This window comes from Salmo salar, chromosome 01 (assembly GCF_965601325.2).
Source record: "Salmo salar chromosome 01, fSalSal1, whole genome shotgun sequence".
NCBI classification, from domain to species: Eukaryota; Metazoa; Chordata; class Actinopteri; order Salmoniformes; family Salmonidae; genus Salmo; species Salmo salar.
This window is the reverse complement of record NC_138291.1, coordinates 181,785,001-182,007,500: the sequence shown is the minus strand read 5'-3', so window position 1 is coordinate 182,007,500 and position 222,500 is coordinate 181,785,001. Positions and strand designations below refer to the sequence as shown.

Here is a 222,500-nt window from a genome sequence, read left to right as displayed (position 1 = left end):
AGCTCGGACAGAGGAAGATAGTTTCTCATGCTTCTTCTCAGAACCTGGAGGAGAAAAATAAAACAAAAATGTGTTAAACTGGCAAAAATGACACGCGTTATAAAAAATCAAAGAAATTACATCAGCAATGCCAAGCGTCGGCAGCAGTGGTGTGAAGCTCGCCGCCAGAGGAAACGTGTTCTCTGGTGTGACGAATCACGCTTCACCATCTGGCAGTCTGACGGACTAATCTGGGTTTGCCCGATGCCAGGACATCGCTACCTGTCCCAATGCATAGTGGCAACTGTAAAGTTTGGTGGAGGAGGAATAATGGTCTAGGGCTGTTTTTTCATGGTTCAGGCCCCTTAGTTCCAGTGAAGGGAAAGCTTAACACTACAGCATACAATGACATTCTAGATGATTCTGTGCTTCCAACTTTGTGGCAACAGTTTGGGGAAGGCCCTTTCCTGTTTCAGCATGACAATGCCCCCGTGCACAAAGCGAGGTCCATACAGAAATGGTTTGTCGAGATCAGTGAGGAAGAACTTGACTGGCCTGCACAGAGCCCTGACCTCAACCTTTGGGATGAATTGGAACACAGACTGCGAGCCAGGCCTAATCGCCCGACCTCCCTAACGCTCTTGTGGCTGAATGGAAGCAAGTCCCCGCAGCAATGTTCCAACATCTAGTGGAAAGCCTTCCCAGAAGAGTGGAGGCTGCTATAGCAGCAATGTACCAACATCTAGTGGAAAGCCTTCCCAGAAGAGTGGAGGCTGTTTTAGCAGTAAAGAGGGGACCAACTCCATATTAACGCCCATGATATTTGGAATGAGATGTTGGATGAACAGGTGTCCACATACTTTTGGTCATGTAGTGCATCTGGATTGACGAGCTGTGTTTCAGAAAGCACAGGGCCTTCCTTTATAAGAACAGGTCATGTGTGTTATTAGACAGCAGAAAACTAATTCTTCATACTACTTATAGACTATGGGTATATCATTTATATGAATGTAGCTGCCACTGTATTAAAAAAAGCTACTTGACACGGTTTATGATAAACACACTAGGCTTTTTACGACAGGGGATTCGAACTTGCAACCTTTCAGTTACTAGTCCAACGCTCTAACCACTAGGCTACGCTGCCGCCCCTTTTCAAAGAGGATCAGGCTACCTTCTGATACAGAAAGCTAGCCTGGTCCTCTTTGAAAAGGGGCAGCAGCGTAGCCTAGCGGTTAGAGCGTTGGACTAGTAACTGAAAGGTTGCAAGTTCGAATCCCCGAGCTGACAAAGTACAAATCTGTCGTTCTGCCCCCTGAACAAGACAGTTAACCCACTGTTCCGTGGTAGGCCGTCATTGTAAATAAGAATTTGTTCCTCCGCGGTAGCGTCATAGGACAGAGAGATGGGTAACTCTGGAGATACTGTCCATCTCAAACCAGTTAGGTACATCTGCGTTTAGATTTTTGGCACCTTACTTGTGGAATAATCTCTAAATGGGATGAATTGGTGCCTCTAGGACAGTCCAAGGCTCTCTAAATGGATTGGTGCCTCTAGGACAGTCCAAGGCTCTCTAAATGGATTGGTGCCTCTAGGACAGTCCAAGGCTCTCTAAATGGGATGAATTGGTGCCTCTAGGACAGTCCAAGGCTCTCTAAATGGATTGGTGCCTCTAGGACAGTCCAAGGCTCTCTAAATGAATTGGTGCCTCTAGGACAGTCCAAGGCTCTCTAAATGGATTGGTGCCTCTAGGACAATCCAAGGCTCTCTAAATGGGATGAATTGGTGCCTCTAGGACAGTCCAAGGCTCTCTTAATGGGATGAATTGGTGCCTCTAGGACAGTCCAAGGCTCTCTAAATGAATTGGTGCCTCTAGGACAGTCCAAGGCTCTCTAAATGGATTGGTGCCTCTAGGACAATCCAAGGCTCTCTAAATGGGATGAATTGGTGCCTCTAGGACAGTCCAAGGCTCTCTAAATGGATTGGTGCCTCTAGGACAGTCCAAGGCTCTCTAAATGAATTGGTGCCTCTAGGACAGTCCAAGGCTCTCTAAATGGGATGGATTGGTGCCTCTAGGACAGTCCAAGGCTCTCTTAATGGGATGAATTGGTGCCTCTAGGACAGTCCAAGGCTCTCTAAATGGGATGAATTGGTGCCTCTAGGACAGTCCAAGGCTCTCTTAATGGGATGAATTGGTGCCTCTAGGACAGTCCAAGGCTCTCTAAATGGGATGAATTGGTGCCTCTAGGACAGTCCAAGGCTCTCTAAATGGATTGGTGCCTCTAGGACAGTCCAAGGATCTCTAAATGGGATGAATTGGTGCCTCTAGGACAGTCCAAGGCTCTCTTACTGAATTGGTGCCTCTAGGACAGTCCAAGGCTCTCTAAATGGGATGAATTGGTGCCTCTAGGACAGTCCAAGGCTCTCTAAATGGATTGGTGCCTCTAGGACAGTCCAAGGCTCTCTAAATGGATTGGTGCCTCTAGGACAGTCCAAGGCTCTCTAAATGAATTGGTGCCTCTAGGACAGTCCAAGGCTCTCTAAATGGGATGAATTGGTGCCTCTAGGACAGTCCAAGGCTCTCTAAATGGATTGGTGCCTCTAGGACAGTCCAAGGCTCTCTAAATGGGATGAATTGGTGCCTCTAGGACAGTCCAAGGCTCTCTAAATGGATTGGTGCCTCTAGGACAGTCCAAGGCTCTCTTAATGGATTGGTGCCTCTAGGACAGTCCAAGGCTCTCTAAATGGGATGAATTGGTGCCTCTAGGACAGTCCAAGGCTCTCTAAATGAATTGGTGCCTCTAGGACAGTCCAAGGCTCTCTAAATGGATTGGTGCCTCTAGGACAGTCCAAGGCTCTCTAAATGGATTGGTGCCTCTAGGACAGTCCAAGGCTCTCTAAATGGGATGAATTGGTGCCTCTAGGACAGTCCAAGGCTCTCTAAATGAATTGGTGCCTCTAGGACAGTCCAAGGCTCTCTAAATGGATTGGTGCCTCTAGGACAGTCCAAGGCTCTCTAAATGGGATGAATTGGTGCCTCTAGGACAGTCCAAGGCTCTCTAAATGGGATGAATTGGTGCCTCTAGGACAGTCCAAGGCTCTCTAAATGAATTGGTGCCTCTAGGACAGTCCAAGGCTCTCTAAATGGATTGGTGCCTCTAGGACAGTCCAAGGCTCTCTAAATGGGATGAATTGGTGCCTCTAGGACAGTCCAAGGCTCTCTAAATGAATTGGTGCCTCTAGGACAGTCCAAGGCTCTCTAAATGGATTGGTGCCTCTAGGACAGTCCAAGGCTCTCTAAATGGGATGAATTGGTGCCTCTAGGACAGTCCAAGGCTCTCTAAATGGATTGGTGCCTCTAGGACAGTCCAAGGCTCTCTTAATGGATTGGTGCCTCTAGGACAGTCCAAGGCTCTCTAAATGGGATGAATTGGTGCCTCTAGGACAGTCCAAGGCTCTCTAAATGAATTGGTGCCTCTAGGACAGTCCAAGGCTCTCTAAATGGATTGGTGCCTCTAGGACAGTCCAAGGCTCTCTAAATGGATTGGTGCCTCTAGGACAGTCCAAGGCTCTCTAAATGGGATGAATTGGTGCCTCTAGGACAGTCCAAGGCTCTCTAAATGAATTGGTGCCTCTAGGACAGTCCAAGGCTCTCTAAATGGATTGGTGCCTCTAGGACAGTCCAAGGCTCTCTAAATGGGATGAATTGGTGCCTCTAGGACAGTCCAAGGCTCTCTAAATGGGATGAATTGGTGCCTCTAGGACAGTCCAAGGCTCTCTAAATGAATTGGTGCCTCTAGGACAGTCCAAGGCTCTCTAAATGGATTGGTGCCTCTAGGACAGTCCAAGGCTCTCTAAATGGGATGAATTGGTGCCTCTAGGACAGTCCAAGGCTCTCTAAATGAATTGGTGCCTCTAGGACAGTCCAAGGCTCTCTAAATGGATTGGTGCCTCTAGGACAGTCCAAGGCTCTCTAAATGGGATGAATTGGTGCCTCTAGGACAGTCCAAGGCTCTCTAAATGGGATGAATTGGTGCCTCTAGGACAGTCCAAGGCTCTCTAAATGGATTGGTGCCTCTAGGACAGTCCAAGGCTCTCTAAATGGATTGGTGCCTCTAGGACAGTCCAAGGCTCTCTAAATGGGATGAATTGGTGCCTCTAGGACAGTCCAAGGCTCTCTAAATGGGATGAATTGGTGCCTCTAGGACAGTCCAAGGCTCTCTAAATGGATTGGTGCCTCTAGGACAGTCCAAGGCTCTCTAAATGGGATGAATTGGTGCCTCTAGGACAGTCCAAGGCTCTCTAAATGGGATGAATTGGTGCCTCTAGGACAGTCCAAGGCTCTCTAAATGAATTGGTGCCTCTAGGACAGTCCAAGGCTCTCTAAATGGATTGGTGCCTCTAGGACAGTCCAAGGCTCTCTAAATGGATTGGTGCCTCTAGGACAGTCCAAGGCTCTCTAAATGGGATGAATTGGTGCCTCTAGGACAGTCCAAGGCTCTCTAAATGAATTGGTGCCTCTAGGACAGTCCAAGGCTCTCTAAATGGATTGGTGCCTCTAGGACAGTCCAAGGCTCTCTAAATGGGATGAATTGGTGCCTCTAGGACAGTCCAAGGCTCTCTAAATGGATTGGTGCCTCTAGGACAGTCCAAGGCTCTCTAAATGGGATGAATTGGTGCCTCTAGGACAGTCCAAGGCTCTCTAAATGAATTGGTGCCTCTAGGACAGTCCAAGGCTCTCTAAATGAATTGGTGCCTCTAGGACAGTCCAAGGCTCTCTAAATGAATTGGTGCCTCTAGGACAGTCCAAGGCTCTCTAAATGAATTGGTGCCTCTAGGACAGTCCAAGGCTCTCTAAATGAATTGGTGCCTCTAGGACAGTCCAAGGCTCTCTAAATGGATTGGTGCCTCTAGGACAGTCCAAGGCTCTCTAAATGGGATGAATTGGTGCCTCTAGGACAGTCCAAGGCTCTCTAAATGAATTGGTGCCTCTAGGACAGTCCAAGGCTCTCTAAATGAATTGGTGCCTCTAGGACAGTCCAATGCTCTCTAAATGGGATGAATTGGTGCCTCTAGGACAGTCCAAGGCTCTCTAAATGGATTGGTGCCTCTAGGACAGTCCAAGGCTCTCTAAATGGATTGGTGCCTCTAGGACAGTCCAAGGCTCTCTAAATGGGATGAATTGGTGCCTCTAGGACAGTCCAAGGCTCTCTAAATGGGATGAATTGGTGCCTCTAGGACAGTCCAAAAGGCTAATTGAGGACCTTTTCAACTGAAGAATGTGTTTGTTTTCTATGACTGCATTTTGCTTTTAGGGCCTCCCGAGTGGCGCTGCATCGCAGCGTTACAGAGTCACTACAGCCTGCGGTTCGATCCCATTACCGGCCGTGACTGGTAGTCCCATAGGGCGACTCACAATTGGCCCAGCGTCGTTAGGGAAGGGTTTGGAAAGGGGGGGGGGCTATGATTGGCTCATTGTACTCTAGCGACCCCTTGTGGTGGGCCGGACGCCTGCAGGCTGACACCGGCCGTCAGTTGAACAGTGATTCCTCCGGTTGGCTTCCGGGTTAAGGGAGCAGGTGTTAAGTGCGGTTTGGCGGAACATGTTTCAGGAGGACACGACTCGACCTTCGCCTCTCCCGAGATCGTTGGGGAGTTGCAGCGATGAAACAAGAGCATAATCACAAAACTGGTGAGAAAAGGGGGGGGGGGGTAAAATATAAATAAAATTCGGGACGCATTTCAAGCTCACTTCACTTCTCTCAATGTGCTTCTTGTTTTCGCATCCAGGCAGAAACCCACAGTGAACATTTTAGCAACAGCCACGTCGCTCACAAAACACAGATTAGTGTGAAGTGTATGTTTTGAAGTGGTAGCCTACTGCTGCTATTGGTACAACTAACAGTGAACTAGGAAGTGGGCTGAGTCCTGTAGAAATGAAACGTCATAGTAGTTCTGTGCTGCGTCCCAACAATCTCTCTTTACTCCAGATGTTTGCACTCGTTCACTACGTCCCACATCAACATTGGATCGGTGTAGACGTGGGAATACCTGGGATAGGATAAAGTAATCCTTCTAACCCCCCCACCCCAAAAAAAGATTTAGATGCACTATTGTAAAGTGGTTGTTCCACTGGATATCATAAGGTGAATGCACCAATCTGTAAGTCGCTCTGGATAAGAGCGTCTGCTAAATGACGTAAATGTAGAGGCCGTTTCACCCATTTTCTTACACCAGTAATTTCCTTCTTAATCCACGAAGGGAAGTGAACAGATGTCAGGAGAATAGGATGCAACCAAGACGGTGAAAATGGAAAAAGGTGTTGAGCAGATGTTTACCTGAGGCGTCAGACCCAGAACCAGAGTGAACCGACTCCCCCTCAGAGAAGGACACTGAATCAGACTGGGAGTCGCTGGCTTCGCTGCGAGTGTCATAATCAGGCGGTTCATTCACAACTCTCTGATCCCCCTCCTCCTGTTCATACTCTTCCTCCTCCTCTTCCTCGTCTTCCTCTGGGCCCTTCTCTCCCTCCTCCTCTTCCTCTTCTTCCTCCTCCATCACCTCTTCTCCCTCCATGTTGGACCTGTCTCCCTCGGAGGACTCGGCCGTGCTGCCCGTCTCCTGGTCTGAGGCCTCTTCTTCTGCCTCTTCCTTGGAGGAAGTGCTGACCCTGCCAACACTCCCCTCACTGGGACGTATCAGCTTCTAGACAAGAGGAGAACAGAAAGGCATCAGGGTCTGTATTGCAAATGGCACCCTATTCCCTATATAGTGCACTACTTTTGGCAAAGGACATAAGGCTTTGGTAAAAAGTGGACCCATAAGGCTCTGTTCAAAACCAGTGCACTTTAAGTGTTTTCCGTAAGTCAGCCCAAATAGAATGAGCCCCCCCCCCCCCCCCCCAAACATTTTATTTTTGCAGAACGAGCTCCATTTGTGGCGGCCTCTGGTATCCTAATGGCTTGATTCCATCTGTAATACACAGCTAAATGATGATATACTTTATTAACAACTTTACCTCCCAGATTGGTACAATTAGTTGTGGTATTGAGTAGAAAGACATGAGTTTACAATTAAAATGACAAAAAAATATATAACTTTAGTGTGTTGGTTATTTTGGATATGGACTAGGGCCTATATGACCTCAGTGTGTTGGATATGGACTAGGGCCTATATGACCTCAGTGTGTTGGATATGGACTAGGGCCTATATGACCTCAGTGTGTTGGATATGGACTAGGGCCTATATGACTTTAGTGTGTTGGTTGTTTTGCGATTCGACTCCCTCACCGATGCGACTAAAAGATCAGCTCAAAAAGAGCCGTTCATTCGCAAACAACCATTCACAAGGCTACGCTGACGAGTCACTTCAGCGGTCACTGGCAAGTCTCGACACGGGGCTTTGAATACTAGGAAAATAACAGATTTTTGGTTTACTGTCTCGATGCGACATAACTACACTATGATTTACAGGTTGACTTTAGTCAGTCAGTAATACACCTTTTATAAACTAGTCAACACAAGCTGTTCAGCTGCCAATCAAAGAACCGGGGGAAAAAAATAGAATGAAAAGTATCGTAAATAGCCGATGTGCCCCGACTCCGTGGTGGAAACACACAAAAAGAAAATAAATTCATGTGTCAGAAAACAATAATGAAGTGGACCTCAACTCATCGTTACCACTTACATAACATGGGATGTAGAAATTCACTCACAGAAGATAGGGAAGCATCATGCCCTCTCCTCCGTTAATTTCTATTGTTGACTGCAGCCAATCACAGCACACAAAAAACAGGTGCCGAGAGGCGGGACAAACCAGCAGCGTTTCCTCCCGTCGTCGCTGGCTTACTGACCGACAGGGACCTGTCCTACAAACCAGCAGCGTTTCCCCCCGTCGTCGCTGGCTTACTGACCGACAGGGAACTGTCCTACAAACCAGCAGCGTTTCCCCCGTCGTCGCTGGCTTACTGACCGACAGGGACCTGTCCTACAAACCAGCAGCGTTTCCCCCCGTCGTCGCTGGCTTACTGACCGACAGGGACCTGTCCTACAAACCAGCAGTGTTCCCCCCGTCGTCGCTGGCTTTGTGACCGACAGGGAACTGTCCTACAAACCAGCAGTGTTCCCCCCGTCGTCGCTGGCTTTGTGACCGACAGGGAACTGTCCTACAAACCAGCAGCGTTCCCCCCGTCGTCGCTGGCTTTGTGACCGACAGGGAACTGTCCTACAAACCAGCAGTGTTTCCCCCGTCGTCGCTGGCTTTGTGACCGACAGGGACCTGTCCTACAAACCAGCAGCGTTTCCCCCCGTCGTCGCTGGCTTACTGACCGACAGCAAGAAAAGGTTATACTGACTAGCGAAGTGAAAAGACCTAAAAAACAGCCTTGCAGATATCCTAAAGTAACATCCCCTCACAACCCTTAGCGAAGCCACTCTTACCTCTGTAGTTAGCTCAGGCATGAGAGGCTTGATCCTGTGTCTGTCTGGCTCTCTCCTGCGGCCCAGAGGCTTGTCAAGGTGGCCTGTTTTGGGAGGGTCCCCCCTCTGCCCACCACCAGCTCGGATGGAATGGGTCTTCCGGTCGTCGTAGTAATCTTCGTTCTTGTATTCGGAGGGGTGCCGCCCACCCCTGAGGCTGACCAGTTTTTTCCCGCTAGCACCGGCCGAGAGGGCAGATCTTTTAGTGGCCTGTCTGGTGGCGGTGTGAGCTGAGGGCCGGAGACGTTTCAGCTCGTGGTCATCCCCTCGATCATTCTTCCTCTTAGATCCTGCAGGAGGAGAGAGAGAAAAGAAAAAAGTCATTAAAATCCTCAATATTACATTTTGAAAATGTGTCCATGTTCTTAAAACCCCCTCTGCCTTGGACTGTCTGTCAAAGTATCTCACTTTGTTTCGCCGACCAGAGGGGCATCTGTTCTGACTTTGTGGCTGTGTTATGTGATGGAAAAATTACACACACACTACAGTTCAAAAGTTTAGGGTCACTTAGAAATGTCCTTTTTTTTTTTTTAAAGAAAAGCTCATTTTTAAACCATTAAAATAACATCAAATTGATCAGAAATACAGCGTAGACATTGTCAATGTTGTAAATTACTATTGTAGCTGGTAACGGCAGATTTTATGGAATATCTACATAGGTGTACAGAGGCCCATTATCAGCAACCATCACTCCTGTGTTCCAGTGGCACGTTGTGTTAGCTAATCCAAGTTTTAAATTATAGAGGCTAATTGATCATTAGAAAACCCTTTTGCAATTATGTTAGCACAGCTGAAAACTGTGCTAACAAAATTGTCATAAAGTGTCTAGTTTGAGAAACAGAAATCTCACAAGTCCTCAACTGGCAGCTTTATTAAATAGTACCCGCAAAACACCAGTCTCAACGTCAACAGTGAAGAGGAGAGCGACTCCGGGATGCTGGCCTTCTAGGCAGAGTTGCAGAGAGAAAGTCATATCTCAGACTGGCCAATAAAAAGAAAAGATTAAGATGGGCAAAAGAACACAGACACTGGACAGAGGAACTCTGCCTAGAAGGCCGGCGTCCCGGAGTCGCCTCTTCACTGTTGACGTTGAGACTGGTGTTTTGTGGGCACTATTTAATGAAGCTGCCAGTTAAGGACTTGAGGCGTCTGTTTCTCAAACTAGACACTCTAATGTACTTGTCCTCTTGTTCAGTTGTGCACCGGGGCCTCCCACTCCTCTTTCTATTCTGGTTAGAGCCAGTTTGCGCTGTTCTGTTAAGGGAGTGGTACACAGCGTTGTACAAGATATTCGGTTTCTTGGCAACTTCTCACATGGAATAGCCTTCATTTCTCAGAACAAGAATAGACTGATGAGTTTCAGAAGAAAGGTCTTTGTTTCTGGCCATTTTGAGCCTGTAATCGAACCCACAAATGCTGATGCTCCAGATACTCAACTAGTCTAAAGAAGGCCAGTTTTATTGCTTCTTTAATCAGAACAACAGTTTTCAGCTGTTCTAACATAATTGCAAAAGGGTTTTCTAATGATCAATTAGCCTTTTAAAATGATAAACTTGGATCAGCTAACACAACGTGCCATTGGAACACAGGAGTGATGGTTGCTGATAATGGATCTCTCGATATTCCATTGAAAAATGTGCCGTTTCCAGCTAAAAGTCATTTACAACATCAATGTCTACACTGCATTTGATCAATTTGAATGCATTTTAAAATTTGACATTTTGTTTGCTTTTCTTTCAAAAACAAGGACATTTCTAAGTGACCCCAAACTTTTGAACGGTAGTGTATTTACCTGGTTTGTTTGATATTAATAGTTAGCAATTAATACTTAACAATTAGGACATTTCTGTTCTGTTTAATTCTGTGTTTTTAATGGTCTCCACTTTAGTTCCCTGCAGCTAATCTGGGCGTATGGTCACCAGAGACAGCTTGAGTTGACAAATGAGCTAAAGACTGCATTACACAGACAATGTGTTTTTACTAGGGATAGGAACAATCCCTCATTGTCTCAATCATCCTTGCATCTGGGAAACTAAGCCAGGGTGGGGGTTAAGAGAACTACCCCGTGCAGATAACGACTGGATGAACCCAGAGTGGTTTATGATGCCCCAATCTGCATGGGAGGGGTGGAACCAACCATGACTAAGCATTTTTAGTGTCTGCTATATATACACTACTCTAAATTTGTGTAAAGGTTAAGTTACTCGGTCCTAAATTCAAGGGTTGGGAGGGGAATAAAATAAAATACAAAATCGACCAGCCTCATTATTGCAATAATTAAATCGATATTAAATAAAAATTATTGTATGAAGAAATGACTAAATCTCTATCTCAGTACTGAATATCCATGACAGTTATTTAGAGGAAATCGCTAAATTGACTGGTTGATCAAAATTCTACACTGTTCACTCAATTTCAGTTCATGGGAAAAACTGTACCATCTAAAATAACTGAAATATGTTTTCATAACATGGACCCCAAAAAAATGAAAGTAAGTCAAGTTTTGGTTCCCCAGCTTCAAAACAGCTGTAAAAAAAATAATATTTTTGTTAATGAAAATAAATGTCCTCTCACTGTCAACTGCGTTTATTTTCAGAAAACTTGACCTGTGTAAATATTTCTATGAACATACAGTTGAAGTCATAAGTTTAAATACACTTAGGTTGGAGTCATTAAAACTAGTTTTTCAACCACCCCACACATTTCTTGTTAACCATCTATAGTTTTGGCAAGTCAATTAGGACATCTGCTTTGTGCATGACAAGTCATTTTTCCAACAATTTTTTTACAGACAGATTATTTCACTTATAATTCACTGTATCACAATTCCTGTGGGTCAGAAGTTTACATACACTAAGTTGACTGTGCCTTTAAACAGCTTGGAAAATTCCAGAAAATTATGTCATGGCTTTAGAAGCTTCTGATAGGCTAATTGACATCATTTTAGTAAATTGGAGGTGTACCTGTGGATGTATTTCAAGGCCTAACTTCAAACTCAGTGCCTCTTTGCTTGACATCATGGGAAAATCAAAAGAATTCAGCCAAGACCTCAAGAAAAAAAAATTGTAGACCTCCACAAGTCTGGTTCGTCCTTGGGAGCAATTTCCAAAACGCCTGAAGGTACCACGTTCATCTGTACAAACAATAGTACGCAAGTATAAACACCATCGGACCACGCAGCCGCCATACCGCTCAGGAAGGAGACACGTTCTGTCTCCTAGAGATGAATGTACTTTGGTGCGAAAAGTGCAAATCAATCCCAGAATAACAGCAAAGGACCTTGTGAAGATGCTGGAGGAAACAGGTACAAAAGTATCTATATCCATTAAGCATGGTTGGGATGGGGGCGGCAGCATCATGTTGTGGGGGTGCTTTGCTGCAGGGGGAACTGGTGCACTTCACAAAATAGATGGCATCATGAGGGAGGAGAATTATGTGGATATATTGAAGCAACATCTCAAGACATCAGTCAGGAAGTTAAAGCTTGGTCGCAAATGGGTCTTCCAAATGGACAATGACCCCAAGCATACTTCCAAAGTTGTTGCAAAATGGCTTAAGGACAACAAAGTCAAGGTATTGGAGTGGCCATCACAAAGCCCTCACCTCAATCCTATAGAACATTTGTGGACAGAACAAAGCCGACCATCACCCCTGGTGAGACAAAACCGCGACTCGTCAGTTAAGAGCACTTTATGCCAGTCCTGTCTGGTCCAGCGACGGTGGGTTTGTGCCCATAGGCGACGTTGTTTCCGGTGATGTCTGGTGAGGACCTGCCATACAACAGGCCTTCAAGCCCTCAGTCCAGCCTCTCTCAGCCTATGCGGACAGTCTGAGCACTGATGGCGGGATTGTTCGTTCCTGGTGTAACTCGGGCAGTTGTTGTTGCCATCCTGTACCTGTCCCGCAGGTGTGATGTTCGAATGTACCTATCCTGTACAGGTGTTGTTACACGTGGTTTGCCGCTGCGAGGACGATCAGCTGTCCTGTTTCCCTGTAGCGCTGTCTTAGGCGTCTCACAGTACGGACATTGCAATTTATTGCCTTGGCCACATCAGCAGTACTTGCAGCATGCCTAAGGCACATTCACGCAGATGAGCAGGGACGCTGGGCATCTTTCTTTTGGTGCTTTTCAGAGTCAGTAGAAAGGCCTCTTTAGTGTCCTAAGTTTTCATAATTGATCTTAATTGCCTACCGTCTGTAAGCTGTTAGGGTCTTAACGACCGTTCCACAGGTGCATGTTCATGAATTGTTTATGGTTAATTGAACAAGCATGGGAAACGGTGTTTAAACCCTTTACAATGAAGATCTGAAGGTATTTGGATTTTTACAAATTATCTTTGGAAGACCAGGGTCCTGAAAAAGGGACGTTTCTTTTTTTGTTGCTGAGTTTATAATTCACAGCGATTTAGATGATACAATGATTCTCTACACTATTCAGTGCTTGTTTTCCTCACAAACTGAAATTGAGTGAACCAGTGTATAATTTTTAGCAACCAGGAAATATGACACGATTGACAGCCAAAGTCAGAACAGCTTTCTCATTTTGAGAACAGATGCCACGCCGGCAGGAGGGATCAATAGGCCAATATCACAGCCAATCACAACACTGGCAGGTACGTAATACCATGGAACACCATCGTTCCACTATTAATGCAGATGCATTATGGACATTTTCTGAAATTACAAAAAGGAAAAATATTCCGTGTGTAGCACCTTTAGAAAGGTCTTTGTGATCTTGTTCCGTTTGGGGATTATATATTGTATTCGATAAAATAGTAAATAACAAACGTACACCTTTATTCAACTGTTTGTGTTCTTTCCAACTATACTGAACAAAACTATAAAACACAACAGGAAACTAATACTGAACAAAAAACTATCAACAGGTAAAGCGTTAGTCCCATGTTTCATGAGCTGAAATAAGAGATCCCAGATGTGTTCCACACGAACAAATACTTTCTGAAATTGTGCTCAGATTTGTTTACATCCCTGTCAGTGAGGCATTTCTCCTTTGCCAAGACAATCCATCCAGCTGACAAGTGTGGATGGATTGATTAAACAGGAAGCTGATTAAACAGCATGATCATTACACAGGCGCACCTTTTGCCGGGGGACAATAAAAGGCCACTCTAAAACGTGGCGTTTTCATAGAACGCCACAGATGTCTCATGTTGAGGGAGCGTACAATTGGCATGTGGACTGCAGGAATCAAAAACCAGAGCTGTTGCCAAAGAATGTAATGTTCATTTCTCTACCATAAGCCGCCTCCCAACATCGTTTTAGAGAATTTGGCAGGAAATGCAACCGGCCTCACAACCGCGTGTAACCACGCCAGTCCAGGACCTTCACATCTGGGTTCTTCACCTACGGTATCGTCGGAGACCACCCAGACAGCTGATGAAACTGGGTTTGCACAACCGAAGAATTTCTGCACAAACTGTCAGAAACCGTCTCAGTGAAGCTCATTTGCATGATCGTAGTACTCACCAGGGTCTTAACTTGATTGCAGTTTGACGTCGTAACCGATTTCAGTGAGCAAATAGCCACTGGCACGCTTGAGAAGTGTGCTCTTCACGGACGTAGAGATACCGTGATGAGATCCTGAGGTCCACTGTCGTGCCATTCATCCGCCGCCATCACCTCATGTTTCAGCATGATAATGCACGGCCCCATGTCGCAAGGATCTGTACACAATTCCTGGAAGCTGAAAATGTCCCAGTTCTTCCACGGACTGCATACTCACCAGATTTGTTACCCATTGAGCATGTTTGGGATGCTCTGGATCAACGCGTACAATTCCCACCAATATCCAGCTACTTCACACAGCCATTGAAGAGGAGGTGGGACAACATTCCAAAGGCCACAATCAACAGCCTGATCAACTCTATGTGAAGGAGATGTGTCACGCTGCATGAGGCAAATGGGGGTCACACCAGATACTGACTGGTTTTCTGATCCACGCCCCTACCTTTTCTTTAAGGTATCTGTGTCCAACAGATGCATATCTGTATAACCAGTCGCGAAATCCATAGATTCATTCATTTCAATTGACCAGTTTCCTTATATGAACAGTAACTAAATAAAATCTTTAAAATTGTTGCATTTTGCGTTTATATATATATATGTTTTTGTTCAGTGTACATTGCAAAAAGGGATGACAAAGAGTGACAATGATTTGGGCATGATGGTACAGATTGACAATGAGGCTAACAAAACATTTTAAATGACCAGAAGGAAGTGCACTATTAAAAAAGGTACCTTTTTTCTGGTTGACGTGGTGTTCACTCTCAGGGTTATAGAGCTCGTCATCCTGGTCAGGGGCCTCGGTGAGGATGTCATCCAGCACGTTGAGCTCTCCCTCTGGGACGACAGATAGGTAACAACCACAGTTAGACACAGCAGATTTCAACTTAACAGAGTGTGCAGAGTCTATTCAGGGTAACTAACTTGGACCAAGTCCCACAGAGCTCTGGTCAAAACAAGTGCACTATGGAGGGAATAAGATGACATTTGGGATGTAGCTAGCATAAAGTGTTTTTAAATCAACTTTGAGAATCAAGAGTCGAGTGGCTAGACTTGTTAGAGCAGACTAAACTCAACGAGTTATGGAGGTGAATGGCAAATAGTGTGGGTCGGAGCTCCGACCAGGGCCGGATTATAAAATCATAGGGCTTTGGGTGATGAAATCAGTATTTTACATGTGTGACGTCAGCGCTCCAGTCCGCCAACATTAGTCAACTCCATCATAAATGGTGAAGTTGAGTTTAGTCAGTGGCATGATTCCACTTGTTATCCCCCCTGCATCCAAGCCACTAGTCTCAGATAGTAGTTGGCAGGGTGAATGAACAAGCTGCTGCGGTCACTACAGAAGCTTTTCTAGAGCACCTGGTTCAATTGGAGCATTTTTTTAATTTTTTTTTTTAACTCTGTAACTGGTTCAACTAGTGAGAAAAATGTGATAGTGTTTCCCACTCACACATTCTTGCCACAATCAGCCCATGTCCAATCACTTGAATTTACCACAGGTGGTCTCCAATCAAGTTGTTGAAACATCTCAAAAGGATGATCAATGGAAACAGGATGCACCTGAGCTCAATGTTTGAGTCTCATAGCAAAGGGTCTGAATACTGATGTAAATAAACATGTCTAAAAACCTGTTGTCGCTTTGTATTATGTAGTGTGTGTAAGATGAGAGTTATTTAAATCAATTTAAGAATAAGGCTGTAATTTAAGAATAAGGCTGTAAGGTATCAAAATTTTTTCCACATTTTGTAAGGTATCAAAATGTGGAAAAAGGTGAAAGGGTGTGAATTACGTTCCAAAATGCACTGTACATATAATTTGCGTATTCCTTTGTTTTTGGGTCAGTTTGAACAGAACAGGAGACCCACCTGTCCCCCTCTTGTTCTACTGATATCAAAGCCATATCGATATGAGTGACTGACAAATACCAGTTGCGCTTCTTCCTCCGTTCTTGGTCGACCATAAAAATAAAAAATAAAATAACTCCAAAATGTGGCCTAAATGTAGAGCTGTGAGAAATGGCCTAAAAAAAAAAAAAAATCTGGATTTTTCAAACTTATGGACACATTTGTTTTTTTACGTTCTCTCTAAATAAGCTTTGTTGTACAATTTAAAAAGGTCAAATACACTGCATTCCTAACAGTCAGCAATAATCCAATTTAATTCAGGGCTTGTGATATTATACTCAGGCTAAGTATAAGCCTCCAACATCCATAAGACCCACTTTGGGCTCCCGGGTGGCACAGCATCTCAGTGCTAGAGGTTTCACAACAGACACCGTGGTTCGAATCCAGGCTGTATCACAACCGGGTCGCGATTGGGAGCCCCATAGGGCGGCACATAATTGGCCCAGCGTCGTCCGGGTTTGGCCGTCATTGTAAATATGAATTTGTTCTTAACCGACCAGCTTAGTAAAATAAAAAGGCTCAATCATTTTTTTTTTTTTTTTTAAAAACATTTTTTTTTTTTACACCTTTTTTGCAATAATCACTTGCTGTCAAGTCAGTCTTTGAAAATGCCTCAGTTACAAATTTTACCAGAACCACTAAATGACTAACTTCTTGTAGCAGGCAATACGGAAAATCAACAGGCCTCATAAACAATGTCTCAAGCCCACATGCTAGTGAGTAGCCAAATAATCTTTTATATACTATAGTTACAAAAGTATGTGGACACCCCTTCAAATGAGTGGATTCTGCCATTTAAGCCATAACCGTTCCTGACAGGTGTATAAAATCAAGCACACCGCCATGCAATCTCCATAGACAAACAGCGGCAGTAGAATGACCTTAATGAAGAGCTCAGTGACTTTCAAAGTGGCACCATTATAGGATGAGGCCCTGCTCGAGCTTTGCCGGTCAACTGTAAGTGCTGTTATTGTGATGTGGAAACATCTAGGAGCAACAACGGCTGTGCCGCAAAGTGGTAGGCTACCTGCCCCAATGCATAGTGCCAACTGTAAAGTTGTGTAGGACAGATAATGGTCTGGGGATGTTTTTCATGGTTTTCGGGCTAGGCCTTTTTTTAAAGGGAAATAACGCTACAGCGTACAATGATATTCTAGATGATTCTGTGCTTCCAACTTCGTGGCAACAGTTTGGGGAAGGCCCTTTCCTGTTTTAGCATGACTGCCTCCGTACAAAGCGAGGTCCAGACAAAAATTGTTTGTCGAGATCGGTGTGGAAGAATTTGAATGGTCTGCACAAAGCCTTGACCTCAACGAACACGTTTGGGATGAATTAGAACGGCGACTGCGAGCCAGGCATAGTCGCCCAACATCAGTGCCCGACATCACTAAAGCTCTTGTGGCTGAATGGAAGCAAAGTCCCAGCAGCAATGTTCCAACATCTAGTGGAAAGTCTTCCCAGAAGAGTGGAGAAACTCCATATTAATGGCCGTGATTTTGGAATGAGATATTCGACGATCAGGTGTGCACATACTATTAACCGTGTCAGGTACATTATCTTTTCTACATACTTTATATCTGGTGTTAGTCATATAACTTAAAGCATTTTTCCATTGTGGAAATTTATTTTTTAAAACACTGGACTTGGGCGTCCCGGGGGGAGAAAATGGTCTTGAGAGGCGTGCGTTTGAGGAGCCAAATAGCGTATGTTCGCTTTGCGCGTGAAAAGATAAGACGACTAACGAAAACACAAAATTATACTAATTAACCAAATCGATTTTCTGCAGCTAACTGTTAACTTCCCTAATGGTAGTTTGTGATATATTGAAAACATAAAATTGACTGTTTCTGCATATTGATTACGAGACATTCCTAAAACAGTCCTAATGATGGAAAAATGCATCATCCAGAGACATGTTTTTTTTTGCAAGCGATACCACACAATATTGTACCGCAAGCGATACCACACAATATTGTACCGCAAGCGATACCACACAATATTGTACCGCAAGCGATACCACACAATATTGTACCGCAAGCGATACTACACAATATTGTACCGCAAGCTATACCACACAATATTGTACCGCAAGCTATACCACACAATATTGTACCGCAAGCTATACCACACAATATTGTACCGCAAGCTATACCACACAATATTGTACCGCAAGCTATACCACACAATATTGTACCGCAAGCTATACCACACAATATTGTACCGCAAGCGATACCACACAATATTGTACCGCAAGCGATACCACACAATATTGTACCGCAAGCTATACCACACAATATTGTACCGCAAGCTATACCACACAATATTGTACCGCAAGCTATACCACACAATATTGTACCGCAAGCTATACCACACAATATTGTACCGCAAGCTATACCACACAATATTGTACCGCAAGCTATACCACACAATATTGTACCGCAAGCGATACCACACAATATTGTACCGCAAGCGATACCACACAATATTGTACCGCAAGCTATACCACACAATATTGTACCGCAAGCTATACCACACAATATTGTACCGCAAGCTATACCACACAATATTGTACCGCAAGCTATACCACACAATATTGTACCGCAAGCTATACCACACAATATTGTACCGCAAGCGATACCACACAATATTGTACCGCAAGCGATACCACACAATATTGTACCGCAAGCGATACCACACAATATTGTACCGCAAGCTATACCACACAATATTGTACCGCAAGCTATACCACACAATATTGTACCGCAAGCTATACCACACAATATTGTACCGCAAGCTATACCACACAATATTGTACCGCAAGCTATACCACACAATATTGTACCGCAAGCGATACCACACAATATTGTACCGCAAGCGATACCACACAATATTGTACCGCAAGCGATACCACACAATATTGTACCGCAAGCGATACCACACAATATTGTACCGCAAGCTATACCACACAATATTGTACCGCAAGCTATACCACACAATATTGTACCGCAAGCTATACCACACAATATTGTACCGCAAGCGATACCACACAATATTGTACCGCAAGCGATACCACACAATATTGTACCGCAAGCGATACCACACAATATTGTACCGCAAGCGATACCACACAATATTGTACTGCAAGCTATACCACACAATATTGTACTGCAAGCTATAGCACTCAATATTTTACAAAAGTAGGATTAAAAAGGACCATGGTGTTTAGTCTGCTTTGTGTTCTTTTTTTGCCAATGAAAATCTGGTCTGCAGCGGCATGGACCGATTCATAATTAAAACATTGTCCATTCAAGGTTTAGTCGATTTCCTCCTAAACTAAAAACGCACCATGTAATGTGTGGGTCCCATGTTTCATGAGTTAGAATATTAGATCCCAGTAAATGTCAATATGCACAAAAAGCGTATTCCTCTCATTTTGTGCACAAATTTGTTTACATCCCTGCTAGTGAGCCGTTCTCTGATTAAACAGCATGATCAATACACAGGTGCACCTTGTGCTAGAGAAGAAAAAAAAGCCACTCAAATGTGTTTATTTTTTTTTTCATGTTTTGAGGGAGCGTGCAATTCGCATGCTGACTGCAGTAATCTCCACCAGAGCTGTGTCAGAGAATTTAATGTTCAAGCTGAATCCAATGCCGTTTTAGAGAATTTGGCAGTAAGTCCAAAAGGCCTCATAACCACATGTAACCACGCCAGCCCAGGACCTCCACATCTGGGTTCATCAGAGACCAGCCACCCAGACAGCTGTGGAGTATTTCTGTCTGTAATAAAGCCCCTTTGTTTGGAAAAACTAATTCTGATTGGTTGGGCCTGGCTCCCCAGTAGGTGGACCTGGCTCCCAAGAGGGTGGGCCTATGCCCTCCCAGGCCTATCCATGGCTATGCCTCTGCCCAGTTATGTGAAATCCATAGATTAGGACCTAATGAATTTATTTCAATTGACCGATTTCCTTTATATGTAACGAAATAAAATAATTGAAATTGCTCCATGTTCCGTTTATATTTTTTGTTCAGTATAGATGTAAAATGACGAGAAGGCTGAAAAAAAAATACGGGTTAAATATGCGTACTTTCTTTGGGAAACATAAGTTTCCACTGCCATGCTAGAGACACTCTACTTCCTGATGTTGCACGGCTGTCAGGGGTAAACAGACTGCTGAAACCGGATTGGCTTAAAGAGATACGCAACATCCCGGACTAGCATTCCTAGGCATTAGCCGTGTTAGCGTTGTGTTGCAAAATGTCTCAAAGAAAACACACATATTTTTCCAGTTTTTGCCCACCATCTCACCATAAAATATTGTTAAGGAGTTACTCGATGACTTTGCAGCATGAATGGATCATGTACATAGCGGTACACGGGGGGATAATAGTATAATTTAGCTACACATGCGATAACATCTGCTAAATATGTGTTTGCGACCGTATTGATGCATTTCCAGATGTGTTTGGATAGTAAGATATCGCCAAACGCCGGAATATTAATCGAATATAACGTTACATTTAATTTGCATCATACATTTCCAATAGTATTATATTTAATTAGGTCAAAACTGCTGAATGAGTCCAATAACGTGATGCGATTTATTTTCAGTGATCTACCATATTTATATTATTTTATTTAAACCTTTAACTAGGCAAGTCAGTTAATAAGAACAAATTCGTATTTACAATGACGGCCCTGGAATGGGGTTTGACTTGGCTACCAGAGCCAGGGAAGGGGTGCACAAATCGGGTACTCAGTTGCACAATTCTGCTCGATTTTGTTTGCTAACTAATGCGACATGATTCTAGCGGTTAACCATCGCTGTAGATAACGTTACCTAATACCTCAAATGGTTAGCTAGCTATGGCCAGAGTGTATAAACCTGGGTGTACTGTTACCTATCGATAGTTAGCTACCAAGCTACGGCGATGTCGTTAGCTAATGTAGCTAACTAGTAAAAGACGTGGTCACGTTTAACCTAGCTAATGAGCTAACCTGGCTGTGTCCAAATGAATTTGATAAAACGTTTTAAAATTAACCATTCTTGAAGGCAATAATTGTGAGTAAACTGGTATACTATCAACGATGTCTTTCTAGCTAGCATAAATTGACAAAGGACTAAGGCCACACGGGACAATGGTTAGCAAGTTTAGAGGCGTTGCTAGCTAGTTAGCTAACGTTACTGCGACGACCGCTCCGTACCTTTCTCGTCTCGTCTGTCGACCGCCATCTTCCGCCCCTTTCCGCAAACCTTTAGAGGACTCGTTTTGTCTCCTCTCACGGTTGCCCTCTAACCTAACTACGCAACAAACCAAAACAAAAAAAAATAATGTGGTAAATTGATGGTCCCCCTCTCAATGTTTACTGGAAGCGGGTCTCATCGTAGCTGGTGAAATGGCGGATTACTGCATCCCTCCCTGCTGCAAAGGGTCGTTAACACAGCCACAAAGTCTTAAATCCCTCCTATTTCGGCACGTTATCGTCTTTAAATGTGATCAAACCTAACATTAAAAAACACAACCTTAACCCTAACGTTGACCAAACTGGTAACCTTACATAAAAAAATAAAATAAAAAAGTAGAATTTTTTTTTTTTTGTGTGTGTTCATGTATTTTTTTTTTTAAAGATATTGTCAACTTTGAGGCTGTGCTATCTAGTGGACCGTTTTACCCACAGTTCCGAGGGCTGGGTGGTAACTGTTACCCGGATGATCCATTACATCTCAGAGGAACAGAGAGGCTCAACTCCTCGGGAAATCTGTCTCCTTCCATCAGGTGGCGTTTTATCGCCCACCAAAGCAAGGAATTCGGTTTTTGTATGGAGAGATCAATAAGTGTTGAATTTGGTCAACAACAAAAATGAATGGCTTTTCTTTTTTTTTTTTTTTTTTTGCTACGTGAGGTTTATTTGATCGAATAGAAGTTTCGTAATGCTCAAGCTGTTAGGCGTGAAAAGCCCCCTTTGTTTTTACACTGCTGCTACTCGCTGTTTATTATCCATACATAGTCACTTTACCCCCTACCTACATATACAAATTAACCTCGACTAACCTGTGCCCCCCGCACGTTTACTCGGTACCGGTGCACCCTGTATATAGCTTCGGTATTGTTATTTAATTCTACTGTGTTACTTTATATTTTTACTTCATTGAGTAAATATATCTTAACTCCATTTCGTCAACTGCACTGGTGGTTAAGGGCTTGTAAGTAAGCATTTCAGGGTAAGTTGTATTCGGCGCATTTGACATAGAACATTTGATTTGATATAATAAGTAGGAGACATGGAATCCAGGCAAATTTGAGAAAAAAAACACATATGGGCGTGGTCTCGAGATGGCTTATGCATATTCATGAAATGAGGCAAGAAGCATATAATCTTTCTCCATTTAATACAGGCGGTTAACGTAAACATCCCTCATCAAATATTAAACAATCATTACAATAATGAGATCTATCCAACAATCCAAAGAAAAGATAGCCAGGAGCTAGACAGCCTGAAGTGCTGCTTTGTGTTCAACGACTCCCAACAATTTAACGTGTTTTAAAAAAAAGGATTCCTCGCTGATATGAAAGATAAGTTCTTTATGCTTCCAAAAACCTTACCTCAAGCGTTGCATGTTAATGTTCAGAACAAACTTCGGGCCTCTTAACAAAACTCCTCCATAGAGAAGACACCTTCATCCAATGACGTCTGTCTAATGTCATGGTCAAGGGCTAGAACTCCCTCTGTATGTTCAATATCAAATTAAAGGCAAGAGTTATTTACTTTACTACAACGTACACAACTTTCAATTGTTCTGAAGTAATGACAAAATTAACCACTTAATCAAATTTGGTCAAAGTTTAACGCCAGCCCCACCCATCTTAGAAAAAAACGGGTTCCGAAAGAGTTCTTCGGCTGTTCCCATAGGATAACCCTTCTTTTGGTTCCATGTAAAACCCTATGTGAAAAGGGTTTTTACATGGGACTCAAACGCATTCTCCTTGGAACCAAAAAAGGGTTCTATGAGGTCAGCCGAAGAACCCTTTTAGGTTCGAGATGGCACCTTTTTGAATTGCACTTTTCCTTTCTACGTCAGTTACCATTATTCACAATAAGAATGTCAGATCTTGTTGACCAAAACTACCTGAGCAACAGGATCCATTGCAAGCAATGTTTTAATCTCATTTTGTCCTCTTTCAATTGAATTGGTATTCGGTAATGTATTTTATTTTTTTAACTAGGCAAGTGAGTTAAGAACAAATTCTTATTTACAATGACGGCCTACCAGGTGAACAGTATGTTAACGGTCTTGTTCAGGGGCAGAACAACAGATTTTTACCTTGTCAGCTCTGGGATTTGATCCAACTTTTGGTTACTGGCCTAGCGCTCTAACCACTAGGCTACCTGCTGCCCAGTTAATAGGATCCCCATTAGCTGTTGCAAAAGCAGCAGCTACTCTTCCTAGGGTCCACATGACACAGAATGACACAGAATGACATAATAATGACATAATAATGACATAATACAGCTCAAAGACAGAACTACATAATAAATAAAAAAAGGCACATGTAGCCTACATATCAATGCATACACACAAACTATGTAGGTCAAATAGGGGAGAGGCGTTGTTTTAAAAAAAATGTAATTTTTTATTTCACCTTTATTGAACCAGGTAGGCAAGTTGAGAACAAGTCCTTTATTTAAACCAGGTAGGCAAGTTGAGAACAAGTTCTCATTTACAACTGCGACCTGGCCAAGATAAAGCAAAGCAGTGTGACACAAACAACAACACAGAGTTGCACATGGAATAAACAAAACATACAGTCAATAACACAATAGAAAAAAAGGAAGTCTACATTATTTTTATTTGTTTTATGTATTTTTTTTTATGGAAGTCTATATACAGTGTGTGCAAATGGCGTGAGGAGGTAAGGCAATAAATAGGCCATAGTAGCGGAGTAATTACAATTTATCAGATTAACACTGGAGTGATAGATGAGCAGATGGTGATGTGCAAGTAGTGATACTGCTGTGCAAAAGAGCAGAAAAGTAAATAAAAACAGTGTGGGGATGAGGTAGGTAGATTGGGTGGGCTATTTACAGATGGACTATGTACAGCTGCAGCGATTGGTTAGCTGCTCAGATAGCTGATGTTCAAAGTTAGTGAGGGAAATGTAAGTCTCCAGCGTCAGCGATTTTTGTAATTCGTTCCAGTCACTGGCAGCAGAGAACTGGAAGGAAAGGCGGCCAAAGCAGGTGTTGGCTTTGGTGATGATCAGTGAGATATACCTGCTGGAGCGCATGCTACAGGTGGGTGTTGTTATCGTGACCAGTGAGCTGAGATAAGGCGGAGCTTTACCTAGCATAGACTTATAGATGACCTGGAGCCAGTGGGTCTGGTGACGAATATGTAGCGAGGGCCAGCCGACTAGAGCATACAGGTCGCAGTGGTGGGTGGTATAAGGGGCTTTGGTAACAAAACGGATGGCACTGTGATAGACTGCATCCAGTTTGCTGAATAGAGTATTGGAAGCTATTTTGTAGATGACATCGCCGAAGTCAAGGATCAGTAGGATAGTCAGTTTTACTAGGGTAAGTTTCACGGCGTGAGTGAAGGAGGCTTTGTTGCAAAATAAAAAGCTGATTCTAGATTTGATTTTGGATTGGAGATGTTTAATATGAGTCTGGAAGGAGAGTTTACAGTCTAGCCAGACACCTAGGTATTTGTAGTGGTCCACATAATCTAGGTCAGAACTGTCCAGTGTAGTGATGCAAATCGGGCGGGTGGGTGCGGGCAGCGAACGGTTGAAAAGCATGCATTTGGTTTTACTAGCGTTTAAGAGCAGTTGGAGGCCACGGAAGGAGAGTTGTATGGCATTGAAACTCGTCTGGAGGTTAGTTAACACAGTGTCCAAAGAAGGGCCAGATGTATACAGAATGGTGTCGTCTGTGTAGAGGTGGATCAGAGAATCACCAGCAGCAAGAGCGACATCATTGATGTATACAGAGAAAAGAGTTGGTCCAAGAATTGAACCCTGTGGTACCCCCACATAGAGACTGCCAGAGGTCCGGACAACAGGCTCTCCGATTTGACACACTGAACTCTGTCTGCGAAGTAGTTGGTGAACCAGGCGAGGCAGTCATTTGAGAAACCAAGGCCATTGAGTTTGCCGATAAGAATTACGGTGATTGACAGAGTCGAAAGCCTTGGCCAGGTCAATGAAGACGACTGCACAGTACTGTCTTTTATCGATGGCGGTTATGATATCGTTTAGTACCTTGAGCATGGCTGAGGTGCACCCATGACCAGCTCGGAAACCGGATTGCACAGTGGAGAAGGTCCGCTGGGATTCGAAATGGTCAGTGATCTGTTTATTATCTTGGCTTTCGAAGTTGTGCCGTGAGGTGTTGCTTTAGCTATTTTTTTAAACCAGTTTTGCTGTTTATTTCAGCAATATGAGATATGAATATGAGTTCCATGCAATTAGGGCTCTTGTCACAGGCGTCAAAATGAGTAGACCAAGGTGCAGCGTGGAATATGTTCATCTTGTAGTTAAATGAAAAAAATGAACACTTTACAAATTAAACAAAAAATGACAGCCGACTGTTCCGTCAGGTACTTACAACTAAACGGAAAACAACTACCCACAAAACCCAAAGGAAAAACAGGCTGCCTAAGTATGGTTCCTAATCAGAGACAACGATTGACAGCTGCCTCTGGTTAGGAACCATACTCGGCCCAACACAAAGAAATACAAAACATAGAATGCCCACCCCACACCCTGACCTAACCACATTGAGAAACAAACCCTCTCTCTCCAGTCAGGGCGTGACAGCTCTATATAATTCTATACACTTTCTTGAATTTGTTCTGGATTTGGGGACTGTGAAAAGACCCCTGGTGGCATGTCTGGTGGGATAAGTGTTTGTGTCAGAGCTGTGTGTAAGTGTAAGCAAACAATTTGGGATTTTCAACACAATGTTTCTTATAAAAAGAAGAAGTGATGCAGTCAGTCTCTCCTCAACTCTTAGCCAAGAGAGACTGGCATGCATAGTATTTATATCAGCCCTCTGATTACAATTAAGAGCAAAATGTGCAGCTCAGTTTTAGGCCAGCTGCAGCTTAACTAGGTCTTTGCTTGCAGCACTGGACCACACAACTGGACAATAATCAAGATTAGACAAAACTAGAGTCTGCAGAACATGCTTTCTTTTTGGAGTGTAGTGTCCTTGAAGCATCTTTACAACCATTGAATCTATATGTTTTGACCATGACAGTTTACAATCTAAAGTAACGCCAAGTAATTTAGTCTCCTCAACTTGTTCAACAGTCACACCATTCATTATCAGATTCAGTTGAGGTCTAGAACTTAGGGAATGATTTGTACCAAATACAATACTCTTAGTTTTAGAGATCTTCAGGACCAGTTTATTACTGACCACCCATTCCAAAACAGACGGCAACTCTTTGTTAAGGGTTTCAGTGACTTCATTAGTTTGTTGTTGCTGATGCGTATATAGTTGAATCATCAGCATACATGGACACACATGCTTTGTTTAATGCCAGTGGCAGGTCATTGGTAAAAATAGAAAAGAGTAGAGGGCCTAGAGAGCTGCCCTGCGGAACACCACACTTTACATGATTGACATTAGAGAAGCTTCTATCAAAGAAAACCCTCTGAGTTCTATTAGATAGATAACTCTGAATCTACGATATGACAGAGATTGAAAAGCCATAACACATAAGTTATTTCAACAACAGGTTATGGTCAATAATATCAAAGGCTGCACTGAAACCTAACAGTACAGCTCCCACAATATTCTTATTATCAATTACTTTCAACTGATCATCAGTCATTTGTGTCAGTGCAGTACATGTTAAGTGCCCTTCTCTATAAGCATGCTGAAAGTCTGTTGTTAATTTGTTTACAGAGAAATAGCATTAGCTATCAGACACCATTTTTTTCAACAGTTTGCTAACAGCTAGCAGCAAGCTGATCGGCCTACTGTTGGAACTAGTGATGTACCGATATGACATTTCTGGCCGATACCGATATCCGATATTTTCCTTGCCAAAAAAACTGATACCGATAACAGATATTAAAATTTTTAGCAGCCTTTTAAGCATTCTAGTTCAGTTAAATAGTTAACACACACACATGGATGCAGCGGTCTAAGGCACTACATCTACAGTCCTTGGTTCGATTCCAGGCTGTATCACATCCGGCCGTGATTGGGAGTCCCATAGGGCGGCGCGCAATTGGCCCAGCATTGTCCAGGTTTGGCCGGGGTAGGACGTCATTGTAAATAAGAATTTGTTCTTAACTGACTTGCCTAGTTAAATAAAGGTTACACAGACACCACACTGACCAAAAAGTTATTTTGTTGGCATTTACGTATGTCCCCATTACCAGTAAAACATAATTAAAACCTATTTATTTCACTTACTTGCTGTGCTGTTTCATTGTTCATTTGTTCAGTCGTTTCATTCTCAACCAGGATTTCTATGGAACGCCATTTGGGTCTTTGCGTGTCAAAAAATATACTATTTAACACTATTTGACGTGTCAATTAAGCTTGTTGACCAATCAGGACCTGAATATGACTGCACGTCACATAATAATTTAACACGTTCATAAAATGTTTAAGTAGTTATTACACATTGATTACACTATCACTCGTATTTCATATGTCACAACGATTCATCGATACGTCTGCTATGATGCTGGTAAAGTTGTCTCGCGCACTTACAGTGCTGGTTATAAAAAAAAGCTAGCTAGCTCATGGATGCAAACAATGTTCTTCCCCAAAAACATAGCAAAATGACATCATCTGTTTCAGTAGCTATAGTTAGCTAGCTAACTATATAGCTAGGTGTCATCATCTAAAATAACTCTAATTTATAAGGCAGTTCTTATTTGATTAATGGTGGTCAGACCCATCTATGTGAAGCTAGCCACAATACGGATTAGCCACAACAGTGGACTTTGCGGTTAGCCTTCAAAATAAAAGTATGGCATAATTCTACTATTTGTGTTCATTTGCATCACTGTCAATTACATACTTTTATTTTGAAGGCAAACTGCAAATTCCACTATTGTGCCTAACCCTTATTGTGGCTAGCTTCACAACACATAACCCGGTCCGGTCGAGCATCACTTGCCAGATGAAGCTAGCTGGCTGCTTATAACGTTAGCTTTGGGTAACAGGGTTAAGAAGCTGGCTAGCTATTTATTTTCATGAACTAAAGTTAAATTTCAATAAGCGAACAACAAGTGGCAACCAAGCTAATACTTACTCACAAGGATTCCTAAATCATTGCTAAGAATAATGAAAATGACTGCCATTTCCACTGGTCATTGTTTTCAGGCTGGTTGTATTGGTGCTAGCTAGGTACCAAACTAAAGCTAGCTACTCCAGAGGTTGCGGTCGAACAATGATGCTTTATTACCAACGCGGTATTGTAAACGCAGCGTTCATGGCCGGTGTTTGCTTGTTTGCAGACTTTTTGTACATCTTTGACGGCGCTACTGTATCTTTTTGACACGCAAAGACCCAAACGGCGTTCCATAGTACGTATGTCGTGAAGCTAATAGCAGCGACGCTATTACTGTGTAACTCCGGTAGGGCAACATTCTCTGAAAAATAGCTCACTTGGTAGTAGTGTGTACCGGTGCTCGACCAGTCGGCGAAAGCCAACATCACCCATGACAGAACGACTGATTGTCAAGGGCAATGAATTCCATTATCTTGGCTTTAATGGATTTCGCCTTTTGAGTTGTCTCGCTGAAATTTTCTTACTCTTTCAAATGACTTCTTGGCTGCTTGACTTGTTGACTGCTCGATCCACACAGCAGACATTGTGGGCTAGGTTAGGAATGCTGTGTTGCACGTGTAGCGCAACATTTTACGTGCCGTCATTATGTCATGTACCTACGTAAGGTATGCATGTCAGCTTTGACATCGGTTTTGCACATCGGCGTTAAACTAGACATCAGCCAATACCGATGTTGGCATTTTTAGCTAATATCGGCCGATTCCGATATGTTCACTGATATATCGTGCATCCCTAGTTAGAACCAGTAAAGGCCGCTTTACCACTCTTGGGTAGCGGAATGACTTTGGCTTCCCTCCAGGCCTGAGGACAAAGACTTTCCTCTAGGCTCAGATTAAAGATATGACAGATAGGAGTGGCTATAGAGTCAGCTACCATCCTCAGTAGCTTTCCATCTAAGTTGTGTCAATGCCAGGAGGTTTGTCATTATGGATCGATAACAATCATTTTTCCACCTCTCCCACGCTAACTTTACAAAATTCAAATTTACAATGCTTTTCTTTCATTATTTGTTTTTTTTATGCGTGAATATAATTAATGGCTCACTGTTCGTTGTTGTCATTTTCTGCCTAAGTTTGCACACTTTGCCAATGAATAATCATTAAAATAATTGGCAACATCAAATGGTTTCGTGATGAATAAGCCACCTGATTCGATGAAAGATGGAGTTGAATTTGTCCTTTTTTAGTTTTTTTCCATCATTCTTTATATCATTGATCATGGCTTCATAATACAGTTTCTTCTTCTTTTTGTTGAGTTTAGTCACATAATTTCTCAATTTACAGTAAGTCAGCCAGTCAGATGTGCAGCCAGACTTATTAGCCGCTCCTTTTGACCCATCTCTTTCAACCATACAGTTTTTCAATTCCTCATCAATCCATGGAGCCTTAACAGCTCTAACAGTCAGTAATGGAAGTGCCAGGGGTAATGGAGGGTGTCAGGGGTAATGGAAGTGCCAGGGGTAATGGAAGTGCCAGGGGTAATGGAGGGTGTCAGGGGTAATGGAAGTGCCAGGGGTAATGGAGGGTGTCAAGGGTAATGGAAGTGCCAGGGGTAATGGAAGTGCCAGGGGTAATGGAGGGTGTCAGGGGTAATGGAAGTGCCAGGGGTAATGGAGGGTGTCAGGGGTAATAGAAGTGCCAGGGGTAATGGAAGTGCCAGGGGTAATGGAAGTGCCAGGGGTAATGGAGGGTGTCAGGGGTAATGGAAGTGCCAGGGGTAATGGAGGGTGTCAGGGGTAATGGAAGTGCCAGGGGTAATGGAAGTGCCAGGGGTAATGGAAGTGCCAGGGGTAATGGAGGGTGTCAGGGGTAATGGAAGTGCCAGGGGTAATGGAAGTGCCAGGGGTAATGGAAGTGCCAGGGGTAATGGAAGTGCCAGGGGTAATAGAAGTGCCAGGGGTAATGGAGGGTGTCAGGGGTAATGGAAGTGCCAGGGGTAATGGAAGTGCCAGGGGTAATGGAAGTGCCAGGGGTAATGGAAGTGCCAGGGGTAATGGAGGGTGTCAGGGGTAATGGAAGTGCCAGGGGTAATGGAAGTGCCAGGGGTAATAGAAGTGCCAGGGGTAATGGAGGGTGTCAGGGGTAATGGAAGTGCCAGGGGTAATGGAGGGTGTCAAGGGTAATGGAAGTGCCAGGGGTAATGGACGTGCCAGGGGTAATGGAAGTGCCAGGGGTAATGGAGGGTGTCAGGGGTAATGGACGTGTCAGGGGTAATGGAAGTGCCAGGGCTAATGGAAGTGCCAGGGCTAATGGAAGTGCCAGGGGTAATGGAGGGTGTCAGGGGTAATGGACGTGTCAGGGGTAATAGAAGTGCCAGGGGTAATGGAAGTGCCAGGGGTAATGGAAGTGCCAGGGGTAATGGAAGTGCCAGGGGTAATGGAGGGTGTCAGGGGTAATGGAAGTGCCAGGGGTAATGGAAGTGCCAGGGGTAATGGAAGTGCCAGGGGTAATGGAGGGTGTCAGGGGTAATGGAAGTGCCAGGGGTAATGGAAGTGCCAGGGGTAATGGAAGTGCCAGAGGTAATGGAAGTGCCAGGGGTAATGGAAGTGTCAGGGGTAATGGAAGTGCCAGGGGTAATGGAGGGTGTCAGGGGTAATGGAGGGTGTCAGGGGTAATGGAGGGTGTCAGGGGTAATGGAAGTGCCAGGGGTAATAGAAGTGCCAGGGGTAATGGAAGTGTCAGGGGTAATGGAAGTGCCAGGGGTAATGGAGGGTGTCAGGGGTAATGGAGGAGCTCAGGGTAATGGACGTGCCAGGGGTAATGGAAGTGCCAGGGGTAATGGAAGTGCCAGGGGTAATGGAGGGTGTCAGGGGTAATGGAAGTGCCAGGGGTAATGGAAGTGCCAGGGGTAATGGAAGTGCCAGGGGTAATGGAAGTGTCAGGGGTAATGGAAGTGTCAGGGGTAATGGAGGGTGTCAGGGGTAATGGACGTGCCAGGGGTAATGGAAGTGCCAGGGGTAATGGAAGTGCCAGGGGTAATGGAGGGTGTCAGGGGTAATGGACGTGTCAGGGGTAATGGAAGTGCCAGGGGTAATGGAAGTGCCAGGGGTAATGGAAGTGCCAGGGGTAATGGAGGGTGTCAGGGGTAATGGACGTGCCAGGGGTAATGGACGTGCCAGGGGTAATGGAAGTGCCAGGGGTAATGGACGTGCCAGGGGTAATGGAAGTGCCAGGGGTAGAGGTGCTGGGCTGTTGGACCCATTGGTGTTGATACTTGCCTCAGAGTTGGCTTCCTGGGATGGAGAGGCCTTCTTCTTGGGTGGATGACGTTTAGACTGGCCAGTGCTCTGCTGTGCCTGCTGGCCGCATGTATTCAGAGCCAGTGGGGGAAAAACTAGTGACTCAAACAGTTCAGACGTGAGCTGTGAGTGTTCAGGCAGAAAAGTCGCTAGAATCAACAATGACTTGACAAGTGCGACCGAAAGGAATTCGCCCCCAGTTGTGAGTCTCTACTGGTGTGGATGGAATTAGAGGGGAAGGCTACTTAATTTAGGGAAGGGTGGACGTACTTCACCCCCCCCAGAATCCCAAAAGACCTTGTAAAAAAGAAAGGCCATGCCTGTCCATGTGACTTTACCCACAGTCCTGTTAGACAGCTGAGAAGGGGAGAAATCACCCTATCACAGCCTCCTGGTTTCCACCAATCAGAATGCCCGAATGCACATTTGGACTTTGCCGTCCCTCCCACTCTAGATCAGAATGGTTATCATTGTCGGCAGATGAAGACGCATGTTTGGTTGCCGAGAAAAAGTTCAGTGCGTTTTCCTAACCCACAAAGATCACGTCAATGTGTGGTGGTGAACTAAAGAATACAACTCTGAATATGGACACATCTGACTGGTTCTTGCCGGACCGCGTGTAGTGGGTCAGATGAAAATAGAGTCAACATTAAGTACTAGCGAGTGACGGCATTCATAGCCGACCACTCAGACGAGGTCCAGCTAGCCGTTTTTACAGGCCCTCCTTTCTGGTTCACGTTGAGTTGCAATTCGTCTCTAGTGTGCGGGACTCGTAGTCCTCCGGTCGGGTCCATGCCGCAGCTGTAAATTCCATCCACAGGTGCTCTCAGGGGTGCCGCCAGAGATTTTGGGCCCCACCACAGGCCACACCAACCCTGCGTAATTGCTGTAACCACACACCTCCAGAACCCAATCGACCCATTCAAAGCTTTAAATAACTCTAGCTTTGGAGGCTTTTCAACTCTCTTGTAGTCCCAATATTTACTGTAGGATATTTACTGACAGTGAGCTGTGAAAATGTAACACTGTGCAGACGTGCATGCAACATTCTGCATACAGTGGAATTCACTATTTGATGGAAGACTGATGCCCTCTATAAGAAATGTGCTAAAGGACATCTTTTACAGTCTAAATGTCATTTTTAATGGTAAAATTCTCTTAACATTAATGAATAACTTAAAATAAATATAATTGAAATATACATTAACCTCGTCAATTCAAATAAAATTAACATTATCATCTATAGAATGATATAACAAACAAAATAATAACATCAGCAGCAGATTTTTGAACTAAGTATACATACCAACTAGAAAATAAGCAGCTGGAAAAGTGGAAATGGAAGAAAAAAAAATGGAAATGAAAAGGCCTGATGGTGGCGCTAGAGGAAAGGTCAAGAGGTCACCAAATCAACAGGTTTCTTCCACTTGGGGTCTTGATCGTGCACAACAAACTTTATGGCAATCCAACCATTACTTTGAGATACATCTTGTTCTCAGTCTGTTCTCAGCCTGTGGTCATCATGTGCAGTGATCCAATAGCCATGCTATTTAACAGTCATCACTGGCCCTTGCTCAGCCTTACTCACCAAGAGCCCAGCGCCGAGCCTTCTTGCTAGAAAAGTCACTGATCAAGTCTTTTGAAGTCCAGCTTTCTAGCTAACTGACTTTCAATGGACAGCATGGCAAGACTGCAAAGCCTGTCCTAGGACATTGTGGACCTCAAATAGTTTATCAGTTTTCGCTTACTGAAAGCTCTCTCGCCACCAGCAACAGTCACAGGCAGTGTGCAAAATATATGTAAAGCAATGCACTATTCTCCAAAAATACTTTGCAGCTGCATCTTACAAATTGCATTCAGGAGACCAAAAGGGGACAAGTTAGGGGGGAAAGTGGCAGCATATACAGTGTTCAGGTGTCTTACTTCGTTATGAAACTCAGGTGTAAGATCTCTGGAATACTTCATGATCAGTGGTTGACACACAGAAGGGACTTCATCCTCGCTAATCTGCCCAACTTTCAGAACAGCAGAAAATGATTCTACAATGTTTTCAGTGGTGTGGAACCTAGTGTCCAAGTCAATTCTGCTGTTGTCCATAGCAGTAAAAAAAACACTGTGTTCCGAAACACTTGCTGCACTGTCCTGAGCTGTTTCCTCTTCAGAGGTCACATCATGGAATCTCTTCCTTTTCCTCTGGCAGCTGTGTTCCTTGATAAATTGAGGTGCAACATCCATTTGCGTAGCAATCAGTGTTGCCTCAGACAGGAGAGACTCCCATAAAAGTCTTGCTCACACCAGCAAAGCACCCCCCACACCATCACACCTCCTCCTCCATGCTTCACGGTGGGAACCACACATGCAGAGATCATCCATTCACCTATGCTGCGTCTCACAATGACACGGCGGTTAGAACCAAAAATCGCAAATTGTGACTAATCAGACCAAAGGACAGATTTCCACCGGTCTAATGGCCATTGCTCGTGTTTCTTGGCCCAAGCAAGTCTCTTCTTCTTATTGGTGTCCTTTAGTAGTGGTTTCTTTGCAGCAATTCGACCATGAAGGCCTGATTCACACAGTCTCCCTGAACAGTTGATGTTGAGATGTGTCTGTTACTTGAGTCATGTGGGTCACGTCAGCATGACTAGTTAATCATAGCAAACAATCAAATTCAAGTCTAATGTTTCTGGAAAAATGTAACCCACCATGCCTGGAGTATCCAGCAGACGTGGATACACTCAGACTATCTTGACCCCATTCTGTCTGGTCCACTTAGATGTTGATCAGCCACTTAGTCATCAGCTCTCTCACATTTGACTGTTGTGAGCACAAAGTATTCAATTAATTATAAATTCCTTTTAACAATCCGTTTTCAAAATACACAAATCTTTCAACATATACCTGGCAAGACCCGCCGACTGCTCAGGTTTGGTGTGTCCGCAGTCCTATGTATTCATGTGTGTGTCCCACAAGGACCTCTCCTCATGTATAACAAAAGGTGATGTTTACAGAATACTCACTGTGTGAATCAGAGGTGTGGGGGAGCTGCCTTAAATCGACATCCATTAAATCGACATCCACGTCTTCAGTGGCCGGGGAGTTGTTGTTGTCGGGGGGTTAACTAATCAGTTACTGGCCCAACGCTCTTGACTGCTCGGCCTAACCTCTAGGGGGGGTGGGGGGAGATTTTAAGGGATAGTTTTCACCCACATTTCTAAATTAAATACTTTGAGTGAAGGGTTGATAAGTCAGGTCAAATGGTTGAACATCGGCGATGGAGTGAGGAAGGAGCTAAATGAATAGGGGCTGCAGTAGCTTCAAGGTTAGAAAGACAGGCCGATATTCAAACCACCGAGCTGCCTGCAAGGAAATCTGCAAATTGACAGACTCTTTGACTTCAACATGAACATTGAGGCGATTTTCGATGTAAGAAATGCTTCCATTGGCCAATAGGCTACTGAGGATGGGGTCGTAATTTCAAATCACTGAATCAAATATGAATAATATGGATATGAACTGAATAGGCCTATGCTGAGTGTTCTACTGAGCTAACATGTAATTGGTCATACCAGGGATCATTTAGCTATTTGCTTTTTGATTGGTGGATGCGGTGGATTGAGACGTATCCAATGCAAAAAAAACCCCCCAGATCTCTAGTTTTAAACTGACAGATTTTTAATGGGGATTTTTTTATTTATTATTATGCTAATTAGATTTCCGCAGTGGTTTGGTACATCGACCTTAAACCGCCGCCGAGCAAATTTATCTAATGTGCTCTAGAGCGCCTAAAGGTGTTTTCCTTTGTCAACATTATTTCTTAATGCGCATCAGTTCTAGCGCTTTAATATGTTTTATTACATTTAAAGGGTTGGAAATAAGTGACTCCATAATGACATGTTAAATAGTCCTACCTACACCACCAGGTGTCTCCATAATAACATGTTAAATAGTCCTACCTACACCTGGTAAACAGGTGTCATAATGACATGTTAAATAGTCCTACCTACACCTGGTAAACAGGTGTCATAATGACATGTTAAATAGTCCTACCTACACCTGGTAAACAGGTGTCATAATGACATGTTAAATAGTCCTACCTACACCTGGTAAACAGGTGACTCCATAATGACATGTTAAATAGTCCTACCTACACCTGGTAAACAGGTGACTCCATAATAACATGTTAAATAGTCCTACCTACACCTGGTAATCAGGTGACTCCATAATAACATGTTAAATAGTCCTACCTACACCTGGTAAACAGGTGACTCCATAATGACATGTTAAATAGTCCTACCTACACCTGGTAAACAGGTGTCATAATGACATGTTAAATAGTCCTACCTACACCTGGTAAACAGGTGTCATAATGACATGTTAAATAGCCTACCTACACCTGGTAAACAGGTGTCATAATGACATGTTAAATAGTCCTACCTACACCTGGTAAACAGGTGACTCCATAATAACATGTTAAATAGTCCTACCTACACCTGGTAAACAGGTGACTCCATAATGACATGTTAAATAGTCCTACCTACACCTGGTAAACAGGTGTCATAATGACATGTTAAATAGCCTACCTACACCTGGTAAACAGGTGACTCCATAATGACATGTTAAATAGTCCTACCTACACCTGGTAAACAGGTGACTCCATAATAACATGTTAAATAGTCCTACCTACACCTGGTAAACAGGTGTCATCATGACATGTTAAATAGTCCTACCTACACCTGGTAAACAGGTGTCATAATGACATGTTAAATAGTCCTACCTACACCTGGTAAACAGGTGACTCCATAATGACATGTTAAATAGTCCTACCTACATAATGACATGTTAAATAGTCCTACCTACACCTGGTAAACAGGTGACTCCATAATAACATGTTAAATAGCCCTACCTACACCTGGTAAACAGGTGACTCCATAATAACATGTTAAATAGTCCTACCTACACCTGGTAAACAGGTGTCATAATGACATGTTAAATAGTCCTACCTACACCTGGTAAACAGGTGTCATAATGACATGTTAAATAGTCCTACCTACACCTGGTAAACAGGTGACTCCATAATAACATGTTAAATAGTCCTACCTACACCTGGTAAACAGGTGACTCCATAATGACATGTTAAATAGTCCTACCTACACCTGGTAAACAGGTGACTCCATAATGACATGTTAAATAGTCCTACCTACACCTGGTAAACAGGTGACTCCATAATGACATGTTAAATAGTCCTACCGACACCTGGTAAACAGGTGTCATAATGACATGTTAAATAGTCCTACCTACACCTGGTAAACAGGTGTCATAATGACATGTTAAATAGTCCTACCTACACCTGGTAAACAGGTGACTCCATAATGACATGTTAAATAGTCCTACCTACACCTGGTAAACAGGTGTCATAATGACATGTTAAATAGTCCTACCTACACCTGGTAAACAGGTGTCATAATGACATGTTAAATAGTCCTACCTACACCTGGTAAACAGGTGACTCCATAATGACATGTTAAATAGTCCTACCTACACCTGGTAAACAGGTGACTCCATAATGACATGTTAAATAGTCCTACCTACACCTGGTAAACAGGTGACTCCATAATGACATGTTAAATAGTCCTACCTACACCTGGTAAACAGGTGTCTCCATAATGACATGTTAAATAGTCCTACCTACACCTGGTAAACAGGTGTCATAATGACATGTTAAATAGTCCTACCTACACCTGGTAAACAGGTGACTCCATAATGACATGTTAAATAGTCCTACCTACACCTGGTAAACAGGTGACTCCATAATGACATGTTAAATAGTCCTACCTACACCTGGTAAACAGGTGACTCCATAATGACATGTTAAATAGTCCTACCTACACCTGGTAAACAGGTGTCATAATGACATGTTAAATAGTCCTACCTACACCTGGTAAACAGGTGACGTCATAATGACATGTTAAATAGTCCTACCTACACCTGGTAAACAGGTGTCTCCATAATGACATGTTAAATAGTCCTACCTACACCTGGTAAACAGGTGTCATAATGACATGTTAAATAGTCCTACCTACACCTGGTAAACAGGTGACTCCATAATGACATGTTAAATAGTTCTACCTACACCTGGTAAACAGGTGTCATAATGACATGTTAAATAGTCCTACCTACACCTGGTAAACAGGTGACTCCATAATGACATGTTAAATAGTCCTACCTACACCTGGTAAACAGGTGTCATAATGACATGTTAAATAGTCCTACCTACACCTGGTAAACAGGTGTCATAATGACATGTTAAATAGTCCTACCTACACCTGGTAAACAGGTGTCATAATGACATGTTAAATAGTCCTACCTACACCTGGTAAACAGGTGACTCCATAATGACATGTTAAATAGTCCTACCTACACCTGGTAAACAGGTGACTCCATAATGACATGTTAAATAGTCCTACCTACACCTGGTAAACAGGTGTCATAATGACATGTTAAATAGTCCTACCTACACCTGGTAAACAGGTGTCATAATGACATGTTAAATAGTCCTACCTACACCTGGTAAACAGGTGACTCCATAATGACATGTTAAATAGCCTACCTACAAGTGTTCGTGCTGCTCAGTCTCAACACCCCCCTTCAGCCCTCCCCACCACTCACTTACTCAGAAACAGGTTGCCTCAGCAGCAACAGCAGCAGCAGGTCAAAGTTACAGGGGTGTAACTCTGGTTTTAGAAATGGGGGGGACATAACCTGGCGGTGGGTCTGGGGCTCCTTCCTCAGAATTTTTTTGTTTTTTTGGGGGGGGGGGCATCTTAAAGCTCATTTCCTGCATTTCTATTAGGGCTGTCCTCGACAAAAAATTGTCTGACAATCAGAAATAGTATCGGACATCCCCAAATGGGTACATTTATAGGCCTACATTTGCGTGCAGGGCATGTGGACTAGTTCTACTTCGATATGCATAAATCAGGTGCGTGTCTTTACTCAACATTGACAGCACTTCAAACAGAAGAAGACGGATAAATTGACAAAAGTCAGAAATGGAAATGAAATAAGCAAAAAAAACTTGGGTTCTCACAACTTGGTTGTGAGTTTCGCAAAACACATGTCCAAACCCGGCAATGAGAACCGTAGGCCCAAATTACTGTAACAATAATAACACAAGGCCTAAAATTAACACCGGCCCCCAGGTCGATTTTGGCATGTCGGGTAAAATGTCAATTTCACTAGCCACGTTGGCAGGTGGTCAGCGCTCAGCGGTGCGAGCATTTCACCAAAAAAAAATAGTACGATCACATTTATAGCAAAGTAAATGTTGCAGTAGCTGTTCAATTATCGTTTTGCTGTTTTGTTTCATATTTGGTCAATTAATTGCACAAAGTCAAAGAACTACAAATCCTATAGCCTATACTACCTCGTACTGCGACACTGCCTGGCTAGGGCGGGCCTAGGCACATGAAGAGCTATGTGAATGATTTGTCTTTCGAAGCGCTGTGCACAGGCATAAAAGTTGGTCTAATTTACTTTAAAACGAAAAGTCTACTGAAGTGAGATTTTGTCCTTGTGTTTCTTGGCTATTTACATTGTTTTGTTCACAAGCTAGATTGTTTTTCAATGTTTGAGTTTCAACTGCTTGGGAAGAGAAGACAATGCAGCTGTTAATCTCACCCGCACAATGACACATGACTCCCGAGTTGCGTTACCACGGTAACCTCCCGCCCTTAAAGGGGCAGGTGAACATATTTGTCTCATCTGTGATATTTTGGTAAAAAGGTTCAGGTCACAAAAAAAAATCAGAAATTAAATAATATACCACATTACTTCTTACTAGTAATACATTTATTGTTTTAGAAACATCTGTTTTTCTTGTTTTTGTTGGTGTAACTTTAGCGGGGAAAAAATATTTTAGCTGGTAAAAAAAATCTGAGTTGCTGGTATATTTTTAAATCTACCTGACAGTGGCTGGTGGACCAAAAAGTGAATTTAAGGCCCTGATAATATATTGAATGCCTTAACATAAATTACCGTAACCAAATAAACATTGCAGATAAGAAATTACGGGAATTAACGGTAAACGTCAAATGAAATGTTATTTGTCACATGCGCCGAATACAACAGGTGTAAACCTTTACAGTGAAATGTAGGCCACTACTGGTGATTTATTTAATGGGGAATTGATAGACACAGCAAACAGTGCACACAATGAAGTTACCAAATGGCAGGAGAGCACGCATTCTGGAGAGAGACGTGCCTTGTGCATCTGAGCCACAATCCCCATATTCTAGGACCATGTCATCCCCACGGCCTCCTCAATAGATTAGTCCACTGAGACAGGCACAAATTAGGCAGCTGTCACGTCTGCCATGAACAAAAATATATATTTGCAACTGCTGGACTAAAAAAAATCTCATGTTTTCAATACAGACCCATTTTGTCATACAGTTTTCCATATAAGGCACCCAGACCTTATGAAAGTTGCACAGTATAACCTTAATCTTGTTATATAGGATAACTAACCTTCCAATTAATAGCAATGCATTTCTTAGCCGCTATAAATGTTTGGTTAAAACAGTTTCTTCTGATAACAGGCTCCAGTATCAACATTTCCAATACAGCAGACAAAAACAGAGATACGGGAGAATCTGTAGGCATGCTGAGATAAAAGAACAAACTCGGACAGAATTCAGCCATTCAGCCAACCTCCCCTTTTTGTGTTTTTTCATCAAATTAATTATATTTCTGGGTACATGATATTAAGTTTCACTGGCAAATAGTATGTTCTATGGACGGTCTACAACTGCAGTCATTTATGTCTGATTATATGGGCATTCAAACAATCTGTATCCATTCATCATCATCATCATCATCATCATCATCATCATCATCAATAGGGTCTACCAGGTCTTCCTCACATTTTCGTTTGACATGTTTTGTGTCATGGGGAGAAGCCGCTCTCATCCTTTAATACAGTTTGGAAATCAACTTGATGTTTGTCAGACTGCCTTAAAAATAGTTTACATCTTTGAAGTTTCTGGCTTGTCCAGAATAAAGTGTTGTTGTATCTGCAAAAGTTCACCTCAGCTCCATCACAGACTGGTCTACCCTGACTGCCTGACCTCAGCACCATCACAGACTGGTCTTCCCTGACTGCCTGACCTCAGCACCATCACAGACTGGTCTACCCTGGCTGCCTGACCTCAGCTCCATCACAGACTGGTCTACCCTGACTGCTTGACCTCAGCTCCATCACAGACTGGTCTTCCCTGGCTGCCTGACCTCAGCTCCATCACAGACTGGTCTACCCTGACAGCCTGACCTCAGCTCCGTCACAGACTGGTCTACCCTGACAGCCTGACCTCAGCTCCGTCACAGACTGGTCTACCCTGACTGCCTGACCTCAGCTCCGTCACAGACTGGTCTTCCCTGACTGCCTGACCTCAGCTCCATCACAGACTGGTCTACCCTGACAGCCTGACCTCAGCTCCGTCACAGACTGGTCTACCCTGACTGCCTGACCTCAGCTCCGTCACAGACTGGTCTACCCTGGCCACCTGACCTCAGCTCTGTCACAGACTGGTCTACCCTGGCTGCCTGACCTCAGCTCCGTCACAGACTGGTCTACCCTGGCTACCTGACCATGCTGAGACTCCTGTCACCATCTGATCCTGCTCAGATGAGGCATGACAAAGAATTACCTTGGTGTACATTTATGTATACATTATATTATCCAAGAATAGAATTTAATGTTTAAATATTTGAAATGACCATTATTCTCAGATCCCAGACTGTAGCCTACCCATCAAGATTGAAACTTTGTATCCATTCACCGATTGTTATAATATACTGCAAAATTCACCCGAGCTTTGTAGACTGGTCTTCCTTGGCTTTCTGACCCTGGTGGGACACCTGTTACCATCTGATCCTACTGATGAGCATTGTGTTGTGTACTGACAGTTTAGCATGTCACAGACTGGCTACACTGTGTCAGTGTGAAAAGTAGGGAAACTGACAGATCAATGTCCTTACATACAGTAGCTATACTGACTAATAAAAACTCACATTGCGCTGTCAAAAAAAAAAAAAACGTTAGAATATCGGTCTTCAATCGTTTGATTCAGGTCTAATGTGATAAGAGGCGAAAAATAATAGCTAAAGTTAGAGATAGCTAGCTAATGTTAGCCAACTTTTGGCTAGCTCTAAATGGTACATAAACTGACAAAAACTAGCCAAGTTAATTGCCTTGTGTTGAAACGGGACAAAAACTGTACAAAACATTTCCATACAAACAGCAGCTGTTAGATCCTTCTACCTGGCAGATAGCTAGAGACTTCCGTTGAGAGGGAGTCCCCTGTGTCACATCTCCTCCCATCCTCAGTGAAAGTTGTGCCCCTGAGATGAACACATAGGCCTATCTCTCTGTCCATTCTTAGCCTGTAATTTAGGAAATGTGTGTGATATAAAAAATAAAAAAAATCTGCTAATATGTAAAATTATGTAGAATTGCAAGAAATAAAATGATTTTTTTTTCTCCCCCCGAGCTGCAAAAACAGATGATAGATTCATGCAATTTTTTTACTATAGATATTTTTCCAGCCCTACTCTTGTCCACCTTCTGGACCGCAGCCCTGTGCCCTATCAAAATCGTTGCATTGCCATGTAATGGCTTACAGGACGAAGAACAGTTTCTAAAACTGCATATCTAAGACTCTGGTCTATTCAGGAAGTGAGGGTAAACAGTAGTCATGTTCTCTGCTATCCACTTTATGTTAATTATTATTTTGGGCATAGGGGAGTCACTTGTATAGGGTCACTTGTTTTTTTTTAAGTGTTCAGGGAGGTTTAGGTAAAATATATTTTGCTGAAGGGAGGGCCATTCATTTTCATTTCAGAGCGATCCGGTGTTTCACCCTTATAATAAATAACGTTCACGCCCTTAGGTCACTACACAGGAATATTTTTACTTAACTAGGTAAACATAGGAGCAATACCTTTTCTGCATCAGGTCTCTGATCCACAGTGCAATGTGCAACACGGACGCATTCTGAGACTCGTACATCTAGAAGTCTATGAAGTAGTCAATGATTTGCTGACAGTCTTTTCGGGTCAAAGGATACATTGTAAAACAGTTTATGGAAAGTGAGGTGGTGGACTCCAGGATCACTATGGTTCCCCTCCAGAATCACTGTAACACTATGGTTCCCCTCCAGAATCACTGTAACACTGTGGTTCCCCTCCAGAATCACTATGGTTCCCCTCCAGAATCACTGTAACACTGTGGTTCCCCTCCAGGATCACTATGGTTCCCCTCCAGAATCACTGTAACACTGTGGTTCCCCTCCAGAATCACTGTAACACTGTGGTTCCCCTCCAGAATCACTGTAACACTGTGGTTCCCCTCCAGGATCACTATGGTTCCCCTCCAGAATCAATGGTTCCCCTCCAGAATCACTATGGTTCCCCTCCACGATCACTATGGTTCCCCTCCAGAATCACTGTAACACTATGGTTCCCCTCCACCTAGCTCCTCCAGGATCATACGCATCTGTGCCCAGACACCCAGAGAGCAGGAGGAGGGCCACAGAAACCATCGGACAACCGGGCTTCCGTTCCGACTCAACTAGATGAGATTTGGATAGAGGGCCCTGCGAGACTAAGTAGACAGAGACCGGAGTGGAGGTTGAGGCCTTCAAGGAGTGGAGGTTGAGGCCTTCAAGGAGTGGAGGTTGAGGCCTTCAAGGAGTGGAAGTTGAGGCCTTCAAGGAGTGGAGGTTCAGGCCTTCAAGGAGTGGAAGTTGAGGCCTTCAAGGAGTGGAGGTTGAGGCCTTCAAGGAGTGGAGGTTGAGGCCTTCAAGGAGTGGAGGTTGAGGCCTTCAAGGAGTGGAGGTTGAGGCCTTCAAGGAGTGGAGGTTGAGGCCTTCAAGGAGTGGAGGTTGAGGCCTTCAAGGAGTGGAGGTTGAGGCCTTCAAGGAGTGGAAGTTGAGGCCTTCAAGGAGTGGAGGTTGAGGCCTTCAAGGAGTGGAGGTTGAGGCCTTCAAGGAGTGGAGGTTGAGGCCTTCAAGGAGTGGAGGTTGAGGCCTTCAAGGAGTGGAGGTTGAGGCCTTCAAGGAGTGGAGGTTCAGGCCTTCAAGGAGTGGAGGTTCAGGCCTTCAAGGAGTGGAGGTTCAGGCCTTCAAGGAGTGGAGGTTCAGGCCTTCAAGGAGTGGAGGTTCAGGCCTTCAAGGCGGCCACATACACCCAGAGAGGAATAGGTAAATAAGTCTTAAAAAAAAAAGATTTTGCCTCAAACACGTCGGTGTGAGATCAACAAGACTGTAAAAGAAGGAGTGTTCCGAGCTGTTTCAAAGTCTATTGGTCAGAGGTTATTATGACAATAAAGAGTTGTGTAACTCCTGAACCTGAGCCAACTCTTTTTCAATGAGGGGAAAGCATGAACACAAAACACACACACACACTCCACTGACAGGAGCTTGGATTCCCACGAAGGCAGAGCCACTTCTGTTCAGACCTGGGGCGCCCAAATCCACAAAGCATCTCAGTGTAGGAGTGCTGATCTAGGATCAGGTCCTCCCTATCCATGTGATCTTATTCATTATGATTTAAAAAGGTGAAACTGATCCAGCACTTCTACTCTGAGACACTTTGGGGAATACAGGGCCTGGTCTAGTTCCCAATAATACAATATCTCTTCCACTCCTTTGTCTGGTATTTCAGCTCCTATTACTTTATATAAACCAGACAGAGAGGGTCTTGGGGACACACAACCAGACAGAGAGGGTCTTGGGGACACACAACCAGACAGAGAGGGTCTTGGGGACACACAACCAGACAGAGAGGGTCTTGGGGACACACAACCAGACAGAGAGGGTCTTGGGGACACACAACCAGACAGAGAGGGTCTTGGGGACACACAACCAGACAGAGAGGGTCTTGGGGACACACAACCAGACAGAGAGGGTCTTGGGGACACACAACCAGACAGAGAGGGTCTTGGGGACACACAACCAGACAGAGAGGGTCTTGGGGACACATAACCAGACAGAGAGGGTCTTGGGGACACACAACCAGACAGAGAGGGTCTTGGGGACACACAACCAGACAGAGAGTGTCTTGGGGACACAGAACCAGACAGAGAGGGTCTTGGGGACACACAACCAGACAGAGAGGGTCTTGGGGACACACAACCAGACAGAGAGGGTCTTGGGGACACACAACCAGACAGAGAGGGTCTTGGGGACACACAACCAGACAGAGAGGGTCTTGGGGACACACAACCAGACAGAGAGGGTCTTGGGGACACATAACCAGACAGAGAGGGTCTTGGGGACACATTCTACAAAGACCAGCTGAGCCCCTACACTGACTGAAAGAGAAATGACACTATTGCACCTCCCTTCCGGCCTACACTGACTGAATAAAGATGAGGTTAAAGGTCAAACAAACCAAAGGTATGGCTACCACTGACTTCAAGAGATGGGGTGGGTTAAAGGTCAAACTACCACTGAAAGAGATGGGGTTAAAGGTCAAACTACCACTGACTGAAAGAGATGGGGTTAAAGGTCAAACTACCACTGACTGAAAGACATGGGGTTAAAGGTCAAACTACCACTGACTGAAAGAGATGGGGTTAAAGGTCAAACTACCACTGACTGAAAGACATGGGGTTAAAGGTCAAACTACCACTGACTGAAAGAGATGGGGTTAAAGGTCAAACTACCACTGACTGAAAGAGATGGGGTTAAAGGTCAAACTACCACTGACTGAAAGAGATGGGGTTAAAGGTCAAACTACCACTGACTGAAAGACATGGGGTTAAAGGTCAAACTACCACTGACTGAAAGAGATGGGGTTAAAGGTCAAACTACCACTGACTGAAAGAGATGGGGTTAAAGGTCAAACTACCACTGACTGAAAGACATGGGGTTAAAGGTCAAACTACCACTGACTGAAAGACATGGGGTTAAAGGTCAAACTACCACTGACTGAAAGACATGGGGTTAAAGGTCAAACTACCACTGACTGAAAGAGATGGGGTTAAAGGTCAAACTACCACTGACTCTTGAATATGATGGAGCATTATTTTTTATACCAAGAACCTCGTAGCCGCCACGATCTTGAACCAGATGTCTTGAGATATACAAAACAGCGTATTCAAAACCAATGCCTGGGACATAAGACAGAGGTGATGGTATTTGTCTGCAGAGTCGTTCCATGGTGCTACCGAAGAAGAAGTGCATTGTGAGAACGAAGGGTAGACCCAAAGTCTCCGCAAGAAACTCCTTACCTCATGGAGTCAGTCAGCAGAAAGTCATACTGTTCTCTCCAGCAGCTCTGATAACAGCACTTTGCAGACTTCCTGGTTCTGTCTCACGCCAACATCTATCATGGCCTTGACCTTCACTGACGACTGGATTAAATTGCCATCGGGCATGTCGTATTTCCAGGATCTCAGCATTTTATCCAAGGAATACCTGGGATAGGATAAAATAATCCTTCTAACCCCCCCTTAAAAGATTTAGATGCACTATTGTAAATTGGTTGTTCCACTGGATATCATAAGGTGAATGCACCAATTTGTAAGTCGCTCTGGATAAGAGCGTCTGCTAAATGACTTAAATGTAAATGTAATGTACCCCTGGACTTCCTGCCTGGTGAAGGGAGCCTGGAGGATCTCAAAAGCGGTAGCCGTCGCCGTCAAGGAAACGATTGCTGATGGTGGGTGGCCTCTCTGTGACAGCTCCTCCACCAGGGTCTTCATGTTGAGAGTGGGTGTATTGTTATGAGTGGGTGTGTGTGTATTGTTATGAGTGGGTGTGTGTGTGTGTATTGTTAAGAGTGGGTGTATTGTTAAGAGTGGGTGTGTGTGTATTGTTATGAGTGGGTATGGGTGTACTGTTATGAGTGGGTGTACTGTTAAGAGTGGGTGTACTGTTAAGAGTGGGTGTATTGCTATGAGTGGGTGTATTGCTATGAGTGGGTGTATTGTTGAGAGTGGGTGTATTGTTGAGAGTGGGTGTATTGTTGAGAGTGGGTGTATTGTTGAGAGTGGGTGTAGAGTGGGTGTATTGTTGAGAGTGGGTGTATTGTTGAGAGTGGGTGTATTGTTGAGAGTGGGTGTATTGTTGAGAGTGGGTGTATTGTTGAGAGTGGGTGTATTGTTGAGAGTGGGTGTATTGTTGAGAGTGGGTGTATTGTTGAGAGTGGGTGTATTGTTGAGAGTGGGTGTATTGTTGAGAGTGGGTGTATTGTTGAGAGTGGGTGTATTGTTGAGAGTGGGTGTAGAGTGGGTGTATTGTTGAGAGTGGGTGTAGAGTGGGTGTATTGTTGAGAGTGGGTGTATTGTTAAGAGTGGGTGTATTGTTGAGAGTGGGTGTATTGTTGAGAGTGGGTGTATTGTTGAGAGTGGGTGTATTGTTGAGAGTGGGTGTATTCTCCCGGCCAGATCCACACCTTGACCCCCGGATACACACAGACTGTATCAGGCCCAGTGCAGGCAACAGCAGCACCAGCACAGCAGGCAGGATGAGGCAATGAGAAAACACTGACTGAGGAGAAGACCTGGGAACTTCTTGACTAATAGACAGCGTCCCAAATGGAGCCCCTATTCCCTGAACATAAAATGTCCACTCCCAATATAGTGCACTACTTTTGACCAGAGCCCATTAAAAGTAGTGCACTATTTACTGAATAGGGCTCCATTTGGGATGCACAGCAATGACGTCGTAAAGACTTGTCACATGGTCTGAGACAACACTACTGGCAGACCGACAGCAATTATCAGGACGACATAATCTCTCCCATTCAGGAATGTTAAAAAAAGAAATATATATTTATCCGTTATTTTACCAGGTAAGTTGACTGAGAACACATTCTCATTTACAGCAACAACCTGGGAAATAGTTACAGGGAAGAGGAGGGGGGATGAATTGGTGGTCCCCTGTGGCTCAGCTGGTAGAGCATGGTGTTTGCAATGGCAGGGTTGTGGGTTCGATTCCCACGGGGGACCAGTACGGGAAAAAAAAAAAAAAATGTATGAAATGAAATGTATGCATTCACTACTGTAAGTCGCTCTGGATAAGAGCATCTGATAAATGACTAAAATGTAAAATGGATGAATGAACCAATTGTAAGCTGGGGATGATTAGGTGGCCATGGTGGTACGAGGGCCAGCATCCCACCTAAAGGTAGCCTTAAAAATGCCTGTTTTTTAAAGGTGTTTAAAAAAAAAAAATGTTATGAAGTTTCTACAACCATGGAATACAGCAGCACATAGATCAGGCTACATTTGGTGTAGTACAGAAAACAGTTCCACGTGCTGTGTGTAATAACTATACAGAGCAGAGTCATGCACGGCATTTTGATTCTAATCAAAACTTTATTAGTCACATACGCCCGAATACAAAAAGTGTAGACCTTACAGTGAAATGCTTACTTATGAGCCCCTAACCAACAATGTAGTTTAAAAAAATAATATGGATAAGAATAAGACATAAAAGTAACAAGTAATTAAAGAGCAGCAATAAAATAACAATAGTGAGACTATATACAGGGGGGTACCGGTTAGTTGAGGTAATATTTACATGTGGGTAGAGTTATTAAAGTGACTATGCATACATAGATGGTAACAACAGAGAGTAGCAGCGGTGTAAAAGAGGGGGAGGGGGGGGCAATGCAAATAGTCTGGGTAGCCATTTGATTAGATGTTCAGCAGTCTTATGTCTTGGGGGTAGAAGCTGTTTAGAAGCCTCTTGGACCTAGACTTGGCGCTCCGGTACCGCTTGCCGTGTGGTAGCAGAGAGAACAGTCTATGACTGGGGTGGCTGGAGTCTTTGACAATTTTTAGGGCCTTCCTCTGACACCGCCTGGTATAGAGGTCCTGGATGGTAGGAAGCTTGGCCCCCGTGATGTACTGGGCCGTTCACACTACCCTCTGTAGTGCCTTGCGGTCGGAGGCCAAGCAGTTGCCATACCAGGCAGTGATGCAACCGGTCAGGATGCTCTCGATGGTGCATCTGTAGAATCTTTTGAGGATCTGAGGACCCATGCCAAATCTTTTTTCTCCTGAGGGGGAAAAGGTTTTGCCGTGCCCTCTTCACGACTGTCTTGGTGTGTTTGGACCATATGTTAGTTTGTTGGTGATGTGGACACCAATGAAATTGAAGCTCTCAACCTGCTCCACTACAGCCCCGTCGATGAGAATGGGGGCGTGCTCGGTCCTCCTTTTCCTGTAGTCCGCAATCATCTCCTTTGTCTTGATCACATTGAGGGAGAGGTTGTTGTCTCTGACCTCCTCCCTATAGGCTGTCTCGTCGTTAAGGGAGAGGTTGTTGTCCTGGCACCACACTGCCAGGTCTCTGACCTCTCTATAGGCTGTCTCGTCGTCGTCGGTGATCAGGCCTACGGTTCTGGTCTGGGTTTTTTATGCAACGCAGCATATTTCTGACCCGTCTCATCATGTCAAAGCTTTTAATCCTTTTAAAAATTGGAGCTGTCAGCTGTTGAGTACAGCCAGGTCCCAGATCTGTTTGTTTTCTTGATAACTCCAAAGCGGTCATTGTCAAGCTAAATGAGTGACAAAGAGTTGGCATGATAGCACAGACAGACTGGCACTCAGGCTAGAGTGATCATAGTTCCCTTCAACAACGATGACAAAACTCAATCCAAAAGGAAAGTAAGATTCGATTTGTTGGCAAATCAATGACTCCTGAAACACAAGAGGCATAAAATATATACAATATGAACATAAATGTCCACTCCCAATATAGTGCACTACTTTTGGCTAGGTACAAAAGTAGTGCACTATGTAGGAAATATGGTGCAATTTGGGACACACACAATAATCAAGTTCAGTCCGTGGTCATCACCACCACCTAGCACTTCATGTAACCAAGGCCGTAATAACCCGATATCATGTAACCAAGGCCGTAATAACCCGATATCATGTAACCAAGGCCGTAATAACCCGGTATCATGTAACCAAGGCCGTAATAACCCGGTATCATGTAACCAAGGCCGTAATAACCCGATATCATGTAACCAAGGCCGTAATAACCCGATATCATGTAACCAAGGCCGTAATAACCCGATATCATGTAACCAAGGCCGTAATAACCCGATATCATGTAACCAAGGCCGTAATAACCCGATACCAAGTAACCAAGGCCGTAATAACCCGGTATCATGTAACCAAGGCCGTAATAACCCGATATCATGTAACCAAGGCCGTAATAACCCGATATCATGTAACCAAGGCCGTAATAACCCGATATCATGTAACCAAGGCCGTAATAACCCGATATCATGTAACCAAGGCCGTAATAACCCGATATCATGTAACCAAGGCCGTAATAACCCGATACCATGTAACCAAGGCCGTAATAACCCGATACCAAGTAACCAAGGCCGTAATAACCCGGTATCAAGTAACCAAGGCCGTAATAACCCGATATCATGTAACCAAGGACGTAATATGGCCTTACCCTGGGCCTACCCAACATGTCAGTAGTAAGTAATGGTCAGTAGCTATTAAAATGTCTATGACATGTTTTTGTAAACATAATACAGTATTTCAAACCAGGAACACACATTTCATATCAATAGGCAGTTGCTTCAGTCCAAAGGATGAGGAGAATCCAGTATTGGTGGTCTGCAGTTTACAACCAAATAGTCAATGGTAAGCCACCAGCCAATGGTAAGCCAATGGTAAGCCACCAGCCAATGGTAAGCCACCAGCCAATGGTAAGCCACCAGCCAATGGTAAGCCAATGGTAAGCCACCAGCCAATGGTAAGCCACCAGCCAATGGTAAGCCAATGGTAAGCCACCAGCCAATGGTAAGCCACCAGCCAATGGTAAGCCAATGGTAAGCCACCAGCCAATGGTAAGCCACCAGCCAATGGTAAGCCACCAGCCAATGGTAAGCCACCAGCCAATGGTAAGCCACCAGCCAATGGTAAGCCACCAGTTCAGACTCAGTGTTTTCTGGTGTAGTGTTTTTCCAGGTGTAGTGTTTTTCCAGGTGTAGTGTTTTCAGGTGGAGGGTTTTCAGGTGTAGTGTACTTCGGAAGAGTGTACTCAGGGTCGTGTAGTGCACGCCGTAGCAAAACGTACAAAGACAGGATCGACGGTCCAGATCGACAGACCCTCCCTGTTTCAGTCCATTTTCTTCCGTGTGGTTTAAGTGCACTCCAACGTAGTCGACTCACATGTAGTGTAGTAGTGTGTCAGTACACCTGGATGACCTCATCCCACTCCCTGACAGGCCACACCCCGTTGTCCTGCACGTTGGGCGGAGAGCTCTTCCAATCCCAGGTCTTTACAGGCGTGTTCCAGGTAGGCCCATAGTTAGCTGATACATAGTCCACCGTCTCACAGGGGACACGCACCTTTAGGTCCATCAGCTCAGTCCAGCAGAGAGTAAACTTGGGGAACACATACCTAACAGAATGGGTAGGAGTCTCTGGTTAGTAAGTCTGGAATGGTATCAAAAAACAGCTTTAAAATAAACACACACACACACACACACACACACACACACACACACACACACACACACACACACACACACACGAGGACACCCCTTCAAATTAGTGGATTCGGCTATTTCGCTCACAACTGTTGCTGACTGGTGTATAAAATCAAGCACACAGCCATGCAATCTCCATAGACAAACATTGGTCGTAGAATGACCTGTACCGAAGAGCTCAGTGACTTGCAATGTGGCACCGTCATAGGATGCCACCTTTCCGACAAGTCAGTTTGTCAAATTTCTGCCCTGCTAGAACTGCCCCGGTCAACTGTAAGTGCTGTTATTGTGAAGTGGAAACGTCTAGGAGCAACAACGGTTGTGCCGCGAAGTGGTAGGCCACACAAGCTCACAGAATGAGACCGCCGAAGCGCGTAAAAATCTTCTGTCCTCGGTTGCAACACTCACTACAGAGTTCCAAACTGCCTCTGGAAGCAACGTCAGCACAAGAACTGTTCATCTGGAGTGGTGTAAAGCTCGCTGCCATTGGACTCTAGAGCAGTGGAAATGCGTTCTCTGGAGTGATGATTCAAGATTCACCATCTGGCAGTCTGATGGACGAATATGGGTTTGGCAGATGCTAGGAGAACACTACCTGCCCGAATGCATAGTGCCAACTGTAAAGTTTGGTGGAGGAGGAATAATGGTCTAGGGCTGTTTTTCATGGTTCGGGCCCCTTAGTTCCAGTGAAGGGAAATCTTAACACTACAGCATACAATGACATTCTAGATGATTCTGTGCTCCCAATTTTGGCAACAGTTTGGGGAAGGCCCTTTCCTGTTTCAGCATGACAATGCCCCCGTGCACAAAGTGAGGTCCATCCAGAAATGGTTTGTCGAGATTGGTGTGGAAGAACTTGACTGGCCTGCACAGAGCCCTGACCTCAACCGCATCGAACACCGCATCAAACGCCTTTGGGATGAATTGGAACGCTGACTGCGAGCCAGGCCTAATCGCCTAACATCAGTGCCCGACCTCACTAAAGCAAGTCCCCGCATCTAGTGGAAAGCCTTCCTAGAAGACTGGAGGCTATTATAGCAGTAAAGGGGGACCAACTCCATATTAAAATGGCCATGATTTTGGAATGAGATGTTGGGCAAGCATATATTAAAAACATATATTAAAACCTCTCAACAAAGCCTGAAGGTCTGCAGAGAGTAAACTTAGGGAACAGATACTGTATCTAACAGGAAGGAGAAGGAATGGTAACCAACCGCCATTTAATAACTGGCACAAATTGTTAAAAAAAAAAACGTCTGTAAATACGTGGTCTCATTTCTTATTATTCTGTACATAAATCCGAAATACAAACATAACATATCATACAAAATGGAGTATGGTGTGTATGTCCATCACCCATTTTGTATGATATGTTACAAATCTGCAATTTGGACAATATGTTACAATTTTGCCAATCGTATGATATGTTATGAATTCCAATTTGTTATGGCTAACGTTAGCATAGGTAGCTAAAGCTAACGTTAGCATAGGTAGCTAAAGCTAACGTTAGCATAGGTAGCTAAAGCTAACGTTAGCATAGGTAGCTAAAGCTAACGTTAGCTCTAGGGGTTAGGTAGTTGCAAAGTAGCTGCAAAGTTGCTAAAATTGTCTGATGAGATTTGAACACACAACCTTTGTGTTGCTTGACTATACGCACGCTGAGACCAGTCTCCCACTTCACACGAGTTCAAAGTTCAAAGCTCTTAATTTGGCATTAGGGAGAAACTACTACAAAAAAGAGCCACTAGAGCTAAAGAACATTCTGTAACGTTCACCGCCAACTACACGTTGAACTCGCACAAGATGGGAGATGCTGTCAAGAAACACTGGCATGTTTTAACGTCAAACCCAGCTTTGCCAACTGAATTTAAGAATCCACAACTTGATGGATGGATGGATGGATAGATAGGAGATTTTTACGAGGCAAATTGGTCCATGCCAACTGCCAGCCACAAAAGAAAAATCAGCCAGGCTCTTTTACACCCTCTTCCAAATGGTATCTATAAATGCAGAGGATGTGCACAGTGTAACAATATGATGAAGTGTGAATATTTCTGCCACCCACATACAGGAAAACGGTTCCAAATAAATGACATCATTACGTGCTCCACCACCCATGTTATCTACATGATTAAAATGTCCAAGTGGGCTGTGTTACAGCGCCTTGCAATAGTATTCACCCCCCTTGGCCAGTTCCTATTTTGTTGCTTTACAACCTGTAATTTAAATGGATTTTGGGGGGATTTCATGTAATGGACATAGACAAAATAGTCCAAATTGGTCAAGTGAAAAAAATTACAAATAATAATAAACATTTAAAAAAATTGGAAAAGTGGTGCGTGTATATGCTTGTGGTGCATATGTATTCACCCACTTTGCTATGAAGCCCCTAAATAAGATCTGGTGCAACCAATTACCTTCAGAAGTCACATCATTAGTTAAATAAAGTCCACCACTGTGCAATCTAAGTGTCACACATGATCTCTCTCACATATATGAGAGATATATGTGAGAGAGATCATGTGTGACACTTAGATTGCACACAGGTGGACTTTATTTAACTAATGATGTGAGATATATATATATATATATATATATAAAATGCCAATTGATGTGCTAGATGTGCCAATTGCAATTCCTATTTTGTATATATAAACTCAGCAAAAAAAGAAACGTCCCTTTTTCAGGACCCTGTCTTTCAAAGATAATTCGTAAACATCCAAATAACTTCACAGATCTTCATTGTAAAGGGTTTAAACACTGTTTCCCATGTTTGTTCAATGAACCATAAACAATTAATGAACATGCACCTGTGGAACGGAAGACACTAACAGTTTCAGGCTACCCGGGTGGCGCAGTGGTCTAAGGTAGTGCATCGCAGTGTTAGCTGTGCCACTAGAGATTCTGGGTTCGAGTCCAGGCTCTGTCGCAGCCGGCAGCGACCAGGAGGCCCATGGGGCGGCGCACAATTGGCCCAGCGTCATCCGGGTTAGGGGAGGGTTTGGCCGGCAGGGATGACCTTGTCCCATCGCGCACTAGCGACTCCTGTGGCGGGCCGGGCGCAGTGCACGCTGACCAGGTCGCCAGGTGTTTCCTCCGACACATTGGTGCGGCTGGCTTCTGGGTTAAGTGGGCATTGTGTCAAGAAGCAGTGTGGCTTGGTTGGGTTGTGTTTAGGAGGACGCATGGCTCTCGACCTTCGCCTCTCCCGAGTCCGTACGGGAGTTGCAGCGATCAGTCAAGACTGTAACTACCAAATTGGATACCATGAAATTGGGGAGAAAAAAAATAATAAAAATGGTACATCCGGTACATCCGAACATCACACCTGCGGGACAGGTACAGGATGGCAACAACAACTGCCCGAGTTAGACCAGGAACACACAATCAGTGTTCAGACTGTCCGCAATAGGCTGAGAGAGGCTGGACTGAGGGCTTGTAGGCCTGTTGTAAGGCAGGTCCTCACCAGACATCACCGGCAACAACGTCGCCTATGGGCACAAACCCACCGTCGCTGGACTAGACAGGACTGGCAAAAAGTGCTCTTCACTGAGTCGTCGCGGTTTTGTCTCACCAGGGGTGATGGTCGGATTCACGTTTATCGTCAAAGGAATGAGCGTAACACCGAGGCCTGTACTCTGGAGCGGGATCGATTTGGAGGTGGAGGGTCCGTCATGGTCTGGGGCGGTTTGTCACAGCATCATCGGACTGAGCTTGTTGTCATTGCTGGCAATCCCAACGCTGTGCGTTACAGGGAAGACATCCTCCTCCCTCATGTGGCACTCTACCTGCAGGCTCATCCTGACAGGACCCTCCAGCATGACAATGCCACCAGCCATACTGCTCGTTCTGTGCGTGATTTCCTGTAAGACAGGAATGTCAGTGTTCTGCCATGACCAGCGAAGAGCCGGATCTCAATCCCATTGAGCACATCTGGGACCTGTTGGATCGGAAGGTGAGGGCTAGGACCAACAAAGAGACCAAAGATAACCCTGAAGTAGCTGCAAAGCTCCACAGCGGAGATTGGAGTATCTGTCCATAGGACCACTTTAAGCCGTACACTCCACAAAGCTGGGCTTTATGGAAGAGTGGCCAGAAAAAAAGCCATTGCTTAATGAAAAAAATAAGCAAAAGGCATGTGGGAGACTTCCCAAACATATGGAAGAAGGTACTCTGGTCAGATGAGACAAAAATTGTGCTTTTTGGGCATAAAAAAAAACGCTATGTCTGGCACAAACCCAACACCTCTCATCACCCTGAGAACACCATCCCAACAGTGAAGCATGGTGGTGGCAGCATCATACTGTGGGTATGTTTTTCACCGGCAGGGACTGGGAAACTGAGGGAAATTCTTGAGGGAAACCTGTTTCAGTCTCCTAGAGATTTGAGACTGGGACGGAGGTTCACCTTCCAACAGGACAATGACCTTAAGCATACTGCTAAAGCAACACTTGAGTGGTTTAAGGGGAAACATTTAAATGTCTTGGAATGGCCTAGTCAAAGCCCAGACCTCAATCCAATTGAGAATCTGTGGTATGACTTAAAGATTGCTGTACACCAGCAGAACCCATCCAACTTGAAGGAGCTGGAGCAGTTTAGCCTTGAAGAATGGGCAAAAATCCCAGTGGCTAGATGTGCCAAGCTTATAGAGACATACCCCAAGAGACTTGCAGCTGTAATTGCTGCAAAAGGTGGCTCTATAAAGTATTGACTTTTTGGGGGGTGAATAGTTATGCACGCTCAAGTTCTGTTTTTTTGCCTTATTTCTTGTTTGTTTCACAATAAAAAAAATATTTAGCGTCTTAAGTGGTAGGCATGTTGTGTAAATGAAATGATACAACCCCCCCCAAAAAATAAAGTTAATTTCCAGGTTGTAAGGCAACAAAATACAAAAAATGCCAAGGGGGGAGTGAATACTTTTGCAAGCCACTGTATGTAAATAAAACCTTTCGTTGTCTCATGAGAATTAGTGACCATAAAAATTCAAAATCAGGAGAAACGACAGGGATTATCCAGTCGCAGTATATTAAAGCATGACATTTCTGCCTTTCGATTTTGTGGCATAGAGAAAGTTAAGATATCAGACAGAGGATGTGATATTAATGATTTGTGATTTTCACCCTCCAGACATTATTTCCTAAAGGTCTTAATGATGAAACGCCCATACGTGTCACGTTGTAAACGTGAACTAATGCCACCGCTTCAGATTTTGACGTTTTATTCTTGCGCTGTACCCAAGGAATTATGAAAACTTACTTGATAGGTCGATGTCCTCATTGTGGTTTTACAGACGTGGTTAATACGTTTTATGTACACACTATATTAGAATACTTATGAAATGCACATTGTTATAGTCGGTAACATATGCTTATTTTCCCTCGACTCCACCCACATCCGATGCATTGCACGGAAGGCCGATCCGTAACGCTCCGAGGAAGGCCGATCCGTAAAGCTCCGCAGGAAGGCCGATCCGTAAAGCTCCGCAGGAAGGCCGATCCGTAAAGCTCCGCAGGAAGGCCGATCCGTAAAGCTCCGCAGGAAGGCCGATCCGTAAAGCTCCGCAGGAAGGCCGATCCGTAAAGCTCCGCAGGAAGGCCGATCCGTAAAGCTCCGCAGGAAGGCCGATCCGTAACGCTCCGCAGGAAGGCCGATCCGTAAAGCTCAGAGGAAGGCCGATACGTAAAGCTCCGCAGGAAGGCCGATCCGTAAAGCTCCGCAGGAAGGCCGATCCGTAAAGCTCCGCAGGAAGGCCGATCCGTAAAGCTCAGAGGAAGGCCGATACGTAAAGCTCCGCAGGAAGGCCGATACGTAAAGCTCCGCAGGAAGGCCGATACGTAAAGCTCCGCAGGAAGGCCGATACGTAAAGCTTATTAAAAGAGCAGTGATACTAGCAAGAGCAATGTGTGGGTTTCTTCTTTTCTCCTCATCTTATTCAACTGTTACCATGCACCTGCAACAAAGATAGATGTGCGAGTGCCTTTTGAATGTCTAAATACATGTTGTTTTTTTTAAAAGCCCGAAGCTCAATAAACTGAAGACTTCTTAGCAGTAGTTTGTTATAGTCACTAAGCAACAGTGACTCAGCTCTATAACAACCAGTATAGTAAAACAGAGACTTACTTGAATTTCTTCCCGCTCTTAGCTTGGGTTCCTCCGTTCCACACAACGTCAGTTTCCTCGTAGAAGAAGAAAATGTCCAGTTTAACATCCAGACCCTGGAAGGACAGTTCCAGGCTATCCTCCACCTGCACAGACACATAACACGATAACATTAACCCTGGAAGGACAGTTCCAGGCTATCCTCCACAGAGACACATAACAACATTAACCCTGGAAGGACAGTTCCAGGCTATCCTCCACAGAGACACATAACATTAACCCTGGAAGGACAGTTCCAGGCTATCCTCCACAGAGACACATAACATTAACCCTGGAAGGACAGTTCCAGGCTATCCTCCACAGAGACACATAACATTAACCCTGGAAGGACAGTTCCAGGCTATCCTCCACAGAGACACATAACATTAACCCTGGAAGGACAGTTCCAGGCTATCCTCCACAGAGACACATAACATTAACCCTGGAAGGACAGTTCCAGGCTATCCTCCACAGAGACACATAACATTAACCCTGGAAGGACAGTTCGAGGCTATCCTCCACAGAGACACATAACATTAACCCTGGAAGGACAGTTCCAGGCTATCCTCCAGAGACACATAACATTAACCCTGGAAGGACAGTTCCAGGCTATCCTCCACAGAGACACATAACATTAACCCTGGAAGGACAGTTCCAGGCTATCCTCCACAGAGACACATAACATTAACCCTGGAAGGACAGTTCCAGGCTATCCTCCACAGAGACAGATAACATTAACCCTGGAAGGACAGTTCCAGGCTATCCTCCACAGAGACACATAACATTAACCCTGGAAGGACAGTTCCAGGCTATCCTCCACAGAGACACATAACATTAACCCTGGAAGGACAGTTCCAGGCTATCCTCCAGAGAGACACATAACATTAACCCTGGAAGGACAGTTCGAGGCTATCCTCCACAGAGACACATAACAACATTAACCCTGGAAGGACAGTTCCAGGCTATCCTCCACAGAGACACATAACAACATTAACCCTGGAAGGACAGTTCCAGGCTATCCTCCACAGAGACAGATAACATTAACCCTGGAAGGACAGTTCCAGGCTATCCTCCAGAGACACATAACAACATTAACCCTGGAAGGACAGTTCCAGGCTATCCTCCAGAGACACATAACAACATTAACCCTGGAAGGACAGTTCCAGGCTATCCTCCACAGAGACACATAACATTAACCCTGGAAGGACAGTTCCAGGCTATCCTCCACAGAGACACATAACATTAACCCTGGAAGGACAGTTCCAGGCTATCCTCCACAGAGACAGATAACATTAACCCTGGAAGGACAGTTCCAGGCTATCCTCCACAGAGACACATAACATTAACCCTGGAAGGACAGTTCCAGGCTATCCTCCACAGAGACAGATAACATTAACCCTGGAAGGACAGTTCCAGGCTATCCTCCACAGAGACACATAACATTAACCCTGGAAGGACAGTTCCAGGCTATCCTCCACAGAGACACATAACATTAACCCTGGAAGGACAGTTCCAGGCTATCCTCCACAGAGACACATAACATTAACCCTGGAAGGACAGTTCCAGGCTATCCTCCACAGAGACACATAACATTAACCCTGGAAGGACAGTTCCAGGCTATCCTCCACAGAGACACACAACATTAACCCTGGAAGGACAGTTCCAGGCTATCCTCCACAGAGACACATAACAACATTAACCCTGGAAGGACAGTTCCAGGCTATCCTCCACAGAGACACATAACATTAACCCTGGAAGGACAGTTCCAGGCTATCCTCCACAGAGACACATAACAACATTAACCCTGGAAGGACAGTTCGAGGCTATCCTCCACAGAGACACATAACATTAACCCTGGAAGGACAGTTCGAGGCTATCCTCCACAGAGACACATAACATTAACCCTGGAAGGACAGTTCCAGGCTATCCTCCACAGAGACAGATAACATTAACCCTGGAAGGACAGTTCCAGGCTATCCTCCACAGAGACACATAACATTAACCCTGGAAGGACAGTTCGAGGCTATCCTCCACAGAGACACATAACATTAACCCTGGAAGGACAGTTCGAGGCTATCCTCCACAGAGACACATAACATTAACCCTGGAAGGACAGTTCCAGGCTATCCTCCACAGAGACACATAACATTAACCCTGGAAGGACAGTTCCAGGCTATCCTCCACAGAGACAGATAACAACACACTGACTGGGTATACGTCTGAAATTGCACACTATTCACTATTTAGTCCACTACTTGTGACCAGGACCCAGGTCAAAAGTAGGGCTCTGGTCAAAAGTAGTGCACTATAGAATAGAGTGCCATTTGAAACATAGATAATGAATCAACATGATGTTTCTAATAGAATATTTTATGATCTGAAACATACTGTACCTTTCCAAACTTGTGTTTCAACGGAAGGCCAGCCTTTTGAAAAGCTTGAGTGATATCATGTCTGTAGTCTTTAATCCAGATGCCCAGGTCCACATCTTTACTGTAGGGAATGATACCGCACTGCCGAAACCAACCTGAGTAGAGGAAGGCCGTGTTAACCTGTAGGGAGTGATACCGCAGGGAGTGATACCTGTAGGGAGTGATACCTGCAGGGAGTGATACCGCAGGGAGTGATACCTGCAGGGAGTGATACCGCAGGGAGTGATACCTGCAGGGAGTGATACCTGTAGGGAGTGATACCTGTAGGGAGTGATACCTGTAAGGAGTGATACCTGTAGGGAGTGATACCGCAAGGAGTGATACCTGTAGGGAGTGATACCTGTAGGGAGTGATACCTGTAGGGAGTGATACCGCAGGGAGTGATACCGCAGGGAGTGATACCGCAGGGAGTGATACCGCAGGGAGTGATACCACAGGGAGTGATACCACAGGGAGTGATACCACAGGGAGTGATACCGCAGGGAGTGATACCACAGGGAGTGATACCAAAGGGTTAGGGTTATGTAGGGTTGTTGTTATGTAGGGTTAGGGTTATGTAGGGTTAGGGTTATGTAGGGTTAGGGTTATGTAGGGTTAGGGTTATGTAGGGTTAGGGTTATGTAGGGTTAGGGTTATGTAGGGTCTTACCCAGGCAGGTACCACTACTCAGCCAGAAGGGTTAGGGTTATGTAGGGTTAGGGTTATGTAGGGTTGCTGTTATGTAGGGTTATGTAGGGTCTTACCCAGGCAGGTACCACTACTCAGCCAGAAGGGTTAGGGTTATGTAGGGTTGCTGTTATGTAGGGTTATGTAGGGTTAGGTAGGGTCTTACCCAGGCAGGTACCACTACTCAGCCAGAAGGGTTAGGGTTATGTAGGGTTAGGGTTATGTAGGGTTGTTGTTATGTAGGGTTATGTAGGGTTGCTGTTATGTAGGGTTATGTAGGGTCTTACCCAGGCAGGTACCACTACTCAGCCAGAAGGGTTAGGGTTATGTAGGGTTGTTGTTATGTAGGGTTATGTAGGGTCTTACCCAGGCAGGTACCACTACTCAGCCAGAAGGGTTAGGGTTATGTAGGGTTAGGGTTATGTAGGGTTATGTAGGGTTGCTGTTATGTAGGGTTATGTAGGGTCTTACCCAGGCAGGTACCACTACTCAGCCAGAAGGGGACTCGGAGCTCAGTGAGGATCCTGGCAGCTAGATGAAGCAGAGCCTTAGCCTTCATCCTGAAGTTCATTGCCTCAGGAGACGTGTCGTCAGGGTACAGCTGATCCAACAGAGAACAACACTCAGCTAGTGGACTAAAACCAAAGCCCAAAGGCTCTATGGGTCCTGCCTTCAGAAAGTATTCAGACCCCTTGACTTTTCCCACATTTTATTACGTTACAACTTTATTCCAAATTGGATTAAATATTAGAAACACAATACCAAAGCGATAACAGGTGTTTAGAAATGTTTGCTAATGTATTAAAAGTTAAAAAACAAAAATTACGTATTTACATAAGTACCCTTTGCTATGAGACTCGAAATTGAGCTCAGGTGCATCCTGTTTCCATTGATCATCCTTGAGATGTTTCTACAACTTGATTGGAGTCCACCTGTGGTAAATTCAATACCTGTTGTAAATTCAATTGATTGGACATGATTTGGAAAGGCACCTGTCTATATAAGGTCCCACAGTTGACAGTGCATGTCAGAGCAAAAACCAAGTCATGAGGTAGAAGGAATTGTCCGTAGAGCTCTGAGACAGGATCGAGGCACAGATCTTGGGAAGGGTACCAAAAAATGTCTGCAGCATTGCAGGTCCCCAAGAACTGAAGTTTGTAACCGCCAAGACTCTTCCTAGAACTGGCCGTACGGCCAAACTGAGCAATCGGGGGAGAAGGGCCTTGGTCAGGGATGTGACCAAGAACCTGACGGTCACTCTGACAGAGCTCTAGAGTTCCTCTGTGGAGATGGGAGAACCTTCCAGAAGGACAACCATCTCTGCAGCCCTCCACCAATCAGGCCTTAATGGTAGGGTGGCCAGACGGACGCCACTCCTCAGTAAAAGGCACATGACAGCCCGCTTGAAGTTTGCCAAAAGGCACCTAAAGGACTCTGACCATGAGAAACAAGATTCTCTGGTCTAATGAAACCAAGATTCAACTCTTTTGCCTGAATGTCAAGAGTCACGTCTGGGGGAAACCTGGCACCATCCCTATGGTGAAGCATGGTGGTGGCAGCATCATGCTGTGAGGATGTTTTTCAGCGGCAGGGACTGGGAGACTAGTCAGGATCGAGGGAAAGATGAACAGAGCAAAGTACAGAGAGATCCTTGATGAAAACCTGCTCCAGAGCGCTCAGGACCTCAAACTGGGGCGAAGGTTCACCTTCCAACAGGACAATGACCCTAAACACACAGCTAAGACAACGTAGGAGTGGCTTAGGGACAAGTCTCTGAATGTCCTTGAGTAGCCCAGCCAGAGCCCGGACTTGAACCCGATCGAACATCTCTGGTGAGACCTGAAAATAGCTGTGCAGCAACGCTCCCCTTCCAATCTGACAGAACTTGAGAGGATCTGCAGAGAAGAATGGGAGAAACTACCCAAATACAGGTGTGCCAAGCTTGTAGCATCATAACCAAGAAGACTCAAGGCTGTAATCGCTGCCAAAGGTGCTTCAACAAAGTACTGAGTAAAGGGTCTGAATACTTATGTAAATGTGATAGAAATTAGCAAACATTTCGAAAAAACTGTTTTTGCTTTGTCATTATGGGGTATTGTGATGTCATTATGGAGTATTGTGATGTCATTATGGGGTATTGTGATGTCATTATGGGGTATTGTGATGTCATTATGGGGTATTGTGATGTCATTATGGGGTATTGTGATGTCATTATGGGGTATTGTGATGTCATTATGGGGTATTGTGATGTCATTATGGGGTATTGTGATGTCATTATGGGGTATTGTGTGTAGATTGATGAGGGAAAAAAACAACTTAATCAATTTTAGAATAAGGCCGTAACGTAACAAAATGTTGTAAAATAGTGAGGCACTGTTCGGAATAGTGAGACTTGAAAACTACAGACCTGGAAGAAGGAACGTGCATCCCTGTATCTACACTCCAGAAAACGAGCTTGGGAATATTCAGTCAGGAATCCGGAGATGTTCCTGGGGATTCGGACATCCAGCCCGTCCAAGGTGGTCAGTACCAACTCTGGCCTGCCGGGAGAGAGACAACCAAGCTAAGTTTTCTGACAATCTACAGCCTTTTGTGGTTATTATACAAATACTCCACGTCTGCAGTTATAATACAGTCTGATGCAGTTATAATGCATTGTAAGACTTGTCATGAGCATGTATGACCCCTTCCGATGTTGTTTTTGGACTATTCTAAGGAACGGGAGGTTTACAGAATAAGAAAGTACAGCGGAAAGAAGGGCTGGGGTGTATTCACTAGAAACCAAACGGGTCAAAATGGGAAAAGGAAGAACTTTTATTTATCCAATAAGAAACTATTGTTTCCGTTGCAAAAAAAAAAGTTCTGTTTCAAAAGGTTTTGCTACGGTTTTGCTACTATGTGCACTAATGAATACACACTCCTGGTGTCTACGTACCTGTCATAGGCTCCGGCGTTGCGGCCATAGTCCAGCCTTCTGAAGGGTGCGAACTTCCTGTCCATGTTTGGTTTGAGTCGCAGGACGCCATGCCACAGGTAGTTCCCGCTGCGCTCGTACAGGACCACCACATGGACCACGTAACCTTGGAGACGGAACAGGAAGTGGAGGGGGATCTCGTTTCCCGATAGGTCGTCCATGCTGACCAATCGAGGGTCTTTCCCTCGCACCTCCAACAGTTCAAAGCCCTTCTCTTCAGCTGCTGCCACCAAACCAGCCTGATCACAGACAGACAGATTACCAGGGTTGTGTTCATTAGCCACCAAATGGAAGAAAAAGGACAGAAACTTGTCCAATAGTTCATTTTCTTTTTCCCCGTTGAAAAACATTTAGCTACGGTGAATACTAGTGAATACAACCCAGACTTCTGCTCAAAAAGCTACTGGACAAGTCGGAGAAGTCAAACGCATCACGACAATGACGTTATCAACTATAGTGAAAACAAAGCTCTGCTTAGAATCAAATGAGGACATTATTAGACAAACAGTTCTACATCTAGCTCTATATCTCTGCATCTAGCTCTATATCTCGCGCTACAGCCCTATATTTAGCCCTATATCTAGCTCTACAGCTCTATATCATGCTCTACAGCTCTATATTTAGCCCTATATCTAGCGCTACAGCCCTATATCTAGCTCTATATCTAGCTCTACAGCTCTATATCTAGCTCTACAGCTCTATATCTAGCTCTACAGCTCTATATCTAGCTCTACAGCCCTATATCTAGCTCTACAGCCCTATATCTAGCTCTATATCTAGCTCTACAGCTCTATATCTAGCTCTACAGCCCTATATCTAGCGCCATAGCCCTATATTTAGCACTATATCTAGCGCCAAATCTAGCTCTACAGCCCTATATGTAGCGCTATAGCCCTATATCTAGCGCTATATCTAGCTCTATATCTAGCTCTACAGCTCTATATCTAGCTCTGCAGCTCTACATCTCTATATTTTAGCTCTACAGCTCTACATTTAGCTCTATATCTAGCTCTTGTTATCTATAGCCGAGTGTCGCTTAATTCCTTACGTTGTATTTCCAAAGGTTGTTGAGCAGAGCGAAGGTGAGAACGTCTCTGTTAGTACAGAGGAAAGTACAGTGGGGTTCTTTAACCAGGCTGTCTCTCAGCAGCATAGAGTCCTGAGAGAGGAGGCCCAGGGCGGCTGTGTCCACCAGGAACACTGGCATGTTGTACTTATGGACCAGACCCATGAACTTCTTCACCACCTGCTGTATTAGTAGACAGGGTCCCGATTCAACAAACAACAACATACCCATTTCAACATATGGCTCAGAGGAATGGAAATTAAACAGGTTACTCAAATAGACTATTCATCATTAAAACCCAACATATATTATATTCAAAGACTAGCGGAAAATCATTCTGTATATAAGCATTTCGCTACACGCTACACTCGCAATAACATCTGCTAACCATGTGTATGGACCAATAACATCTGCTAACCATGTGACCAATAACATCTGGTAACCATGTGTATGGACCAATAACATCTGCTAACCATGTGTATGGACCAATAACATCTGCTAACCATGTGTATGTGACCAATAACATCTGCTAACCATGTGTATGGACCAATAACATCTGCTGACCATGTGTATGGAGCAATAACATCTGCTAACCATGGGACCAATAACATCTGCTAACCATGTGACCAATAACATCTGCTAACCATGTGTATGGACCAATAACATCTGCTAACCATGTGTATGGACCAATAACATCTGCTAACCATGTGTATGGACCAATAACATCTGCTAACCATGTGTATGGACCAATAACATCTGGTAACCATGTGACCAATAACATCTGCTAACCATGTGACCAATAACATCTGGTAACCATGTGACCAATAACATCTGCTAACCATGTGACCAATAACATCTGCTAACCATGTGTATGTGACCAATACAATTTGATTTGATTTGATAATACAGTTGAAGTCGGAAGTTTACATACACTTAGGATGGAGACATTAAAACTATTTTTTAAACCACTCCACAAATTTCTTGTTAACAAACTATAGTTTAGGCAAGTCGGTTAGGACATCTACTATGTGCATGACAAGTCATTTTTACAACAATTGTTTACAGACAGATTATTTCACTTATAATTCACTGTATCACAATTCCTGTGGGTCAGAAGTTTACATACACTAAGTTGACTGAGCCTTTAAACAGCTTGGAAAATTACAGAAAATGATGTCATGGCTTTAGAAGCTTCTGATAGGCTAATTGACATAATTTGAGTCAATTGGAGGTGTACTTGTGGATGTATTTCAAGGCCTAACTTCAAACTCAGTGCCTCTTTGCTTGACATCATGGGAAAAATCAAAAGAAATCAGCCAAGACCTCAGAAAAAAAAATGTATGTAAACTTCTGACCCACTGGTAATGTGATGAAAGAAATAAAAGCTGAAATAAATCATTCTCTCTACTATTATTCTGGCATTTCACATTCTTAAAATAAAGTGGTGATCCTAACTGCCCTAATACAGGGACTTTTAACTAGGATTAAAATGTCAGGAATTGTGAAAAACTGGGTTTAAATGTATTTGGCTAAGGTGTATGTAAACTTCCGACTTCAACTGTATGTGTTGCTTATCTGAGGGGGAAACGGTCATGGAATAGAAGGTCTAGCCTATAAAGAGCTTACCCACTGAGCATCCTTTCCTGACAGATGAACCGTCCTGCCAAAGATATGTGGTCCATTCTAGAACGAAATCAAAAGTTAAACATTGTGGTGCACGCAAGCGAGCACACACACACACACACACACACACACACACACACACACACACACACACACACACACACACACACACACACACACACACACACACACACACACACACACACACACACACACACACACACACACACACACACACACCTTCCAGTTTGTATGGAAAAATAGGCCAGCCAGTGGGCCAATATCCATGTATAGATTTACAGTAAACTTACGTTGTCAAGTTCAACTCACCTGAGAGACAGGCTGTCTGGAGTGATAGAGCTGAAAGAGGAGGAAAACAGAGCTGGTAGCTATGAGGAGGGCCAGAACCGCTGTTTTGTTAAAGCGAAGCATCAGTCCTCCTTAGTTGCTCTGGCACAGTAGAGCCAAAGATGTCATCTGTGGAGGAACAGTAGTAGTGTTGAGGTGGCCCACTAACCATGTTCGAGAGAGAGAGCGCGAGAGAGCGAGAGAGAACTACAGTGGGACAACTGGCAGGATGCTCACTACAGGGGGACAACTGGCAGGATACTCACTACAGTGGACAACTGGCAGGATACTCACTACAGTGGACAACTGGCAGGATGCTCACTATAGTGGGACAACTGGCAGGATGCTCACTACAGTGGGACAACTGGCAGGATGCTCACTACAGTGGGACAACTGGCAGGATGCTCACTACAGGGGACAACTGGCAGGATGCTCACTACAGTGGACAACTGGCAGGATGCTCACTACAGGGGACAACTGGCAGGATGCTCACTACAGGGGACAACTGGCAGGATGCTCACTACAGGGGACAACTGGCAGGATGCTCACTACAGGGGACAACTGGCAGGATGCTCACTACACTGGGACAACTGGCAGGATGCTCACTACACTGGGACAACTGGCAGGATGCTCACTACACTGGGACAACTGGCAGGATGCTCACTACACTGGGACAACTGGCAGGATGCTCACTACAGTGGGACAACTGGCAGGATGCTCACTACAGTGGGACAACTGGCAGGATGCTCACTACAGTGGGACAACTGGCAGGATGCTCACTACAGTGGGACAACTGGCAGGATGCTCACTACAGTGGGACAACTGGCAGGATGCTCACTACAGTGGGACAACTGGCAGGATGCTCACTACAGTGGGACAACTGGCAGGATGCTCACTACAGTGGGACAACTGGCAGGATGCTCACTACAGGGGACAACTGGCAGGATGCTCACTACAGGGGACAACTGGCAGGATACTCACTACAGGGGACAACTGGCAGGATGCTCACTACAGGGGACAACTGGCAGGATACTCACTACAGGGGACAACTGGCAGGATGCTCACTACAGTGGGACAACTGGCAGGATACTCACTACAGGGGACAACTGGCAGGATACTCACTACAGGGGACAACTGGCAGGATACTCACTACAGTGGGACAACTGCAGGACCCCCACGTTTTGTAGGCTTGTGGATCAATTTTCAAAACCTGAAGGGAAAAATAAATAAAATATATAGGCCTGTTTCAATGTTATTTTTTAGAAACTCTGTCAGGGTCTCAACTTACTGTTGGCAGTTAGAATAGTATTAATACACAAGGTGACATTTTGAAATTTGGCTGCGCATCAATCACATCAGCGGTTTTTCCTCTTATGTCAAAACTTCGCTTTGGATCCCAAAAGGCAAAGTCCGGCTCTGACTGCATGTGGTTATTGATGTGGGTACGCAAACCCGCAAACCTGTAAACCCGCGAGTTAATATGTTATTGCTGGCCCCCACCACCATCAACGTTTCCCATCCTCCTGGTATAGGTACTGTATAGTCTCCATCTAACGTTACACTTCAGCAAAAATGCTGCACTGCATTTCACGTTGACACAGATGTCACTTTGAAGTAGCTACATTTAGTGTAACCGAGAGAAGATATTACAGCCTGAAATGACAGTAGTCGGACATCGGTAACGGTAACGTTAGGACGCTACTACCGGTGCGTTAGCCGAGACAGCCGACCGGCCCAGCAAACAACAATCATTATCAGGGATATTCTGATAAACTCAGGTTGAAAAAGCCAGCTAACTGGATAATAAATGGGTCCCATATCTAACATTACTGAATTAATTACATGTTAACTTACCAAAGCCAGTTAAGTCTTTGTTGCTTCAACGTCGGAAAAAAAATATAAAAACATAAACGGACTTCTTCTATGAGAGTGAGGTTGTTCAGCATCAGGATGCATGTAGTTACATCGCCTCCTACAGGGCTGGAGTACACGTTGTTTTGTGTGAGAGTATGACCAAATATATTTATAACTAACCCCTTTCTGTCTATTTTATCACATTCTATGACAATATGAAGGAAAACAGCAAGGTGACTGACTCATATTGCACCACATTACAATAAACAGCAAGGTGACTGACTCATATTGCACCACATTACAATAAACAGCAAGGTGACTGACTCATATTGCCCCACATTACAATAAACAGCAAGGTGACTGACTCATATTGCCCCACATTACAATAAACAGCAAGGTGACTGACTCATATTGCCCCACATTACAATAAACAGCAACACATAATTGAGCTAAACTCTGAAATCCATGTCAGCTGGTGCAAGCGTTTCATTGGCCGTGTTCGAGAGCGTTAAAACCGCAATGTATATCATGGGTAAATTGTGCCTTACTGATCTACAAATAATGATGAGTAGTTATTTATGATGCAATGTGATTTGTAAATCAGTCAGGCAGTCGCCGTCTGGCTAGACGGAACCAGCTTTTGTCTAATTAACTTCAGAATCAGATTTTTCGTAGTAAATTAGATTCAAGGCCTAGTGTACAGACAAAGGTAAGGTAGGATGTGAGTACATTGGAGGTAAACCTAGGCATTGAGTAATGATGAGAGATATAGTCTCTAGAGATGTTTAAACCAGGTGATGTCATTGCATATGTAGGAGGTGGAACAACATGGTTGGTTAAGGCATATTGAGCAGGGCTAGAGGCTCTACAGTGAAATAAGACAGTAATCACTAACCAGGACAGTAATGGACGAGGCATATTGATATTAGAGAGAGGCATGCGTAGCCAAGTAAACATATGGGTCCAGTGACGGCGATTCAGACAGTTAGCAGGCCGATGCTAACAAGCTAACAGTTAGTAGGCCGGGGCTAAACAAGCTAGCAGTTAGCAGACCGGGGCTGGCAAGCTAGCAGTTAGCAGACCGGGTTAGCACGCAAGCAGTTAGCAGACTGGGTTAGCAAGCTAGCAGTTAGCAGACCGGGTTAGCAAGCTAGCAGTTAGCAGACCGGGGCTGGCAAGCTAGCAGTTAGCAGACCGGGTTAGCAAGCAAGCAGTTGGCAGACCAGGGCTAGCAGTTAGCAGACCGGGGCAGGCAAGCTAGCAGTTAGCAGACCGGGGCAAGCAAGCTAGCAGTTAACAGACCGGGGCTAGCAAGTTTGCCTTTAGGGGACGTCGCGATGGGGGTAAGTCTGTTTTTGCCTCTTCGTGTGGTGATGTCAATAGACCAGTCGTGGATTAGTAGTTAGGGTTCCAAGTAGCTCTAGGTAGCTAGTAGGCCGGTTAGCAGGATGGGCCTTCAGCGGACGTCGTGCCTGATTATGTCGGTATTCCAGTCGTAGAGGATCGGCGGGGTTCCGTGCCCCGTACCGGCAGTAGAAGGGGTCCGGATATTGTAGCCCAGGAGTGGGATCCGGTGGTAGCCCAGGAGCCCTAGCCAGGCTAGCTTCAGGCTAATTGGTGCTTGCTCCGGGATGGAAACGCTAGCCAGGAGTAGTCACCCGGGATTGCGGTTAGCTAGTTGCGAAGATCCAGATGAAAATGTTCAGAGTTTGCGGTAGGAATCCGGGAATATGGGGGAAAAAAATATATAAAATAATAATAGGTCCGTTATGCTCTGGTTTGAGTCACGTTGTTCGAACTGGCGAGAGCTTTCCGAGCTAAAGGTTAGCCGATGACCGCTAGCAATGGTTTTTTGACTGATAGCTGGTAGGTAGTTAGTTGGCTAGCTTCAGTTGAGGGATTCCAGATCTGAAGTAAATAGAAATACTTTAGAAAAAAAACAGGTCCACTCCACATTGGATGAGGCGGGTTGCAGGAGAGTATTTAGAAGTTGAGGTTTAGGAAAATATTGAAACAAGATATGCAAAGAAAAAGATGTAAAAAGATATATACAAGGGACACGACAGGACAAAGATGTCTGACTGCTACGCCATCTTGGATTCTAGATGATCGTGGACTACAGGAAAAGGAGGGCCGAACAGGCCCCCGTTAACATCGACGGGGCTGTAGTGGAGCGGGTCGAGAGTTTCAAGTTCCTTGGTGTCCACATCACCAACGAACAATCATGGTCCAAACACACCAAGACAGTCGTGGTCCAAACACACCAAGACAGTCGTGAAGAGGGCACGACAACACCTTTCCCCCCCCTCAGGAGACTGAAAAGATTTGTCATGGGTCCACAGATCCTCCAAAAAGTTCTACAGCTACACCATCGAGAGCATCCTGACCGGTTGCGTCACCGCCTGGTATGGCAACTGCTCGGGCTCAATACATCACTGGGGCCAAGCTTCCTGCCATCCAGGACCTACAGTTGTGTAATAATGTTTCAGCTTCAGCACATGGTTGGGGGGAAGAGAGAGCGGAGAGAGAGAGATCTGCCGGTTACAGGCACTAGCTGTCTTTGTTTGACACGGAGCGGCAAGTCATAGCCCAAATCAATTGCCGTCAGTCTTCCTCGAGTCATTTGTGTCTGAATTATTTAATTAAACAGTGAGCTTAAAGTATCAGACAAGCTCAGTGCATATAGTTATATCATTATTTTACACATGGTGTTTTTATATATAGAGAAAAATACACGTTTGAAAATGTAAAAGGTCGAAAGAAGAGACGACTCTCGGTCGACCAAGATTTGTTTTAGTTGCGGACACCCCTACTCCCTTACCTTGTCGTTTTACCCAGTATCGAAGGCTGGGCGGTATTGGGAGGAGGCGGTATTGGGAGGAGGCTGTATTGGGAGGAGGCTGTATTTGGAGGAGGTGGTATTGGGAGGAGGCTGTATTGGGAGGAGGCTGTATTTGGAGGAAGTGGTATTGGGAGGAGGCTGTATTGAGAGGAGGCTGTATTGGGAGGAGGCTGTATTGGGAGGAGGCGGTATTGAGAGGAGGCTGTATTGGGAGGAGGCTGTATTGGGAGGAGGCGGTATTGAGAGGAGGCTGTATTGGGAGGAGGCTGTATTTGGAGGAGGCTGTATTGAGAGGAGGCTGTATTGGGAGGAGGCTGTATTTGGAGGAGGCTGTATTGGGAGGAGGCTGTATTGGGAGGAGGCTGTATTTGGAGGAGGCTGTATTTGGAGGAGGCTGTATTGGGAGGAGGCTGTATTGGGAGGAGGCTGTATTGGGAGGAGGCTGTATTTGGAGGAGGCGGTATTGGGAGGAGGCTGTATTGAGAGGAGGCTGTATTGGGAGGAGGCTGTATTTGGAGGAGGCTGTATTGGGAGGAGGCTGTATTGGGAGGAGGCTGTATTGGGAGGAGGCGGTATTGGGAGGAGGCGGTATTGGGAGGAGGCGGTATTGGGAGGAGGCTGTATTGGGAGGAGGCTGTATTGAGAGGAGGCTATATTGGGAGGAGGCTGTATTTGGAGGAGGCTGTATTTGGAGGAGGCTGTATTGGGAGGAGGCTGTATTGGGAGGAGGCTGTATTGGGAGGAGGCGGTATTGGGAGGAGGCTGTATTGGGAGGAGGCTGTATTGAGAGGAGGCTATATTGGGAGGAGGCTGTATTTGGAGGAGGCTGTATTGGGAGGAGGTGGTATTGGGAGGAGGCGGTATTGGGAGGAGGCTGTATTGGGAGGAGGCTGTATTGAGAGGAGGCTATATTGGGAGGAGGCTGTATTTGGAGGAGGCTGTATTGGGAGGAGGCTGTATTGGGAGGAGGCTGTATTGGGAGGAGGCTGTATTGGGAGGAGGTGGTATTGGGAGGAGGCGGTATTGACACCCTGGAAGATGTTTGTGGTGCACTCCCTCGTAACGTTTTTTTGAGTGATAAATTAGTATATCGTCTTCCAGATTGATAAGGTAATGTATGTATGTATGTATGTATGTATGTATGTATGTATGTATGTATGTATGTATGTATGTATGTATGTATGTATGTATGTATGTATGTATGTATGTATGTCACAAATGTATGTATTATTCTCATAAATGTAGCAGATACATTCATTCTTTCTAATAATTAGATCTTTCATTGCTTTAAAACTAGTAGCTAGCTTATCTTGATAATTTAAGTACAGAAATAATGTGCCCCAAACAGGTCAAGGCTTCTTGCAAGTTACACTCAACAAAATGTTGGTTTGTTTGGATAACCTAATTGCTAGGTTGCAGGCACTGGGGTCAATAGTTGTGTTGTTTTCTGTAAATATAGCGAGGTTTGGTTGTTGGTGCTGGGATATTATGTTTTGGCTATGGATATTTGACCCAGCCAGTGGGTTAATTCTCCCGCCACCAGCGCGTGAAGTCCACCAGTGTATTTGCAAGTATTTTAGTTCTGGTGCGACTGAGTCGCTGACGAGTGGAAAACGGCTAACATTATTTAGACAGACTAAATGTGTTATGGCTGACAAAACGGTAAGAAACAAACATTAACAATTATTAATTTGATGGTCATTCAGGTTAAATACTGTAGGTTGTCCGATCATAATTATGTAGTTAGCTAGTTAACGACCTTTAGCTAGCCATTTTCTATGCTAATATCTCTGGCTGTGGTAAGGTTAGCAACTTTGGCAGCGATTACGGACTCGAGAAAGTGAACCTTCACCCCAGTCTGAAGTCCTGAGAGCTCTGGAGCTGGTTTTCATCAAGGATCTCTCTGTACTTTGCTCTGTTCATCTTTCCCTCGACCCTGACCAGTCTCTGAGTCCCTGCCGCTGAAAAACATCCTCACAGCCTGATGCTGCCACCACCATGCTTCACCGTAGGGATTGTGCCAGGTTTCCTCGAGATGTGATGCTTGGCATTCAGGCGAAAGAGTTGAATCTTGGTGTCATCAGACCAGAGAATCTTGTTTCTCATGGTCAGAGTTCTTTTGGCAAACTCCAAGCGGGCTTTTGGCAAACTCCAAGCGGGCTGTCATGTGGCTTTCGTCTGGCAACTACCAGCCTAGTTCGTGGTCACCTCCCTGACCAAGGCCCTTCTCCCCTGATTGCTCAGTTTGGCCGGGCGGCCTATTGGTATCAATGGATGTAAGAATAGATGATAACAGGTCACACTAGAATAGCTCTTAGTCGACCATCTGTGGAAGAATAGATTATGGATAACAGGTCACAGTAGAATAGCCCTTAGTCTACCATCTGTGGAAGAATAGATGAGAGATAACAGGTCACACTAGAATAGCCCTTAGTCTACCATCTGTGGAAGAATAGATGAGAGATAACAGGTCACACTAGAATAGCCCTTAGTCTACCATCTGTGGAAGAATAGATGAGAGATAACAGGTCACACTAGAATAGCCCTTAGTCTACCATCTGTGGAAGAATAGATGAGAGATAACAGGTCACACTAGAATAGCCCTTAGTCTACCATCTGTGGAAGAATAGATGAGAGATAACAGGTCACACTAGAATAGCCCTTAGTCTACCATCTGTGGAAGAATAGATGAGAGATAACAGGTCACACTAGAATAGCCCTTAGTCTACCATCTGTGGAAGAATAGATGAGAGATAACAGGTCACACTAGAATAGCCCTTAGTCTACCATCTGTGGAATCCATTTAAAATAGATAGCTCATTGCATTTCAAAATGTTTGTAAACAAAAACATAGAAATTGTACACTTTTTTAAAATCAACCTGCCTCAATACCCTATAATTAGGGGTCAATTATTTATAATCTAGGGTATAAAGATAAAACACTTTGCTATGGGTGAAACAGTTTATTTGGGGTTCAACAAAGAGGAGGAGATATCTAAAGAGTCACATGACCCTGTGTTTCTACATCTACATCTGCATTACTTCCTGTTTGGGGGGGTTTTAGGCTGAGTTTCTGTATAGCACTTTGAGATATCAGCTGATGCAAAAAAGGGCTTCATAAATACATTTGATTGATTGATTGATGTCACGGTCAAATATTAAAACAAATATTTATGTAACGTGTGAATGTTACTCAAAAAGGTTGGCCCACTTGAAGACAACAGGAGAGATGTCATTCTCTCCCCTCCCACCCAGGGCCCCAGAACAGAACAGAACAGCAGCATGGGAAAATAGAGTCGAAAATGAAATATCCAAAACATTGAAAAGAGTTGGACCATTATACATGATGTACAGATGAAAATGATGGGTCAGTTATTTTTTAAAAAATTTTTTTTTAAATGATTGAATCAATCTGGCTCAATAATCATGGTAAATGTGACATCTTCAGCATTCAGACCGCTGAGAACTAAATTATGTCAAGTTAAATAATTATTTCAAAACAAAATCAAAAATGTATGATGAAATATGTTTTCTTGTCGGCAGTGGTTAGATCTGTTTTCTGGAGTTATTCCAAAGGCATTGTCCAGAGACCAGGTGACAGAAGACAGTATTCGATTTACATTTCCCCTCCACTAAAAACAATCTTTGGTGGTTGTTTTGACACAATTATTTGACAGACTCCTTCCAACTAATGACGACCATATGTATCATAATTATGAATATCTATATATCTGTATAATACCCTTTTCAAACCTCATTTAAGACCTGCCGTTCCTGAGCCTTAATCATGAGATTAAATTCTGTTTAAATGCATTGAAGTTACAGTAATAGTACATTGACTGAGGATGCATCCTAGGAAACTGACTGAGGATGCATCCTAAGGTACAGTAATAGGAAACTGACTGAGGATGCATCCTAGGAAACTGACTGAGGATGCATCCTAGGAAACTGACTGAGGATGCATTCTAAGGTACAGTAATAGGACACTGACTGAGGATGCATCCTAGGAAACTGACTGAGGATGCATCCTAAGGTACAGTAATAGGAAACTGACTGAGGATGCATCCTAGGGTACAGTAATAGGAAACTGACTGAGGATGCATCCTAGGGTACAGTAATAGGACACTGACTGAGGATGCATCCTAGGGTACAGTAATAGGAAACTGACTGAGGATGCATCCTAGGGTACAGTAATAGGAAACTGACTGAGGATGCATCCTAGGGTACAGTAATAGGAAACTGACTGAGGATGCGCTATTTGAGGAGAATAAAAATGACAGACATGGGTAAGAACACAAGACAGACAGACAGACAGACAGACAGACAGACAGACAGACAGACATGGATAAGAACACCAGACAGACAGACAGACAGACAGACAGACAGACAGACAGACAGACAGACAGACAGACAGACAGACAGACAGACAGACATCGATAAGAACACCAGACAGACAGACTGACAGACAGACAGACAGACAGACAGACAGACAGACATGGATAAGAACACCAGACAGACAGACTGACAGACAGACAGGATGCCATTTGGGAGGCAGCCTGGTCCACAACTAACAGGCAGAACACAGGAACAGAAGAAAGGGCTGCATCAACAGCAGCACTACTTATCATACAGTATTACACAGTACCACGCAGTACCATACAGTACCATGCAGTACCACGCAGTACCACGCAGTACCACACAGTACCACGCAGTACCACACAGTACCATGCAGTACCACGCAGTACCATGCAGTACCACACAGTACCATACAGTACCACGCAGTACCACGCAGTACCATGCAGTCCCACGCAGTACCACGCAGTACCACACAGTACCACGCAGTACCACACAGTACCACACAATACCACGCAGTACCACGCAGTACCACGCAGTACCATGCAGTACCACGCAGTACCACACAGTACCACACAGTACCACGCAGTACCACACAGTACCATACAGTACCATGCAGTACCACGCAGTACCACACAGTACCATACAGTACCATGCAGTACCACGCAGTACCACGCAGTACCACACAGTACCATACAGAACCACGCAGTACCACACAGTACCACACAGTACCATACAGTACCATACAGTACCATACAGTACCATGCAGTACCATGCAGTACCACGCAGTACCACGCAGTACCATACAGAACCATGCGCTGTGCTAAAGTCCCCCATCATTCAACCCTACATCATCAGGAATAACAGCGTGAACTTGCAGTTCTGTTCCGACAAGCTTTTCTTCAGTAGCATACTGAAGAAACTGAGTGTTCAAACCGAAAGAACCCTCTAGGGGAGAGGAAAGTGTTTCTAAGCCATTCACTCACACTGCCACACTGCCATACATAAAAATTAAAAAACACAAATATAGGAGACAATATACAGCTGGTAAGTAATGAACAGAGTTTCTCATCATGCCAAAACACACCTTCACACTTCAGAGAGACACAGAATGAATCTAAAACTCAACATTCTAACTAAAACAAAGGGAGAAAAGCACTGGTCTATTTCCTGATTTTAAACATCTTGCATTCCCGATAGAGAATGAGAATCCTACGGTTGTTCGATTTCCCTAAGGGATCTGGAACATGATTAAGAGGGTTCCCCTAACCCCTAATTATTGTTGTGTACCACGGGTCTAGATCTTCATTCCCTTGAAGGGTCTGTAGAGCTGCTTGGTTAAACTGTGAGGAGGGAAGGCTAGGCTGGTTTGGTTTCTTCTAGCGCCAGGCAGAGGGAAAAAGGCTCAGTGTTTCTCATGCGTTGGGGCGGCTCTGGGTTGACTGACAGATCAAGAACAGGAAGGGATTGTACTTGCAAAGGAAGCAGGAAGTCAGAACAGGAGCGAGTTCAGTTAATTATTGGTTGCGTCCGAAATGGCACCCTATTCCTTATATAGTGCCTATAGAGCAGGGGTATTGAACTCTGACCCCACGAGGTCCGGAGCCTGCTGGGTTTCTGTTGTACCTGATCGTTATTGCACCCACCTGGTGTCCCAGGTCTAAATCAGTCCCTGATTAGAGGGGAATCCCCCACCTGGTGTCCCAGGTCTAAATCAGTCCCTGATTAGAGGGGAATCACCCACCTGGTGTCCCAGGTCTAAATCAGTCCCTGATTAGAGGGGAATCGCCCACCTGGTGTCCCAGGTCTAAATCAGTCCCTGATTAGAGGGGGAATCACCCACCTGGTGTCCCAGGTCTAAATCAGTCCCTGATTAGAGGGGAATCACCCACCTGGTATCCCAGGTCTAAATCAGTCCCTGATTAGAGGGGAATCACTCACCTGGTGTCCCGGGTCTAAATCAGGCCCTGATTAGAGGGGGAATCACTCACCTGGTGTCCCAGGTCTAAATCAGTCCCTGATTAGAGGGGGAATCACCCACCTGGTGTCCCAGGTCTAAATCAGGCCCTGATTAGAGGGGAATCACCCACCTGGTGTCCCGGGTCTAAATCAGTCCCTGATTAGAGGGGAATCACCCACCTGGTGTCCCGGGTCTAAATCAGTCCCTGATTAGAGGGGAATCACCCACCTGGTGTCCCAGGTCTAAATCAGTCCCTGATTAGAGGGGAATCATCCACCTGATGTCCCAGGTCTAAATCAGTCTGTGATTAGAGGAGAACAATGAAAAAAACGCAGTGTAACTGTCTTGGAGCTCCAGAGTTGAGTTAGAGGGTTCTAGGGAATAGGGTGCTGTTCCAGACGCAGCCAGTCAGTGTGGGCTACTGGGCCATGCTGTTGAGGCTGCTGTTAGATCCTCCCAGGCCGTTCTCAGTCTTCTGGAAACTCTTGACTGCACTGGGGACCTGCATACCTGTACTGAGGCTCAGTCCTCCACACCATACCTGGAACACAACACATGAATACAAAACCTCTATTATAGTCCCCTACATTATACCTGTAGATAACAAACAACACACGTGTCATTGACTGGCCTGCTCGGGTCAGGTTACCGTAGACCACAATCCTACAGAGAGATCTCTCACACCCACCAGAGGGGAAGAGATGGAGAGGTATGGAGATGGGGTGGGGTTTAGGACACCTTACGCCCATTGTAAAACTAAGGCAGCAGACAAAATTCCTTTGTCCTCTCACTATGGAGAACCCACCTCAGAACATTAACATGCAATAAATGGACTTTGGGACAATAGTTTTCGTCAGCCACAATGGTGGTCATGACGATAGATGGAATATGAAAATTAATGTCGTTTTTGTTATGCTATTAAAAGTTACAGGACGATGTTATAATGAAAACATTGTAACTTTAAGAGTTTTCCTAGTACGTGCTTGATGTTTGCATATTGTACGTCGTGTGGAAAATGTCCAGGTCAAAGAGAATGTTTTGGTAAAGATGAAATGTGAAGTTCGTGGTCTAAATTAGATCTGAGTAAAATCCAGACCTACGGCCTCATAACTAGTTAAATCCAGACCTCCCTGCCTCGTAACTAGTTAAATCCAGACCTCCCTGCCTCGTAACTAGTTAAACCCAGACCTCCAGCCTCCTAACTAGTTAAACCCAGACCTCCAGCCTCGTAACTAGTTAAACCCAGACCTCCAGCCTCATAACTAGTTAAATCCAGACCTCCAGCCTCATAACTAGTTAAATCCAGACCTCCAGCCTCCTAACTAGTTAAATCCAGACCTCCAGCCTCGTAACTAGTTAAATCCAGACCTCCTTCGTAACTAGTTAAACCCTGGGACTGAGTTAGCCTGTGACCTATGGACTGGGACTGAACTAGCCTGTGACCTATGGACTGGGACTGAGTTAGCCTGTGACCTATGGACTGGGACTTATCCAGAGAGACCGCGTAGCAAACGCTCTTATCCAGAGAGCGGTACAGTTAGTTCATTCATCATGAGACAGAAAGGTGGGACAACCAGATATTAGTCACAGTAAGTACATTTCTTCAGTAACGTCAGCGCTAGTTAGAAAAGACAAGTACGACTGTTAGTTCAAGAAAGGCAGGACAAGTTCTCTGGTGTTATCTAGGTCTGGAGGACAGGCAGGTGGTATAAAGTAAGTTCTCTGGTGTTATCCAGGTCTGGAGGACAGGCAGGTGGTATAAAGTAAGTTCTCTGGTGTTATCTAGGTCTGGAGGACAGGCAGGTGGTATAAAGTAAGTTCTCTGGTGTTATCTAGGTCTGGAGGACAGGCAGGTGGTATAAAGTAAGTTCTCTGGTGTTATCTAGGTCTGGAGGACAGGCAGGTGGTATAAAGTAAGTTCTCTGGTGTTATCTAGGTCTGGAGGACAGGCAGGTGGTATAAAGTAAGTTCTCTGGTGTTATCTAGGTCTGGAGGACAGGCAGGTGGTATAAAGTAAGTTCTCTGGTGTTATCTAGGTCTGGAGGACAGGCAGGTGGTATAAAGTAAGTTCTCTGGTGTTATCTAGGTCTGGAGGACAGGCAGGTGGTATAAAGTAAGTTCGCTGGTGTTATCTAGGTCTGGAGGACAGGCAGGTGGTATAAAGTAAGTTCTCTGGTGTTATCTAGGTCTGGAGGACAGGCAGGTGGTATAAAGTAAGTTCTCTGGTGTTATCTAGGTCTGGAGGACAGGCAGGTGGTATAAAGTAAGTTCGCTGGTGTTATCTAGGTCTGGAGGACAGGCAGGTGGTATAAAGTAAGTTCTCTGGTGTTATCCAGGTCTGGAGGACAGGCAGGTGGTATAAAGTAAGTTCTCTGGTGTTATCTAGGTCTGGAGGACAGGCAGGTGGTATAAAGTAAGTTCTCTGGTGTTATCTAGGTCTGGAGGACAGGCAGGTGGTATAAAGTAAGTTCTCTGGTGTTATCTAGGTCTGGAGGACAGGCAGGTGGTATAAAGTAAGTTCGCTGGTGTTATCTAGGTCTGGAGGACAGGCAGGTGGTATAAAGTAAGTTCTCTGGTGTTATCTAGGTCTTGAGGACAGGCAGGTGGTATAAAGTACAGGTATGAGGGAGTGGCAGTCAAGACAAGAATATCAACCGTAATACAGACAAAACTTACCATGAAGGCCGGTACAACAGGTTGGCTAAACTTAGCCTTGAACGTGTGGATCAACTGCTTGGTTTCAGCGTTGTAGAAGGACAGTTGTCCTGAGGAAGACCAAGAGAAAACAAAACAGGATTCAAACTACTGTATCCACGTCACTTCAAGCACAGAGAGAGAGAGAGCACGGTGAAAAGTGTCTTCTGATACTCAGAGGAGACAAGCCTAGTTTGTAATCCATTTCCTGGGGGGAAGAGGGATGAAATCTAATATGGCCGTATCTGATGGCCTATTTATACGTGTCACGGGTCGCCGGTGCCTGAGGGATATGGTATTTCCACCCTGACTGACTGGAAAACACACCAATCTGTACGCGTAGAACAATGAGGACCCGCCTTGTAAATCAGCTGGTGAAATTGTCAGTACAAGATACCACAGGCATAAAATGTATGGATCAACAACGAGTCCAAGCTGCATAAAATGTATGGATCAACAACGAGTCCTAGCTGCATAAAATGTATGGATCAACAACGAGTCCAAGCTGCATAACATGTATGGATCAACAACGAGTCCAAGCTGCATAAAATGTATGGATCAACAACGAGTCCAAGCTGCATAAAATGTATGGATCAACAACGAGTCCAAGCTGCATAAAATGTATGGATCAACAACGAGTCCAAGCTGCATAAAATGTATGGATCAACAACGAGTCCAAGCTGCATAAAATGTATGGATCAACAACGAGTCCAAGCTGCATAAAATGTATGGATCAACAACGAGTCCAAGCTGCATAACATGTATGGATCAACAACGGCTCCTAGCTGCATAAAATGTATGGATCAACAACGAGTCCTAGCTGCATAAAATGTATGGATCAACAACGATTCCAAGCTGCATAAAATGTATGGATCAACAACGAGTCCAAGCTGCATAAAATGTATGGATCAACAACGGCTCCTAGCTGCATAAAATGTATGGATCAACAACGAGTCCAAGTTGCATAAAATGTATGGATCAACAACGAGTCCAAGCTGCATAAAATGTATGGATCAACAACGAGTCCAAGCTGCATAAAATGTATGGATCAACAACGAGTCCAAGCTGCATAAAATGTATGGATCAACAACGAGTCCAAGCTGCATAAAATGTATGGATCAACAACGAGTCCAAGCTGCATAAAATGTATGGATCAACAACGAGTCCAAGTTGCATAAAATGTATGGATCAACAACGAGTCCAAGCTGCATAAAATGTATGGATCAACAACGAGTCCAAGCTGCATAAAATGTATGGATCAACAACGAGTCCAAGCTGCATAAAATGTATGGATCAACAACGAGTCCAAGCTGCATAAAATGTATGGATCAACAACGAGTCCAAGCTGCATAACATGTATGGATCAACAACGGCTCCTAGCTGCATAAAATGTATGGATCAACAACGAGTCCAAGCTGCATAAAATGTATGGATCAACAACGAGTCCAAGCTGCATAAAATGTATGGATCAACAACGAGTCCAAGCTGCATAACATGTATGGATCAACAACGAGTCCAAGCTGCATAACATGTATGGATCAACAACGGCTCCTAGCTCCTAATACTTTAGCTGTGCTTGACTGAGCTCTCCTGCCGAAACGTAACCAACTAAATAGTCCCCAAAGTGTAAACCCGACCTATCTGCCATCTCACGGCACGCTAAAGCAGATACTCAAAAGTATCTGAAATATTTAAAATAATATTTGAACCCAGGTGTGGTTACCTACGTGTCTCTAACATCAACCCACCTGAGTCCAGGTCACAGAAGACTCCGATGCGTCCAGGTATGGTGCCGTCCAGGCTCTTGGCCTTGTTGTTGTGCTTGGCAGCGAAGGAAGCCTGCAGCCAGTTGTTGATGTGGATACACCAGGTAGTGTTGGTCTTACCCAACTGGTCAAACTTTCCCAGGTTTCTGTAGGAGACCCCAACACTATAGGACTTACAGTCTTTAAGGGCTTTCACCTCCCAGTAGTGTTGACCACAGTCCATACTGGTATCACCTGGGTGGGTAGTGGACAAACATGAAGGCTTATCAATCCCTTGACAGACAGAGCAAACTACACAACTTGAATGTTGGGTGTCACCTTGTGGGTGGATACTATGTTATTATAACGTCTTACATAATACCTGGCTGGGGCCAAGAGAGGACAGACAGGACATTTTGAATCAATCACTACACAGAATTGCATAGTGTTTTTCTTTGCTGGTGTCTCTTGGGAGTGGATAGAATATTATTATATTGTCATGTTATATCTGGGTGTGGAGGACAGGAAATGTTTTCAATCCCTTTGGGAGTGAACAAACACCGACACCCAAAACACTGCAATATACAGTAACAGGAAAACCCTGTTGAACATATTGACCTAGTACCTAGTGGCCTCACTTATTAAACATCTGACAGAGCAGTGCCAACACACCACTAATGACTATATTATGTGGGTAGTAACTTTGTGTGGCTCAGTTGGTAGAGCATGGTGTTTGCAACACCAGGGTTATGGGTTCGATTCCCACGGGGGACCAGTACGGAAAAAATAAATGTATGAAATGTATGCATTCACTACTGTAAGTCGCTCTGGAAAGGAGCGTCTGCTAAATGACTAAAATGTAAAATGTGTGTCTCAAGATACCCAACTACTCTATGGACTGGTTTACCAGACATATTTAACATGTTGTTTAGTTCTGTAGTAGGTGTAATCAGGGCTATAGGTCTACCTGACATCCACTACAGGTTAGTTGTGCCTCGCCAGAATCATAGATGGCACAATGTCACAGTCTAGGAATACAGAGCCTTTAGATAAAGGGTTCAGACCACTTGACTTATTTCACATTTTGTTGTGTTACAGCCTAAATTCAAAATGGAATAAATAAATACAATTCTCACCCATCTACACACAATACCCCATAATGACATCACAATACCCCATAATGACATCACAATACCCCATAATGACATCACAATACCCCATAATGACATCACAATACCCCATAATGACAAAGCAAAAAAACATGTTTTTAAAAAATATTTGCACATTTATTGAAAATGAAATACCTGTATCTCATTTGCATAAGTATTCACAGCCCTGACTCTAAGAGCTTTGCACACCTGGATTGTACAACATTAGCCCATTATTATATTTTACAATTCTTCAAGCTCTGTCAAATCGGTTGTTGATCATTGCTAGACAACCATTTTGAAGTCTTGCCATAGATTTTCAATCAGATTTAAGTCAAAACTGTAACTTGGCCACTCAGGAACATTCACGGTCTTCTTGGTAAGCAACTTCAGTGTAGATCTGGCCTTGTGTTTTAGGTTATTTTCCTTCTGAATCTATCTCCCAGTGTCTGGTGGAAAGCAGGCAGACTGCACCAGGTTTTCCTCTAGGATTTTGCCTGTGATTTATTTTTTATATATTTTTTTCGCTCTGTAGCACTCACGTCGGTAGCCATGAAGTGCTTTGAAAGAATGGTCATGGCTCACAACAGCATCATCCCGGATACACTAGACCCAGTCCAATTTGCATACCGCCCCCACAGACCCACAGATGACACAATCTCTATTGCACTCCACACTGCCCTTTCCCACCTGGACAACAGGAACACCTATGTGAGAATACTGTTCATTAACTACAGCTCAGCGTTCAACACCATAGTACCCACAAAGCTCATCACTAAGCTAAGGACCCTGGGACTAAACACCTCCCTCTGCAACTGGATCCTGGACTTCCTGATGGGCCGCCCCCAGATGGTAAGAGTAGGCAACAACACATCTGCCACGCTGAGCCTCAACACGGGGGCCCCTCAGGGTTGTGAACTTAGTCCCCTCCTGTACTCCCTGTTCCCCCACGACTGCATGGCCAAACACGAATCCAACACCATCATTAAGTTTGCCGATGACACAACAGTGGTAGGCCTGATCACCGACAACGATGAGCCAGCTTATAGGGAGGAGGTCAGAGAACTGCCAGTGTGGTGCCAGGACAACAACCTCTCCCTCAACGTCAGCAAGACAAAGGAGCTGATCGTGGACTACAGGAAAAGGCGGACCTGTTCCCCATTAACATTGACGGGGCTGAAGTGGAGCAGGTTGAGAGCGTCAAGTTCCTTGGTGTCCACATCACCAACAAACTAACATGGTCCAAACACACCAGGGCAGTCGTCAAGAGGGCACGACAAAACCTATTCCCCCTCAGGAGACTGAAAAGATTTGGCATTGGTCCCCAGATCCTCAAAAGGTTCTACAGCTGCACCGTCGAGAGCATCCTGACCGGTTGCATCACTGCCTGGTACAGTATGGCAACTGCTTGGTATCTGACCGTAAGGCGCTACAGAGGGTAGTGTGTACGGCCCAGTACATCACTGGGGCCAAGCTTCCTGCCATCCAGGACCTCTATACCAGGCGGTGTCAGAGGAAGGCCCATAAAATTGTCTCCAGAGACTCCAGTCACCCAAGTCATATTGTTTTCTCTGCTACCCACGGCAAGCGGTACCGGAGCGCCAAGTCTAGGACCAAAAGGCTCCATAACAGCTTCTACCCCCAAGCCATGAGACTGATGAACAATTAATAAAATGGCCAACGGACTATTTACATTGACCCCCCCCCCCATTTGTTTTTACACTGCTGCTGCTCGCTGTTTAATATTTATGCATAGTCACTTCACCCCTACCTACATGTACAAATTACCTCAACTAACCTGTACCCCCGCACAATGACTCTGTACCGGTACCCCCTGTATATAGCCTCCACATTGACTCTGTACCGGTACCCCCTGTATATAGCCTCCACATTGACTCTGTACCGGTACCCCCTGTATATAGCCTCCACATTGACTCTGTACCGGTACCCCCTGTATATAGCCTCCACATTGACTCTGTACCGGTACCCCCCTGTATATAGTCTCCACATTGACTCTGTACCGTAATACCCTGTATATAGCCTCCACATTGACTCTGTACCGGTACCCCCTGTATATAGCCTCCACATTGACTCTGTACCGGTACCCCCTGTATATAGCCTCCACATTGACTCTGTACCGGTACCCCCTGTATATAGCCTCCACATTGACTCTGTACCGGTACCCCCCTGTATATAGTCTCCACATTGACTCTGTACCGTAATACCCTGTATATAGCCTCCACATTGACTCTGTACCGGTACCCCCTGTATATAGCCTCCACATTGACTCTGTACCGGTACCCCCTGTATACAGCCTCCACATTGACTCTGTACCGGTACCCCCTGTATACAGCCTCCACATTGACTCTGTACCGGTACCCCCTGTATATAGCCTCCACATTGACTCTGTACCGGTACCCCCTGTATATAGCCTCCACATTGACTCTGTACCGGTACCCCCTGTATACAGCCTCCACATTGACTCTGTACCGGTACCCCCTGTATATAGCCTCCACATTGACTCTGTACCGGTACCCCCTGTATATAGCCTCCACATTGACTCTGTACCGGTACCCCCTGTATATAGCCTCCACATTGACTCTGTACCGGTACCCCCTGTATATAGCCTCCACATTGACTCTGTACCGGTACCCCCTGTATATAGCCTCCACATTGACTCTGTACCGGTACCCCCTGTATATAGCCTCCACATTGACTCTGTACCGGTACCCCCTGTATATAGCCTCCACATTGACTCTGTACCGTAACACCCTGTATATAGTCTCCACATTGACTCTGTACCGGTACCCCCTGTATATAGCCTCCACATTGACTCTGTACTGGTACCCCCTGTATATAGCCTCCACATTGACTCTGTACCGGTACCCCCTGTATATAGCCTCCACATTGACTCTGTACCGGTACCCCCTGTATATAGCCTCCACATTGACTCTGTACCGGTACCCCTTGTATACAGTCTCCACATTGACTCTGTACCGGTACCCCCTGTATATAGCCTCCACATTGACTCTGTACCGTAACACCCTGTATATAGCCTCCACATTGACTCTGTACCGGTACCCCCTGTATATAGCCTCCACATTGACTCTGTACCGTAATACCCTGTATATAGCCTCCACATTGACTCTGTACCGGTACCCCCTGTATATAGCCTCCACATTGACTCTGTACCGGTACCCCCTGTATATAGCCTCCACATTGACTCTGTACCGGTACCCCCTGTATATAGCCTCCACATTGACTCTGTACCGTAATACCCTGTATATAGCCTCCACATTGACTCTGTACCGGTACCCCCTGTATATAGCCTCCACATTGACTCTGTACCGGTACCCCCTGTATATAGCCTCCACATTGACTCTGTACCGGTACCCCCTGTATATAGCCTCCACATTGACTCTGTACCGTAACACCCTGTATATAGCCTCCACATTGACTCTGTACCGGTACCCCCTGTATATAGCCTCCACATTGACTCTGTACCGGTACCCCCTGTATATAGCCTCCACATTGACTCTGTACCGTAATACCTTGTATATAGCCTCCACATTGACTCTGTACCGTAACACCCTGTATATAGCCTCCACATTGACTCTGTACCGGTACCCCCTGTATATAGCCTCCACATTGACTCTGTACCGGTACACCCTGTATATAGCCTCCACATTGACTCTGTACCGTAACACCCTGTATATAGCCTCCACATTGACTCTGTACCGGTACCCCCTGTATATAGCCTCCACATTGACTCTGTACCAGTACCCCCTGTATATAGCCTTCACATTGACTCTGTACCGGTACCCCCTGTATATAGCCTCCACATTGACTCTGTACCGTAACACCCTGTATATAGCCTCCACATTGACTCTGTACCGTAACACCCTGTATATAGCCTCCACATTGACTCTGTACCGGTACCCCCTGTATATAGCCTCCACATTGACTCTGTACCGTAACACCCTGTATATAGCCTCCACATTGACTCTGTACCGGTACCCCCTGTATATAGCCTCCACATTGACTCTGTACCGGTACCCCCTGTATATAGCCTCCACATTGACTCTGTACCGTAATACCTTGTATATAGCCTCCACATTGACTCTGTACCGGTACCCCCTGTATATAGCCTCCACATTGTCTCTGTACCGTAACACCCTGTATATAGCCTCCACATTGACTCTGTACCGTAACACCCTGTATATAGCCTCCACATTGACTCTGTACCGTAACACCCTGTATATAGCCTCCACATTGACTCTGTACCGTAACACCCTGTATATAGCCTCCACATTGACTCTGTACCGTAACACCCTGTATATAGCCTCCACATTGACTCTGTACCGTAACACCCTGTATATAGCCTCCACATTGACTCTGTACCGGTACCCCCCTGTATATAGCCTCCACATTGACTCTGTACCGTAACACCCTGTATATAGCCTCCACATTGACTCTGTACCGGTACCCCCCTGTATATAGCCTCCACATTGACTCTGTACCGTAACACCCTGTATATAGCCTCCACATTGACTCTGTACCGTAATACCCTGTATATAGCCTCCACATTGACTCTGTACCGTAATACCCTGTATATAGCCTCCACATTGACTCTGTACCGTAATACCCTGTATATAGCCTCCACATTGACTCGGTACCGTAACACCCTGTATATAGCCTCCACATTGACTCTGTACCGTAACACCCTGTATATAGCCTCCACATTGACTCTGTACCGGTACCCCCTGTATATAGCCTCCACATTGACTCTGTACCGTAATACCCTGTATATAGCCTCCACATTGACTCTGTACCGGTACCCCCTGTATATAGCCTCCACATTGACTCTGTACCGTAACACCCTGTATATAGCCTCCACATTGACTCTGTACTGGTACCCCCTGTATATAGCCTCCACATTGACTCTGTACCGTAACACCCTGTATATAGCCTCCACATTGACTCTGTACCGTAATACCCTGTATATAGCCTCCACATTGACTCTGTACCGTAATACCCTGTATATAGCCTCCACATTGACTCTGTACTGGTACCCCCTGTATATAGCCTCCACATTGACTCTGTACCGTAACACCCTGTATATAGCCTCCACATTGACTCTGTACCGTAACACCCTGTATATAGCCTCCACATTGACTCTGTACCGTAACACCCTGTATATAGCCTCCACATTGACTCTGTACCGTAACACCCTGTATATAGCCTCCACATTGACTCTGTACCGGTACCCCCTGTATATAGCCTCCACATTGACTCTGTACCGGTACCCCCTGTATATAGCCTCCACATTGACTCTGTACCGGTACCCCCTGTATATAGCCTCCACATTGACTCTGTACCGGTACACCCTGTATATAGCCTCCACATTGACTCTGTACCGTAATACCCTGTATATAGCCTCCACATTGACTCTGTACCGTAATACCCTGTATACAGCCTCATCATTGTTATTTTGTGTTACTTTCTATTATTTTTTTTTACTTTAGTTTATTTGGTAAATATATTTGAACTGCACTGTTGGTTAAGTGCTTGTAAGTAATCATTTAACGGTAAGGTCTACACTTGTTGTATTCGGCACATGTGGCAAATAATGTTTGATTTGATCCCATTTATTTATTTTTTAATCCTGAAACTCCCCAGTCCTTAACGATGACAAGCATTCCCATAACATGATGCAGCCACCACTATGCTTGAAAATATGGAGAGTGGTACTCGGTAATGCGTTGGATTGGCTCCAAACATCACACTTTGTATTCAGGACAAAAAGTTAATTGCTTTGCCACATGTTTTGCAGTATTACCTTAGTGCCTCGTTGCAAACAGGATGCATGTTTTAGAATAATTTTTGATATTCTATATTTTTTCACTCTGTCATTTAGGTTAGTATTGTGGAGTAACTACAATATTGTTGATCCATCCTCAGTTTTCTCCTATCACAGCCATTAAACTCTGTAAATGGTATTGGAGTCGTGGGTAAATAGGGAGTACAGGAGTGGACTAAGCACGCACCCCAGAGGGGCCCCCGTTTTGGATGTGTGCTGATGTGTTGTTACCTACCCTCACTCTCTGGGGGCGGCCCGTACAGGAAGTACAGGATCCAGTTGCAGAGGGAGGTGTTCAGTCTCAGGGTCCTTAGCTTAGTGATGAGCTTGGAAGACACTATGGTGTTGAACGCTGAACTGTAGTCAATGAACAGAATTCTCACATAGGTGTTCCTGTTGTCCAGGTGGGAAAGGGCAGTGTGGAGTGCGATTTGAGATTGTATCATCTGTGGATCTGTTGGGGCGGTATGGCAATTGGAGCGGGTCCAGGGTTTCTGGGATGATGGTGATGATGTGAGGCATGACCAGCCTTTCTAAGCATTTCATGGCTACCGATGTGAGCGCTATAAGGTTGGTAGTGTTTACCTACCTAACACAGCGATGTGTTAATGTTGTGTTTACCTACCTAGCAGTGTATTACTCTCCTGTGAACCTGTCTCTGCTACATTACTTTGTGTGTGTTTTGCGCGCGCACGTTTACCTAACACGGTGTAGGACTCTCCAGTGAACCGGTCTCTGCTTCCTCTGATGGCAGGCGACCGAGTCGTCAACGTTCTCTTGGGAGACGGAGTTCCACTTCTACAACCGAGAGGAAGGAAGGACATTACAACATAAAACACACAGAGCCGTTACAACACAGAGACGTTACAACACAGAGACGTTACAACACACAGAGACGTTACAACACAGAGACGTTACAACACAGAGACGTTACAACACACAGAGACGTTACAACACAGAGACGTTACAACACAGAGACGTTACAACACACAGAGACGTTACAACACACAGACGTTACAACACAGAGCCGTTACAACACAGAGCCGTTACAACACAGAGACGTTACAACACACAGAGACGTTACAACACACAGAGACGTTACAACACAGAGACGTTACAACACAGAGACGTTACAACACAGAGACGTTACAACACACAGAGACGTTACAACACACAGAGACGTTACAACACACAGAGACGTTACAACACAGAGACGTTACAACACAGAGACGTTACAACACACAGAGACGTTACAACACACAGAGACGTTACAACACACAGACGTTACAACACAGAGACGTTACAACACAGAGACGTTACAACACACAGAGACGTTACAACACACAGAGACGTTACAACACACAGACGTTACAACACAGAGACGTTACAACACACAGAGACGTTACAACACACAGAGACGTTACAACACACAGAGACGTTACAACACAGAGACGTTACAACACAGAGACGTTACAACACAGAGACGTTACAACACACAGAGACGTTACAACACACAGAGACGTTACAACACACAGAGACGTTACAACACAGAGACGTTACAACACACAGAGACGTTACAACACACAGAGACGTTACAACACACAGAGACGTTACAACACAGAGACGTTACAACACAGAGACGTTACAACACACAGAGACGTTACAACACACAGAGACGTTACAACACAGACGTTACAACACAGAGAGACGTTACAACACACAGAGCCGTTACAACACACAGACGTTACAACACACAGAGACGTTACAACACAGACGTTACAACACAGAGACGTTACAACACAGAGATGTTACAACACACAGAGACGTTACAACACAGAGACGTTACAACACACAGAGACGTTACAACACACAGAGACGTTACAACACACAGAGACGTTACAACACACAGACGTTACAACACAGAGACGTTACAACACACAGAGACGTTACAACACACAGAGACGTTACAACACAGAGAGACGTTACAACACACACAGACGTTACAACACAGAGACGTTACAACACACAGACGTTACAACACACAGAGACGTTACAACACAGAGACGTTACAACACACAGACGTTACAACACACAGAGACGTTACAACACACAGAGACGTTACAACACAGAGACGTTACAACACACAGAGACGTTACAACACACAGACGTTACAACACACAGACGTTACAACACACAGAGACGTTACAACACACAGAGACGTTACAACACACACAGACGTTACAACACACAGAGACGTTACAACACACAGACGTTACAACACACAGAGACGTTACAACACAGAGACGTTACAACACACAGAGACGTTACAACACACAGACGTTACAACACAGAGACGTTACAACACACAGAGACGTTACAACATACAGAGACGTTACAACACACACAGACGTTACAACACACAGAGACGTTACAACACAGAGCCGTTACAACACACAGAGCCGTTACAACACAGAGACGTTACAACACACAGAGACGTTACAACACACACAGACGTTACAACACACAGAGACGTTACAACACACAGAGACGTTACAACACAGAGAGACGTTACAACACACAGACGTTACAACACACAGAGACGTTACAACACAGAGACGTTACAACACAGAGACGTTACAACACACAGACGTTACGACACACAGAGACGTTACAACACACAGAGACGTTACAACACACAGAGACGTTACAACACAGAGATGTTACAACACACAGAGACGTTACAACACAGAGACGTTACAACACACAGAGACGTTACAACACACAGAGACGTTACAACACACAGAGACGTTACAACACACAGAGACGTTACAACACACAGACATTACAACACAGAGACGTTACAACACACAGAGACGTTACAACATACAGAGACGTTACAACACACACAGACGTTACAACACACAGAGACGTTACAACACAGAGCCGTTACAACACACAGAGCCGTTACAACACAGAGACGTTACAACACACAGAGACGTTACAACACACACAGACGTTACAACACACAGAGACGTTACAACACACAGAGACGTTACAACACAGAGAGACGTTACAACACACAGACGTTACAACACACAGAGACGTTACAACACAGAGACGTTACAACACAGAGACGTTACAACACACAGACGTTACGACACACAGAGACGTTACAACACACAGAGACGTTACAACACACAGAGACGTTACAACACAGAGATGTTACAACACACAGAGACGTTACAACACAGAGACGTTACAACACACAGAGACGTTACAACACACAGAGACGTTACAACACACAGAGACGTTACAACACACAGAGACGTTACAACACACAGACGTTACAACACAGAGACGTTACAACACACAGAGACGTTACAACACACAGAGACGTTACAACACAGAGAGACGTTACAACACACACAGACGTTACAACACAGAGACGTTACAACACACAGACGTTACAACACACAGAGACGTTACAACACAGAGACGTTACAACACACAGACGTTACAACACACAGAGACGTTACAACACACAGACGTTACAACACAGAGACGTTACAACACACAGAGACGTTACAACACACAGACGTTACAACACACAGACGTTACAACACACAGAGACGTTACAACACACAGAGACGTTACAACACACACAGACGTTACAACACACAGAGACGTTACAACACACAGACGTTACAACACACAGAGACGTTACAACACAGAGACGTTACAACACACAGAGACGTTACAACACACAGACGTTACAACACAGAGACGTTACAACACACAGAGACGTTACAACACACAGAGACGTTACAACACACACAGACGTTACAACACACAGAGACGTTACAACACAGAGCCGTTACAACACACAGAGCCGTTACAACACAGAGACGTTACAACACACAGAGACGTTACAACACACACAGACGTTACAACACACAGAGACGTTACAACACACAGAGACGTTACAACACAGAGAGACGTTACAACACACAGACGTTACAACACACAGAGACGTTACAACACAGAGACGTTACAACACAGAGACGTTACAACACACAGACGTTACGACACACAGAGACGTTACAACACACAGAGACGTTACAACACACAGAGACGTTACAACACAGAGAGAAGTTACAACACACAGAGACGTTACCCTAAAGATGAGTATTACAATACAACAGACAAGACAGTAAAGTGAACAAGGATGCTGTGGAGAGAAGCCCATTTCCTTCCAGCTAGATAATCCAGCTCCAAGGATTAATTTATCTGAAAGAAGACGGAGTTTTCCCACAGATGTCATTGGTAAACTATGAAGATAAACAGCAACCCTTGCGTGCAGTATGAAACAACACGGATGAAGACGGTCATCGAACGCACTCAAACAGTGAGTGTATTAGAACGCAAACAAACTAAAGCTTGGTGGTGGTAGACACAAGCAGACAGGGCTGGTAGACACAAGCAGACAGGGCCGGTAGACACAAGCAGACAGGGCTGGTAGACACAAGCAGACAGGGCTGGTAGACACAAGCAGACAGGGCTGGTAGACACAAGCAGACAGGGCTGGTAGACACAAGCAGACAGGGCCGATAGACACAAGCAGACAGGGCTGGTAGACACAAGCAGACAGGGCTGGTAGACACAAGCAGACAGGGCTGGTAGACACAAGCAGACAGGGCTGGTAGACACAAGCAGACAGGGCTGGTAGACACAAGCAGACAGAGGGACGGTAGACACAAGCAGACAGGGCTGGTAGACACAAGCAGACAGGGCTGGTAGACACAAGCAGACAGGGCTGGTAGACACAAACAGGCAGGGCCGGTAGACACAAGCAGACAGGGCTGGTAGACACAAGCAGACAGGGCTGGTAGACACAAGCAGACAGGGCTGGTAGACACAAGCAGACAGGGCTGGTAGACACAAGCAGACAGGGCTGGTAGACACAAGCAGACAGGGCCGGTAGACACAAGCAGACAGGGCCGGTAGACACAAGCAGACAGGGCTGGTAGACACAAGCAGACAGGGCTGGTAGACACAAGCAGACAGGGCTGGTAGACACAAGCAGACAGGGCCGGTAGACACAAGCAGACAGGGCCGGTAGACACAAGCAGACAGGGCCGGTAGACACAAGCAGACAGGGCTGGTAGACACAAGCAGACAGGGCCGGTAGACACAAGCAGACAGGGCTGGTAGACACAAGCAGACAGGGCTGGTAGACACAAGCAGACAGGGCCGGTAGACACAAGCAGACAGGGCTGGTAGACACAAGCAGACAGGGCTGGTAGACACAAGCAGACAGAGGGACGATAGACACAAGCAGACAGGGCTGGTAGACACAAGCAGACAGGGCTGGTAGACACAAGCAGACAGGGCCGGTAGACACAAGCAGACAGGGCTGGTAGACACAAGCAGACAGAGGGACGATAGACACAAGCAGACAGGGCTGGTAGACACAAGCAGACAGGGCTGGTAGACACAAGCAGACAGGGCTGGTAGACACAAGCAGACAGGGCTGGTAGACACAAGCAGACAGGGCTGGTAGACACAAGCAGACAGGGCTGGTAGACACAAGCAGACAGGGCCGGTAGACACAAGCAGACAGGGCTGGTAGACACAAGCAGACAGGGCTGGTAGACACAAGCAGACAGGGCTGGTAGACACAAGCAGACAGGGCCGGTAGACACAAGCAGACAGGGCTGGTAGACACAAGCAGACAGGGCCGGTAGACACAAGCAGACAGGGCCGGTAGACACAAGCAGACAGGGCTGGTAGACACAAGCAGACAGGGCTGGTAGACACAAGCAGACAGGGCTGGTAGACACAAGCAGACAGGGCTGGTAGACACAAGCAGACAGGGCTGGTAGACACAAGCAGGCAGGGCCGGTAGACACAAGCAGACAGGGCCGGTAGACACAAGCAGACAGGGCCGGTAGACACAAGCAGACAGGGCCGGTAGACACAAGCAGACAGGGCCGGTAGACACAAGCAGACAGGGCCGGTAGACACAAGCAGACAGGGCCGGTAGACACAAGCAGACAGGGCTGGTAGACACAAGCAGACAGGGCCGGTAGACACAAGCAGACAGGGCTGGTAGACACAAGCAGACAGGGCTGGTAGACACAAGCAGACAGGGCTGGTAGACACAAGCAGACAGGGCTGGTAGACACAAACAGACAGGGCTGGTAGACACAAGCAGACAGGGCTGGTAGACACAAGCAGACAGGGCTGGTAGACACAAGCAGACAGGGCTGGTAGACACAAGCAGACAGGGCTGGTAGACACAAGCAGACAGGGCTGGTAGACACAAGCAGACAGGGCTGGTAGACACAAGCAGACAGGGCTGGTAGACACAAGCAGACAGGGCTGGTAGACACAAGCAGACAGGGCTGGTAGACACAAGCAGACAGAGGGACGATAGACACAAGCAGACAGAGGGACGATAGACACAAGCAGACAGGGCCGGTAGACACAAGCAGACAGGGCCGGTAGACACAAGCAGACAGGGCTGGTAGACACAAGCAGACAGGGCTGGTAGACACAAGCAGACAGAGGGACGATAGACACAAGCAGACAGAGGGACGATAGACACAAGCAGACAGGGCCGGTAGACACAAGCAGACAGGGCCGGTAGACACAAGCAGACAGGGCCGGTAGACACAAGCAGACAGGGCTGGTAGACACAAGCAGACAGGGCTGGTAGACACAAGCAGACAGGGCTGGTAGACACAAGCAGACAGGGCTGGTAGACACAAGCAGACAGGGCTGGTAGACACAAGCAGACAGGGCCGGTAGACACAAGCAGACAGAGGGACGATAGACACAAGCAGACAGGGCCGGTAGACACAAGCAGACAGGGCCGGTAGACACAAGCAGACAGGGCCGGTAGACACAAGCAGACAGGGCCGGTAGACACAAGCAGACAGGGCCGGTAGACACAAACAGGCAGGGCCGGTAGACACAAGCAGACAGGGCCGGTAGACACAAGCAGACAGGGCTGGTAGACACAAGCAGACAGGGCTGGTAGACACAAGCAGACAGGGCCGGTAGACACAAGCAGACAGAGGGACGATAGACACAAGCAGACAGGGCTGGTAGACACAAGCAGACAGGGCTGGTAGACACAAGCAGACAGGGCTGGTAGACACAAGCAGACAGGGCTGGTAGACACAAGCAGACAGGGCTGGTAGACACAAGCAGACAGGGCTGGTAGACACAAGCAGACAGGGCCGGTAGACACAAGCAGACAGGGCTGGTAGACACAAGCAGACAGGGCTGGTAGACACAAGCAGACAGGGCTGGTAGACACAAGCAGACAGGGCCGGTAGACACAAGCAGACAGGGCCGGTAGACACAAGCAGACAGGGCTGGTAGACACAAGCAGACAGGGCTGGTAGACACAAGCAGACAGGGCTGGTAGACACAAGCAGACAGGGCTGGTAGACACAAGCAGACAGGGCTGGTAGACACAAGCAGACAGGGCTGGTAGACACAAGCAGACAGGGCCGGTAGACACAAGCAGACAGAGGGACGATAGACACAAGCAGACAGGGCCGGTAGACACAAGCAGACAGGGCCGGTAGACACAAGCAGACAGGGCCGGTAGACACAAGCAGACAGGGCCGGTAGACACAAGCAGACAGGGCCGGTAGACACAAACAGGCAGGGCCGGTAGACACAAGCAGACAGGGCCGGTAGACACAAGCAGACAGGGCTGGTAGACACAAGCAGACAGGGCTGGTAGACACAAGCAGACAGGGCCGGTAGACACAAGCAGACAGAGGGACGATAGACACAAGCAGACAGGGCTGGTAGACACAAGCAGACAGGGCCGGTAGACACAAGCAGACAGGGCCGGTAGACACAAGCAGACAGGGCCAGGAAGACACAAGCAGACAGGGCCGATAGACACAAGCAGACAGGGCCGATAGACACAAGCAGACAGAGCCGATAGATACAAGCAGACAGGGCCGATAGACACAAGCAGACAGAGCCGATAGATACAAGCAGACAGGGCCGATAGACTGTAGGGGCAGCCCTTGGAGGGAGTCTGCTGGGACTGGGGCAGCGCTGGGAGGGTGTTAGCTGGGAGGGTGTTAGCTGGGACTGGGGCAGCGATGGGACTGGGGCAGCGATGGGACTGGGGCAGCGATGGGAGGGTGTTAGCTGGGACTGGGGCAGCGATGGGACTGGGGCAGCGATGGGAGGGTGTTAGCTGGGACTGGGGCAGCGATGTGACTGGGGCAGCGATGGGAGGGTGTTAGCTGGGACTGGGGCAGCGATGGGAGGGTGTTAGCTGGGACTGGGGCAGCGATGGGACTGGGGCAGCGATGGGAGGGTGTTAGCTGGGACTGGGGCAGCGATGGGACTGGGGCAGCGATGGGAGGGTGTTAGCTGGGACTGGGGCAGCGATGGGACTGGGGCAGCGATGGGACTGGGGCAGCGATGGGACTGGGGCAGCGATGGGAGGGTGTTAGCTGGGACTGGGGCAGCGATGGGACTGGGGCAGCGATGGGAGGGTGTTAGCTGGGACTGGGGCAGCGATGGGAGGCTGTTCGCTGTGGAAGCATGAGTAGCTTATCTGATGTACAGCTCTTATGATCAGGTGACTTGGGACAACAGCTGGCACATGACTGAGGGGCTTGGCCAATAGGCAGACAGGGAGTGACAAGGGCCTCAGCCAATAGGCAGACAGGGTTGGTTGTCACTAGATACAGCAGCCACAGAGTCAAAATTGGCTATATCGTAAAAATATATAAAAACAACAAACAATATGCTTTTTGGTCTTCATTTAAGGATAGGTATAAGGTTAGGAGTGTAGTTAGAGTTAAAGGTTAGGTTTAAAAATAATAGAAATTGTAGAAATAGACTTTGTGGCTGTGGTAACTAGTGACGACCGACGGAGTTCCAAGACAAGACCCCTTTTTTCCCGACACAGGAAGAGGGAAGAGGTCATCTGATCAGTGACATCATACAGTGGGGAAGTTAAGAGCTACCGAAAGCTTAACGTAGTCAATAGGGTCCAGGCTAGCCAGATATATCAGTCTTAGACTGTCCCTTTTTCAGTCCAGCTTTAAATGACGTGCAGCTTATTAATGAATTAATAAATTGTTTTATTAAACAAGGCAAGTCGGTTAAGAACAAATTCTTATTTACAATGACGGGCTACACAGGCCAAAACCCGGACGACGCTGGGCCAATTGAGCGCCGCCCTATGGGACTCACAATCACGGCCGGTTGTTATACAGCCTGGATTCGAACCGGGGTTTCTGTAATGACGTCTCTAGCACTGAGACGCAGTGCCTTAGACCGCTGAACCAGGGTCTGTAGTGACGCCTCCAGCACTGAGATGCAGTGGGGGGCTTCATAAAGCCTTCATAAACAAATCATCTATAACCATACGTCATGCTTTATAAAGGGTTCATAACTGTGTCACATAACACACTATGTCAAATGTGACATAAACCTGTTCTTTATAAAGGATGGCATAAGCACCGCTTAATAAAGGCCTTACTACATCATATTAAATTGAGGCGTCACAAAGCATCTATATCCCTGTGATGCATCTTGGGAGAGCATTGTAACACCAGGATAGTGGGTTCCGTTCCAGGGACCGTCCATACGTGGAAATGTATTCACGCATGACTGTAAGTCGATTTAGATAATATATCACATTTTAGCAGACGCTTTTATGTTACTGTAAAACATTTCTAGGATGGCTCAACCTCTTTCCCTCCTGGGTGCATAGACAATATTGGGCCTGACCTCAACTTCCCCCACAATGCTGTGCTGCAGGATGACACACTCTAAAGTGCAGTCACGTTGGTAGGGCTTTTTAAAAAAAAAATTATTCCCCCCCCCCCCCCCCAAAATTCTGTTTTCTTGGTTTTGTGTTTTCCAGGTTTTTTATTTCCCCCCATTTTTTTGGTTAGCGGCTTTTCTGTAGTGCAGGAGGAACACGTGATGTGATTTGGCTGCCAATGGGATGGACGGAGTTAAAGACCAGCAACCCTACGGATTATTCAGAGCCCCATGAAATGACACCATATACACATTCTACAGACCCTACTGAGTTTTCCCTACAATACTTTTAACTGTGGCATCCAGAATAGTTTTTGCTCTAAGTCAATATGTATTCCATATACAGTGATTCACATTGGGGGCATTTATTTAACATTGGAACATGTTTTAAACCCCACATTTAATGCAAGTCACTTAAATATTTATTTCCCCTTTATTTAAACCAGGTAGGCAAGTTGAGAACAAGTTCTCATTTACAACTGTGACCTGGCCAAGATAAAGCAAAGCAGTTCGACAACATACAACAACACAGAGTTACACATGGAGTAAAACAAAACATACAGTCAATAATACAGTAGAAAAATAAGTCTATATACAATGTGAGCTAATGAGGTGAGATAAGGGAGGTAAAGGCAATAAATAGGCCATGGTGGCAAAGTAAATACAATATAGCAAGTAAAACACTGGAATGGTAGATTTGCAGTAGGTGAATGTAGAAATATAAACACATTTGAATCATTGTGAATGTTTAGACCATTTTTCATATCTCATGAATGGTTATTGACACATTTCTTCTATTACCTGAGGGACTTTGAAATATATTGTCTTTTAATTCTGAAATTCCATGCCCCGGAAGTACTTTCCCCCAGTGTTGCTGATCATGTGATGAGTTCGCAAATAAAAAAATGCTCCTACTTGTGCTGCCACTGGACAGTGAAAAACAAGTTCACCTTTTATTGTCATTCATATTAGTTTGTAGCATTTAAGTGTTGAATTCTCTTACATACTGTAGCTAGCTCAATTGTTATTTTAAATAACTTTGGTGGCATCACAGCAGTGACAGAACTAGTTTTATACATGGGGTGGCCAAGGCTACTTCAGGGGGTCCATAGACCATGACAGAACATTAGAGTGTAATCCTAACCTGGCATCTGAGGAGTTTGAATGAATCCTATGATTGGTGATTAGAGGTAGAAGTGATAATTCTCTGAACCAGGAGTTCTTCAATGTGGCAGATGGTGAGGTCCTAAAGGGTCACTTCACCAGAATTATTTAACATATTATGAATAGTCAGTGTATCTACCTCGGAGCTGCAGCTCAATTTCACTCAGACACTCAGACACTCAGACTCACTCACTCAGACACTCAGACTCACTCACTCAGACACTCAGACACTCAGACACTCAGACTCACTCACTCAGACTCACTCACTCACTCACTCACTCACACTCACTCACTCAGACACTCAGACTCACTCACTCAGACACTCACTCACTCACTCACTCACTCACTCAGACACTCAGACTCACTCACTCAGACACTCAGACTCACTCACTCACTCACTCACTCACTCACTCACTCAGACACTCACTCACTCACTCACTCACTCACTCACTCACTCACTCACTCACTCAGACACTCAGACTCACTCACTCAGACACTCAGACTCACTCACTCAGACACTCAGACTCACTCACTCAGACACTCAGACTCACTCACTCACTCACTCACTCACTCACTCACTCAGACACTCAGACACTCAGACACTCAGACTCACTCACTCAGACACTCAGACTCACTCACTCACTCACTCACTCACTCACTCACTCACTCACTCAGACTCACTCACTCACTCACTCACTCACTCAGACACTCACTCAGACACTCAGACTCACTCACTCAGACACTCAGACTCACTCACTCACTCACTCACTCACTCAGACTCACTCACTCAGACTCACTCACTCAGACTCACTCACTCACTCACTCACTCAGACACTCACTCACTCAGACACTCACTCACTCACTCACTCACTCACTCACTCACTCACTCACTCACTCACTCACTCACTCACTCACTCACTCACTCACTCACTCACTCACTCACTCACTCACACAAATGTACTCACATACTGGAGAGTCTTGTGTCACTCTGTTTTCATGAATATATAATCTGGGTCTATAAGTGTTGAACATCCACAATATTTTCAGAAAATAAATCTCAAGCGGGGTGCCCCCCCGGACACCCCTCTGGCTCCGCCCCTGCTTCACAGCAATTACTAGCTAGCCGAAAATTAGGCTCAGCTAAATACAAACCTCCCTTAGATACATCCGCGTCTCATAGTCAATGTCATGAGATTTGTAAACGAAAGAGAAATATGATAATATGAATCGAATGGAGTTTCCCCCATCTCCCCATTTCAGAGGTTCTGGTGCAGCCCAGAAATACCCTTATCCAGTTGGTGTGAAATAGGCATTTCCTAACAGACCTGATAACTTTCTTTGTTGTTACTTTTAAGGTTGGAACCAACATGCAGTACCTCCAGCAGGCAGAGAGGGGAAGGAGCTCAGGGACGAGCGACACTATTCACAGCCCTGTGTAGTGTTCCATGTAATTACATCGCTGGACTTTATGAAACTTAATGTATTTGTATTGATTTAAAAAAACAACAACATAGAAATAAAAAGGAAATGTATAGTTTAAACACGTCTTTAATGTTTATTTGTTTTAGCTGTTAGTGATAATCCCCTAAGTGTTATTAATACATCATTAAGCCTTTATGGATGTGTTATGAATGACCAAAGGAGTCTGACTTCCAACTAAGTACTACAGGACATGAAGTGTCAATAAATAGGTTATTAACGTTCTGCTGATTTATGAAGGTTTATGAAGGTTCTCTCATGATCCACAGTTTACTGTAGGGTGTGAGAGGTATTTAAAATGGATTGATGGACCTGCAAAGTTTGTGTGTGTGTGTGTGTGTGTGAGACTACCACTCCAGGTGTTCCTCTTATGTTCCCATGGAGACCAGGGCTTGATTACAACCTGTTACAAATGGAGCCAACATGTTGTGGCTGATCTTTCAGCGGGGGAATGTGTCACAGGCCTGATGTATGGCTCGTTATATTGTTCTGTTAAAGACCTGACTGGGTCCAGAACAGCACTGTATGGCTCGTTATATTGTTCTGTTAAAGACCTGACTGGGTCCAGCACTATGCTGTATGGCTCGTTATATTGTTCTGTTAAAGACCTGACTGGGTCCAGCACTGCACTGTATGGCTCGTTATATTGTTCTGTTAAAGACCTGACTGGGTCCAGCACTATGCTGTATGGCTCGTTATATTGTTCTGTTAAAGACCTGACTGGGTCCAGCACAGCACTGTATGGCTCGTTATATTGTTCTGTTAAAGACCTGACTGGGTCCAGCACCGTGGATAGTTATATTGTTCTGTTAAAGACCTGACTGGGTCCAGCACAGCACTGTATGGCTCGTTATATTGTTCTGTTAAAGACCTGACTGGGTCCAGAACAGCACTGTATGGCTCGTTATATTGTTCTGTTAAAGACCTGACTGGGTCCAGAACAGCACTGTATGGCTCGTTATATTGTTCTGTTATAGACCTGACTGGGTCCAGAACAGCACTGTATGGCTCGTTATATTGTTCTGTTAAAGACCTGACTGGGTCCAGAACAGCACTGTATGGCTCGTTATATTGTTCTGTTAAAGACCTGACTGGGTCCAGAACAGCACTGTATGGCTCGTTATATTGTTCTGTTAAAGACCTGACTGGGTCCAGAACAGCACTGTATGGCTCGTTATATTGTTCTGTTATAGACCTGATGGTGGTTGGAGACATCCCTCTAGTGGTGTGGGGCTGTGCTTTGGCAAAGTGGGTGGGGTTATATCCTGCCTGTTTGGCCCTGTCCGGGGGTATCATCGGATGGGGCCACAGTGTCTCCCGACCCCTCCTGTCTCAGCCTCCAGTATCTATGCTGCAATAGTCTATGTGTCGGGGGGCTAGGGTCAGTCTGTTACATCTGGAGTATTTCTCTTGTCTTATCCGGTGTCCTGTGTGAATTTAAATATGCTCTCTCTAATTCTCTCTTTCTCTCTTTCTGTCTTTCTCTCGGAGGACCTGAGCCCTAGGACCATGCCTCAGGACTACCTGGCATGATGACTCCTTGCTGTCCCCAGTCCACCTGGCCGTGCTGCTGCTCCAGTTTCAACTGTTCTGCCTGCGGCTATGGAACCCTGACCTGTTCACCGGACGTGCTTGTTGCACCCTCGACAACTACTATGATTATTATTATTTGACCATGCTGGTCATTTATGAACATTTGAACATCTTGACCATGTTCTGTTATAATCTCCACCCGGCACAGCCAGAAGAGGACTGGCCACCCCTCATAGCCTGGTTCCTCTCTAGGTTTCTTCCTAGGTTTTTGGCCTTTCTAGGGAGTTTTTCCTAGGGAGTTTTTCCTAGCCACCGTGCTTCTACACCTGCATTGCTTGCTGTTTGGGGTTTTAGGGTGGGTTTCTGTACAGCACTTTGAGATATCAGCTGATGTACGAAGGGCTATATATATTAATTTGATTTGATTTGATTTGACTGGGTCCAGCACAGCACTGTATGGCTCGTTATATTGTTCTGTCAAAGTCCTGACTGGGTCCAGCACCGTGCGGTATGGATAGTTATATTGTTGTGTTTGTCTACTGAGGAACATGTGACTTGGTTCCAGAAGAAAGCCACTTTCAATTTCTATAAGTTAGGGGCTTTCATCAAGGTTAGTGTTTCTGTAGGTTGGGGGCTTTCATCAAGGTTAGTGTTTCTTTAGGTTAGGGGGCTTTCATCAAGGTTAGGGGCTTTCATCAAGGTGTTTCTATAGGTTGGGGGGCTTTCATCAAGGTGTTTCTATAGGTTAGGGGGCTTTCATCAAGGTTAGTGTTTCTTTAGGTTGGGGGGCTTTCATCAAGGTTAGTGTTTCTTTAGGTTGGGGGGCTTTCATCAAGGTTAGTGTTTCTATAGGTTAGGGGGCTTTCATCAAGGTTAGTGTTTCTATAGGTTGGGGGCTTTCATCAAGGTTAGGGGCTTTCATCAAGGTGTTTCTATAGGTTGGGGGGCTTTCATCAAGGTGTTTCTATAGGTTAGGGGGCTTTCATCAAGGTTAGTGTTTCTTTAGGTTGGGGGGCTTTCATCAAGGTTAGTGTTTCTATAGGTTAGGGGGCTTTCATCAAGGTTAGTGTTTCTATAGGTTAGGGGGCTTTCATCAAGGTTAGTATTTCTATAGGTTGGGGGGCTTTCATCAAGGTTAGTGTTTCTATATGTTGCTCCAAAGTGGTACAGCGGTCTAAGGCACTGCATCTCAGTGCAAGAGGCGTCACTACAGTCCATGGTTCGAATCCAGGCTGTATCACATCCAGCCGTGATTGGGTGTCCCATTGGGCGACGCACAATTGGCCCAGGGTCATCTGGGTTTGGCCGGGGTAGGCCGTCATTGTAAATATGTAATTGTTCTTAACTGACTTGCCTAGTTAAATAAAGGTTAAATAAAAATGTAAAATAATAATATTCGACATAGTGGGTTATACCACATATATGAACCCTTTATAAAGCATGGCATACGGTTATAGATGCTTTGTAACACTTATGTAGTGCTTATGAAGGCATTATGAAGTCTTTATAAGCAAAGCTTAATTTAAAACGGACTTCATTTTCTAGTTTTTTCCCAGAGAGAGTATTGTAATCATGGCTGTGATCGTTGTTGGAATCGTGGCTGTGATCGTTGTTGGAATCGTGGCTGTGATCGTTGTTGGAATCGTGGCTGTGATCGTTGTTGGAATCGTGGCTGTGATCGTTGTTGGAATCGTGGCTGTGATCGTTGTTGGAATCGTGGCTGTGATCGTTGTTGGAATCGTGGCTGTGATCGTTGTTGGAATCGTGGCTGTGATCGTTGTTGGAATCGTGGCTGTGATCGTTTTGTTTTTGTGAACAAGGATATGGAACGAATTAAAACCATGGATATTACAGCTAGTACACTAGAAATGTTACTCACCAAAACCATTTGTTGCAAGCAGGAAAAATGGGTAAAAACAAAATCAATGATGCGTTACTAACTATACATTGATTCTGTCACAGAGATTAGTTGGCTGAAGGTAGAGGTTCATTTGATTTATTTTGCCCCCATTTCTTTAGAAGGAGAGGGTGAAATAAGGAAACGTTTTAAGAAAGAGAAACAGAGTTAGGATGTCCTTTACAGATGGAGCTGCTTTCGGAACAGAATAAGATGTCATCATTTTCTTTGTTTGTGGGCGGCAACCACGTCCAGTTTAACCAAATCAAATGTGCAATTATTTGGACTAAATCAAGAGTTGGAAAAGAGCTACCCTCGCCATCTAGTGAAGTTAGACACACAGAGAAACCACACAGATTCTCAATATCAAGCCATTTTCAGGAGGTTGATTTCTCACAGACCTCAACGAGCAAAAAAATAAACTTTGCTGAAAAGATCCGTAAACTGTTCACACAAAAACCTGGAAGGGATTTAATGAATGTAGCCCAATGCTACATCCAGGTGGCCCAATGCTACACCCAGGTGGCCCAATGCTACATCCAGGTAGCCCAATGCTACATCCAGGTGGCCCAATGCTACATCCAGGCGGCCCAATGCTACATCCAGGCGGCCCAATGCTACATCCAGGCGGCCCAATGCTACATCCAGGCAGCCCAATGCTACATCCAGGTAGCCCAATGCTACATCCAGGTAGCCCAATGCTACATCCAGGTAGCCCAATGCTACATCCAGGTGGCCCAATGCTACATCCAGGTGGCCCAATGCTACATCCAGGTAGCCCAATGCTACATCCAGGTGGCCCAATGCTACATCCAGGCGGCCCAATGCTACATCCAGGTGGCCCAATGCTACATCCAGGTAGCCCAATGCTACATCCAGGTGGCCCAATGCTACATCCAGGCGGCCCAATGCTACATCCAGGTGGCCCAATGCTACATCCAGGTGGCCCAATGCTACATCCAGGTGGCCCAATGCTACATCCAGGTGGCCCAATGCTACATCCAGGTGGCCCAATGCTACATCCAGGTAGCCCAATGCTACATCCAGGTAGCCCAATGCTACATCCAGGTGGCCCAATGCTACATCCAGGTAGCCTAACGCTACATTCTACAGCTTAAAGTCACACATGGTCACCTTGACATGTTCTTCAGATTGGTAAAATGAGCACCGTTGACGAACACAAAGAAACAATAAGCAGCTGGTTAAAATAAAGACATTGTGTGGGAGTCACGATGGAACTTGCTATTTAAAGCACACTAAACGGGGGTTCCATTCCATTAGCACTAAATAACACTAATTCTACACTGTAGCTGAGTAAACAAACCCTGTGTAGATATCTCTCCAGACAGTCCAGAGACTACTACGGGAACTATGAATTCTCTATTTAAAAATGGGGCAATCCGCAGTTTAAACAATAACAAAGCGTGCTCCCCGCCCCTGTTTCCGGTAAGAAGCAGAGGGATAGGGCTGGAGAAATGTAACCACTCAAATGTATAGATAGAGCTACGGATACAAGGACTGACCATCCATGGTATCAAACTTATAGTTTTAACCATATTTTGAGACTATATCGTTTTTGTTTACAAACATTTGAGTAAAACAAGCTTATATTTTAAATTCTCATGGGGATGAACTAGGCTTATTAGTTAAAAAGAAATTATGTAGCCAGCTAGATGTAGCCAGCTGGATGTAGCCAGCTAGATGTAGCCAACTGGATGTAGCCAACTGGATGTAGCCAGCTGGATGTAGCCAACTGGATGTAGCCAACTGGATGTAGCCAGCTGGATGTAGCAAGCTAGATGGACAGCTGGATGTAGCCAGCTGGATGTAGCCAGCTGGATGTAGCCAGCTGGATGTCGCCCTTTAAGACAATTGTTTTTTCAAGATCCTTTTCTAAGAGTATCAACACTGCAGCTTGTAAAAACTTCAATCACTTGAGGAAATGAGATCTCAACTTGGCAGACAGTGTCTGTAGTAACAACGCTGCAAGTGGACTGGCCTTTTGACCAATCAGATAAAGGGTGTCCTGTGGAAACACAGCCCATGAGAACTAAAGAAAGAAGAACGTGGGAGAAAAAAAGCAGTTGAATAGTAGCCTGGTCCCAGACCTGTGTGTATCCTGTCACGCCAAAAGTGACAATGACCATAGAAGTTGGAAAGACATCACACAGATCTAGGATCAGGCTATTTCAAAGGGAGTTCCAAGTAAAATCAGGATTAGGTCCAATCCCAAATAGATCCCTAGACCCTAAATCCTCTGTTGAGAGCTGAGAGGATTTGACAGGTGCAGTCAATATGATAATAGCTCCCCCTTCCCCTCTGATAGGCTTAGTCGAAGTGTCTACATATTGCTTTATACCAATCAAATCCTCTCAGATCTCCACAAGTGCATAGGGCCTAGGGGTCTATTTGAGACAAGTGCTTGTTCCAGTTCAGTTCTCACCTGCCCTTGTTCTCCTTGCCCTTGACCTTGCTCTCCAGCCCCTTGCCCCCCTGGGGGTCCCACTCCACAGTCCTGTCCTCTACCCTCAGGTTCAGATGGGACGACGACGAGTCGAAACCGAAGTTAAACGCTGGGGAGGGAATCAAACAATCAACTAACCAAACACGAGATATAGCAGGTATTTTCTTATGTTTTTGTTGCCGGGCAAAACATTTTGTTCAATTAACCTCTGGTTTCCAGGGTAACTAACCGTCCTACCTCTGGTTTCCAGGGTAACTAACCGTCCTACCTAGGGTTTCCAAGGTAACTAACCGTTCTACCTCTGGTTTCCAGGGTAACTAACCGTCCTACCTCTGGTTTCCAGGGTAACTAACCGTCCTACCTCCGGTTTCCAGGGTAACTAACCGTCCTACCTCCGGTTTCCAGGGTAACTAACCGTCCTACCTCTGGTTTCCAGGGTAACTAACCGTCCTACCTCTGGTTTCCAGGGTAACTAACCGTCTTACCTCTGGTTTCCAGAGTAACTAACCGTCCTACCTCTGGTTTCCAGGGTAACTATCCGTCCTACCTCCGGTTTCCAGGGTAACTAACCGTCCTACCTCCGGTTTCCAGGGTAACTAACCGTCCTACCTCCAGTTTCCAGGGTAACTAACCGTCCTACGTCTGGTTTCCAGGGTAACTAACCGTCTTACCTCTGGTTTCCAGGGTAACTAACCGTCCTACCTCTGGTTTCCAGAGTAACTAACCGTCCTACCTCTGGTTTCCAGGGTAACTAACCGTCCTACCTCTGGTTTCCAGGGTAACTAACCGTCCTACCTCTGGTTTCCAGGGTAACTAACCGTCCTACCTCTGGTTTCCAGGGTAACTAACCGTCTTACCTCTGGTTTCCAGGGTAACTGGATCCGAGTATTCTCCAGCTGCTGCCTTGTTGCATGCTCGTACCCGGAAGTTCATGAACTTGGAGTCAAACTTTAAACCTGGGGGATGAATAGCACATTATCTGCATTGGTTCATAATCTGTAAACAACAAATGGAAACGAGCTTTTACACTTCGATAAAGTTACAAACGTTTAGGTAAAGCAAGACTGGACTGTTCACGTTTTAAAACACAGGAAGATACATGATGACAGTACAGTCTTTGCCTCGTCCCAGATCTGTTAGTGCTGCCTTGCCAAGTGGAGGCAGGTAGCCCCTCGTTAGAGCGTTGGGCCAGTAACCGAAAGGTTGCTGGATCGAATCACCAAGCTGACAAGGTAAAAATCTGTCGTTCTGCCCCTGAACAGGGCAGTTAACCCGCTGTTCCTAGGCCGTCATTGTAAACAAGAATGTGTTCTTAACTGACTTGCCTAGTTAAATAAAGGTTCAATAAAATTTTAAAAACGTTTAAAAAAAGGTGGCATGACAATGGCCATTGGAGTTGGCAAGATGGCACAAACAGATCAGGGCCCAGGCTACAGTAGGCCTAAACTGTCAGTTTGGTAAACAAATCTGGGCCCAGGCTACAGTAGGCCTAAACTGCCAGTTTGGTAAACAGATCTGGGCCCAGGCTACAGGAGGCCTAAACTGTCAGTTTGGTAAACAGATCTGGGCCCAGGCTACAGGAGGCCTAAACTGCCAGTTTGGTAAACAGATCTGGGCCCAGGCTACAGTAGGCCTAAACTGCCAGTTTGGTAAACAGATCTGGGCCCAGGCTACAGTAGGCCTAAACTGTCAGTTTGGTAAACAGATCTGGGCCCAGGCTACAGTAGGCCTAAACTGCCAGTTTGGTAAACAGATCTGGGCCCAGGCTACAGGAGGCCTAAACTGCCAGTTTGGTAAACAGATCTGGGCCCAGGCTACAGGAGGCCTAAACTGTCAGTTTGGTAAACAGATCTGGGCCCAGGCTACAGTAGGCCTAAACTGCCAGTTTGGTAAACAGATCTGGGACCAGGCTACAGTAGGTCTACTCTAGCTCCGTACCGGACAGTGAGTATTCTGTGGTCTTGATGTTGTCCACCACCTCCCAGCACCGTTGGTCTTTGATGCGTGGCAGTCCTTCGTGGTCGGTCTTTCTGTACTCCAGTATGTAGTGGTCTATCTTACTGTCCTCCACTGGCATCTTCCAGGCTACGGACACCGTGTTGTCTAACACCAGACAGTCCCCTACCTCCATCTCTGGGGCCCAGGGGACTGGAATGACATAGAGAGGAAGGCATCTTTAAAAGCTGGACAAGATCTTTGCATAGGAAGATATTGGTAAATAAATGAGTCTAAGCTTTTTTTGGAAAATGTTCTAACTTCATCAATTCGTACATATCACAATCAATAATTCCTATCATTCATGTTGTTTTTTTATTTACATTTTTTTATTATAAAAAAATAAGAGGAGTGTGACAGATCTGTCTTATTAATATGACAGAAAACACCCCCTGGTACTAACACCCCCTGGTACTAACACCTCCTGGTACTAACACCTCCTGGTACTAACACCCCTTAACACCTCCTGGTACTAACACCCCCTGGTACCCCCTGGTACTAACACCCCTTAACACCCCCTGGTACTAACACCCCTTAACACCCCCTGGTACTAACACCCCCAGGTACTAACACCCCTGGTACTAACACCCCCGGTACTAACACCCCCGGTACTAACACCCCCTGGTACTAACACCCCCTGGTACTAACACCCCCTGGTACTAACACCCCCTGGTACTAACCCCCCCGGTACTAACACCCCCCGGTACTCACACCCCCCGGTACTAACACCCCCTGGTACTAACACCCCCCCGGTACTAACACCCCCCCGGTACTAACACCCCCCCGGTACTAACACCCCCCAGTACTAACACCCCCCGGTACTAACACCCCCGGTACTAACACCCCTTGGTATTAACACCCCCTGTTACTAACACCCCCTGGTACTAACACTCCCTGGTACTAACACCCCCTGGTATTAACACCCCCTGGTACTAACACCCCCTGGTATTAACACCCCCTGGTACTAACACCCCTGGTGTTAACAGCAGCCTTCAGGTTCTAGAGGTCAAGGTCTCACCACTGGTGTTAACACCAGCCTTTAGGACCTTTTCAAACATCCTGTCTATGGTAGCCCTTTCCACTCACAGCCTCGGTCATCCCGTTTACAGGTTGAAAATGGCAGATTTGGTCACTGATAAGAACCTAAATTGTAACGCCGTCACTGTACAGTAACATGCTATACATGTTACTGTACAGTGAGAGGCGAGCCACCAACCGGAGGGTTGCCAGGTGTCCTAGCGGTTAGAGGGGCGAGCCACCAACCGGAGGGTAGCCAGGTATCCTAGCGGTTAGAGGGGCGAGCCACCAACCGGAGGGTTGCCAGGTATCCTAGCGGTTAGAGAGGCGAGCCACCAACCAGAGGGTTGCCAGGTATCCTGGCGGTTAGAGAGGCGAGCCACCAACCGGAGGGTTGCCAGGTATCCTAGCGGTTACAGAGGCGAGCCACCAACCGGAGGGTTGCCAGGTATCCTAGCGGTTAGAGAGGCGAGCCACCAACCGGAGGGTTGCCAGGTGTCCTAGCGGTTAGAGAGGCGAGCCACCAACCGGAGGGTTGCCAGGTATCCTAGCGGTTAGAGAGGCGAGCCACCAACCGGAGGGTTGCCAGGTATCCTAGCGGTTAGAGAGGCGAGCCACCAACCGGAGGGTTGCCAGGTATCCTAGCGGTTAGAGAGGCGAGCCACCAACCGGAGGGTTGCCAGGTATCCTAGCGGTTAGAGAGGCGAGCCACCAACCGGAGGGTTGCCAGGTATCCTGGCGGTTAGAGAGGCGAGCCACCAACCGGAGGGTTGCCAGGTATCCTAGCGGTTAGAGAGGCGAGCCACCAACCGGAGGTTTGCCAGTTCGAATCCCGGGGGAAAACATCTGATAGGGAAGACAATCTGGCGGGAAGTAAACTGGCAACTGGAGGGCTGTTGGTATCAAATCCTAGATGCCGTTTTGCCCTTGAGCAAGGCACTTAACCCCCCACAACAACTGCTCCACGGGCACCCAGTGTGGCCATGGACCCAAAATATCTATGTTTTGTTCCCCGAGTCACTTAGTTATCACTTTTGCCTTATGGCAAGGTGCTCCACCATGCTGGAAAAGGCATGTTCGTCACCAAACTGTTCTTGGATGGTTGGGAGAAGTTGCTCTCGGAGGATGTGTTGGTACCATTCTTTATTCATGGCTGTGTTCTTAGGCAAAATTGTGAGTGAGCCCACTCCCTTGGCTGAGAAGCAACCCCACTTTTGCATTATGGCAAGGTGCTCCATCATGCTGGAAAAGGCATTGTTCGTCACCAAATGCACTCACACCTGCCTGCTGCCATTCCTGAGCAAGCTCTGTACTGGTGGTGCCCCGATCCCGCAGCTGAATCAAATTTGGGAGATGGTCCTGGCGCTTGCTGGACTTTCATGGGCGCCCTGAAGCCTTCTTCACAACAATTGAACTGCTCTCCTTGAAGTTCTTGATGATCCGATAAATGGTTGATTTAGGTGCAATCTTACTGGCAGCAATATCCTTGCCTGTGAAGCCCTTTTTGTGCAAAGCAATAATGACGGCACGTGTTTCCTTGCAGGTAACCATGGTTGACAGAGGAAGAACAATGATTCCAAGCACCACCCTCCTTTTGAAGCTTCCAGTCTGTTATTCGAACTCAATCAGCATGACAGAGTGATCTCCAGCCTTGTCCTCGTCAACACTCACACCTGTGTTAACGAGAGAATCACTGACATGATATCAGCTGGTCCTGTTGTGGCAGGACTGAAATGCAGTGGAAATGTTTTTGGGGGGGATTCAGTTCATTTGCATGGCAAAGAGGGACTTTGCAATTAATTGCAATTCATCTGATCACTCTTCATAACATTCTGCAGTATATGCAAATTGCCATCATACAAACTAAGGCAGCAGACTTTGTGAAAATTAATATTTGTGTCATTCTCAAAACTTTTGGCCACGACTGTACAATTGACGAATAAAGTGATCTTAAAATCAGCCATATCAAAAAGACCAAAGTCATTCTGTCGGTGTCCGGCTGTCCAAAAATCCAATAGTCATCCTTTCAGTGTCCGGCTGTCCAAAAAGACCAAAGTCATCCTGTCGGTGCTGTTTAATATGACATGTAGCCTATTTGAAATGATGAACGTTTTTTTACGGTTTCATGTTGTTTAATAAAGTTACTTTTCATTGAAATCATATGATTTGGTTTCAATACTTTAATATCAATTGGTAGGTCCAGGTAGACACACAAATAGATGGGTGTCGGTTAAATTGTGATTTTCATGAATGGAGCGGTTGAAAAGGATGTGGAGTGACAGGTGCTACCTGAGCGATGAGCGGGATTTCCGACTGCTCAACTCTGCTCACATGCTCTGGTGTGGCAGGGCCGTAACCTCAACAACAGAATGGTGTGGACGTATAACGGACATCAAAAATATTCACGCGAGTAGATCGCTGATTGGCCAGCATCGTCCTCTATGAGTAAATAGCTAGCTTTTTTTTTTTAAGCGGTCTGTTTGAGGTGGAATTTTTGTAGTGTTTTTTTCTACAATTCATTCTTTGGCCACAAATACGAGTATAGGACGAAATAAAAACATTATTTGGGAATGAGTTAACAGAATATACATTTTTAAGAGTGAGATTTTAACTGGACAGTTATTTTAAAGGGGCATTTTACTCTATGCATGTCCATTAATGTGTTATTAACATATATGTGTATTAAAAATGTAGAATTTCGTACTACACGCAAATACGAGCGTTTCTGCATCTCAACGGTAGAAAACGGGCCAACTACATTGCCTGGTTGTAAGCAAACCACAATATCCAGAATTCATAGCGATTTCGGGATGTGGAGGACCGCTCCGTGGAGGTGTGAGAAATATAAAAAGTTCTGAGTTTGTAGCCAGCACTTTCAGCCAGAGGCCTTCGAAACAGAACTGAAGTCTCAACTGATGGGGTTGCCATGTCGTCGAACATTGAACAGTGATGCTATTCTATGGATTTTCCACTTCACTTCAAAGAGGGAGCTATCAGTTAACATCAGCACAGCAGAAAATAAGTCAAGCTAACGTTAACTAGCTAGCTAGCAAACTACATTTGTTTATCTTAACCAAAATCTAGCTAGCTAGCTTTCATAATACGCTGGCTAGACATTCCAAAGCATATCAATGTAAATAGGCAGCTGCTATCTGTGATTTGGAACTTTTCAAGCTAACGTTAGCTTTGTTAGGTTACGTTAGCTAACCGTTAGCTAGCTAGCAAACTAAATACCACAGAGGCTAACGTGACTGTGTTCCATTTAGAGTCCGATCCCATCAACATCTTCAGGAGGCATCAACATCAAGCTCAGCACCAGGAACTAGGTTAAGTCACCTAAAATCTTACTAAAATATAGTAAAATCTTTCCATGACATGGTCTGTGTCTTGTTGTCGTAGTTGATGGTGTGGTTGACTGACCGGTGTCTGTTGGATATGGGTATTGTGTGTGAAGGTTAGTATGCATGATGTACTCACCAGACATGTCACCCATTGAGCATGTTTGGGATGCTCTGGATTGACGTGTACGACAGCGTGTTCCAGTTCCCGCCAATAACCAGCAACTTTGCACAGCCGTTGAAGAGGAGTGGGACAACATTCCACAGGCCACAATCAACATCCTGATCAACTATGACTAGTCAGGATCAAGGGAAAGATGATCGGAGCAAAGTACAGAGAGATCCTTGATGAAAACCTGCTCCAGAGCGCTCAGGACCTCAGACTGGGGTGAAGGTTCACCTTCCAACAGGACAACGACCCTAAGCACACAGCCAAGACAATGTAGGAGTGGCTTCAGGACAAGTTTCTGAATGTCCTTGAGTGGCCCAGCCAGAGCCCGGACTTGAACCCGATCTAACATCTCTGGAGAGACCTGAAAATAGCTGTGCAGCAACACTCCCCATCCAACCTGATAGAGCTTGAGAGGATCTGCAGAGAAGAATAGGAGAAACTCCCCAAATACAGGTGTGCCAAGCTTGTAGCATCATAACCAAGAAGACTCAAGGCTGTAATCGCTGCCAAAGGTGCTTCAACAAAGTACTGAGTAAAGTGTCTGAATACTTACGTAAATGTGATTTCAGTTTTTTTCAAAATGCCTAAAAACCTGTTTTTGCTTTGTCATTATGGGGTATTGTGTGTAGATTGATGAGGGGGGGGGGAAAACTACTTAATCGATTTTAGAATAAGGCTGTAACGTAACAAAATGTGGAAAAAGTCAAGGGGTCTTAATACTTTCCAAATGCACTGTATTGCCCTCCATATACCCCTCCATCCCTCAAGAGGCATAATAAATAACTTCAAACTGTAGAATTGCAGGAAATGCATTTAAAAAAATGTCAAACAGACTGCTCTCCAATCATGTGACAGAGGTAGAGGCTAGTCTGCCCTGTGATGATTATTTCTGTCTCTTTCTGCTCACACGGTCCAGTGAGCATGTCTACTAGCTCTGAGGAACAGCGAGAGTAGAGCAGCCACAGACTTCCTAGTTATACGGAACGCACACTGCCCCTCTCACACGGATTATGCAACCATATAAGATTAAAATAACAAAGATTTATTTTTATTATATCTTTATTGGTCAGTTACACACAAGGTCCTAACGAAATGTGACTTCTGCTTTTAACCCAACACTGGGCACCCGTGGAACTGTTGTTGTGGGGTTCAAGTGCCTTGTTTCAAGGGCATAACGGCAGGCAATGGCATTTCCCGCCAGATGTTTCAGACCTGGGATTCAAACTCACAAGCCTCAGGCTGCTGGCTCGCCTCTCTAACCGCTAAGCTACCTGGAGGCTGCTGAGGAGCGAGATCGGCTCACAATAATGGAGTGGTATCATGTGTTCAATACCATTCCATTCACTCCATTACAGCCATTATTTTGAGCCTCCACCCACCCCAGGAGCCTCCATCCCTCCCAGGAGCCTCCATCCTCCCCAGGAGCCTCCATCCTCCCTAGGAGCCTCCACCCCCCCCCCCAGGAGCCTCCATCCTCCCCAGGAGCCTCCACCCACCTCAGGAGCCTCCACCCACCTCAGGAGCCTCCACCCCCCCAGGAGCCTCCACCCACCCCAGGAGCCTCCATCCCCCCCAGGAGCCTCCATCCTCCCCAGGAGCCTCCATCCTCCCCAGGAGCCTCCACCCCCCCAGGAGCCTCCATCCACCCCAGGAGCCTCCACCCCCCCCAGGAGCCTCCACCCTCCCCAGGAGCCTCCATCCTCCCCAGGAGCCTCCATCCTCCCCAGGAGCCCAGAAAAATGTCCTCACTCTGAATTTTTGTTGGCTTACTATTCGTGAGGACTTCTAGAACTCACAAGCATAGTAAAACGTACAAACACACGTAAAGGGTGACCGATTCAAGCAGTTCACTAGTCTAGCCACTCCTCTGACCGATTCAAGCAGTTCTCTAGTCTAGCCATTCCTCTGACCTATTCAAGCAGTTCTCTAGTCTAGCCATTCCTCTGACCTATTCAAGCAGTTCTCTAGTCTAGCCACTCCTCTGACCGATTCAAGCAGTTCACTAGTCTAGCCATTCCTCTGACCTATTCAAGCAGTTCACTAGTCTAGCCATTCCTCTGACCTATTCAAGCAGTTCTCTAGTCTAGCCACTCCTCTGACCGATTCAAGCAGTTCTCTAGTCTAGCCATTCCTCTGACCTATTCAAGCAGTTCTCTAGTCTAGCCACTCCTCTGGCCGATTCAAGCAGTTCACTAGTCTAGCCATTCCTCTGACCTATTCAAGCAGTTCACTAGTCTAGCCATTCCTCTGACCTATTCAAGCAGTTCTCTAGTCTAGCCACTCCTCTGGCCGATTCAAGCAGTTCACTAGTCTAGCCATTCCTCTGACCTATTCAAGCAGTTCACTAGTCTAGCCATTCCTCTGACCTATTCAAGCAGTTCTCTAGTCTAGCCACTCCTCTGACCTATTCAAGCAGTTCTCTAGTCTAGCCACTCCTCTGACCGATTCAAGCAGTTCACTAGTCTAGCCATTCCTCTGACCTATTCAAGCAGTTCACTAGTCTAGCCATTCCTCTGACCTATTCAAGCAGTTCTCTAGTCTAGCCACTCCTCTGACCTATTCAAGCAGTTCTCTAGTCTAGCCACTCCTCTGACCTATTCAAGCAGTTCTCTAGTCTAGCCATTCCTCTGACCTATTCAAGCAGTTCTCTAGTCTAGCCACTCCTCTGACCGATTCAAGCAGTTCTCTAGTCTAGCCATTCCTCTGACCTATTCAAGCAGTTCTCTAGTCTAGCCACTCCTCTGGCCGATTCAAGCAGTTCACTAGTCTAGCCATTCCTCTGACCTATTCAAGCAGTTCACTAGTCTAGCCATTCCTCTGACCTATTCAAGCAGTTCTCTAGTCTAGCCACTCCTCTGGCCGATTCAAGCAGTTCACTAGTCTAGCCATTCCTCTGACCTATTCAAGCAGTTCACTAGTCTAGCCATTCCTCTGACCTATTCAAGCAGTTCTCTAGTCTAGCCACTCCTCTGACCTATTCAAGCAGTTCTCTAGTCTAGCCACTCCTCTGACCGATTCAAGCAGTTCACTAGTCTAGCCATTCCTCTGACCTATTCAAGCAGTTCACTAGTCTAGCCATTCCTCTGACCTATTCAAGCAGTTCTCTAGTCTAGCCACTCCTCTGACCTATTCAAGCAGTTCTCTAGTCTAGCCACTCCTCTGACCTATTCAAGCAGTTCTCTAGTCTAGCCATTCCTCTGACCGATTCAAGCAGTTCTATAGTCTAGCCATTCCTCTGACCGATTCAAGCAGTTCACTAGCCTAGCCACTCCTCTGACCGATTCAAGCAGTTCTCTAGTCTAGTCACTCCTCTGACCTATTCAAGCAGTTCTCGAGTCTAGCCATTCCTCTGACCGATTGCCCTCAAAGCTGCTCCAGGTCCACAACAATGTGTACAGGCAAGCTGATGTACCAATGCAAACACACACCGACACACACAGACAGACAATGGTCAGCTTGAGAAGGATTTGTCCTCAACCTGTAGAAGCTACACAAGCAGTTCTCACCTCTCAAGCTACTAGTAACCCAGTCACTATACAGCCATACATTCATATAGCTGCACACCCATATAGCTACACAGCCATACATCCATATAGCTATACAGCCATACATTCATATAGCTGCACACCCATATAGCTACACAGCCATACATTCATATAGCTACACAGCCATACATCCATATAGCTACACAGCCATACATCCATATAGCTACACAGCCATACATCCATATAGCTACACAGCTATACATCCATATAGCTACACAGCTATACATCCATATAGCTACACAGCCATACATCCATATAGCTACACAGCCATACATCCATATAGCTACACAGCCATACATCCATACATCCATATAGCTACACAGCCATACATTCATATAGCTACACAGCCATACATCCATATAGCTACACAGCCATACATCCATATAGCTACACAGCCATACATCCATATAGCTACACAGCCATACAGCCATATAGCTACACAGCCATATAGCTACACAGCCATATAGCTACACAGCCATATAGCTACACAGCCATACATCCATATAGCTACACAGCCATACAGCCATATAGCTACACAGCCATATAGCTACACAGCCATATAGCTACACAGCCATATAGCTACACAGCCATACATCCATATAGCTATACAGCCATACATTCATATAGCTGCACACCCATATAGCTACACAGCCATACATTCATATAGCTACACAGCCATACATCCATATAGCTACACAGCCATACATCCATACATCCATATAGCTACACAGCCATACAGCCATACATCCATATAGCTACACAGCCATACATCCATATAGCTACACAGCCATACATCCATATAGCTACACAGCCATACATCCATATAGCTACACAGCCATACATTCATATAGCTACACAGCCATACATCCATATAGCTACACAGCCATACATCCATATAGCTACACAGCCATACATCCATATAGCTACACAGCCATACATCCATATAGCTACACAGCCATACATCCATATAGCTACACAGCCATACATCCATATAGCTACACAGCCCATACATCCATATAGCTACACAGCCATACATCCATATAGCTACACAGCCATACATCCATATAGCTACACAGCCATACATCCATATAGCTACACAGCCATACATCCATATAGCTACACAGCCATACATCCATATAGCTACACAGCCATACATCCATATAGCTACACAGCCATACATTCATATAGCTACACAGCCATACATCCATATAGCTACACAGCCATACATCCATATAGCTACACAGCCATACATCCATATAGCTACACAGCCATACATCCATATAGCTACACAACCATACAGCACATTACAACAGTAGTTTAGTAGTCCCACTGTAGCTCAGTTGGTAGAGCATGGCGCTTGCAACGCCAGGGTTATGGGTTCGATTCTCACGGGGGACCAGTACATAAAATGTAATAAAAATGTATGCACTCTACTGTAAGTTGCTCTGGATAAGAGCGTCTGCTAAATGACTAAAATGAAAATGTTTATGGAGGGGTTGACTAGTATGAGAAAGGACTACTGCCCAGGTTAGTTCCCTAAGGAAATAGTTATTTTTTTCTGGGTTATTTTTAGTCTTTGTTGAGTGGCTAGCTCTGAGCACCTACATTCAGTGCCAGTTCAGCCAGAGTAATATTTAGTGCATCATCTGGGGTCGAGCGCTGGTGCAGAGCCTTAGGGACCCTGTGTGACACAGCGCTGGGAAGAGGAGGAAGAGGGGGGAGTCATCATCAGATGAGCCTGGATATGAGGCAGCACAGAAATCCCTAATATTCCCAATAGGAGGGCCAGTCATTATAACCCGATAAAGACGAGGCTTGGTGCTCCCTAGAATCCTCTAGAACATCTACAAAAAGAGTCCGAACGGATCTGCTCTACATTTCGACCACGAAAGAGAAAGTCTCTGGAGAATCTTTGGATGACTGTTGTGGCAGCTGATGCTCTGTTGCTCTGAAAGAAAAATAAATTAGCTGTCTGTCCATTCCTCCCTCTGGCTGACTGAGATCTGTCTGTCTGTCTGTCTGTCTGTCTGTCTGTCTGTCTGTCTGTCTGTCTGTCTGTCTGTCTGTCTGTCTGTCTGTCTGTCTGTCTGTCTGTACATTCCTCCCTCTGGCCGACTGAGATCTGTCTGTCTGTCTGTCTGTCAATCTGTCTGTCTGTACATTCCTCCCTCTGGCTGACTGAGATCTGTCTGTCTGTCTGTCTGTCTGTCTGTCTGTCTGTCTGTCTGTCTGTCTGTCTGTCTGTCTGTCTGTCTGTCTGTCTGTACATTCCTCCCTCTGGCCGACTGAGATCTGTCTGTCTGTCTGTCTGTCTGTCTGTCTGTCTGTCTGTCTGTCTGTCTGTCTGTCTGTCTGTCTGTCTGTCTGTCTGTCTGTCTGTCTGTCTGTACATTCCTCCCTCTGGCCGACTGAGATCTGTCTGTCTGTCTGTCTGTCTGTCTGTCTGTCTGTCTGTCTGTCTGTCTGTCTGTCTGTCTGTCTGTCTGTCTGTCTGTCTGTCCCTCTGGCCGACTGCGATCCCAGAATACTAATGGGATAGAGGTGTGTTCCAGTCAGACCAGTCCATGACTACGTCCCAAATAGGTCTAAAGTAGTGCACTATATAGGGAATAGGGCTCTGGTCTAAAGTAGTGCACTATATAGGGAATAGGGCTCTGGTCTAAAGTAGTGCACTATATAGGGAATAGGGTGCTGGTCTAAAGTAGTGCACTATATAGGGAATAGGGCTCTGGTCTAAAGTAGTGCACTATATAGGGAATAGGGCTCTGGTCTAAAGTAGTGCACTATATAGGGAATAGGGCTCTGGTCTATAGTAGTACACTATATAGGGAATAGGGCTCTGGTCTAAAGTAGTGCACTATATAGGGAATAGGGCTCTGGTCTATAGTAGTACACTATATAGGGAATAGGGCTCTGGTCTAAAGTAGTGCACTATATAGGGAATAGGGCTCTGGTCTATAGTAGTACACTATATAGGGAATAGGGCTCTGGTCTAAAGTAGTGCACTATATAGGGAATAGGGCTCTGGTCTATAGTAGTACACTATATAGGGAATAGGGCTCTGGTCTAAAGTAGTGCACTATATAGGGAATAGGGCTCTGGTCTAAAGTAGTGCACTATATAGGGAATAGGGCTCTGGTCTATAGTAGTACACTATATAGGGAATAGGGCTCTGGTCTAAAGTAGTGCACTATATAGGGAATAGGGCTCTGGTCTATAGTAGTACACTATATAGGGAATAGGGCTCTGGTCTAAAGTAGTGCACTATATAGGGAATAGGGCTCTGGTCTATAGTAGTACACTATATAGGGAATAGGGCTCTGGTCTAAAGTAGTGCACTATATAGGGAATAGGGCTCTGGTCTATAGTAGTACACTATATAGGGAATAGGGCTCTGGTCTAAAGTAGTGCACTATATAGGGAATAGGGCTCTGGTCTAAAGTAGTGCACTATATAGGGAATAGGGCTCTGGTCTATAGTAGTACACTATATAGGGAATAGGGCTCTGGTCTAAAGTAGTGCACTATATAGGGAATAGGGCTCTGGTCTATAGTAGTACACTATATAGGGAATAGGGTTCCATAGGGCTCTGGTCTAAAGTAGTGCATTATATAGGGAATAGAGTGCCATTTGGGACGCATGATGTCAGATTGTCCGTAGCTCAAAGATGGAGGGTCATTTGTTAGAGCACTACTACAACGCCACGCCCCCTGGCAGGCCGACTACCACTACCGCTGTACTGACTACCGCTGTGCTGACTACCACTGTGCTGACTACCACTACCGCTGTGCTGACTACCACTGTGCTGACTACCACTACCGCTGTACTGACTACCGCTGTGCTGACTACCGCTGTGCTGACTACCGCTACTGCTGTACTGACTACCGCTGTGCTGACTACCGCTACTGCTGTACTGACTACTGCTGTGCTGACTACCGCTACTGCTGTACTGACTACTGCTGTGCTGACTACCGCTGTGCTGACTACCGCTGTGCTGACTACCGCTGTGCTGACTACCACTGTGCTGACTACCACTGTGCTGATTGCCGCTGTGCTGATTGCCGCTGTGCTGACTACCACTACTGCTGTGCTGACTACCACAATCGCTGTACTGACTACCACTACCGCTGTGCTGACTACCGCTGTGCTGACTACCGCCCCCCTGACTACCGCTGTGCTGACTACTGCTGTGCAGACTACCATTACCGCTGTGCTGACTATCGCTGTGCTGACTACCGCTGTGCTGACTACCACTACTGCTGTGCTGACTACCGCTGTGCTGACTACCACTACCTCTGTGCTGACTACCTCTACCTCTGTGCTGACTACCACTACCTCTGTGCTGACTACCGCTGTGCTGACTACCACTACCTCTGTGCTGACTACCTCTACCTCTGTGCTGACTACCACTACCTCTGTGCTGACTACCTCTGTGCTGACTACCTCTGTGCTGACTACCACTACCTCTGTGCTGACTACCACTACCCCTGTGCTTTTCATACATTCTGACAGCGCCATGCACAGGCTGAATGAATAACGTTAGGAGAGGAAAGCTCTTCCTTCTGTATGAACTAAATAACCACAGAAACCCTGGACCCTGGATCCAACTAGCATACCGCCCCAACAGATCCACAGACCATCATCACCATCATCCCAGAAACCCTGGACCCACTCCAACTAGCATACCGCCCCAACAGATCCACAGACCATCATCACCATCATCCCAGAAACCCTGGACCCACTCCAACTAGCATACCGCCCCAACAGATCCACAGACCATCATCACCATCATCCCAGAAACCCTGGACCCACTCCAACTAGCATACCGCCCCAACAGATCCACAGACCATCATCACCATCATCCCAGAAACCCTGGACCCACTCCAACTAGCATACCGCCCCAACAGATCCACAGACCATCATCACCATCATCCCAGAAACCCTGGACCCACTCCAACTAGCATACCGCCCCAACAGATCCACAGACCATCATCACCATCATCCCAGAAACCCTGGACCCACTCCAACTAGCATACCGCCCCAACAGATCCACAGACCATCATCACCATCATCCCAGAAACCCTGGACCCACCCCAACAGATCCACAGATGATACAATCTCAAATCGCACTCCACACTGCCCTTTCCCACCTGGACAACAGGAACACCTATGTGAGAATACTGTTCATTGACTACAGCTCAGCGTTCAACACCATAGTGTCTTCCAAGCTCATCACTAAGCTAAGGACCCTGGGACTAAACACCTCCCTCCACAACTGGATCCTGGACTTCCTGACGGGCTGCCCCCAGGTGGTGAGGGTAGGTAGCAACACATCTGCCACGCTGATCCTCAACACGGGGGCCCCTCAGGGGTGCGTGCTCAGTCCCCTCCTGTACTCCCTGTTTACCCACGACTACATGGCTAGGCACGACTCCATCACCATCATTAAGTTTGCTGATGACACAACAGAGGTAGGCCTGATCACCGACAACAATGATACAGCCTATAGGAGGAGGTCAGAGACCTGGCAGTGTGGTGCCAGGACAACAACCTCTCCCTTAACGACGAGACAGCCTATAGGAGGAGGTCAGAGACCTGGCAGTGTGGTGCCAGGACAACAACCTCTCCCTCAACGATGAGACAGCCTATAGGGAGGAGGTCAGAGACCTGGCAGTGTGGTGCCAGGACAACAACCTCTCCCTTAACGACGAGACAGCCTATAGAGAGGAGGTTAGAGACCTGGCAGTGTGGTGCCAGGACAACAACCTCTCCCTTAACGACGAGACAGCCTATAGAGAGGAGGTTAGAGACCTGGCAGTGTGGTGCCAGGACAACAACCTCTCCCTTAACGACGAGACAGCCTATAGAGAGGTCAGAGACCTGGCAGTGTGGTGCCAGGACAACAACCTCTCCCTTAACGACGAGACAGCCTATAGAGAGGAGGTCAGAGACCTGGCAGTGTGGTGCCAGGACAACAACCTCTCCCTCAATGTGAGAAAGACAAAGCAGCTGATCATGGACTACCTGAGGACAACCTGGTCCACATCTACTACGTCTCAGGCACCTGAGGACAACCTGGTCCACATCGTCTCAGGCACCTGAGGACAACCCCAAAGACAGTGCACTACTTTAGACCAGGGCCCTATTCCCTATATAGTGTACTACTATAGACCAGAGCCCTATTCCCTATATAGTGCACTACTTTTGACCAGGGCCCTATTCCCTATACAGTGCACTACTTTTGACCAGGGCCCTATTCCCTATACAGTGCACTACTTTTGACCAGGGCCCTATTCCCTATATAGTGCACTACTTTTACATTTGAGTCATTTAGCAGACGCTCTTATCCAGAGTGACTTGCAGTTCAAAATAGCTGCTCTCAGTAAAATCAGTGCCAGGAAGAAAAAGTGTTTCGTTGTGACCAAGGGCCCTATTGACGAGGGGTCAAACGTAGTGCACCGTATAGGGAACAGGGTGTCATTTGGGACGGAAGCCATAGTCTCATCACGTACCAGGCAGGAACTTCAGGTTCTGGAGAAGCTGTCTCTCCTGGGTGAAGTCCACCATCAGATGGTTCATGTTGTCTGTGGCCTTGGGCTTCATGGTCAGTCTGAAGGCTGAGGCCATGGTTACCCTGTAAGAACAAGGCACAGTGAGACAGACTAACACCACCCTACCAGCTGAAACAGCAGAGAACAAAAAGGAAGCTTATTGGCAACACCTTCTGAGTGCCAATGAGTAAAGTATGTTTTTGATGATTCTACAAAATATATTCTGGTCAGCGGCACTCAGTTAGACATGATCATCCATCGTTCTGGTGTGTGTGGGGTCTTTCAGACCACCCTCCAGCTAACATAGACACACACACACCACGTCACTTACCTGGGATCAGTCACAGCAAACAAACAACACGACATGTAACCACACACACACGACATGTAACCACACACACGACATGTAACCACACACACGACATGTAACCACATAACATGTAACCACACACACACGACATGTAACCACACACACGACATGTAACCACATAACATGTAACCACACACACGACATGTAACCACACAACATGTAACCACATAACATGTAACCACACACACGACATGTAACCACACACACGACATGTAACCACACGACATGTAACCACACACACGACACATAACCACATAACATGTAACCACACAACATGTAACCACACACACGACATGTAACCACACAACATGTAACCTCACATAACATGTAACTACACAACATGTAACCACACATAACATGTAACCACACAACATGTAACCACACATAACATGTAACCACACAACATGTAACCACATATAACATGTAACCACACATAACATGTAACCACATATAACATGTAACCACATATAACATGTAACCACATATAACATGTAACCACACATAACATGTAACCACACATAACATGTAACCACATAACATGTAACCACACATACACTACCAATCAAAAGTTTGGGGTCACTTAGAAATGTCCTTAAAAAATAAAAACATAAAAAAATGTGTCCATTAAAATAACATCAAATTGATCAGAAATACAGCGTAGACATTGTTAATGTTGTAAATGACTATTGTATCTGGAAACGGCAGATTCTTTAATGGAAAATCTACATAGGTGTACAGAGGCCCATTATCAGCAACCATCACTCCTGTGTTCCAGTCGCCTCTTCACTGTTGACGTTGAGACTGGTGTTTTGCGGGCACTATTTAATAAAGCTGCCAGTTGAGGACTTGTGAGGCGTCTGTTTCTCAAACTAGACACTCTAATGTACTTGTCCTCTTGCTCAGTTGTGCACCGGGGCCTCCCACTCCTCTTTCTATTCTGGTTAGGGCCAGTTTGCGCTGTTCTGTGAAGGGAGTAGTACACAGCGTTGTACAAGATATTCAGTTTCTTGGCAATTTCTTGCATGGAATAACCTTCGTTTCTCAGAACAGGAATAGACTGACGAGTTTCAGAAGAAAGGTCTTTGTTTCTAGCCATTTTGAGCCTGTAATCGAACCCACAAATGCTGATGTTCCAGATACTCAACTAGTCTACAGAAGGCCAGTTTTATTGCTTCTTTAAAATCAGCACAACAGTTTCCAGCTGTGCTAACATAATTGCAAAAGGGTTTTCTAATGATCAATTAGCCTTTTAAAATGATAAACTTGGATTAGCTAACACAACGTGCCATTGGAACACAGGAGTGATGGTTGCTGATAATGGGCCTCTGAACGCCTCTGTAGATATTCCATACAAAAATCTGCCGTTACCAGCTACAATGGTCGTTTACAACATAAACAATGTCTACGCTGTATTTCTGATCAATTTGATGTTATTTTAATATACACTGCTCAAAAAAATAAAGGGAACACTTAAACAACACAATGTAACTCCAAGTCAATCACACTTCTGTGAAATAAAACTGTCCACTTAGGAAGCAACACAGATTGACAATAAATTTCACATGCTGTTGTGCAAATGGAATGGACAACAAGTGGAAATTATAGGCAATTAGCAAGACACCCCCAATAAAGGAGTGGTTCTGCAGGTGGGGACCACAGACCACTTCTCAGTTCCTATGCTTCCTGGCTGATGTTTTGGTCACTTTTGAATGCTGGCGGTGCTTTCACTCTAGTGGTAGCATGAGACGGAGTCTACAACCCACACAAGTGGCTCAGGTCGTGCAGCTCATCCAGGAGGGCACATCAATGCGAGCTGTGGGAAGAAGGTTTGCTGTGTCTGTCAGCGTAGTGTCCAGAGCATGGAGGCGCTACCAGGAGACAGGCCAGTACATCAGGAGACGTGGAGGAGGCTGTAGGAGGGCAACAACCCAGCAGCAGGACCGCTACCTCCGCCTTTGTGCAAGGAGGAGCAGGAGAAGCACTGCCAGAGCCCTGCAAAATGACCTCCAGCAGGCCACAAATGTGCATGTGTCTGCTCAAATGGTCAGAAACAGACTCCATGAGGGTGGTATGAGGGCCCGACGTCCACAGGTGGGGGTTGTGCTTACAGCCCAACACCGTGCAGGACGTTTGGCATTTGCCAGAGAACACCAAGATTGGCAAATTCGCCACTGGCGCCCTGTGCTCTTCACAGATGAAAGCAGGTTCACACTGAGCACGTGACAGACGTGACAGAGTCTGGAGACGCCGTGGAGAACGTTCTGCTGCCTGCAACATCCTCCAGCATGACCGGTTTGGCGGTGGGTCAGTCATGGTGTGGGGTGGCATTTCTTTGGGGGACCGCACTGCCCTCCATGTGCTCGCAAGAGGTAGCCTGACTGCCATTAGGTACCGAGATGAGATCCTCAGACCCCTTGTGAGACCATATGCTGGTGCGGTTGGCCCTGGGTTCCTCCTAATGCAAGACAATGCTAGACCTCATGTGGCTGGAGTGTGTCAGCAGTTCCTGCAAGAGGAAGGCATTGATGCTATGGACTGGCCCGCCCGTTCCCCAGACCTGAATCCAATTGAGCACATCTGGGACATCATGTCTCGCTCCATCCACCAACGCCACGTTGCACCACAGACTGTCCAGGAGTTGGCGGATGCTTTAGTCCAGGTCTGGGAGGAGATCCCTCAGGAGACCATCCGCCACCTCATCAGGAGCATGCCCAGGCGTTGTAGGGAGGTCATACAGGCACGTGGAGGCCACACACACTACTGAGCCTCATTTTGACTTGTTTTAAGGACATTACATCAAAGTTGGATCAGCCTGTAGTGTGGTTTTCCACTTTAATTTTTAGTGTGACTCCAAATCCAGACCTCCATGGGTTGATAAATTGGATTTCCATTGATTATTTTTGTGTGATTTTGTTATCAGCACATTCAACTATGTAAAGAAAAAAGTATTTAATAAGATTATTTCTTTCATTCAGATCTAGGATGTGTTTAAGTGTTCCCTTTATTTTTTTGAGCAGTATATATTTTTTTTTTAAACAAGGACATTTCTAAGTGACCCCAAACTTTTGAACGGTAGTGTAGGTCAAGTACATGTTACTATCAGTTCACTGACATTGGACTACTGATGAAAATAGCAAAAATACATCTGCTAAACTATCTCTCTATCTATCTCATCTATTCACTAAGCAAGGCTTCTCACTGCAGCCGATAACAGACATGTCCACAGACTAGACAAGGGACGAGTATACCTACCTATCTTTGATCTGCTTGGCAGCCTTGGAAGAAGAGGAGAGGAGAGGAAGAGGAGAAAGAAGAAGAGTACAGTTGGTTAGTACAGCCATGCAGGTGAGGGTTGGTGGGCATGCAGCAGTGTTCTGCTCAGTGGCTGTAGTGGACCGGGACACGCAGGCAGGGCCCTCATGCACAGCAAGAAGCTGAGTAGAGCTCAACATCACACAGGAAAAAAAGCAGCATGACTTTGGATTTAAATATCAGTTGAAGTGGAACTGACTACGTTTTTAACTACTTTGCAGATATGAAATAAACAGACAATCATAATACCAGTCAAAAATGTAAAAAGAAATTCCTAATTTATGCTACAAAACCAACTTTATAAAAATAATTTATATTTGACTCAACATTCCATGACGTACAGTAAGGTATTGTTGGCAGAATAGATGGATGCAGTTCAATGCTTGATTAATATAATTCACCAATACATTTCTTGCTAATCCCCAATTAATCCTAATCAGATTGTAAATCCCAGCTGGCCTGGTACATTGTTTGCTGCCCCCATTCGGGATGCACTGCTTCAGTTCAATATTTTGGACAAAAACGGACGAATGTAACTACGGCTGGGAATGTCAATATAATCAAACTAGCAAGGGAAATGATCACACGTCAGTCATAACGTGACTAATAGGCTAGCGTATCTATTTATGTAGCAAGATAAAAACACAGAGCCCAACGTTAGCTAGCTAGCTAGCTGCTAGGAGGATGCCATATCATTGGAGGAGTGACTGATTTGTTTTCCCCTCATATCGTTTTTCGGTGGCTATACACAGCTAGAGATGCAGGTGTTATTTTGGTTAGCTAGCAAGAGATGTGAATCGCTTAGCTCACTAGCTATGCTGAGCTTGAACGACTGTTATCCAGTTAGCATATCTCAAAGCGCAGAAAAACAGGCACATTTACAAACTCGCAACACCTGTTGAATATGACCGGTGTCAGTAAACGTAAGGAGAAAGAGTTACAGCACAGTTACAGTCACCAACGCTATAGATAACAGCCTAACCAGCTGGTGAGCGTGAGGTGTTCTCATTTGTGTCTGGAAGTAGCTAGCCAACTTTAGCCAGTTAGCTTGACTGCTGTTGTGAGGAATGTTCGGTTCAACCCTACTCCTCCGCCAGACCGTCCAGTGTCAATAGTGTTTGCTCGGAGAGCAAAACGCTCTGAATTTATGAACGCAGAGAGCACTCAAACACACTGGAGGCAATTTACGAACGCACACTTAGTTATCAATGAAATGTATTTGCCTATCACAGTGCCATTCGTATTGTCACCAAAGCCCCATATACTACCTACCACTGTGACCTGTACACTCTCGTTGGCTGGCCCTCGCTACATATTCGTCGCCAAACCCACTGGTTCCAGGTCATCTACAAGTCTTTGCTAGATAAAGCCCCGCCTTATCTCAGCTCACTGGTCACCATAGCAGCAACCACCCGTAGCACGCGCTCCAGCAGGTATATCTCACTGGTCACCCCCAAAGCCAACTCCTCCTTTGGCCGCCTTTCCTTCTAGTTCTCTGCTGCCAATGACTAGAACGAACTGCAAAAATCTCTGAAGCTGGATACTCATATCTCCCTCACTAGCTTTAAGCACCAGCTGTCAGAGCAGCTCACAGATCACTGCACCTGTACATAGCCCATCTGTAAACAGCCCATCTATCTACCTCATCCCCATACTGTATTTATTTATTTATCTTGCTCCTTTGCACCCCAGTAACTCTACTTGCACGTTCATCTTCTGCACATCTACCATTCCGGTGTTTAATTGCTATATTGTATTTACTTTGCCACCATGGCCTATTTATTGCCTTAACTCCCTTATGTTACTTCATTTGCTCACATTGTATATAGACTTATTTTTCTACTGTATTATTGACTGTATGTTTTGTTTTACTCCATGTGTAACTCTGTGTTGTTGTATGTGTCTAACTGCTTTGCTTTATCTTGGCCAGGTCGCAGTTGCAAATGAGAACTTGTTCTCAACTAGCCTACCTGGTTCAATAAAGGACTTGTTCTCAACTAGCCTACCTGGTTAAACAAAGGTGAAATGAAAATAAATAAAACATTTGGTATTGATCAAATGGGCGGGCAGGCAAGTTCCCATTCAGTTGTCAAAACGTGGGTTGGGACAAGCATGCATTGGCAGGCGAGCTGCAGAAGGGCGAGCTGCAGAATGCAGAAGGGCGAGCTGCAGAAGGGCGAGCTGCAGAAGGACGAGCTGCAGAAGGGCGAGCAGACTAATATTACCCATCGTTTATCAGTGCAATGTTGACGACCAATTAGCTGAAAAAGTTTGAGGTTTTATCTAATGTTCCCTCGTTAGATTTTAGCTCATCTTTCTCTGGCTAGCATTAGTTGTTGATCTGGCTAGCATTAGTTGTTGATCTGGCTAACATTAGTTGTTGATCTGGCAAGCATTAGTTGTTGATCTGGCTAGCATTAGTTGTTGATCTGGCTAGCATTAGTTATTGATCTGGCTAGCATTAGTTGTTGATCTGGCTAGCATTAGTTGTTGATCTGGCTAGCATTAGCTGTTGATCTGGCTAGCATTAGTTGTTGATCTGGCTAGCATTAGTTGTTGATCTGGCTAGCATTAGTTGTTGATCTGGCTAACATTAGTTGTTGATCTGGCTAGCATTAGTTGTTGATCTGACTAGCATTAGTTGTTGATCTGGCTAGCATTAGTTGTTGATCTGGCTAACATTAGTTGTTGATCTGGCAAGCATTAGTTGTTGATCTGGCAAGCATTAGTTGTTGATCTGGCTAGCATTAGTTGTTGATCTGGCTAGCATTAGTTGTTGATCTGGCTAGCATTAGTTGTTGATCTGGCTAGCATTAGTTGTTGATCTGGCTAGCATTAGTTGTTGATCTGGCTAGCATTAGCTGTTGATCTGGCTAGCATTAGTTGTTGATCTGGCTAGCATTAGCTGTTGATCTGGCTAGCATTAGTTGTTGATCTGACTAGCATTAGTTGTTGATCTGGCTAACATTAGTTGTTGATCTGGCTAGCATTAGTTGTTGATCTGGCTAGCATTAGTTGTTGATCTGGCTAGCATTAGCTGTTGATCTGGCTAGCATTAGTTGTTGATCTGGCTAGCATTAGCTGTTGATCTGGCTAGCATTAGTTGTTGATCTGGCTAACATTAGTTGTTGATCTGGCTAGCATTAGTTGTTGATCTGGCTAACATTAGTTGTTGATCTGGCTAGCATTAGTTATTGATCTGGCTAGCATTAGTTGTTGATCTGACTAGCATTAGTTGTTGATCTGGCTAGCATTAGTTGTTGATCTGGCTAGCATTAGTTGTTGATCTGGCTAGCATTAGCTGTTGATCTTGATGTGTATAACTGAGGGAGAGAGAGAGCCTACCTTTTCATGGTTGTTTGATCAATAGGACTGTAAAGTTCCCAAATGAAAGAGGACTCCAGTGTTATTTATATATTTACAGAAATCCATTCAGGTGTATTTTGTGGCTTTTGGTGAATGTGTTCTAACGATCTAAGGTCACGCTGTTGTTACTGATGGCAGTAAAGCAGGTCCTACTGCTGTAAACACACAGTCCAGTTCATAGTGAATGATGACAGGTCCTACTTCCTGTAAACACACAGTCCAGTTCATAGTGAATGATGACAGGTCCTACTTCCTGTAAACACACAGTCCAGGTCATAGTGAATGATGACAGGTCCTACTTCCTGTAAACACACAGTCCAGTTCATAGTGAATGATGACAGGTCCTACTGCCTGTAAACACACAGTCCAGTTCATAGTGAATGATGGCAGGTCCTACTGCCTGTAAACACACAGTCCAGTTCATAGTGAATGATAACAGGCCCTACTGCCTGTAAACACACAGTCCAGTTCATAGTGAATGATGGCAGGCCCTACTGCCTGTAAACACACAGTCCAGTTCATAGTGAATGATGGCAGGTCCTACTGCCTGTAAAAACACAGTCCAGTTCATAGTGAATGATGACAGGTCCTACTGCCTGTAAACACACAGTCCTGTTCATAGTGAATGATGGCAGGTCCTACTGTAAACACACAGTCCAGTTCAATGTGAATGATGGCAGGTCCTACTGCCTGTAAACACACAGTCCTGTTCATAGTGAATGATGGCAGGTCCTACTGTAAACACACAGTCCAGTTCATAGTGAATGATGGCAGGTCCTACTGCCTGTAAACACACAGTCCAGTTCATAGTGAATGATGGCAGGTCCTACTGCCTGTAAACACACAATCCAGTTCATAGTGAATGATGACAGGTCCTACTGCCTGTAAACACACAGTCCAGTTCATAGTGAATGATGACAGGTCCTACTTCCTGTAAACACACAGTCCAGTTCATAGTGAATGATGACAGGTCCTACTGTAAACACACAGTCCAGTTCATAGTGAATGATGACAGGCCCTACTGCCTGTAAACACACAGTCCAGTTCATAGTGAATGATGGCAGGTCCTACTGTAAACACACAGTCCAGTTCATAGTGAATGATGGCAGGTCCTACTGCCTGTAAACACACAGTCCAGTTCATAGTGAATGATGGCAGGTCCTACTTCCTGTAAACACACAGTCCAGTTCATAGTGAATGATGGCAGGTCCTACTGTAAACACACAGTCCAGTTCATAGTGAATGATGACAGGCCCTACTGCCTGTAAACACACAGTCCAGTTCATAGTGAATGATGGCAGGTCCTACTGTAAACACACAGTCCAGTTCATAGTGAATGATGACAGGCCCTACTGCCTGTAAACACACAGTCCAGTTCATAGTGAATGATGGCAGGTCCTACTGCCTGTAAACACACAGTCCAGTTCATAGTGAATTATGACAGGCCCGTGTGGCAAATGGCTTATTTGCATATAGGCATACTGTAGCTCTGATTGGCTATGGCACACCGCTTTGAGTAGACTCTGGTCCTGGACAAGACAGATGTTTTTATTCGGTTTTATTTACTGCAGTGTCTATTAATTGTCCAAAAGCACAGCCGCTTTCCCACTGTATATCGCTATAGTTTTCACAAATGACTTACTCTATTCATTCCCAAACGTTCTATGAATTTTTTGAAAACGTGAAAATGACCATATCTAAGTAGTCGCTTGTCAGAAAATGTAAAAATAGTTTTTTTTTTTTTAAAGTGTCATATTTTTGTTGTTAAAACGTTGTCAGTTCCACTTTAAGATTCTGTAAATATTATATAGGAAATTGATAGGCGAAAAATCATGTTTGTTAGTTTAATTAAGAGAACCATTCTTCCTGGGTCACCTTTAGAAGTATATTTTAAGCTTGTTAAAACAAAAAAGTTCTCATTCGTTTCCATTCATTTTATCACATTGTATTTAGAAACAAATCCAAAACAATCAAATCAACTTTCACTTTAGAATGGAGGACTACAAATCTACCAAATTTAGCTGGATGAGGCCAACATTTTCCTGACTCGTGTTACCCAGCAGCATTCAACGTTGACTTTTACCTACTTCCTGGTATCCCTTGTTAGCTGATCACATTCAAATCATCTTCTTGTCTAAGGCCTAGACAGCCAATGAGATGCTGCTGTTTCACACCACATCCTGTATGACATCACAGACCAGCAGCCTCTACCTTAGTGAACTCATCCTCATCTTTAGTATCCAGAGCATTGTTGGCAAACTCCAGGAGCTCCTCTGCACTCTCCAAGGCATCGCTGCTCTGTGTCAGTTGATTCTATGGAACAAAGGGGGGGGAAGGGAAATATTGAGCTGTTACAGTACATTCTTGTTTGCAGGTTTGTTTCTGTTAAAAGGCCCAAATGCAGCTGTTTTTATATCAATATCAAATCATTTCTGGGTAACAATTAAGTACCTTACTGTATGTAATAGATTTCCATTAAAATTGGCACAAATTATTTTTTTTGGCAAAAAAATATTTCTCATGCAATAATTTTTTTGCCAGGACTGCCTGAGTGGGGAGTGGAAAATTGAAAATCAAGTCAAATTTTATTGGTCACGTGCATATATTTAGCAGATGTAGCGAAATGCTTGTGTTCCTAGCTCCAACAGTGCTGTAGTATCTAAAAACAATTCACAACAATAAACACTAATCTAAAAGTAAAAGAATGGAATTAAGAAATATATAAATATTAGATTGAGCAATGTCGCAGTGGCATTGACTAAAATACAGTAGAATAGAATACAGTATATACATATGAGATGAGTAAAGCAGTGTGTAAACATTATTAAAGTGACCAGTGATTCTATGTAGGTAGGGCAGCAGCCTCTAAGGTGCAGGGTTGTGTTACCGGGTGGAAGCCAGCTAGTGATGGCCATTTAACAGTCTGATGGCCTTGAGATAGAAGCTGTTTTTCAGTCTCTCGATCCCCGCTTTGATGCTCCTGTACTGACCTCGCCTTCTGGATGATAGCGGGGTGAACAGGCAGTGGCTCGGGTGGTTGTTGTCCTGGATGATCTTTTTGGCCTTCCTGTGACATCGGGTGGTGTAGGTGTCCTGGAGGGCAGGTAGTTTGCCCCCGGTGACGCGTTGGACAGACCGCACCACCTTCGGGAGAGCCCTGCAGCTATGGGCGGTGCAGTTGCCGTACCAGGCGGTGCAGTTTCCGTATCATGATATAGCTCGACAGGACGCTCTCGATTCTGCATCTGTAAAAGTTTGTGAGGGTTTTAGGGGGCCAAGACAAATTTCTTTAGCCTCCTGAGGTTGAAGAGGCGCTGTTGCACCTTCTTCACCACACTGTCTGTGTGGGTGGACCATTTCAGATCGTCAGTGATGTGTACACCGAGGAACTTTCCAACTTTTCCCACTGCGGTCCCGTCGATGTGGATAGGAGAGTGCACCCTCCACTGTTTCCTGAAGTCCACGATCAGCTCCTTTTGTTATGTTGACGTTGAGTGAGAGGTTATTTTCCTGGCACCACTCTCTCAGGTCCCTCACCTAGCTGTTATTGGCGGAGAGGTTTGCTATTGGTGTATTAACCAATTTAGCACATGGTGATGTCACCAAAGGGAAGCTGAAACCCCCGCCCATGTAAACCTGCTGATTAGACGGTCCTGTGTAGATTGTATTTTCAACCAACCAAAATCAAGAAATAACACTGGTCACATTGTTTCACACTTTTACAGTGTTAATTTCATCAGTACAATATGATACTGTAAAACGCAGAAAAAAACCCCCAAACATTTTGACTACACTGGGCCTTTAAGACATAATACCGTGAACATATTACATCTTGGTTCTCTATCTAGCTGCTTACTGCAGTGCTGTTCAATGTCCTTTTCGAAAAAAAGGTCAAAGCTAAAAAGACAGTATCCCTCCCTGTGGAAGTGCTGTGTGTTTGGCAGTCAGCCTGAAGTTTCTGCTGAGTCAGACTGAGGATGTATCTCTATTCCCTATACAGTGCACCGCTTTTAACCAGATCCCTATGGATGGGCCCTGGGTCAACAGTACTGCACTACAGTATATAGGGAATAGGGTGCACTACAGTATATAGGGAATAGGGTACACTGCAGTATATAGGGAATAGGGTACACTACAGTATATAGGGAATAGGGTACACTGCAGTATATAGGGAGTAGGGTGCACTACAGTATATAGGGAATAGGGTACACTACAGTATATAGGGAATAGGGTACACTACAGTATATAGGGAATATGGTACACTACAGTATATAGGGAATAGGGTACACTACAGTATATAGGGAATAGGGTGCACTACAGTATATAGGGAATAGGGTACACTACAGTATATAGGGAATAGGGTACACTGCAGTATATAGGACAGTATATAGGGAATAGGGTACACTACAGTATATAGGGAATAGGGTACACTACAGTATATAGGGAATAGGGTACACTACAGTATATAGGACAGTATATAGGGAATAGGGTACACTACAGTATATAGGGAATAGGGTGCACTACAGTATATAGGGAATAGGGTACACTACAGTATATAGGACAGTATATAGGGAATAGGGTACACTACAGTATATAGGGAATAGGGTACACTACAGTATATAGGACAGTATATAGGGAATAGGGTACACTACAGTATATAGGGAATAGGGTACACTACAGTATATAGGGAATAGGGTACACTACAGTATATAGGGAATAGGGTGCACTACAGTATATAGGGAATAGGGTACACTACAGTATATAGGGAATAGGGTGCACTACAGTATATAGGGAATAGGGTGCACTACAGTATATAGGGAATAGTGTACACTACAGTATATATGGAATAGGGTACACTACAGTATATAGGACAGTATATAGGGAATAGGGTACACTACAGTATATAGGACAGTATATAGGGAATAGGGTACACTACAGTATATAGGGAATAGGGTACACTACAGTATATAGGGAATAGGGTACACTACAGTATATAGGGAATAGGGTACACTACAGTATATAGGACAGTATATAGGGAATAGGGTACACTACAGTATATAGGGAATAGGGTACACTACAGTATATAGGGAATAGGGTACACTACAGTATATAGGACAGTATATAGGGAATAGGGTACAGTACAGTATATAGGGAATAGGGTACACTACAGTATATAGGGAATAGGGTACACTACAGTATATAGGACAGTATATAGGGAATAGGGTACACTACAGTATATAGGGAATAGGGTACACTACAGTATATAGGACAGTATATAGGGAATAGGGTACACTACAGTATATAGGGAACACGGTACACTACATTATATAGGGAATAGGGTACACTACATTATATAGGGAATAGGGTACACTACAGTATATAGGGAATAGGGTACACTACAGTATATAGGACAGTATATAGGGAATAGGGTACACTACAGTATATAGGGAATAGGGTACACTACAGTATATAGGACAGTATATAGGGAATAGGGTACACTACAGTATATAGGGAATAGGGTACACTACAGTATATAGGACAGTATATAGGGAATAGGGTACACTACAGTATATAGGGAATAGGGTACACTACAGTATATAGGACAGTATATAGGGAATAGGGTACACTACAGTATATAGGGAATAGGGTACACTACAGTATATAGGGAATAGGGTACACTACAGTATATAGGACAGTATATAGGGAATAGGGTACACTACAGTATATAGGGAATAGGGTACACTACAGTATATAGGACAGTATATAGGGAATAGGGTACACTACAGTATATAGGGAATAGGGTACACTACAGTATATAGGACAGTATATAGGGAATAGGGTACACTACATTATATAGGGAATAGGGTACACTACAGTATATAGGGAATAGGGTACACTACAGTATATAGGGAATAGGGTACACTACAGTATATAGGGAATAGGGTACACTACAGTATATAGGACAGTATATAGGGAATAGGGTACACTACAGTATATAGGGAATAGGGTACACTACAGTATATAGGGAATAGGGTACACTACAGTATATAGGGAATAGGGTACACTACAGTATATAGGGAATAGGGTACACTACAGTATATATGACAGTGTATAGGGAATAGGGTACACTACATTATATAGGGAATAGGGTACACTACAGTATATAGGGAATAGGGTACACTACAGTATATAGGGAATAGGGTACACTACAGTATATAGGGAATAGGGTACACTACAGTATATAGGGAATAGGGTACACTACATTATATAATCCCATTTGGGACTGAACCTAATGCTGAACAGTTTGTCAGAACAGTCCTTCCTACAGGACAGAGTTATCCAACAGGTCTTCTCATGGTCAGCTAACAGAAAGACCATCAGCTGCTATTACTAAGCCTCCTCTCAGGTTCCTGGGACCCCAAGGAGAGAGGACCAGAGCGGGGGGGAAGGTAATGATTACCCCCAAGGAGAGAGGACCAGAGCGGGGGGAAAAGGTAATGATTACCCCCAAGGAGAGAGGACCAGAGCGGGTGGAAAAGGTAATGATTACCCCCAAGGAGAGAGGACCAGAGCGGGGGGGAAGGTAATGATTACCCCCAAGGAGAGAGGACCAGAGCGGGGGGGAAAAGGTAATGATTACCCCCAAGGAGAGAGGACCAGAGCGGGGGGAAAAGGTAATGATTACCCCCAAGGAGAGAGGACCAGAGCGGGTGGAAAAGGTAATGATTACCCCCAAGGAGAGAGGACCAGAGCGGGGGGAAAAGGTAATGATTACCCCCAAGGAGAGAGGACCAGAGCGGGGGGAAAAGGTAATGATTACCCCAAGGAGAGAGGACCAGAGCGGGGGGAAAAGGTAATGATTACCCCCAAGGAGAGAGGACCAGAGCGGGGGGGGGAAGGTAATGATTACCCCCAAGGAGAGAGGACCAGAGCGGGGGGAAAAGGTATTGATTACCCCCAAGGAGAGAGGACCAGAGCGGGGGGAAAAGGTATTGATTACCCCCAAGGAGAGAGGACCAGAGCGGGGGGAAAAGGTAATGATTACCCCAAGGAGAGAGGACCAGAGCGGGGGGAAAAGGTAATGATTACCCCAAGGAGAGAGGACCAGAGCGGGGGGAAAAGGTAATGATTACCCCCAAGGAGAGAGGACCAGTACGGGGGGAAAAGGTAATGATTACCCCCAAGGAGAGAGGACCAGAGCGGGGGGAAAAGGTAATGATTACCCCAAGGAGAGAGGACCAGAGCGGGGGGAAAAGGTAATGATTACCCCAAGGAGAGAGGACCAGAGCGGGTGGAAAAGGTAATGATTACCCCAAGGAGAGAGGACCAGAGCGGGGGGAAAAGGTAATGATTACCCCCAAGGAGAGAGGACCAGAGCGGGTGGAAAAGGTAATGATTACCCCCAAGGAGAGAGGACCAGAGCGGGGGGGAAAAGGTAATGATTACCCCCAAGGAGAGAGGACCAGAGCGGGGGGGGGGAACGTAACAGAACACCTTCTTGGTTGGTAAAGGCTAGACGAGCTCACAGTGACACAATAACATTTTGGTTCGTCAGCTGACAGACAAACTCATAATAATGGTGAATGCTGGCAAAGTCTAGCTCTTGGGAGTGTTGAACGTAAAGTAATCATGAACAACATGGTCGTCATGCTATGGGTTTAGTCATTCAAAAGAGTCGGTGCCACTGACACTCATTTAACAACTTAGAATAAATGAAACCAAAACAGGTGTATGTTATTCATTTAACTGATGAAAAAATATGTTTTCCTGAGTCACACGATGAGCCATGAGTTTGCCAGTTGATACTGTGTGTGAAGTGAGCTTGATGTAACGGGAAACAGAAAACCAGGCAGCGCTCACCCTACAAAGAGGGACAATGGGTAATCTCATATCTGGGGGTAATTTCAGACACTTTTTGTTCCTGCTCAATGGACTTAGAGAGTTGGCCAGAGAACTGCCATAGCAGCACGATGACATCACACACACACACACACACACCCCAGGCTGTCTGAGAGAGGTCTGAGAGAGGGGTGAGAGGTCTGAGAGAGGGGTGAGAGGGGTGAGAGGTCTGAGAGAGGGGTGAGAGGGGTCTGAGAGGGGTGAGAGGGGTGAGAGGGGTGAGAGGGGTCTGAGAGGGGTGAGAGGGGTCTGAGAGGGGTGAGAGGGGGGTGAGAGGGGTGAGAGGGGTCTGAGGGGTGAGAGGGGTGAGAGGGGTGAGAGGGGTGAGAGGGGTGAGAGAGGGGTGAGAGGGGTCTGAGAGGGGTGAGAGGGGTCTGAGAGGGGTGAGAGGTCTGAGAGGGGTGAGAGGGGTCTGAGAGGGGTGAGAGGGGTCTGAGAGGGGTGAGAGAGGTGAGAGGGGTGAGAGAGGGGTGAGAGGGGTCTGAGAGGGGTGAGAGGGGTGAGAGGGGTGAGAGGGGGGTGAGAGGGGTGAGAGGGGTCTGAGGGGTGAGAGGGGTGAGAGAGGGGTGAGAGGGGTCTGAGAGGGGTGAGAGGGGTGAGAGGGGTGAGAGAGGGGTGAGAGGGGTCTGAGAGGGGTGAGAGAGGGGTGAGAGGGGTGAGAGGGGTGTATAAAGACTCTACAACAACATGATGGAAGATGATTTTTTGGGTAAAAAAATGTTTTTAACAATCAGAATGAAAAATGCCCTGTAATGTTTCAAGTGTTCTCTATTCTATTCTGTCACGTATGATGTGTTATGGATTCTTAGTCAATTCTGAATTTCTTCAGTTTTATCTGTGAGCCAGAATAAATAAAGCCAAGCAAGATCAACACCCATAACTCACAGGACAAACACACGCAGATACACACACACCAGGGCTGATGCCAGATACACCAGGGCTGATGCCAGATACACCAGGGCTGATGCCAGATACACACCAGGGCTGATGCCAGATACACACCAGGGCTGATGCCAGATACACACACACCAGGGCTGATGCCAGATACACACACACCAGGGCTGATGCCAGATACACACACACCAGGGCTGATGCCAGATACACACACACCAGGGCTGATGCCAGATACACACACACACACACCAGGGCTGATGCCAGATACACACACACACACCAGGGATGATGCCAGATATACACACACCAGGGCTGATGCCAGATACACCCACACCAGGGCTGATGCCAGATACACACACACACCAGGGCTGATGCCAGATACACACACACACACCAGGGCTGATGCCAGATACACACACACACCAGGGCTGATGCCAGATGCACACACACACCAGGGCTGATGCCAGGTGCACACACACACCAGGGCTGATGCCAGATACACACACACACCAGGGCTGATGCCAGATATACACATCACAGGAGCCTCCCAGGCATTGCATTCACTACTGTACACAAGAGACAAATCCTCTCAGCCTGTAGTGTGTCACAGAGATATGATACAAATCCTCTCAGCCTGTAGTATGTTACAGAGATATGATACAAATCCTCTCAGCCTGTAGTATGTCACAGAGATATGATACAAATCCTCTCAGCCTGTAGTATGTTACAGAGATATGATACAAATCCTCTCAGCCTGTAGTATGTTACAGAGATATGATACAAATCCTCTCAGCCTGTAGTATGTTACAGAGATATGATACAAATCCTCTCAGCCTGTAGTATGTCACAGAGATATGATACAAATCCTCTCAGCCTGTAGTATGTTACAGAGATATGATACAAATCCTCTCAGCCTGTAGTATGTCACAGAGATATGATACAAATCCTCTCAGCCTGTAGTGTGTCACAGAGATATGATACAAATCCTCTCAGCCTGTAGTATGTTACAGAGATATGATACAAATCCTCTCAGCCTGTAGTATGTCACAGAGATATGATACAAATCCTCTCAGACTGTAGTATGTCACAGAGATATGATACAAATCCTCTCAGCCTGTAGTATGTTACAGAGATATGATACAAATCCTCTCAGCCTGTAGTATGTTACAGAGATATGATACAAATCCTCTCAGCCTGTAGTATGTTACAGAGATATGATACAAATCCTCTCAGCCTGTAGTATGTTAGAGATATGATACAAATCCTCTCAGCCTGTAGTATGTTACAGAGATATGATACAAATCCTCTCAGCCTGTAGTATGTCACAGAGATATGATACAAATCCTCTCAGCCTGTAGTATGTTAGAGATATGATACAAATCCTCTCAGCCTGTAGTATGTCACAGAGATATGATACAAATCCTCTCAGCCTGTAGTATGTTACAGAGATATGATACAAATCCTCTCAGCCTGTAGTATGTTACAGAGATATGATACAAATCCTCTCAGCCTGTAGTATGTTACAGAGATATGATACAAATCCTCTCAGCCTGTAGTATGTTAGAGATATGATACAAATCCTCTCAGCCTGTAGTATGTTACAGAGATATGATACAAATCCTCTCAGCCTGTAGTATGTCACAGAGATATGATACAAATCCTCTCAGCCTGTAGTATGTTAGAGATATGATACAAATCCTCTCAGCCTGTAGTATGTTACAGAGATATGATACAAATCCTCTCAGCCTGTAGTATGTTACAGAGATATGATACAAATCCTCTCAGCCTGTAGTATGTTACAGAGATATGATACAAATCCTCTCAGCCTGTAGTATGTTACAGAGATATGATACAAATCCTCTCAGCCTGTAGTATGTCACAGAGATATGATACAAATCCTCTCAGCCTGTAGTATGTTACAGGGATATGATACAAATCATCTCAGCCTGTAGTATGTCACAGAGATATGATACAAACCTCTCAGCCTGTAGTATGTCACAGAGATATGATACAAATCCTCTCAGCCTGTAGTATGTCACAGAGATATGATACAAATCCTCTCAGCCTGTAGTATGTCACAGAGATATGATACAAATCCTCTCAGCCTGTAGTATGTTACAGAGATATGATACAAATCCTCTCAGCCTGTAGTATGTTACAGAGATATGATACAAATCCTCTCAGCCTGTAGTGTGTCACAGAGATATGATACAAATCCTCTCAGCCTGTAGTATGTCACAGAGATATGATACAAATCCTCTCAGCCTGTAGTATGTCACAGAGATATGATACAAATCCTCTCCGCCTGTAGTATGTTACAGAGATATGATACAAATCCTCTCAGCCTGTAGTATGTCACAGAGATATGATACAAATCCTCTCAGCCTGTAGTATGTCACAGAGATATGATACAAATCCTCTCAGCCTGTAGTATGTCACAGAGATATGATACAAATCCTCTCAGCCTGTAGTATGTCACAGAGATATGATACAAATCCTCTCAGCCTGTAGTATGTCACAGAGATATGATACAAATCCTCTCAGCCTGTAGTATGTTACAGGGATATGATACAAATCATCTCAGCCTGTAGTATGTCACAGAGATATGATACAAACCTCTCAGCCTGTAGTATGTCACAGAGATATGATACAAATCCTCTCAGCCTGTAGTATGTCACAGAGATATGATACAAATCCTCTCAGCCTGTAGTATGTTACAGAGATATGATACAAATCCTCTCAGCCTGTAGTATGTTACAGAGATATGATACAAATCCTCTCAGCCTGTAGTATGTCACAGAGATATGATACAAATCCTCTCAGCCTGTAGTATGTCACAGGGATATGATACAAATCCTCTCAGCCTGTAGTATGTTACAGGGATATGATACAAATCCTCTCAGCCTGTAGTATGTCACAGAGATATGATACAAATCCTCTCAGCCTGTAGTATGTTACAGAGATATGATACAAATCCTCTCAGCCTGTAGTATGTCACAGAGATATGATACAAATCCTCTCAGCCTGTAGTATGTTACAGAGATATGATACAAATCCTCTCAGCCTGTAGTATGTCACAGAGATATGATACAAATCCTCTCAGCCTGTAGTATGTTACAGAGATATGATACAAATCCTCTCAGCCTGTAGTATGTCACAGAGATATGATACAAATCCTCTCAGCCTGTAGTATGTTACAGAGATATGATACAAATCCTCTCAGCCTGTAGTATGTCACAGAGATATGATACAAATCCTCTCAGCCTGTAGTATGTCACAGAGATATGATACAAATCCTCTCAGCCTGTAGTATGTCACAGAGATATGATACAAATCCTCTCAGCCTGTAGTATGTCACAGAGATATGATACAAATCCTCTCAGCCTGTAGTATGTTACAGAGATATGATACAAATCCTCTCAGCCTGTAGTATGTTACAGAGATATGATACAAATCCTCTCAGCCTGTAGTATGTTACAGAGATATGATACAAATCCTCTCAGCCTGTAGTATGTTACAGAGATATGATACAAATCCTCTCAGCCTGTAGTATGTCACAGAGATATGATACAGTCTATTGATCCCTGTAGCTCCTAAGATTTACAGACCTATTCCTGTGTGTTGGGTTAAGGTTAAGGTTGGGTTTAGGGTCAGGGGTTAGGGGGTTAGGGGTCAGGTACCTGTAGCTCGTGAGCATTCTGGCCCCTTCCTGTTTGATGGTGTTGGGTCAGGGGTTAGGGGGTTAGGGGGTCAGGGGTTAGGGGTCAGGGGGTTAGGGGTTAGGGGGTTAGGGGGTCAGGGGTTAGGGGTCAGGGGGTCAGGGGTTAGGGGGTCAGGGGTTAGGGGTCAGGGTTTAGGGGTCAGGGGGTCAGGGGTTAGGGGGTCAGGGGTTAGGGGTCAGGGGTTAGGGGGTCAGGGGTTAGGGGGTTAGGGGTCAGGGGTTAGGGGTCAGGGGGTCAGGGGTTAGGGGTCAGGGGGTTAGGGGGTCAGGGGTTAGGGGGTCAGGGGTTAGGGGGTTAGGGGTCAGGGGTTAGGGGTCAGGGGGTCAGGGGTCAGGGGGTCAGGGGTCAGGTACCTGTATTTCCTGTGTCTTCTTGGCCGCTTCCTGTTTGATGGTGCTGATCATGCTCTCCTTCATCTCAACCAGGACGGTGAACAACGTGTCAAACTCCTCCTCCAGGTCTGACACTGCTTGTGTGGAGTTCACCTGTCACAATCACACTTATTGATTAATCTCCCCATCCAGAATCAATCTCAGCGTCACTAGTCTATACATTAATTAACATTTCATATTTGATTCATATTTAATTTGATTGATTGATTTAATAATGGCATATTTGGCAAATGGAAGTTACTGTGCAAAATGGTGATTTCAAGGTTAATACTGCTTTCTGTTATGTTTAATGTAATTACATAAATGTTGAGCGTTATTATTTGTCTTACCTGGACACCAGCCAGACAGTGACTAAGTGTTTCCATGAAGTTATGGAGCTCCTCATTTTTATTGGCCAATGTGGTTATTATCCTTTGTAGTGCCTCCTGAAAGACAGACACATTATGCATACGTTAAAGTGTTTGCAATCCATCAATCCATCAATCCATCAATACATCAATACATCAATATATCAATCCACCAATCCATCAATACATCAATACATCAATCCATCAATCCGTCAATATATCAATACATCAATCCACCAATCCACCAATCCATCAATACATCAATATATCAATCCATCAATATATCAATCCACCAATCCATCAATCCATCAATATATCAATCCACCAATCCATCAATCCATTAATCCATCAAACCATTAATCCATCAATCCATTAATCCATTAATCCATCAATATATCAATCCATCAATCCATTAATCCATTAATCCATCAAACCATTAATCCATCAATCCATTAATCCATCAATATATCAATCCATCAATCCATTAATCCATTAATCCACCAAACCATTAATCCATCAATCCATTAATCCATCAATATATAAATCCATCAATCCACCAATACATTAGCCTACTATTGTATTTCAGATCAATCACATGTTCAAATAGCTTGTCAGGTTTGTTTCCGTGTTAGAAGTTCACTCATGACCAATTATAAGCTCCTAACCCTAACCCTATTATAAGCTCCTAACCCTAACCCTATTATAAGCTCCTAACCCTAACCCTATTATAAGCTCCTAACCCTAACCCTATTATAAGCTCCTAACCCTAACCCTATTATAAGCTCCTAACCCTAACCCTATTATAAGCTCCTAACCCTAACCCTATTATAAGCTCCTAACCCTAACCCTATTATAAGCTCCTAACCCTAACCCTATTATAAGCTCCTAACCCTAACCCTATTATAAGCTCCTAACCCTAACCCTATTATAAGCTCCTAACCCTAACCCTATTATAAGCTCCTAACCCTAACCCTATTATAAGCTCCTAACCCTAACCCTATTATAAGCTCCTAACCCTAACCCTATTATAAGCTCCTAACCCTAACCCTATTATAAGCTCCTAACCCTAACCCTATTATAAGCTCCTAACCCTAACCCTATTATAAGCTCCTAACCCTAACCCTATTATAAGCTCCTAACCCTAACCCTATTATAAGCTCCTAACCCTAACCCTATTATAAGCTCCTAACCCTAACCCTATTATAAGCTCCTAACCCTAACCCTATTATAAGCTCCTAACCCTAACCCTATTATAAGCTCCTAACCCTAACCCTATTATAAGCTCCTAACCCTAACCCTATTATAAGCTCCTAACCCTAACCCTATTATAAGCTCCTAACCCTAACCCTATTATAAGCTCCTAACCCTAACCCTATTATAAGCTCCTAACCCTAACCCTATTATAAGCTCCTAACCCTAACCCTATTATAAGCTCCTAACCCTAACCCTATTATAAGCTCCTAACCCTAACCCTATTATAAGCTCCTAACCCTAACCCTATTATAAGCTCCTAACCCTAACCCTATTATAAGCTCCTAACCCTAACCCTATTATAAGCTCCTAACCCTAACCCTATTATAAGCTCCTAACCCTAACCCTATTATAAGCTCCTAACCCTAACCCTATTATAAGCTCCTAACCCTAACCCTATTATAAGCTCCTAACCCTAACCCTATTATAAGCTCCTAACCCTAACCCTATTATAAGCTCCTAACCCTAACCCTATTATAAGCTCCTAACCCTAACCCTATTATAAGCTCCTAACCCTAACCCTATTATAAGCTCCTAACCCTAACCCTATTATAAGCTCCTAACCCTAACCCTATTATAAGCTCCTAACCCTAACCCTATTATAAGCTCCTAACCCTAACCCTATTATAAGCTCCTAACCCTAACCCTATTATAAGCTCCTAACCCTAACCCTATTATAAGCTCCTAACCCTAACCCTATTATAAGCTCCTAACCCTAACCCTATTATAAGCTCCTAACCCTAACCCTATTATAAGCTCCTAACCCTAACCCTATTATAAGCTCCTAACCCTAACCCTATTATAAGCTCCTAACCCTAACCCTATTATAAGCTCCTAACCCTAACCCTATTATAAGCTCCTAACCCTAACCCTATTATAAGCTCCTAACCCTAACCCTATTATAAGCTCCTAACCCTAACCCTATTATAAGCTCCTAACCCTAACCCTATTATAAGCTCCTAACCCTAACCCTATTATAAGCTCCTAACCCTAACCCTATTATAAGCTCCTAACCCTAACCCTATTATAAGCTCCTAACCCTAACCCTATTATAAGCTCCTAACCCTAACCCTATTATAAGCTCCTAACCCTAACCCTATTATAAGCTCCTAACCCTAACCCTATTATAAGCTCCTAACCCTAACCCTATTATAAGCTCCTAACCCTAACCCTATTATAAGCTCCTAACCCTAACCCTATTATAAGCTCCTAACCCTAACCCTATTATAAGCTCCTAACCCTAACCCTATTATAAGCTCCTAACCCTAACCCTATTATAAGCTCCTAACCCTAACCCTATTATAAGCTCCTAACCCTAACCCTATTATAAGCTCCTAACCCTAACCCTATTATAAGCTCCTAACCCTAACCCTATTATAAGCTCCTAACCCTAACCCTATTATAAGCTCCTAACCCTAACCCTATTATAAGCTCCTAACCCTAACCCTATTATAAGCTCCTAACCCTAACCCTATTATAAGCTCCTAACCCTAACCCTATTATAAGCTCCTAACCCTAACCCTATTATAAGCTCCTAACCCTAACCCTATTATAAGCTCCTAACCCTAACCCTATTATAAGCTCCTAACCCTAACCCTATTATAAGCTCCTAACCCTAACCCTATTATAAGCTCCTAACCCTAACCCTATTATAAGCTCCTAACCCTAACCCTATTATAAGCTCCTAACCCTAACCCTATTATAAGCTCCTAACCCTAACCCTATTATAAGCTCCTAACCCTAACCCTATTATAAGCTCCTAACCCTAACCCTATTATAAGCTCCTAACCCTAACCCTATTATAAGCTCCTAACCCTAACCCTATTATAAGCTCCTAACCCTAACCCTATTATAAGCTCCTAACCCTAACCCTATTATAAGCTCCTAACCCTAACCCTATTATAAGCTCCTAACCCTAACCCTATTATAAGCTCCTAACCCTAACCCTATTATAAGCTCCTAACCCTAACCCTATTATAAGCTCCTAACCCTAACCCTATTATAAGCTCCTAACCCTAACCCTATTATAAGCTCCTAACCCTAACCCTATTATAAGCTCCTAACCCTAACCCTATTATAAGCTCCTAACCCTAACCCTATTATAAGCTCCTAACCCTAACCCTATTATAAGCTCCTAACCCTAACCCTATTATAAGCTCCTAACCCTAACCCTATTATAAGCTCCTAACCCTAACCCTATTATAAGCTCCTAACCCTAACCCTATTATAAGCTCCTAACCCTAACCCTATTATAAGCTCCTAACCCTAACCCTATTATAAGCTCCTAACCCTAACCCTATTATAAGCTCCTAACCCTAACCCTATTATAAGCTCCTAACCCTAACCCTATTATAAGCTCCTAACCCTAACCCTATTATAAGCTCCTAACCCTAACCCTATTATAAGCTCCTAACCCTAACCCTATTATAAGCTCCTAACCCTAACCCTATTATAAGCTCCTAACCCTAACCCTATTATAAGCTCCTAACCCTAACCCTATTATAAGCTCCTAACCCTAACCCTATTATAAGCTCCTAACCCTAACCCTATTATAAGCTCCTAACCCTAACCCTATTATAAGCTCCTAACCCTAACCCTATTATAAGCTCCTAACCCTAACCCTATTATAAGCTCCTAACCCTAACCCTATTATAAGCTCCTAACCCTAACCCTATTATAAGCTCCTAACCCTAACCCTATTATAAGCTCCTAACCCTAACCCTATTATAAGCTCCTAACCCTAACCCTATTATAAGCTCCTAACCCTAACCCTATTATAAGCTCCTAACCCTAACCCTATTATAAGCTCCTAACCCTAACCCTATTATAAGCTCCTAACCCTAACCCTATTATAAGCTCCTAACCCTAACCCTATTATAAGCTCCTAACCCTAACCCTATTATAAGCTCCTAACCCTAACCCTATTATAAGCTCCTAACCCTAACCCTATTATAAGCTCCTAACCCTAACCCTATTATAAGCTCCTAACCCTAACCCTATTATAAGCTCCTAACCCTAACCCTATTATAAGCTCCTAACCCTAACCCTATTATAAGCTCCTAACCCTAACCCTATTATAAGCTCCTAACCCTAACCCTATTATAAGCTCCTAACCCTAACCCTATTATAAGCTCCTAACCCTAACCCTATTATAAGCTCCTAACCCTAACCCTATTATAAGCTCCTAACCCTAACCCTATTATAAGCTCCTAACCCTAACCCTATTATAAGCTCCTAACCCTAACCCTATTATAAGCTCCCTCTATGTTCAGTTCCCCGACCGACCGACCGACCGACCGACCGACCGTCCTTCCTTCCTTCCTTCCTTCCTTCCTTCCTTCCTTCCTTCCTTCCTTCCTTCCTTCCTTCCTTCCTTCCTTCCTTCCTTCCTTCCTTCCTTCCTTCCTTCCTTCCTTCCTTCCTTCCTTCCTTCCTTCCTTCCTCTTGGTTCCTACCATATGACTCCTGCCCTGCTTCAGGCATAGGGAGAAATGGTATCATCAGAATTGTCAGACAGTCAGAATCCACACATCAGGCTTACAATAAGTTTGTCAGACTAGTGTGATGCAAAAGACAACTAGTAACTTATTATCAGGTAGTATACTAGCAAGTATAAGACCTAGGTCTGGACCTTGTTTTGTCCATACAGATTTACAGTGTGAGACAGAGACAATCTCTACCATGGCACCTAGCCAGGGCACCTCCAGCCACCCAGCCAGGGCACCTCCAGCCAGGGCACCTCCAGCCACACAGCCAGGGCACCTCCAGTCGCCCAGCCAGGGCACCTCCAGTCGCCCAGCCAGGGCACCTCCAGTCGCCCAGCCAGGGCACCTCCGGCCACCCAGCCAGGGCACCTCCAGCCAGGCACCTCCAGCCACCCAGCCAGGGCACCTCCAGTCGCCCAGCCAGGGCACCTCCAGCCACCCAGCCAGGGCACCTCCAGCCACCCAGCCAGGGCACCTCCAGCCAGGGCACCTCCAGCCAGGGCACCTCCAGCCACACAGCCAGGGCACCTCCAGCCAGGGCACCTCCAGCCAGGGAACCTCCAGCCAGGGCACCTCCAGCCAGGGCACCTCCAGCCAGGGCACCTCCAGTCGCCCAGCCAGGGCACCTCCAGCCACACAGCCAGGGCACCTCCTGTCGCCCAGCCAGGGCACCTCCAGTCGCCCAGCCAGGGCACCTCCGGCCCCCCAGCCAGGGCACCTCCAGCCACCCAGCCAGGGCACCTCCAGCCAGGGAACCTCCAGCCAGGGAACCTCCAGCCACCCAGCCAGGGAACCTCCAGCCACCCAGCCAGGGAACCTCCAGCCACCCAGCCAGGGCACCTCCAGCCACCCAGCCAGGGAACCTCCAGCCAGGGCACCTCCAGCCACACAGCCAGGGCACCTCCAGCCAGGGCACCTCCAGCCACACAGCCAGGGCACCTCCAGTCGCCCAGCCAGGGCACCTCCAGTCGCCCAGCCAGGGCACCTCCGGTCGCCCAGCCAGGGCACCTCCGGTCGCCCAGCCAGGGCACCTCCGGTCGCCCAGCCAGGGCACCTCCGGCCGCCCAGCCAGGGCACCTCCAGCCACCCAGACAGGGCACCTCCAGCCACCCAGCAAGGGCACCTCCAGCCAGGGAACCTCCAGCCAGGGAACCTCCAGCCACCCAGCCAGGGAACCTCCAGCCACCCAGCCAGGGAACCTCCAGCCACCCAGACAGGGCACCTCCAGCCACCCAGCCAGGGCACCTCCAGCCACCCAGCCAGGGCACCTCCAGCCAGGGAACCTCCAGCCACCCAGCCAGGGAACCTCCAGCCACCCAGCCAGGGAACCTCCAGCCACCCAGCCAGGGAACCTCAAGGCTTCATCGGCAGCGTTTCTGGACCGGCTGCCAGTGACAGATTCAGGATCAGCACCTGCAGTTCCACTAGTCATTTAAAGCTATTCCTGTTTAAATCTATTCCTGTTTAAATCTATTCCTGTTTAAATCTATTCCTGTTTAAATCTATTCCTGTTTAAAGCTATTCCTGTTTAAATCTATTCCTGTTTAAATCTATTCCTGTTTAAAGCTATTCCTGTTTAAAGCTATTCCTGTTTAAATCTATTCCTGTTTAAAGCTATTCCTGTTTAAAGCTATTCCTGTTTAAATCTATTCCTGTTTAAATCTATTCCTGTTTAAAGCTATTCCTGGTGCTGTGTGTAGAGAGCTGACATGGCTGCTGTTGAACTATGGCCACACGTAGTCCAGGCTACACATGATTTGTATAAATTTGCCCTAATTTTTCTGTGTTTCTATAAAAATTGAGTCATATTCAGTAACCCACATTATAATGAAATCACCCTAAAGGCTGGTTGTGAACGGCCTACATAACAAGTCATGCTGAAACTTTACAAATGCTCTACTCTCTACTCGGACTGCCTATGGAATGAAACATGGTCTTTGTACTGTCTCTATGTGGCTGGGTATCTGGCAGCAACGCAGTGCCTGGGAACCTTATTCTTGATGTAGTGCACTGGGGTCACGTTCATGGAAAAGGACCCATGAGCACCAGCTTGTGATGTTCATAGGAGCAAATCAAATTGGGTGTCAAATGAACGCCACGAGTTTATTAATTTTTTGGGGGGAGGGGGGGGGATTAAGGCGTAGAGATATTTGTTCAACCATTTTGCATCTTAAAAAGTAGACATAAATAATGGTCTTAGATTTCTGGTTAAACAGAAGGAAAAGGAGTCTTAGAAATCCAAACATCACCAGAAAATACATCAAAACACCATCGTGTTCAAGACCCCCGACATCAAAACACCATCGTGTTGAAGACCCCCGACATCAAAACACCATCGTGTTCAAGACCCCCGACATCAAAACACCATCGTGTTCAAGACCCCCGACATCAAAACATCATCGTGTTGAAGACCCCCGACATCAAAACACCATCGTGTTCAAGACCCCTGACATCAAAACACCATCGTGTTCAAGACCCCCGACATCAAAACACCATCGTGTTGAAGACGCCCGACATCAAAACACCATCGTGTTGAAGACCCCCGACATCAAAACACCATCGTGTTCAAGACCCCTGACATCAAAACACCATCGTGTTGAAGACGCCCGACATCAAAACACCATCGTGTTGAAGACCCCCGACATCAAAACACCATCGTGTTCAAGACCCCTGACATCAAAACACCATCGTGTTGAAGACCCCCGACATCAAAACACCATCGTGTTGAAGACCCCCGACATCAAAACACCATCGTGTTCAAGACCCCTGACATCAAAACACCATCGTGTTGAAGACCCCCGACATCAAAACACCATCGTGTTGAAGACCCCCGACATCAAAACACCATCGTGTTCAAGACCCCCGACATCAAAACACCATCGTGTTGAAGACCCCCGACATCAAAACACCATCGTGTTCAAGACCCCCGACATCAAAACACCATCGTGTTGAAGACCCCTGACATCAAAACACCATCGTGTTCAAGACCCCCGACATCAAAACACCATCGTGTTCAAGACCCCTGACATCAAAACACCATCGTGTTGAAGACCCCCGACATCAAAACACCATCGTGTTGAAGACCCCGACATCAAAACACCATCGTGTTGAAGACCCCCAACATCAAAACACCATCGTGTTCAAGACCCCCGACATCAAAACACCATCGTGTTGAAGACCCCCGACATCAAAACACCATCGTGTTCAAGACCCCCGACCCCCTGTTACCAAAAACCCAGATACCTTTAAGATATTTTCTAACTTCTCTCCCTCAGGAGGGAGGATAAAGTTCACAGAAGTAACAAGTAAAGGTAGACCTACCAATTAGTTCGTGTTTTTACTAATATACATTTCTATTTATTAAAAGTCTTAATTCTGATACCAAATCGGTAACAGAATGACAGACAAATCAGTAATGGTATTACTGCAATTGAACTGGTTACAGTGGGAACTCATAGTACAATCTCCTGTTACTGTCCTCTCTTCCACTGACATACTGTTATGTTCAGCTCATAGTGTCTCCTGCTACTGTCCTCTCTTCCACTGACTGTTATGTTCAGCTCATAGTGTCTCCTGCTACTGTCCTCTCTTCCACTGACATACTGTTATGTTCAGCTCATAGTGTCTCCTGTTACTGTCCTCTCTTCCGCTGACATACTGTTATGTTCAGCTCATAGTGTCTCCTGTTACTGTCCTCTCTTCCACTGACATACTGTTATGTTCAGCTCATAGTGTCTCCTGTTACTGTCCTCTCTTCCACTGACTGTTATGTTCAGCTCATAGTGTCCCCTGTTACTGTCCTCTCTTCCACTAACATACTGTTATGTTCAGCTCATAGTGTCCCCTGTTACTGTCCTCTCTTCCACTGACATACTGTTATGTTCAGCTCAGTGTCTCCTGTTACTGTCCTCTCTTCCACTGACATACTGTTATGTTCAGCTCATAGTGTCTCCTGCTACTGTCCTCTCTTCCACTGTCATACTGTTATGTTCAGCTCATAGTGTCTCCTGCTACTGTCCTCTCTTCCACTGACATACTGTTATGTTCAGCTCATAGTGTCTCCTGTTACTGTCCTCTCTTCCACTGACTGTTATGTTCAGCTCATAGTGTCTCCTGTTACTGTCCTCTCTTCCACTGACATACTGTTATGTTCAGCTCATAGTGTCTCCTGCTACTGTCCTCTCTTCCACTAACATACTGTTATGTTCAGCTCATAGTGTCTCCTGTTACTGTCCTCTCTTCCACTGACATACTGTTCAGCTCATAGTGTCTCCTGTTACTGTCCTCTCTTCCACTGACATACTGTTATGTTCAGCTCATAGTGTCTCCTGTTACTGTCCTCTCTTCCACTGACATACTGTTATGTTCAGCTCATAGTGTCTCCTGTTACTGTCCTCTCTTCCACTGGCATACTGTTATGTTCAGCTCATAGTGTCTCCTGTTACTGTCCTCTCTTCCACTGACATACTGTTATGTTCAGCTCATAGTGTCTCCTGTTACTGTCCTCTCTTCCACTGACATACTGTTATGTTCAGCTCATAGTGTCTCCTGCTACTGTCCTCTCTTCCACTGACATACTGTTATGTTCAGCTCATAGTGTCTCCTGTTACTGTCCTCTCTTCTACTGACATACTGTTATGTTCAGCTCATAGTGTCTCCTGTTACTGTCCTCTCTTCCACTGACATACTGTTATGTTCAGCTCATAGTGTCTCCTGTTACTGTCCTCTCTTCCACTGACATACTGTTATGTTCAGCTCATAGTGTCTCCTGCTACTGTCCTCTCTTCCACTGACTGTTATGTTCAGCTCATAGTGTTTCCTGTTACTGTCCTCTCTTCTACTGACATACTGTTATGTTCAGCTCATAGTGTCTCCTGTTACTGTCCTCTCTTCCACTGACTGTTATGTTCAGCTCATAGTGTCTCCTGTTACTGTCCTCTCTTCCACTGACTGTTATGTTCAGCTCATAGTGTCTCCTGTTACTGTCCTCTCTTCCACTGACATACTGTTATGTTCAGCTCATAGTGTCTCCTGCTACTGTCCTCTCTTCCACTGACTGTTATGTTCAGCTCATAGTGTCTCCTGCTACTGTCCTCTCTTCCACTGACTGTTATGTTCAGCTCATAGTGTCTCCTGTTACTGTCCTCTCTTCCACTGACATACTGTTATGTTCAGCTCATAGTGTCCCCTGTTACTGTCCTCTCTTCCACTGACTGTTATGTTCAGCTCATAGTGTCTCCTGTTACTGTCCTCTCTTCCACTGACATACTGTTATGTTCAGCTCATAGTGTCTCCTGTTACTGTCCTCTCTTCCACTGTCATACTGTTATGTTCAGCTCATAGTGTCTCCTGTTACTGTCCTCTCTTCCACTGACATACTGTTATGTTCAGCTCATAGTGTCTCCTGCTACTGTCCTCTCTTCCACTGACATACTGTTATGTTCAGCTCATAGTGTCTCCTGTTACTGTCCTCTCTTCCACTGACTGTTATGTTCAGCTCATAGTGTCTCCTGTTACTGTCCTCTCTTCCACTGACATACTGTTATGTTCAGCTCATAGTGTCTCCTGTTACTGTCCTCTCTTCCACTGACATACTGTTATGTTCAGCTCATAGTGTCTCCTGTTACTGTCCTCTCTTCCACTGACATACTGTTATGTTCAGTTCATAGTGTCTCCTGTTACTGTCCTCTCTTCCACTGACATACTGTTATGTTCAGCTCATAGTGTCTCCTGTTACTGTCCTCTCTTCCACTGACATACTGTTATGTTCAGCTCATAGTGTCTCCTGTTACTGTCCTCTCTTCCACTGACATACTGTTATGTTCAGCTCATAGTGTCTCCTGTTACTGTCCTCTCTTCCACTGACATACTGTTATGTTCAGCTCATAGTGTCTCCTGTTACTGTCCTCTCTTCCACTAACATACTGTTATGTTCAGCTCATAGTGTCTCCTGTTACTGTCCTCTCTTCCACTGACTGTTATGTTCAGCTCATAGTGTCTCCTGCTACTGTCCTCTCTTCCACTGACTGTTATGTTCAGCTCATAGTGTCTCCTGCTACTGTCCTCTCTTCCACTGACTGTTATGTTCAGCTCATAGTGTCTCCTGCTACTGTCCTCTCTTCCACTGGCTGTTATGTTCAGCTCATAGTATCTCCTGCTACTGTCCTCTCTTCCACTACTGAAATCTACTGAACAGTTGCCATCACCTGCTCCAGAGTTCATGTCAACACATGGAAACAAGAAGGACTACGACACCAGTTATGGTTCTGTCTTCTTTATGACCCCACACCTGTCATCGCATCAGTGTACAGTCGTGGCCAAAAGTTTTGAGAATGACACAAATATTACATTTTCACAAAGTCTGCTGCCTCAGTTTGTATGATGGCAATTTGCATGTACTCCAGAATGTTATGACGAATGATCAGATGAATTGCAATTAATTGCAAAGTCCCTCTTTGCCATGCAAATGAACTGAATCCCCCCAAAAACATTTCCGCTGCATTTCAGCCCTGCCACAAAAGGACCAGCTGACATCATGTCAGTGATTCTCTCGTTAACACAGGTGTGAGTGTTGACGAGGACAAGGCTGGAGATCACTCTGTCATGCTGATTGAGTTCGAATAACAGACTGGAAGCTTCAAAAGGAGGGTGGTGCTTGGAATCATTGTTCTTCCTCTGTCAACCATGGTTACCTGCAAGGAAACACGTGCCGTCATTATTGCTTTGCACAAAAAGGGCTTCACAGGCAAGGATGTTGCTGCCAGTAAGATTGCACCTAAATCAACCATTTATCGGATCATAAAGAACTTCAAGGAGAGCGGTTCAATTGTTGTGAGGAAGGCTTCAGGGCGCCCAAGAAAGTCCAGCAAGCACCAGGACCGTCTCCTAAAGTTGATTCAGCTGCAGGATCGGGGCACCACCAGTACAGAGCTTGCTCAGAAATGGCAGCAGGCAGGTGTGAGTGCATCTGTACACAAAGTGAGGCAAAGACTTTTGGAGGATGGCCTGGTGTCAAGAAGGGCAGCAAAGAAGCCACTTCTCTCCAGGAAAAACATCAGGGACAGACTGATATTCTGCAAAAGGTACAGGGATTGGACTGCTGAGGAATGGGGTAAAGTCATTTTCTAGGATGAATCCCCTTTCCGATTGTTTGGGGCATCCGGAAAAAAGCTTGTCCGGAGAAGACAAGGTGAGCGCTACCATCAGTCCTGTGTCATGCCAACAGTAAAGCATCCTGAGACCATTCATGTGTGAGGTTGCCTCTCAGCCAAGGGAGTTGGCTCACTCACAATTTTTGCAGTTTGGTGACGAACAATGCCTTTTCCAGCATGATGGAGCACCTTGCCATAATGCAAAAGTGGGGTTGCTTCTCAGCCAAGGGAGTGGGCTCACTCACAATTTTGCAGTTTGGTGACGAACAATACCTTTTCCAGCATGATGGAGCACCTTGCCATAATGCAAAAGTGATAACTAAGTGGCTCGGGGAACAAAGCATCGATATTTTGGGTCCATGGCCAGGAAACTCCCCAGACGTTAATCCCATTGAGAACTTGTGGTCAATCCTCAAGAGGCGGGTGGACAAACAAAAACCCACAAATTCTGACAAACTCCAAGCATCGATTATGCAAGAATGGGCTGCCATCAGTCAGGATGTGGCCCAGAAGTTAATTGACAGCATGCCAGGGCGGATTGCAGAGGTCTTGAAAAAGAAGGGTCAACACTGCAAATATTGACTCTTTGCATCAACTTCATGTAATTGTCAATAAAAGCCTTTGACACTTATGAAATGCTTGTAATTATACTTCAGTATTCTATAGTAACATCTGACAAAAATATCTAAAGACACTGAAGCAGCAAACTTTGTGGAAATGAATATTTGTGCCATTCTCAAAACTTTTGGCCACGACCGTACAGATGGGCTATGTACAGGTGCAGTGATCTGTGAGCTGCTCTGACAGCTGGTGCTTAAAGCTAGTGAGGGAGATATGAGTCTCCAGCTTCAGAGATTTTTGCAGTTCGAAACAGTCATTGGCAGCAGAGAACTCGAAGGAGAGACAGCCAAACTAGGAATTGGCTTTGGGGGTGACCAGTGAGATATACCTGCTGGAGCGCGTGCTACGGGTGGGTGCTGCTATGGTGACCAGTGAGCTGAGATAAGGCGGGGCTTTACCTAGCAAAGAATTATAGATGACCTGGAGCCAGTGGGTTTGGCGACGAATATGTAGCGAGGACCAACCAACGAGAGCATACAGGTCACAGTGGTGGGTAGTATATGGGGCTTTGGTGACAAAACGGATGGCACTGTGATAGCAAATTGGATGCAGTCTGAGTATAGTGTTGGAGGCTATTTTGTAAATGACATCGCCGAAGTCAAGGATCGGTAGGATAGTCAGTTTTACGAGGGTATGTTTGTCAGCATGAGTGAAGGAGGCTTTGTTGCGAAATTAGGAAGCTGATTCTTGTAATGCTTGTAATTATACTTCAGTATTCCATAGTGACATCTGACAAAAATATCTAAAGACACTGAAGCAGCAAACTTTGTGGAAATATTTCATTTAATATTTGTGTCATTCTCAAAACTTTTGGCCACGACTATACACTGTCAATATTGCCTACCTGAAAGAACTTAGGGGTCTAAATGAACACCATCAAAATGTTCATTTGAATTTCATTGTGGTCATTGTGACGCATCATAATATTATGGGCGTCAGGAAACATAATTCTCTGAAAAACATAAACCTTTAGGGCTATATTATGTATATATATATATTCATTACATTCTAGCATGTTAGCTAATATGGTTAATGCATCATGCATGTTAATGGAGAATAGAATAAACAGAACAGAATAATATAAAATAACCCATTGACTCAGGTCCGTTTCCATCATGTCCAACCACAATAATATCAGATATCCACTGTACAATAAGGCTTCTCAACAACATCATCAGATATCCACTGTACAATAAGGCTTCTCAACAACAACATCTGATATCCACTGTAGAATAAGGCTTCTCAACAACAACATCTGATATCCACTGTACAATAAGGCTTCTCAACAATAATATCAGATATCCACTGTACAATAAGGCTTCTCAACAACAATATCAGATATCCACTGTACAATAAGGCTTCTCAACAATAACATCAGATATCCACTGTACAATAAGGCTTCTCAACAATAAGGGGTGTGGCCTGAGTCCTGCCCTGATCTCATTTGGCCCAACCCACAGTCCATGTTCAGCCTATAGACCCAGCCCACAGTCCATGTTCAGCCTATAGACCCAGCCCACAGTCCATGTTCAGCCTATAGACCCAGCCCACAGTCCATGTTCAGCCTATAGACCCAGCCCACAGTCCATGTTCAGCCTATAGACCCAGTCCACAGTCCATGTTCAGCCTATAGACCCAGCCCACAGTCCATGTTCAGCCTATAGACCCAGCCCACAGTCCATGTTCAGCCTATAGACCCAGCCCACAGTCCATGTTCAGCCTATAGACCCAGCCCACAGTCCATGTTCAGCCTATAGACCCAGCCCACAGTCCATGTTCAGCCTATAGACCCAGTCCACAGTCCATGTTCAGCCTATAGACCCAGTCCACAGTCCATGTCCAGCCTATAGACCCAGTCCACAGTCCGGCCCAGTCCACAGTCCATGTCCAGCCTATAGACCCAGTCCACAGTCCATGTCTAGCCTATAGACCCAGTCCACAGTCCATGTCCAGCCTATAGACGGTATAAGATAACCACACACATACCAATGTGTACTACATGTTAATTACTGATGAAGGCTAGTCATTGAGGGCCATTTGGGAAGTGTAATCTCCAGCCAAAATGTTTGGCCATTTTGTGTCTGTATGTTATGTCATGTGAGAGTTCCCGGTGGGACCGAGCGAGTGAGCGAGCGACTGAGCAACATGATTAGGCAGATTTGAGGATTATGATTCACTTCTATTTAAAACTTCTGCACGACACTAGGGACAGAGTATTACTATATATGATTATACATAACCCTACCGGGGTCGTTCCATAACCCTACCGGGGTCGTTCCATAACCCTACCGGGGTCGTTCCATAACCCTACCGGGTCGTTACATAACCCTACCGGGTCGTTATATAACCCTACCGGGGTCGTTCCATAACCCTACCGGGGTCGTTCCATAACCCTACCGGGGTCGTTCCATAACCCTACCGGGGTCGTTCCATAACCCTACCGGGTCGTTCCATAACCCTACCGGGGTCGTTCCATAACCCTACCGGGGTCGTTCCATAACCCTACCGGGTCGTTCCATAACCCTACCGGGGTCGTTACATAACCCTACCGGGGTCGTTACATAACCCTACCGGGGTCGTTCCATAACCCTACCGGGGTCGTTCCATAACCCTGCCGGGTCGTTACATAACACTACCGGGTCGTTCCATAACCCTACCGGGTCGTTCCATAACCCTACCGGGTCGTTCCATAACCCTACCGGGGTCGTTCCATAACCCTACCGGGGTCGTTCCATAACCCTGCCGGGTCGTTACATAACACTACCGGGTCGTTACATAACACTACCGGGTCGTTCCATAACCCTACCGGGTCGTTCCATAACCCTACCGGGGTCGTTCCATAACCCTACCGGGGTCGTTCCATAACCCTACCGGGGTCATTCCATAACCCTATCGGGTCGTTCCATAACCCTACCGGGGTCGTTCCATAACCCTACCGGGGTCGTTCCATAACCCTACCGGGGTCGTTCCATAACCCTCCCGGGTCGTTCCATAACCCTATTGGGTCGTTCCATAACCCTACCGGGGTCGTTCCATAACCCTACCGGGTCGTTATATAACCCTACCGGGTCGTTATATAACCCTACCGGGTCGTTCTATAACCCTACCGGGTCGTTCCAGAACTCTACGACCAGGTCGTTCCAGAACCCTACCGGGTCATTATATAACCCTACCGGGTCATTCCATAACCCTATTGGGTCGTTCCCTAACCCTACCGGGTCATTCCCTAACCCTACCGGGTTGTTCCCTAACCCTACCGGGTCGTTCCATAACTCTACCGGGTCGTTCCATAACCCTATTGGGTCGTTCCAGAACCCTACCGGTCATTCCAGAACCCTACCGGGTCATTCCATAACCCTACTGGGTCGTTCCATGACCCTACTGGGTCGTTCCAGAACCCTACCGGGTCGTTCTATAACCCTACTGGGTCGTTCTATAACCCTACTGGGTCGTTCCACCTCAAAAAGCAAAAGAAAGCACTGACACCCACCATCTCAGATTATTCTGTAATCGGTTCTGTAGTTAATAAAAGATACGAGTAGCATTCCTTAAACATTATTTTGTTGAAATATAATTTGATCTCTGAGAAATTACGCAAATTGATTGCACCCAGATTGACAATTTTAATTGATAGGATTCAGATAATATTCAATATTAGTACCCAACATCTGATTCGGACCAAACCTTTTCCTACCAATGAGAATCCAAAGAAATGGTCAAAAGCCACCTACGGACCCCCCCACTCCAATCCCACCCCACCCCACACTCCAATCCCACCCCCACCCCACACTCCAATCCCACCCCACCCCCCCACTCCAATCCCACCCCATACTCCAATCCCACCCCACCCCACTCCAATCCCACCCCACTCCAATCCCACCCCACCCCACTCCAATCCCACCCCACCCCACACTCAAATCCCACCCCACTCCAATCCCACCCCACCCCACACCAATCCCACCCCACACTCCCACCCCACCCCTCACACCAATCCCACCCCACTCCTCACACCAATCCCACCCCACACCAATCCCACCCCACACCAATCCCACCTCACACCAATCTCCATCCCCACACCAATCCCACCCCACACCAATCCCACCCCACACTCCAATCCCACCCCACACTCCAATCCCACCTCACACCAATCCCACCCTACACCAATCTCACCCCACTCCAATCCCATCCCACACCAATCCCATCCCACACCAATCCCATCCCACACCAATCCCACCCCACACTCCAATCCCATCCCACACTCCAATCCCACCCCACACTCCAATCCCACCTCACACCAATCCCACCCCACACTCCAATCCCACCCCACACTCCAATCCCACCCCACACTCCAATCCCACCCCACACTCCAATCCCACCTCACACCAATCCCACCCCACACTCCAATCCCACCCCACACTCCAATCCCACCCCACACTCCAATTCCACCTCACACCAATCCCACCCCACACTCCAATCCCACCCCACACCAATCCCACCCCGCACCAATCCCACCTCACACCAATCCCATCCCACACCAATCCCACCTCACACCAATCCCACCCCACACTCCAATCCCACCCCACACTCCAATCCCACCTCACACCAATCCCACCTCACACCAATCCCACCCCACACCAATCCCATCCCACCCCACACCAATCCCATCCCACACCAATCCCACCTCACACCAATCCCACACCTGAGTATACAGTATCAGTTCTCTATATTTGACAACTAGTATGGAGCTGTGGCTTGGAGTATTGCTTCTCCATACTACAGAGCCTTCAGAAAGTATTCATACCCCTTCACTTATTCCACATTTTGTTGTGTTACAGCCTCAATTCAATTGACTCTAAACACAATAGCCCATAATGACAAAGTGAAAACATGTTTTTATAAATTTTTGCAAATGCATTGAAAATGAAACAGAAATATCGAATTTACATAAGTATTCACACCCGAGTCAATACTTTGTAGAAGCACCTTTGGCGGAGATTACAGCTGTGAGTCTTTCTGGGTATGTCTCTAAGATATTTCCACACCTGGATTGTGCAATATTTGCCCATTATTCTTTTCAAAATTCTTCAAGCTCTGTCAAATTGTCTAGCAATTATCAACAACCAATCATTTTCAGGGCTTGCTATAGATTTTCAAGTAGATATAAGTTAAAACTGTAACTCGGCCACTCAGAAACATTCACTGTCTTCTTGGTAAGCAACGCCAGTGTAGATTTGGCCTTGTGTTTTAGATATTGCTGAAAATGAGAATGTGTTCTCAGTCAATTTACCTGGTAAAATAAGGGTAAAATAAAAATAAAAAGCAAAGCAGTGCGACACAAACAACATGGAATAAACAAACATACAGTCAATAAGACAATATAAAAAGGCTATATACAGTGTGTGCAAATGAGGTAGGATATGGGAGGTAAGGCAATAAATAGGTCATGGTGGCAAAGTAATTACAATGTAGCAATTAAAGACTGGAGTGATAGATGTGCAGAAGATGAGTGTTCAAGTAGAGATACTGGGGTGCAAAGGAGAAAAAGAAAATAAAATATGGGGACGAGGTAGTTGGATGGGCTATTTACAGTTGTGGCCAAAGGTTTTGAGAATGACACAAATATTAATTTTCAAAGTATGCTGCCTCAGTTTGTATGATGGCAATTTGCATATACTCCAGAATGTTATGAAGAGTGATCAGATGAATTACAAATAATTGCAAAGTACCTCTTTGTCATGCAAATAAACTGAATCCCCCAAAAACATTTCCACTGCATTTCAGCCCTGCCACAAAAGGACCAGCTGACATCATGTCAGTGATTCTCTCGTTAACACAGGTGTGAGTGTTGACGAGGACAAGGCTGGAGATCACTCTGTCATGCGGATTGAGTTCGAATAACAGACTGGAAGCTTCAAAAGGAGGGCGGTGCTTGGAATCGTTCTTCCTCTGTCAACCATGGTTACCTGCAAGGAAACACGTGCCGTCATCATTGCTTTGCACAAAAAGGACTTCACAGGCAAGTATGTTGCTGCCAGTAAGATTGCACCTAAATCAACCATTTATCGGATCATCAAGAACTTCAAGGAGAGCGGTTCAATTGATGTGAAGAAGGCTTCGGGGCGCCCAAGAAGGTCCAGCAAACGCCAGGACCGTCTCCTAAAATTGATACACGCTGCACCGGGAAGATAGAATAGCACACTCCGGTAAGACGAGGGGGGGCGGTCTGTGCATATTTGTAAACAACAGCTGGTGCACGAAATCTAAGGAAGTCTCTAGATTTTGCTCGCTTGAAGTAGAGTATATTGTGATAAATTGCAGGCCACACTACTTGCCTAGAGAGTTTTCAGCTATACTTTTCGTGGCTGTTCATTTACCACCACAGACGGATGCTAAGACTGCACTCAGTCAGCTGTATAAGGAAATAAGCAAACAGGAAACCACTCACCCAGAGGCGGCGCTCCTAGTGGCCGGAGACTTTAATGCAGGGAAACTTAAATCAGTTCTACCAAATCTCTATCAACATGTTAAATGTGCAACCAGAGGGAAGACAATTCTAGATCACCTGTACTCCACACACAGAGACGTGTACAAAGCTCTCCCTTGCCCTCCATTTGGTAAATCAGACCACAACTCTATCCTCCTGATTCCTGCTTACAAGCAAAAAGTCAGGCAGGAAGCACCAGTGACTCGGTCTATAAAAAAAGTGGTCTGATGAAGCAGATGCTAAACTACAGGACTGTTTTGCTATCACAGACTGGAACATGTTCTGGGATTCTTCCGATGGCATTGAGGAGTACACCACATCAGTCACTGGCTTCATCAATAAGTGCAGAGGACATCGTCCCCACAGTGACTGTATGTACATACCCCAACCAGAAGCCATGGATTACAGGCTAAGATTGAAACATACTATACCGGCTCCGACGCTCGTCTTATGTGGCAGGGCTTGCAAACTATTACAGACTACAAAGGGAAGCACAGCTGCGAGCTGCCCAGTGACACGAGCCTATCAGACGAGCTAAATCACTTCTATGCTCGCTTTGAGGCAAGTAACACTGAGGCATGAATGAGAGCATTAGCTGTTCCGGAAGACTGTGTGATCACTCTCTCCGCAGCCGAGGTGAGTAAGACCTTTAAACAGGTCAACATACACAAGGCTGCGGGGCCAGACGGATTACCAGGACGTGTGCTCCGGGCATGTGCTGACCAGGTGTCGTCACTGACATTTTCAACATGTCCTTGATTGAGTCTGTAATACCAACATGTTTCAAAAAGACCACCATAGTCCCTGTGCCCAAGAACACAAAGGCAACCTGCCTAAATGACTACAGACCCGTACCACTCACGTCCGTAGCCATGAAGTGCTTTGAAAGGTTGGTAATAGCTCACATCAACACCATTATCCCAGAAACTGTAGACCCTCTCTATTGCACTCCACACTGCCCTTCCCCACCTGGACAAAAGGAACACTTATGTGAGAATACTATTCATTGACTACAGCTCAGCGTTCAACACCATAATAACCTCAAAGCTCATCACTAAGCTAAGGATCCTGGGTCTAAACACCTCCCTCTGCAACTGGATCCTGGACTTCCTGACGGGCCGCCACCCAGGTGGTGAGGGTAGGTAGCAACACATCTGCCACGCTGATCCTCAACACTGGAGCTCCCCAGGGGTGTGTGCTCAGTCCCCTCCTGTACTCCCTGTTCACCCACGACTCCAAAACCATCATTAAGTTTGCAGACGACACAACAGTGGTAGGCCTGATCACCGACAACGACGAGACAGCCTATAGGGAGGAAGTTAGAGACCTGGCCGGGTGGTGCCAGAATAAAAACCTATCCTTCAACGTAACCAAGACTAAGGAGATGATTGTGGGCTACAGGAAAAGGAGGACCGAGCACGCAACCATTCTCATCGACGGGGCTGTAGTGGAGCAGGTTGAGAGCTTCAAGTTCCTTGGTGTCCACATCAACAACAAACTAGAATGGTCCAAACACACCAAGACAGTTGTGAAGAGGGCACGACAAAGCCTATTCCCCCTCAGGAAACTAAAAAGATTTGGCATGGGTCCTCAGATCCTCAAATGGTTCTACAGCTGCAACATCGAGAGCATCCTGACTGGCTGCATCACTGCCTGGTACGGCAACTGCTCGGCCTCTGACCGCAAGGCACTACAGAGGGTAATGTATACGGCCCAGTACATCACCAGGGCTAAGCTGCCTGCCATCCAGGACCTCTACACCAGGCGGTGTCAGAGGAAGGCCCTAAAAATTGTCAAAGACCCCAGCCACCCCAGTCATAGACTGTTCTCTCTACTACCGCATGGCAAGCGGTACCGGAGTGCCAAGTCTAGGACAAAAAGGCTTCACAACAGTTTTTACCCCCAAGCCATAAAACTCCTGAACAGGTAATCAAATGGCTACCCAGACTATTTGCATTGTGTGCCCCCCTCAACCCCTCTTTTTACGCTGCGGCTACTCTCTGTTTATCATATATGCATAGTCACTTTAACTATACATTCATGTACATACTACCTCAATTGGGCCGACCAACCAGTGCTCCCGCACGGTGGCTAACCGGGCTATCTGCATTGTGTCCCGCCGCCCACCACCCGCCAACCCCTCTTTTACGCTGCTGCTACTCTCTGTTCATCATATAAGTCACTTTAACCATATCTACATGTACTAAACACCTCAATCAGCCTGACTAACCGGTGTCTGTATGTAGCCTCGCTACTTTTATAGCCTCGTTACTATATATAGCCTGTCTTTTTACTGTTGTTTTGTTTCTTTACCTACCTATTGTTCACCTAATATCTTTTTTGCACTATTGGTTAGAGCCTGTAAGTAAGCATTTCACTGTAAGGTCTACACCTGTTGTATTCAGTGCACGTGACAAATAAACTTTGATTTGATTTGATTTAAAACAAACTTAGGGAGGAGGCTTCTAATGTTAACATGCATGAAACCAAGGCTTTTATGGTTACAGAAGTCAACAAATGAGAGCACCTGGGGAGTGGGAGTGGAGCTAGGCACTGCAGGGCCTGGGTTAACCTCCACATCACCAGAGGAACAGAGGAGGAGTAGGATAAGGGTACGGCTAAAGGCTATAAGAACTGGTTTTCTAGTGCGTTCGGAACAGAGTAAAAGGAGCAGGTTTCTGGGCACGGTAGAATAGATTCAAGGCATAGTGTACAGACAAAGGTATGGTAGGATGTGAATACAGTGGAGGTAAACCTATGCATTTGTAACTATGTAGGTTCCGTCCCTCTCTTCGCCCCAACCCGGGCTCGAACCAGGGACCCTTGCACACATCAACAACTGACACCCCACCAAGCATCGTTACCCATCGCAAGGGGAACGCAAGGGGAACAACTACTCCAAGTCTCAGAGCGAGTGACGTCACCGATTGAAACGCTATTAGCGCGCACCACCGCTAACTAACTAGCCATTTCACATCGGTTACACATTGATTGACGATGAGAGAGAGATAGTCTCTAGAAACATCATTTAAACCAGGTGAGGTCACCGCATGTGTGGGAGGTGGAACTAAAGGGTTAGCTAAGGCGTATTGTGCAGGGCTAGAGGCGCTACAGTGAAATAAGGCAATAATCACTAACCAAAACAGCAATGGACAAAGCATATTAACATTAAGGAGAGGCATGCTTAGCCGAGTGATCATAAGGGTCCAGTGAGTAGTGAGTGATCATAGTGAGTAGCTCGGCGGGCTGGATACACGGCGATTCAGACAGCTAGCGGGCCGGGGATAGCGGGCCGGGGTTAGCAAGCTGGCAGTAGGGCCTTAGAGGGACGTCGCGACAGTAGAAGTCTGTTGTAGCCCCCTCGTGCTGTTACGTCGGCAGACCAGTCGTGACGGATCTGCAGGGCTCGGATTGGTATAAGGGTCCAGGCAAATTAGACAAAATCTGTGTAGTGGCCAAAGAATTTCAGCTAACAGTCTGATATGCTCTAGACACCTAGCGGGCCGCGGCTAGCAGATGGGCATTCAGGGGACGTTGCGATGGAAGAGCCAGTTGAAAAAACCCTCGTGCGGATTATGTCGGTAGTCCAGTCGTGAAGGATCGGCGGGGTTCCGTGTTGGCAGTAAAAGGTGTCCAGGCCAATTGGCAAAATAACCCTGTATCCCTTTTAAATATATCTTGTCCTTCTGAAAGGTGAATTCACCTTGGGTTGGGTTTAATGGTAATGGGTTGGGATTAATGGTAATGGGTTGGGATTAATGGTAATGGATTGGGATTAATGGTAATGGGTTTAATGGTAATGGGTTTAATGGTAATGGGTTGGGTTTAATGGTAATGGTATTGGGTTGTGTTTAATGGTATTGTGCTGGGTTTAATAGTAATGGGTTGGGTTGGGTTTAATGGTAATGGTATTGGTATTGGGTTGGGTTTAATGGTATTGGGTTGGGTTTAATGGTAATGGGTTGGGTTTAATAGTAATGGTATTGGGTTGGGTTTAATGGTAATGGGATTAATGGTATTGGGTTGGGTTTAATGGTATTGGGATTAATGGTATTGGGTTGGGTTTAATGGTATTGGGGGGGGGGGGGTCTTTTGATAACAACCAATAATTATTCTTCATGTTTTACTCATTGGTAGGAAGAAGTTTGGTCCAAATCTGATGTTTGATACTATATTGAATATTATCTGAATCCTATAAATAAAAATGGCCGAAATCAAATAAAAATGTCAACAAAATAATGTTTCAGGAATGCCAATTTGAACCGTCTTTAACTACAGGGACGATTTGAGAACAATCTGAGATGGTGAGTGTCATGGCTGAAATGACCTGGAACTAATATGTTTTCTGATCTCTGACCTCTACACCCAGCTAGATCTGACCTCTACACCCAGCTAGATCTGACCTCTACACCAAGCTAGATCTGACCTCTACGCCCAGCTAGATCTGACCTCTACGCCCAGCTAGATCTGACCTCTACACCCAGCTAGATCTGACCTCTACACCAAGCTAGATCTGACCTCTACACCAAGCTAGATCTGACCTCTACGCCCAGCTAGATCTGACCTCTACACCCAGCTAGATCTGACCTCTACACCCAGCTAGATCTGACCTCTACACCCAGCTAGATCTGACCTCTACACCCAGCTAGATCTGACCTCTACACCCAGCTAGATCTGACCTCTACACCCAGCTAGATCTGACCTCTACGCCTAGCTAGATCTGACCTCTACACCCATCTGACCTCTACGCCCAGCTAGATCGGACCTCTACACCCAGCTAGATCTGACCTCTACACCCAGCTAGATCTGACCTCTACGCCTAGCTAGATCTGACCTCTACACCCATCTGACCTCTACGCCCAGCTAGATCTGACCTCTACACCCATCTGACCTCTACACCCAGCTAGATCTGACCTCTACACCCAGCTAGATCTGACCTCTACACCCAGCTAGATCTGACCTCTACACCCAGCTAGATCTGACCTCTACGCCCAGCTAGATCGGACCTCTACGCCTAGCTAGATCTGACCTCTACACCCAGCTAGATCTGACCTCTACACCTAGCTAGATCTGACCTCTACACCCAGCTAGATCTGACCTCTACACCCAGCTAGATCTGACCTCTACACCCAGCTAGATCTGACCTCTACACCTAGCTAGATCTGACCTCTACACCCATCTGACCTCTACGCCCAGCTAGATCTGACCTCTACGCCCAGCTAGATCTGACCTCTACGCCCAGCTAGATCTGACCTCTACGCCCAGCTAGATCTGACCTCTACACCCAGCTAGATCTGACCTCTACACCCAGCTAGATCTGACCTCTACACCCAGCTAGATCTGACCTCTACACCCAGCTAGATCTGATCTCTACACCCAGCTAGATCTGACCTCTACACCCATCTGACCTCTACGCCTAGCTAGATCTGACCTCTACACCCAGCTAGATCTGATCTCTACACCCAGCTAGATCTGACCTCTACACCCATCTGACCTCTACGCCTAGCTAGATCTGACCTCTACACCCAGCTAGATCTGACCTCTACACCTAGCTAGATCTGACCTCTACACCCAGCTAGATCTGACCTCTACACCCAGCTAGATCTGACCTCTACACCCAGCTAGATCTGACCTCTACACCCAGCTAGATCTGACCTCTACACCCAGCTAGATCTGACCTCTACGCCCAGCTAGATCTGACCTCTACACCCAGCTAGATCTGACCTCTACGCCCAGCTAGATCTGACCTCTACACCCAGCTAGATCTGACCTCTACGCCCATCTGACCTCTACGCCCAGCTAGATCTGACCTCTACGCCCAGCTAGATCTGACCTCTACGCCTAGCTAGATCTGACCTCTACACCCAGCTAGATCTGACCTCTACGCCCATCTGACCTCTACGCCCAGCTAGATCTGACCTCTACGCCCAGCTAGATCTGACCTCTACGCCTAGCTAGATCTGACCTCTACGCCTAGCTAGATCTGACCTCTACGCCCAGCTAGATCTGACCTCTACACCCAGCTAGATCTGACCTCTACACCCAGTTAGATCTGACCTCTACACCTAGCTAGATCTGACCTCTACACCCATCTGACCTCTACGCCCAGCTAGATCTGACCTCTACACCCAGCTAGATCTGACCTCTACGCCTAGCTAGATCTGACCTCTACACCCAGCTAGATCTGACCTCTACGCCCATCTGACCTCTACGCCCAGCTAGATCTGACCTCTACACCTAGCTAGATCGGACCTCTACACCTAGCTAGATCTGACCTCTACACCTAGCTAGATCTGACCTCTACGCCCAGCTAGATCTGACCTCTACGCCCAGCTAGATCTGACCTCTACGCCCAGCTAGATCTGACCTCTACACCCAGCTAGATCTGACCTCTACGCCTAGCTAGATCTGACCTCTACACCCAGCTAGATCTGACCTCTACGCCCAGCTAGATCTGACCTCTACGCCCAGCTAGATCTGACCTCTACGCCCAGCTAGATCTGACCTCTACACCCAGCTAGATCTGACCTCTACACCCAGCTAGATCTGACCTCTACGCCTAGCTAGATCTGACCTCTACACCAAGCTAGATCTGACCTCTACGCCCAGCTAGATCTGACCTCTACGCCCAGCTAGATCTGACCTCTACGCCCAGCTAGATCTGACCTCTACGCCTAGCTAGATCTGACCTCTACGCCTAGCTAGATCTGACCTCTACACCCAGCTAGATCTGATCTCTACACCTAGCTAGATCGGACCTCTACACCCAGCTAGATCTGACCTCTACACCCAGCTAGATCTGACATCTACGCCCATCTGACCTCTACACCCAGCTAGATCTGACCTCTACGCCTAGCTAGATCTGACCTCTACACCCAGCTAGATCTGACCTCTACGCCCAGCTAGATCTGACCTCTACACCCATCTGATCTCTACACCCAGCTAGATCCGACCTCTACGCCCAGCTAGATCTGACCTCTACACCCAGCTAGATCTGACCTCTACACCCAGCTAGATCTGACCTCTACGCCTAGCTAGATCTGACCTCTACGCCTAGCTAGATCTTACCTCTACACCCAGCTAGATCTGACCTCTACACCTAGCTAGATCGGACCTCTACACCCAGCTAGATCTGACATCTACGCCCATCTGACCTCTTCACCCAGCTAGATCTGACCTCTACGCCTAGCTAGATCTGACCTCTACACCCAGCTAGATCTGATCTCTACACCCAGCTAGATCTGACCTCTACACCCATCTGACCTCTACACCCAGCTAGATCTGACCTCTACACCCATCTGACCTCTACACCCAGCTAGATCTGACCTCTACACCCATCTGACCTCTACGCCCAGCTAGATCTGACCTCTACGCCCAGCTAGATCTGACCTCTACACCCAGCTAGATCTGACCTCTACACCCAGCTAGATCTGACCTCTACACCCAGCTAGATCTGACCTCTACACCCATCTGACCTCTACACCCAGCTAGATCTGACCTCTACACCCATCTGACCTCTACGCCCAGCTAGATCTGACCTCTACACCCAGCTAGATCTGACCTCTACACCCAGCTAGATCTGACCTCTACACCCAGCTAGATCTGACCTCTACACCCAGCTAGATCTGACCTCTACACCCAGCTAGATCTGACCTCTACACCCAGCTAGATCTGACCTCTACACCCAGCTAGATCTGACCTCTACACCAGCTAGATCTGACCTCTACACCAGCTAGATCTCACGAGCGTTACCTTTAAAAAAAAAGTGTTGTTTGCACTGACATTCTGTTACAAAACTTTGCATCTGCACTGTTCGTTAAGTAAATGTGTTTTTATCAACTTTTCTGTGGAATTTGTTAAAAGTAGTCCTTGTGCATAGAGTTAAATGGTTTGCTTAGGCTTTCACTCATTGGTTTTAGCTTGACATATATTTTAAAGTGAAAAATCAGTTTCAGTGTCACTGTTACCATGGAATTGCCCAGTAGTAAAGTTCAAGTGCGTGGAAATTGCCCAAAAAAATTTTTTTTTTAAATGGAACAAAAATATCCAGGAAGTTTTGGAAGTCCTTTTTTAGCAAGGACATGTGACATATAATTAGCTCTGAAAAGAGTGGGACCTGCAATACTTTTAGCCTACTAGTCATTTGAGCTTCGGCCAATAGTACTACTGGACAGGATAGTGTAACCAAGGCAAAGACCCGTCGCCTAGGAGACGTGTCAACTCAACGCTGGCCTCAGGCCTGTATCTATTTCAGCGGCATTCTGATCGATCGCCGACTCCACGGTAAAATACTGACTGTCCAGGGAAAATGTCATCATTCAGAACCCTAAATGACAGAGCCCAAGCAAGGAAAATGTGGTTTGATTCCCCTGGAAGAGCGAAAACAAGAAATTGACAGGTGCCATGCCTTTCCTGGACACTTTAGTCTGCAGTGGTCAATTTTCCTAAAAACATGCAAAACATTGATGCAAGGCTAACTCACAACCACAGGGAAACAAACTAAATACAACTCTAAATGGCTTTTACCTGAGATTGATAACTCTTTAAAAAGCTAATTCAGAGAGATTAATGATGTATAACACACACACTCTCTCCCTCTCTAACAGTTATAATAGACCTGTACCACTGGTGTGACCTCTCTCTCTCTCTAACAGTTATAATAGTCCTGTACCACTGGTGTGACCTCTCTCTCTCTCTCTCTAACAGTTATAATAGACCTGTACCACTGGTGTGACCTCTCTCTCTCTCTAACAGTTATAATAGTCCTGTACCACTGGTGTGACCTCTCTCTCTCTCTCTAACAGTTATAATAGACCTGTACCACTGGTGTGACCTCTCTCCCTCTCTCTCTAACAGTTATAATAGACCTGTACCACTGGTGTGACCTCTCTCTCTCTCTCTCTAACAGTTATAATAGACCTGTACCACTGGTGTGACCTCTCTCTCTCTCTAACAGTTATAATAGTCCTGTACCACTGGTGTGACCTCTCTCTCTCTCTCTAACAGTTATAATAGACCTGTACCACTGGTGTGACCTCTCTCTCTCTCTAACAGTTATAATAGACCTGTACCACTGGTGTGACCTCTCTCTCTCTCTCTCTCTAACAGTTATAATAGTCCTGTACCACTGGTGTGATCTCTCTCTCTCTCTAACAGTTATAATAGACCTGTACCACTGGTGTGATCTCTCTCTCTCTAACAGTTATAATAGACCTGTACCACTGGTGTGACCTCTCTCCCTCTCTCTCTAACAGTTATAATAGACCTGTACCACTGGTGTGACCTCTCTCCCTCTCTCTCTCTAACAGTTATAATAGACCTGTACCACTGGTGTGACCTCTCTCTCTCTCTCTCTCTCTCTCTCTCTCTCTAACAGTTATAATAGACCTGTACCACTGGTGTGACCTCTCTCTCTCTCTCTCTCTCTCTCTCTCTCTCTCTCTAACAGTTATAATAGTCCTGTACCACTGGTGTGACCTCTCTCTCTCTCTCTCTCTAACAGTTATAATAGACCTGTACCACTGGTGTGATCTCTCTCTCTCTCTCTCTCTAACAGTTATAATAGACCTGTACCACTGGTGTGACCTCTCTCTCTCTCTCTCTCTAACAGTTATAATAGACCTGTACCACTGGTGTGACCTCTCTCTCTCTCTCTCTCTCTCTAACAGTTCTAATAGACCTGTACCACTGGTGTGACCTCTCTCTCTCTCTAACAGTTATAATAGACCTGTACCACTGGTGTGACCTCTCTCTCTCTCTCTCTCTAACAGTTATAATAGACCTGTAACACTGGTGTGACCTCTCTTTCTCTCTCTCTCTCTAACAGTTATAATAGACCTGTACCACTGGTGTGACCTCTCTCTCTCTCCAACAGTTATAATAGACCTGTACCACTGGTGTGACCTCTCTCTCTCTCTCTCTCTCTAACAGTTATAATAGTCATGTACCACTGGTGTGACCTCTCTCTCTCTCTAACAGTTATAATAGTCCTGTACCACTGGTTTGACCTCTCTCTCTCCCTCTAACAGTTATGATAGACCTGTACCACTGGTGTGACCTCTCTCTCTCTCTCCAACAGTTATAATAGACCTGTACCACTGGTGTGACCTCTCTCTCTCTCTCTCTCTCCCTCTAACAGTTATAATAGACCTGTACCACTGGTGTGACCTCTCTCTCTCTCTCTCTCTCTCTCTAACAGTTATAATAGTCCTGTACCACTGGTGTGACCTCTCTCTCTCTCTAACAGTTATAATAGTCCTGTACCACTGGTGTGACCTCTCTCTCTCTCTCTCTCTCTCTAACAGTTATAATAGACCTGTACCACTGGTGTGACCTCTCTCTCTAACAGTTATAATAGACCTGTACCACTGATGTGACCTCTCTCTCTCTCTCTAACAGTTATAATAGTCCTGTACCACTGGTGTGACCTCTCTCTCTCTAACAGTTATAATAGTCCTGTACCACTGGTGTGACCTCTCTCTCTCTCTCTAACAGTTATAATAGTCCTGTACCACTGGTGTGACCTCTCTCTCTCTCTCTCTAACAGTTATAATAGACCTGTACCACTGGTGTGACCTCTCTCTCTAACAGTTATAATAGACCTGTACCACTGGTGTGACCTCTCTCTCTCTCTCTAACAGTTATAATAGTCCTGTACCACTGGTGTGACCTCTCTCTCTCTAACAGTTATAATAGTCCTGTACCACTGGTGTGACCTCTCTCTCTCTAACAGTTATAATAGTCCTGTACCACTGGTGTGACCTCTCTCTCTCTCTCTCTCTCTCTCTCTCTAACAGTTATAATAGTCCTGTACCACTGGTGTGACCTCTCTCTCTAACAGTTATAATAGACCTGTACCACTGGTGTGACCTCTCTCTCTCTCTCTCTCTAACAGTTATAATAGTCATGTAACACTGGTGTGACCTCTCTCTCTCTCTCTCTCTCTCTCTAACAGTTATAATAGACCTGTACCACTGGTGTGACCTCTCTCTCTCTCTCTAACAGTTATAATAGATCTGTACCACAGGTGTGACCTCTCTCTCTCTCTAACAGTTATAATAGACCTGTACCACTGGTGTGACCTCTCTCTCTCTCTCTCTCTAACAGTTATAATAGTCCTGTAACACTGGTGTGACCTCTCTCTCTCTCTCTCTAACAGTTATAATAGTCCTGTACCACTGGTGTGACCTCTCTCTCTCTCTAACAGTTATAATAGTCCTGTACCACTGGTGTGACCTCTCTCTCTCTCTAACAGTTATAATAGACCTGTACCACTGGTGTGACCTCTCTCTCTCTCTAACAGTTATAATAGACCTGTACCACTGGTGTGACCTCTCTCTCTCTCTCTAACAGTTATAATAGTCCTGTACCACTGGTGTGACCTCTCTCTCTCTCTCTCTCTAACAGTTATAATAGACCTGTACCACTGGTGTGACCTCTCTCTCTCTCTAACAGTTATAATAGTCCTGTACCACTGGTGTGACCTCTCTCTCTCTCTCTCTAACAGTTATAATAGACCTGTACCACTGGTGTGACCTCTCTCTCTCTCTCTCTCTAACAGTTATAACAGACCTGTACCACTGGTGTGACCTCTCTCTCTCTCTCTCTCTAACAGTTATAATAGACCTGTACCACTGGTGTGACCTCTCTCTCTCTCTCTCTCTAACAGTTATAATAGACCTGTACCACTGGTGTGACCTCTCTCTCTCTCTAACAGTTATAATAGACCTGTACCACTGGTGTGACCTCTCTCTCTCTCTCTCTCTAACAGTTATAATAGACCTGTACCACTGGTGTGACCTCTCTCTCTCTCTCTCTCTAACAGTTATAATAGACCTGTACCACTGGTGTGACCTCTCTCTCTCTCTCTAACAGTTATAATAGACCTGTACCACTGGTGTGACCTCTCTCTCTCTCTCTCTAACAGTTATAATAGACCTGTACCACTGGTGTGACCTCTCTCTCTCTAACAGTTATAATAGAACTGTACCACTGGTGTGACCTCTCTCCCTCCCTCCCTCTGACTGAGTAATAGACTTAGAAGAAGCTTAGATTGACAACACGTGCTCAAGACTAAACTGTCCTTTTACTCTACTCCCTCCCTTTATCCAGAACACAAAGAGGACAGAGGTCTTTTGATAGTCCCACCCTAGTTACACTGACAACAAACAAAGCCAAGAGATAAGGGACTGTATAGCAACCAGAGGAGCTTAACAACAGACTTGAAGCAAAGTTTCTGATGCATTTCAAAACAAATCTGATGCTTCTTTTCAGGTTGACGAATATTGTCATGTTCTGAGATGGATGACAAGACCATGAAAACTTGACCAATACAAATAGCTTTTTGTTGTTGTCGTTGTTGGTCATCACGTTGATGTTTTGTAGGTTAGTTGTCGCAATAACAGGCTGTCTGATGTACACGCAGGCAAATAAACAATTACCCTATAGTGAAGACAGATCTGCTGTGACTGTCAAACTCTCAAAGCCATACCACTGAGCAAGTAGGACGTGAATTTACTTTACACAAAGTGCACCTGTGCAATCATATTCTATCTCAATATCAACGTGTCAAATGATTGAAAGGGTAGAGTTTCCCCAGGTAATATGCGAACAGAACCACAGCCGTTGATTGAATACAGAGAACAAGTAAAAAGACATTGTAGCCTTTCAGAGGATATCTAGTTTCCAGGGCAATAGATTTTTTTTCACAAGCAGGCAACAGAGTTAATGTGAAAATGTTTCCACCCGTGAAAGCATATTGATGATTATTCACGTTGACAAAATAACGGCATGTTGAACTAATGTTACACATCGTTCACAGATCATCCGGTTACACACAACTATCACGTTAACTAACCGCGCAGCTTCAAAAGCTGGATACAATGTCGCCGATCAGAGAATCGGTATCGGGTTTACTTACTTTTTGAGTGTCCATACCGCGGACCGAAACACAAACGTAATCAAATCCAATGCATAGGCAGTCAGGCACGCCACCTTTTCTCAAAAGAACAAGATGATTTTCCCCACTGGATGTTGGTCGGAGTTTAGTGTTCATGCGCAATAGTTTTGTAACCCCCCCACCACCACCACCCTCATAAATTAGTGAAGCTTGAAAACAACTGTAGAGTCGTTGTGCCCTCCACTGGCCTAAAGAAGACTTGCAGAGATTTCTCAGTCCACTTCCAAGTTCAGGCACCGGGATCAGGATTTTGCATATGGATCACTCTACTCTCAGGGATTTCCACAAAGTCGCGCGATAATAGTCGGTTGCTGTGGTTACGTCTGTTATTTTTTTTAAATATTATTTTTTATTAACAAATATCAACAAACAAAATAGGAATAGTCACATGCAAATAAGATTACATACAAACTATTTACATTGCCAGGAATCCTAAACAAACAAATGTTAATAATAAAACAAGTTTTAGTTGCCTTTTTGTTTTTCATTTTAGTTAAAGTAGTGCCACATCGTTTAAATTCATTTATAAAGTGAAAAAAGTTAGGTTTTGAATTAGACCATTTGCATTTGTGAATATGAAATGTACCTAATATTATTAAATCAAATCTAATTGTATTCGTCACATGAGCCGAATACAACAGTTGTAGTAGACCTCACAGTGAAATGCTGAATACAACAGGTGTAGTAGACCTCACAGTGAAATGCTGAATACAACAGGTGTAGTAGACCTCACAGTGAAATGCTGAATACAACAGGTGTAGTAGACCTTACAGTGAAATGCTGAATACTACAGGTGTAGTAGACCTCACAGTGAAATGCTTACTTACGAGCCCATAACCAACAATGCAGTTAGAAAATATATTAAAAAAATTAATAAAACACACCAAGACAGTCATGAAGTGGGCACGACAAAACCTATTCCTGGCATGGGTCCTCAGATCCTCAAAAGGTCCTACAGCTGCACCATCGAGAGCATCCTGACCGGTTGCATCACCGCCTGGTATTCATATATTCATTCCTTCATTCAGCCCTAACCCTAACTGTTTGCATACTATTTTCTTGTAGCTGAAAACACAGAACGACAGACAGGCCCAAAGTTATGGATGTCATATTCACAGAGAGACGAGAGTAAGTACTCAAATATATATTCAATAAGACAAAACATGGATTACCTACACTATGTCTCCGGCAGTAGAACTTTGCAAGTAGCCTAAATCATGACCTCAAAACACCTTAAATGGTCGGTCCTTTCACTGAATTCCTACATTTTCAAAACTTGCAAATATTTACAAATGTACACAACTTTTATGGGCACGTTTTGTCAAAAAGGCCAAATAATAAATGATCATCAGTGGCAGCAGGGTTACGGACGGACAACCATGGCCTTCTGATACTATCAGTGAATAGAGTAGAATAGAATAATTTATCGTCCATTATTTCAATGAGAAAGGGATCATTTTGATGTCACAATACCCAAACTCAGGACTCTTGGAAGATTAGTCCAAACGAGGACTTATAAAAGAAATCCAAATCAAACTAAACATAACCACAACCAAAAAAAAGGCTGGGAGCAGCTCAGAGAGTATTATGTTTCTGTGTTGTCTTCATAGACCCCAGTTTCTATATAGCGGTCCTCTATGTATCCATCCTCCTCATTATCCGACTCATCTAGCCCGTGGTCCAGCTCATAGGCGCTGGTCTCCGTTTGCTCCGTGTCCAAACTGAAACTAGAGTATCGTCCCGTAGTGTACATGTCAGCATCCTCCTCGTCTCTCAGCCTCTGGTGCCGATAGTTGAAAAGCAGCTTGTACCAGGACGGGGACTTGACGGCACACACGATGAGCATAGAGGTAGTCAGGGCGATTGCTATCACACCCAGGAGAAACTTCCAGGTGTTCCCCACCGCTGGCACCCTACTGCCAATGCCTGGGTCCACGCCTGAGCAGAACAGAAACATCCAGGGGTCATATACCTTTTTTAACATTCTTCTGAGGTTTCCTCAGGAGGACGCGGGGTTCAATTCGAATTTGAAGGCTGCCAATTCAGGAAGTACACTGAAATTACAATTCAATATTTTTTTGGGGAAAAGGGGGTGTCTATTTTTAATGACTTATCAATAAACTAGAAAGTAGAAGCTATTTATTTCATTCTTTTTTTTTCATGTTTGTCAATTTTCACAATTTGAATTGACCCCAACCTCGCTCCTCAGGATATGAGGCCTCCTCAGACCACATTGTTCTAGAATGATTTAACCTCCTTTCTCAGGGTAAGAGTGCTGATCTAGAATCAGCCCCCTCCGTCTGTGTAATCTTATTTATTATGATCTTAAAAGCAACTCTGATCCTAGATAAGCACTCTTACTCTCAATAAATGACGGACCCTCCCTGGAGTCACGTTTTGAACTCTTACGAGGTTTCTTTAGAGTGCAGCTGCTCTTGTCTTCTCGATGACGGTTTCCTTGCCCGCTGACTGATGCGTAGAATCATAACTGAAGTCATCTATGACAGTATTTTTTTTGTAGGTCAACCTCTCTCATATGCTTCTGTTCTCAACAATAGCCGTATTCGGTGTTTTAACCGTGTCATCCATCCAGCAAATCAAAGCTGTTTAGCTTGAAAAGTCTCGATCGTACGATGTTGACAAGAGGAGACTATTTCTACTGTAACACCAAGTCAATTGATTCAATATATATTATATCTTACCTGTTTGGACGAGGCTTGCATTTGTAATAACTGCAAGTGACACTAAGTGTGTAGTGATCTGGGCTGAGGTTGGCTTAGTGGCTGACTGAGTTGTAGGTGTTGGAAGTGTTGTTGTCGATGACGACCGTGAAGAGCAGCTGGTACCGTTGTCCAGTATCTCTTTACCGGACAGGTCCTCGGGGCCGGCACAGGTGGTATTTGAGACTCCTGAAGAAATGCGCACATTCCCGTTTCTCATTAATAAATTAACAACACGAAGACAAACTCGGGTTTAAAAATATTTTAAACATTGGGTGTCAGTAGATGTCAGCATGGTGTAAGTAAGGACCACAGCCAGGCATTTGTATGGAAAAAATAGACCAATGGGGATTACAAGCAAAACAGAGAGAGAAAAAAAAGCTTCTTACTTATCTGGACCTTTGAGTCGGTAATCGATTTAATCCGGTTGAGAAAACCGCAAGAGCAGTTCAAGGGATTCTCCTTCAGATCTAGAACCTTTAATGGATTCCTCTCCACAGAGACGTCTAACTCCCGCAGTGTGTTCCCCCTTAGCCTGAGGATAGACAGCTTCTTTAAATCATCCAGTAGATGTGGAGGTAGTGACTGTAGACGATTGTAGGACAGGTCCAGCTCCCTCAGGTTAACCAGGCCAGCCAACGCCTTCGGCTCCACTTTACTGATGTTATTGTGGGACAGGTTGAGGACTTCCAGTTTTGACATGGCCTCAAACAGCTTCCCTGGCAGGTCAGTCAACCAGTTACCATCTAGATGGAGCTCAGTCAAATTGGAGTAGTTCTTCAGAGCAGCTTCATCAGCGCTGGACAGCTCTATGAGGTTATTGCTCAGAATTAGTTTGGTGATGTTTTGACTGTAATTTGAAGGTATGAATTGCAGTGTCTTGAAGCTACAGTTCACAACCTGTAAACAGGATGACAAGTTATGTTGAAGTTATTATTCAAGATGTATGCTATTATCTCATCAAAAGTTTCCCTCTCATTAAGCAGTTCATAGTTTCCCTCTCATTAAGCAGTTCATAGTTTCCCTCTCATTAAGCAGTTCATAGTTTCCCTCTCATTAAGCAGTTCATAGTTTCCCTCCTCTCATTAAGCAGTTCATAGTTTCCCTCCTCTCATTAAGCAGTTCATAGTTTCCCTCTCATTAAGCAGTTCAAAAGTTCCCCTCCTCTCACTAAGCAGTTCATAGTTTCCCTCTCATTAAGCAGTTCATAGTTTCCCTCCTCTCATTAAGCAGTTCATAGTTTCCCTCCTCTCATTAAGCAGTTCATAGTTTCCCTCCTCTCATTAAGCAGTTCATAGTTTCCCTCCTCTCATTAAGCAGTTCATAGTTTCCCTCCTCTCATTAAGCAGTTCATAGTTTCCCTCCTCTCACTAAGCAGTTCATAGTTTCCCTCCTCTCACTAAGCAGTTCATAGTTTCCCTCCTCTCATTAAGCAGTTCATAGTTTCCCTCCTCTCACTAAGCAGTTCATAGTTTCCCTCCTCTCATTAAGCAGTTCATAGTTTCCCTCCTCTCACTAAGCAGTTCATAGTTTCCCTCCTCTCATTAAGCAGTTCATAGTTTCCCTCCTCTCACTAAGCAGTTCATAGTTTCCCTCTCATTAAGCAGTTCATAGTTTCCCTCCTCTCATTAAGCAGTTCATAGTTTCCCTCCTCTCATTAAGCAGTTCATAGTTTCCCTCTCATTAAGCAGTTCATAGTTTCCCTCTCACTAAGCAGTTCATAGTTTCCCTCTCAGTAGTCACCAGTTGGTCCTCAGTCCCAGCTACTCCAGTAGTCACCAGTTGGTCCTCAGTCCCAGCTACTCCAGTAGTCACCAGTTGGTCCTCAGTCCCAGCTACTCCAGTAGTCAGCAGTTGGCCCTCAGTCCCAGCTACTCCAGTAGTCAGCAGTGTGCTCGCCAGCCACACTAGCAGTAGTTCACGTACAGCCATGTTCTTTACCTTCAGTGAATAATGTGAAAGATAATAAATACCATGAAAAGCTATTGAGAATTCAGATCATACTGAAGACAAACAGAAACATAGTAATAACACAGGGTTTCCTTCCTGCTTCCCATCTCTCTGTAAAGCAACGATGACACTGCTTGTACAGGAGATAACTGTCTGTCTGATGAGACTGACGGTACAGGAGATAACTGTCTGATGAGACTGATGGTACAGGAGATAACTGTCTGTCTGATGAGACTGATGGTACAGGAGATAACTGTCTGTCTGATGAGACTGATGCTACAGGAGATAACTGTCTGATGAGACTGACGGTACAGGAGATAACTGTCTGTTTGATGAGACTGACGGTACAGGAGATCACTGTCTGTCTGATGAGACTGACGGTACAGGAGATAACTGTCTGTCTGATGAGACTGATGGTACAGGAGATCACTGTCTGTCTGATGAGACTGACGGTACAGGAGATAACTGTCTGTCTGATGAGACTGACGCTACAGGAGATAACTGTCTGATGGTACAGGAGATCACTGTCTGTCTGATGAGACTGATGGTACAGGAGATAACTGTCTGATGAGACTGACAGTACAGGAGATAACTGTCTGTCTGATGAGACTGACGGTACAGGAGATCACTGTCTGTCTGATGAGACTGATGGTACAGGAGATAACTGTCTGTCTGATGAGACTGACAGTACAGGAGATAACTGTCTGTCTGATGAGACTGATGGTACAGGAGATAACTGTCTGATGAGACTGATGGTACAGGAGATCACTGTCTGTCTGATGAGACTGATGGTACAGGAGATAACTGTCTGTCTGATGAGACTGACAGTAAAGGAGATAACTGTCTGATGAGACTGACAGTACAGGAGATAACTGTCTGATGAGACTGACGGTACAGGAGATCACTGTCTGTCTGATGAGACTGATGGTACAGGAGATAACTGTCTGTCTGATGAGACTGATGGTACAGGAGATAACTGTCTGTTTGATGAGACTGATGGTACAGGAGATAACTGTCTGATGACTCTGACGGTACAGGAGATAACTGTCTGATGAGACTGATGGTACAGGAGATAACTGTCTGTCTGATGAGACTGACGGTACAGGAGATAACTGTCTGATGAGACTGACGGTACAGGAGATAACTGTCTGTCTGATGAGACTGACGCTACAGGAGATCACTGTCTGTCTGATGAGACTGATGGTACAGGAGATCACTGTCTTTCTGATGAGACTGACAGTACAGGAGATAACTGTCTGATGAGACTGATGGTACAGGAGATAACTGTCTTTCTGATGAGACTGATGGTACAGGAGATAACTGTCTGTCTGATGAGACTGATGGTACAGGAGATAACTGTCTGTCTGATGAGACTGACAGTAAAGGAGATAACTGTCTGATGAGACTGATGGTACAGGAGATAACTGTCTGTCTGATGAGACTGATGCTACAGGAGATAACTGTCTGTCTGATGAGACTGATGCTACAGGAGATAACTGTCTGATGAGACTGATGGTACAGGAGATAACTGTCTGTCTGATGAGACTGACGGTACAGGAGATAACTGTCTGTATGATGAGACTGATGGTACAGGAGATAACTGTCTGTCTGATGAGACTGACGGTACAGGAGATCACTGTCTGTCTGATGAGACTGATGGTACAGGAGAACTGTCTGTCTGATGAGACTGACGCTACAGGAGATAACTGTCTGTCTGATGAGACTGATGGTACAGGAGATCACTGTCTTTCTGATGAGACTGATGGTACAGGAGATAACTGTCTGTCTGATGAGACTGACGCTACAGGAGATCACTGTCTGTCTGATGAGACTGATGGTACAGGAGATAACTGTCTGATGAGACTGATGGTACAGGAGATAACTGTCTGTCTGATGAGACTGATGGTACAGGAGATAACTGTCTGTCTGATGAGACTGACGCTACAGGAGATCACTGTCTTTCTGATGAGACTGATGGTACAGGAGATCACTGTCTGTCTGATGAGACTGACGGTACAGGAGATCACTGTCTGATGAGACTGATGGTACAGGAGATAACTGTCTGATGAGACTGATGGTACAGGAGATAACTGTCTGTCTGATGAGACTGATGGTACAGGAGATAACTGTCTGATGAGACTGATGGTACAGGAGATCACTGTCTGTCTGATGACTCTGACGGTACAGGAGATAACTGTCTGTCTGATGAGACTGACGGTACAGGAGATAACTGTCTGTCTGATGAGACTGATGGTACAGGAGATAACTGTCTGTCTGATGAGACTGATGGTACAGGAGATAACTGTCTGTCTGATGAGACTGATGGTACAGGAGATAACTGTCTGTCTGATGAGACTGATGGTACAGGAGATAACTGTCTGTCTGATGAGACTGATGGTACAGGAGATAACTGTCTGATGAGACTGATGGTACAGGAGATAACTGTCTGTCTGATGAGACTGATGGTACAGGAGATGACTGTCTGTCTGATGAGACTGATGGTACAGGAGATAACTGTCTGATGAGACTGATGGTACAGGAGATAACTGTCTGTCTGATGAGACTGATGGTACAGGAGATAACTGTCTGATGAGACTGATGGTACAGGAGATAACTGTCTGTCTGATGAGACTGACGGTACAGGAGATAACTGTCTGTCTGATGAGACTGATGGTACAGGAGATAACTGTCTGTCTGATGAGACTGATGGTACAGGAGATAACTGTCTGTCTGATGAGACTGATGGTACAGGAGATAACTGTCTGATGAGACTGACGGTACAGGAGATAACTGTCTGATGAGACTGACGGTACAGGAGATAACTGTCTGTCTGATGAGACTGACGGTACAGGAGATAACTGTCTGTCTGATGAGACTGACGGTACAGGAGATAACTGTCTGTCTGATGAGACTGATGGTACAGGAGATAACTGTCTGACTGATGGTACAGGAGATAACTGTCTGATGAGACTGACGGTACAGGAGATAACTGTCTGTCTGATGAGACTGACGGTACAGGAGATAACTGTCTGTCTGATGAGACTGACGGTACAGGAGATAACTGTCTGTCTGATGAGACTGACGGTACAGGAGATAACTGTCTGTCTGATGAGACTGATGGTACAGGAGATAACTGTCTGACTCTACAGGAGATAACTGTCCGGGAAATCAACATCACAAGCTGTGTGAAGGAATGTCACAGTCTTCTTTCTAGTTTCTATGTGTTTGTGTTTACTCCTCCACCGCGTCAAAGTGGAATGACACGGTACTTTACTACAGCACTTCCTGATTGATTATCACTATTGAAACCGTTTACTCCTCCATGTCACGATAATGGAATGAGGAAAATGCTGCTTTACTAGGATAACGATGGAGTCTCAATTGTCACTAGAAATCTGTAGAGCAACATCATGATCATGAGCAAGGTATGCAGCTGATGGAGTATCATTGATGTCTCACTGGCAGCTAATAGGCCAGGTCTGAGTATACATCAAGTTAATTCCTTGAATAACAAGCATTTATCTTGCTAAACAGAAGTAGGATCTTAATTTGATCACCCTGTTGCAGGACATTTTTTTTTACTTGTATTGTATTTGAGGCTTAAAAATGGCTTCTGAAGTTTGTAATTTCCACTTTAAAATCTCAGACTTGATTTTCCCTTACGAAAAAAATGTATCAACCCCTACAAAAATGTCTGTTAATTATAATGCACATAATAATGTCTTGTTGCTGCAGGTGTCGTATGGATTTGGCCAAAACGCAGCGGGAGTGTGTATACTCATCTTCTTTTTATTAGGCAGAAAGAAGGAAAACCCAAAACAAAACACACGTATACAACGACGATAAACAGTCCTGTAAGGCTTACAGCTATACAAGGAACAACTTCCCACAAAATCCCATAGAAAAAAACACCCCTCTTAAATAGGACCTTCAATTAGAGGCAACGAGGAACAGCTGCTTCCAATTGAAGGTCAACCCAATAAAACACCACATAGAAATAGACATACTAGAACTAACATAGAACTAAAATAACAAGAACACAGCCCAACAAACACCGAAACACTCTAAACAAACACCTCCTGCCACGTCCTGATCAAACTACAATAACAAATAACCCCTTATACTGGTCAGGACGTGACAGCAGGATTCTTTTTGTGTTGTAGCAAACTAGCTCAAATTAAGATCCTACATCTTTAATACAGACATTAATATTTTGTAGTATAGGTTGACAAACAAATGTTTCCTGTTTGTCAGAAACTATGAAATTCCTTTAGCCACGAAGGCCATAGGTTGTCATGCACATTCTCATAAATATATATTTTTTTAAAAACACTAGGACTTGTTGACATATCAAAGAATTAAAAAACATGTCAACCCAAAAAACAATATATGATACTTTACAGATATTTAAGTGAAATTCTTACCTGTGTGGGCTGAGGAGTGGAGCCTGTTGGAATGAGAGCAATGTAGAGAACCTTTGGTCTGAGTCATAAAATAGGTTCATTAGCTAGCTAAAGATTGACCACAATGTGTCTTTCTTATGAACTGTACAACCTTTATCAGACTTTGTCCTCATAATCCCGTGACACTATTATCCAGGTTATTGTTAGTCAAATTGTATTTGTAGAGCGCTTTTCATTTACAGACAGAAATCACAAAGCTCTTAACATTATCAGCAACCATTTAAAAAAAAAAAAAGGCTTGGATAAAAAGGCTAAAAAGCTTTAAGCTTAAAGAAAATAATTGTATTTTTCGTCATCACAGCGTTTTGAAGAAATGAATGATAATGTTTGGGGCTAGGAAGAGCAAAAGAAGTATGGCAACATAATTTCTCCCATAGAGAGCTCTGATGGTTTCTATAGGATGGAGGAGATGATACTAACTCTGGTTTCTATAGGATGGAGGAGATGATACTAACTCTGGTTTCTATAGGATGGAGGAGATGATACTAACTCTGGTTTCTATAGGATGGAGGAGATGATACTAACTCTGGTTTCTATAGGATGGAGGAGATGATACTAACTCTGGTTTCTATAGGATGGAGGAGATGATACTAACTCTGGTTTCTATAGGATGGAGGAGATGATACTAACTCTGGTTTCTATAGGATGGAGGAGATGATACTAACTCTGGTTTCTATAGGATGGAGGAGATGATACTAACTCTGGTTTCTATAGGATGGAGGAGATGATACTAACTCTGGTTTCTATAGGATGGAGGAGATGATACTAACTCTGGTTTCTATAGGATGGAGGAGATGATACTAACTCTGGTTTCTATAGGATGGAGGAGATGATACTAACTCTGGTTTCTATAGGATGGAGGAGATGATACTAACTCTGGTTTCTATAGGATGGAGGAGATGATACTAACTCTGGTTTCTATAGGATGGAGGAGATGATACTAACTCTGGTTTCTATAGGATGGAGGAGATGATACTAACTCTGGTTTCTATAGGATGGAGGAGATGATACTAACTCTGGTTTCTATAGGATGGAGGAGATGATACTAACTCTGGTTTCTATAGGATGGAGGAGATGATACTAACTCTGGTTTCTATAGGATGGAGGAGATGGTACTAACTCTGGTTTCTATAGGATGGAGGAGATGATACTAACTCTGGTTTCTATAGGATGGAGGAGATGGTACTAACTCTGGTTTCTATAGGATGGAGGAGATGATACTAACTCTGGTTTCTATAGGATGGAGGAGATGATACTAACTCTGGTTTCTATAGGATGGAGGAGATGGTACTAACTCTGGTTTCTATAGGATGGAGGAGATGATACTAACTCTGGTTTCTATAGGATGGAGGAGATGATACTAACTCTGGTTTCTATAGGATGGAGGAGATGATACTAACTCTGGTTTCTATAGGATGGAGGAGATGATACTAACTCTGGTTTCTATAGGATGGAGGAGATGATACTAACTCTGGTTTCTATAGGATGGAGGAGATGATACTAACTCTGGTTTCTATAGGATGGAGGAGATGATACTAACTCTGGTTTCTATAGGATGGAGGAGATGATACTAACTCTGGTTTCTATAGGATGGAGGAGATGATACTAACTCTGGTTTCTATAGGATGGAGGAGATGATACTAACTCTGGTTTCTATAGGATGGAGGAGATGATACTAACTCTGGTTTCTATAGGATGGAGGAGATGATACTAACTCTGGTTTCTATAGGATGGAGGAGATGATACTAACTCTGGTTTCTATAGGATGGAGGAGATGATACTAACTCTGGTTTCTATAGGATGGAGGAGATGATACTAACTCTGGTTTCTATAGGATGGAGGAGATGATACTAACTCTGGTTTCTATAGGATGGAGGAGATGATACTAACTCTGGTTTCTATAGGATGGAGGAGATGATACTAACTCTGGTTTCTATAGGATGGAGGAGATGGTACTAACTCTGGTTTCTATAGGATGGAGGAGATGATACTAACTCTGGTTTCTATAGGATGGAGGAGATGATACTAACTCTGGTTTCTATAGGATGGAGGAGATGGTACTAACTCTGGTTTCTATAGGATGGAGGAGATGATACTAACTCTGGTTTCTATAGGATGGAGGAGATGATACTAACTCTGGTTTCTATAGGATGGAGGAGATGATACTAACTCTGGTTTCTATAGGATGGAGGAGATGATACTAACTCTGGTTTCTATAGGATGGAGGAGATGATACTAACTCTGGTTTCTATAGGATGGAGGAGATGATACTAACTCTGGTTTCTATAGGATGGAGGAGATGATACTATCTCTGGTTTCTATAGGATGGAGGAGATGATACTAACTCTGGTTTCTATAGGATGGAGGAGATGATACTAACTCTGGTTTCTATAGGATGGAGGAGATGATACTAACTCTGGTTTCTATAGGATGGAGGAGATGATACTAACTCTGGTTTCTATAGGATGGAGGAGATGGTACTAACTCTGGTTTCTATAGGATGGAGGAGATGATACTAACTCTGGTTTCTATAGGATGGAGGAGATGATACTAACTCTGGTTTCTATAGGATGGAGGAGATGATACTAACTCTGGTTTCTATAGGATGGAGGAGATGATACTAACTCTGGTTTCTATAGGATGGAGGAGATGATACTAACTCTGGTTTCTATAGGATGGAGGAGATGATACTAACTCTGGTTTCTATAGGATGGAGGAGATGATACTAACTCTGGTTTCTATAGGATGGAGGAGATGATACTAACTCTGGTTTCTATAGGATGGAGGAGATGATACTAACTCTGGTTTCTATAGGATGGAGGAGATGATACTAACTCTGGTTTCTATAGGATGGAGGAGATGATACTAACTCTGGTTTCTATAGGATGGAGGAGATGATACTAACTCTGGTTTCTATAGGATGGAGGAGATGATACTAACTCTGGTTTCTATAGGATGGAGGAGATGATACTAACTCTGGTTTCTATAGGATGGAGGAGATGATACTAACTCTGGTTTCTATAGGATGGAGGAGATGATACTAACTCTGGTTTCTATAGGATGGAGGAGATGATACTAACTCTGGTTTCTATAGGATGGAGGAGATGATACTAACTCTGGTTTCTATAGGATGGAGGAGATGATACTAACTCTGGTTTCTATAGGATGGAGGAGATGATACTAACTCTGGTTTCTATAGGATGGAGGAGATGATACTAACTCTGGTTTCTATAGGATGGAGGAGATGATACTAACTCTGGTTTCTATAGGATGGAGGAGATGGTACTAACTCTGGTTTCTATAGGATGGAGGAGATGATACTAACTCTGGTTTCTATAGGATGGAGGAGATGATACTAACTCTGGTTTCTATAGGATGGAGGAGATGATACTAACTCTGGTTTCTATAGGAAGTAGGAGATGGTTTGAGCGGTGGAGGAACTATTTACACAAGAACATACAAATCATTAAAAATCCAGACAGAAAATATTTACACAGGAAGCAACCAAATATCACACAGTCAACCTCTCATTTCATTTAGTAAGCCTGACTTACTGCTGCACATTTGCAATATTGAATTTGACTCTTTGCACTTAATTGAATTTTTAACATGAAGATTGGTACAGTTTTTATTTTTTGCTTATTGGGTTGAAGTGAAATGATACTAGATTACTTTAGAAAACAAAACTGGCGTGGACTGATCAGATCAAATGATTGACATAAAGAGCCGTTGTGTTGAAGACTGTTTAACAGTGAGAATGACAGAATGGTGAACTTACTAAATGAAATGAGAGGTTGACTGTGTGATATTAGGTTGCTTCTTGTGTAAATATTTTCCGTCTGGATTTTAATGATTTGTATGTGATTTGTATTTATTTTTTTTTTGTAAAATAAGTGTACCAAAATGAAGTTGTCTTTAAAACCTGTCTAGGCTAGGGGGCAGTATTTTCACGGGCCGGATGAAAAATGTACCCAATTTAAACAGGTTACTGCTCTGGCCCAGAAACTAGAATATGCATATTATTAGTAGATTTGGATAGAAAACACTCTGAAGTTTCTAAAACTGTTTGAATGGTGTCTGTGAGTATAACAGAACTCATATGGCAGGCAAAAACCTGAGAAAAAGTTAACCAGGAAGTGGAGGATCTGAGAATTGTAGTTCTTCTTTCTAGTCCCTTTCGAAACTACAGTATCCGTGGGGTTACGTTGCACTTCCTAAGGCTTCCATTGGCTGTCTAAAGCCTTCAGAAAGTGGATTGAGCATTCTCCTGTCACTGGGCAGATAATAGGAGCTCAGTTTCTGAGTGGACTGCCTGGCAACAAAGGGATTGGATATGTGCGGTCACGCGAGCATGCTGTTCCTTCTTTTTCTCCTTGAATGAATACGCTATTGTCCGGTTGGAATATTATCGCAATTGTACGTTAAAAATATCATAAAGATTGATTTTAAACAGCGTTTGACATGCTTCTAAGTACGGTAATGGAACATTTTGACTTTTCGTCTCTGGTTCCGCGCTCGCGCGTTATGCCTTTGGATAGTGCTCTGAACGCACGAACAAAACGGAGGTATTTGGACATAAATATGGATTATTTGGAACAAAAACAACATTTCTTGTGGAAGTAGCAGTCCTGGGAGTGCATTCTGACGAAGATCAGCAAAGGTAAGAGAATATTTCTAATACTAATTCTGAGTTTAGGTTGCCCTGAACTTGGCGGGTGTCTGTATAGCTCACCCGTGATGGCTGAGCTATGTACTCAGAATATTGAAAAATGTGCTTTCTCCGTAAAGCTATTTTAAAATCTGACACAGCCGTTGCATCCAGGGGTAGTGTATCTATAATTCTTTAAATAATTGTTATATATTTTGTCAACGTTTATGATGAGTATTTTTGTAAATTGATGTGCACATTCACCGGCTGTTTTGGTGGGAATACATTTTCTCAACATCACGCGCCAATGTAAAATGCTGTTTTTGGATATAAATATGAACTTTATCGAACAAAACATACATGTATTGTGTAACATAATGTCCTAGGAGTGTCATCTGATGAAGATCGTCAAAGGTTAGTGCTTCATTTCGCTGTGTTTTGGGTTTTATTGACGCATGTCCTTGCTTGGAAAATGGCTGTGTGATTATTTTTGTCTATGTACTCTCCTAACATAATCTAATGTTTTTCTTTCGCTGTAAAGCCTTTTTGAAATCGGACAATGTGGTTACATCAAGGAGACGTGTATCTTTAAAATGGTGTAAAATAGTCGTATGTTTGAGAAAGTTGAATTATGACATTTTGTTGTTTTTGAATTTGCCGCCCTGATATTTTACTGTGTCCCGCAGGTGGGACGCTAGCATCCCACGTAGCCCATAGAAGTTAACTTTTATTGCAAGTATATTTTCTGTCTGGATTTTAATGATTTGTATGTCTGTTACAGAGATGTAGCCCTGACATTTGTATTTCGCCCTGCAGGGTGGTATGCTGTCCTGTAGCCCTGACATCTGTACCTAGGTAGTGTTCTGAAAAAATTATTCAAAAACAAATTCGCTCTGGTCTCTCATCCTAATTAGACTCAAACCAATTGGCCTACCGTGTCTCCAGGGGTGTTGATGATGCGTTACTGGTCACGCTGAACAATATCTACCAACATTTAGAAAAGGCAAATAGCCTACTGAAAATTGTATTCATTGACTTGAGTAGCGCATTTAACACCATCCAACCCCACCTAGTGGTGGATAAGCTGGTGAATTTGTGTGTCAACTCTCTACTGATCAAGTGGATGAATAGTTTCTTTGTGAACCGTACTCAACAAGAGAAGTTTACCTCTGCCATCTCTGCATCTAGAACGGTGAATACGGGAGCCCCTCAAGGTTGCGTTCTTTCACCGATACTGTACGCAAAGGATTGTCAAGCATCTGATGCAGCCCACCATTTTTTTTTAATATGCCGATGACAGTTGTGGGTTTCCTTCACCAAAGACCAAGTCTCTCTTCAAGGTTTTTGACCGAGAAACTGCAAAATTCATCCAGTGGTGTGCAGATAACTTTCTTGAAATGAACGTTAAGAAAACAAAAGAGATAGAAATTGATTTCAGAAGGAACAAAACTCCACTACCCCCTATGATGAAGATCAATGGGGGGGAACCAGTCAATAGATTGACTACATATAAATACCTGGGAATCGAAATAGACAATAAACTGAAATTCAAGCATTGTGCCTTTGCAAAGACAAAGGAACTGTTATAGAGACTGTTTTTTTTGTGTGTTTTTTTTACACAAACTGAACCATTTTAATGTCTACCGCCATATCTTACAAATGTTCTATAAATCTGTCCTGCAGAGAGTGCTGTCCTTTAGTCTGATATGCGTGTTCGGGAAACATGAGAGTGCAAGACCAAGTGAAGCTTCAGCCGTTGATTAAGACGGGGGGGAAGGATCATTGGTATAGATCAAGAATCAGCTACCAACGTGTACACAAAAACCTCCTAAAACTTGAAAGTATTTTACAGGACAGTACTCATCATCCCCTTCACTCAAAATTCAGTCACAACAGCAGCCGGACAAGAGACTTCTTCAGTAGAAAATGGGGACTATTTTATTCCAACAGGCTGTATAATTTATAGTCTGTTGGTCCCTCAAGAAAATACAGCATATTTCACTTTAAATGTGTAGCTATTACACTTTGATTTAATTATATTGTGTAGTTTCTGTGTTTTCATATTTTATGTACCGTCTTTTCAAGCACATGACCAAATTAATTTCCCCCCTGGTGGGATAATAAAGTTGATCTGAATCTGAGTAACTCTGGAGCTCTGTCAGAGTGACCATCGGGTTCTTGGTCACCTCCCTGACCAAGGCCCTTCTCCCCAGATTGCTCAGTTTGGCCGGGTGGCCAGCTCTACGAAGACTCTTGGTGGTTCCAAACTTCATCCATTTAAGAATGATGGAGGCCACTGTGTTCTTGGGGAGCTTCAATGCTGGAGAAATGTTTTGGTACCCTTCCCCAGAACTGTGCCTCGACACAATCCTGTCTCGGAGCTCCACGGAAAATTTCTTTGACAGGTGTGTGCCTTTCCAAATCATGTCCAATCTATTGAATTTACCACAGGTGGACTCCAATCAAGTTGTAGAAACATCTCAAGGATGATCAATGGAAACAAGATGTACCTGAGCTCAATTTAGAGCCTCATAGCAAAGGGTCTGAATACTTGTGTAAATAAGATATTTCTGTTTTTTATTTTTAATACATTTGCAAACATTTCTTAAAAACCTGTTTTGCTTTGTCGTTACGGGGTATTGTGATTACATTTTTTATTTAATCAATTTTAGAATAAGGACTGTAACGTAACAAAATGTGGGAAAAGTCAAGGGGTCTGAATACTTTCCGAATGGACTGTAGGTGCTGAACAGGAACTGTAGCTATCAGTACATCCTGTCTGCTGTTAATGACTAAAGCAACTTGAGTATGACCGAGCCCTCTCTGTCTGTACCCGCTCTGCTGGCCTTGTAAATAACATCTATACAGCTATTATATTGCATCTGATAACAACATCAGTCATCCGAATACCTGGCAGGAAGCTGGTGAATGGTTAAGGTGGTTTCCTGCTCTATTACACCGCTGACAGGAAGCTGGTGAATGGTTAAGGTGGTTTCCTGCTCTATTACACCGCTGACAGGAAGCTGATGAATGGTTAAGGTGGTTTCCTGCTCTATTACACCGCTGACAGGAAGCTGGTGAATGGTTAAGGTGGTTTCCTGCTCTATTACACCGCTGACAGGAAGCTGGTGAATGGTTAAGGTGGTTTCCTGCTCTATTACACCGCTGACAGGAAGCTGGTGAATGGTTAAGGTGGTTTCCTGCTCTATTACACCGCTGACAGGAAGCTGGTGAATGGTTAAGGTGGTTTCCTGCTCTCAGGATCTGGAGAAGTGAGCAGTGAGTATTCATTACTCTGATCTCACAACCGCAATAAACATCTCTGTCCGTGTTATGAGGGGGTACTACAAAGACAGACATTGTGAGGTCAGAGTACAGAATACTACTCACAGCTTCACACTCCTCACTCTCGCCGTGTGGTTGTCACGGCGCACCCATGACCTCTATTCCAGACAGGCCGTTTGACATTCACTAGAAACGGGTCATTGCTGAATGTTTTCATAGCTACTAGATTTAGCAAGATTTCCTCTTGTTCTTCTCTGTGAAAGTTTTCAGTTTCACTTCTCCTATATTTATCTCGTCAATTTGGAAGTTGTGCATGATTTTGTCACATACATTGCATTCGGAAAGTAATCAGACCCCTTGACTTTTTCCACATTTTGTTACGTTACAGCCTTATTCTAAAATGCATTAAATTGATTTTTTTCCCTCATCAATCTACACACAATACCCAATAATGACATCACAATACCCCATAATGACATCACAATACCCAATAATGACATCACAATACCCCATAATGACATCACAATACCCAATAATGACATCACAATACCCAATAATGACATCACAATACCCCATAATGACAAAATAAAATCATTATTAGTCACATGCGCCGAATACAACAGCTGTAGACCTTACAGTGAATTGCAAAGTGACTTACGAGCCGCTAACCAACAATGCAGTTGATTAAATTTTTTTTTTTTAAATACGGATGAGAATAAGAAATAAAAGTAACAAGTATTTAAAGATCAGCAGTAAAATAACAATAGCGAGACTATATACAGTGGGGTACCAGTACAGAGTTAATGTTTGGGGGCACCGGTTAGTTGAGGTAATATGTACATGTAGGTAGAGTTATTAAAGTGACTATGCATAGATGATAACAACAGAGAGTAGCAGCGGTGTAAAAGAGGGGGAGGGGGGGGCAATGCAAATAGTCTGGGTAGCCATTTGATTAGGTGTTCAGGAGTCTTATGTCTTGGGGGTAGAAGCTGTTAAGAAGCCTCTTGGACCTAGACTTGGTGCTCCGGTACCGCTTGCCGTGTGGTAGCAGAGAGAACAGTTTATGAATAGGGTGGCTGGAGTCTTTGACAATTTTTAGGGCCTTCCTCTGACAACGCCTGGTATAGAGGTCCTGGATGGCAAGGAACTTGGCCCCAGTGATGTACTGGGCCGTTCACACTACCCTCTGTAGTGCCTTGCGGTCGGGGGCTGAGCAGTTGCCATACCAGGCAGTGATGCAACCAGTCAGGATGCTCTCGATGTTGCAGCTGTAAAATCTTTTGAGGATCTGGGGACCCATGCCAAATCTTTTCGGTCTCCTGAGGGGGAATAGGTTTTGTCGTGCCCTCTTCACGACTGTCTTAGTGTGCTTGGACCATGTTAGTTTGTTGGTGATGAGAATGTAGGCGAGGAGTGCTCGGCCCTCTTTTTCCTGTAGTTCAACAATCAGCTCCTTTGTCTTGATCACGTTGAGGAAGAGGTTGTTATCCTGGCACCACACTGGCATGTCTCTGACACCTCCCTATAAGCTGTCTCATTGTTGTCTGTGATCAGGCCTTCCACTGTTGTGTCATCGGCAAACTTAATGATGGTGTTGGAGTCGTGCCTGGCCATGCAGTCATGAGGGAACAGGGAGTACAGGAGGGGGAAGAGCAGGCACCCCTGAGGGGCCCCTGTGTTGAGGATCAGCGTGGCGGATGTGTTGTTACCTACCCTCACCACCTGGGGGCGGCCTGGTGTTTAGTCCCAGGGTCCTTAGCTTATTGATGAGCTTTGAGGGCACTATGGTGTTGAACGCTGAGCTGTAGTTAATGAACAGCATTCTCACATAGGTGTTCCTTTTGTCCAGGTGGGAAAGGGCAGTGTGGAATGGCAATAGAGATTGCATCATCTGTGGATCTGTTAGGGCGGTATGCAAATTGGAATGGGTCTAGGGTTTCTGGGATAATGGTGTTGATGTGAGCCATGACCAGCCTTTCAAAGCACTTCATGGCTACAGACGTGAGTGCTACGGGTCTGTAGTCATTTAGGCAGGTTACCTTAGTGTTGTTGGTTACAGGCACTATGGTGGTCTGCTTAAAACATGTTGGTATTAGAGAATCGGACAAGGAGAGGTTAAAAATGTCAGTGAAGACACTTGACAGTTGGTCTGCGCATGCTTTGAGTACACATCCTGGTAATCCGTCTGGCCCTGCGGCTTTGTGAATGTTGACCTGTTTATAGGTCTTACGCATATCGGCTGAGGAGAGCGTGATCACACAGTCTTCACACAGTCTTCCGGAACAGCTGGTGCTCTCATGCAACGAAATAAGATATTTCCACAATGTGAGGTTCTAATAACACTCTGAAATTGTGAAAATTATGCCATTTTATTTTTTTTGTGTAAGAGGTGTTTGAGGTGTTCAGGTGGGATGGCCCAGATCATGACATCACAATCTGATCTGATTATTCTGACCAATGACCAGTCATCTTTTATTTGCATATGTACCCTCCTACTTTGAAGGGGTAAGCGGGGTGTCTCCAACCTTTTCTAGCATGAGAGCTACTTTAAAAAAAAAAATGAAACATGTTGCGAGCAATGTTCCCTCTAAACTGGCCCTGAGACTGCCTGCACAGCTCCCCAGTTCCAGCAGCGCAGAATAAATATCACCCCACAGAAAGATGCACGTGAATGAACTTCCCTCAACTTTCTAGAACTTTCTGTTCACCAACTGGTCGATCGCGATCAACTGGTCGATCTCTGTCAATATACCTGGTCAAATAGCAACTCTAAAATGTTATTTTGTATTTAACTGAATTCTGTTTTCTCTGTTTTAAATATTACAATTATTTAGAGAGAAATTACAAAAATGTATGTTCTGATTCCATGAAGACCATTTTTGAAGTCGGGAAAAAATACTTACAAATGTCAATTTCTTTGTAAAATTCCCCATTAATTGTACATCTAGCAAGAAAGCAATGTGTTGATGTAGGGATGTTTCTGTTAGGCCTACAGCTGCAGCACCTGTCATGGCAGAGTAAGAGAGGAATGTGAATGTGTTTAAACAAAAAAAACACTTTTTGGGGATCTCATAATGTTGTTTTGATTATTGGTTGAAAGTTCGCTAATATTATATTTGGTTGCAGAAAAAACAATTTTGAATTCAGGAGTTGTTAGCTAGAATGCTAACACTCATTGACATACTTTAAACTGGAGAAAAGCCAAAGAACCATTTTACTGGTTGAAGTGTTTTTATTTTTTTAAACAATAATGCAGTTGATTTGCGAAGATGCCACACAGATTTTTAAACAGGACATTCATATGAGCCTTACAATCCAATTATAATCCAAAAGAAGTGTGAAATGCACTCATAAACCACATGTAATTAGGTGCTTTTTTTGCTGGTGGTCTATGAGAACTCCCCCGTGTTTTCCGCCAAGGTGGGTAAATTGTGATTACCGACTCAGAGTATTCAACCAGGGTAGATGCCCATTGAAGGAGACTCAGTCATTGACTCAATCCCTCGTGTCCCTCATCTCATGGAAGGGTAGTCATTGTATTTACTTATTACATTTTTTTATTTAACCTTTTATTTAACTAGCGGCAAGTCAGTTAAGACCACATTCTTATTTACAATGATGGCCTACCCCAGCCAAACCCGGACGACGTTGGGCCAATTACTGCGCTGACGCTGGGCCAATTACTGCGCTGACGCTGGGCCAATTACTGCGCTGACGCTGGGCCAATTACGGCGCTGCCCTATGGGACACCCAATCACGTCGGGATGTGATACAGCCTGGATTCGAACCAGGGACTGTAGTGACATCACTTGCACTGAGATGCAGTGCGCAACTCGGGAGCGGCAGTCAGGGCCATCCCTCCACATCCACTGTTCTGTGTGATCTAGGGATTCATATTTTCGACCAAGTTTCAATACTGGGAACAGTATCCTATTTATCTCGAAAGTCCCCGGAAATACCGCAAAAAAAAGTAAAGCATTTAAAATGTTTAAAACCAAGATATGATCACTATGCCCCAAATAAGAGAGGCGCTCTGCCACCTGTTGGCTCCGCCAATATGCATATTTGTATTTCTTTGCCCCACCACGATTTACATGCTTAAATCGCCACTGCGCTAGCCTTTTTATTTTTTATTTTATTTCACCTTTATTTAACCAGGTAGGCTATTTGAGAACAAGTCCTTTATTTAACCAGGTAGGCAAGTTGAGAACAAGTCCTTTATTTAACCAGGTAGGCTAGTTGAGAACAAGTCCTTTATTTAACCAGGTAGGCAAGTTGAGAACAAGTCCTTTATTTAACCAGGTAGGCAAGTTGAGAACAAGTCCTTTATTTAACCAGGTAGGCAAGTTGAGAACAAGTCCTTTATTTAACCAGGTAGGCAAGTTGAGAACAAGTCCTTTATTTAACCAGGTAGGCAAGTTGAGAACAAGTCCTTTATTTAACCAGGTAGGCTAGTTGAGAACAAGTTCTCATTTACAACTGTGACCTGGCCAAGATAAAGCAAAGCAGTTCGACAACATACAACAACACAGAGTTACACATGGAGTAAAACAAACATACAGTCAATAATACAGTAGAAAAAAATAAAAATAAAAGTATATATACAGTGAGTGTAAATGAGGTAGGATAAGGGAGGTAAGGCAATAAATAGGCCATGGTGGCAAAGTAATTACAATATAGCAATTAAACACTGGAGTGATAGATGTGCAGAAGATGAATGTGCAAGTAGAGATACTGGGGTGCAAAGGAGCAAGATAAATAAATAAATACAGTATGGGGATGAGGTAGGTAGATGGGCTATTTACAGATGGGCTATGTACAGGTGCAGTGATCTAAAATCGCCACTGCACTAGCCTAAAGGCTTCCATGCAACAACCTGTTTGGATTATGTGCTATTTTATTTTTTGCTAATCTGCTGCTGCTCATGTTGTGTATTTTGTGGAATTGCATTAGTGCGACTTTGGAGAAAATGTAGTAATTTCCCGGGTCTTGTCATGACATTTTTTTCTGGAAATGTGAAGAGTGTTTCCTGGACAGTCCAGGGATCCCGGTTACCCATGTTAATCCCTAGTGTGATCCAATCCCTTCTGTCATGTCGTCATGTCTGTAGGAGCTGTATCACTTCCAGGTGAAACAGGAAGCTGTGTTATGACATGAAAAGCTTCAAGAGCTGGAGCTGAGGACGGACGCCACAGTGGCAGAGGAGCGTTCCCCAGGAGAGGGACAGGCTGATTAAACACTGGTTGACTGACAGGTTATCTCTCTGTGTTGTTGATGTCTGGTTTACTGACATGATATCGCTCTGTGTTGTTGATGTCAGGTTGAGTAAGATGAGAATATCAGTGCACTGTACTGACTAGATCTCTGCAATGTACTGACTCGATCTCTGTAATGTACTGACTAGATCTCTGTAATGTACTGACTAGATCTCTGTAATGTACCGACTAGATCTCTGCACTATACAGCAAAAACATATACATGATCAAATACAAATCTTAGAATCAACTATTAAAGACTACCAGAAACCACTGGATTCTCCAATTACATTGAATTTACATTTACATTACATTTACGTCATTGAGCAGATGCTCTTATCCAGAGCGACTTACAAATTGGTGCATTCACCTTATGATATCCAGTGGAACAACCACTTTACAATAGTACATCTATATATTTTTTGGGGGGGAGGGTAGGGGGGGTTAGAAGGATTACTTTATCCTATCCCAGGTATTCCTTGAAGAGGTGGGGTTTCAGGTGTCTCCGGAAGGTGGTGATTGACTCCGCTGTCCTGGCGTCGTGAGGGAGCTTGTTCCACCATTGGGGTGCCAGAGCAGCGAACAGTTTTGACTGGGCTGAGCGGGAACTGTGCTTCCTCAGAGGTAGGGGGGCCAGCAGGCCAGTGGTGGATGAACGCAGTGCCCTTGTTTGGGTGTAGGGCCTGATCAGAGCCTGAAGGTACGGAGGTGCCGTTCCCCTCACAGCTCCGTAGGCAAGCACCATGGTCTTGTAGCAGATGCGAGCTTCAACTGGAAGCCAGTGGAGAGAGCGGAGGAGCGGGGTGACGTGAGAGAACTTGGGAAGGTTGAACACCAGACGGGTTGCGGCGTTCTGGATGAGTTGTAGGGGTTTAATGGCACAGGCAGGGAGCCCAGCCAACAGCGAGTTGCAGTAATCCAGACGGGAGATGACAAGTGCCTGGATTAGGACCTGCGCCGCTTCCTGTGTGAGGCAGGGTCGTACTCTGCGAATGTTGTAGAGCATGAACCTACAGGATTGGGTCACTGCCTTGATGTTAGCGGAGAACGACAGGGTGTTGTCCAGGATCACGCCAAGGCTCCTGGAGAAGAGTCCCCTAAGCAAGCTGGTCCTGGGGCTCTGTTTAAAAACACAAGCAGACCCCACAGAGCCCCAGGACAGCAACACAATTAGACACCAACGAAATCATGAGAAAACAAAAAGATAATTACTTGTCACATTGGAAAGAATGAACAAAACAGAGCAAACTAGAATGCTATTTGGCCCTAAACAGAGAGTACACAGTGGCAGAATACCTGAGTGACCCAAAATTAAGAAAAGCTTTGACTATGTACAGAGTCAGTGTGTCATAGGGTAGAGACCAAGACACAGCGGGAAAATATATACTCATCTTTTTATTAGGTGAAGAAGGAAAACACAAACACAACGTATACAAAACAAAAGAAACGAACTGGACAGTCTCGTCAGGCAAAACAGCTAAACAGGAACAATCTCCCACATGAAAAACAAACTCCTAATTATAGGACCTTCAGAGGCAACGATAACCAGCTGCCTCCAACTGAAGGTCCCAACCCCAATTAACTAAACATAGAAATACAAAAAACTAGATAGAAAATATACTAACATAGAACAATGACTAACAAACCCCGGACTAATAAATCAAATACCCCTCTACCTAAACACCTACACAAAACACACCCTGAACCACATAAAACAAATACCCTCTGCCACGTCCTGACCAAACTACAATAACAAATAACCCCTTATACTGGTCAGGAAGTGACACAGTGAGCATAGCCTTGCTATTGAGAAAGGCCGCCGTTGGCAGACCTGGCTCTCAAGAGAAGACAGGCTATGTGCAACACTGCCCACAAAATGTGGTGGAAACTGAGCTGTACTTCCTAACCTCCTGCCAAATGTATGACCATATTAGAGACACTTATTTCCCTCAGATTACACAGACCCACAAAGAATTAGAAAACAAACCCAATTTTGATAAACTCCCATATCTACTGGGTGAAATACCACAGTGTGTAAAGGGGTGCGTGTTGGTGGCAGGGAAGTCAGGCGCAGGAGAACGAACTTGGTATAAACTGAGTTTAATAAATGCTGACAAAACTCCAAAATAACCAAAGGGTACAAAATAACAAAGTGCGTACAAAACCCGTCGCGCACCAACACTGAATAACACATAACAAAACAATCTCCGACAAGGACATGGGGGGGAAACAGAGAGTTAAATACACAACATGTAATTGATGGGATCGGAACCAGGTGTGATGGAAGACAAGACAAAAACAATGGAAAATGAAAAATGGATCAGTGATGGCTAGAAGGTCGGTGACGTCGACCGCCCGAACAAGGAGAGGGACCGACTTCGGCAGAAGTCATGACACAGTGTGACATCACAGCAGCAAGATTTGTGACCTGTTGCCACAAGAAAAGGTCAACCAGTGAAGAACAAACACCATTGTAAAAACAACCTATATTTATTTTCCCTTTTGTACTTTAACTATTTACACATCGTTACAACACTGTATATAGACATAATATGACATTTGTAATGTCATTATTATTTTGGAACTTCTGTGAGTGTAATGTTTACTGTTAATTTTTATTGTATATTTCACTTTTGTTTATTTTCTACTTGCTGAGAGAGAGAGAGAGAGAGAGAGAGAGAGAGAGAGAGAGAGAGAGAGAGAGAGACAGAGAGAGAGAGAGAGAGAGAGAGAGAGAGAGAGACAGAGAGACAGAGAGAGAGAGAGAGAGAGAGGCTACCGCTCAGCTGCTAACTTAGACATAATGAGCTTTGTTTTTGTTAAACACTCACATTGACACGGCTCGTCCAGGTCATAGCTGGAACATTGACCTGCTTTGCCTTAGTTATTCAATGATGATATGCTACATGATCAAAAGTATGTGGACACCTGCTCGTCGAACATCTCATTCCAAATTCATGGGCAAAGGTGTTCGATGGGGTTGAGGTCAGGGCTTTGTGAAGCCAGTCAAGATCTTCCACACCAATCTCGACAAACCATTTCTGTATGGACCTCGCTTTGTGCATGGAGGCATTGTCATACTGAAAACAGGAAAGGCCCTTCCCCAAACTGTTCCCACAAAGTTGGAAGCACAGAATCGTCTAGAATGTCATTAAATGCTGTAGCGTTAACATTTCCCTTCACTGGAACCTTATGCCTTCGGGCAGGTAGCGTTCTCCTGGCATCCGCCAAACCCAGATTTCACCGTCGGACTGCCAGAGGGTGAAGCGTGATTCATCACTCCAGAGAACGCGTGTCCACTGCTCCAGATTCCAATGGCGGTGAGCTTTACACCACTCAAGCCGATGCTTGGCATTGTGCACGGTGATCTTAGGCTTGTGTGCGGCTGCTCGGCCATGGAAACCCATTTCATGAAGCTCACGAAAACAGTTATTGTGCTGACGTTGCTTCCAGAGATTGCATGGCTATATGCCCGATTTTATACACCTGTCAGCAACGGGTGTGACTGAAATAGCCGAATCCACTAATTTGAAGGGGTGTCCACATACTTTTGTATATATAGTGTAGCTACAGCCTCTCTGCTGCATCCATTTCCTCCTCGTAACTGGGTGTATTTATCAAATAAACAGTTGTCTCAGAGCCAGGGGTTTCCTTCCTTTGTGTTCAGCCTCCCGACATAACGCTGTTCCCCTTTAAATCGTCTTTTATCTCATCTCAGACATTCTGTGTCCCAAATGGCACCCTATTCCCTGAATTGCTATATAGTGCACTACTTTTGACCAGGGCCTATGGGGCTTTATTATGTAGGGAATAGGGGGGTGCCATTTTGGATTCAGACACTTACAAAGCCACCAGCTAGGCTGCTACATGTCCTTGATTCTACTATTGCGAGCCAGAGAAGCATTGTTTCTTTCACTTGTCTGTCTTTTATCAGCCCAGCACAGTCAGCGGAAATAGGTCAAGTGAATCTTACACACAGTACCAGTCCAAAGTTCGGAAACACCTACTCATTCAAGGGGTTTTTCTTTATTTGTACTATTTTCTACATTGTAGAATAATAGTGAAAACTATGAAATAACACATATGGAATCATGTAGTAACCCAGAAAGTGTTATACAAATCAAAATATATTTTAGATTTTAGATTCTTCAAAGTAGCCACCGTTTGCCTTCATGGCAGCTTTGCACGCGATTGGCATTCTCTCAACCAGTTTCACCTGGAATGCTTTTCCAACAGCCTTGAAGGAGCTCCCACATATGCTGAACACCTGTTGGCTGCTTTTCCTTCACTGTGTGGTCCAACTCATCCCAAACCATCTCAATTGGGTGGATGCCAGGTCATCTGATGCAGCACTCCATCACTCTCCTTCTTGGTCAAATAGGCCTTACACTGCCTGGAGGTGTGTTGGGTTATTGTCCTCTTGAAAAACAAATAATGGTCCCACTAAGCGCAAACCAGATGGGATGGCGTATCACTGCAGAATGCTGTGGTAGCCATGCTGGTTAAGTGTACCTTGAATTCTATATACATCACCAACAGTGTCACCAGCAAAGCACCATCACACCATCACACCTCCTCCTCCATGCCTAAGCCTAGTCTATACACCATAATGATTTGCTCTGAAGGCTGTATCTGGGAGGCATGGATTATAGCCTAATCCTACTCTATGCATCGACGATGAACAGACTATTATCCATGCAGTCCTCTGCAGCGATGCTGTGTAAATATTGTTGCTAATGGCAGATATCCATCCTCCGTGAGTCGGTGGCAGAGTTCCTGTGGTGAACTTCCCCAGGAGGAAGCTGTGTGTGTGTGTGTGTGTGTGTGTGTGTGTGTGTGTGTGTGTGTGTGTGTGTGTGTGTGTGTGTGTGTGTGTGTGTGTGTGTGTGTGTGTGTGTGTGTGTGTGTGTGTGTGTGTGTGCGTGCGGCAGGGTTCCTGGGGGGAGAGAGAAAGGCTAGCCCCAGGAGGAAGCTGTGTGTGTGTGTGTGTGTGTGTGTGTGTGTGTGTGTGTGTGTGTGTGTGTGTGTGTGTGTGTGTGTGTGTGTGTGTGTGTGTGTGTGTGTGTGTGTGTGTGCGTGCGGCAGGGTTCCTGGGGGGAGAGAGAAAGGCTAGCCCCAGGAGGAAGCTGTGTGTGTGTGTGTGTGCGTGTGTGCGGCAGGGTTCCTGGGGGGAGAGAGAAAGGCTAGCCCCAGGAGGAAGCTGTGTGTGTGTGTGTGTGTGTGTGTGTGTGTGCGTGCGGCAGGGTCCCTGGGGGGAGAGAGAAAGGCTAGCCCCAGGAGGAAGCTGTAGAGAATGCACAGAAGTGCTGATGGGGCCCTTTGCTGCTCTGTATACAGCAGCAGCTCCTTCAAACTCTGACTGGGGCGGCTGGCTTGGGCAGCTGGCTGGGGAGCTATCAGTAGGAACCTGACTGCTTCCCCTTCCTGCTCTCAGACCCTGCCTGCCCCAGCGCAGCCCTCTGTCTCTGGGCCCTGTCCCCAGCCTCTGTCTCTGGGCCCTGTCCCCAGCCTCTGTCTCTGGGCCATGTACCCAGCCTCTGTCTCTGGGCCCTGTCCCCAGCCTCTGTCTCTGGGCCATGTACCCAGCCTCTGTCTCTGGGCCCTTCCCCCAGACTCTGTCTCTGTCTCTGGGCCCTGTCCCCAGCCTCTGTTTCTGTCTCTGGGCCCTGTCCCCAGCCTCTGTCTCTGGGCCCTTCCCCCAGTCTCTGTCTCTGTCTCTGGGCCCTTCCCCCAGACTCTGTCTCTGTCTCTGGGCCCTGTCCCCAGCCTCTGTTTCTGTCTCTGGGCCCTGTCCCCAGCCTCTGTCTCTGTCTCTGGGCCCTTCCCCCAGTCTCTGTCTCTGTATCTGGGCCCTGTCCCCAGCCTCTGTCTCTGGGCCCTGTCCCCAGCCTCTGTTTCTGTCTCTGGGCCCTGTCCCCAGCCTCTGTCTCTGTTTCTGGGCCCTGTCCCCAGCTTCTGTCTCTGGGCCCTGTCTCCAGATTCTGTTTCTGCGCACTGTCCCCAGATTCTGTTTCTGGGCCCTGTCCCCAGATTCTGTTTCTGGGCCCTGTCCCCAGCCTCTGTCTCTGGGCCCTGCCCCAGCCTCTGTCTCTGGGCCCTGCCCCAGCCTCTGTCTCTGGGCCCTCCCCCAGTCTCTGTCTCTGTCTCTTGGCCATGTCCCCAGCCTCTGTCACTGGGCCCTGCCCCATGCCTCTGTCTCTGGGCCCTGACCCCAGCCTCTGTCTCTGGGCCCTGTCCCCAGCCTCTGTACATGTCTTGGGGCCCTGTCCCCAGCCTCTGCTCCCAAACCCTACTCAAATCTACCTTCTCCTGCCCCAGAGCCTGGGCCCAACCCTCAGAGCACCAACAGTGCAGTACGGCTCTCTCTCGATCTCTCTGCTGAGACATCATGGAAAGGACACAGACCAGACCTAGGACATAGGGACCAGGATGAAGTAGACCAGACCAGACCTAGGACATAGGGACCAGGATGAAGTAGACCAGACCTAGGACATAGGGACCAGGATGTAGTAGACCAGACCTAGGACATAGGGACCAGGATGTAGTAGACCAGACCTAGGACATAGGGACCAGGATGTAGTAGACCAGACCTAGGACATAGGGACCAGGATGTAGTAGACCAGACCTAGGACATAGGGACCAGGATGTAGTAGACCAGACCTAGGACATAGGGACCAGGATGTAGTAGACCAGACCTAGGACATAGGGACCAGGATGTAGTAGACCAGACCAGACCTAGGACATAGGGACCAGGATGTAGTAGACCAGACCAGACCTAGGACATAGGGACCAGGATGTAGTAGACCAAACCAGACCTAGGACATAGGGACCAGGATGTAGTAGACCAGACCAGACCTAGGACATAGGGACCAGGATGAAGTAGACCAGACCTAGGACATAGGGACCAGGATGTAGTAGACCAGACCTAGGACATAGGGACCAGGATGTAGTAGACCAGACCTAGGACATAGGGACCAGGATGAAGTAGACCAGACCAGACCTAGGACATAGGGACCAGGATGTAGTAGACCAGACCTAGGACATAGGGACCAGGATGTAGTAGACCAGACCTAGGACATAGGGACCAGGATGTAGTAGACCAGACCTAGGACATAGGGACCAGGATGTAGTAGACCAGACCTAGGACATAGGGACCAGGATGTAGTAGACCAGACCTAGGACATAGGGACCAGGATGTAGTAGACCAGACCTAGGACATAGGGACCAGGATGTAGTAGACCAGACCAGACCTAGGACATAGGGACCAGGATGTAGTAGACCAGACCTAGGACATAGGGACCAGGATGTAGTAGACCAGACCTAGGACATAGGGACCAGGATGTAGTAGACCAGACCTAGGACATAGGGACCAGGATGTAGTAGACCAGACCTAGGACATAGGGACCAGGATGTAGTAGACCAGACCAGACCTTTGAACACGTGGATGTATACTACAAATGATGTTGACTTTATTGAGCTACTCTCTGATGTTCATTTCAATGATCTACTCTCAACGTCCGTCCCACTTGAGAACCCCCGTCTAACCCAGGACCGTCTGACCCAGGACCGTCTGACCCAGTACCGTCTGACCCAGGACCATCTGACCCAGGACCTGCAGAAGGTATAGCAGCTGGAGAGTAAGATCAACACAGAGCTGACCAGCCTGAAGGACAAGATGGAGACCATAACCCGGGAGCTGGAGACATACAGCAACCTGGACAGTCTCAAGACTGCGGGAGAAGACAAGATGGAGACCATGACCCAGGAGCTGGAGACATACAGCAACCTGGACAGTCTCAAGACTGCGGGAGAAGACAAGATGGAGACCATGACCCAGGAGCTGGAGACATACAGCAACCTGGACAGTCTCAAGACTGCGGGAGAAGACAAGAAGAAGGTACTGCTAATGTTATTCTCAGTTAGTCTCAGTAGGAGTGCTGATCTAGGATCAGTTTTGCATTTGAGTAATAATCGTAATAATTAAGCTTATATGGACGGCGGAACCTGATCCTAGATCAGCATTCCGACTCTGAGACGCCTCGGTATGAATACGGGTTCTAAACTCTGGAGATTCACTGTCACTGGTTGGTAGTGTGCGGGATCTGTCTGGGGTCCAGGCTCTGGTGGAATGGACTCCCTCTGAGGCTTTCATTAGTCCATGAAATAATGTTCCCAGTTCACTTCAGCCCATTAAACATGGATGGTTTTAACACAGCAGTAATGTTTTATTTCAATGTAGTTTTAAATTATTATAACCGTGGATAGATAATCATTAAAAGCATTTTAACTTTTAAACTCTCTTTTCCGTTTACTGAGTATCACCAGGAAGTATCAGTTCATTGAAAGACCTCTTTCTTGACGGATATACAGGTAACTGCCAAAATAAAGGAAACTTAAAGTCTCTTAATAGGGCGTTGGGGCCACCAGCCAGAACAGCTTCAACAACATAGATTCAACAAGTATCTGGAACTCTATTGGAGGGATGAGACACCATTCTTCCTCAACAAATTCCACCATTTGTTGTTTTGTCGATGGTGGTGGAAAACGCTGCCTCGAGTGTTCAATTGGGTTGAGATCTGGTCACTGACATCCATGGCATATGGTTTACATCGTTTTCATGCTCATCAAACCATTCTGTGACCACTCGTGCCCTGTGGATGGGGGCATTGTTATCCTATGGGGGCATAGCCATGGTAGCCAAAATAATGGCCTGCCCAGCATTTTTATACATGACCCTAAGCATGATGGGATGTTAATTGCTTAATTAACTCAGGAACCACACCTGTGTAGAATCACCTGCTTTTTTAAAATATACTTTGTATCCCTCATTTACTCATCACGCGTTTCCTTTATTTTGGCAGTTACCTGTAGTTCCGTCTCGGAGAGATGTTCTAGTCAAGGTCACCATAAGAGCATGCTGCTTATGGGAGCGGTGTTACCAAAGGAACCACTCCGTACAGCTGAAGGGAACTTTACAAAGACACTCTCCTTTAAACAGGAAACACATTCTCTGAGATGTTTGACACCAGGAAGTCATGTTTATTCCACCGACTCGGTCTGAGAAACTAAGTTTCAGTCCAACTAAGGGAGAAAGGGGTATAACCAATGGTTGGCTGGACTCGGTCACAGTCATTTGATTTAAGACATTTCCAGTATGTCCTTTTTTTTTTCTTTTTTTTAAATTGTCAATACAGTATTTGAGCTGGAGATTTGCTGCAGTCGATCCACTACTAACACCGTAGCAAGTGCTGAATAAATTAATGCATTTTATTTAACCTTTATAACCAGGAAAGACCCTTTTGCGAAGGATGATTGAGTGACTTAATTGATGAATAAACAAACAAATGTATGATACTATCTTTATCAGCGTCATAAAAAGCTGATAAGTACTTCAACCACATAAAATATACATCCAAGCTGAACTGAAATGTTATCAGAAACATGTTGGGTTGTTTTCACAGCTTTCTATTCCCTTACAACCGGTTTGACTGATGTCATTTCCCCTTTTTTTTGGGGGGGTCCTTAAATGTCTTTCTCCTGCAAAAGAAGCAGAGATCACAGAGACAACTTTATCGATGTCAACTAGATTGAAGCATTCATTCTATCAATTTATAACATTATTCTGGTGAGCAAGAGGGGTTTATTTAGTCATCTAGGGCATCACGTAATGACAGAAGAGAAGCTGCATGTATCTGATTGTATCTAAGTTGACTAACTAATAGCCAGCCAAAATGTCAGAAATTATAAGCAGAAACATATATAAATCAAGCAACAACACAAAAAATCCTGCACCACCTGTCAAAAATCGTTCCGTCGTCCCTGACTGTAACCTACAGCACATTTTTTATTTGTGTCCGTGGCTCAGAAGAGAGGCTCGGGGGAGAGACGGCTTTAAGAAGGTCATGCAGAAGAAGAGCGAAGAGTATGAACCACAGAGGGAACACTGGCATGTCTCAGCCTCCAGTATTTATGCTGCAGTAGTTTATGTGTCGGGGGGCTAGGGTCAGTCTGTTACATCTGGAGTATTTCTCTTGTCTTATCCGGTGTCCTGTGTGAATTTAAATATGCTCTCTCTAATTCTCTCTTTCTCTCTTTCTTTCTTTCTCTCTCTCTCTCGGAGGACCTGAGCCCTAGGACCATGCCTCAGGACTACCTGGAATGATGACTCCTTGCTGTCCCCAGTCCACCTGGCCGTGCTGCTGCTCCAGTTTCAACTGTTCTGTCTATGGAACCCTGACCTGTTCACCGGACGTGCTACCTGTCCCAGACCTGCTGTTTTCAACTCTCTAGAGACAGCAGGAGCGGTAGAGATACTCTCAATGATCGGCTATCAAAAAGCCAACTGGCACTTACTCTTGAGTTGCTGACCTGTTGCACCCTCGACAACTACTATGATTATTATTATTTGACCCTGCTGGTCATTTATGAACATTTGAACATCTAGGCCATGTTCTGTTATAATATCCACCCTGCACAGCCAGAAGAGGACTGGCCACCCCTCATAGCCTGGTTTCTCTCTAGGTTTCTTCGTAGGTTTTGGCCTTTCTAGGGAGTTTTTCCTAGCCACCGTGCTTCTACACCTGCATTGCTTGCTGTTTTGGGTTTTAGGCTGGGTTTCTGTACAGCACTTTGAGATATCAGCTGATGTAAGAAGGGCTATATAAATACATTTGATTTGATGAATCCCATGTTGAGGTACAGAGGGAACACTGACAACTGACTAGTGTAAACACCGTACACCTGGCGACCTGGTCAGCGCCCAGCCAAATGTGCACCGCCCAATGGGCCTCCCGGTCACGGCCGGCTGCGACAGAGCCTGGACTCAAACCCAGAGTCTCTGGTGGCACAGTTAGCACTGCGATGCAGTGCCTTAGACCACTGAGACAGAGCCTGGACTCAAACCCAGAGTCTCTGGTGGCGCAGTGGTCTGGGTTATTTTAACTGAGTTATTTTCCAGTACACACAGCACCACCAAGTGTATTGGGAATGTTACATCGTTCCCATTCACACTACAGCCAGAATGGATTTCCTGTATCTCTTTACATTGGAGCGTGAATCAAGTAAGACATATGTAATTTCCCAGTGGGAGATATGTTGTATAAACCAATATTTCCTTGACTGTCAATCTCCAGTCATCGCCTCTAAGGGTACGGAATGTGACTACCGTCTGTTGGTGAAAACCGTCTCCATGCAGCTGATCAACAACATCCTCATCGATGCACTACAAGGGCACCAGGAACTGAGCCGAAGGAAAGATTGAGGGACCAGGAACTAGAGAGACGGAGATAGCTTCCTTCCCATGCACCCTGGAGACAGACCATGTGGCCCTGTCTTAGAGCCTTGTACCCCTAGTTCACATCCTGTTCCTTCATGTCTACTCCACTCAATGGGAAGTCAACATCTGACATGACCATATATGTACTCAACCAACTACGGTGAGCTCCCAATCCAAAAGTATTGGTACAGTGACATATTTTTGGTTGTTTTGGTTCTGTACTCCTGTCACATCCTGACCAGTATAGGGGTTATTTGTATTTGTAGGTTGGTCAGGACGTGGCAGAGGGTATTTGTTTCATGTGGTTCGGGTGTTATGTGTATTGTAGAGGGGTGTTTTATTTATATTTTCCAGGTTTTGGTTTATGTTCTATGTTTTGTATTTCTAGGTTCATTCTAGTTCTTTGTATTTCTATGTCTAGGTAATTGGGTGTTGGACTCTCAATTGGAGGCAGGTGTTTTCTGTTGCCTCTGATTGAGAGTCCTATATATAGGTTTGTGTTTTGTTTGTAGTTTGTGGGTAGTTGTATTTCGCACTGCTGTGAGTATTAGCCTGTGAAACTGTCCTTGGTTTCCTGTGTTCACATTTATTTAATAAAATATAATGATGAACATGCAACCCGCTGCGCCTTGGTCCCCTCTACCCAACGACACCCGTTACAACTCCAGCATTAACCACTCGCTGGATACATTCACTGTTTGTTTTGGTTGTGTTTCAGAATATTTTGTGCCCAATGGAAATGAATGGTAAATAATGTATTGAGTCATTTTTGGAGTCACTTTTATTGTAAATAATATATGTTTTCTAAACATTTCTACATTAGCATGAATGCTACCATGATCAAGGATAATCCTGAATGAATCGTGAATAATGATGAGTGAGACAGTTTGGTAAAAAGTATGTGAAAATCTGCTTGTCGAACATCTCAGAACAGACGATTTTTACACGCTACGCGCTTCGGAACTCGGTGGTCCCGTTCTGTGAGCTTGTGTGGCCTACCACTTCGCGGCTGAGCCGTTGTTGCTCCTAGCCATTTCCACTTCACAATAACAACACTTACAGTTGACTGGGGGCAGCTCTAGCAGGGAAGACATTTGATGAACTGACTTGTTGGAAAGGTGGCATCCTATGATGGTGCCACGTTGAAAGTCACTGAGCTCTTCAGTAATCCATTCTACTGCTAATGTTTGTCTATGGAGATTGCATGGCTGTGTGCTCGATTTTATACACCTGTCATTAACGGGTGTGGCTGAAATAACCGAATTCACTCATTTAAAAGAGTGTCCACATACTTTTGGATGTACAGTGCATTCTGAAAAGTATTCAGACCCCTTGACTTTTCGCACATTTTGTTACGTTACAGCCTTATTCTAAAATTGATTCAATTGTTTTTTTTCTCATCAATTTACACACAATACCCCATAATAAAAAAGCAAAAACAGGTTATTAGAATTTTTTGCCAATGTATTAAAAATGTAAAACTGAAATATCACATTTACATAAGTATTGAGATTCTTTACTCAGTACTTTGTTGAAGCACCTTTGGCAGCGATTACAGTCTTGAGTCTTCTTGGGTATGATGCTACAAGCTTGGCACACCTGTATTTGGGGAGTTTCTCCCATTCTTCTCTGCAGATCCTCTTAAGCTCTGTCAGGTTGGATGGGGAGCGTCGCTGCACAGCTATTTTCAGGTCTCTCCATAGATGTTAGATCGGATTCAAGTCCAGACTCTGGATGGGCCACTCAAGGACATTCAAAGACTTGTCCCAAAGCCACTCCTGTGTTGTCTTAGCTGTGTGCTTAGGGTTGTTGTCCTGTTGGAAGATGAACTTTCACCCCAGTCTGAGGTCCTGAGCGCTCTGGAGCAGGTTTTCATCAAGGATCTCTCTGTACTTTGATCACCCATCTCTACCATATAGTCCCTCAGCAGTACTCAGATCACCCATCTCTACCATATAGTCCCTCAGCAGTACTCAGATCACCCATCTCTACCATATAGTCCCTCAGCAGTACTCAGATCACCCATCTCTACCATATAGTCCCTCACCAGTACTCAGATCACCCATCTCTACCATATAGTCCCTCACCAGTCAGATCACCCATCTCTACCATATAGTCCCTCAGCAGTACTCAGATCACCCATCTCTACCATATAGTCCCTCAGCAGTACTCAGATCACCCATCTCTACCATATAGTCCCTCAGCAGTACTCAGATCACCCATCTCTACCATATAGTCCCTCACCAGTACTCAGATCACCCATCTCTACCATATAGTCCCTCAGCAGTACTCAGATCACCCATCTCTACCATATAGTCCCTCACCAGTACTTAGATCACCCATCTCTACCATATAGTCCCTCAGCAGTCAGATCACCCATCTCTACCATATAGTCCCTCAGCAGTACTCAGATCACCCATCTCTACCATATAGTCCCTCACCAGTACTTAGATCACCCATCTCTACCATATAGTCCCTCACCAGTACTCAGATCACCCATCTCTACCATATAGTCCCTCAGCAGTACTTAGATCACCCATCTCTACCATATAGTCCCTCACCAGTACTCAGATCACCCATCTCTACCATATAGTCCCTCAGCAGTACTCAGATCACCCATCTCTACCATATAGTCCCTCACCAGTACTCAGATCACCCATCTCTACCATATAGTCCCTCAGCAGTACTCAGATCACCCATCTCTACCATATAGTCCCTCAGCAGTACTCACTACAGAAGTGCGTGAAACACAAACATTATTACTACCTTTAATTAAAGGAAACGAATGCGACAAGACGCTGGTTCTCATAAATCTGAGTGTCATTTATTCTGATTTCTAGTGGTGTTTGTGTTGGGTTCGGTATAACCCTTTCTACTGACAACATACAACAGATCACCATACCATCACGCTACTGGTATTTTAAGATAACGGACACACAATAATAACGTCAACGTTGAAAGACAGTGTGGAATTGTCTCTAAGGTGTGTATTGTGTAACAGATCTGTTTAGATACCCCGCCTCACCACTGGGGTAAGAAACACGCAGCCAAGCTAGAGCTTAGGTAGAGTTTGGCTCCCAAGTACTGGAAATCCTCTCAGGCAGTTTCTGAGCCAAAACCCAAGGGTGGAATGGTGTGTGTGTGTGTGTGTGTGTGTGTGTGTGTGTGTGTGGTGTGTGTGTGTGTGTGTGTGTGTGTGTGTGTGTGTGTGTGTGTATGCTGGGGAAGATGGCCTCCTTCCCTGCCTGGGGCAGGACAGGAGCCAGACCCCACACACAAACACACACACACACACACACACACACACACACACACACACACACACACACACACACACACACACACACACACACACACACACACACACACACACACACACACACACACACACACACACACACACACAGGTCCAGCAGGGTGGAGGGGCTAAGCTGAGAACCACCCCACTGACAGAGAAACTGGGAGGAGGAAACCAATAGCCTTAAAACAATAGTGTTATCAGCAGGCTGTGGACTTCCTGTCCAACGTTAACCCTTACTGACCCAACACTGCTCTGTTACAGCCCTTACTGACCCAACGCTGCTCTGTTACAGCCCCTACTGACCCAACACTGCTCTGTTACAGCCCCTACTGACCCAACGCTGCTCTGTTACAGCCCTTACTGACCCAACGCTGCTCTGTTACAGCCCCTACTGACCCAACACTGCTCTGTTACAGCCCTTACTGACCCAACGCTGCTCTGTTACAGCCCTTACTGACCCAACGCTGCTCTGTTACAGCCCCTACTGACCCAACGCTGCTCTGTTACAGCCCTTACTGACCCAACGCTGCTCTGTTACAGCCCCTACTGACCCAACACTGCTCTGTTACAGCCCTTACTGACCCAACGCTGCTCTGTTACAGCCCTTACTGACCCAACGCTGCTCTGTTACAGCCCCTACTGACCCAACGCTGCTCTGTTACAGCCCCTACTGACCCAACACTGCTCTGTTACAGCCCCTACTGACCCAACACTGCTCTGTTACAGCCCCTACTGACCCAACACTGCTCTGTTACAGCCCCTACTGACCCAACACTGAGCTGTTACAGCAGAGAGAGAGAGGAGAGAGAGAGAGAGTAGCGAGATAGAGAGAGAGAGAGAGAGACAGAGAGAGCGAGAGAGATAGAGACAGAGAGAGAGAGAGAGAGAGAGAGAGAGAGAGAGACAAACAGACAGAGAGAGCAAGAGAGATAGAGACGGAGAGAGAGTAGCGAGATAGGTAGAGAGAGATAGAGACCGGGAGAAAGAGTCAGAGAGAGAGAGGGAGAGGAAGAGAGAGAGAGGGGTGGGGTGGGGTCTGGGGCGGAGGGAGGAATGGGAAGAAAAGCAGGGAAGGGAGGGAAAGAGAGTTAGAGAACTTTAGAGACTTTTCAAAGCCAGCCAGACTGTGAAGATATGTGTGTTGAAGGATCTCTCTGACACCCTCAGCGGTTTGGTTTTTGTTGTCTGTATTCCCAGTCTGAGCATCTCTGACCATCCGCGCTCTGTGGATGTGCACCCTGGACGCCCTGGAGCCTTTACCAGCCTGCCGCTGCGGGATCATGTGTTATCATCTCTACTCTACTGTGACTCTGTGTCTGGTCTACTGGTTCTCTCCAGGTATTTAGTTCTACTGGTTCTCTCCAGGTATTTAGTTCTACTGGTTCTCTCCAGGTATTTAGTTCTACTGTGACTCTCCAGGTATTTAGTTCTACTGTGACTCTCCAGGTATTTAGTTCTGCTGGTTCTCTCCATGTATTTAGTTCTACTGTGACTCTCCAGGTATTTAGTTCTACTGTGACTCTCCAGGTATTTAGTTCTACTGGTTCTCTCCAGGTATTTAGTTCTACTGGTTCTCTCCAGGTATTTAGTTCTACTGTGACTCTCCAGGTATTTAGTTCTACTGTGACTCTCCAGGTATTTAGTTCTGCTGGTTCTCTCCATGTATTTAGTTCTACTGTGACTCTCCAGGTATTTAGTTCTACTGTGACTCTCCAGGTATTTAGTTCTACTGTGACTCTCCAGGTATTTAGTTCTACTGTGACTCTCCAGGTATTTAGTTCTGCTGGTTCTCTCCATGTATTTAGTTCTACTGTGACTCTCCAGGTATTTAGTTCTACTGTGACTCTCCAGGTATTTAGTTCTACTGTGACTCTCCAGGTATTTAGTTCTGCTGGTTCTCTCCATGTATTTAGTTCTACTGTGACTCTCCAGGTATTTAGTTCTACTGTGACTCTCCAGGTATTTAGTTCTGCTGGTTCTCTCCATGTATTTAGTTCTACTGTGACTCTCCAGGTATTTAGTTCTACTGTGACTCTCCAGGTATTTAGTTCTACTGTGACTCTCCAGGTATTTAGTTCTACTGGTTCTCTCCAGGTATTTAGTTCTACTGTGACTCTCCAGGTATTTAGTTCTACTGTGACTCTCCAGGTATTTAGTTCTACTGTGACTCTGTGTCTAGTCTACTGGTTCTCTCCATGTATTTAGTTCTACTGTGACTCTGTGTCTGGTCTACTGGTTCTCTCCATGTATTTAGTTCTACTGTGACTCTGTGTCTGGTCTACTGGTTCTCTCCATGTATTTAGTTCTACTGGTTCTCTCCATGTATTTAGTTCTACTGTGACTCTGTGTCTGGTCTACTGGTTCTCTCCATGTATTAACAGATAGTTTGTTGATAGTATGACTATCCGGACTATCCAAAATACAGTGTGACCCAATCTGTTTATATTCATGACATAAGGCAGCTGATGACTTTTGACCACTATGTCATATAAAATATTTATTTTTTAACAAATCACATGAACAGCGAACCTTGTGGAGTTGTCAAGGCACCTAGAATTAGAATGATATTCCAAAGGTCCGTCGGTCCTCATTCTAAGGACCCTAATGAATGAGTTTATTCTCAACCCCACTTAGGTCGCCCTAAATCCCTTAAGTAGAAACACATAGGGTCCAATGAAGACCGGACCCTAAACAAAAAAACGTTTCTGTTTCTCTAGCAGGAAACGTTCCTCACACTTTCTTGTGTTGTTTGGACGACAAGCATCAGTAGGTTTTAAAACCCCCTAGAGTTGACGCCTGCCCCCCCCCCCCCCCCCCCCCCCCCTGTGGAAATCCAATTAACATCATAAAATAAAAATAAAAATAGAAATATGTCTGTTTAAGCTAGAGATACCAGTTGAAAGGTGGAAGAGCTACAGCTGTGTTTGTCAGACCATGAAACATCCCCCCCCCCCCCCCAAAAAAACGTTCTTCTCACGAAAACATCCACAGCGTCTAAATGGTAAGATGAGAGTCTAACGAACACGACTGTGTTCTCCGTTTTGCTCTACGACCCCCACAAGCCCCACGGGACTCGACTGAAGTCAGTACAGCCTGTCTGCCAACTTCTGCAGTACAGCCTGTCTGCCAACTTCTGCAGTACAGCCTGTCTGCCAACTTCTGCAGTACAGCCTGTCTGCCAACTTCTGCAGAACAGCCTGTCTGCCAACTTCTGCAGTACAGCCTGTCTGCCAACTTCTGCAGTACAGCCTGTCTGCCAACTTCTGCAGTACAGCCTGTCTGCCAACTTCTGCAGTACAGCCTGTCTGCCAACTTCTGCAGTACAGCCTGTCTGCCAACTTCTGCAGAACAGCCTGTCTGCCAACTTCTGCAGTACAGCCTGTCTGCCAACTTCTGCAGTACAGCCTGTCTGCCAACTTCTGCAGTACAGCCTGTCTGCCAACTTCTGCAGTACAGCCTGTCTGCCAACTTCTGCAGAACAGCCTGTCTGCCAACTTCTGCAGTACAGCCTGTCTGCCAACTTCTGCAGAACAGCCTGTCTGCCAACTTCTGCAGTACAGCCTGTCTGCCAACTTCTGCAGTACAGCCTGTCTGCCAACTTCTGCAGAACAGCCTGTCTGCCAACTTCTGCAGTACAGCCTGTCTGCCAACTTCTGCAGTACAGCCTGTCTGCCAACTTCTGCAGTACAGCCTGTCTGCCAACTTCTGCAGAACAGCCTGTCTGCCAACTTCTGCAGTACAGCCTGTCTGCCAACTTCTGCAGTACTGCCTGTCTGCCAACTTCTGCAGTACAGCCTGTCTGCCAACTTCTGCAGAACAGCCTGTCTGCCAACTTCTGCAGTACAGCCTGTCTGCCAACTTCTGCAGTACAGCCTGTCTGCCAACTTCTGCAGAACAGCCTGTCTGCCAACTTCTGCAGTACAGCCTGTCTGCCAACTTCTGCAGACAGGCTGTACTGACTTCAGACGAGTCACGTGGAGCTTGTGGGGGTCGTAGAGCAGTTTAGACTACACACTAATATGACATTTGAGACTCTCACGAACATGCACATGTTGATTGTTTTGTTCTAAGACACCCACAAGCCTCACATGACTCGTCTGAATGTAGCCTGGTACCAGTTAAAAAATTAAATAAATATGGAAGTACAGTATGTATTGAAGTAGTTTAGTGTCTAAAATATGGGATTAAATATGTGTAATACATTTTTTTTTTTTAATACAAAAATTGCCTGATCTTTCTTACATCTCTCAGATAGAGGACAGACAACTCTCAGATAGAGGACAGACATCTTTCAGATAGAGGACAGAAATCTCTCAGATAGATAGAGGACAGACATCTCTCAGATAGATAGAGGACAGACATCTCTCAGATAGAGGACAGATATCTCTCAGATACAGGACAGACATCTCTCAGATACAGGACAGACATCTCTCAGATAGAGGACAGACATCTCTCAGATAGAGGACAGACATCTCTCAGATAGATAGAGGACAGACATCTCTCAGATAGAGGACAGATATCTCTCAGATAGAGTACAGACATCTCTCAGATAGAGGACAGATGTCTCTCAGATAGAGGACAGACATCTCTCAGATAGAGGACAGACATCTCTCAGATAGAGGACAGACATCTCTCAGATAGAGGACAGACATCTCTCAGATACAGGACAGACATCTCTCAGATAGATAGAGGACAGACATCTCTCAGATAGAGGACAGACATCTCTCAGATAGAGGACAGACATCTCTCAGATAGAGGACAGACATCTCTCAGATAGAGGACAGACATCTCTCAGATAGATAGAGGACAGACATCTCTCAGATAGAGGACAGACATCTCTCAGATAGAGGACAGACATCTCTCAGATAGAGGACAGACATCTCTCAGATAGAGGACAGACATCTCTCAGATAGAGGACAGACATCTCTCAGATAGAGGACAGACATCTCTCAGATAGAGGACAGACTCTTCAAAACAAATGCCCTTTAGATTTTTGTTGTTGTTCCAGTTATGAATCTGTTTTTCAATGTGTTTCTATGGGCTAATAGAAGTAAAGCCAAATTCAACGTTTCCTCCCCCTCCTACCCCTTTAGGTATCTTTTTGATACCGAAAGGGGGTCCTACAATTCCAAATGAAATTGCTAAATGATCCTTGGTAAGACCTTCTTAAAACAATTCCATATGTTAGTTTAGTAGAACCCCTCGAGGGTTAAAGCCGGTCAGTCTCTCACTTTCATGTGTTGTTTGGACAACAAGCAGCAATATGTTTTAAGGCCAGTCATTCAGTCCCAGGGGTTACAACACAAACCAGCCCCAGCATTCTGTCTCTCCATCTTCCCTTTTTTTCTTCAGATAAGAGAAGGAGTCTATTTATCACCCTGACAGCTCTGTTTAGGATTCGGCCCAAATGGCACCCTATCCCCTGTGAGCCCTGGTCAAAAGTAGTGCACTATATAGAACTCTATACTTTGGGCTCCCGAGTGGCGCATCGGTCTAAGGCACTGCATCTCAGTGCTAAGAGGCATCACTACAGTCCCTGGATCAAATCCAGGCTGTATCACATCCAGCCGTGATTGGACAGTCCATTAGGGTGGTGCACAATTGGCCCAGCGTCGTCCGGGTTTGGCCCCGGGGGTAGGCCGTCATTGTAAATAAGAATTTGTTCTTAACTAACTTGCCTAGTTAAATAAAGGTTACATTTTTTTTTTAAATATAGGGAATAGGCTGCCATTTGAGGTGCACCCTATGCTGAGGTTTTAACAGATCGTAACACACCTCTATCCAACCTTCCCCAAGTCACTCCCAATACAGCTTGGCATATAATGTCTTAATACATTCTCAATTTATTGACTCATCTTTTTAACACAGGTCGGCATTTACTGTCATGAATCTTGCCCTAGAAACAACTCTGCAATGTGGTTACTAGCTGGGACGGTCACGAAGTCATAAAATCTCATTTAAAATCTAACCCTAGCCTTAACCATAACCTTAACCACACTGCTAACCCTAATGTCTGACCCTAAAGTTAAATTAGGCTAATTTTTTTTAAATTTTTTTATACATTTTTAGAATATAGCCCATTTTGACTTTGCAGCTGGCACATCTAGTGGACATTGCCCAGTTCTGCCTCCAGGACAAGACTCATCCCAATAAACGTCAACCTGCCAGCAAATGGCCTGAAGGAAATAACTACGTTTTTGTTAAAGACCCAGTGCAGTCAACAAAAAAATAATGGATTTCCTAAGTTTTACATATATTCTCCACACTATGAGGTTGGAATAATACGGTGAAATTGTGAAAACGATGATAATGCCCTTTTGGAGTAAGAGCTGTTTGAAAAGACCGCCTGAAATTTCAGCCTGTTTTGTTGGGATGGAGTTTTGAAGATACATTTGTTTAATAGACCAACAAGAAGGAGAATCTCTCTTCCAAATAAGAGTTTGTTTTCAGTTCTCCCCATCCCCCACTCAGACCACTCCCAGAAAATCTTAAATAAATTCTTGCTTGAGAAATTGCTCTTTGCTAAGAAGCTATTATAGTTTCTTTTTTTTTTTACCAATTTTTAATTGAAAACAATCACAGTAAAGGTACTTATTTGTTACCCAGAAATGATCACATTAAAGTAGAAAAACAGCTGCATTGGACCTTTTTAAGATACGTTTTGGCCGTAACTCAGAGGGTGTGCCGTCGCTCCAAACAACATGTCCGTGTCCCAAGTGCCAACCCGTTACTGATATAGCGCACTACATTTAATCAGAGCCCCTTGGGGATAGAGAGCCATTTGGGACAGATAAAGGCTGAGGAGGGTTTTCAGACCGTGCAGAGAGAGAGAGAGAGAGAGAGAGAGAGAGATACAGAGCCAGACCACCTGTGGATGAAAAAAAATAAAAATAAAACACAGAGGTCTGAGTCATACGAAACACAAGTGAGGAAGCAAACAATGTTTCAGTGAACCTACAACCATGTTGATATAATGAACTAGTTAAATTCCCTGTCAGATTTCATGTTCTTTATATAATACCGTGTATTTGTGTCTGAGGTGTACAGAATTTGACCCCTTATGTCTTCACAAACACAGATACAGTTGCAAGAAAAAGTATGTGAAACCTTTGGAAATATCCGGATTTCTGCCATAAATTGGTCATAAAATTTGATCTGATCTTCATCTAGGTCACAACGATAAACAAGAAACTAATAACACACAAAAACAATATATACATTTATGTCTTTATTGAACACACCGTGTAAACATTCACAGTGCAGGGTGGGAAAAGTATGTGAACCCTTGGATTTAATAACTGGTTGACCCTCCTTTGGCAGCAATAACCTCAACCAAACGTTTTCTGTTGTTGAGGATCAGACCTGCACAACGGTCAGGAGGAATTTTGGACCATTCCTCTTTACAAAACTGTTTCAGTTCAGCAATATTCTTGGGATATCTGGTGTGAACTGCTCTCTTGAGGTCATCCCACAGCATCTCAATCGGGTTGAGGTCAGGACTCTGACTGGGCCACTCCAGAAGGCGTATTTTTCTTCTGTTGAAGCCATTTTGTTGTTGATTTACTTCTGTGTTTTGGGTCGTTGTCCTGTTGCATCACGCAACTTCTGTTGATCTTCAATTGACGGACAGAGAGCCTTACATTCTCTGCCTTGATAAACTTGGGAATTCATTTTTCCGTCGATGATAGCAAGCTCTCTAGGCCCTGAGGCAGCAAAGCAGCTCCAAACCATGATGCTCCCTCCACCATACTTTACAGTTGGGATGAGGTTTTGATGTTGGTGTGCTGTGCCTTTTTGTTCTCCACACATAGTGTTGTGTGTTTCTTCCAAACAACTCAACTGTAGTTTCATCTGTCCACAGAATTTTTTTGCCAGCAGCGCTGTAGAACATCCAGGTGCACTTTTGCAAACTTCCGTTTTTTTTTGGACATCAGTGGATTCTTATGTGGTGTCCTCCCATGAACACCATTCTTGTTTAGTGTTTTACGTATCGTAGACTCGTCAACAGAGATGTTAGCATGTTACAGAGATTTCTGTAAGTCTTTAGCTGACACTCTAGGATTCTTCTTAACCTCACTGAGCATTCTGCGCTGCGCTCTTGCACCACTCCACCCAAACATCAGTATTCTACACTTCCACCCTGCTTGAACGTAACAGATCAGAAACACATTTGGGGTGTGTAAACTGAGTTATACGACTACGTGTATCATCTCCCTGTCCGAAGGTTTTAGGATTAAACTCAACTGACTGTGATATGATACTCTGACATGGATTTTATCTTCCATTTGTTTTGTTGTTGCTGCAAGAGCCATATTAACCCACACATTACACTGTCAGTAGTCCTCAGGACTATTCTTCCCCCTATAAACCTACACCCTGGTTGTCACGAGTCCTCAGGACTATTCTTCCCACTATAAACCTACACCCTGGTTGTCACGAGTCATCAGGACTATTCTTCCCCCTATAAACCTACACCCTGGTTGTCACGAGTCCTCAGGACTATTCTTCCCACTATAAACCTACACCCTGGTTGTCACGAGTCCTCAGGACTATTCTTCCCCCTATAAACCTACACCCTGGTTGTCACGAGTCCTCAGGACTATTCTTCCCCCTGTAAACCTACACCCTGGTTGTCACGAGTCCTCAGGACTATTCTTCCCCCTATAAACCTACACCCTGGTTGTAACGAGTCCTCAGGACTATTCTTCCCCCTATAAACCTACACCCTGGTTGTCACGAGTCATCAGGACTATTCTTCCCCCTGTAAACCTACACCCTGGTTGTCACGAGTCCTCAGGACTATTCTTCCCACTATAAACCTACACCCTGGTTGTCACGAGTCATCAGGACTATTCTTCCCCCTGCAAACCTACACCCTGGTTGTCACGAGTCATCAGGACTATTCTTCCCCCTGTAAACCTACACCCTGGTTGTCACGAGTCATCAGGACTATTCTTCCCCCTGTAAACCTACACCCTGGTTGTCACGAGTCCTCAGGACTATTCTTCCCCCTGTAAACCTACACCCTGGTTGTCACGAGTCATCAGGACTATTCTTCCCCTTATAAACCTACACCCTGGTTGTCACGAGTCATCAGGACTATTCTTCCCACTATAAACCTACACCCTGGTTGTCACGAGTCCTCAGGACTATTCTTCCCCCTATAAACCTACACCCTGGTTGTCACGAGTCATCAGGACTATTCTTCCCCCTATAAACCTACACCCTGGTTGTCACGAGTCATCAGGACTATTCTTCCCCCTATAAACCTACACCCTGGTTGTCACGAGTCATCAGGACTATTCTTCCCCCTATAAACCTACACCCTGGTTGTCACGAGTCATCAGGACTATTCTTCCCCCTATAAACCTACACCCTGGTTGTCACGAGTCATCAGGACTATTCTTCCCCTTATAAACCTACACCCTGGTTGTCACGAGTCATCAGGACTATTCTTCCCCCTATAAACCTACACCCTGGTTGTCACGAGTCATCAGGACTATTCTTCCCCCTATAAACCTACACCCTGGTTGTCACGAGTCATCAGGACTATTCTTCCCCCTATAAACCTACACCCTGGTTGTCACGAGTCATCAGGACTATTCTTCCCCCTATAAACCTACACCCTGGTTGTCACGAGTCATCAGGACTATTCTTCCCCCTATAAACCTACACCCTGGTTGTCACGAGTCATCAGGACTATT

General features: G+C 45.1%; 5 protein-coding genes across 9 annotated transcripts in view; 1 reads left to right on the top strand and 4 right to left on the bottom strand.

Annotated features, from left to right (window-relative positions):
- The window catches only part of ythdc1 (YTH N6-methyladenosine RNA binding protein C1), a 48,223-nt gene extending 26,882 nt beyond the window's left edge, over positions 1-21,341 (bottom strand). Inside the window, exons 1-5 of the mRNA XM_014147197.3 lie at positions 21,089-21,341; positions 14,712-14,813; positions 8,415-8,743; positions 6,315-6,681; positions 1-44 (exon numbers count right to left, since the gene is read on the bottom strand). The exon at positions 1-44 is cut by the window's left edge and continues 105 nt beyond it. Of these exons, the coding sequence (XP_014002672.1) occupies positions 1-44; positions 6,315-6,681; positions 8,415-8,743; positions 14,712-14,813; positions 21,089-21,116 (870 nt within the window). The 5' untranslated portion in view covers positions 21,117-21,341. The remainder of the gene's footprint in view (positions 45-6,314; positions 6,682-8,414; positions 8,744-14,711; positions 14,814-21,088) is intronic.
- Positions 21,342-47,800: 26,459 nt separating this feature from the next.
- On the bottom strand, positions 47,801-73,611 carry fktn (fukutin). Of its 4 annotated transcripts, XM_014147174.3 has the most exons (12): positions 68,075-73,611; positions 67,371-67,430; positions 66,203-66,349; positions 65,876-65,932; positions 64,232-64,432; positions 63,145-63,422; positions 62,617-62,749; positions 60,681-60,810; positions 59,505-59,638; positions 57,094-57,218; positions 50,654-50,885; positions 47,801-49,153 (listed from the first exon to the last, which is right to left on the bottom strand). In XM_014147174.3, exons 3-11 carry the CDS (start codon positions 66,302-66,304, stop codon positions 50,672-50,674), a joined length of 1,374 nt encoding a protein of 457 aa, XP_014002649.1. In that variant the 5' UTR covers positions 66,305-66,349; positions 67,371-67,430; positions 68,075-73,611; the 3' UTR covers positions 47,801-49,153; positions 50,654-50,671. The 4 variants fall into 4 exon arrangements, with proteins under 4 accessions (XP_014002649.1, XP_014002632.1, XP_045550082.1 ...); XM_014147157.3 differs by having other exon boundaries at positions 47,801-50,885; positions 67,343-67,430; XM_045694126.2 differs by having other exon boundaries at positions 47,801-50,885.
- A 248-nt stretch (positions 73,612-73,859) lies between these two features.
- Positions 73,860-176,027, bottom strand: LOC106572709 (fibronectin type III and SPRY domain containing 1-like). 2 transcript variants are annotated; one of them, XM_045694114.2, is made up of 14 exons: positions 175,861-176,027; positions 162,184-162,420; positions 143,932-144,027; positions 143,564-143,695; positions 132,907-133,008; positions 127,270-127,292; positions 123,609-123,730; positions 108,968-109,177; positions 107,887-107,985; positions 107,009-107,138; positions 89,377-89,474; positions 81,672-81,923; positions 79,906-79,994; positions 73,860-77,770 (listed from the first exon to the last, which is right to left on the bottom strand). In XM_045694114.2, the coding sequence occupies exons 2-14, from the start codon at positions 162,220-162,222 to the stop codon at positions 77,648-77,650; spliced, it is 1,515 nt and encodes a 504-aa protein (XP_045550070.1). In that variant the 5' UTR covers positions 162,223-162,420; positions 175,861-176,027; the 3' UTR covers positions 73,860-77,647. The 2 variants fall into 2 exon arrangements, with proteins under 2 accessions (XP_045550070.1, XP_014002593.1); XM_014147118.3 differs by lacking the exon at positions 162,184-162,420 and having other exon boundaries at positions 175,861-176,016.
- A 184-nt stretch (positions 176,028-176,211) lies between these two features.
- Positions 176,212-185,103, bottom strand: LOC106572700 (leucine-rich repeat-containing protein 19). Its single transcript, XM_082957029.1, has 5 exons — positions 184,994-185,103; positions 180,399-180,560; positions 179,009-179,519; positions 178,602-178,808; positions 176,212-177,837 (listed from the first exon to the last, which is right to left on the bottom strand). Exons 2-5 carry the CDS (start codon positions 180,549-180,551, stop codon positions 177,485-177,487), a joined length of 1,224 nt encoding a protein of 407 aa, XP_082813155.1. The 5' UTR covers positions 180,552-180,560; positions 184,994-185,103; the 3' UTR covers positions 176,212-177,484.
- A 28,728-nt stretch (positions 185,104-213,831) lies between these two features.
- LOC106572677 (angiopoietin-1 receptor) overlaps positions 213,832-222,500 on the top strand; it is a 96,955-nt gene continuing 88,286 nt past the window's right edge. Inside the window, exon 1 of the mRNA XM_082957020.1 lies at positions 213,832-214,134. Within this exon, the coding sequence (XP_082813146.1) occupies positions 214,026-214,134 (109 nt within the window). The 5' untranslated portion in view covers positions 213,832-214,025. The remainder of the gene's footprint in view (positions 214,135-222,500) is intronic.

Excerpts from the sequence above, each read along its gene's own strand:
- LOC106572709 (XM_014147118.3), bottom strand. The coding sequence starts at position 175,995 with ATGAACACTAAACTCCGACCAACATCCAGTGGGGAAAATCATCTTGTT. Across the intron at positions 133,009-143,563 it reads AGAAGACACAGGAAATACAG|AATCAACTGACACAGAGCAG; the intron begins GTACCTGACCCC and ends TTTGTTCCATAG. Across the intron at positions 123,731-127,269 it reads GCCAAGCAGATCAAAGATAG|GGTAACCATGGCCTCAGCCT; the intron begins GTAGGTATACTC and ends TTGTTCTTACAG.
- LOC106572700 (XM_082957029.1), bottom strand. The coding sequence starts at position 180,551 with ATGGCTGTACGTGAACTACTGCTAGTGTGGCTGGCGAGCACACTGCTG. Across the intron at positions 179,520-180,398 it reads CTGGGACTGAGGACCAACTG|GTTGTGAACTGTAGCTTCAA; the intron begins GTGACTACTGGA and ends TCCTGTTTACAG. Across the intron at positions 178,809-179,008 it reads CGACTCAAAGGTCCAGATAA|GAGTCTCAAATACCACCTGT; the intron begins GTAAGAAGCTTT and ends GCATTTCTTCAG.
- fktn (XM_014147157.3), bottom strand. The coding sequence starts at position 66,304 with ATGCTTCGCTTTAACAAAACAGCGGTTCTGGCCCTCCTCATAGCTACC. Across the intron at positions 65,933-66,202 it reads CCAGACAGCCTGTCTCTCAG|AATGGACCACATATCTTTGG; the intron begins GTGAGTTGAACT and ends ATTTCGTTCTAG. Across the intron at positions 64,433-65,875 it reads CAGGAAAGGATGCTCAGTGG|CAGGTGGTGAAGAAGTTCAT; the intron begins GTAAGCTCTTTA and ends CTACTAATACAG.